Raw genomic sequence first — 213191 nt, 5'->3', positions numbered from 1 at the left:
ATGTCTGGCTGAAAACTACGTTATCCTCTTGTGTCTGTGTGGATTTTCCTCTAAGTATTCTAGTTTTTCTCTCCCATCCCTGGGTAGGTTAATTTCATTAGTAATTCCAAACTGGGTGCAGCATTAGTGTGGGACTGAGATGGACAGGAGATGGGTGCCAGTGGGTCTCTCCTCATACACATTTCAACTAAATGGAAACTATCCCATCAAAGCTAAAGGAGTCAACTCAGATTTCAAAACTGCAACTGGGAAGATAGCATATATCACAGTAACAGACTTTCTCTTAGCCTCACTAAATCCACTAAGCAATGCCAATGTCCCAAACTCCCTGCGTCCCTGACTTGAATTAAGTAGATTTAAGGTTGTTACATTACAAAAGCCCATCTCTGTTGGCCTCTGCTTTGGTCAGTAATGCTACAGACTTCTTGGTAGCTGCTGGATATGTACCCTCAACTACCCCATGTGTTATGCTTCACATTAAAGAGTTCTAAAATACCTCAAAAACGCCCACTATTAGGGACAGAACTATTAAACCCTTGCAGGTAACAAAAGGGCAAACACAGGTCATTTCTGTGACACAAAAAGCTCCAAGAAACACAAAAAACACAGAAGTAGTCATCTTCAAAAATTAGGCAATTCAGAGCAAACAAGTTCCAATTCACAAATTCCAAGAATGATAAAAAAAGCACAGTGATTAATACCTAGCAAGTCAATAATCAAAAAGATGTGATGAATCATCAGAGAACTCATCAACAAATATGCATTAATGAACAGAAAGGGACTGGGGTATTCCTCAGCCTTTGTAACGCTAAGGGCAATCTCTTGACAGTGATGGACAGGTGGCCCTGCCCTTTGGGGAACCACCCACAAAACACAAGGAACACAACAGAAAATACATATACATATAGAAAAAAAATATATATATATATTCCAAAAAAATCCAAACCTACATGGCCCTGTGTGAAAAAGTAATTGCCCCCTGAACCTAATAACTGGTTGGGCCACCCTTAGCAGCAATAACTGCAATCAAGCGTTTGCGATAACTTGCAATGAGTCTTTTACAGCGCTCTGGAGGAATTTTGGCCCACTCATCTTTGCAGAATTGTTGTAATTCAGCTTTATTTGAGGGTTTTCTAGCATGAACCGCCTTTTTAAGGTCATGCCATAGCATCTCAATTGGATTCAGGTCAGGACTTTGACTAGGCCACTCCAAAGTCTTCATTTTGTTTTTCTTCAGCCATTCAGAGGTGGATTTGCTGGTGTGTTTTGGGTCATTGTCCTGTTGCAGCACCCAAGATCACTTCAGCTTGAGTTGAGGAGCAGATGGCCGGACATTCTCCTTCAGGATTTTTGGTAGACAGTAGAATTCATGGTTCCATCTATCACAGCAAGCCTTCCAGGTCCTGAAGCAGCAAAACAACCCCAGACCATCACACTACCACCACCATATTTTACTGTTGGTATGATGTTCTTTTTCTGAAATGCTGTGTTCCTTTTAAGCCAGATGTAACGGGACATTTGCCTTCCAAAAAGTTCAACTTTGGTCTCATCAGTCCACAAGTATTTTCCCAAAAGTCTCGGCAATCATTGAGATGTTTCTTAGCAAAATTGAGACGAGCCCTAATGTTCTTTTTGCTTAACAGTGGTTTTGCGTCTTGGGAAATCTGCCATGCAGGCGTTTTGCCCAGTCTCTTTCTTATGGTGGAGTCGTGAACACTGACCTTAATTGAGGCAAATGAGGCCTGCAGTTCTTTAGACGTTGTCCTGGGGTCTTTTGTGACCTCTCGGATGAGTCGTCTCTGCGCTCTTGGGGTAATTTTGGTCGGCCGACCACCCCTGGGAAGGTTCACCACTGTTCCATGTTTTTGCCATTTGTGGATAATGGCTCTCACTGTGGTTCGCTGGAGTCCCAAAGCTTTAGAAATGGCTTTATAACCTTTACCAGACTGATAGATCTCAATGACTTCTGTTCTCATTTGTTCCTGAATTTCTTTGGATCTTGGCATGATGTCTAGCTTTTGAGGTGCTTTTGGTCTACTTCTCTGTGTCAGGCAGCTCCTATTTAAGTGATTTCTTGATTGAAACAGGTGTGGCAGTAATCAGGCCTGGGGGTGGCTACGGAAATTGAACTCAGGTGTGATACACTACAGTTAGGTTATTTTTTAACAAGGGGGCAATTACGTTTTCACACAGGGCCATGTAGGTTTGGATTTTTTCTCCCTAAATAATAAAACCATCATTTAAAAACTGCATTTTGTGTTTACTTGTGTTATATTTGACTAATGGTTAAATGTGTTTGATGATCAGAAACATTTTGTGTGACTAACATGCAAAAGAATAAGAAATCAGGAAGGGGCAAATAGTTTTTCACACAACTGTATATATATATATATATATATATATATATATATATATAGACATATAACCATAGAACAAATATATAGAAATATAACAAATAGAGAAAAATATATAAAATAATACACAAAAAATATATAGGCATATAGAAAATATCTCTCTATATATAAAATCTTAAGCCTAAAAGTGCAACGATTTTGTGCAACAATTTTATGTGACGTTTTTATGTCACGTTTTAAATCAGCCTTATTTTAAAACCTACATATATATGTTTGGTATCATTATTTTCAGAATTCATTGAACTTCAATGTGATATTGTTAGATTTTCAGATTTTTATTCCGTTTTTAAATTATAAACAAAAATATCAAGAAAGTCGTTGTTTTTAATATCAAGAAAGACATGGTTTTTATTTTTGATCGAGTAAACTTTCTTTCACTAGAACAAACTATTAAATAAATGATCTATTCATAACACCAATATTTGTATTTAGGTGATTTAGTTAGCTGAAGGTCGAGTTACGATGACACATTGCATACTACTTTAGTTTTCACTTGATTTTTCCAGTTATTTAAATGAGTAATTTTTTTTTTTAAGTTTTTGTTTATCTATAAGAATGTCAGTTAAACCGATTGGATCATTTATTTAGTCACTTATAAATACTCATCAAGTTTAACGGCTATACTTTGATTAGTAAGAGAGTAAATATTTTATTCTCCTTTCGTGATTTTTACTTAATTTTTCTTTTACATATTTATATAATTTCATGATTTTGACTCCAATAAATAATAATTTTTCTTTTTGTACATTCACAGATTTTACTAATATTCTAGCCGCAACTGGGGGTTGGGCACCGAAGGCACCAGGGGGCTTGGCCACCCAGTAGATATTATATAAATGATTACCAATACTGATGAAAAATACATAATTATACAAATAATAAACATGAGCAACAATATTAACATAAAAAAGAGTCAAAAATGAACAAAAAAAGACATAAAAAGAAATCTGAACCTCAGCTAAAATATATCACACAGAAAGCACTGTAATTAAATAATGAATTGTCTACAACTGCTCAAACTTCTTGAAGGGGTTTAGAAAAGCATAAGTGACAAGCCAACAATCAGACTGTGCTTTGGAAAACTGATCTTACACAATCAAGTACAATTTTTCAATAATGAGTCTTCAGATACATATGCCATCATGTGCATTGCATATGCACATTTCCATCAGGAAAATGTTTTTATCCCTGTATTTCTGCTTCTGAAAAACTCCAGCTCTCATTACATTTAAAGTCTTGTGATCATTTGGCAGCAGGTTGGTTTTATAATGAGTTCTTACAGGAATAGATGACTCTCTGATCACGGTCAACAACAGTCCGAGGAGCTAAGAAAGTAACTTTTTTTTTTGTTTGGGTTTTATAGATTTTATTAAAATTATATAACTTCTTCTTCTTCTGTTGGCTGCTCTCATTAGGGGTTGCCACAGCGGATCATCTTCTTCCATATCTTTCTGTCCTCTGCAACTTGTTCTGTTACACCCATCAACTGCATGTCCTCTCTCACCACATCCATAAACCTTCACTTAGGCCTTCCTCTTTTTATCTTGCCTGGCAGCTCTATCCTTAACATCCTTCTTCTAATATTCCCAGCATCTCTCCTCTGCACATGTCCAAACCAATGCAATCTCGCCTCTTTGACTTTGTCTCCCAACCATCCAACTTGAGCTGACCCTCTAATGTCCTCATTTCTAATCCTATCCTTCCTCATCACACCCAATGCAAATCTTAGCATCTTTAACTCTGCTACCTCCAGCTCTGTCTTCTGCTTTCTGGTCAGTGCCACCGTCTCCAACCCATATAACATAGCTGGTCTCACTACCATCCTATAGACCTTCCCTTTCACTCTTGCTGATATCCGTCTGTCACAGATTACTCCTGACACTCTTCTCCACTCATTCCACCCTGCCTGCACTCTCTTTTCACCTCTCTCCCACAATCTCCATTACTCTGTACTGTTGATCCCAAGTATTTAAACTCATCCATCTTTGCCAACTCTACTCCTTGCATCCTCACCATTCAACTGACCTCCCTCTCATTCACACACATGTATTCTGTCTTGTTCTTACTGACCTTCATTCCTCTCCTCTCTAGAGCATATCTCACTTCTCCAGGGTCTCCTCAACCTGCTCACTACTATCGCTACAGATCACAGTGTCATCAGCAAACATCATAGTCCAAGGGGACTCCTGTCTAATTTCGCATATCAACCTGTCCATCACCATTGCAAATAAGAAAGGGTTCAGAGCCGATACTTGATGTAATCCCACCTGCACCTTGAATGCATGCATCACTCCTACTGCAGACCCTCGCACATATCCTATACAACTCTTACGTACTTCTCTGCCACTCCCGACTTCCTCATGCAATATTACAGCTCCTCTCGAAGGCACCCTGTCATTTGCTTTCTCCAGGTCCACAAAGATGCAATGCAACTCCTTCTGGCCTTCTCTATACTTCTCCATCAACATCCTCAGAGCAAACATTGCATCTGTGGTGCTCTTTCTTGGCATGAAACCATACTGCTGCTCACTAATCATCACCTCACTTCTTAACCTAGCTTCCACTACTCTTTCCCATAACTTCATGCTGAGGCTCATCAATTTTATCCCCCTGTAGTTACTACAGTCCTGCATATCCCCCTTATTCTTAAATATCAACATCAGTACACTTCTTCTCCACTCCTCAGGCATCCTCTCACTTTCCAAGATTCAATTAAACAATATGTTTAAAAACTCCACTGCCATCTCTCCTAAACACCTCTATGCTTCCATAGGTATATTATCTGGACCAACGGCCATCCTCTTCATCCTCTTCATAGCTGTTGCACTTCCTGATTCACTATCTCCACATCATCCAACCTCTTCTCTCTCTCATTCTCTTCATTCATCAGCCTCTCAAAGTACTCTTTCCATCTGCTCAACACACTCTCCTCACTTGTGAGTACGTTTCCATCTTTATCCTTTATCACCCTAACCTGCTGCACATCTTTCCCAGCTCAGTCCCTCTGTCTAGCCAATCGGTACAGGTCCTTTTCTCCTTCCTTAATGTCCATCCTTTCATACAACTCATCATATGCTTTTTCTTTAGCCTTTGCCACCTCTCTCTTCACCATGAGCCTTATCTCCTTGTACTCTTGTCTACTTTCTGCACCTCTCTGACTATCCCACTTCTTCTTTGCCATCCTCTTCCTCTGTATACTCTCCTGTACTTCCCCATTCCACCATCAGGTTTCCTTTTCCTCCTTCCTCTGTCCAGATGTCACGCCAAGCACCCTTCTTGCTGTCACCCTTACTACATCTGCTGTAGTTTCCCAACTGTCTGGTAACTCTTCACTGCCACCCAGTGCCTGTCTCACCTTCCCCCTAAACTCAACCTTGCAATCTTCCTTTTTCAAATTTCACCATTTGATCCTTGGCTCTGCCCTCACTCTCTTCCTCTTCTTGATCTCCAACGTCATCCTACAGACCACCATCCTATGCTGCTTAACTACACTTTCCCCTGCCACTACTTTGCAGTCTTCAATCTCCTTCAGATCAACTCTTCTGCATAGGATGTAATCTATCTGTGTGCATCTTCCTCCACTCTTGTACGTAATCGATGTTCCTCCCTCTTCTTAAAATATATATTCACCACAGCCATGTCCATCCTTTTGGCAAAATCCACTATCCTCTGACGTCCTTCATTCCTCTTCTTGACACCATACCTACCCATCACCTCCTCGTCTCCTCTGTTCCCTTCACCAACATGTCCATTGAAATCTGGTTCAATCACCACTTTCTGTCCCTTGGGTACACTGTTCATCACTTCATCCAACTCACTCCAAATATCTTCTTTCTCCTCCATCACAGAACCAAATTGCGAGGCATAAGCACTAACAACATTCATCATCACACCTCCAATTTCCAGCTTCATAATCATTACTTTGTCTGACACTCTTTTCACCTCCAAAATACTCTTGACATGCTGTTCCTTCAGAATAACTCCTACACCATTTCTCCTCCCATCCACACCATGATAGAACAATTTGAATCCACCTCCGATCCACCTGGCCTTACTCCTCTTCCATTTAGTCTCTTGCATGCACATTATATCAACATTCCTCCTCTCCATCATATCTGCTCTCTCGCCTTACCAGTCATACTACCAACATTCAAAGTTACTACCCTCAGTTCTACTCTCTTTACTTTCCTCCTTTGCTCCTGCCTCCAGACATGTCTCCCCGCTCTTCTTCAGCCCAATTTCTGCCAGCACCCTGTTGGCTAACGGTACTGGTGGCGGTCGTTGTTAACCCGGGGCTCAATCGATCAGGCATGGAAATTTGCATTGTTGTCTGCATATTGATTTGGCAAAATTTTACATCGGATGCCATTCCTGACATAACCCTCCCCATTTATCCGGGCTTGGGAGCGGCACAAAGAAACAAACTGGTTTGTGTATCCCCTGTGCCTGGCATATTAAAATCAAATAACATTCCATATAAATAAGTCAAGTTTTACAAGATTTGGTTCGAAACAAATCAACCCCCATCCATGAGAAAGAAAGTTATGCCAGCAGAGTAAAACTTTAAGCTAGTAAAAATAATAGATAAATTAATACATGAATAAAAAGAAAATGCAGTAAAAAAGAGGGTAGAGAATCCATTTCCTCAATTTAAATGCTTATTTTAAAGTGTCATTGATTAGATCCTGCCAAGTTTTGAAAAAGTTTTGTGCAGGTCCTCTAAGAGAGAATTAGATTTTTTCCAATCTTCTTATATAATTTGTTACCGTGACTATCTTTTTGTTGGTCCAGGATTTTAAATCACCTTTAGCTCTTAAACCATTTGACCTATTGACTTGAAATTTGGTACACAAATACTACGTGACGTCTACTATCCACTTTCGGGGTGATGATTGACCTCCAAGGTTATTCCTTTTTATATTTTTATTTTATTTTATTGTAGAATCAACTCTCGGCAGTGGCCAGCAGGGTGGCCGTGCGGCACATGCGTACAGGTATAGTTCTCATCCCTACCACCTTCACCATCACTTCCTCTGCCTCTTCATATCTTAAATCATTCTTGAGGCAGATTCAAGACTTAAGTGAAAAATTTAAGAAAATGTACTAAGTAATTGCAACACAAAGACTGATTTAATCAGTTTTAATAAGAAAAGATGCCGACGAAAGAAGAAGCGGACCGCTAGGGTGGAGAAAAGAAGAGCTGCTCAGGAAGCAACAAGCATATCAACATTTGAGCAAATGAATGCTAAACAGAGACAGAGAAAGAGTATGAAAACTAGGAATGCTCAAGTCAAGTGTATTCGCTGCACGTTACCATGCAGTGAGTGTGCCGTTACTGGTTTTAGATAATATATAACATCAATTACCTACTGACATAAAATAGGAGAGTTGTGATTCTTCCAGTTGAGCAAGATAAGTCTACATGCCAATAGTGAAGTAAAGGCAATTAGTTTGTTTGTCCTTCTCCACTTTAAGCCCATCTGTGAGCCCACCAGACACACCTGTCAGTGGATTAGGAGGGATTGTGATACCAAGGCTGTCTGAAAGGCATTTAAAGATATTAGTCCAAAATGATGTTAATTTGGTGCACGCCCAGAACATGTGACCCAGTAAGGCTGGAACTTGATTGAAACTGTGGACGAAGTTTTCAGACCAGACAGCAGGTGAAACAATAAAGCACTTTATTATTTATTAGTTAGGTGCACAGTGAGAAGAGTTTCAGAAAAGCAGACAATCAAATATACATGACAGCGTCAGGGCTCTTCTGAACCCCGTCTGTTGGGTGGGGTCCAGTTTTATACCCCTAGAATGCGTAATTTAATATCATTATAAAATGTAACAGTCAACACTTTATTATACACAATCCTTGAGCCCCTTCAACACCCCTTGTGCAACTTGATTTCTTGGCCCCTTTTGTTATGGCGTTCAGATGTAAGCTAAGAGAAAACGTGATAAGGCAGACTGATGTGTGGAATGCTCAGACCTTGAGTCCTTTGCACAAATATTTTTCTGTTGGCTAAAACAAAGCATGCTGTTACTTGGTTTAGTAAAGCTTACTTCTCAGACATGAATTAGTACAAGGGAACGAAGAGAACATTCGTCTTCCACACAACGTTCGCAGGTTGGATCTTGCCCTGGAAACATTTTGGACAATTTTGAATGAGACAGATGTGCTCGATATATAGTTATGAGTTGAATAATTGTATAATTTGCTCATATGGAGCTCAAGTGGATTCTCGGCATTGCTACCTTCCACTCCTTTTCTGAGATGTTGAGGGAGAGATCCTTTTCCCACTGTACTCTTGGATCTTTGAAAGGGAGTAACTGTAAAATGGTTTTATATGTTAGAGAAATGCTGAGTCCTCAAGACTGATCAATTTTTTCCAGCATAGAGGTAGGTGGGAGGTAAGGAAAATTGGGCAGGTTCTGTTTAACAAAGTTTCTAATTTAAAGGTAGTGAAAGAAATGTGTTGCTGGAAAGTTAAATTGGGAGTGTAATTGTTCAAAGGATGCAAAGACATTGTCTATGTACAGATCTCTAAGTGATTTAATCCAAAATGTTTTCCAGACATTAAAAACTGTATATGCTTGAGAGGGTGGAAAAAGGTGGTTCTTGTGCAGAGGTCCCACAGATAAAAGCTTCTCTATCTTAAAATACTTCCTACATTGGTTCTATATTCGGAGTGAATGAAGCACAATTGGGTTGTTAGTATATTGGCGATAACTTGTATTTACTGGGGTACAAAACAAGGAGTATGAAGAACTGCTGCAGGATTTTATTTCTATTGCAGACTAAGCCTGTGTATTTTCATCTATTTGTGTCCATGTCCAGGTTTTTATAGCTTGCATGTTTAACTTTCATGAAAGCCTGAGCACAGAATTCAAACAAAACCCATTAGGAATAAAAAGGAATGTTAAATAAGATGTCACCTTACCAAACAAAAAAAAAAAAAAAAACAAACAAAAAAAAAACCAACAAGCTGCCAATAAAATAAAGAATTCTCATCAGGGAGGACACAAATTTAATGATGTGAATTTGGAGCTGTTTTTGATTTGATCAAATTGGACTTAAGGAACCCAATCTTTTTAGTTATACATGGAATGAAAAACCACTTGCACAGTAACCTAACAAATGCACCTCAAAAATCAATACAGGTTTGAAAGGCGTAAAGTTTGAGTGGTTTATACATTTACACACAAGGGGATAAGAATATCACTTAATGTTTCTGGGAAGGTGAGAAAATCCGCACTGCAGGAGCAGATGATGCTGCCTTTTCATTTAACACTGGGAAAAACTGCATGCTTTGCTTTGGTACATTAAAAGTGGTGAGAGTGAGCAACAAATAAGCAGTAAATAAGTAAGGAAAAATTTACTATGTAGGTTGAGTAAAACCTGAGACCGACCATCTTAATGATCTTTAGGTCATGGGCTAGAATGTTCTGTACTTGTCCATTTTAATTGCTGGGCACAGTTTTCAATGTTTGTATGCTCATTGTAAGCTCCCAGACATCATTGAGCTGATAACATCATGGATGGTAAGCATGACAATGACCACACAATACCACAAGGATGACCGTCCCAGCTACGTTCTGTGAATCTTAACAACAATTGATAAGCACTTGAGAATTTGGTGGTAATCCTTATGAAAGGCAAAGGTTCTCAAACTGGGATACAAATATTAACTTTCCTACTGGTCGAAGATGGAGGTCCTCAGTATTCGTCCCGACTGGAAGCAGCGGGTATTGATTTTCTCTGCCACTTGCCCATTAAAGAGGCAACTTTGTGTTCTTTACTGAACTTAAGTACAATTTAAAAAAAGGTAAAAGAAAAAGCTTTCTCAACAAACCTTCACAGATACTGAATAATTTTCTTAGAAATAATATACACAATGGTTTCACTCAAGTTAAAGCTGTCAGAGACATAACTGAAAGGTTATGTGCTTCTAGCAGGTGCTCACTGAAGGAGTTGAGGGTTACTTTTGTGAAAAAACACACATATCATTCCATATAGTAATTGTCCAGCACTTTAGCATTTAAATAGGTTCATTTTTATGATCAAATGTTTATTCATGAAGAAAATAGCAGCCATGAAGTCAAAAATGAACAATCAAGACATCCAACTTAAACCACCATGTAAAAGAGTCCGCTAAAGGATCATAGGTCATCAATGCCCAAGCAGACCAGGGAGACAGGACACTAGAAGCCCAAACGCAGAGAATAGATACTGCAAGAGGGACACATTGAAATTGAAGACTGAAAACATGATCTTGACCGCCAGCCAACCAGTTCCCAACTAAACACACAGCGGACTGCCATTTCTCAATATTGGGGACCAGGTGATCCCTTGATCCATGCTGCTGTTTGCGGGGGTCATTTTGTCCTCTAGGAGTAGACATGGCAATTAAAATTGCAGGAGAGTTCCTTAGTGAGAGCTGTCAGTGGTTGGGCTTTTTCTTTGGTTCTTGTGAAGGTGCACAGAAGATTCTGGGGGTGCTCAGCCTGTTCCCTTACTCATTTCATGTTCTGTTCTTCTTCTTTCAGCTGCTCCCATTAGGGGTTGCTACAACGGATCATCTTTTTCCATATCTACCTGTATCTACATCTTGCTCTGTCACACCCATCACCTGCATGTCCTCTCTCACCACATCCATAAACCTTCTCTCAAGCCTTCCTCTTTTTCTCTTCTCTAGCAGCTCTATCCTTAGCATCCTTCTCCCAGTATACTCAGCATCTCTCCTCTGCACATGTCCAAACCAACACAATCTCACCTCTCTGACTTTGTCTCCCAACCGTCCAACTTGAGCTGACCATCTAATGTACTCATTTCTAATCCTATCCATCCTTGTCACACCCAATGCAAATGTTAGTATCTTTAACTCTGTTACCTCCAGCTCTGTCTCCTGCTTTCTGGTCAGTGCCAATGTCTCCAACCCATATAACATAGCTGGTCTCACTACCATCCTGTAGACCTTCGCTTTCACTCTTGCTGATACCCGTCTGTCACAAATTACTCCGGACACTCTTCTCCACCCATTCCACCCTGCCTGCACTCTCTTCTTCACCTCTCTTCCACAATCCCCATTACTCTGTACTGTTGATCCCAAGTATTTAAACTCATCCACCTTCACCAACTCTACTCCTTGCATCCTCACCATTCCACTGACCACCCTCTCATTTACACACATGTATTCTGTCTTGTTCCTACTGACCTTCATTTCTCTCCTCTCTAGAGCATATCTACACCTCTCCAGGGTCTCCTCAACCTGCTTGCTACTCTCACTACAGATCACAATGTAATCAGCAAACATCATAGTCCATGGGGACTCCTGTCTAATCTTGTTTGTCAGCCTGTCCATCACCATTGCAAATAACAAAGGACTCCGAGCCGATCCCTGATGTAATCCCACCTCCACCTTGAAGTTATCCATCACTCCTACCGCAGACCTTACCACTGTTACACTTCCCTCGTACATATCCTGTACAACTCTTATGTACTTCTCTGCCACTCCCGACTTCCTCATACAATACCACAGCTCCTCTAGAGGCACCCTGTCATATGCTTTCTCCAGATCCACAAATACGCATTGCAAGTCTTTCTGGCCTTCTCTATACTTATACATCAACATCGTCAGAGCAAACATTGCATCTGCTGTGCTCTTTCTTGGCATGAAACCATACTGCTGCTCAATAATCAGCACTTCTGGTCTTTTATATTCCAAATAAAAAGGACATATTTAACATCTGCAAGGTGTACACTACAGGGGACTTACATCAGCAAAGTGAGTGGACCCCAAGATGGGAAAAGCTTTTATAGAGATTGGGTAGCTGCAAATTATTTAGATGTTCAGTACAACTCAATGGGCAGTCAAATCTAATCCTGCACTGTGGTGAAGAAATCATTATTTTGACTAAATTATTAACGGCTAGAAAAGAGTTCCAGCTTTCACAGAAAGAAGGGATAGGTCTGGAGGGGTTGTGTTTTTATTGTTGTGGTCTAAGGCATGTTAGTAATAACTGACCTAAGCTAGAAGGGAAACCAAAATGTTCACCTAGTGGGAAGCTGGTACATTTATGCATTTATTATGAAAAGATGTGTGGAGCTTCCATTACACTGTCAACCTGACCTAAAGGCAGAATTGCATCTAAGGCCAGGTCTAAAATAATGAATAACGTTAAAAATGGCTTCATTGGAACATCTAATAGTCACGTCAGTGGTAATGTCATCTTCATGGAGAGAAAAGATGGGGTCCTTGGGCCATTTACTGATTACAGATAATTAAATAAAAATTATAAAGACTCATTATCCTTTTCCTCTATCTCATCCATTCTGAATCAGGTCACTGGGTCAAAACTAAATCTGCAGACTGTTTATAGTCTTTTACAATTACAGGCAGTGTTGAGTGAAAAAGACTATGAGTCCCTTGTGATGTTTTATGATCTTGCAACTCTACCTGCTGTTTTTCAGCCTTTTGTTAATATTTTTTTTAAACGTTCTTGGGGTTAATATTTTTTTAAAACATTCTTGGAATCTGTACCTTTGTCTATATTGACAACACCTTGATTTTCTTTCCAAACATTTTGAAGCATGTTTCTGAAGTGCTCACGTGTCTTTGAAAAAACACTTAATTCATTAAACTGAAAAAAGTGAGTTTGATAAGTTATCTCACTAGTTTTTGAAAGAAAAAAAAGCAGGTCTAGCTTATGTGTAAATCAAACTAAGGCTTAAGTCAGTGAGACTCGCTGCAAGATAAATCCCCACTTTAAAACTGCCAATTAACATAATATGTACATTTTTGGAGGAGGAAAGACGATCCAATTACCCAGAGAAAAATCCTCGGAGACACTTTAAACTATCTCATAACCGATAAAAATATGTAACCTTCCCAACTAACAAATTTCAGGTAATAAGGTGTGGCAGATGTCTGGGGCAACAACCTAGCCAGGACGCCTTGGAGGACCGGAAGAGGGCGTGCACCCATCTCAGACCACGTGGGTGCAGTCACCCTGGTTGCCATGGGGACCAGAGTATAGAGCTTTGAAGCTCAACCCTGTAGGGGCCCGAGGTCACTGCCAGGGGGTGCCCCGGTGCCTGGAGAGCCCTGGACCTCAGCACTTCCACCACACGAGGAAGTGCTGAGGGGAAGAAGACTAGGGACACCTGGAGGGCTTCCAGGTGTGCAGCTGGCACTTCCGCCACACAGGGGAGTGTCGGGAAGCACCTGGAGCCCATCTGGGCTGGTATAAAGGGGCCGCCTCACTTCAGAGAATGACTGGAGTCGGGTGGAAGTGGATGGGAGTCTTGTGAAAGAGGAGTGGAGGCGGCCTGAAGAAAGGCACTGGAGAGAGAGGCCTGGACTTTTGGGGATTGGTGCAGAGGCACTGGGTTGTGCACTGTGAAACTGTAAATAGTGTAAATAAATATATGTGTGGGTTGGGTGACCAAACATTGTCCGACTGTCTGTGTCCGAGGCTCGTCTCACAAAGGCTTAGCCTGAAAGTCTTGTCAAGCTGAAGGAGTGCAGTGTAACCTGGCAAACACAATAGGCAAAACCAGGTGCAGTGAATTTCACAGATTGACAGCTTTTAAATTCCCATAGGAAAATAACCTTGATTTTGTGATAATGATGTCTGATGATGTCTATTTTCTGTGTGTTTTGAAGAACTGTTAAAAAGTCAGCATACTCTGCTAATGAAGATGAAAACAAGTAAGCCAGGTGTTTGTGTGCTCAAAGGGAGGGGAGAGCTGCTGCCTTTTATTAGACATTTTATTTTCAAATAGAGATCCGCAGAGTTGTTGCTTTTTTTTCCTACTCTGTTGTAAACAGTTCTGCTCAGTTGAAAGCTTGGACAATGGCAAGGAGTCTTTCATTCACTCTCTGCTTTGTAAAAACTAAAAACAGTTTCATGGAGATTTGTCTCTTAGCTGCTGGGCACTTACAAAAGAAACCCGTCTCCAACAAGAGATTGTTTTCTTTTGATTTTTCAATTAAGGATGCTGTATATATAAAGTTTGCAAATAACGTAAAGAAGAGATCTGGGAAAAGTCAAATAGGACTATATGAAGACTTTAACAAAGCCCAAAGGTGTGTAATTATTTGCATTGCTTATATTGGATTCTATTGGGTAGGATGCAAATTGTGATTTTTAAGTAAAAGCTTAAAGGTCTTGACTTTAGATTGTCATTTCTTGTCTAACTACAGTTCTTTAAAGATACAAGATGATGCACTTCAGAAATCCTCTTTTTAGTGGTAAACTGGATTGAAGTAAAGGTGTAAAAGACAGTCCCAGTCAGCGAGCAGCCTGCTATTAGAGGTCCCAGGATTGAAAATGTGGGGTTCATTTTGACATTTCTTTCTATCTCTCATTGGAAAAAAAGAAGACAAGAGGTTAGTTGGTACCTTTCGTGTTTGGTCAGCTGATAAAACAATAAAATAGGCTAACTGCTCCACAAAACAAGTTGAGAAAGAGGATCCAGACACACCAGTCAGTGTTCCTTTCTCATTCCACGAAGGCAAGAAAAGTGCATATATCAGGATACACCAGGGAGAGTAGCCAGAAGCCAGGACAAGACAGTTGCCCTTTCCGGTCACATTTCTTCTCAGGCAAATAAAAGCAAGAGTGTGTCGATATAAATAAAAGCAAGATAGTGCAGATATTATATAACAAAAAAAAGGACTCAACGACATGTCAGGAAAAATATGTAACTCCGTTTACCAGAACCCTTGATGAGATCTTTGCATGCTAACTAAACTAAAACTTGGGTGGGGGTTGGGTATGGCCAGTGCCTCAAGTATAAGAAAAGGTGATGAACAAACTATAATATAGATCTGACGTAGGCAGTAGTTACCTCAGATATTTCAGATGGGGAAGACAGAATTTTCAAGGTAAGGTAGTAATATTCACTATTCGTGGTGCCGGAAAGTTGCATCATCAAGTTGCATGTGGATTAGCAGCTGCAAGTATGAGTTTCACTGTACATATGACAATACTGACCTATGAACCCTACAAAATGACAGCTCACTACACTCCTTTGAAGAAGCCCGAGCTGTACTGGCCTGAGGCTCTGCTCCACACTGTGAAAGAAAGAAAGAAAGAAAGAAAGATGAACTCTGACAAACGAAGACTGGTTTAATAAAGAACACCTAAAGGTCACATTGTATACAACTGATTGTTTCTTGGATATTTGAACATTCTGCTTAAGTCGTCCATTTCCTTTACCGGCTTTCTGTCAGCGAAGCAGGAGCTCCAGTGCAAATGTTTCTTTGCAATAAATACCCCAACCAAAACACAATCACAATAAATATCCATAAAATAGGTTTTATTTGAAGATTTCTCACATCAATAGACTTTTTATATTACATTTTCTTAATGTTAAAAATGGAAAGCAATTTAAAATTGCAGCTGAAGAAATGAGGTACGCTTTGAATTTCATCCATAAAACAAAATAAACAGCAATGGAAAATTTCAGACAGTAAAAAAATAAAACAGAAAATCAAGAAATTCAATATACATTTAAGAGAATTATACTCAATAGTACATTCAATTCTTATGTAATCTTTTAAATAAACTCCTTGCCCAATACTAGCACAGGTTTCAATGACAATTTCCTGCAAATAAAATGCCCACAAGTCTATGCAATACTAACATTAGAACCACACAATCAATTCTTGGTGCAACTGAAACTCTTTGAAACAGAAAATTCCTAAATGTGTACAGTATGGCAGCGCTGACGCCGACTAAACCCGTCTCCTTAGAGCTTTACTCATTTAATTGAACATTTTCCTTTACACAGTGAAGGTGTGTTTAAAATCCAACACACACAGGCTGTTCAAATCAGTGTTTTGCAAGGTTTATTACAAGCCGCATGTTAATAACCTTGTGACCAAGTTATGAAATCACACCAGAGGAAATCACAGTGTCAAAAAAGCCCAGGACTTTTATTAAAAGTCTTTCATTTCTTAATTCTTTTTGTATCTTACATTAAGTCAAACAGAGACAATAAGCCATGTGAGAATGTGCTGTATGTAGCGCTAAAGAAACACATTTGTTGCTGCTAACATAACCTTTTCTTAAACTCCTTCTTAAATTTTTGTGCTATTTTACAATTATTATTATTATTGTTTTTACACACTGAGTTAGCAAGTAATGAAATATGGAAAGAGGCTGGATTTTAATCTTCCTGGATCTTTTCCAATTGTTTGGTTTAATTTAAAACAGTCTGCTGAAGGCCAATATGCAAAGAAAGCATGGACTTCAAAGTATGACGTCAGACATCCACGAGTTTCATTTTAGTATTATCTCCCACTTGCTCCTCAGTGTTTCTGCCTGAACTCCAACATGCAGCCAATGCGGATAGTGGAAATACATCAAGTAATAAAAAAAAATATATATTGAGAGAAAGAAGCAAGGTGACAACCAACAACTAAAATCCCAGCACCGTCACCATACGTAATTTGTTCTTGGACAAAATCCTGCATCTGTTGACAACCCAAATGTATAATCAAAAGGAGTAATTAGAAAATAAAAAGCTGAAGGCATAGGAGGGGTCCTGAAAAACAGCGGTTATGCCAGGATACCACGCCTTCATAATGTTGACAAAGCCACCATGCAGAATGCACCCATCCCTCACTTGAATATAATGTAAAACTGTACAAATGTGCATTTTACATTTTCACGTGGGCATTAATATAAATGACAAAGAAAACAACTATGAAGCATGTAATAACATGTAGCCAGGCTTTCATATTTCAATAAAAATAAGAGTGCTGTGGTCCACAAAGCTTTTTTGCAAATCAATGCATCGACAGACCTTCTGATACTCCCACTGGCCTCTAAATTGTTACTTTATCTCAGAGACAAACCTGAACTATGCTTCAGAACAAAGCAAATAAACATAATATGCTAAAAACCAAAGTGCGGACTCAGTATTGTGCAAGTCTCAACAGTCTCCCATAAAATTTGTATTTCGTAAGTCATTTGCATTTCATTAGCAGGCCATTGCAGTTGCACTCGACTACTGCATATCTCATTCTTGTGCAGGAAAAAAGCACATCTTATTTGTGGCAAACATACTTGCTTACAAGTGACCACAAATAGTTTCTACTAAACCTATTTAATGATATATATAGCTTTACTGGCAAGCACTTGCAACAAAACAGGAGGGACAAGAGGTTAGATTAGTTTGACAAGATCTACCTGTTGAACTGATGAGCAACCACAATGATCACATTATTTTAGAACTTAGGATACTATTAAAACCCAGGAGTAAAAACATATGATACAAAAATAACAAAAAAAAAAAAAAAATCAGTGTAACAGAGTATACAAAAATAGAACTGCATAATCAAAAATAGCCATGAAGACTGCCAAGCAAATGATGGTGCCCCCCCAAGGACAAATGTATAACTGCAGTAATAATTTCAGCCCTAAGGGTTATCAATATTTCTGTAATCTGGGATATGTCTTCATTTTATATCATACAAGATTCCAACTACCAGGCGACGACTTTCCAAGTTTAAAGAAAAGCAAAGTCCATAGCCATCTGCGTGTAATTTGCACGGCCCGGTTGCCAATATGAGTCATTATTGAGAAGAGACGCCAGGGCACAAAACACTTTTACCCATTTCAGTGTACATTACAAAACTGCACATCAGCACATACTAATTATTCTGTTTGACTGACCACAAATGAACGTCAAAAGCATACAAATCATATAACATTACTGACAAAAAAAAAAAAGAATATGTTATAAGCCCTAAACTACTGTAAGAAACTGGAAGTTATGAGTGTAGATTGCATAAAACAATTCACGTTATCAAAATGTTCACTTGACTTTCATTATCTAGTATTCTGAGCCACCTGACAGTTTTTATGTACTGTTGGTACAACTCATTTCAGAGAAGACACTTAAAGACACTCATCAATTCTTCTTATGATGCCACAATAACTTTTTATCTTTTTTGAATGATGAAAATAAAACATTAACAAAACTACAAAAGAAAAGGGAGAGTATAAAAAGGAAGGTGGACATTTAAGACAGCTCAAAGACCAGGCATTACAATCGGTGAAGAGTCCGTGCAGCTGAAAAGAAAAACGCAGGTAGGCAGAGACAGAAAAGCATCAGCAAGTGCTAAGAACATGTAGATGTGGATTCAGAAACGTCAGATGAACCTAATGCAGGCTCACGTGATGGTGCATTCATATTTAAAAGAATTTGCTACACGTACATCTTCCAGCTAAAAAACTCTGATGGAAATTAGTGATGGTATTAAAAAAAACAGCATAGTGGTGATCGACAATATATGTTGTGAATAAGCTTACAAGGAAACAAATATTGAAAGTCTGATGAATGATCTTTCCTGTGCAAGTACATGAAAGAGAAAAGAAGGAATTACAAAAGGCTGTGGGAAAGATTAAGAAATTAAACTGGATGGAGAAACAGCTTGTACTGTATGGGGGAAAAAATAGTGTTACAATTACAAAGCAGACGGTGACAATCTAGTACAGTCAGAACAAGGACTCCAAACATTTAAAAACTGAGGAATGGAGGAGTGGTTGGCATGAAAACCTGCAATGCCTTAACATTACATTTAGACAAGCTAAGCTTTAAACAGGCCTATTTATTTTTCCCAAGGCCTTTAGTGTTACAGAGTAAGAACTGTAATGCACCTAGGACAAAATTGACAATATTTTATGTCAGAAATTCTTGTGAAACACATCAAACAGAAAATCTGTTTGGATATCAGTTTTACTTAAAATAAATTAGAATGAAAGAAAAGAGAAAAACAGAAGTCCTGTAAGAACCTGTTATGTATTTTATGAGTTCGCATTTTATACACATGCAGATAGGTTTTACAGCCACATATAATGGTTGATTCTCACAAGATTTTCAGGTTGCAGAACGATAACATGTCCTCACCATTACAATTGACTTTCTGAAAGACCATGACAATATAGGCCTCACTATTGCTTGAGTTGCAGCGCCTTGATATTTTTACACCTTTTCAAAAAATAAAAGAACATGGATACAAAATAGAAAATGTTTTATGCATTTGGGTTGATACTAGTAAGAAAACACACTCAAAATGGGGTCTACTGAAATGTATCTAGAATGAAACAAAGAGTAGAAAATATAATTTAAATTAAAATAGAAATCTGGTCAACAATTACTGTATTCCTATAACTTACTGCCCACAAGATTCCATGAAGAAGAATATGATGTTAAAACAAATGGACTTCTTTAGGCTGTTCAGTGCACCATGCACCTAATGCTAAATTGGATAACGAAGACTGCCTAGCACAGGCCAAGAAAACAAGCTTTTTAGTCTCTTATTCTCAATATTGATTTTTGTGTATATGCAAGCAAATGAAACTTGTAACAGATCAATTTTTATGAACTTCAGAATTGAACATTTGTGTTAGAGCAGTGCTTGCTCTAACATAAGACCTCATTTTATTAAGAAATACACACATTTTTACAGGTGCTAATCTTTAAATGTGCACATAGAAAAGATCTCTAAGAAGTAAAGAAAGGCAGATAAAACACAAATACACACAGCTCAACCAAGTTAACCAGACAATAGTGCTTAGCATACAATTGTCTTTTAACCTGGCTAAAAGTTTGATAGAGATACACTGTATGTATGTAATTTATATATCAGGTTTGAAAGCATCCATTCCATAAATATCAATGAATCTCACCTGTATATGGGTTACTCTTTATACACTGGAATAAAGACATGTATGCTCGAAATTTTAAACAGAAATTATTAGTTTGTTATGTAGATACAAAATAATGCTGAAACCCCATAGCAGGGAGAGAGCTTAAAAAGCAAGTTCTCAAAGCACTTGTTGAACCCTAATCTTATTGAAGCGCACTGTACAAACAAAAACTAAATAAATAAATGAAAAGCAGTAAGATAAGGTGGCATCTATTATGTGAGACCTTATTCCATGACCCCTTACTGAAATGTTTTTCCTAAGGCATGCACTGGGATCAAAACATTTCAAATGTTTTCTCAATTATAGGCTTACTGAAAAGCTTAAATACTTACATTCCAATATTAACTTCATTAAGGCTTCTAAAACTCTGTGACTAAAAGGCTCCATAGAAGTTCAGTGAAGCACATTTTAATATAAAGGTGCAGCATTAAAACATTGAGGATATTTTTGATTTCAGAAGCACAAGTAAACCACCTAATGCAGTAGATACTTGTAACCACTGGAATATCTTTGGTATGTCATTAGCATCACTCAAGATAAGCACAGTTGCATCAGGTTTGCATGTGGTCCATGATAATTACTCATAATACTAGAGAAAATATTTATTTAAATAATAGAAAAATATGATAAATAGCAAATTTCATATATGCATAACACAAAGATAAATACACACTTTCCCTTTTATAGGACTGTTGTTCTTTTCCCTGTCTTTTACAATCCAAACATTCAGAGATCTCATCTTTGCATTGTCACGATATATGACAACATTCTTTAATGTATGCATGTAGTTGGACTGAAGTATGGTACTTATCTTAATATGCTTAAAATTATTAATTAATTAGGATACAGGAATGTTTACAGCATGGTCCGGGACTGTATAAACAGAAAACAAAAAAAGGAAAATCCAAAAGGTGTGCTGTAAAGGACAAAAAGTCAACAGAGAAGAAACAGATATAATCTCTGCCAGTAAAACAAAGACGGTGACTAAATTAAAGTCATCTAGATAAGCCAAGGTTTCACAGACAGTATGTGCAGTACATTCTCAAAACTGTTTCTACAAACAGCATTGTGTTTGATTGCCTGGAGGTAAATTTTTCATACAATCAGTGTTGGCTCTAAGTGGTACTTCCCATGACAAAAACCTCAAACTGAAGCAGTACCCAAACAAAGTGTGACAAGAAGCCATGTTTGGAAATATCATTGTGAATTCTGGTTAGATATGTTACCCCTTCTTTGATCAAGATGATCTTGAAAGGAAAATACATAATTTGTTAGTCACATATGAGTTGGTAACTGGGTTTCAACATGCCCAGAGCAATGAAAGATACATACAATCAAGGGGCTAATCATTTCCACGAGTGTGTACCAAGCACTTGGTTGGTCCCTTGTGCTGTTCCACCACCCATGGGCTGGCTGTAACCCATTACATTGCCAGTGCCATAAAAGTTTATTCCAGCCATTTGCTGAGTCACCTAAAAATAATAACAACAATTAATTAAAAATAATTTCAACTGAATTAGATAGGGTGCTCAGCCCTAAGCAACCAATAGTTAAACATACTTAATAATACTAAGGAAAACAAATCTTCACTCACCTGTGTGATATTCCACTGGAGCTGCTGAGCCTGATGAACACCATAAATGGGCTGTGGAACAGCAGTTAGTCCTCCCATCATTCCTGATGGAGATGTCATAATGCCATTAGGGATACTCATGACTGCAGTCTGCATACTACCCATATAACCAGGGGGTGGCATGGGAATTTGATTGACAATCGCAGGAGTGGCTGTGTGAGGCATCATACCAACTGGTGGTGCCATCATTCCCCCAATCATGGCTCCTGTGGGGGCTAAAGTTGGATAGTGACTGTAGCCAGCTGGGTAACCAATCTGAGAAGGAGCCATATACACACTGCCTGAGTGAGAGACAGTCAAAAAAAAAAAAAAGAAGAAAAATCATTTATTGCTTAAATGCAAAAGTCTTTTCCCAGAGGAACTAGCAAAATGCAACCAGAAATTCTTACCATGCACAAAAAACATGAACAAATACCATAAGTTGTGAGTTCTTAAATTTGTTGTTTTTTTGTCTTAGATATACAAAAGAATTTTGATCAACTTTCGTTGCGTCAGTGCAATTTTAGTGTCTTCTGCAATTTCTGGGTTGAGCTTAATGACATGGTGGCACAGTTGATAGTATTTCAACCTCATAAATCCAGAAGCCCTGTGTTCAATCATCATCTGTGAAGAGTTTGCACAGTCAATATGTCTGCCATGTCTATGTGAGTTGTCTTCTAGGTACTCCAGTTTTCTTCAGACATCCCCAAAAATATACAAGTTAAGTTAAACGGCAATTGTAAACTAACCTTTGTGTGTCAGTGTGTGCATAAATGGGCCATGTGATGAACTGGCACCCTGCCCAGGGCTGTTTCTGCCTTATGCCCAGTGCTGCCAGTATAAGCTCTGGCAATAGCAATAATAAACTGGATTAGGCAGGTTTGAGAATTACATTTGTTGAACAATATAAAATATTTCATGTATAATAAATACTTTACTTCTTCTGATTTAACATATTCTCAGTGTGATTTTAATTAATAAACCTAAATAGAATATCTAAAGAATAACTAGAACAATGCAATTTTTTGAAATCTGATATGCCAAAATTCTCAGGTTTGGTTGATTGAATGCTCTAAATGGGCCTCAAGTTGAGTGGGTGTGCCTGGTAATTAAGTGGTTTCTCATCCAGGGTTGGCTCTAGCCCTGTGCCCAATGCTGCAAGTATCAAAACACTGAAACACACTGAAAAACATTGATTTACTAAGTTTATGTTTATATTTAAACATTTTTATGTCAACATCTAGAATTTTATGTACCCATTTTATATTTTTTAATTAGCAAACACCTTTATCCAAGGCAATTTAATTCCAATAAAACCAAAATATACAGTACTAGCATCTGCGCCCAACTACGTTGCGCGTGTTAAAGTTGTCTGAGAAGGGCTCCCTGTTTAAACGTGGCTGCCAGTCGTGAACTGGGCCCTTCGTCGCACAGCATTATGATTTTTTATAAGGGAAACAAAAATTACAAAAGAAAATCCTTGGACATTGATTCGATAGGAACTGCCTACTTGGAATCACTGTCCAAATAGTAATTATGTGGTGGTGTGGGAGCAATTCTGCTTCTGTCCGTTCACAGTCCGCTATCGTTTCCTCTCATGATGTCTTCTCAACCTTTCTCCAATCTTGCAGGTTGCTTTGTGGCAATCCAAAGAGTAAGGCAATATACACGGAGCAATGGCTATAAAAGGGGGACACATAGGTATCCAGGCTCTTTAAAGCATAAATAGGGATCACTTCACTGACATGTGAGCAAGCCACAGTACAACTGTGAGACGCATAACACTTGCCGGCTACAATGTAACAATAATAATTTCCGGAACGTGCCGTTACGTTGTCATTCATTTTACCCACTGTCTTTCTTTCATTCATATATGTTAGGTAGGCATGTACCTTTTATCTTCGGCAATCTCATTCTCTAACCAGGCCTCAGAAGCTAACCCGCGTAACACTGTCCACCACCCCTTTCGATATTACGGCACATTGTTATCCGTGAGTAACAACGTACTAAACTGGAAGGTGGTCTACTCATGCGTGGAATTCGCGGACAAACAAAGATCAAGATCTAAATGAAGATCTCTTTAGTTAATTTAACACTAGAATTACCAGAGCCTACGAAAAAAACTCGTAGATCTGTCCCACCTTAAATCGCTTCTTAAAACCGTTCTCACCTCTCCGCCAGCCTCCTTTGTCCTGTAAATGTGCCGATAAAAACAAACTGCAAGCAGCCGGCTATTCCATCCCCCCACCAACTCAGAACGTGCACGGACTTCTCCAAGCTCATGCCTCAATTATCTGGGAGTGAAGTGGAGTTTTAGAGTGGAAATAATAGATTGTTATTTGGAACACACGCATTTAATGTTCCGTTTCTACAGTAATCTGTGTAAACACAATGTTAAAACAGAAATTTTTATATATTTTAGTAATAAATGTTACAAAATGTAGACATAAACTATAAAATGTGTGAAGCCTGACAGTCAAAGAGAAAATAAACACTTTCATAAAAGGTTCAAGTCTTTTACAACAGCTTCCGTGGCGTACTGGTAAGATTTCGTGACTTGGAGCGCAGCAGACTTGCTGTACTTCAAGAGATCCGAGTTCAATTCCCCGCTGGAGAGAAAATTTGTTTATTTTTAACCTTCGCCGTTCTGCCTGCCTGAACTCCCTGTCTATCTATCTAGTAATAACAGTAATTTTATTATTATATAGGAGCTTCCCTGTCTGCCTATCATATAGTGCCTTTCCTTCCTACCTATCTATATATCTATCCCCTTAGCTGTTTTTTATATATCTATTATACAGTGCCTTCCCTGTTTATTTATATATCTAGCGCCTTCTCTGCCTGTCTGTATGTCTGATTGCATATAGCGCTGAACTTACTGCTCTGTACTATTCTGTTCTCTGCATGTCCTGGAGTACAAAAGAAACACCACCATACAGATCGGGGAAAAAACACGCGGTCACCGATTACAAACCGCAAGATGAATGAAAGAGACAATATATGTAAAAACATCATCGCACTAATGCAATATTATTTGAAAATGAACAGCGTCAGATCGGGTTTGAATATGGACCTGATCTGATGCTTTTCGTTTTCAAATAATATTGCATGTACTGTACGTTGAAACTGCTGCACTGAATAAGCGGACTTCTTCTGTAACAGTGTCAGCGTGTATTCAAACCCGATCTGACGCTGTTCGTTTTCAAATAATATTGCATGTACTGAACTATTTTAGAATAAAAACATACATTTGATTTCAGTCAGTCTGTAAGAGCCAGTGTAAATGCATGATAATTGTAAAGGTTAGCTTTTTTTTTTTTTAATTTTTTTTATTTTGTATTAATTTTATTACAATCCATACAAAGCAATCAAGTTTTTACAATATGAAGAATTGAGTTAAGAACAGATCGATCCCCACCCCGAGAGAGAGAGCAAGCCAAACGGCGTAAAAGTTAAGGCTTGTAAACATACCTAAATTAATAAATTCTCTGTGCTTTATAAACTGATTAAATCCTGCCATGTTTTGAAAAAAGTCTGTACGGATCCTCTGAGTATTTGATTTTTTCCAATTTCAAATAATATAACACATCAGTTTCCCACTAACTTAAAAGAGGAGAGTTTGGGTTCTTCCAGCTTTTTTTTTTTTAATTCAGTTCCATTCTCTCAGTCGCGTTCACGATCCCCCCCACCCCCCTCCCCATCTGATACTGCTGTTTTCACATAAAGACGCTCTATAACTCAAATGTGATTTATTTGGAGACTCGCTATAGCTCAAATGTGATTTATTTGGAGACGCGCTATACTCGAATGTTATTTATATAGGGAAGAAAGTACAATGTCAGGTGCTCATTCAGTGTAATAGGAACCATAGCACTGAGAGCTGTGTACACTGCAACAAGTACACATGTCGTGAATGTAGGAAGGGTGTGTGGGAATTGTTAATATTTGAATGTGATGATTTTATATAGCATGGATCGGAAATCAGCAGTTCTTAGCATTGCACCACACAAGCTGTCGTATCAACCGCCTACTGTAACTTGCTTTATTTTTTCTTCACTTATAGTCTAGAATAAAAGTGCACTTGTTTTGTTATACTTGTACATCTACATATGTTCCTGTGTTTGAGCGACACAGGCATGCTCAAAAAAATAGACGTGTAATGCCACGAAAAGTGCACGCAGGCACTTCAGTTCGCAAGCATTGGTACAAGAATGCAGTCAGAAGTACGCTGCAGAGCTATAGCGCATCTTTATGTGAAAACAGCATTCTCAGATTGGGGTTAGGGAAGGATCCTGAACACAACTAAGAGAATGAAAAGTAAATAAAAAAAAAAAACAACCTTTACAAGTATCATAAATTACACCGGCTGTTACACACTGAAATCAAATGTAGGTTTTTATTCTAAAATAGTAAGAATAAGAGCAGTTTACTTCTCAAAACTGAATCATGTGGGATCGAACTCATGACCTTTTGATTACTAGTCAGCGGCTGATACCATTACGCTACCGTAGCAGCTGTAGTATGTATGTGTCAATGTGGCATGCTAAGGCGGCTTTTTTCTGCAGTTATAATTTTGAATAAAAGCATACTTGTTCTGTTATATTTGTACCTTTTGTGAAAGTGTTTGATATTTGGACTTCAGGCTTCATACATTATATAGTTTATGCTTCCATTTTGTCATTTACTACTACAATATGAAAAATGTTTCTGTTTTAAAAACGTGTTTACACGGATTACTGTAGAAACGGAACACACGTGCAATGCGTGTATTCCAAATAATGATCTATTTTTTCCACTCTAAAACTCCACTTCACTCCCAGATAATCAATAAAGGCATGAGCTGGGAGACGTTTGTGCACGTTCTAAGTCATTGGGGGGCTGGAATAGCCGGCTACTTGCAGCTTTTCTTTTATCAGCATGTTTAGATTAACAAAAGACACTGGCGGAGAGGTGAGAAAGGTTTTAAGAAGCGATTTAAGGTGGGACGGACCTACGAGTTTTTTCGTAGGCTCTGGTAATTCTAGTGTTAAAGCACAACAATTTGTTTAGTTTGAATGTCTATGTTTTGAGGTGTGACTGGAGTACTACAGTCTTCAGTAGTATAAGCCTGGAGGAGATTCTTAATGCAATGCCTATGTTTTAGTTGTCTCTCTACTGCCATCTAGTGCTTCTTCTTCTAATTAATTCGCGGACAAACAAAGATCAAGATCCAAATGAAGATTATATATAGAGATTTTAAAATGAGTTCAGGAAGAACAAAAGGACATATGTGTGAACTTGTTCAGGGTAAATTTCGCACAAACATTAGGAAGCTTTTCTTTACACAGAGAACCATAGACACTTGGAATAACCTACCAAGTAGTGTGGTAGACAGAAGAACTTCAGGGACTTATAAAACTATACTTTGTTTTTTCAGAAGAATTAAATGGATTGTATTGGTGAACTTTGTTGGGCTGAATGGCCTGTTTTCGTCTAGACAGTTCTAATATTCTAAAACCTAGATAGGCCACAAATCTATGACAGTGCACTCTCATAGATATGCAAATCTTCACACACACTGGACCAATTCAGAGGTTAACGTTAACCTAAGGAGCACCTTTTTGAAATGGAAAAATTTACTTTACTTTACTCTCCTTGAGCGGAGTAACTTTTTTTTAACCAATCCCAATAATGTTCACAGTCATTTTTTCTACATAACCATCTATAACTATCCATCCACCTACATGTTTTCTGACTGGGTCACTGGGGCAGCAGTATCAACAAGATGTCCAGGCATCACCTTTTCATGCCACCTTCAACTCCTCTGGGGGATTTTGAAGGCTTTCCCAGGCCAGCCAAGAGATGCAAGGTCTCTGCTGTGTGAGCAGATGTCCGGTGACAGGTGGTCCAGCAAAACAAAAGGTGTCCCTAACTCTCCTATCATTGATGTGAGCATTTTTTCTGCCAGCACTTGTTGCAGCATTATGTGTGGCAGATCTAAAATAATCTTTCATATGGACCAGTCTTTTGTGCTGATCTGGCTTGAGTATGGTCACTTGGCAGCCTGTATGCTGAAAAATTCTAAATCTTGACTTCAGCTAACAGTAATTTAATCCATAGTGTACAGCAAAATTTGCACATGACACGAATTCTTGCAGCATGCCATTGGCCCTCTCCTATCCTCCTACTGACATTTAAGGTATTAAGGAACATATGGAAAACAAGCTATGTCTGTTTTTTTTCCCCAAAATAAGACCTAACTTTTATTTAACAGCCTTTTTAAAGGGATCTTGTTGGTTAATAGTAACCCTAAAAAAAGATTTCATGTGTTTGCAGATTGTTATGGCTCATTATTACCACCTATATTCCTGCTTAGAAAGAGTCTAAAACAAAAAGACACCTTATTGTGAAAGTAACCAAGTGATAACTACAGTTTTCTCATTCTAGAAAGTGCTGCGTTTTATTCCCCCCTCCCATTAGTAAGTAAGGGAAATGGCTGACCTTGAGCAGGAATTGCTGGAATGTGTGTTGCCTGAGAGCCATAAAGTGACAAAATTGAGTCCTTTGAAAGCTGTTTCTTGCTTGAATCTTCAGATTTTATTCCAGGATCAGCAAACAGGTTCAAGTTTTCTGCTACAGAACTGGTAGTACTGCTTGTTGGCAAGGTGCTTCCAATTGGCTGTAAACACAAGACAAATTGAACAATACTTTATTTGTATGACTGCTAAAATGGATTAAATAATGATGCTTTATGTAAATAATATTATATAAGCTGCAACTATTTTCTTACTTGACTGGTGTCTGTATTCTGCACTGTCATTGTTGTAAAGAAGTCCAAGTTATTGTCAAGTTCACTGCTAATACTCCCACTTGTTACCTTCTTTTCTGAAGCTGGAGCATCTACAATTTTAATCAAAAAAGTTTTTTTATTAAAGTAAACATGAGATCACTAAATGTATAGTGTTCTTTGTCCCATCTCTTATTTTACTAAAAAAAAGCTTTAAAGGTAAGTTACCAAGACCCAAAAGATCAATCACAGGCTGAGAAGATTTTGGTGGGCTGGTTTTGAATTGCTGGGACTCATCTCTTTTCTGCAAAGGAAAATATATATTAGGAACATATGTACAAATGTGATTGGTCAAATATATAATTCACTAAGGCAAGACACCCATGGAAAGCACGCCGGAAGGGGTGTGGATTCACTAAGCCGCCGACAAGTAAGACGCCCATGGCGCACGCAGGAAGGAGCCATGCCCACCAACTCTAAAACCATTGGATACGACGACAACTCGCAGACCCACGCCCACCAACTCGGACGCGACGACACAGGAAAAACGGCATCATTTATGTTCGTCTGTCGTAGAGTCCACATGCACCTCTGAGCCATGTTGACTGTTCATAGAGACATGTTTCTCGCTATATGCAGTGTGTAAAACAGTTTGCGAGGGGTATCCCATGGGATCCTTAAAACAATCCTTTAAAACTTAGGTTAAAACACAATGAAGGAAGCAGTCTTTAAAAAACCAATAAGCCCTGTGCCTCTGTTTCATTACCGTCTCACCTGCTTCACCAATGCAGGCCCTGCAACAAACGCTCTCTCAGCAGATGACCTTCTCTGTGCCTGACCGGTTCACACAGAGGCACCACATGACCAGGCGGTGTGTATGCTTCAAGAACGAGGGTGGACGCGGCAGGACTATCTAAGAAGAGGCATGTTTGTCACGGATGTAAATCGCTGTATGCGCCGTGTAAAACAGTTTCCGAGGGGTTTCCCATGGTCTTAGACTTGGTGGCCGGGTCTCTGTCAGTTGCTCCTGCGACCAGGCACATGACCAGGCAGTGTGTATGCTTCGAGGGTGGACGCGATAGGACCATCTAAGAAAAATCATGTCGCGGATGTGAATCGCTGTATGCAGCGTGTATAGCAGTTTGCGAGGGGTTTCCCCATGGTCTTACAGTTGGTGGGCGGGTCTCTGGTAGTTGCTCTTGCGAGTGGGCACATGACCAGGCAGTGTGTGTGCTTTGAGAGCGTGGGTGGACGCGACAGCACCATCTAAGAAGATTCAGATTTGTCGTGGATGTGAATCGCTGTATGCAGCGTGTAAAACGCTGTATTGCATGTTGCCCTCTCCAGAGTTACATCTTTTCATTTACCTACAGTCGTATACACAATGAAGTAAGTAGTCTTTAAAAACTGAGTTTTCGGTTACGACGCACGACTGCGTGCACCATAGCAAACTGTTTTACACGCTACATACAGCAATTCACATCCGTGACAAACATGCGTCTTCTTAGATGATCCTGCACTTTGTACACACCCCCCTCTCACCTCGTTGCTACCGTGGTCGGGTGTCTTGGTGGATTCTATATAGAAAGGCAGCCAAAACCGCACAGAGCAATAAAAAGTCTACGTTAGTCACAGGTGCATCTGGACAGTGCAAAGACGACAACGACTCGAGTGACGAGTTGGAGGTGGGCACATGAGCAGGCAGTGCATACTGGACTAGAAATCAGCAGACTAGCATGACAGAAGGAGCAGAGTGGACGTCCTTTTCCTCTCCTCCCGTTCCACCCTTCGTGCCTGAGCGCCGCACGGACGATTGTGTGTTGGTTCATTCCGTGCATTGTTACAATGTTGTTTTTCTTGCTGATTTATTACATTACCGATTTTTCAAATGTTCATTTTCTCCCTGTGCTTAAAAATCATTAAAAAACCGGCCTGATTATGTGGCGTATGGTACGCTGCAGGTTGGCTAGTATCCTATATCTCCCTAAACATGAAAACAATATGAAAAAAATAAAGCAATCATTAATTGCTCTTTAGCCCGGCGGTGGGCTGGTGCACTGCCCGGGGTTTGTTCCTGCCCTGCGCTGGCTGGGATTGGCTCCAGCTGACCCCCGTGACCCTGTGTTAGGGTATAGCGGGTTGGATAATGGATGAATAGATTGCTCTTTATAACCAAGACTTTGAACATGTACCCCACACTGTGAAGTGATTGCACTTGTACATTTCTTTAAATTAACAGAAAAAGAAAGAAGAAAATTTTGAAGAAGATAAAACTGTTTGTATTCAGTGTCACTATAAATGTAAAAAAGTAGGACTGAATGTCAACCCACCAGCTTAACCTTTTCAAAAATCACCGGCTCCTGTTTTTTCTCTTTGCTGGGTTCATTCTCCTTCTTCCATAAGCAACCTCTTTCTTTCTGTAGAAAAACAAGACTTAAATAAATTTTTCAGTTGGCATTTATTAAGAAGTAATAATAATGTAAGAAAAACAATTCAAGAGGAAACAATTTGTTACACACAACTAATATTTAATATTAGAAAGAAGGTAAAATTCTCATACTGTCCAGCACATCGGTTTGGTGGTTGATAATTAAAACAAATCAAAGCTAATGCATCATTAAAAGTCTATTGCTATATTAAGCTATACATTCACCCACCACTTTCAAAGCCCAATGTCAGAAGTGTACAAAGAAAATCAATACAGACATGAGCAGAACATATAGACACCAGAGAGACAGGTCCAGTCACTTGGATATTTGAGGTAGCAGGGATAACCACCATGACATTTATTACAAAATATCATTTTGACATATTAATTTGAACCTTTGTTTCATAAAAGTAACCTTTATAAAGTTAGAAACTATATAATATCAAAAAAACTATCCTTTATAAAGTTAGAAACTATATAATATCAAAAAACTATATGTAGACAATGTTCAAAATAAACATAACAGAAACAAGCTTGTTTCTCTGTACTAATCAAAATTGATTACTTGTAAGCTTTACCGACAGGCTCTTTAAAATCATCAATGCCATTATGTTAATCCATAGCATGGCAGCAAGGATCCCCAGTAGAACTTTTTCACTTAAGTTTACAGTCAATTTATTATGCTAAAGAGATCATTTTAAGTTATAGATGGCTCAACCCCACCACATTTCGTTATATAATTGCAAAACACTTTGCTCAAGAAACCCTAAAGTGAACTACCTGCCAATAATAAATGTGTCCAATCTATCTCAAAATTTAATATCACGGCTGAGAAATCATTATTTCAGTATATCATACTATACTTAGCTACATGTGAGTTAGCATTCATATTGGATTTTGGCTTAGATATATTTACTTGGTATACATATATATTTCCATTTACTTAAGATACTTTAACAACTTCTTTTGCATTCGATTTTAGTTTAGTGTATTTTAATATAATTTACATTTAAGTTTTAGTTTGAACTAGCAAAATACCCGCGCTTCGCAGCGGAGAAGTCGTGTGTTAAAGAAGTTATGAAAAAGAAAAGGAAACAATTTAAAAATAACGTAACATTATTGTGAAAGTAATTGTTTTGTCACTGTTATGAGTGTTACTGTCACCAATCATTATTTCTTTCAATCAGGTTCGTATTTGGAGGACGTTATATATATATATATATATATATATATATATATATATATATATATATATGTGTATACATACATACACATACATACATATAAACCTGACCATTTTACTTACACAATCTTTAAAATGACTGATTCAAAAAAACTAACTGAAAACTTACTCTGAATGCATTGATATCAATACTTCTATCAAAGTATTTTTTCTTCTCATACTTATCTCTGATGAAACTTTCAATAGCTCTGTGTGCATAAAGTTAAGGTCAAATCACTCATAACAATAATTACACAAAAGTCCAAAAAAAGGCATTGAGGGCCTGGAAAGGATACTGATCTGTTTGTGGTCTCCTGAAGCCGTCTGGCAGGTTCCCCTCATACAATCGGTTTGCTTTAGCATTTCCCATTTCCTGAATACACTAAAAACAAAGAAAAAAAAACACGCTGAAAATGAACTTATTTGAAAGATCACCACCAATAACTTCTGGTACAGAAAAAATATCAGTGTTGGAATTTTGTGAAGAACCAGTTAATGCAAACCTATTAAGATTCACTTCCTCTTTAAAGTTCCCTTTAAATAAGGGAGCAAAAAAAAAAAACAAACAAAAAACCTTTTTTCAAACATTTCTGGTCTGCCATTATTCTGCTTTTCATAGATAAACACTTACTTTTATGAACAATGCTTTAAATTAAACCTGTTAAGGAAAAAAATACCACTAGAAATTTGTTTTAATTGTGAACAATGGAATTAAATCATCAGATGTCTAGAAGGAAAACTCAAGACATTTAAACAGCTAATAATACTGGGTTTACTTTTGTCAAGTACTAGACTTGACTAGATGTCCTACCAACTTGAAGGAGAGAAAGCTGCACGTCACCCAGGCTAGATTTTCTACTAAAATATTTTAAAAAGGCTAATAAAAGAAAAACAATGCAGGTAATTAGTATGATATAGGATGCAGGCAGTTATTTACAGCAGATGTAAAGCAGCCATTATTGCATACAGACTTTCTGCAAGCTTAAGCCTAACTCTTAGTAATGAAAAAATAATAGTAAGGAAACGTTGAGTTCTTCTTAATACACATCTTAAAAATAAAAAAAAAATATTTTTTATTATGCACTACATATATATATATATAAATATATATATATACATATACATATATATATATATATACATATATATATATATATATATATATATATATATATATATATATATATATATATATATATATATATATATATATATATATATATATATATATATATATATATATATATATATATATATATATATATAATGGGTAGAATGACAATAGCTTTGTTTTGAATTTGTTTTTGAAAGAATGCTCATTTATTTATACAATTGTTTTTTATTATTATTATTATTTTTAATTACTTTTAAATCCGCACACCTGTATTTGCTCTTCTGTCCACTGATCCAAATTGACAGACTTAACTCTTGAAATATGGACTCCAAGATTTCTGTGGATACCCGCACACCGAATACAGAGAAAAACTCCAATATTCCATGATGCCCACCTTGGACCTAATGATAAAAGAAGAGGAAAGACTTGCTTTTATTTACACTCACTTCAACACCTTATGAAAGTATGAGAGAGAAAAAAAAAAGTCACGTTTACAATTATATGTAGAAATGTATAGGCAAAACAACTTGCACAAGTTGTATCTGCTTATTTCAGAGGTTTTTGTTCTGTTAAAAACAGTGGGAATCTCAGAATTTAAACTTTAAAATCTCCACAGCAATGGCACCATAATCATATTTCAAAACAAGTACACAAGACCAACACCCATAATACCAAAAGATGACAACAATTAAAGTGCTGAAACTTCAAAGCCATAAAAAACACACTTTACAATTATCACATCTTAAGATAACATTAAGTTTATATGTTTTAAATGGAACAGCACCCACATTGAAATCTCATGTTAAGATTAAGCTCAATGTAGTTGTTATACTCTATTCACTCAGATGTGTTTTCAAATAAATTTTCTGCTTTTAAAAATAAATGACATTTTCATATCAGTCGGCTAGTTTAGTGGCATTGTTCTCTATGCAACGGTCAATGCATTCCTGAATGTTGATTAGTTGTGCATACTGCATTTCTGTTTGTTAGTCATTTGAACAGAAATATAAGTATTGTCCCTCCTTTATTCAGTTTCTCTTATTGGTATATGGATGTCACACTTGGTGCCACTATTGTACCTCCAGACTGTTCTCCTGTAGATGGAAAAGGCATCTCAGATAATGTATCATTGGAACCATCCGATGGAAAGATTCTCTTGGACTGAATGACCAGCAGAAACTCCACTATTGAAAACCCAGACGTGGGCAGGCAGCCAGCTAGCTGAGGTCTCCAGGACTGTGACTTTAATCATAAATTCCTTAAATTTATACAACGCTTTTCTCACTATTCCACACGCTCTCTACATAGAGGTCCCGGGAAGCAAACACACAATCTCCTTACTGCAAAGCAGTAATGCTGCCATAGTTCATCTATTAATAAATGGACAGATATTGCAGGTTTCCATTTATGTTTTATCAATTCTACCTTATTCTTTGTGCATTTTAAAAAATCTCTATTTATGTCTGCCAGTTCTATATTTAGTAACTAGTATAATCTATATTTGTATTTTAACTAAGAATTGTACATAACACTCTGTGCCTGCAATAAAGAGTGCTAATCACAAAATAGTATATACTATTTACTATATAATAGTATACTGTATATCCACAAGCACTGATTTGCAGGTCTTGGGTCCTGGGTTCAAATTCAAGCCCAGACACTGTCTACGTAGATAATACACATTTTGCCAATGTCCAATTTGGTACTCTTATTTCCCCTAACATCCCAAAGATGAGCTGCCTAATCACAGAATTTATAGTGAAATGTTATGAGTTGACAGAGCCTATGCATAAGCATGGTCTGTGATTGTTTGGCATTCTCGTGAGGAATGGTTCATGCCTTGGGTCCAAAGCTGCTAATGCACTTTAGTTCTCAACAATATCAAATGGAAAAATGAATTGTCACATGACAAACGAATGGTACTATTATACTTCCGAGTGTGTAAAATCAAGCATCATTCCAAAATGATTTACCATTTCTATTTTGCATTGGGTGCAAAGTGTTATGGACATTCCCATCTTGTGCTGTACAACAAGGAGCCCAGAGTCTATATTATATTAACTCTTAATTTATGCACTTTGAGCATCGGACAGATGTCCTATGAATAAAAATGTTTTTTTTTTAACCTTCCATAAAATGGTATTCTGATGGAGGACATTATTCTTGCAGTTTATATAATGGTAGGAAAAAAACAACACAACAAAGCTTCTGTTAGAGTTAACAGAAGTCAGAGAGTATATGAATGGTCCAAGAAAAAAAGTGTCAAGTCATTTACTCTGGCTTCAACAGATAAAAAAAGCACCTCCATCTCACAAGTAAGGCCCACCAACCCAACACAGTCATAAGCAAGCAGATAATACCAGGGCCGTGGAGTCGGTAGATAAATGCTCCGACGTTTCTAAATCTTCCGACTCCAACTCCTGTGTATGTATATACTATGCTGTATATGTCAGCCAGCCGGAAGTTTAGTGCATTGTGTCACTCACTGGCCAGCTGATCAGCAGAACGAGCCTCTGCTGGAGACAGGTAGGGAGATCTGTGTTCTCGGCTCCTTCGGCCCCCTTCACTAGCGCATAGCGAAGTGGAGCCGACGGAGCTGAGAACACACCAGATGATTTTCAGGCGCTTGACGCGTGATGACTCGTTGAACGGCCGAAAAATCGGCAGTGCATCTGTAAATGTATGGGGGGGCTTTAGGCTAGGTTCACAGTTCCCTGTAACAGTGGAACAAGACACAATGGAAAGCGGTGCCGCACCTTACCTGTGCATTACATCCCATATAGTGACGCATACAGTCAATGAAAAGCATGCTTCATGGTTACTTGACATGTTCGTTTTATGGTAACATTATGCACTACAAGCATTGGGCTTTATTCTTACAGCAGAGAAGTAGTTCATTATGACTGTTTGTGAATTGGGACATTTCATCTTACTTTTTTAATTCCCATTTAAATTTAGTAGGAGTCGGAGTTGGTTAACTTTTTGCCGACTCCGGGTACCCAAAATTGCCTCCGACTCCGACTTCACAGCCCTGTAAAATACTGAATGTTATCACAACACAGAAAAATCAGTGCTGCCATGTCAGTTCTGAAAGCCCAGCAACCTGTGTGTTCATATTAATATTTTCTCACTTATAAGAATTTTAGAATTTGCGGTTTCTGAAATGTGTAGAACAAACAAAAGGAGATTAGTATCACTGTCTGAATTACTCAGTGGCAATTTTCGGAGTAATTCCATCCAACACTGGCATAATTTCAACTTTGTGACTGACTCTTAAACATTCTTGTCAAGAATCTGCTGTTGCAAGGATGAATTCATGCGGCACTCAACTTTAACAAGGTTTCCAGGACCTGTGCTACCTATACAGCCCTATAACATGATGGACCCTCCACCAAATTTTACAGTAGGCAGCAAATGCTTCTCCTGGAATGCTGTGTGTATTTTTTTGCCACACATAGTGCCTCTGGTTGTGACCAAATAATTCTACCCTAGTCTGATATGTCCACAGTATTTTTTGCTTAAAATGTTTCTGGCTTATCCAGATACGCTTTTGCATAACTCGTGCGACTCTGCTTGTAGGGAGTACTCAGAAAAGGCTTTGTGCACATCACCCTTCCACGAACTGTTCCCGGTACACAGTACGCTGGACTGCGTAGTAATGTACAATGACAAATCAGCAGCCAGATGTTCCTGTAGCTTTCTGGAGGTGGTTTGTGGTTTGTCTGTAACCATTCTAACCAGCCTTCAGCTGTGGCTTTCAGATATTTTTCTTGACCTACCACATCATTCCTTCACAAGGACTGTTCCTGTGCCCTTCCATTTCCTAACTACATTTCTGACTGTAGAGACAGACAGTCCAAACCTTTATGATAATTTCTTATACCGTTCTCCTAATTCATAACAATGAATTATCTTAGTTTTTAGGTCAGTAGAGAGTTCTTTAGAGGTTCCAACTCTCTAAGAGAGAACCAGGGACAAGAACAAGTAGCAAAACTTTTTCATGATTGGTTGCATTTGTATTTGCATCTCACATTTTTTATATTTTATTTTATTTCATACAACTCAATAATGCTACAGTGAGAAATTTGGTCTGATAAACATCCCCTTGTCTACATTTCTCTAGTAAAAAAATGGCATATTGTTGTGGTCTTCTCTTATGTAGACAGAGTAAATTATCATGCAACCTCGGGGGGGTCTGGCTACCCAAACTGTATGTGTGTGTGTATATATATATATATATATATATATATATATATAAATAAATAAAGCAGACGGGCATAGTTATAATCATGCATGTAAGAAGGTTTAATGAGGTCATGCCCAAAACCAGAAGTGGTTGCCTGTTTACGACAGACTTTTTCTATCCGCCATATTGGTTTATCTACAGCATGTTTTTTTGTTCATTGTTTCAGTTATGTTTTTACGTAAAATAATTATAAAATACTAGAATTCAACAGTCTCCTATCACCAGTCATCTGACCACGACTCCTGCACTCGGCTTTCCGTTAGCTAAACCCTGCGAATTAGCACATTTCCAGATGTCCCTATCACCCTCTATTACATGGTCATTCAAGCCGGAGAGCAAAACAGACCAAGCGAGAGCAAAACGGACAAGGCAGTGTGTACGGAGGAGCTTAACCTCGTGTTCTCCTCTGCATCGTTGCTCGGTTTGACATGAGCAGACATCCCCGTGCCAAGCCAAACCATTTCTTCTGACCCGAGCTCAGACAATGTAGACGACCCGTCCGTGGGCACCGTGACAGCCTTTCAGCCAAAGGGCTCAGTTGGCGTGCACAGTAAGCTCGCAGTACCCAGCCAAGGCTGCCAAAAGACAAAAATTTCAGCACCCCTTTCGGACTATGATGTGGGATACTGTCCTTCCAGAGGTAACGCGCCCTCTATCACATGTTCTAAACATAGCGAATGTAGCAAACCAAGAAGTGCCATTAGCGCTCCTTCTCATGAAAGTAACCGATCAGTAAAATCGTATCACAGCAGCAATAAATCCAGTGTACATACAGCTTTAAGTCAAGTCTCCATTTCCCTTTGAGACTCACAATCAGCAATAGTAAGTGAGGAAAGGAAACGTGCTTAGCTGGAGGAGATTAAGCGCCAGATACAGGAGGACGAGCGAGCTAACGAGTTATGCAGCCAGCTTGATAACCAAGCTCGCGACACGCTTTGCCAAAGAGAGAGCTTAATGCAAAGGCTTTCTAGACAGCTACGTCTTAGACAAGCAGAAATGGACTTGCAGGAGGCTTGTTTGATATCAGCTTTTCTTAAACAGAACGAGGATGAAGAACGTTTATCAGTCTACTGACATATATCTAGGAGTAAATGTGGACTCTCAAGTGGAAGTATGTTATTCACCAGAATCTGACCATTGCAATGCAAGTGAAATAATTACCAATGCACAAGTGGCACCTCCCAATATTCCTTCAAAGGATGCTGGTGTAAAACTGCAGGGTGATTGCACATCAGATTCCTGCTGCCACTACAGCAAAGATTATTCATAGAATGCCATACACTGAACCTAAGGACAGTAAGCATTTAACATGTAATTGAGGGTTATAGGGACATCTGGAAATGCGCTAATTCACAGGGTTTAGCTAACAGAGAGCCAAGTGCAGGAGTCACGGTCAGATGACTGGCGATAGGAGACTGTTGAATTCCACTATTTTATATATTTAACGTAAAAACGTAACTGATAGAATGTACAAACAAACATGCTGTAGATAAACCAATATGGCGGAAAGAAAACATCTGTCGTGAACAGGCAACCACTTCCGGTTGAGGGCGTGACCTCATTAAACTTTCTTACAATGCATGCTAGATATGAAAAGAAGCAGCAAATGCCAGAGTACAAAACTACAGCAGTTATGTGACAGCATTATTACATCAACAGAACCATCAGCAAAAATTTTAAAGAAAAACATCTATTTACTGCACTATATAAACCTGGGAATGGATCCAGGTTGTGTGTAAAGTTTAAACAATCATTATCTAGACCAGAAGCCTTCTGTTTATGTAAATAATATAAACTCACATTTTTTTTTCCTGAACATTTTACTTCAAAGCAGGGAACCAGACATGATTCTGTTACCAATGTTATTTGCTAATGCTATCAGTATTTATAAACAAGTAGATACTTGCATCATATAGGATAGACTATAACAGGAAATATTTCTTTCTGAAGATGATGACTAAGTTTATTAGGTATATTGAAATTTTACATAATTTCTGAATTTAAAATTCAACAAAAACAGAGATTTCCTTGTCAAAAATGTTCTTACACTTCACCTTGCATTGTGTACATTTTCCTGAATTGTCTCATAAAAGTAAAAAAAAAAAAGAAATCACTATTACCAAAATATTTTTACATAATTGGAAAGTGTTAAGGTAGATATTAATTGATGGCCAGCTATTCATTTCATATTATCTAAGAAAACTAATTAGGTTGAAATAAACATGCTCCCAAAGTTTTTATACGTTTTAGAGTATTCTTTCATGTATTGATAAATTCTCTAAAAAAAATTTTTAAAAAATCATAACTAGAAAGACCCCATGGTTAAAAATATCTCTATACTGTACTATAAAGGTCTGAAGCAGGAAAGCTGAAGGAACATTTGGAGGAAAGCTGAAAACATTAAGTTACAATGGCTTGGTTACTTATATATATTTATTTCTGAAACTTCTGAGTGACACTACAAAATTAGTTGTATGACTTTACAGCTCCCTAGATGGGTTGTGAATTGTGTTTAAACTTAATGTATGACACACTTGGTTATTCTGTATGATACTTATTGATAAATATTTTTGAAAAAGTAACAAAAGGGGAACAGATCACCCCTCCCTGTCTTAAAATTTTAATAGGGTAATTATTAAATGTTTAAGATTATTTATCCATCCATCCTGTTCTGCTTATCCGAGATCAGGTCACGGGGGCAGCAGCTTGAGCAGAGATGCCCAGACTTCCCTCTCCTCGGCCAATTCTTCAATCTCTTCCAGGGGAATCCCGAGGCGTTCCCAGGCCAGCCTGGAGACATAGTCCCTCCAGCATGTCCTGGGTCTTCCCTGGGGCCTCCTCCCAGTTGGACGTGCCCAGAACACCTCACCAGGGAGGCATCCAGATCAGATGCCCGACCAACCTTATCTGTCTCCTCTCAATGCGGAGGAGCAGCGGCTCTACCCTGAGCCCCTCCCGGATGACTGAGCATTACACCCTATCTTTGAGGGAAAGCCCAGCCCAGACACCCTGCGGAGGAAACTCATTTCAGCCGCTTGTATTCGCGATCTCATTCTTTCGGTCACTACCTATAGCTCATGATCATAGGTGAGGGTAGAAACGTAGATCGAGTGGTAAATTGAGAGCTTTGCCTTACGGCTCAGCTCTTTTTTCACCACGACAGACCGATGTAGAGCCCACATCACTGAGGACGCCGCTCCGATCTGCCTGTCGATCTCACACACTCCATTATTCCCTCACTCGTGAACAAGACCCCCGAGATACTTGAACTCCTCCACTTGAGGCAGGATCTCACCACCAACCCTGAGAGGGCACTCCTCCCTTTTTTGGCTGATGACCATGGTCTCGGATTTGGAGGTGCCGATTCCCATCCCAGCCGCTTCACACTCAGCTGCGAACCGATCCAGAGAGAGCTGAAGATCACGGCCTGATGAATCAAATAGGACAACATCATCTGCAAAAAGCAGTGGCCCAATCCTGAGTCCATCAAACCGGACCCCCTCAATGCCCTGGCTGCGCCTAGAAATTCTGTCCATAAAAGTTAGGAACAGAATCAGTGACAAAGGGCAGCCCTGGCGGAGTCCAACAGTCACTGGAAACAGGTTCGACTTACTGCCGGCAAGGAGGACCAAGCTCTGACACCGGCTGTACAGGGACCAAACAGCACTTATCAGGGGGTTCGGTAACCCATACTCCCGGAGCACCCCCCACAGGATTCCCTGAGGGACACGGTCGAACGCCTTTTCCAAATCAACAAAACACATGTAGACTGGTTGGGCAAACTTCCATGCACCCTCCAGGACCCTGTTAAGGGTGTAGAGCTGGTCCACTGTTCCACGACCAGGACGAAAACCACACGGTTCCTAACTGAATCTAAGGTTCGACTATCCAACGGACCCTCCTCTCCAGGATCCCGGAATAGACTTTTCCAGGGAGGCTGAGGAGTGTGACGCCTCTGTAGTTGGAACACACCCTCCGGTCCCCCTTCTTAAAGAGGGGGACCACCACCCCGGTCTGCCAATCCAGATGCACCGTCCCAGATGTCCATGCGATGTTGCAGAGGCGTTTCAACCAAGACAGTCCTAAAACATCCAGAGCCTTGAGGAATTCCGGGTGTATCTTATCCACCCCCGGGCCCCTGCCACCAAGTAGTTTTTTGACCACCTCGGTGACCTCAGTCCCAGCGATGGGGGAGCCCACCCCCGAGTCCCCAGGCTCTGCTTCCTTATTGGAAGGCAAGTTAATGGGATTGAGAAGCTCTTCAAAGTACTCCCCCTACCGACCCACAACGTCCCGAGTCGAAGCCAGCAGCACTCCATCCCCACCATATACAGTGTTGACACTGCACGGCTTCCCCCTGCTGAGACGCCGGATGGTAGACCAGAATCTCCTTAAAGCAATCCAAAAGTCATTCTCCATGGCCTCCCCAAACTCCTCCCACTCCCGAGTTTTGGCCTCAGCAACCACGAAGCCGCATTCCGCTTGGCCTGCCGGTACCTATTAGCTGCCTCCAAAGTCCCACAGGACAAAAGGGTCCTGTATGATTCCTTCAGCTTGACGGCATCCCTCACTGCCGGTGTCCACCAACCACTTCAACAATAGAGGCATGGAACATGGCCCATTCAGACTCAATGTCCCCCACCTCCCTCGGGACGTGGTCGAAGTTCTGCCGGAGGTGGAAGTTGAAGCTACTTCTGACAGGGGACTCTGCCAGACGTTCCCAGCAGACCCTCACAATACGTTTGGGCCTACCAGGCCTGACTGGCATCCTCCCCCACCATCAAAGCCAACTCACCACCAGGTGGTGATCAGTTGATAGCTCTGCCCCTCTCTTCACCCGAGTGTCCAACACATGCGGCCGCAAGTCCGACGACACGACCACAAAGTTGATCATCGAACTGAGGCCTAGGGTGTCCTGGTGCCAAATGCACATATGAACACCCCTATGCTTGAACATGGTGTTTGTTATGGACAATCCATGACGAGCACAGAAATCAAATAACAAAACACCACTCGGGTTCAGATCAGGGGGGCCATTCCTCCCAATCACGCCCTTCCAGGTCTCACTGTCATTGCCCACGTGAGCACTGAAGTCTCCCAGCAGAACAAGGGAGTCCCCAGAAGGTATGCCCTCTAGCACCCCCTTCAGGGACTCCAAAAAGGGTGCGCACTCCAGACTGCTGTTCGGAACATACGCACAAACAACAGTTAGGACCCGTCCCGCCACCCAAAGGTGGAGGGAGGTTACCCTCTCGTCAACCGGGGTAAACCCCCAATGAAAAGGTTCCAAGTCGGGAGGCAATAAGTATGCCCACACCCACTTGGCGCCTCTCAATGGGGGCAACTCCAGAGTGGTACAGAGTCCAATACCTCTTAAGGAGATTGGTTTCAGAGTCCAAGCTGTGCGTCAAGGTGAGCCAAACTATATCTAGCCGGAAACTCTCGACCTCGCGCACTAGCTCAATGCTCCTTCCCCTTCACAGAGGTGACATTCCACGTCCCAAGAGCCAGCTTCTGTACTCTAGGATCGGACCACCAAGGTCACCACCTTCAGCCACCACCCAACTCGCACAGCACCCGACCTCCTTGGCCCCTCCCATAGGTGGTGAGCCCATGGGAAGGGGGACCCACGTTGCCGCTTTGGGCTGTGCCCGGCCGAGCCCCATGGGTGCAGGCCCGGCCACCAGGCGCTCGCCATCAAGCCCCACCTCCAAGTCTGGCTCCGGGGGGGCCCCAGTGACCCACGTCTGGGCAAGGAAAAACGCTGTGCAAAATTTTTCTTCATACGAGGTTTACTTATTATTATTATTATATAATAATGGCTTATTTCAACAGTGCATCTGTCCATTTAAAGCACAAAACTGAATTGTGAATTTATCTTGAATTTATCTTGACAGTGTTAATTCTCTCTGCTAAAGTGAAATGAAGGGTAGACCATCTATGCAAGTCTTGCTTAAGTTTTTACATGCAGAAAGAAAATTTTTGTTGAAAAAGACCTTTATGGTTATTTGTAATGTGTAACCTTAGGTATTTAAACTGATCTGTGATGATAAAAGGGAAGGTGTCAAATCTAATATTGTGTGCTTGGGAGTTCACTGGAAAGAGCACACTTTTATTTAAATTAATTTTGAGTCCAGATATCTTTTGAAATTATGCTAGTACTGTTAGGACTGCAGGTACAGTATTTTATGGTACTATATGTATATTTCAGATCCACATCATCTATAAATAGTGATATGTTCTCTTCATGTCCTTCTTTGATAATCTCCTTTATCTCAGAAGCATTTTGGAAGTGAGCTGCCAATGGCTCAATGGAGATTGCAAGTAGCAGTGGTCACAGGGGACATCTTTGTCTAGTACGAAGTTCTAGTTTAAAGTAATCTGAAACAATGTTGTTGATACAAACTGAAGCTTCTGGACTGGTACACATTAGTTTGATCCATGCACATATGAGTTGAAAAAGTAGTTATATGTTTTATATTACAATACATTTACTTATATGGATGACACCTTTGTTCATGGCAACTTGCAAAATTCAAGATAACTGGTTCCATTTCTCCAGTTAGGGCACAGACAGGTGAAGTGACCTGCTGTTGATCACCGTGTTAATAACAAGATTTGAATCCACAACCTCAGGGTTGGATGTCCAAAGCATTAATCACTACACCACACTGCCACAACAGTAACAGCAGATTTGAAATACTGATATACCCATCAAGAAATTACCCAACTATCATTTAAGACAACTAGTATTGGCATTTATAAATAACAATACACAATGAAATGCTTGAATTTTAATATATGATGGATATCAAGAAATGATACATTCTTCAGCGGATCTCAGTATAGGCTTTATAAAGGACTAGCCAACCCGCGGCGTACCATACGCCGCATAATCAGGCCGGTTTTTTAATGATTTTGAAGCACAGGAAGAAAATTAACATTTGAAAAATCGGTAATGTAATAAATCAGCAAGAAAAGCAACACTGTAAGGGCCGATTTATACTTCACGCTCAGAACGCATACATGCCCCTATCATGACTGCCACGCGTTCCCAGCGTTCATTTCACGCGTCCTCTGAGCAGGTCCTCAGAAATTAGCGCGATGCGTGCGCGAGTTGCAGTACTAGCAAAAAGTCGGGGGGGGGCGCAGTGTGCTAAAAGTCGGAACGTGACGTCAGTCTCTGTTTACTATCTACATGTGACAGCAAGCCTCTATGGAGATCCTTCGGAGATCGATGTGCATGCTTTGCTGTTTGATGAATGATTCAAAAAGGTGAAGCAAAATGCCGACATACAGATGCATTTGTGGTGCTTTTATATTCAAGCGTCACATATTCCCGATCATAATGACACGATACATTTTAAAAGTCTCACATACCATCTTTTGTGCCGTCTATTTTTAATTTTTTTTACTTTACCTGCTGTCAGGTCCAAGAAGCTCATAGCGATTAAAAACTGGGATGACATTTACGATGGTCTGCTTTAATAATAAAGTAAACTACGAGGTTAAAGTGGACATTTCGAGATTAAAGCCGAAATTTCCACTTTAATCACAAAATACATGTTTTCACCGTGTCTTATTTTTTTCTCAGTGGCTCAAATACAGCGCTATACATTATGTTGCCTATGTGAAGTTGCAAAAAAAAAAAAAATAGACAAAAGGTATGTGAGACTTTTAAAATGTATCGTGTCATTACGATCGGGAATATGCGACGCTTGAATATAAAAGCACCACAAATGCATCTGTATGTCGGCATTTTGCTTCACCACATCGAAGCATTCATCCCGTAGGATCTGCATAGAAGCTTTCTGTCACATGTAGATAGTTCCTGAACGTAACAACACGATAAACTTTAAAAGTCTCACATACCATCTGTTGTGCCGTCTTTATTTTTGCAACTTAACAGCAGCAACATAATGTATAGCATTATATTTGACCCACTGAGAAAAAAAATAAAGGACACGGTGAAAATGTGTATTTTGTGATTAAAGTGGAAATTTCTGCTTTAATCTCGAAATGTCCACTTTAACCTCGTAGTTTACTTTATCATTAAAGCAGACCGTTGTAAACATCATCCCAGTTTTTAATCGCTACGAGCCTCTTGGACCTGACAGCAGCGGAAAGCAGCAATAGATCCCCACACAGAACAAATTAAATGTATGATATTCCAACTCTCTGCACATTTATAATCTTTAGATTTATACTTGATATCACTTTCATGATGAAATGCATTAAAGTGTGTATGTTACATTTTACATATAATTTCGTTTAAATAATGAATACTGTTAATTACACACATGGGGAAATAATTACACACATGGGGGTGTCACGGTGGTGGAGCGATAGCACTGCTGTCTCCCAGGGAGTTACGTTGCTGGTATTTCCTGCTTATATTCCACACTGTGCTCCGGTTTCCTTCCAAAGATATACAGATTTGGGGATTTGGTGCAGCTAAAATGACACTAGTGTATGTGTGTGCTTGTATTCACCTTGCGATGAGCCGAGGCCTCGTCAAGGGACTGTTTCTCACTCGTGCCCAATGCTTCCTCGAATGGACACATCCCTGGATTGATGGATTTAATCAATAAACATCCTTTTCAGAGATATTGCGGTATTTAATAGGTGTTCTAGGCAATTCACAACACAGAGAAGCCAAACATGTTCTCACCGTGATAATATCTCGCACTGCCACCTGGTGGATTCCTCCAGATTTGCGTAAAGTACGTGCGTAAGTATGAACACTACAACGCTTGCGTAGCAGGAGCGTCCGCTGCAGCATGCATCGCGTCGCGTGAAGTATAACTCCGGCCTAACAATGCACGGAACGAACCAACACACAATCGTCCGTGACTGAATTTTGCGTTCAGTATGCACTGCCTGCTCATGTGCCCACTTCCAACTCGGTATTTGAGTCGTTGTCATGTTTGCACAGTCCAGATGCACCTGTGGCTCACGTAGACTTTTCATTGCTCCATGCGGTTGTGGCTGCTTTTCTATATATAATCCACCAATACACCCGACCACAGTAGTAGCGAGGTGGGGCTTCGTTGTTCCCTTCGCATGGTTTTTCATGGTGGATGTGGTCGGGTGTCGAAACCGAAAAGAATAATGAAAAGTCAACGTGGCTCAGACGTGCATGTGGACTCCTAGCACAGATGAAAGGGACTAACTGGGTGGTCGGTGAGTTTTTGCGTCCGGGCACATGGGCAGGCAGTGTGAATGCCTAGAGAGCGTGGGTAGACGCGGGCCGGTGAAAAAGGAGTGTTGGTGGGCAGGGAAACGTCTTTCGTGTTCCTGCAGAAGCATCTAAGAAGACGCATGTTTGTCGCGGATGCGAATTGCTGTATGTAGCGTGTAAAACAGTTTGCCATGGTGCACGCGGTCGTGCATTGTAACCGAAAACTTCGGTTTTAAAGACTGCTTACTTCATTGTGTTTTAACCTCAGTTGTAAAGGATCGTTTTAAGGATCCCATGGGATACCCTTCGCAATCCGTTTTACATGCTGCATATGGCGATTCACCTCCGCGAGAAACATGCCTCTATGAACAGTCAAAGTGGCTGAATGAAAATTCAAAGTGGTGAATATAAATGATGCCGGTTTTTCTCTGGCTCCTTCCTGCGTGCGCCATAGGCGTCTTACTTGTCGGCGGCTTAGTGAATCCACGCCCCTTCCGGCTTGCTTTCCATGGTTGTCTTGCCTTAGTGAATTATATATAATATCAACATTGACTACCTAATTTATCTTACCATGTGTACATTACAAAAGGTATTATCTGACATATTCTCGAGTAATTGAAAAATACTGCTTACTAAAAAAAAAAAAAAATCAAACATTATTATATTTGTACCTCTAAATTAGTGAATTCCAAGATAATTTAGGATATTTAAACACATTCTTTGAAGTGTTTTGTAACAATACGCTTTTAAAACTGGATTGTCTGAGAATCACATTGTTAGGTTTGTAACATTCGATATTGTAAGATTTAATTTGCATCATTAACTGGTTAAAAACAAACTAAAAAGAGTAACTGATGAATGAAATTGTTTAAATTGTGTAAAAGTGAATTAATTTCTGCAATACACAAAAGCTACTCTTCACCTTGACAAACACTGATAAAGGAAAAAAAAAAACATAGTGAACATCAGCTAAAATTATCAAAACAGAGCTTGCAAAACTCACAGAACATGAAGACTCATAATCACTGCCAAAGGTAATGTACAAAGCACCAACTCTGAACTACACAAAAACTTAATGCTTAATTTCTGTTAACTTTATATATCGCCTAATGTAAATGCCTTTTCATATTTATAGCAAATTATGTGGGCATACTTAAATGGCAATGACAAAACTACAGGGCATTATAAAATCAAGTAGTTAAATGAGGGGAAAAAATCAATGCAGTAGAGTATTGAAGTATTTTTCACAAAGATACAGCATTCATTCACTCAGAAATAGGGCTGCAACAATTAGTCAACGTAATCAATGACTTCGACTACAAAAAATCGTCGACACAGATTTTTTATTGTTGACTCGTCATAAACAGAACCTTCAATAGAGGCTCCAGTCACAAAGAACCACATTGGTTTTTGTAACTGCAATCACTACTTGAATGTCTGGGGGCAGTATTGTTTGTTATTGTTTATCAAGACTACACACAGTCCTACCAACGAAGAACAACGTCTGAGGAGAAAAAGAATGTACAGGAAGATAAACGTTTGCAATGGCGAGTCAGATAGAGGAGGGGGAAGGAGATGGAAAAAAATTGAGACAGAAACTTTCTAAAGTGTGGGAGCACTTCTCCGAAAAAGAAAAAAAAAACAACTGAATGCAGATTATGCAAAGTGGAGATTTCTTTTCACAGCAGCACCACCTCGATGCATGAGCATCTGAAACGCAAGCATCCTGGAGCTCTGATGCCACCGTCTCTTAAGAATTTATGCTGGCATTATTAGTCAGTTAGGGTCAGATCAGGAGGAGAGGGAGAGCGTGAACGAGACTGAGAAAGTGAAAGTAAAAAAAGCTAACTTTTACAAAATTTACACCCGATCTGCTCATTTTCAAATAATATTGCATTAGTCCGATGATGTTTTCTGATTGGTACTATTCAGGTCATACAATGATTTCTTCAAAATGTCACATATATTTGTCTTTCTTTTTTCTCACCCCCCGGTGCTGCGTGCCAACAACAAAAGGCGTGAGCTTATTCAGTGCCAGCAGGAACACCCAGGTGGCCAGTTGCTTGGGCTAGAACAAGCTTGACCTGGTGGCGTTCAAAGCACATATACTGAGAATACTCTTAACTGAGAAAAGAAGAGCGTTCGTGGCTCACCCTGCAGAGGAACATTCTTTCCTCTGTATGTCCTGGAGTCTTGTGCAGACGGTCGGGGTTTTTGGGGAACGGGGGGGTTTATGGAACATGGTCACTGATTACAACCGCAAGAAGGTACACAAATGAATATGAATAATGTTTCATCCATGCCACAATGTTTTCTGAAATGTACTATAAGGTCATAAAATAAATAATTCCAAATATCATATACACTCACCTAAAGGATTATTAGGAACACCTGTTCAATTTCTCATTAATGCAATTATCTAATCAACCAATCACATGGCAGTTGCTTCAATGCATTTAGGGGTGTGGTCCTGGTCAAGACAATCTCCTGAACTCCAAACTGAATGTCAGAATGGGAAAGAAAGGTGATTTAAGCAATTTTGAGCTTGGCATGGTTGTTGGTGCCAGACGGGCCAGTCTGAGTAATTCACAAACTGCTCAGTTACTGGGATTTTCACGCACAACCATTTCTAGGGTTTACAAAGAATGGTGTGAAAAGGGAAAAACATTCAGTATGCGGTGGTCCTGTGGGCGAAAATGCCTTGTTGATGCTAGAGGTCAGAGGAGAATGGGCCGACTGATTCAAGCTAATAGAAGAGCAACTTTAACTGAAATAACCACTCGTTACAACCGAGTAATGCAGCAAAGCATTTGTGAAGCCACAACACGCACAACCTTGAGGCAGATGGGCTACAACAGTAGAAGACCCCACCGGGTACCACTCATCTCCACTACAAATAGGAAAAAGAGGCTACAATTTGCACAACCTCACCAAAATTAGACAGTTGAAGACTGGAAAAATGTGGCCTGGTCTGATGAGTCTCGATTTCTGTTGAGACATTCAAATGTTAGAGTCAGAATTTGGCGTAAACAAAATGAGAACATGGATCCATCATGCCTTGTTACCACTGTGCAGGCTGGTGGTGGTGGTGTAATGGTGTGGGGGATGTTTTCTTGGCACACTTTAGGCCCCTTAGTGCCAATTGGGCATCGTTTAAATGCCATGGGCTACCTGAGCATTGTTTCTGACCATGTCCATCCCTTCATGACCACCATGTACCCATCCTCTGATGGCTACTTCCAGCAGGATAATGCACCATGTCACAAAGCTCGAATCATTTCAGATTGGTTTCTTGAACATGACAATGAGTTCACTGTACTAAAATGGCCCCCACAGTCACCAAATCCCAACCCAATAGAGCATCTTTGGGATGTGGTGGAACGGGAGCTTCGTGCCCTGGATGGGCATCCCACAAATCTCCATCAACTGCAAGATGCTAATCCTATCAATACGGGCCAACATTTCTAAAGAATGCTTTCAGCACCTTGTTGAATCAATGCCACGTAGAATTAAGGCAGTTCTAAAGGTGAAAGGGGGTCAAACACCGTATTAGTATAGTGTTCCTAATAATCCTTTAGGTGAGTGTATACCTATGTCTCAGTTTTTTTTTGTCAGTGGGGCTTTGACATCACGGGCCATAAGGCACATACTAATTCAGCATAAGCAGGAACACTCAATTAAATTAAATAAAAAAAAAAAAAAAATCAAGTGATCATGAGATACGAATAAGGCAGATTCGCCAACGTTTGGGTGTCAGTTTTTATCCATCCAGATCTGAGAATTTCCAGTTCGACTGTCTCAAAACACCACTCACATCTACAGTTATTCCCAGTTTCAGATAAAAAGTAACAGCTTCAGATCCCGGGGGGGGGGGTTGGCCTTAGTATGTATCGTGATCGTGACAGAGAATAAAAGTGAAAAAAATAAACGGCAACTTTTACAAGTACTATACATTTACAGTGGCTGTTACAGACGCAAATCAAATGTATGTGTTTATTGTATAATATTAACAATAACAGCAACTCACTACTCAAAACGGTAAATATACGAAGCAGTCAGGATCGAACCTGGGGACTCTTGATTATATGTCAGAAATTCCTACCGCTGTACAACAGAAGCTATTGTATCGTCCTTGAACCTTTTGTGAAAGTGTTTATTTGATCTTTGCACATTATATAGTTTACATTTTGTCATTTATTACTAAAATATGAAAAACTTTTCAGTTTTAACAATGTCTTTTTTGGTTAAGTTAAATACACTTTTTTGTTTAAAGACTACGTGCACTTTAGTTTGTATTGTTTAATGTATTTCTTTTTTATTATGATGGTCATACTAATATAAAAATATCTGATTATTTTCAAATTCACATGTTTCACTGCTTGTTATTTTAATTTGATTATTATCAACTAGCAAAATACCCGCGCTTCGCAGCGGAGAAGTAGTGTGTTAAAGAAGCAATGAAAAAGAAAAGGAAACATTTTGAAAATAACGTAACATGATTGTCAATGTAATTGTTTTGTCACTGTTGTGAGTGATGAGTGTTGTTGTCATATATATATATATATATATATATATATATTTACACACACATAAACATATATATATACATATCTATACATATACACATATATATACATATATATATCTACATATATACACATACATATACACACACAAATACATATATATATATACATACATACATACATACACACACACACACACACACACACACACATATATATATATATATATAAACATATATATACATATACATACATATCTACATATATACACACACAGCTATTTCAGTATCAGTGCAATACGCTGCTTGTTAAAACGGATAACTCCGCTCTTACGTTGCAAGTCTGCGTGGATATTATGAACTATCGTATTTGTTCAAGTTCTATTTAAATTTTAAATAGAAGGAATTTTTATTTAGTCGACAGAAATATCTTTGGTAGGAATGGTAAAACAGACAGGAATATTATTAGTGAATAAATCAACTCAAACCTTAAACAACTTATAATATTTTGCTCTCCATAAAATTTATCCTGTCTAAATTATACAAGTTAGAAATAAAGTAAGCGTTAAAAGAACAAACATTCACATTTCTTTACTCTTATGTAATTTTATATAAAAATAAACTTAGATTTTAAATATCCCAAAAGATTTTGCTCTCCATAAAAATATATCCTGTCAAAATGATACAAATTCAAATATGAACATGCTGCATAACAAAACCTAGAAATATAAATGAAATGTGTTCTTTTCAGCAATAACAAATCAAATCATTCAGTTTCTTTGCTCATATGTCATTTTAGAGCTGGGCGCTGGCATCTTTTTTGGCCACAGGTTCGTTTCTGTTTGGTGTGAGGTTCTGTGTTGTGGAGATTCTCAGGATGGATTGCAGGTGCTCATCAGTGAGGCGACTCCTGTGTGCTGTTTTGTTAGTCTTTATCACTGAGAAGAGCTTCTCACACAGATATGTGCTACCAAACATGCACAAGGTTCGAGCCGCATGTAGACGGACTTTTTTTGTTCAAGTCACCAAAGCGCCGTGCAAACTCAGTGCGCTCAGTTTATCAGCAAAGTGCGTGTTGGGAACACCGTAGTGACGACTTGGTTTAACATTACTTGGCAACAGGAAAGTGAGGCAAGGTGCACTGGTGCATTTGTGTCTCCCATAAAAGCAGCTTCACTTGAAATCACTTTGTGATTGTGCACGGGTTAAACGTCCGCTGAAGTGTCAGATTCTTATTTAATTATGCTGCTTTCTGTATCTTCTGCATTGCATTCAGGTTAACCTGATGTTTTGTCTCATAGTGCCGTCTTAGATTAAATTCTGTAATTACAGCCACATTAGCTCCACAAATGAGACACCACGGGTTTAGTAAACATATACTCAGCCTCCCATCGGTTTTAAAGGCTCTATTTTCAGAATCAACTTTTCTCTTCAGCATCGTGTGAGCTAACCGCAATAACTTGATTAACTTTCGGTAAGTGTTAACAAGGCAGCTGAGCGCTGCATTATGGGATCTGTAGTTTATTGTGTTACCAGCGCTTCATATACCCAGGCCATTAATAACAATAATACAGTATATAAAAAGACGGGGTTAATTACCCCCGGGGTTTTTGGCCCCCAAAATTTCGGGCAAATAAAAAAAATTTTTTTCAAAACCGGGAATTAATGAGGGGGGTTTTTTACAAAATAATCATTTTTTTGCTCTTATTTTTACGCCTAATTCCTGAGTTCTTTAAAAAATCTTGTGGGAATTTAATTTTAGTTGTAAGGGGGTTTTTTTTTGTCTTTTTATTTTAACAAAAAAAATTTTTTTTCAAATTAACTTTAAAATTTTAAAAAAACCCAATTAAAACTTTTTTTAAAAAAAAATTTTAATAATACTATTATAAATTTTAAAAAACTATAAATTTTAATTTTTCAACAAAATAAAAATTCAAATCATTTAATATATAAAATTTAAAATTAACACTTTTTAAAAATTTAAACCTCTATTAATTTTTAAAATTATTTTTTACCATTTTTTTTAACACCTAATTTATTATTTTTAAAATTAATTAATTTTAAAAAATAATTTTTAAAAAACCCCTTATAAATATACACCCATTTTTAAATTTATTTCCAATAAATTTTTTTTAAATTTTTAATACCCAATACTTATTAAATTTCCCCTTTAAAAAAATTTATTTTCAAATCATTTTTTTAAATTACCCCTCATATAAAATTTTAATACAAATAAAATTATATAAATATTTTTTAAAATATAATTCCCCCCAAAATTTTTAAAAATTTATTCCCCAACAAAATTTAATAATAAAATTAAAAAAAATATATTTTTAAATTTAATCCAATCAATTTTTTAAAAAAAATTTATCCACCTCAAAAATTTTTTATTTTATCCCCAATAATAATTTTAAATTCCCAAAAACTATTATTTATTTTTTTTTAAAAAAATTTAATATTATATAATTTTTAAATACATATTAATATAATATAATAATAATAAACTCTATATTTTATATAAACCAAAATATATAATATTTAAAATAATATATATATAAACAAATATATATATATATATACACAAAATATATATATTATAAAAAATTTTACACACATACTAATATATATTATATATAAAACATACATATTATATTTATATATATATAACACACACATAATATATATATATATATATATATATATATACACATTATATATATATATAAAAAATATATTTTTAAATTATCACACATCATATATATATATATAAAACATAATATTTTATACATATTTAATATATTCAACTAAATAATAATATAAACATAATTTATTTAAAAAAACCCTACTATTTTAAAAATTAATTTTAAAAACATATTAAATATTTTCCACATATTATATAATAATATTTACCCCATACAAAAAAAATTTTTATAAACAAAATAATATTTATTTTTAATAATAATAAAATAATAATATTATAATTTTATCCCAACATTATTATTATTATTATAACACAATAATATATATTAATAATAAAAAACATAATATATATTTTAAAAAATTTTTTAAATCCACATAATATATATATATATATATATACACACATCATATATATATATATATATTTTTAAAACACATACATATATATATATTATATTATTTCCCCAATAATAATATAATAAAAATTTTAATCCAAAACCCTTTTTTTTTATAAAATAATATATTATTAAAAATATTTATATTAAAATAATAATAATTTTTTTTAAAAAAAAATAATTTTTTTTAAAAAATATTTTTTTAAAAAAAATTATTTTTTTTAACACACTAATTTTTTTAAATTTTAATAATTTTTTTTAATATATTTTTTTTTTAATTATTTTTTTTTCCACTACTATATAAAATAATATATATATATTTTTATATATATATATAAAAAATAAAATAAATATATAATAATAATAATAATAATAATAATATAAAAATTAAATAAATATAAAATTTAATAATATAATAATAATATTATAAAAATTTAATAATATATTATATAATATTTTATATCCAAAATTATATATATTTAAAACCATAATATATATTATATTAAATAAAAAATAATATATATATATATAAATTTTTCCCAAATAAAATATAAAAATTTATATATAACACAAAATTATATAATAAAATAATATTAAAATAATAAAATAATATATAAAAAAAAAAAAAAAAAAAAAAAAAAAAAAAATTTTTTTTTTTTTTTTTTTTTTTTAAATAAAAAAAAAAAAAAAAAAAAAAAAAAAAAAAAAAAAAAAAAATAAAATTATATATATATATATATATAAAAAAATTATATATATATATATATTTAAAATAAAATTTAAAATTTTTATAAAATAATTTTTTAAAATATATATAAAAACATAATAATATATATATATATAAAAAAATATATATATATATAAAAATAATTTTTTTCAACATTTTTTTTTTTTTTTTTTTTTTTTAATAATTTTCCACAAAATTTTTTTTTTAATATATTTTTTTTTTAATATATTTTTTTTTTTAAATAATTATTTTTATTTTTTCAAAAATTTTTATATTAATTATAATATCCACATCAATAATTTTTTTTTTAAATCCCTCACACTATTTTTTTTTTTTATAATATCACATACATATTATTTTTTTTTTTTCACATCTAATTTTTTTATATACACAATTTTTATATAATTTATTTTTTTTCAAATAATTTTTTTATATTAATCCCTCTATATAATTTTATTCACAATACTAATAATAATTTTAAAATTACAAAAATTTTAAAATTATTATTTTAATTTCCAAAAATTATTATTTTATTTAATATAACACTTTAATATTTTTAAAATTAATAATAATTTTAATATTACATACTATTAATAATATTTTAATAATATTAAAAAATTATTTTTTTTAAATTTTTAATAATTTACACACATCAATATAATTTTTAAAACACACTAATATATTTTATAATATTTTTTTTTATTTAAAACACAAAAAATAATTTATAAAATTTATATATAATATATATTATATATTATATTAAATCATAAATATATTTTTTATTAAAAATTATAATAATATATATTATTATATTAAATTTTAATATACACATTTTTTTTTTTTTTTTTTTTTCCACTCAATCATTTTTTTTTTTTTTCACATCAAAATTTTTTTTTTTTTTTTAATATATTAATTTTTTTTAAATTTTTTTTTTTTATATAACCACATCATTTTTATTTTTTTTTATTTTTTTTTTTAATTTTTTCCAAACATTTTTTATTTTTCACACATCATTTATTTAATTTTTTTTAAAAAAAAAATATATATATATATTATAAAAAAAAAAAAAAAAAATAATTAAAAATTTTAAACACCCATCAAAATATTTTAATATTATCCACTAATTTTATTTTTAAAAATTTTTTTATTTTTTTTTTTTTTTTTATAAAAAATTTTTTTTTATTTTTTTTTTTTCCCCCATATATATTAAATTTAATTTTTTTTTTTTAACCATCATAATTTTTTTTTTTTTTTTAAAAATTTCACACTAAATTTTTTTTTTTCACTTTTTTTTTTATTATATTTTTTTTAATAATTTTTTTTTTTTTTTCAATATATTTTTTTTTTTTTTTCCACAATAAATATTGTATAATAATAAAAAAAAATTTAATATATATATTAATAAATAAAAAAATATTATATTTTAAAAAATTACAAATCATTAAAATTTTTTTAAAAAAAAAAAAAAAAAATTATAATATATATATTTATATATATAAACAAAATATATATTATATATAAAATATATATATATATAACACACATAATATATATATATATTAAATACAAAAAATTATATATTATATATATATATAACACAAAAATAATATAATATATATATAATATAAAATACAATATTATAAAAATTATATATAAAATTTTTATTTTTCCATTTTTTTTTTTTAAAAATATTTTTTTTTTATAAATAAAATAATTTTTTTTAAAAATTTTTTTAAAATAATAATAATAATTTTTTTCAATAAAATTTTTTTTTTTTTTTTTTTTTTTAAAATTTTTTTTCACATACATATATATATATATATATATATATACACACATATATATATACACATACATATATATATATATATATATATATACACACATACATATATATATATATATATATACACACATACATATATATATATATATATATATACATACATATATACATATATATATATATATATATACTATATATATATGCACATATATATATATATATATATACATATATATATATATATGCATATACATATATATATATATATATATATACATATATATATATATATATGCATATATATATACACATATACACATATATATATATATATATATATATATGCACATATATATATATATATATATATATATATATATATATATATATATATATATATATATATATATATATATATATATATATATATATATATATATATATATATATATATATATATATATATATATATATATATACCAGCGCATATCAGGCCAGATAGTGTGTTAAAAAGCTATGAAAAGAAAAGGGAACATTTTAAAAATAACGTTAACATGACTGTCAATATACAGTATTTGTTTTGTGAGTGTTACTGAGTGTTGCTGTCATCAAGGATTTGATTATCATTATTTCTTTCAATCAGGGTCGTATTTGTCGATGTGTTGTGTTCAAGTTACATTCCGTGTTTGTCAATCGTTGTAAAGATGACAGGTTTCATTCATCGATTCGCTTACTGCATCAATAAACAGCTCGTCTTCTTCTTTATCTGAGACCTGACACACTGCATGCACGTTTTTTTTTTACACTGTCTTCCTTTAGTGGGACATTGACTTTTTCCAACGTGTGCTTTGTTTTGGATTTATGAGTATGCTTGTATGTATCAAACGCTTCATATTTTTTGCTGCCTTTTCAATTGTGTAATTCGGTTTTTGTTCAGCGCTCTTTGGAACTGTTGCTTTTTATCTGTGCACTGCGTCAGTTCACGTGAGCCGCTCGGTGTACATGCATCGGTTTCCCAGCTGTGCTGGTGCCATCTCGTGCTATGTCCATGGCTGTATTTAATGTTACCTTAGTCCTGGCACTTAAAACTTTCTCTCGCAGTTTCGCTGAGTTTGTACCAAACACCACCCTGACCATCTCATCTTCCTCTCCATAAACACAGTCCTTAACCCGTGAATATTTAGTGGGAGTTTGCTATTGGATTGCCGCTGACGGACCTTATATGGGCAGGCACTAAATTACAAACGCCAGCGGCAGCCTGTCTATGAACTTAATTTAAAGTGTAGGTTTACATCGTGCTTTGTTTCCGAAGTACCAGAAGTCATGAATATGGTTGTATATGTCACTTCGCTCGCTTCTTATTGTTTCGCTGCCTTCTCAATTATATAATGCATGTTTTCTTCAGCGCTTTTTTTAGGTCTTCCTGGTTTTCTATGTACTGCGTGATTACGTGGGAGGCGTGATGATGTCACACTAAACTCCGCCCCCACGTTGAAGCTCATCTCCATTACAGTAAATGGAGAAAAACTGCTTCCAGTTATGACCATTACACGTAGAATTTCGATATAAAACCTGCCCAACTTTTGTAAGGAAGCTGTAAGGAATGAACCTGCCAAATTTCAGCCTTCCACCCACACGGGAAGTTGGAGAATTAGTGATGAGTCAGTGAGTGAGTGAGTGAGTGAGGGCTTTGCCTTTTATTAGTATAGATTTTAATCACGTTAATGCAGAGATATCAGGGTGACATTCACAGGTGAACAGATGAGGTAAGACATGCACTGGAGCCCAGAACAAGATGTGCAACCACAGGTCGCAGGCATCAAAATAGTCAGGCATGAAATAATCGTTACTAATTGAAAAATAAATTGAACGATTAGTCGACTACCAAAATAATCATTAGTTGCAACCCTACTCAGCAATTGGATTTCCTTTTTTCACCTGAGATAACCTATTGTTGATGCCAATACTGACACATAACCAAACCTTCCTTATCATTTATCAAGCAGGCAAGCAATGATACCCTTAGATACCGCTCAAACATTGATTATTTATAAAAAGCTTTACAATAAAATGAGGACACAGCTGGTAGATGATTCCAAGTAAACTACAGAAAACTTTTTTTTCCCCCCCATATATATATATATATATACATACATATACACACACACACACACACACACACACATACATAAACTGTAAATACGGTGAAAGTAGTAACTGGCAGCGTCATGTAAATTTATAGAAATAGCTACACTGCAGAGATTTCCTAAGTATACCTTAGGGACCTTTATATTCAAGCAGGTGAATAAGAATTGATTAGCTGTACTCTTGAGCGAGGCTGAATGGGCATATTCATAATTCAAGTTTTATGTCTTTATTTTTTTCAATAATGCTGCTTTGCATTAAAATAAGATAACAGGAAACATATGTAATAAAGCCCAACATTCATTAAAGCTAGATAGATATAGATAGATATTTTTTTACCTTTCCTGATACTGAGGGATTTCTCAACTGTTTTAACACTGGGTTTTCCAGTGCTGTTCTTTGACAGCTAAATCCAGTAGCCTTTCTGGACTGGTACCACTCAATCAATTATCCAGCTGTCCATTTCACTTATTCCAGTTAGACAGTTGCTGAGGGAAGGGACAATGTCTATCCTAGCAGTATTGGGTGTAAAACTGGCACTTAGAAAAACATTTATTGTAGATAAACTACTAAACATACAGATCCTCCATTGTCATGTTATTGCTAACAACAAGCTTCATAAGATAAAAAACCAATGGAAGACTCAAAATCTTAACAAGTCAATGTGCAATGTGGCATTATCAGTAATAAGTGACATCCAATTATGAAATTTGTGGAAACAAAAAACATGCAATCACCAGGACCCTCTAGTACAGAGGTGGGCAGGATCGGTCCTGGAGGGCCACCGTGGCTTGTTAGTCTACAATGTTAGGTTCTTATATCATAATTTTTTTTCCTTTCCAAGGATATCAACCAAATGATTTGGAACCTAAAACAGATAATTGTCAGTCTGTTACATTTTTATCTTAAGTATTTTATTAAAGCAAATACTGCATGATGAATCCTCACAGATGTAAATGGAAACAAGTTAGATGGAGAACTACTGGCTCCTTTGTCATTTTCATTTTGCTAATAAGGAACAATTAAAAACAATGTATGCAGCTGTTTAAGACTGAAAAAAAGGAATTAAGGGAGGGGAACCTTAATAAGCGATACCACAAAATGTCACTTGAGCAATATGAGCTTCACCAGCAATAACGGATTTCTCATTAAGAAAGTGGATTGGAGCAAAGGCCTGCAGTCTCTGCGGCCCTCCAGGACCGACGCTGCCCACCCTATGCCCGAAAGCACAGGTGTCGAACTCCAGGCCTGGAGAGCCACAGCGGCTACAGGTTTTCATTCTAACCTTATTCCTAATCAGTGACCTGTTTTCACTGCTAATTCACATTTTAATAGCCCTGTTTTTAAGGATTCAGTCCTCTGAATTGACTCGTTTCCTCATTAAAATGCAGCCAAACAGAAATTAACATGAAACGAGCCAACAGATGACCAACTAAACTGGGGCTTCAAACTCCAACCAGTTTCTTAATGAGAAGCCAATTCTTGCTGTTAAACTTGTTATTTAATTCCACGGCTTGTTGTTGCTCTCATTCTGCCACAGTTGACATTTCCAAAACTGTTGATTTTCTGTTTTTCATAAGAACATTAAAAAGTGTTTTGGCGAGTTGAGAGGACAACCTTACTGAGACCTCCACCTTTCTTTATTTTCAGATATTGTGTGATGTGGTGGCTTGTTTTGTGTCTCATTATTGTTTGGCTGCTAATTAAGGAAAAAGAAACTAAAGGGCCCGAGTCAAGTCAATTAAAAGAAGTAATTAGCAGCAAAAACTGGTCACTAATTAAGATGGTTAAAATGAAAACCTGCAGCCACTGTGAAACACCAGTCCTGGAGGGCAACACCCCTGCCCCAGAGTATGAGAAGCCTATGTGAATTCAAAGTTTACCAAATTAAATCTATTATGTCAGTTAAACCTGGTAATACAGCTGCAACAGGTATCCACGATTACTAGCGAAATAAAATACTCCTATTATAATGAAGTTACCAGATTTGTTCTGTTAAACCAACAAAATGACAAATCTCCAGTTTACTCAAGATTTCGTCAGGTCTTATTGCGACTTTTACTAGTGACAGTACAGCATGCATTTCATAATTCTGGTTTATCGTTACCAACCTTGGAACCCACTAAAAACAAATGTTCAATAAAATCAAGCACTGCTGTTAATATACTAAAAATAAAAAAGCCGGTAATTCGGACAGGAAACCTAAGTTGTTTTAGCTCATGAAGTGCGTTAAACAAGGCTTGCCAGGCTACTTTGACTGTAGTTCGTGTTGACAAAACAGCAGTTCCATTCAACGCTATCGACACCTTCTTATTATGGCACAACTCCACTTGGTCCATTTCCGTAATATTCTCACACAGATTCTAGTACACCCTCTCTCTTTCGGTCAGCCCCCTTTCGCCTTTGGGTGTTATTATCAAATCCCCATTCCCTCATCTTGCCTACACTGCAGGTGTGAACATACAACCTTTGGTACGGGCTTCTGCATGAACACACGTACGCATAAACTGTGCTTCCGAGACATCCGAGTGATGCAAGTTAAACACCTTTTAATTTTGGGTCCTCTTTCGCGGTCTCCTTTGATGGAAAAACGCGACCCCTGAGTCTCACCACAAAGTCCCAGTGCTTGCTTTTGCCAGCCGGCTCTTACCTTTCGCCTGACAATCAGCGCAGTATTTGTTCTCCTCCTCCAGCAGCAGGGCGGTCAGCTCCGCCTGGTATCTGTCAACATCTTTTACGGATTTACCCGTCATGTTTCGTGCCAAACAAAGTTGTCCCTCTTTTCGAAGTGTTCGAATAAGCTATTCACTTCCGCAACCCACTGGGTATCTTGTCAGGAAAAATGGCTTCCTTCCTCTTTTTATTGCAAATAGGAAGTGTTTTACTCTTACAAGAAGCGTTCCAATAATCCCCTCTGCGTTGTCTAAACGACACCAATAACGATATGCCTTTGGTCCCTGTTCTTTCACTCGGAAACCGGGATGCCCAGTTACTGCCCCGCACAGTTCCGCCAACCCCACACTAGTGGCAGACAGTGTCCTACAAGTCACGTCACGACAACGACTTTTTGTCGCCACATCCGGTTTCCGCTTCAGTGGCAAAGCTCCAGTTATCGCAGAGTCGTGCAGCATCTCTTATTGTCTGTTGAAGTGGTGTGCCTATGAATACATAATAGGACTCGGAAAGTGACGTAGTGACAGGCAGTCAATCAAAGTGATGGTCCTTAACGATTTTTACGCTTTGCAGACGAATAAAGTGAACATTGCCTTGTGTTTAGGTCTCACCGTATAAATGAACTCTGTGTTATGGAGAAGATTTCACGGAAAAAAAACTGTTTCTTCACGTTTTCATTAAGTAAAAGGTCAAAATACGTTACAATAAAATTTTTCACCCGATGAAAAATAGATCAGAATACACTGTCTAAACCATGTTTTTACATCATCCTGCCTTGCATCCAGGGCTGCTGCGAACCCCTGTACAATTAGATGAAAGTTTTAATCAATATAATAGATAGAGATAAAGGTTAGAAGCATGCGCTGTTAGCACATTGCCGCACCCACCACATGACGAACCAACTCAGGATCCCAGATAGGGACATGAATATAATAGGTTATGTTATTAATATGTAAAACTCAAAACAGATATCGTTATGCACTTATATAGTTTTATATGTAATGGCATAACTAACAATCAAGTTACATGAATCTACTGTAGCCTCACAGTTTTTAGCATCTAACAGTTTTTAAAAGTTCACTTACACTATCAGTTAAGCAAAGGATTTATTATTGTAGACTCAAACAGTGCATGGCAGTTTAATTTTAACAAAATGGCATATAGTAGGTGCTAGCTGTGCCACCTGACTACAAGACCCAAGTAATTAAGCTTTCAAATGGCATGTCATAAATTGTGCATTTGAAAAAGTGGTGGGATAAAAAAATGATGCAATATAGTCCAACACTTGCAAAGTTGGGCTCCACAATACAGTTTCTGTATCTATTTATCTAGAATAATAATGTATGTAATATCATTAATCTGTACAGAAGTTCATCACAAGCAGCAACTGACAAGCCCCCTTCACAATGTTCACAACCTGCCATGGCACTGGTTGCACTCATTCTGCGTACTGTGATGTGTTTGGTATATTATACATTTACAACAACAACATTTATTTGCATTGCATATATTCATACATTCAATGTAGCTCTAGCTCATGTGCTTTATAAGACATGAAAAAAAGCAATTAAGATTAGGCAATAATATTAAAGAATAAGTAACAAAAAACAAAAGGTAAGGTCAGATGGCCAGGAGGACTGAAGAAAAAAACTCCAGTTAGGCTGCAGAAAAAAAAGACATCTGTAGGAGTTCCAAGGCCAAACGCCTGCCCATCCATGACTGTGCAGTCTTCCTAAGAAAGATGTTTTTAAAGCAACCCTCTTTGTTTTCAAGCTTAACATGATAGGATTTGATAAAGTTGGTCTCGTGGACAGCTGGGGCACCCGCCTTCATTCCATCGTCACAGATGTCTGCATGGTGCCTTGATCAGGCGGTGGTGGCATAAATTGCCACCACAGAAGAGCCGGAAAAGACAACAGAGAATAGTAGATATTATTAAGATTTCAGATTGCTGAAAAATATTTTAATTCTATGCCCATATGGTAGCTACAAAAAAGCCAAATTAAAATAATGGGTTTTTAGTAATTTTTAAAAATGTTCCACAGTATTAGCCTGGCAAATTTCTATTGGTAAAGTATTCCAGATTGTAGGTGCATAACGGCAAAAGGATGCATCATTAGCCTGGCGAAGTGGAAGAGTGGCATCACCACTTTGTTAAGTTTTGGCTTTAGAAATTTAGAAATCTAAGGTTACAACTTGGAGTGTAGGGGGACAGGCATTCCAAAATAAAGGACTATATAGGATTTTCAAATGCATTCAGCAAGGAATTTAAGAATGCTGTACTAGCACAGTCATTCTATTAAAAGGCTGAGGTTTACTCTAGTTTAAATGTAGATTGTCACTCATATTAAGGTAACATTTATTTAAACGTCACTGAAGCCACTGAATGTTGTAGCTCTTATCAAAGCTAATCACACTAAAATCATAAGCCACAAATTACAGCTTGCTCCAATGAAAGTGCAATAGAAGTAGGCAATCAGATGGGTGAGATTCAGCCACGCTTCATATACACACACTGTGACCAAAGTTCATTCGAGTCTGGAATGTTGTAAGACTGGTATTGAACACAGCCGCTTAGCAAACAAACAGGGCTGTGGATGAAAGCAAATAAAATGGAAAGTCATTTATTAGGTCGGAATTGTGTTGTTTTAAGTGGATGTAGTATAAAAGAGTAATGCTTCTACTTCAGTTACTTACAGGTTGTTCTCAATGGTTAATTCGTAACTTTTTCACTGTCTTTGTTAAGTTTGCATATTCTCACCTTGTATACATGGGTTTTCTAAAGATGTTTAAGTTTTGGTCTACTTTCCAGAAATGTGCATGTTAGGTCAGTACCAAGGGCTGAACTGATAGCTTGCTATTTACTGGCAATACTGGCACTTGATCAATGGTTGAAATACAACCTGTGATTCACTTTTTGGTGGCGAGCAACTCACTTACCCTGTCCGTGCCTAAACTGTAAAAATGAAGTAAATGTTTTTGTATGTTTTAAATCAGAGATCTTGGTAAATGATGTAGGCTGGTGATATTCATGAGGGAAACCAATAAAAAACAATGTATTCATCTATTTATTTATATATTTTCTAAACAGGTATTGTCTAATTTAGAGTCATGGAGAGCTAAAGCCTAATGTCATTGTAATAGGTACAATGTAGTCGTAAATCCTGGAGAGGAGTTAGAAAATCAAAGTGCACACATAACCATACAGTATATACAGTCACTCTCATTCAGACATATCAGTACAGAATCAGCAAACAAACTAACATCATATATTTGGACTGGAATCCTCAGATGATAACTACAGTATTCGAATTTGGGAAGAAACTCCATACAGAAGACATCTAGTTGGAAATCAAAATTGAGTCCCACAGTCCCTGTCCTGAAAGGTGCAAGTGTAGTGTGGCATCTTTCTACACTCAGAATTATGGAAAGGAAACCAAAAATATAATTTTAAAGATAAAACACACAAGGGTAAGATGAATAAAGTGTGAAAACAAAACTGAAAGGTAATAAAAAGTAAAGGATCTGCTTGACTAACACTTTAGGTTGTTCTAAACAGGTCTTGAACTCTTGTCTGTCTGGTATTGTGACTTGTACACTTTTCCGCCCACCAAGTACCACCAGCAACGTGCTATTGTCATGTCTCATCTGTCTTTCTCTCCAAACGCTGCACTTCCTACTGCCAGCAAATCTCATCCTCAGTCTGACTGCTGGATTTAGACAATTTGACAGTAGGTGTGACCCTACTTGTGCTATAGGGATACAAGGCAAGAATGTCTTCTAGTGGTCCCTGGTGTCCCTGCACATTTTAGTCTTCTGCAGGCCCTAAATATTTGTTGAAAAGGGACGAAAGAGAGAAAACTAAATTACTTGTATGAAGTCTTAACTGAAAAAAAATGTTTAAGAGCTCGATCCAAAATGGAAAGTAATGAGTATTTGTATTTGTCCATCAACCCATTCACCCATTATTCTATCTATCCATCCACATATTCTTTTCTACTGTATTTAAGTACTGAAATTTATTTGATTAATACTTATGGTTACGCCTAAAGTAGTTAGCTCTGATTGTGAAGATATTATTTAATATAGTATATGCTCAAGTTTTTTCAGTAAAGTTGCTTTATATTTCAAGGCACACAACAAAATATGTGGCAGATTGGTTAGGTATGGGTGGATGTGCGGGGTGCCTATGGAAATGTAATAGGTTTTCTCTGATGCCTTCTAGTACATGTTTTCTTGGGGTCTAATCACCAACATACCACTGGTCAAATCTCTATACTATTATCGATCTATAGTTTGATAGCTTTCACTGTAGCTGATCATGATACCTGCTGCATATATGCTTTCTGTTTCTGCTTCCTATTGGACAACTATGTCTAGATGACAAATCACATTTAAATTCCATAACACAAATCATGAAGAAAAGAAAATGCACCTCCTCAATATAAGATAAACAATACACCTTCTCAATATATGCGAGACATGGATTAACACGTTCACTGTTTGACACTTTTCTAAAACTGTAGTACCTAAAAACCACCTAAGGTTACTATAGATCCCACAATCTCTGCTGGTGATATCTTTTGACATTTTCTTGAAGTCAGACTTTATTGGAAACACATTTTGACTTTGCAGTCAAAGGCCTTCAGAATGTCAATGAACTCTTGTCCATTTACTGTTTACATTGGTGTTAGTTCAGATTGAGCACCCATCTTCACCAATCATTTGTTTACTTTTTAATATTGCCCAGTTGGAAGGACTTTATGAAGGCTTAAGGATATGCTAAATAATCCATTGTTAGGGAAAAAAAATATACATTCAAAGTGAATTAACCCAGATATTCTTCAAAATATTACAGTTTCACTAGAATACCACTATATTAAGCAGGTACAATATGAGGGAATAGATGGATGTATGTCTTGAATTTAACTCTTTTAATAACTTACAAAGCAATCATAGATTTTAGACCTTCCTATGCTTCTTCTCACCTTAATATTTAAAGGGTAAACCTTGCGGTTAAAAAGTGGCAATATCAAAAAAGAAGAAAAAGAATAACACTGCATATTATTTGAGTAATATATAAAAAGATCATGAAAAAACTTTGACCAATGCATATACTACCTACCAAAAGTCTGGACTCACCAATAAATGTTTATGTTTTTGATAGCAATTGATACCGTTTTTATAAAGATACTGTACATTAAATTGATTTTAAAATATAACCAATACATTACTAGTGTTTCTAATGGGGATTTCAGCTTGAAAGGATACGACTGTTTTTTAATTTATTATTCAGTGTCTTAATGGTAAACTCTCCCCGCTTACCCTTACTCTAAGGCTATTCCATGGGACAGACTGCAAAGAAAATTAAGATTTCATACAAGGGTGTCTATTGCTGTCTTAAGAGAAAAGGGCAAACAGGACAGAAAAAGAAGAGGAACGCCCAGATGCACAACTCCTTAAAAAACAAACACCTTACAGGTTCTCAGGACTTCTTCATTTAAGTACCCACCAAATGCCAGTATTATCTACAACAGTGAAAAATATGACACTGGGATGCTGGCCTAGGAGTTTCAAAGAAAAAAACGTGAAACAGGCAAATAAAAAGAAACAATTTAAAGAGCAAAAGAACAGAGTCATGTGATGGAAAATGACTGGAAAAGTGTATTAAGGTCAGCATCCCTGAATCATCTTTTCTCTGTTGCAGATGACACTGGTATTTGGAATAATGTATTTAAGAAAGAAACATCTACGGAATATAAGGCATTTGAAGCAGAGCATTCAGGCAAAAATCAAAGTTATAGTTTATACATAGATAGATAGATAGATAGATAGATAGATAGATAGATAGATAGATAGATAGATAGATAGATAGATAGATAGATAGATAGATAGATAGATAGATAGATAGATAGATAGATATGGTGTCATTATTGATACATGCACAGCATACTGTGAAATTCAACATACAGTATAACATGTTACCACTCCCTGAAGCCATGATTAGTGAGCCAAACATCTCAGAACATATTAGTCATTAATAGAAATATTATTAGGGCAGTATAGTGGCACAGTCGCAGCGCTACTGCCTCACAGTTAGGAGACCTGGGTTCACTTCTCGGGTCCTCCCTGTGTGGAGTTTGCAAGTTCTCCCCGTGTCTATGTGGGTTTCCTCCGTGTGCTCCGGTTTCCTCTCACAGTCCAAAAGACATGCAGGTTGGGTGCATTGGTGATCCTAAATTGTCCCTAGTGTGTGCTTGGTGTGTGTGTCTACCCTGCGATGGACTGGCTCCCTGCCCGGGTTTGTTCCTGCCTTGTGCCCTGTGTTGGCTGGGATTGGCTCCAGCAGACCCCCGTGACCCTGTGTTAGGATATAGCGGGTTGGATAATGGCTGACTGACTGACAGAAATATTATTGCAATGTTATTTAGGGTCACAAGAGCATGTTTAAATAGGAGTATTCCCTTAGATTAAAATAAGCAACAATTCAAAATTAGTTTTTGCATGGTTTATTTACACTTTGGCCATCATACTAGTCTTCTATTATTCCTCAGAATGAAGCAAACTTAGAGGAATTTTAGTAAATGTCATCAATACAATGCAAAAACACCCTTTATCTCTATATACCTTTCAGCACTTGTTTTAAGTGAAAAATGTGAAAGCCACATATGGACACATATGATACTCTCATTCTCTTTGAATCTATCAAATACCATGTACTGCTGAATGTTTTATGGTTGTTGTAGAAAATAATCCAGTCTGTAAAAACAGCTCACAATAAATACAAGCTCAAGGGCCATCCATGTAGAGTCTTACTGTATGAATGAAGGGGCACCTCCTAATAAATTATAAATTTTTCAAAATGAAAAGTAGAAATAAACTTAGTACTGTTGCAGTCAAAGATAGAAAGGACCCAAGCAACTAGCACAGTGGTGAAGGACTGAAGTGAAATGCACCTGAAAAAATCAGCAAAAGCTAATAAACATCGCCCAAATAAAAATGAAATATTTTTTAAAGTAAGGAGGCATTCTAATTGTGGATGATTTTTGGAACTGTGTAGGAAAAATTTAAGGATGTGAAACATTGCAGATCACAGGCTCTATGCCTATGCCAGTGAAGAGTTGGAGGATAGCCACATCATATGCCAACATCTTTGGGAACAAATAAGGAACAATCTTAGATAGGAAAGCAACTCCGAATTTAGCCATCCCCATCACCAAATTATGGTACAGAGCAAGAATTAAAGCATAAAGATATACTCATACTTTATCAAACACACTGTATTTACTGACATTTAGTTTCCTGCAAATGCTACGGCCAGTTCCCATAGGCACATCTTCACCCAACCTTTCTCCACACATTTTTTGTGTGTGAACACCCACATAGCCATAACAAGATACATGATGTAAATTTAATTTTAGGCCTCTGACAGTCCACATGGAGAAAAATAGTAATTCTGTGTGATTAGGTATGACTTTATTTTCCTATTTTAGCACCTATGGATATCATACATTTCTGCAGTATATTTTCTTTAAAATTAACAAATTAACTTCCGATCTGCTGAATGTTATCTAGACATTAAAACCCAATCCTTAAATTTGTTGACAAATGTTTATGTTTTAAATAGCTCATGTTTTCCTTTTGTAGAAAAATAAAAAAAAGTGTTAACTCTAAACAGACCTTTATTTGTGCAAACCAGCACTACTGCTTGCCCCTACCCATATCCTGATGCTGTGTGTATGGAGTTTACATGATTTCCAAATACCTTTTTATTGGTTATCTGGTTTCCTTTCACACCTCAAAGACAAGTTAGTTTATTTTGAGAATCCTAATTGATCCCATGTGGGCATGTAAATGACTGTGTCCTGTGATGGACTTGCATACCGTCCAGTGCTGGTATCTGCATTGGGCCCAGTGCTGTTAGAATAGCCTCCAGCCCCATGATCCTTTATTGTGAAAAGCAAGTTCAGAAATTAAATAGGTGGATGGATGCAAAGGATGAAGTGGAAGATGGACTATACCTCCATCATCTATTCTTACTTTCAAAATTGGGTTTAAGAAAAGATGTTCTTAGAGCCAATAATAGTCATAATTAATAGACTAAATAAAATTTACTGGGAAGCAAGAAATAATAAGACTTAAAAAGGTCTATTTACTGTATGTCTCAATTTTTTCCCTAAGCACTTTCAAAAATAACTACTTCAAATTAGATTTCTCAAAATCTCATGAATAAGAAATTCACCAGTAGTAATGTTGACTTCTTGGCTTCATTTTCAGATCTCCATTACTGAGATTTGTCGAGATATATACCTATGTGTTTACTGCAAATCAGTGGCAGCCCCCCTCCCCAATTTAAAAAAATTAAGTAATGTGAAATAATCAATAATAAATGTGTTTATTTGCACAGCATGCCTGGTGTTGGTGCATGTCAACATACATTAGAAACTAGTTCTGACTTTTATTTGTTTAATTTCTGTGTAAACTTATAATAAAAAAATATATGCGTGAATACCTATATTTCCAGAGTGAAGGACACCAGCCAAATGAGAGTATATGCATGTCCTTTATATTATTTTGGTAAGCAGGTGACCTGAGGCTCCCCTTTAATTGGTTGCTTTCAGATTTTTTTGGGGGGCACAGCTCTGTGTGCCCCAAACACGCCCACTATTTATTGCCAGCAAATTAGTATTGGTTTAGGGTTTCTTTTAATCTAATGTGATTGGACAATCGTCAGCATGCTATTTCATGTTCATGGCCATCGTTCATGGTTCACACCCTTCATCAACGTCACTACTGATAACCAAGCATGACTTTAGGCAGATGGCAAGTTTAAGTTTTCCTTCAGAAATGAAGGAAATTTTGGTTATATCTTTAATGAAATACCCCTTCATAAATAGTTCACTTGAAGAAAAAGAAAGAAGATGAGCTTACACACTGACTTTCTCCCGCTCTTGTTATGACAAATGGAGTTGGTGAGCTAGATGTGTTGTACGTAATGCCTCATTTGGCTTTCCCTGTTTGCTGTTTCAAAGTGTCGGTACTGAAGCGTTATGGACAATGACGGGGGAACAAGATCTAAAACGTCTTTATGAAAAATTCAAGCAGCATGAAGTAGCCGCAATAATCTAGGGCAGGGGTTCTCAAACGTGGTCCTGGGGACCCCCTGTGGCTGCAGGTTTTTGTTCCCACCAGCCTCTGTTTTTAATTGGACTCCTGGGCTAATTAAGTGAGCTGTCATTTCACAGATTCCCTGTTTTGCGAACAATATAGAAATTAGAAAACTAAGTCAAAAAATATTAAAATGTACTAAGCAGTTATATGGGAATAATGTATTTTTTTAACAACATTTTCATCTTGATTTTCATTCTACTTTTCTAAGTGTTCTAATTGTTTAATTAATCCATTATTTACTAATTTGTGGGACTGATGCTAAAGTAATTGCAGCCTTTCATGCTTCTTCAGTGCTGTTTGCCTGGGTGACTGCTCTCCTCATTTTTAATTGTCATTATTAAGATACAATGAAGGGAGCAAACTGCACAGAGAGAGGATAAAATATAATTAAATCAGCAAAAGAGAGTTAAGCATTTAAATCCACAGAAAAATTTTTAAGTTTCTTATAAATGTAAAAATCATGCTGCTGTGCTTTTCTGAATGTAGAATAAGAGAATAGAAAAAAAAAACAGCTAATTAAATGAGATCAGTGTTATCAGTTGTTATCACTGATTATGAATCTGGTTGGAACAAAAACCTGAAGCCAAAATAGGCCCCCAGATATAAGTTTGAGAACCCCTGATCTAGAGCAGTGTATTTCAGCTAGTGTGCTATGCCTTCAAAATAATAGTGTAGCTCACTTGTGTCTGAACCTGAGACGGAAAAGCTCCTCAATTGGTCGAGACCTTTCTGAAGAGAATAGGACTGCTTAGAGAAGTTGGCATAAGAGCAGTTCCGTGACTGGCATATTAGAGCACTTTGGATGTGTGTCTCCTTGGCTGCTGAGTTGCCCCTGAGGCAGAGAGGGCAGATAAACTGGCAAAGCAGCGTAGAGATGCCACCAAAGTGCTAAGTGGCGTGTCTTCAAATGCTGATCTCGGTGCTCCTTTTTTTAAAAACTATCTTCTCCTGTAGTCCTGCCCTTTCTATATACAGTTTATGTTTGTGGTTAGCAAGATAGTGGTGTGAATTGGGATGACAGTGTCACTACAGTAAAAAAGGTTAGGGCCACACTCATCTAGACAATAGCATTGTGGTATAGCTGGTCCATGGCTTAGAAGAAAAGGCCAGTTTTTAAATAAATAATCGCTGCACGCGTGGCTTATACAGGGGGCATGGCAGTGTGGCCGGAGCTGTGAACAGGTGATAAAAAAAAGAAAAAGAAAAGAACTAAGGCTAGAGAAAGAATAAGAAAAAAAACCTGGAAGCTGAGAGCCGATGCCAGGGTGAGTGATCGAGAGCAGAAAGAGCAAGCTCGCAGTTAGGAGAAGGCAACTGCGCAGTGAGCCCTATTGGGGTGTTTGGCTGACACCTGGGGGCAGATTGATTGAATCACTCCTGCTGAGCGCTTGTGAGGAGCAGGAGTGACCGAAAGGTGGTTGGCCCGCAGCATAAGGCCGCGGGAGTCAGCGGCTTGGGAGGTGGAAGCCTCAGCATAAGCGTTGTGGTCACTGGGGAACCCAAGTCTCAGTCTGGATCAGCCAGGGATCGGGAAACTACCAGACCAACAGAGGAGGAAGGTCAGCTGCAGGTAGGGCAACTGGACCGAATGGGAGAAGCAGGATAGCCACCAGCAGAAGAAGGCACCAGCTCTTGCTTTTAAAGGACTGTTTACAGCTATTGTTTTAATCTTGCTTTTAAAGGAACTATTTATTGGATTTTAACCTCCACTGTTTCACCTTGGTTTTAATGGATTATTTATTTAATGACGTTTTGGAGCACTGCACTTTATTTGAACACTTTGATTTTGGTTTTGTCTGTTTTTAAAATAAAAGCACTGTTTGCACTTTCCACCTACATCCATCCATTATCCAACCCGCTATATCCTAACTACAGGGTCACAGGGGTCTGCTGGAGCCTATCCCAGCCAACACAGGACGCAAGGTAGGAAACAAACCCTGAGCAGGGCGCCAACCCACCGCAGACTTTCCACCTTCTCCTTACTTTTGTGTGGTGTCCTCATTGTCCAGCTCATCCGGTTACATTACCGAGAGTGTCGAGTTCAAGAGGCTCCCTAAAGGGAGACAAATAGAGCATTTTTAATGGCCCTGGTACTGATTCATACAACTGTGTGAATATGACATAGTAAATACAGTTTGGATGGAATTCAAAGACACATTTTCAGATATTTAAGCCAGTTAACAGTAACAAATGATTCATGAACAGCATTATAACTATGCCCCCCATTGCTTCAGCTCTCCTATGTTAACACCAGTTAGCCACATGAATTAAATAACAGACAGACCCTTGATACGTAAAGGCAGCCTCCTAACATTTTATTGAATTCCTGGGTCTTCTTGAATGGTTCATGTTAGTTGAATTTGAACCCTAAGCCAACTAGCACACTGTCCACTGTTAGCCCTTGCCTCTTGCCTAGTGCAGCTAGGGTAGACTCAAGCTCTCTGTGACTATGAATTGGATTTAGTGGGTTTGAGAATGTAATAATATGAAATATTGTCAAAAATGCAATCACGCATGGAGTGAAAATGTATAGCCTTTCATCCAGCATGAAACGGAAGTTGGAGTAAAGCTGTTGTCTTTTGCTGAGTAACCAAGAGGGTTAAATGGCAGGGAAGACGAGATTTTTGTTAATGTTAAGATAGTGGTATATATTTGTTAATTATTTTAACTTTATTCAGTCAATCAACTGCTTTGAAAAATGTTCAAAATTGTAAATACAGTAGATAAAGAAATTATTTTCTCCATTTAGGCTGCTCATGAATAAACAGTATGAATAAATAATATGGAATGCTGCATGTCTACTTTCCTGGTTTGTCTTAACAGTAAGCAAATGCACCAAATGTCTACCAAATTATGCAAACATGTTTTGTGCATCAAGATGTGTCAAGAAGAGCAGCTATGATTTCTTTCAAGCTTCTTCAAACAATAACCTGGCCTTAATTTTTTTTCTGTTCTTGCTATGATCTTGGCAGATAGGACCTCCAATCTAAAATTGAAAACAACTCAGATTTGCTTCTTAGCTTTTGTAAGTCATTGGGGCAGAAGATTGACAAGTTGATTAGGACAGGATTTCCCCCTATTTTTTAAGTCAATCACCCTTAAAATATGGAATACCATTTGGTCAGGACAACCCAATAATACATTATAAAACAATGCTCCAAAACAGAACATGATCTGTAGTCCCGTAGCTTGATTTTTGGATAATATTAATCAAAGCAAATGCTTAACTATAAAAGATAAAGCACCCTCCTAAAATGGGGGGACCATGTATAAAAAGTGTTGTAATTTCTACATGGTGTGACCAAAATGTATGCAAATATCCTTCAAGTCTGCAATGTGCACTTTGATCACTTCTGAATTATTTGGTTTGTAATTTTAAACTGTGGAGCAGCAGGGTAAATCAAGGGAAAATGTGTTTTTGTCCCAAACATTACAGAAGGCACTTTATGTGGTCAAATGACTAAAGATATCACTAGGCTGGAGCACTCCTGCAGTTTTCCTGCCATACCACCTCCAGGATTTAAAATGTTTTGAGGTACGACCATTTTTAGCCTTAAACTGATGAGTATATGCCTCTAATTAAGCAAAAGTAATGTGATATTATTTTAAACCCCATCACCTCCCCAAAGGTGCTTGTGGGAGTCTTTAAAAAAGGAATACAGATAGTTTATTGTGTGGGTGTGTGTGTTTTAATTTTTCCATCCATCCATCCATCCATCCATTATCCAACCCGGTATATCTTAACTACAGGGTCACGGGAGTTGCTGGAGCCAATCCCAGCCAACACAGGGCGCAAAGCAGGAAACAAACCCTGGGCAGGGCACCAGCCCACCGCAGAAAACCCACGCAGACACGGGGAGAACATGCAAAGTCCCCACAGGGAAGTAATTTTTATTTTTAAAGCTGTGATTTTTTAAATTATATTTATCTCAAACAATTAAAAAAAAAGCACTTTATTTTCCTCCCGGGCAACGCTGGGTATTTCAGCTAGTTAATCTATATATATTCCTTTTTAATTAATTGCTTTTTAAAGTATGAACAGTAGTATGGCTTGATATAGAATAAAGATTACAATATGGAATTAAAAATTTCCATACTGTGCAAAAATTGTACATTTGCCTCTGAGTTCAGATTCAGAAAAATAACTCATAAGATATGTATGACTTCACGTCAAAAAAGCAGAAAATAATTTACAAACGTTTCCAAGTCATTGTGAAGACTGAGGCTGCTTCATGGCACACAGAGTCTTTGTCAGGTTCCAGTTCTAATAACTTTAAGGGCAGTTCATCTACTTTGTTCTGCCTATTACTGCATTTATCTTGTAGTCTCCTTAGCGTTATGTTTACTCCTAGAAAAACAAGCTGGAAATGTTGTGGCGTTTTTTTTAAAGAAAAATGTTTATTATGTGTAACAGAAACAAGCTTATTTTTTAAAGTAACATTACTTATAAAGTTTTACCTTACTGCTCTCAAGATTGTGTTGCTGAGTTCAGCACTGTACGTTTATCTCATCAACATAAATGTAGCAATTTCTGAAATATTGAGAGATTATTTCAGAGAAGAGGAAGGAATAATGTGATTGCTGAAACATTTGCCTCTGGAAGTGTATTTTATGGAAGCTTCTACTCACGGCTGCCGAAAGCGTGTGTGAGGTAAATAGGTGTGCTGGCTGACAGAGAGCAATGGACATGCACAGAGTTGACTCCAATGGGTGCCAATAGAGTCTAACTGTAGTCCTCCAGTGCTCCACCCATTTATCCATCCATCCATCCATCCATCCATTATCCAACCCGCTACATCCAAATACAGGGTTACAGGGGTCTGCTGGATTCAATCCCAGCCAACAAACCCTAGGCAGGGTGCCAGCCCACCGCAGGGCCCACCAAATTATATCATGGTTAGGTTTAGGGTTGAAGGAATAATGCCAAGTAGTGTTAAGCAAGTTAACCCCACCTACATGGAGCTCCAGGGTGGAAGCTCTGGGCTGCTGAAATACCAGATTCCATTATTAAGGCTTCAGTTAACAAAGGTTTCTTAGAAGCCAAGAACCTGATGTCTCTAACTGAAATAAGGGTTTAAATGGCATTTTAGAAATCAGATTTCTGTGAATATCCAGTTTATTGAAGTGCATGTAAATGCACTTATTGAATTGTATGCTTGCTAGAAGCACTGAGGTTAAGGTAGAAACTAACCCAGACTGAGGATATAAATAAAGTGCATCTCAGGTAGAGCTTTGACCCACATTAGTTTATCCATTGGGAGATTAGGGCAGATGATCCTTTGATAAATTTCTTCATGGTTCTTTAAACTATTTTCCAAGTGATGGTACATAATAAACGCTTAATGGCTTTCCCTTTTACTTCCTAAAAAATCCTACATGTTTATTCTGCTTAACCATTCACAATCTGTTACTGATGACTGAGTTTTCTTTCTTCAAAAACTTGTTGTTTTTTAATCCATTGAAAGCACAATGTTACCTGAGGGAATTTGTAGAAGAAAGGCACTTTGGACATCTTAGAAAAAGTGGAAGTCGACATCACCTTCTCAAAACTGGCTTTGGTGAAGAGTTTTCTGTATCATGTTTTTAGACTAGAACAGTGTAAGGAGAAACTCTGGCCTTGTCTGTTTGTGGATGATTCTCTGGCCTATATAGGCTTTGCATGTTCTTTCCCTGTTTATGCAACTCTGAATTTGGATATAAGAAATCAGAATTTGGTGTCTGGGCTTTCTATGTTCTGCTCATGCCATTGATCTTTTAAAATACATTATTAAATTCAAGGTTTTCATTTTTTTAAGCATCTGGGAGTAATTTCAATGCTCCCTAAAAAGCTACCTGGAATGCTCCCGGGTGCGGCTTAAAAAGGAGCCAGCTGCCTCGTCGAGATGAGCCAGTGTTGGGAGAAAGAGAAATGAAGCTTGACAGTCGAGGAGGCGAAAGGAAGAAAAGAGAGAGAAAAGAAGTGCTGTGTGTTACTCCCAGGTGTGGCAGAAGCCCAAGGTAGGGCTTTGCAGCTCCCCCGGCTCCCCCTGGCGGCATCCATGGAACATAACAGGGCTATGTTGACAAAATAGTAATTCCCATACAGCCATGTGGGAATCCGAGGCACCGTTGCAAACCAGGGGGGCTGTCAAGTAGCAGTTGTGTGGAAATAATGCTCTTCAAAAGCCATCTCTCCTGTAATTCCTTTAAGGAGACATCCCAGCCAGGTAAAGACGCCGGCTGTCCCTCACAATGTGTAATTAATAGCTTAATTCTTCCAACCATCTATTTTCCATACCTGCTTAAAAAAATCTTAGGGTAGCAGTGATACTTAAAGTATTTTTGTGCTGTAATTTTCCTTTTACTTGTTTTGGCCCAATGGCCTCCTGAATTGCAAATAAAATATTTAAAAGTTAAATGTTGACCAGTCCTGTATAGCCAGTAATCATATAGTAATTGCATACTGCAAGAATTGTAACATATTTTCTAGATTATTGGATTATAGGAATAATAACTTTAAAATAGCTTTGCAAAAATGGCAATGGATTTTTCTCTGCTTCAGTTTCAGGAACCATAATTCAGTTCTTGGTCTGGTCGCTATTTGTGTAGAGTAAATGGGTACTCTGGCTTATTGAAAACATCTGAAAGTCATGAAGGTCTTGTTAATTGTCATGTCATTTTCTAACCCACTTAATCCAGACCAGGGTTGCAGGGAGTGCTGGAGCCAATTCTAGCTAGCTTTGGGCATAAGATAGAAACCAACCCTGGACAGAGCACCAGTCAATTGGAGGGCGAATACACATCCGTGCCAATTTTAGCTTCACTAATTCACCTAAGCTGCTTGTCTTTGGACAGTGGGAGGAAACTGGAGCATTTGGCAGAAACCCATGCAGACATTGGGAGAACATGCAAACTCCACGCAGTCAGGACCCAGGACATGAACTTTGGCCTCCTTAGGGCCTGTTTATACTTCACACTCAGAACGCATATGTGCATGCATCATGGCTGCCACGAGTTCCCAGCATTCATTTTACACATTCTCTGAGCACAGCCTCAGAAATTAATGTGAACCATGCTCGAGTTGCGGTACCAGCAAAAAATCAGGTGGCACAGTGTGTTAGAGTTGGAACATGAAGTCAGAGTCTTTGTTTACTATCAAAAGGTGACAGAAAGTCGCTTTGCAGATACTACAGGGTCATTGTGGATGCCTTGATGTTTGAATGGTTCGATGAGGTGAAGTAAATCATCAAACTTAAATGCTGACATACAAATGTGTTTGTGGTGCTTTTCTTCATCTTTTTCTCGAATAGGCAATACAAGGGCTACATATTCCCCATAGTAATAACATGACATGGGTCTCCAATCCCATCTTCTGTGCTGTTGTGATAAAAGTGGAAATTTCAACTTATTTTATTTTTAGTTTGTCATTAAAGCAGAACGTTGTAAACATCATCTGAAAACTGACCTACTTGTTAATTGCTACATGCTTCTGGGTCTTCCTCATGTGCTGACAACACTGGCAGGCAGTAACTGCCTCACAGAACACATTACATTTACGATATTACAGGTCTCTTCACATTTAGAAAACTTAGATTTATACTTGATATCACTTTCATGATGAAATGTGTTAAAGCATGTATGTTACATTTTACAAATAAATCGTTAACTTCATTTAAATAATACTGTAATTACACACGTGGGGTGCGGCATGGTGGAGGAAAGGAAAGGCCTGCCTGATTTAAACCTGAGCAGTGTAGTTTGTTCATAACAAACACCATGTTCAAATGTGAGGCAGCTCGTAAGTGTACTTGGCACCACAACAACTTAGGCCAAATATCTATGATTGATTTTTATAATTGTATTATGAGCTTTGTGGTGTACGTTCTGGACACTCGGGTGGAGAGAGGGGCAGAGCTGTCAACTGATTACCACCTGGTGGTGAGTTGGGACAGATGGTGGTAGAGGCACCTAGACTGACCTGGAAATCTCAAATGAATAGTAAGTAGTGAGGGTGAACTGAGAACATTGGGGGAGGACCCTGCCCAGGAGACTTTCAACTCCCACCACCAAAAAAGACCTAATTCCTTCACAATTAATTATATGCCCTAAATACTTTATTTGATTCTGAGAAAATGAACACTTTCCCAAATAGGCTTTAAGCCCACGTTTAAGCCTGTCTATTTAGCATAGTTTTGAGCTTTTTTCAGTGATCCTCCTAGTAATCTCTCATCTTGCAAATAAATTTTGAGCTCTGGTCTTGGGTTAGGAATGTACATCGAACAATGATGTCAATAAAGGTGTCAACAGTCCATGTTGTACTAACAGGTGCAACTGTCTGTCCACTGGTTCTCTGACTGCACAGGAATTGCATTTTCACACAGATACAGTTTAGCTAACATAATGTACCTTTTTACATACCAATCAAAAACAAAAATCTGGGATATAGCAATCCCTTTTAATTTTAAATGGTAAAACCACTTTTGCTCTGTCAAAGCACACCCTACCCCATTTTACCACAAGCAATGTTAAAGAAACCTACTATCCATCATTTTATTCCTTTACAGTGTGGCCTACAGAGGGCGCTCCAGCACCCCAAACCTGACACAGACACAAGTTCAGCAACACACAGCCTTTTTATTTGGCAGTGGGAAACTCTTTCCAAATTGTTTCCCACTCAAGCACAGTATGTACCCCTAATAAACAGTGTTTTGCCTTTGCCCTCTGTCATTGTTTGTCTGTCTGTCTCTGTTTACCTCCACTCCTCCTTCAGCAAACTTTACCACCTTCCACCCGACTCTGGCTTCTAGAACTGCAACAACTGGGAGTATTTCTGGTGCCCTGTTAAAGTGATCCAGAAGCAGTCCCGGGTGAGGAAGGAGCCCAACAAAGTAGGGCTCTCCATTGACTGCAGCACTCCCTGGTGGCACAAACAGGACCCAACAGGACTGAACAGCAAGACTCAATTTCCAATGAAGGCCTGTGGGAATCTGTGGTGTTGCAGCAACCCAGGGGTGTGCTGCCATCTGAGGAGATAATGTCCTATGCACACCATCTGCCACAAGAGGCAACTTAACCACCACACTTAAATTCTCTGATGTGTAGGTTCTTCAGACAATATCCATGTGACACCAAGCAAACTCATAAACTTGCAATGGCATAATTTTACCAGAATTTATGGACATGTTAACAACTGTATTGATTAGCTTTTTAATTTTCACACTATTAACTTAAAGTAGAATGTCATTTGGCTTTATTAACTCACTTTCCAACATTAAAAGTTCATACACCACAGACAAATTAACTTCATATTCATTATTGAAGCAGTAATTGAAATTCTTGTTACTCTGAACAGGTGTACTAGTGTCCACAATGTAGGCTGAATACATTGAAATTTAATTCTCCACTGTGATGCAAGAGCCCATTAAATGTTTGTGTGTTTTGCAGACACAAAGTGTCTAGTTAACAGATTTTAGCCACAGATGAATCAAAAAAGGGTATTTATTGGTATTGACTTTTTACACCCTCAGATGCCACCTTTGGAAATTCCAGAATTCCGACACTTTGCAGTTGCCTCACCTTTGATCTGTCAATTTCCAAACTCTGCACAAAGTTTAAAGATCGATAATGCTCATTTATAGCTCTATGTGATTCTGCAGATGTTGGTCATACATCCCTTCCTTCCATTCTTCCTTCCTTAACATGGTATGCATTAGACTTATGGTTGATCCCAAGACAGGCAAAATACTTTTCCTCCAGTTTCTTCCTAATAACCAAGCTGCCAGTGGCAATGGGCTTAATAAGCTGAAACTGTTTAATGCTTGAATGGGAAAACTTATAACCATGACTGTCATGCTCCTAGGTTAACATTTTTTCATATGCAGCCTTTAACAAACAAGCTTGCAGATCTGTGCTATCCAATTCACATAGATACTGTAGATACTAAATAAGTTAGTCTCTCAACTGAGACAGTTCCGCAAGCCCCTTTAGAACCACCATATATTTTGACACTGACTTCTTCTGTGAAAAACATAGCATTCAGCCACCACCATGCACTTTGGCTTGCAATGTCTCCTTTAGTGCTGCAGTTAATTGTTTTAAATGAATTTCTTTTGTGGTTCTTGGGTATGTGACATCCTTTAGATGCAGTGTTTGCCACTAAGCAACTTTCTAGCCTTTCTTGAAAATGTGAAAAAATGTTCACTGCCTCATTAAATTCAAGAGTTGCAGTGATACCATCAGGCATTTTAATTTTTCTTCTCATTTTCCATGAGTAGTTATTATACTTCACAAATAAATGGTGCCATAAATCCTCTCCTCTATGGTGGTAAAGTGTATTATGTTCCTGGTTGAAGCAGATAAAATTCAAAGAGTGAAGTGGACTACTTGGAAAATTTGTTGGGACGTGAAAGAAATATACAAAGAAATGACTTTATTTGTTAAAATTCAGTATGCAGTGCAGATGCCACAAGTGCTGGACGAGCATCCCATTCAGAAGAGGGGATGGTTCCTTACCTGGTTGGGAGGCTCCTGACAGGCAGATAGGCATCCCTGCCGGAAAGGAGAAAGGGATCAGACCCAGAGGCTCGCTCAAAAGGAAAGACATCACTGGGGGCTTTTTACTCCCCCAACACGCTAGATGGCAGCAGCCCTGGATATTGGTGCCCAGCGGGAAGCCAGCAGGGTATGCCGGGAAATGTAGTCTGACAGAGCAGCACTGCTGGGGTCACTGGGTGCTGTAAGAGGGCACTGCAGGGAGACAAACTCCCTACTGCAATGGACTTTCATATAGCCCTGGCACCGGAAGTACTCCTGGGTCCTTAATAAAAGGGACCGCATTCCCTTACTCAGGCGAGTCGGAGCTGGGAGGAAGAAAGGCAACACTCAATAGGAGGAGGGCAGTGCGGTGGTAAGAGTATTGTGGAGATTATTGTGTATTGTGAAAAGAGAAACTTGTGCTTTAATATTACTTTGTGGTATTATGGAAGGAAAAAGGTTGAATAAACCATTCTTTATTTGAACCCAGGACTGTGTGTGTTCGTGCTGGAGGTTTGGGCCATTGACACCCTGGTTCCCATCACAGCAGGAAAAATAGCTTGTTTCTTTACAGTAAAAAGGGAACACTTATGAACAATTCTGCAGCTGACCCTGAACTTACTATCCTACCAGTGGGATGTACGGCTCAATGTCACCTGCAAAAAAGGCAGAAACTTGTAGTACTGTAAAACACAGATTAGAGGCACTTTTTATCTTTCATATGCACTATAAGTTTTGTTGTTTTGTCACCATTAACATTATTTGATTTATAGATGCCATTTTATATTTCTACTTTTCATGTGCACTGCCAATTTGTTTGTCTGGTGGCAATGATGCCATGTGGTCAGTAGGTACATTAAACACCTGCCATTGACTCCTGTGTACTGACTGCATAGAGTTACTGCATACAAATTTTTAACCGGAATCATGATTTGGATCAAAGTCAGGAAGCTAGCAGAGGACATTACCAGAAAGTCAAATGTATCCTTGATAAAACTTTAGGTATCAGAAAAATCTATTACTCTTTTAGTCTTGTGTAACAAGGTCTTAACAAAAATCTTATTTTTGTTTTTCTAACATTTATCAAACATCAGTAGATGGGGTATTCAACTCTGTACAGTGTGACATATTGACCTGATGGTCATTAATATGAAGGATCCACAGGTCTCATACTAAATATGTAACATTAAGAGAAACGTGTCTCAGTTAAGCCACCTCAGACCACTCCAAAGCGAAGTTTTGTTAGTAGGTCACAGGGCAGAGATGAATAAACACTTTACTGATGCCTGGTAAGTGTTATGAAGATCCAAAGAAGTGTCGTGTTACATAGTAGTAAATGAGTAATAGTTGCATTTTTCCAGTACCCAAACTGAAGTGTTACCAAAACTTTTAAACAAAACCATGAAAGAGAAAAAGGTACATTGAAAACAGAGTGAGAGTCAGAAGCAAGACGATTTTCATAAAAACAAAGAAGAAATGAAAATTGAAAGTGTCATAGTCAAGAATAAAATGAGATAGTAACTAGACAATCTAGAAAGATGAGAACAAACTAAAGCAAAATATTTTTTAGTTTGAATCCACAAATGCGAACGACTAGAAAGTGCATGGCACTGACCTTCATAATATTGCATTAATGATGTCATGTGTCATATACTCCCAGTCATCTATTCTAACAACAGCTTAGCAATCAGACTAAACAAAACATAGAAAATGGTGGCAATCATATCACAAACAAATGATTATTTTTAGCATCTTTAAAAACATGTTTAAGTATAAAAATATGACAGCTGAATTTCATGACCTCCCAAACCCTTAAAACAAAACAAAAAAAAGCTAAGGAATGACTGCAAAAAAATACAAATTTAAGTCGCATCATGATACCATGACCTGCGATGGGCTGGCGACCTGCCCGGGGTTTGTTTCCTGCCTTGTGCCCTGTGTTGGCTGGGATTGGCTCCAGCAGACCCCCGTGACCCTGTCGTTAGGATATAGCAGGTTGGATGTGTGGAAGACGAATGTTCTCTTAGTTCCCTTGTACTAATTCATGTCTGAGAAGTAAGCTTTACTAAACCATGTAAAAACATGCTTTGTTTTAGCAAACAGAAAAATGTTTGTGCAAAGGACTCAAGGTCTAAGCATTCCACACATGAGTCTGCCTTATCACGTTTTCCCTTAGCTTACATCTGAACGCCATAACAAAAGGGGCCAAGAAATCAAGTTTTACAAGGGACATTAAAGGGGCTCAAGGTTTGTGTATAATAAATGTGTTGACTGTTACATTTTATAATGATATTAAATTACGCATTCTAGGGGTATAAAACTGGACCCCACCCAACAGACGAGGTTCAGAAGAGCCCTGACGCTGTCATGTATATTTGATTGTCTGCTTTTCTGAAACTCTTCTCACCGTGACACTGAAAATAAAGCTGCTTTATAACCGCACCTGCTGTCGGGTCTGAGATTTCGTCCACAGATGATGGATGGATGGATGGATGATACCATGACACTGTGGCGACCTTCTTCTAAGAGAAGGTTGCACACATTAAAAAGCATCTAAACTTTGTTGTAAAGAAAATGATTTAACCAAAAAAATGTAAGTTTGGAGTACTCATTTGGTTTAGAATTTCTGGTTATTATTCTGATTTGGTCAATGAGTTTGATTTTAACAAATTTGTCAGAAAAAGCATTGTCCTTTACTGTTCTACACTAGTTACATCTGACTTCCCTTCTGTCATGGTTCTAAATTCTTAGTTATTAAATTCAAGCCATCTTGACTTCTGTGGAAAACTCTTAGCGGTCACAAAAGAAGCAATTTAAGAGGTTATAGAATGGTAGGTTACATAATGCAGTTTTGTTGTAAACTTTACATGCAAGTGGAAGTTATATTATATTCAAATTGAATTGGAAAATGTTTAACCAAAAAGTAAGTCCAATTAGAGTTCAGGTAGCAGGATAAATAAGGTTTCATCCATCAATTTAAATTAATCATAGCAAGAAAATGGGGCACATGTGGCAGTTTGTTGAGGTAAAAAGTCATATAAATGTTAAGAACCAGATAAAACATACAGTAAATAGAATAGGTTGTCACGTAGTTTAGTTAAATGTATCACATTAGGGACTTCCAAATTGCAATTTTTTTATATTTCAGTAACATGTGGTCAAGTTTACTTTGTCACGTCTATGTGTAATTCTTACTTCAATGTCTCCTTAGAAAAATTACAAAGTATAATTACATACTGTACATAGGTATACAATTATATGCATGTGAATTTGCAAATATTTTTATTGTCTGTGACCATCTCCTTGGTTTTGCTGAATTTTTTTGTTGTGACACCACTGAGTCACCTTGTAGATCTTTTCTCTTTATGCCATCTCATCATTGTTAGTGATCAGGCAGTGGGTGTTATCAGCAAATGTAATGATGGAATTGGAACCGTGTCTCATCACACAGTTAGAGAAGAACTAGGAGTACCCAATGGGACTTGGCACACTTCACAGGGTAGTGTGCCCTGTGTTGAGTGTCAGCGTGGAGTATGTGATGCTGCCATCCCGCACATGCAGAGGTCTGTTGGTTTGAAGCCCAAAATCCAGTTGTAGAGGGTGAAATTGAATCCTGAAGTGAAGAGTGAAGGTTGTCAGCTGCCAGCTTCCATGGTACAGCAATGTTAAATGCTGAGCTGTAGTCTATAAACAGAACTTTCGCATAGCAGTTTGATTTACAAAGGATGACATATCCTTTGCACTTCATAGCTTTCCATCACACCTGGGTTATACAGTTTTAATGATATGCAAACAATGGAGATGATAATGACCATCTTGAATACCTTTTTTAATGTGTCACAACACAAATTTCTCAAAACACTTCATCAAGATTGTGTCACTAGTCTGTAGTTACTCAGACTGTCCACTTTTGTTTTCTTAGCCATAAGAATCATTCTCAGCGAAATATTAAGATGTCGCTGAAGACTGCAACCAGTTATTTACTACAGGTTTCTAAAATGCACACTGACTGATGTCCGTCTTGTGGACATCCTCATTTCACTTATAGAAATAGAGAAGACTGAAATATGTGATGCTGTGAGACATTCAAATGGTAGGCTGTTTTGTTTTCATAATCGACACAAGCATAGAAAGCATTAAATTGACCTAGAAGGGGAAATTGGAATCAGAAAAATGTATTAATCCTGAGGGACAAGTAACACTAAGAGCAAGTATAAAAAATGAGCATGTGATATAAAAATATGAATAGAATATAAATATCAAAATAAAGTACAATAAAGCATTATTCACTAAGCTGTACAGGTACATGGTAATGAAGTACAATAAATACTATGCATGTGAGTATCTTACAAAATCCCTAATATGCTAGACAGCAATAGCATACTGAGATTGAATTATTTCACGTAATATTCCATGTTAAGTGAAAATATTGCACATATTAAGAACAAAAATGTATTCACTTGAGAAAAGCAAGCAAGTTATTGCACATCTAAGTAGTTGTAAATTACTTGGGATATCCATTAGAGAGAAAGAAAACAGCTTATAGTGTGGATAATTGACTGGAAGAAGAGCAATAGAGTCTGACGGCTGTGGGGATGAAGTATTTCCTGTGACGTTTAGTGGAGCACTTTAGGCTAGTCAGTCTACTACTGAAAACGCCCCTCTGTCCAACCATAACACAATGAAGTGGGCGATTAGCACTTTCAAAAATAGACTGAAGTCTAGACAACATTCTCTGATCTGCTACAGTTCCCACATTGTCCAGTTTCTCTCCTACCACAAAGCCAGCCTTCTGAATTAGTTTGTTTAGCCTCTTAATGTCTGCCACTTTCATGCTGTCCCCCAGCACACCACAGCAAAAAGAAAAAAAAAAATCACTAGCAACCACACAATCATAAAGCATCCTCAGCATAGTGTTGCAGACCCTAAAAGATCTGAGTCTTCGTAGGAAGTACAGCCTACTTTGACTGTTCTTGTATATGGTCAGTGGGTTCTTGGACCAGTATAGCTTACTGTTCATGTACACTCCCAGACACCTGTATTCCTGAATGATGAAGATGATATTGGATTGGGGTTTACTCCCCTAGACCCTGGCAAAATGTGTGTGAATAATTACAGCTGCATTTCTTCTTTCTAAATCACTGTTTTGAAATACATTCAGTAATTTCCTGATGTCTGCATTGACCTACTGTTTCTTATTTGGATATATACCAATTGTTTTCGAAGGTTCACAGACTTCTACACATTTTTGTTGAAACTCTTCCCAATGTCTACATACATGTTTGGACGTGATGAGGAGTTTGTAGTTTACACAATTAAAGCAGTCAATTTTGATTTTTCTCAATCTGTGGGTTGTGAGTTGCTGTTGTTTATAAGGGTAGTGTTGTCATGGTGGGTTGCTGCTCTGACATTTGTGCTTGATCCACCCTTTGGTGAGCTGCAAAGAGACCTACATAGGGAAAAGTGAGTCACAAAGCCAGAAAGATGAAGATACATTGCTATAATTTATCTTATGGAGATTAAGTCCAGCTCTTCACCATTTGCTTGTCAGCTCCTCATGTTTCAGTCTCTGCTTGGAAGCTGGCAGCAGCAATACTACATACAAGGTGGAAGTGTAATAGTGGATGGTAGGCATCTTCTATTGGGGTGTGGCGGTGATCCAGAGTATTAGTACCTCTCATGGAACAGATGACATGCTTTTGGTATATAGAGTAAATATTCCTTAAATTTGCTTTGTTGAAGTCCTAAGCAAAACAAATAATCCGTCAGGTCAATAGGAAAACTTGAATTTAGGTTAGGTAAATGGCCAATTGTCCTCCAAACATTTGCTAGTATTTCTTCTTTCCTCTTACCATACTGTAATTAACACTGCAAGACATCATATTCAGGGTTCCTTTACTTGTGCTTGTTGTCAGTCTTGGTGTCTTTGAGGTATCAGGGCTGCATACTTACACTTGAAGAGCATCTGGATATATTTGTAATGTTGTCTCTGATGATCATAGGCATTGTAGGGTATCTCTGTAATGAAATTCCCACTTTTTTCATTCTCGTGGTACACAAGGCTACTTCCTTTTTACAGTATAATAAAACTTCTGGTATTGGGGAGTTTGAGAATACTTGCAAACAAAATCTTCTTGGAATATGTAAACCTACAAGCCCCATTATTGTACTGCTGCAGAGAGGTGAGCAGTGGGAGAGATGGATCTGAAGACAAAGATGCAGTCAAAGAAAGATTGAAGGTTTTGAAACTAGGATATCTATTCTAATGTGTATTTAAGCCAAGTCACTAAACCAAAGTCAAAGTCAGAACACAGGGCATGATTTACCTAAATCGGAGGGGTGTTTGCATTTGTTCACTTAAAAAAAAAAAGTAAAGACTTTGGGTACCTGTAATTATGGACATAGAGTCTGGCAATATGCCAGGTAAAGAAGTGTCATGCTAGTGATGTCATGTGAAGTGACTTACTGGGATTGTGGCCTAGCAATCAGAACCTGCAGTCTAGCAGCCACTACTCACACAGAGAAAAACAAAATGGCATTGTGCAAATGTCAAAACATAAGGCTAAAATAAAGCAATAGTTCTAAACATAAATTACAGTAATCCCTTGTGATTAGGGACGCATGTCCCTCGTGAGAATAATTAATGATGATAAATATTTTATTATTACTATTATTGTTGCTTTTTACACAAGAATTAAGCAATTTGTCACTAAGTGGGATAAAGACTGTTTATATTTCTTGAAAAGCACTTGCTTCATTAGTGGATTGCTGTGTTTATCAGATGTGACAAAACATTCTTAAACAAATGCTTTTGTGTATTTATGTATATTTAAAAAAATAGTCTTCTCCTTCCACAAAAAGCATGATTTTTATATGTCCCTACCTTAAGAGCTCTCCAGTTGCTTTTTGTATTTAAGCATTTATGGATTTTACTGAAATTTTCTTTCTTTTTTGCTTGCTTTCTGCCTGCTATAATGATTTCTCTGAAAGCAAAATCTTTTATTTGCAGCACTAAGAAATATGTAGAAAACCTTTAATTTGTTCATGTCTAAATAACTTTGAAAGGCTACTGCCGAAGTCAGCTTATTGCTCCTGAAATGTGAGTTGCTTACTTTAGGCACACAAGCAGCTAATTAGAGCCAAGCTAACAGATTTAAAAGTCTCTGCCTTTAAGCAAAAGGAATTTCATGCACATACGCTATTTTCCTTTAAAATGTGTGAATTGCTTCAGTTTAATGCTTTAGATGCTTTTCAGAAAACTCCCAAAGAAGAGTGAACGTTTTCAGCAGAGCTTCTTTATTTTTGGCCAAAGTAAATCTTTTGTAACCCATGTACTTAAATTCTATAGGCAATTACTTCAAAGTGTTGGAATGTCTCAGTGTGTGTGGCAGGAGCTCACTGGGTTTAGGTTGCTGGATTTAGCTGCATAATCAGAACATGCAGGGTGGATCTCTTAGCTGGACTATTAAACACCTTTAATCTTTATTTATATTATAAATTCCTCTCAGTACAGTTTATTGATTCTTTGTCTCAAAAACAATATAATTTTGGCTGAAATCTAAGGGTGTTAACTTATTTAGAAAACAAGTGACAATCCAGTCTGGTTGTTATGCCAGTCCATTGTCGGGCATGTTAATATTTGTAATGGAATCATTAATTGAAATAATCCACATTACTTTGGAATTGGGGTTCAAAACCGAACAGACATGAGGAGAATATAAATATATAACATAGAATGTATCTGTACTAGGAATAAAGATGTTCTTCTGTTCAAGAGTTGGAATATCAACCACTCTAACATGACACTGCCCTTGCCTTTTAGTATTTTAAAATATGTTAGTTTTACTGTAACATTGCTACCGAGGTAACTAACCTCTCAATGTGGTCGACACTCTCTCCACAAACACTTGTCTCTGATGACTTTTCTATGAAATCAGTAGATGGATTGGGAGAGTGTGGGGGCTTATGAGGTCACTGCAAAGGGGTTTGTGACGCTCCCGATATCTTTGCAAAAGGACAAAGGTCTAACTCTTTAAAGTCCTGGTGCTTCCTGTTTTTTTATATGGTTGCGAAACCTGGATGCTCTCCAGTGACCTGAGATGAAGACTGGACTCCTCAGGCCAAGGGGATGCCCATGTAACACCCGGTTGTGGCAGATAGAGGGTCATTTCCGGAGGGTGCGACTGGACCGTGTGTCTGCCTGGAGGGTTGTCAACCAGTATCCCGAGCTGTTTTGTTTTGTGGTTGGGTGTGGCAATGTGCAGACAAATGACATTAATATTATACAAGAATATATAGAAAATACTGTGCTTCACATACATTACATTAAAAAATATAATCTAACAAGCAGCCAAACTAGTATCTAATTGAAACTGACAGCAAGCACAAATGTTACCCTTTCACAAATTGACTTCTGTTCACTCATTGCAAAGTGAATTCTTTAAATGCTTTAAATACACCAATTTTATATTGTAAGATATAACATTAATGAAACAAATGTAAAATATATAATCATTGAGAATCCAACATATCAAAAGTTCTGATTAAAAATGAAATTTTAAACAGTTTAGCTTCACATCTTCTGTTTATGTTGCATTTATGATCAAAAACGAGGTGTTACTCTTGTATTTGCTGACAAGTGGATAGCCCATCTTTAAAGAATACATTGCTCAATTTGCACTTGATATAGATAAATATAATTTAAACACATACATAATTTTTCTAGAAGCTCAAGACTGTCAAAAATGTACGAGTTCCTGTTTAATCTCTGCCTCCAACTCACTGTGTTGCATTGAATGAGTCATTTAAGCAGCCTATGGTATTTAATATATAAAAGTTGAAAGGAGCACTGATCTTGTAATTTGCAAAATTTTAAAATTCCTGTATTGTATCCCACCTAGGAGAGTTTCCACCAGTCTTGCCAGCCTCACTTGTTCACATATCTTCAGAATCTCAATCTATGTCCAATTACATAAAATAATTACCACGCTCCATTTAACAAAGATAATCCTGTCAGTGTGAGACTGTAGTTAATGTCATTTGTCCATATGCCCCTCAAGTGGGCTGTGAGGAAGAGGAGAAGGACGTTTTCTGGGCACCTATGGATTAAGAGCTTAGAGCAGTACAAGAGAAAGAAAAGGTGATTGTTGGTGGTGAACTAAGTGGGCATAGTTAAGAGTACAGAGATAATAGAGAAGGTACATGGAGGGTGGGGAGTAGGGGAGAGGATAGTAGATTTTGCCATGATTTGGTAATCATTTAGCACATTTTTTGAAAAAGTAAATAAGCTTGTTACTTATAGTAGTAGTGGAAGGAAAAGCCAAAAAGACTTTCTAATGTGTAGAAGAGTTCATTTGAAAGAGAGAGAGAATTGTAAGGTCATAAATTGGGAAAGTGTGACAGCACAGTATAAAGTGGTGGTGATGGACTGGGAGATCAGAATCAGCAGAAAAATAAAACTAGAGCAAGTGACATCAAGGATAAAGTGATGTAGATTATCAATCAATCAATCAACATTTATTTATATAGCACATTTTCATACAAAAAAATGTAGCTCAAAGTGCTTTACAAAATGAATAGAAAAATAGAAGACACAATAAAAAATAAACATAAGTCAACATTAATTAACATAGAATAAGAGTAAGGTCCGATGGCCAGGGTGGACAAAAAAAAACAAAATCAGAAAATACAGTATGTAGCATCTACACTTAACGTGCTACTTTTGTGTCTCCCATGCTGTCTCCAAGTCATTTTACTCTCTCTAGTATCTCGGTCAATTGATTTCTATGTTCCTATTTTGTGTCTTCCACTTCAAGTTCAATTTCAGTTTGACCACTCTGTAGTTCTTTTCAACTATGGCCCCTTTATCTCCTCGATGGTGAAAGACTGAACTATAAATCTTTAGCATCACCCGGCCATATTTGTACACTTTTGTCTCTGTTGTTTATTCTGCATCCAGTTTCTGTAGTTTAAAAAGTCTCAGGGTATTGCTTTGCTTCCTATCGTCTCTGGGCAGACTACTCCTAATCAATCAATCAATCAATCAATCAATCAACATTTATTTATAGAGCACATTTTCATACATAAAAATATAGCTCAAAGTGCTTTACAAAATGAATAGAAAAATAGAAGACACAATAAAAAATAAACATAAGTCAGCATTAATTAACATAGAATAAGTAAGGTCCGATGGCCAGGGTGGACAGAAAAAAAAAAAAACTCCAAAGGCTGGAGAAAAAAATAAAATCTGTAGGGGTTCCAGACCAAGAGACCGCCCAGTCCCCTCTGGGCAATCTACCTAACATAAGTCAAACAGTCCTCTTTGTATTTAGGGTTTTCATGGAAGGACCTGATGATGATGGTAGACTTCTGGCTTTCAGTCCATCAATGTTGGTGCATCATGATGGTTAAAGGTGGAAGGGCTTAGGAACAGATTTAGGGAGAATGTTTTAAATAAAGTGCAGTCATTTGAAAGTGTGGAGGTGTGGTGGGAGAACAATAGCAAAGTTGTATTAAGAATAGATGAAGAGGTGTTAGATAGAACAACAAGAAAGAGCCCAACTAGGAAAAAGAGACTTGGTAGTGGAACAGAGATAATCAGGATGTGATAAATGCTAAGAAGGAGGCAAAGAAGACACGGTACCAATTGGGGAAGAAAGAAGACAGAAATGTATAGTCAGACAAACAAGGAGACAAGGAGAGCAGTGGCAAGAGCCATGGCACAAGTGTTTGAGGAGGCATGTGAACAACTGGAGACAAAAGAGGGCGAGAGGATTAACATTAGATAAACTAAGATAAATGTGTCATCTGTTAGGGTACAGGCATGAAGCATTAAATATACTACCCATGCATAAGAATTAAAAAAACAGAACTCCCCACCTTACTGTATAGTGTATGATTCCCCTGTGATATCCAGCTGTAATAATTAATGTTTTGAATCACAACAAAAGAGTTCCATAGAAAATGTAATATACTGTTTAACTTACTGAGTCATTGTTTTTTCATATATCATATTAAATTCAAAAATTTGTAAAATTTCCCTTTGCAGAAATTCCTCCTTTAGGGTGTGGTTTCACAATTTCTGGAACCAAAATGTCAGGTCATCCACTCTGTGCTTACTCTACTTAAAATATCTTGCCACCAGATGTTTCCCTGATTAAACTCTGACATTGCTCTTGTGCTTAAGAATTCTAACACATGCAGTCCTAGATCTTTTTACTGTATACAGTAGAGAACATGGGCACAACAACGTATAAACCACACTTTTCGTATTACAGTCAGATCTATGTTTCTTTAAATTCAGAGAGAGTACCAACTTTACTTTGCAATAGTACAACAGATGCAATGTGCACAAGGACATTTCTACAACTTTAACTGCAATATTCTTTCTGATTCATGTCTGTTATCCCTCCAAATATCAATCTTTACTACATAATTTCTAATAAACACAAACAAAGGAGTATAAGTAGTAGAAAGACTTCTAACAAGCTTAATATATGTTGGCACATTATGCCACATTTTTAGAGTGAGTAGAAAATATCAAAAAGTGTACATCTTTAAACTGGCCCAGCAGTGTGCCCCTCTGCCCAGTTTTGACTCCATGCTTTTCAATGAGGCTGCCAGGATAGGCTCCAGGCCCTGTTGACCATAAAGTGAAACTAATTTTAAATTCAGCTGTTTTATATGTCTCTACTCACGCAACTGAAATTTTGTATTGTGGAACTTGTACATTATCTATAAATTTGTAACTTAATAAAATAACTATTCTGATTGTTTTTATAATAAACACAGCATGAAGTACAATAGATTTTAAATGATACGTTAAGAAGTGACTTCTGATAGTCTGATAATATTCCTAACTGGGTTTGAGGTTTTATCTAAAATGGTGTAAATAAATGGATGGATTTTTAGTTCTTCATCACTACAGTCATGAGCAAAGTGCTACCTTGACCAACTGGCTTGCTCAGAGTGCCTGAATGCATGAATATTCATCAGCTATCCTACCTTATCCCAGCCTCCAGTGGGTCTCAGTGCTCCAGAGGTCTGTCTGTGAGTCGGATTTGGGGCTGTGTGTGTGTGTTTGTGTGTGTGCATGTGCTGCCATAGGGGCTGGCTGCTCTATCTCTAACTTTTTCTCAGGAATTTCTTGTAGCTGACTGGTGAGACATTGTGGAGTTGTTGGGTCCCTGGCTAGCCAGACCACCTTTACAATGGCTAGCTGCTTTGGTGTCTTCAAGCTAGCTTTCCTTTTGCAACTGCTGTGTTTATCGCTGGCACAAGTGGTAAGTTGGTCTTCACAAACTTTAATTTTCTTTTTCTGAAAATTGTAATCCTATGAGGCTCTCAGTCGAGTGGCTGGTTCTTAGCAGTGTAAACGGTGATAATCAGAGAGCTATTTTTTTGTTAGAAATATTACACAAATGAAAGGTCAGAAAACATATTATGATAATATAAAAGGCACAAAGCCACAGCTTCCATTTTATGCTCTTTTAAATATTTATTTCATGGTTATTTTCTGATTGGATATAATAAGCACCTTAAGAATATTTTAACACCTCACACTGCACTTCAAGCACTGCTAAAGCTAATTAAACATTAATTGAAACTTAAATGTGCTAGAGTGCAAAATGCTAATATAAAAAAATATTGTATTAATCTTTATTAATGTGAGCATATCTGCTTACCACTGCACCAATTTATTATAGAGAGAGTGAGGGAGAGAAGAATGTTATCTTTGAGCCACATGGGCTCAGGTTAACCGGAGCTGATTAGAATGAGAGGCATGCCGGTCAGACGGTGAAGACAAGGCTTCCCATTCACTATTTACTGTTAGATTTCCTCTCTGCTCTGTTGAGCTGCTTGAAGTCGCGGGCAGGCATTCCTTTGGTATGTTTATTAAAACTTTATTCCTCAATGCTGCGGCAAAGAAAACAAAATGTTCCTGGCACCGAAGGAATGTAAAGGCCAATGCACAATTCTCGGACTTAGGATCTTAATGATAGACTACTGATACTATTAAACTGCATTAATATTTAAATGGCTTAGGCAATCTTTGGAAATTCACACAGCCTATGAATGGTTACACGGAGCTCAATTATTTGATTCTTTTAGGTTTTGTTTATTCCATATTGATGCCAATTGTTATCAGCATTTAGGTATGTATTCTGTTATCTGACTGGTTGGAATGCAAGAAATCTACAAATGATTAAAACCCATGTTATTTGTCACTTTGGCTGGCAGTTGGTATTACTGCATGAAATGCCTTGTCTATAAAATACAAGTGGTTTGAATAAAACTTTAGGAACATTTCTCAAAGCATGCTTGTCTGCTGATGTGGTGTCACCACCTGGACTGGAGGCCAATGTCCTTAGCCTTGCTGTGATTTTTTTCTGGGTCTCTTTTCTATGTAACACTAAGCTAGAATAGATATTGCAACTATAATAAATATAAACATTTCTCAGCCCTATCTATGTACCCACTTTCTATTGGATAACACCTGACTGATAAAAAAAAAGCTTTAATTAACTCTAAGAAATACAAAATTAAACACTTAACACGTATGCAGCTAGCTGTGTTTATGATGATGTATTTACATGGAATATTCTAAATACATCCTTCTGCTGTGTAGGTTAGTTTAAAACACTAAATATGTACTGTTTGTTTAATAGGTTGCACCGAAAAACATTTTATGAAGACACAGTTTAATTAAGATTTGTGGCCTTTCATGAAATCTGATACTTTTGAAATCTGTTTCTAAAATGAGTGCATTTGTCAATAAAATTATAGCAGGGCTTATGCCATGCTTCATAAATGAATCACTTTAATACCTTGAACAATTTTGCTTCTGCATTGCATTTGGAATATTTGCACTTATTTATGGACTATTTCTGTTTTTTTCTAGCTCGGTCCACCAGGTGAACCAGGCGCAAAGGGTCCCCCAGGCCCATCAGGGACCCCGGGATCTGATGGCATAGATGTAAGTAGCACTATCCCTCTGTTTGTTTAAGAATCTGGGAATGTCCATGTGGCTGTGCACAAAGAGCAGCATTGTCCTGGTAGACTCTCCGGAGAGCTGCATTTCCACCCTGAAGCCAGCAGGGGAGCTGTTCTAAAGAACCTGAACAAAAAAGCTCCTGTTTGCTATGGAGACATGCCTTTAACCAGCTCTGCCCTGGCCAGTCATGCCTCTTGTGCTTTAAACCAACTTTATAAATTCTACACTTAAAACAAATTCAGTGCTTAAAAAGAGGAACAAGATTTGCTTTTTTAGTGATTTAGTGAGTTTTCCAAACTCTGTCCTGGGGGCACACTGTGGCTGCAGGTCTTTGTTCCAACCAGATTTCTAATGAATGACAACACCTGATAACACTAATCTCATTTAATTAGCTGGTATTTTTTTTCTTTTATTCTACATTCAGAAAAGCACAGCAGCATGATTTTTACATTTATAAGACATTTAGAAATATTTCAGCTTTTGGTATAGATTTAAATGCTTAACTCTCTTTGTTGATCTCATTATGTTTTGCCCTTTCTCTGTGCAGTTTTCCCCCTTCATTGTATCTTATTAATGATGATTAAAATGAGCAGAGCAGACACCCAGGTAAACAACACTGAATAATCAAAGGCTGTAACTACTTTAGCATCAGACCCACTAATTAGTAAATGATGGATCAATTAAACAATTAGAACACCTGGAAAAGTAGAATGAAAATCAAGATGAAAATATTGTTAAAAAGAAAACAAAAAAATACATTATTCCCATATAACTGCTTTACTATACACTGAATAAAGTAACTGACACAAATTTAGAAAATATATCTAAAAGCACTATCAAATTAATGTTTGCAATATTAAGATTATGTTATGGCTGTTTAAAAAGTTTTCCGTTTATAACAAAAGACACATGAATTTATTTCACGCAATGGAATGTCAATTCAGACCAGAATTAAAGAGCTCTTTAGGCAATACTTAGAACTAAAAAATGCACAAATATTTAAGAGGTGAGGGACAAGCCCGGCTCCACCTTCACAGACATTTTGATCATCCCTTTTACTCTGAAGAATTCTTATCACAATCTTCTGAAAAACTGTCTTACTGTGGTTTTCATTTCTATCTCTGTCATATACTTGTATCTATTATATAGTGCTATTGCATTTTTTTTTTAATAAAATGATTGGACCTGATGAGTGGTTTCCAAACGTCTCTGTTTTACCATAAAGGTCAAGGTGTAGTCAACTGTTGTGCAAACAGATATGGACACACCTGTTGTCTCTACATTTGTTTCAAAGTAGACTACTGGGACCTGTAAGGTCCCAACTGATAATGAATTGCAATTAGTGAATAACTATTTTGGGCTCAATGGTTTTTTTTTTAATTTCTGCTGTATTCAGGGATACACACCCTCATATTCAATCTATATTCAGGAGCTGTAAATGTACAAAGTAAAGAAAAGAACCTTTATTTGCCAAGGCATCAGATAATTTATCTACATTGCAGTAGTCCAGTGTTTAGGCATTAGTTTTGAACTTCAACATAATTGGTTTCAGCATAAGTGCTAAAATTGATGAATTAAAAGTGTGCTCCTACTTTTATATAATTAGAGAGGTGCATTAAGCCAGTTTGGAGATTAACTGCAGTTAATTGTGCAATACACAATAAATGTAATCAATTGCATTGCTTTTTCTATTATCACTCCTGTCACTTTGCAGCTTTTCAGATATTTCAGTTTTAAGATCACACTGAAGTAATCATAAGCAGCTTTGTTTTAAATTCTGCATAGTCCTTGTTAAATTCTTAAACATTCTTTTACAATTCTGCGGGAAATCCTCTTTGGGAATGTCTCCGAGATATCAAGATATTTCTAAGACTGAAGGGCATTTAGTGAAATGTTCCTACTGTTATTGTTACCTGTGTGGGCTGACAGTATGCTTAGAGGAAAGTACTGATTTTTGATTGATATACTTTGTTAATCTCTAGGAGGTAATAAGTTACATTAGATGACATACAGTATGTATATATAAATACATTTAAATAATATAAATACATTTCATGAAAAGTAAACGTGCTTTCTACTGTACAGACTGCTTATATGACTGCATTTAGGCTTACATTCATCTTTTGCCTTCTAGACCTATGTGGGCCTCTGTCTCTATTCTGTGGTTTTACTTATTATACAGTCCCATTGGGAGTCAAAGAAACAATCACCTGCAGCATCTGTGACTCACAAAAGTTGTGGATTAACCACAAACGCCCAAGCACTTTATATTTTTGGTACCAGGCACAATTGCTATACAGCTTTTAAGCCCTACTCTATTTAAAAGATGTGTGTAATACAGAGATCAAACCTGTAAGTTGCTGATTCTAGAGTAACTGGGCCAGACTGCAATCTTGATTATTTTTTTTTAAACTGTGAGGTGTTGAACCACTTTAGACAAATATCCCAAATCCTGCATGATAACAACCTGAAACTAAATCCACTTACAACCCTTTCATTGTTAACTAAAATCTCGAAACAATAACCTGATTAATCACATGATGGCACAGATGCTATTTTTGGAACACGTCTTCATCTGTTCAATAGTCCTGAGCTATTGGTTCATTTAACTCAGTTTGAGGATTTATGGAAAAATAAGTCCAACACATACCACAAAAATATGATGCTGTACATGATTAATGGCCATGTTTCTTTATTTGATTATTTTTTTATTTGTTAAAAAAAATTGCAGATCTACTCATTTGTATCTCTTAATGTGTTGATCAGTACAGTAGTTTGTTTTCATGATCATTTACAATCTACTGAATGATTCTATTTTTTTATTAAGTTGAATAGCACTTTTTCTAACATAAAGCGCTCCTTGTAGTGTAAAGTATCAAAGATATATTGATTAAATGCAGCATGGTGGCTCGCTAGCTGGAGCTGCTGCCCAAAAGTTCTAGGAGTCTAGATTTGGACTGCAGGCATTGATACCATCTGTTTGGAGTTTGCCATGTTTTCCCTGTGTCTGTATATTTTTTGTCCTGATACACTGTTTTTTGCCCCACATGTCAAAGGCCCTTCAATAGACTGTTTCATCCAACCTTAAGCCGCTGCCTTAGGGTCTGGCCCCCACATCCCTCAATTAAAATGTGTAAGATAATGGATAGATGAAGCAATGATTGATATTTTTAGCAGAAGTGGTATGATGGCAGTCATAGTATATCTGCCTAATAGGCAAAGAGTTTACACTTTTAATTTTTATCAATTTCCTACCACATCTAAATGAAATTCATATTTGGGTTAGCATGAGACTGCAAATTGGTCCATTACGACTGGGTGTTTTGGTGTGTGAGTAAATATGGACTGTGATAGAATTTTTTAAGGTCAGGTTTATGTCCTGCACATGGTGATGATGGCATCACATGATCCTCTATAGGAAAAAGTAGACTCCAATAGTAAGATGGATGCATTAATAAACATAGCTGGCCAAATGTAATATAGGGTTTTTGGAGACTTTGCTCTTTGTATTTTATTTTATATCAAAATTAAGGTATTAAAATAGATCAAGATTTGAGTTATTGGATACTTGATATCATTTTATAATTAGCCATTTATCCAGGATCAAGACAGTTGCCTCCACTTCACCCAATTTTGATTTAATGAGGATCACAAGATGTGTCATAAAGTTCCTTAGTGCTTTACAAAGCCCAGCTACTGTTCTGAACAAAACCAACCAGCCTCACGAAATTTACTACTGCTTCAGCTGAGTACTGTCATCATTGGAAAAGTTTCTGTTAATTTATTTACAAGTATTATGTTACTATTGTAACAAGGTGCACAGCTGGATATTTAGTCTGTTGCTTCAAGCAGTTGGAGGCACGCTCTTTGACTTTTGATACGCTCACCCATACTTTAGGTCCAAAATATTATCTATATATATAATTGACTAAGTCGCCTGACCATAGGATACACACGGCAGAGGCCTGGCCGGCAACTCTAAACCTCCTCCCGCGTCATGGAATACGCACGACAGAGCCCCGCCCACCAACTCTAACCCTCCTCCCGCGTCCACCCTCGCTCTCGAGGCATGTGCACTGCCTGCTCATGTGCCCACCCCCAACACCTCACCAAACACATGTTTACACGCTGCATACAGCGATTCCCATCCGTGACAAACATGCTTCTTCTTAGATGGTCCTGCAGGAACAGGGGAAACCTTTGTCTACAAAACCCTGATTCATACCATCAGAGCTAGTAAGCTAGGACCATTGTCCTGCTTCCACCTCAAAACCGGTCCTGCCCACACGCAGCCGACACGGCATTTCTCGATTTCTATTTGTCCCCTTCCAAACCCCTCCCCATGCTGCCAGCGGCTCCTCTTCAAAACCGGTCCCGCGCACACGCAGCCGACTCAACATTTCTCACCAAGCTTCTCAAGTACACTTACAAAATAAAGCAAACTCTACATGCAGTGAATATTTACTTCTCCAGCTAGATTCCATGCTCACAACCATCAAACCCTTCGCTAAATCATACAAACACATGCATGAAATCGCTCACTCCAATCCAACGGCATCTGTACGAACGCTTTTCGAGGAACAGCAGGATTTACGACGATACAATGCCCCGACATGTCGCACCAATGTTGCAGCGATTTTTGTCTGAGAAGATGGCGAACTGCCTGTCCCATAGGCAACTCCTGTAAACAGATTTTCATGCTCAATATGAATTGCGATCCTATGGTTTACCCACTTTTATTCCCTTATGGAGACATTGGCTGGCACAAAGATTTACATGTTCCCGATAAAAGAACCGCCAAGCGAAGAAGGCTTACTCAATGCCAATTTTAGGCATACAGATTAGCAATGAGGAATACATTTAGTATTTTGCACTCCAGCGGTGAACTATTCCAATATATAGATGCGTATGTTAAAACAGAGGGCGCGTGTCTCAACTATCTCAGATTAGATCAACAAGATTTGCATGTGGAACAATACAAAGGACTGTCAGACGCACTGCAAGCAAATGCTGAAAATAACAACGTACATGTAGACAAAATTATCATATTACCATCCACATTTCCAGGAAGTCCAAGATACATGCAACCAAACTATCAGGATGCCATGACCATAGTACATAAATTCGGACAGCCTCATTTATTTATCACTTTCATATGTAATCCTGCTTGGCCGGAAATTCTACATGCACTGTCGGGTACCCAAAGACTGGAGCACAGAACTGATATTGTAGTACGAGTCTTTTGGATTAAGCTGCAGGAATTACTTAGAGACATTCTACAACAACATCTTTTTGAGGTTGCTATTGATTATATTTACGTAATCGAATTTCAGAAGCGCGGCCTTCCTCATACCCACATGCTGTTTACTCTTCACAATAATTCTAACAACCAGTCTTCAGCCACGGTCAGTTGTACGTGGCTTTTTCTAGGGTTAGATCTTTTGACTCATTATCTGTCGTCACCACCAAAACACCTATTCACAACTGTGTTTTTCAAGAAGTATTTATTTCTTCTTGATTTCTGAATTCCTTTCTGACCGTTTTCCGTTCCTGTTCTTACACTGCCGTATGCTATGGCGGGCTTCGGCTAGTTGATTATGTTACTATTAAGAGCTTCACAGGCTTAGTTAAAATGTTATTAATAATATGTGATCATGTCTGTACAAATGAGTGTTCCTGGGTGTGAATGCTTCCTCCAGTAGTTTGGCACTTCATCCAAATTCGGTGGTTGTATTACTCCTGATGGTAGCATAAAAGCTTTGGCTCTCTGCAACATTAAATTAGACTAATTTAGTAAAGATGGGAATGGGTGGATTGAACTTACCTACAGTAAATTACTTTTGAAAATATGTTTGTTTTGCTTTGGGCTTTTTATTGGAGAGTGCAAATTAATTCATGTTTAAAGTGTCCTCCCACTAAGATAGTGGATGAATGATGAAACCCTGAAGTTTTTGTTTATGCATTTAATTAATTTAGGGATTTTTTAGATTTTAACTATATAAAAGCAAGTTAAATGTAAATTCTACCCCACCATTTTTATTCTCTGGTTATTCAATTCTACTGTAACATGGAAATACAAAAGACTTGTGATTGTTAATAAGGAACAAATAAATAATGCTTTTTATGTTTTGGCTACTTGTATCACAAATCCACCAAACCAATGGAGGAACAGATGTATAAGAACTACATCACCATGAGGACTAAATTAAAAAGTGAATTTGAAGGGAGCCATTTTTAGGGCTTTCCAGGCCATGATTGTTGGTTGTGCTCTGGAAATGACATCACTCTGGTTAGTTATGGCTTGTAATAAAAACTTCCTTCTGGAATTCAATCTTTGCTTCTGAATGGTGAAGTGTTACTTAATTACCCTCTGTCTGTCTGTCTATCTACATCTCCCTCAATCCACCTCCAAAAGTCTTACTTCTGCTACCTGAGTCCATCCCATTGCAGGATCTGAGTCTGTTGATTCAAAGCAATCTGTAGATAAATAGATCATTTTCAGTACTAGAGAAAAACACTCAACTGCTTATAACATGGTGGCAGAATGGTCGTCATTAATGCTGTTTATTTCCAAGAGACAGTTGAAATACTGGTCTGGCCATCGTCTGTTAAATGAATATTCCCCTTGTATCTTTTTTTTTCTTCTACTGCTATGGAGAAATATGGAGAAAACCTGCAAATGCCACACAGACATTCATTAAGCTAGGATATAAACTCTGGAATCTAAAATTTGCAGGCTTTTGTTACCACCAGTGATTCTGCAAATAATATTGTTTGTAACGGAATTATTTTAGGAATAGTTGGCTGGTGAATATACTGTGTGTACATTTCATTTTTGTTTTATCATGCTTTTATGGGCACTGCCATTTTTTTCCTGCAGGCATGAGACACTGCCAGACAAGACATATAGGGTTCACAATGTTAGCTCAGTAGTACTTTAAAAGAGGGTGACATGTATCCAAACTTTAACTCAAACAAATAAAAGGCATTAGTGTCAGATTTAGCTAGACAATATAAAATCAATTAGGGAGAAGAAATACTGGCTTGACTAGTGGCTCATTTGGAGGTTTTAATTTTGGTTTAGTACTCATAAAGACAAACCAAGGTAACAATGGCTGTGTACACTGGAAAAATGTCTGTCGCTTGCTACATTTGCTCACAGGGAAATTGTTTGTCCTAATGAACATGTTAGACTGCTTGTAATTCTAGTTTTTGTAATTAAAATTTTATAAGATGTGCTTTCTAAATGGACAATGGCACGGCAAGTAAATTAGAATAAAAAAAGATAATGAATCTTAAACTCTATGCAGTATATCATTGTGAATGTGTTTAGCAAAGCATAATTATTATGAATTGTTGCTTCTGCTGGTAGGATTTAGTGGCTCAGGAGTGAAGCTGTGGACGGTTTATTGTTCTGTTCATTTGGTTTGGATAACAGATGACAATGTAATGATAAGGAACCCTGGAAGTAGGTTACAACTAATGTACTCATGTGTACCCTAATGGCATCCTAGTACCTTTTGTCTATTCCATGACTATTTAACCAAATGTGCTTGCTAAAGGATGTGTATTGACTTGAACAAAGTGCATTATATATTGTATTTGGTAAACTCTGTTGGTAAAGGAAATTAATTTAAGATGACCACCTATTACATAAAGAGAAGGCCTTAATAAATGCTGAGGTTTTTACAAACTTATCCATAACACTGATCATTCAGACGTTAGAAAATTTTATATTTGATTATCACATATATTCATTATAAAACCTATTCATAATCCTCTACATAAGTGTGACATTGTACTGAAGAATGTAACAAAAGAAAAGTACAAAGCTAAGCTCCAAATCCAAAACAATTATCATTCTAACAAGAAAAAAATTGAATTTCTTTCTTTTACTGAATCTTTCATTATGCAGTCTAAATAAAATATTTTCTTTCCCTTATATAGACACAAAATGGCTGTTATGACATTTTGCAGTGTGGCATACAGATACAGGACAGTGACAGTGGGATGTTTGACTGGGCCAGTACATATTTTAACTGCAATGCAGATTGACCTTTCAGCTGAGTAAAAACCATAACAGAAGAACTCTGTGATCCTTCTCGCTTTTTAGGTTTTAAGCAGCATGTCAGAAAAGTTACCAGAAAAATGTCTGGCTTATGACAGCCAAGCCATCATAGCAGTGTTTCTTCTTGACCTTTAAATGTTGGCTGTTCCTATTGCTGTGAGACAAATTTAATAAGAATTTTGGAATACCTGTGTATTATCAGTAGTAACTTTTTCTGTTCTTGGGTCTTTAATATTTTTGAGACCAACTTTACACTTCAGACTAGACAGCAGATGTGGTTATAAAGCAGCTTTATTTTGCAGAGTCACAGTGAGAAGAGTTTCAGAAAAGCAGACAATCAATATACATGACAGCGTCAGGGTTGTTCTGAACCCTGTCTGTTGGGTGGGGAAAAGTTTTTATACCCCTAGAATGCGTGATTTAATATCATTATGAAATACAACAGTCAACATTTTTATTATACACAATCCTTGAGCCCCTTCAACACCCCTTGTGCAAGTTGATTTCTTGGCCCCTTTGTTATGGCGTTCAGATGTAATCTAAGGGAAAACATGATAAGGCAGACTCATGTGTGGAATGCTTAGACCTTGAGTCCTTTGGACAAATATTTTTCTGTTTTGCTCAGCAAAGCATGCTTTTACATAATGTATATTTTCGTAAAGCTTACTTCTCAGACATGAATTAGTACAAGGGAACAAAGAGAACATTCATCTTCCACAGTCTCTAGGATGCATGGCATGGTTTCAAGGGACCATCTCCAAGGAAGCCTCATGAAGAATTCCTTGTGAAATTCAGAGCAGCACCATTTCAAAAATGGACAAGTGTTGCTTTAGTGCTTTGGGTTCTGATTTTCTGGTAACAACTCAAAGATTTCCTTGCCTCGATTTGATTCTTAGTGTTTTGGCTCAGGTTAAATTTTCACACTATGTTAATGACTCCAGGAAATTTTTACCCGACTATGATAATGGTTAAGCCCTCTATTTTTTAAAAACCTATATATTTTATGTTTCTGTCTCATACTACACACATTTCCTGGTGTGTTGTTATTAACATCTACCAGTTTCTCTTTCTCATTTTGTTAGTAGGCTATTTGAACACGGGGGCTGGGAGAGAGCATCTGTGCTGCGGTTCTCTTTGTGAGTTCTTATGCTTGGAATAACAGATAAGTGTTGGATTGCTCCACCAACTGATAGGGAGTAAAATTTGTTTTAGAAAGGGTAGTTATACTTTTTTATGATATATTATTGAAATAAAAATCTTGCTCAGTAAAAGGAGAACTTCAGGTTCAGATGTTTAGTGTGTCTGCTTGGCTAAAAACCCAGTCATGCTCTGGTACCTTTGGGTGTGAAACAATTGAAGGTTTCTGAGATTTGGGTTGCTGCACTGCCAGTATTTTGTATTATTATGAGTTATAAGTCAAATTTGTGAATTTTAAATGTCCTATTTTAGTGATATAAAATAATCTAATTGTGATGTAATGAAAGCATGGACCATGTTCCCTGCTGTTATTACTTTATATCTGTACCATTAACCAATCGGGTTAAATTGCAATTGTTTGCACATATGCATGCATATACGCATGCTATACATACATAGTAAATACATAGTAATCACTAGGGGTTTCTTAAAAAGGGTCTTGCAACAGATAATGTTCACAGATAGCAAAATACTCTATGCAACAAAAGGGTTGAATATATAACTCAAGGAGATGACAATAGTGGGAATAACAAAACATACAAAAGTAACCATGCCTTTCTGGGCCTATCCGCCTAAATTTGTCAGAGTCTGTGGCTGGTCCATTTAATCATCAGCATACTACTTACAAGGTCAACTCAGCCAGTGCCCAATTATATTTTTAAACTTCACGATACTGTCATTCCTAGACAAAGAGCCAGAATCCCTTTCAGATAATGTAAAGAGTAGAAATTAAAAGGATTAAAAGGCTGTGCTTGGCTGTCAGCAGATTTATGGTGCAGATTGTGACAGGTAAAAATATAAAGCAGCAAATTAAAGACAACCAGAATTTCAAAAGTAAGAAAGGAAGCACCAAATAAGCTAATGTATACGTAACATTAGACAAAAAAAAAAAAAAAAAAAACAATGTATAAGATATAAAAACATAGTTCTAAGCAAAAGACTCCATGGCTCAGACACAGTATTAGACCACTACTCGAAGTTAATTCTCAATTCTTAGTTCCCTTACCCCATAACATGATGTTACTGCAATGTGATGCCAACAAATAGAGCCAGTTTGTGATGGATGAGCCCCGAGCTGACACAAGGTACAGAACTACAGAACAGACATGACTGCATCCTCCTGGGACCAGTTCTGACTCCTCATACTAGCTAGCACACCGCAGAATTTTTATCTAATCTTTTATTTCATAATGTCAAGAAAAAATGCCTCCTTGGATAGGGTGATTTGTTCCACTAAGAGCACCAGGTTTGGCAAGGACTCAGATAGGAAAGGACTGCGGAACTTTTAAGTGAATGACTGAGAAAAGTGAAATGAGGGAAGAACAGTTGCCAATGACTTTGATATATTTTACTGTTAAATAATAGGCATGAACAACCTAATAGCCATCACAGACAGTGAGGTAAGGTAAATACTATTAAAGATAAAGTTAGGTAGGACCATACAACCTGATCAGGCTTAGAGGATTTTTTTAACTAGGCCAACATGCTTGACCAATTGTGTGATAGTTGAATAATTATGTAGGCCAGAAAACGGAAGATAAATGTATTGTAACATGCAATAATATACAGTACAATTATCCATGTATCACCCAAAACCTCCTTATGCAATGGTCACATCCGCAACCTAACAAAGCAGTCATTGTTAAAGCTTAGTTCTGAATAAATAAATTGATGTTAGCCAACAGGAATGAAGCAGAAACGTGTGTGGAAAGGTGGTGCTATAGAAATCCACTTTGTTTTCGACTATTTTAGTTCATGAAACACCTTGTTAGACTACAGAATGTTGTTTTTCTTCCATCATCTTTACTTGTCACTTTCCAGCTTCTGCAAGGGATAACTGCCATTTGTTAGAATGAAAACTTTCAAAGAGGTCACATTACTGATAGTTAATTCATTGTGAACAGGTAAGACACTGATCTTTGTTGGTATTGATAGTGAACTGCTCTCTTCCCTCTGCTAACTGAACTTAAGAGCTGCTTTGAAAAAGTAATCCATGTTTGGTGTAATAGGAGTGAGTGGTCAGCATTAATTTGATAATCCTCATAATAATCTTTATGAAACCAGATGTCTAACCCACAATTTGTAGTCTTGTCAATCAATTTTCTTTATAATTTGTCTTTAACATATGCTGTCTACTTCTTTGTATGTGTTTATGCTGAGAAGGAGGAGTCTCAAAGCACTTCCAAAAAATGTTCACTAGAGGGCGAAATTCCTATGACTAGTAATAAGTATTTAGTAATATATTTTAATAGGATGTAGGGGGCTATAGTACTCCAGACATGCAATACACAAATTTGAATGCTGCTTCCAATAATTACTGTCATACAGTAAACTATTAGTAAGTAGGGAAGTTCACAATAAAATAATGATAGAAGATACAGCACAATACTGGGAGAGCAATTATTTTGTATAGAAGAGGCATGAGATACTGTACACACGTTGCATGTGGGAATCTGTTGTGTTTTCTATATCTGGTTGTGTCCCCTACATCCCGTTCTCCACTTGAGATTTTTGAACTCTGTTATAACCTTATGGGAGCACAGATTTATTTGCAGTCGGATGTTGCTTGAATGGACGTTACATGGTGCATAGCTGTAAATGTTTTCTATCTTGCACAAGTCCCTATTGTTGGACCTGGAAGCTTGCATCTTGATTTTTGGTAAAGCTGATTTTGGATACTAAGCCTCCGTAGAGCAGCTGAGGCCTACTCCTCAAGGCAAAACCTAAACAGTTCACATTTTTATAAGCTGGACAGATCACAAAAGACCAACACTGTATTAGGTTTCAAATATTTTCTGTACCTAGTTAATCCAGTCACAGAGAACCAAAACGTATTCTAGACAAATAGGCAGAAAGCAGCTCTACATGGACAACGGTCTGTCATATGGCACTTGTGCCACAAATAAGGAAGTGAGAAAAAGTCACCTGCCAGTCTATAATATGAAATAATCAGTTGTATTTCTTTAACTTTCATAAGTATTAAGTTAAACACATGCAAACAATTTCAGGACAGTGTATGTGTATATACACATATGTATATATGTGTATGTATTGTCACAAACTCCACACAGAGTCATATCAAGGTTTGGGGCAGCCACCCATATAATTGGTATCGTGGCTGCAAAGTTGAAAATTGAATACAGCACTGATGTGCACAAAACCGAGTCAAAATAGAAATGAGGGAACAGGGAAAAGGTGGAGGCTTTTAAAGGGGAAGACAGGAAGTGAGTTTAAAGGGGTCAGGCTCATGAAGGTTTTCAGCCCGGACGTGACATCACGGGGGCCAGAGCCAGCAAGGTCTTCTTCCATAGTCTTGGTCCTGGAAGTGACTTCAACAGGGCCAGGTGGAATCTCCCTTGAATGGTCTGCAGGAAAGGGAGAAAAAGAGTCAGTGCACTCTGCCACATCCCAGAATGACTCGGAACTGCCCTCAAGCCCTTTAGCTGCCTCCCATGAGCATGTGTGTGACAGTATATATATACTGTGTATATATATATATATATATATATGTATGTACGAATATTCTAAAATGTAATGTTATTCAGAATGTGCTTTTTATAAAAGAAAAAATGTTAAAGACTTGCCTTATGTGTTTTGTTTTTTGGAATAGTGTTAGTCATTTCATGCCCCATCATTTTGACCTTCTAGCTTTAATCTTTATCTTTGTTTGAAACTGTAACATGCTTGTAAGTTGCATGTGGTTGCCAGAATTGTTGAGAACTTTCCATAAAGTCCTCAAAGACTATTACTTAACAAAACAGCAAAGACTTTATTTTCTTGTAGAAGCATATCAGGAGAAACATCAGGCGTACAGTAGTAGAAGTCATTATACAACAATCAAAACTGCCAACTAACATTCACTGGGCAACGCCGAATTGTTTTGCTTAAGTTGAAAGTCTCTCACCTAGTCTTCCCTTTGTTTACAAAGACTGAATGCACATGAAACCACAAGGCTATCTTATATAACGTAGCTGCCATAAGAATGAGTAGTGAAGCATATGTACCATGTAACCGAAACATCCCCAGATGCCATCTCCTATAAAAAAAATAAAAAAAAAGGCACCCATTTATGACGCCACAAGCCATTATTTGCATGGGAGGGTTTCACAGCCAGACCAACCCGTTCAACTGGTATCCAGAATCCATGGTGTGGCCCTACACTAAAAGCACTTTAAAAAAAATGCACGCACTAATAAAATCCCACAAAAGAATCAAACCCAGGCCTGCCTTCTAAAACATGGCATTAAAATGAATATGAACTTTTAAATAGACATGATAAAACAATAAATATATAGTCAATTAAAGGTCCATAAAAATCCCTCCAGCTTGGTCATGTAGGTTCCTTCTTAAAGTGGGCACTGAATCTTCTTTCTGCTCTCTTTCTTGTCTTTGTTCCTCACTGCCTGTAGTGCATCCCACTGTTACTACCATTTTTAATGCCCAGGTTGCCCGCAGCTAGTATTACGTCCTTGCACCCTACACATTGTTAGTCGTAGACTGAGGTGGACTTGGGCAAATGAGGACACACAATAACAATTGTAGTACCAAGATAGTGCAATACTTTTTATTCCAAACAATAAAAGCAGTGTCCAAATACATAAAGTGCAATGCAAGTTCTCTTCACAATAAATAAACAAGTAATCCATGATATAAACAAGTGCTCTAATGTGGGAGTTAAAAGAATGTTAAAATCAAGAATAAAACCATGCAGTCATCTCATTGCCTTTTCTTTCCTTTCCTGTTAGCCCAGAACGTCTTTCTCTCTCCACCTTTTCAGCTCACCCAAAGGTACTTCGCTGATGGCTGTGGTCACTCTCCCAGCTCTTGTCCCGAGCACCATCCTTTGATGTCTGCCTAGATGTTTGGAGCTGGACTTCTGTCTTAACTACACTATCCTGGGCGTTCTGGGATTCCTTGCTATTGACACTGCTCCTCTCAGCTGTTTAGCTGGGTTGGCAAACCACCCAGTGAAGTACTGTTCTTCTCACTTCCACTTGGCTGCCTTCCTCCTTCACACCTGTTCACACTCCCAATTTTGGCCACCTAAGCTCTAGGTTTATTTCTCATTTTTGCCTCTAACATATTTTGCCTCCTTTTATAATTTAATGGGAGCTAGAGCCTTGCACTCCAGAGTGCTAATAAGGAAACAAGCACAACTGTGTGTCCCTACATGTGAATGAGGGCTCCTCATGGTTACCTCAGCAACATCCCAGGGCTGCTCATGCACCTACACCCAAACAAAACCTGAGCCGCAATGTTTTTCTTCAGCACCAGGGCTATGGACCTCTTACAGTATATGCTGTACCACACTTTTGCACTGAGTAAAGTACACACTGTAAATAGATATTAGTGTTGAATTCCCACTCCATGGCTAACAAAGTTTACATAAGTTAATTTCTTTTTCATTCCTCTCTTAATCTCTTAATGATTATATTTGGAATCCAATGGTAGAGTTGGAAGCTATAGTAGGTAGTGCTGTGCCTCCCTCATTTTCTTGACATTTAAAATTAATTAAATTACCGTTATGTCCAATTGCAGAAATTTAAAAGGATTTGTTAATATGTATTTTAATGCCTTGTTTAGCATATCCCATTAGGTTGCTGAGCAATTCATTAAACTGTTGTGTAATTATGATTTTGAGGTATTTAAACTGGGTGTCGCAGTGGTAGCTCTTCTGCCTCGCAGTTGGGAGACCTAGGTTTGCTTCCCAGGTCCTCCCTGCGTGAAGTTTGCATGTTCTCCCCGTGTCTGCGTGGGTTTCCTCCGGGCGCTCCGGTTTCCTCCCACGGTCCAAAGACATGCAGGTTAGGTGGATTGGCGATTCTAAATTGGCCCTGGTGTGTGGATGTGTTTGTGTGTGTCCTGCGGTGAGTTGGCACCCTGCCCGGGATTGGTTCCTGCCTTGTGCCCTGTGTTGGCTGGGATTGGCTCCAGCAGACCCCTGTAACCCTGTGTTCGGATTCAGCAGGTTGGAAAATGGATGGATGGATGGATGGGGTATTTAAACTGCTATAACACAGTTAAAGAAAACTGATCAAATTAAAGCTGATGTGCCAGTCTTATCCTAGGCAATAATACAATTTTATTAAAATTTTGTCTTGAACAGTAATATGTAGGACTCCTTGAATAGTATATATAAAAGTGAGGAGAAGGGATCAGTGATATGCAGCACCCTGTCACCTCCATAAAGAGATACTTTTTGGTCAACTCCTTCTCTTGCAATATCCCCAGTAGCTAATGCAAGTAGATAAGGAGGGATTTTAATGCCATGGCAAAAAGTAAAAATCCTGTCCAGTTCTAAATAGAAATAACCTGAATAGATGGTTACACTTATCTATGCTGGAATATAAACGTTTAGTCCATGCACATCTGTTGAGCTACAAATTTAAAATTCTGTAATGCAGTGAATGACTCATTTCAACTCAAAACTATTTTCTATAGCCAAAAATAGCAAGACCTCATGAAGCCCCATTGCTGTAGAGTTGTGCATGGTGATTGTTACGCAACACCATCCATCAAAGGTTCAAGCTCCTGGACAATGCATTCTTTAAGGATCATTAACTCTCTTATCAGATGCTCAAGGTCAATATATTCATACAAAGAAATATGGTATTTGAAAAGGTGTGCATAGATTGACTGTTTGTAGTGTTGGGCTCACAATCCCAAATACAAATAACTGGAAAAGGCCCATGGCAAAACAATATATCTCAATAAGCTCCCCAATGGTCATCAATGTCTATTTCAGGGAAGGAGAGGACACACAAGATTGTTCAACGCATTCATATGTGAGCTTCAGGCTTTATGTGTTATGAAAGATAGGGGTCACCACCAAGACCCAAACACTGAACACAACCAACACAAATACAGTTACAGGTTAAAAGCAGAGTTTTTTTATTATAAAAATACCTCATACGGTTTCTCCACAGGTTTCACAAGCACATTTATAATCAAATTCTTCCTTGCTTCCTTCTCTTTCCCCATCCATCCATCTTCTTCCAGTCAGTGTTGCCTTCCTTCTTCCCAACTCTGACTCATCTGGAGGAGGTTGAATGGCTTTCTTTTATATCAGACCTGAGAGTACTTCCAGTGCCAGGGCATAGCCCAATGGAAGCACTAACGGGTTAAGTGGAAGATCCCCAAAAAATAGGAATAACGAATCAAAGTTGCACCCATGGGACCAAGGTTATTATAGTTTTGCCTTTTTTATATTAGTTTTATTTCTATATTATTATTGTTCTGACTTGGAAATTCAGTTTAGTTTTAGTTTTTCTTCATTGTGTATTTTTTGTATTAATTTAGCTTTTTTCACAAAGACATTTCTATTTTATTTTTGTATAAATTTCAATTTTAGTAATTATGGTATGGTTAAAGAGCTACTATGGAGTTTATTCTTGTGTCACAATCAGACAAAACTGTACACTTAACGGGTTTGGATATGAGTTTAATGTTAGTGGAAGCTTACTGCAGTAGATGGTTTACTATCTGGTTTTGTTTTTGTCTGATAAAAACAAGCATAATCAAGACCAGATACTGAATATGAACAATCTTATATAATTTTATAATTTTTAAAATATTTTTATGTCATTTGTGCTGAACAAATGTGCACTGACTGTTGGCATGTTTCATTTTTTCCTTTTTTTGCCCAGAATGGGCCAATTTGTGATGAAATTTAGGTGAATTTTAAAGTTTGAGGGTTAGTTTACTCTAAAGTCTACAGCTCACAACATATCCTGCTCCAAGACAATGTGTCACAATTAATGACTTATATTGTATTCAAAAATCTCCCATACTGGACTTTATTTTCACTCAGCTATACTGATCTCTGATTTCATCTCAGACACACAATTTATAGACAGCGTTTTGCCACCTGCAGGGCTGAAAAGATATAAAAACCCAGAAAATAGAATTTACTGTGTTCTGGCAGGTGTGATCATGAAAATGTTTGGGGTTTAGGAGGAGCAGGGCACTTAGGCTTGAATCAGTGTGCAGACCTCACCAGTTGTATTGAAGGAAACAAAGAAAAACAAGCATGTAGTGTCAAGGTTAGGGTCAGTGAGACTTGAATAGCCCATCATAGGAACAGTAAACCATTGATGAGCAGAGTAAGAGCAGGTAATTGGAGTATGGACAGCAGCAAAATGACAGAAACAGCATCTGAGATTCAGAGCACTATATGTATTCTCTGAACTTGCTTATCCAGAACAGGATCACAGGAAACCTGAAGCCTATCCTAGCAGCTTTGGATGCAAGTCAGGAAAAATCCCTGCTATGCAATATGTATGACATGGCTGATGTTAAGAACAAAAATATGATATTTCAACCATCTATTTTGAGAGAGAGAGAGGGAGAGAGAGATTGAAAAGAGGGGGACAAATATTTTAAAACATAATTCTGCCACCGGATTGTTTTCACAATATCGGGTATTTTGATAACGATACATTAATAAATACACAATAAATACAAAAACAAATTAGTATGTTTAGTTTTTCAACAGTTGGCAGGCTCTCTTCACTACTCTACCTGCAGTTCTGTAGAGATATTGCCAACTCTGGAATTTTACAAGGTTTGTATCACTTCATTGTTAAGTGACCTTTTTAAGGCAAAAATAATTGGTCTGCAACAATATTCTGATCCTGTATGTTGACCGTCAGTCCTTTGATGGGCGCCATTTTATTTTCAAAGAGGATTTTTCCTGTGCAAACTGGCAGTTGAGTTACTGTCAACAAAACGTAGACACATGAGAAATAAACTGAAACGTCACTCACTCGTGATTTTTCTGTCCGTACTGTAAAGGTTTTGTTGACCAGCACATTCCAACTACAGGCATTTTAAATTACATCTTAATATACAACAAGATATACATATACATAACAGACGTCAGACTCATTCAGCCTAGAATTAGACTTAGTATGTACTGCTGTATTAATTGTTGTGTACATACTTATCTCGCACTCAGTCAGAATTACAGCTTACATGCCATCATTTATGAACAGACTGCAATTCTGTAAGGGATTATCTGCATCTAGCACTTCTGTATTGAGGCCCAGAGATCCAGTGAATGGCAAGTTTGCATTCGAAGCAAAATCATCACCTTGGTATGCTTCACTAACACTTGGACCAGAATTTATCATACTGTCACTATCAGCTCCTGAAGAACTGTCACTATTATCACACAGTAAATTGCTTCTTAGTCACACACTTTATGTATCCGTATTCAGCTTGCTCTGTCATGGCAAATGTTGTGTCGACATCCGCCCTCCGTCCCCAGCTGCTGTTCACTGGATCATTAGAGGAGGACAGCTGGTGGTGGATGACTTTCTGCTTTAGAGTTAAAAGTTACTAGGGTTAAAGACTAAGGGAGGAATATTTTTTTAAAAACCAAATCTGAAATTCTTATTGATATATTTTGATTAATTTCTGGACCCCCTGCAGCCCAGGTTAGCCTTTGTGTAAGTCCAGTTGTTACAAAAACTAAAAAATATTTTTAGTAAATCATTTTTTTTTATTTCAGTCTTTTTAACTACTTTAATAGTTTTGTTTAGTTTTAGTATTTTTCGTTTTGGTTTTGTTAATTATTTTATTTCAGTTTACAAAAAGTTTGTTTTAATGATAGTTTCAGTTTTGATTTTAGTTTTTGTTAACTTAGCTTGGGACCCAACAAGCCTGATTTATGACACTACAAATCCCATCATGCCCTGCAAGTGTTCATATGGTTACCGAGGTCCTGGGATGCTGCCATCTAGCAGATTGAGAATAAACATTTTCTGAAATAGGAGCATTCCCACATTGCTCCTATGTTTCGTCCTCCCATTCAGGTAAGGGTCCCATACCCATTCTGGATGGAATGCTAGTCTATCACTGTCCTTCCTTTCTGGCTTCCCTTCCCAGCAAGGGTCCCCATTTGTTCCCGGTGGGATGCTGGATAATCCTACCTGGCACTTGCAACTGTTTTTCAACTATGATATTGCCTTAGTGTAGTGTTCAGTTTGCACAGTGCACCAGTCAAAAATGAAAACACTTTGGAAAAGCTACATGGTATAGTACTTGTTTACTATGTCACTAATGGGTGTGAGTAGTATAAGTATTACTGGGTAGATATTACAGACTTCTGTTTTTAGATTGAAAGTCCAAACCTCCTTTAACTTCATGTATTGTTTGGCTTCAGGTAAGCTGCTAAATGCATTTCTTATGCTATTATTCCAATTGTAAGATATACAGTATATGTATACAGTACTACACAAAATCTTAAGCATATAAAAGATTCTATAAATCAAAAACAGTTTTCAAAAACAATGAAATGAAGACTTTCTCCTTACTATAACAAGTATTTCTGTAAACAATACACAACTAAATCAAATCAATATTTGGTGTAACCTCTCTGCCTTTAAAACTGCATCAGTTCTCTTAGGTACCCTGGTAGGTCATTCCAAGAATCTTGGAGATGCTGCACCAGTTTTTCTAGAGACTTTTTCCTGCCTCATTTGCTTTTATCTCTCTAGATTATTTCCAAATAATCTCAATGATGTAGGGATCAAAGCTCTAGGGAGGCCATACCAGCTTTTTCAGAATTTCTAGTTCTTTTTGCTTAGATAGTACTTTAAGACTCTGGCCATGTGTTTATTGGTCATTATCCACATATGCAGAATGTACTTGTTAATAATCATTTTGTGTGATGGACAACTAAACAAGCTTCATTTGGAGAAATACAGCTGCAAGCATTCAATATCCCCCACCGTGCTTGACTGTTAGCTGTGGACACCCATCATGTAGGACTGTCCAGCTCTTCTATGAGGAAACTGCCTCCATTTTGCACCAAGAGTTTCAAATTATGACTTGTTCATCCAGAGCCCATGCTGACATTTGTCAGCACCCACAATCCTTTATACATAAGGTGAGTCTTAGCTTTGCTTCCAGTTTGGAGGAATGGCTTCTGGGCAGCAACTCCTTTATTAAGACAACTTCTAACAAGATTTCTCTGAATTGCAGAGGAGCATACATGATATCTGACATGGTGTCTATGAGTTCAGAGGTGTTAGTAGTGCTGGAGTTCTTCTGATTTTGAAGGGGTGGTATGATGTACCTCATTTCTGCTGTGCTCATTTTCTATGGCCAACCACTGTATTTCTGATCCTCACCCTTAACCATTTCATTGTGTTCATCTTGAAATTCCTTGTTCTTGGGAGAGACTTTGCTGGTGCAGGATGCCCAACTAATATTTTGTTGCTCTGTTCACTGTTGCCTTGATATAAGAATTGATGAAGGTTAAACTGTCACATCTGCCACGCCCTCACCTTTAAGTCTTGTTGTCCTTCATCCAGTTTAAGTCAAACTGATTAACTGGAACAGAAATGAGGATAGAAGGGTCCAATCAGCTCATTGTGCCATTGATCACTACTATCTCTTCATTGTCTTTATTTAATTATGCACTAGCACTACCTACAAAGTCAATATTTTGCCCAAATACAACCTTTTCTCTGTAACATTTAATGCCTTGGAAAATTATGTTTGGAAATTTGAAATATGTTATTTTTGTACTGACATTCTAATGCAGAAGACAAAAAGTAAAAAATCTACGACAAACTTTATATTAAAAAATCCCAGGTTGCCCAAGGCTCAATATTCTACATATGTAAAGATGGCATCATATTTGTATGCAGTGTTTAAAGTCACTGACCACTGCTGCAGTGTATTATTTATTGATTACAGCTTATTCTCCTGTGCCTACAAAATGCCACGTGCTGATTGACCCAGAATTTGCTTTTGTACTGTTTTCAACAAACTAGTTAATGCATTTCCTGGGTGGCAGCCTTCATTAACTTTACTTTAGAAATTACTCTGACTGGTAAAACAGGAGAATAAAAACACTGTTGCATAGTTCACTGATAAAAAGCCATCGCAAGCTGAAAAGCAGAAGCTGCTCATCTTGTTATATTCAAAAAGCAACATGAGTATAGAGCAGCAGTACATAGATAGCTGTGATATGTTGTCTTTATAGGGAAGGTATTACAATGCATACTTTATTAAATATTATAGGAAATACTCTTAATTCTCTCCTGTGTTATTTTTTTTCCCATCAGGGTGAAAAAGGCCCACCAGGACCACCTGGCCCAGCTGTATGTATTGGTATAATTTACTGTTTATTTAGAAATTTGAATTTTTTTATGAGTTAAATAACAAATTCATGTTTATATCAAAATTCCAGGGTGCAAAAGGCGAGCCAGGCCAACCAGGTCCAGATGGCCCTCCTGGAGAACCAGGGATAGATGTAAGTGTGTTACAACATTTAAAACATTAGACATTTAAAAGCCGAGTTATAACTTTACACTGTGGTGTAATTTTTGTGTGCCTATAGTACATCCTTTTAAAATATATATCTTTTGTTTTGATAGTGTCAGGATAGGCTCTAGTCCATATGGCCCTAAACTACTCCAAGTATGTTTAGAAAATAGATGATGGATTGTAAATTTTGGAACTGATATAAACTTAATAAATAATGTTGCTTTCTAACACCAAACTGTGCATTTTCATCAATACATACAGAATGAATAGTGTCTATAAAAAGTGAAAATTTGACATTTATTGTTGCACAACATTAAATCAAAGTGGGTTTTATTTGGCTTAACTTTGACATTAATCAACAGAAACATCCTCCTTAATCTAAAACTAACAACAGATCTCTACAAAGTAATTTAAATTAATTAATCAAACACAAAATAATTTATTTTTTATGCATTCATCCCTTTTAGTATGGCAGACCTTATTCATCAGTGATATAGCCAATTGGGTTTAGAAGTCAAAAAATTAGTTCAATTGAGATCACCTGTCTGTAGTCAGGGGGTTTCAGCTGATTGTAATATAAATGAACCTTATCTGGAAGATCCAACATGTTTTGAGTCAGTATCATGGCCTAATCTAGACAAAGAAGTCAAAATGACACTCCAAGCAACTCCATGAAAAGGTGAATGAAAAGCACAAGTCGGGAGATGGATACACGAAAATGCCCAAGTCATTCCAGTTAAATCAACCATTAAGAGAAATGATCATGCAAGAAGAAGACTAGTGAGGGAATCCATCAAAAGTGAAGAGTTTCAAGTTGTCTGAGACCCCCAGACACAACTACATCAACAACAGTCCCAAGTTTGTTTGTTTTAAATTAAGTAAAATACCTGTGAAACAATCCAGCACAAACAATTCTCTCTCACTTCTCTTTCCTCCAGTCCTCCCAGACGAGGTATGTCCTCTTCCTCTCTTGATTCTGACTTGCCTGAGGAAGGCAGAGTGGCAGTTTTATGCCAGAACACTGCAACTTCTGTTTCAGACAGAACCGCCACAAAAAAAAGGGAGTCCTTTCCTGTTAGAGCCCTCTGGAGGCACCCATAGAATAGGGCTTCCCTCCATAACTATAATTCCCAACTGAAGGAGTGAATAGCACCCATCTTGCTCAGGAGGCTCATCTATCCATTCCTTATTATTGCCTACCAACTGATTATGGGGGCACCATGCAACCCCTCCACGATAGACTTCTGGCTTGGACTGGGCTCCAAGCCTCTCTGTTGGGATGCTGCTCCATCCTTTTAGCTGGTTCATTATACTGGCCACCCAGCTGGTAAAGGAGATATAGTGCATCACAGCCGGGACACCAAACCATCCTTGACAAATGGCTGAGATTGAAGAAGTGTGCACGTAACTGTTGCCAGAGTGCTTTACCAGTAACATCTTTATGGAAGAGTGGCAACAAGAGGGCCTCTTGTTAAAAAATAGACATGACACCTCAGAAAACACATGAGAGACTCTGAAGTCAGCTAGAAGAAGTTTCTGTGATCAGACCAAAACTGGGCCTTTTGACCATTAGACTAAACATCATGTTTGCCAAACACTCTTCATTATCAAAAACACACAATCTCCACCATATTGCATGGTTCTGGCAGAGATGCTGCTCTGCAGCCTTCCATGGAAGGCTTCCAAAGGAGGAGGGGAAAATGAATACAACAAAATATTGGGAAATCCTGGACAAAGGAATAGTTTGAAAACAACACTTTTAATGTCCTGGAGAGGCTGAGTCAGAGACCATATCTCAGTCTAGTTGGGAATTTGTGGCAGGACTAGGAAAAAGTCTGTTCACTCATAATCACCATGCAATCTGACAGAGCTTGAGCAGTTCTCCAAAGAAGAAAGGGAAAAATGGCAGTGTCCACAGGGGTAAAGCTGACAGAGAGACCTGTGCACATGGACTCAAGGCTGAAATGGCTGCCTTTGGTACATGTACTAAATAGTGACCTGAAGGGTTAAAATGTTATGGGATTGATTATTTTGTGTTCTATATTTCAAATTAATTTACATCACTTTACAGGGATCTGTTTCTACTTTGTCATTTGAGTCATTTCTGTTGTCATAAACAACCAAATGAAATCCACTGAGACTCAATGTTATATAGAAAACTATGAAAACTTCCAGGGAGGTGTTCACTATTTATTGGCACTGTAAGTACTGGACACAGTTAATTACTATTTTAAAATTTAAAAAATTGCCTGTTTATGACAAAATAACAACGACACAAAAAGGAAAGTCGGCACATGTTGTTCTGCACACTTTTGGCAAGAAAGATTCCACAGCTATGGGGAGAATCATTAAATTACAGTTTATTCTGAAGAAAAGCTTTTGAAAGTAATAGACTTCACAATGCAAGTTAACTTTTCCTTTCCTTGACTCTTTCATGTATACATTAAAATGATGTCTTTTAACCAGTCTTAGATATGTGTGAAGCAAAAACCAACAAATCTGTCATCATTACTGTTGAGGAGCTTGTCTTTCTGTACAATAGATAATTGAAAGTAAACAAATGCTTGTTGGCTCACAAACAACTTCAAAAATAGACCTTCAGACCTCCAAGAGTCGAGATACTACTACCTGTTCTGTCTATTTATTTATTTAGGTTTGCCTTGGAGGTAGAGTGACCAGAGATTTTTATTCCCCTTTCAGGAATATGGTTCAAAGATTTAAATATCAAAAGGTCGCTTCCAGGCTACAGTGGGCAATCCAATCCAGATGTAGCTTCTTGGAAGCTATGCAGCTAAAAGTTAAAAAAGAAAAGAAATATAAACAATTAAACCACATAAACATTGTAGTTCAGACAAAGTGCCACCAGCTGAGTAAATAAATCCTACTCATTCCAGGGTCTTAAGCTAGTTTTAAATATACTTGTTACATTTATTCTCAGGTCTTTTTCGCCAAAGCTCATACTGCAATAAATGAAATCTAAGCCAAGTGAAAAGTATTTAAATCATGTCGATAAATCTAGTTTTCCTTATTGTAAGAATTATTGATTTATCCAAAAATCTGTATTCATGATTATTTAGCCAAGTTTAAGAAATCTTGTTGAGTAAATTTTGTTACCCCTTTGACAGATTTTGTTTGCTAAATGCAAGCAAAGCAACTCCCATCTAAAGTTTTTTTTTTTTTTTGTCTAATTTTTGCATATGCATTTTTATTGCAATGCAGTATGGGTATTTTAAAAGCAAGAGCTCAGAAGAAGACAATAGCTGTACATTGACTCGATCAAACACGAGTGTCAGAAATGTATTTACTTACCCACCTAAGGCATATGGTGTATACTGTTTTGTTTTTTGCTCTTTTTGCTTTGTGCCCTCCACCACTATAACCTGTTGTCTATGGGGGGGAGCGAAAGCTTTAGATTTGTTAAAAATATCAGTCTCCAGTTTTTGACAGATGTCAACGTTTTAGGGTCCCCTAATACTGAAAACATTAATATCTCAATGATGGGTGTGTGTGTCTGTCTTTGTGTCACTGTTTCTTGAGGACCGTCTAGAGCTAAAATGGGTGGATGGAAAAATAACAAACTCGAAACTTCAGCCTGTTATGAGACAACAATATGCTGATTAGTTTTTGAGCCAAATCATGCAAGAGAAATCGGTACTCTAGAGGAACTCTCAAATCCCATAATTCTGCAATTAATTACGAATTCTTCTGGTCAATTGCTATCATAATGACCTATTTCATGATCTGAAAGATCAGCATCAGAGCAATAAATAATTACTGAAATATTATAGAATAGTTTGGGTGACTTGCATCCTAGGGTACAAAGCCTACTGACACATCCAAATTCTTTACACTCTTGTTTTGTATAAAATACAAATTAATTCTATGTTTGTGTATGGAACACAATTTTTTCCTATTGCATCGAGCGCTGTCAGCATAGCAACCTGTGCTCCAGTATACCTGTGACCTCATTGTGCAAAAAAATGAAAGTTAAACAAAACAAAACAAATAACTAAAGCAAGTGTATGAAAATTATGCAGGTTCAAGTACAGGCTGTTTGCCGGCATGACAACACCAGTTAAAACCAGCTAATGACTGTCACATCGCCAATGAATTAATGCCAGAACAGCATGGGTTCCACTTACAGAGCAGGAAGTATTCATGCCAAGAAATTGCACAGCTGGTTCCAGAAACCTTCAAAAAAAGAACATCTTGAAAATAGAAATGGCCTCTTAACCTTAAATACACTTCACTTCATTCAGTTTTGCCTAAAGAGTATATGCTTTTTGGCCCTATTTATCCTCCTTGAACCCAGTGCGGCCAGGATAATCACTGGCACCCACCCTATACCCATGTGCAGGCTTAAGTGGGTTTAAAAATGACACAACATGGCACATAGTGCATGGTCTAACTTAGATACACCTCTGTCATTAAGTTAAATTTGAGAAATGTGTAAAGTGTAAATACTTAGGTATAAACAGTACTTTTATAATATAAAAGATATAAAAAATTATAAATAGAGCAACACAGCTATTTTTTTTTTTGTTAAACAAATCAAATGTTTGATGATAAATCAAAGGAAAAAAAAATGTATCAGATAAATTGTAATACTGCATATCTCAAAAGGTGAATAGCTACAGTGTCGGCATATGGAAGAATGGAGAGTAGACAGATAGAGCTTTATTTGTTCTCAGGGGTAAGTTTGGAGTACTAAGTGCATTTTACATTAGTTGAAATGACTATATATTTAAGGTTAAATGAAGCATCATAATGGAACATAAAGGTAAATAATGACATTAAATGTTTGGGAAGGATATTTTGCCCTGCTGTTTGTTTACTAAACATTGTTTTTCAATCCTGAACCTGTGGGACTTCTAAGGCCGCAGATTTTCATTCCAACCAGCTTTATAATAAGTCACTCATTTCTGATTCTAACAGAGCTAATTTGTCTGCTCTTAGTCTAGTCAGAAAGACTCCAGGGTATATTGTTTTTTCTTTTTTTTATAAGAAAGTTGTAATGATAAATGTTGTAGATGATATTCTGTAAAATTTTGCTTTATATATTTTGTCATGTATTTTTTGTTTTTAATCTACAATATTCTCATCATTTATTATTTTTGTGATTCACATTTTGTTATGGAGTTTATTCCCTAAATAGTAAGATTAAAAAGAGAGAAAAGACTGCAACTACTTCAGTATCATCGACTGCAAGAATAAATAGGCACAAAGCTTCAAAGTAACACAGTAAAACCTTAAAAGCAAAATCAGTAAAGTGTACTTACGTGTAATGAATCCTCACAGATAAACTGAAATAAAACCAAATACAACAAACTAAAGTTACATGACAACAAGTGATTTGCATTCTGCCTCTCATCTGCAGAGGCTTACCATATGTTTAATCTTCAGATTGGTCAATGCCGGATCAATGTTTTCTCTGCATACTCCAGTTTTCCCCAGCCTATCTGACAGACATATGTGTTTAACTGTCACCTTTGAATTATATGTGCGTGTGTGTATTTGTGAGTTCTTTGGTCAGCAGGTGTTCTTTGTGTCAGATGTTGCTAGGATTTGATAATTAGGCATTAGCAAATTTGGAAAAAGAATGAATGAATAACCAATAACACGATTCTTATTAAAACTGAAAAAGACTTTCTAGACAATCAACTGGGAAGTAACAGCAGGTTTAACGAATGATAAACTGGAATTAACTTGAATGAAAACCTAACACCTTAGAGATCCCCTGCTGCTAAGTTTACTGAGCTCAAGTGTTCTTTATGTTATCAAAGGTTTATATGAGCAGCTTTCATCTTTGTTATTTGATATTCAATTTTAAAAAGTTTTCTGATGTGGAGAGTTCTCGGCTCTACCATGATTTCTATTTTCAGTTTATTTAGTTTATTTTTGTGTGTCTTGTGCTTAGAAGATTTTGAGCTTATCCTTTTGTTTCTCAGTTCTTCTACTACACTTTCCTCTCTTCTAACTCTTCTCTGATTCTTTTCCTAAGGGTGTGATCGGTGTCAAGGGAGACAGGGGCCGACCCGGAAATCCAGGACCAAAGGTATCGTAATTGCCCCCAGGATCAGTTTTAATCTGCAAGTGAGCTGTCAGAGTGGGAGACAAGAAAAGAATATTTGACTGAGGAATGAATGAGATTAAACACTTTTTTTATCAGTTGGTATTGCTTAATGACCTTGTGAATGGGAGCTTATACCTCATCCTAGGATGGCATATTCATTTAAAATTATATTTTGTGGAAATGTATTAGTAAAAGTATTATATATTAATCAATTTACAAGTGAAAGATTGTTGAATGCCTGTAACTTGTGTGAAAAAAGAGGCAGAATCCTATCTGAATGACTTTTGAACTTTATTGGGAAAGAAAACAGTAACTTTGGAAGCAACTAAATGCGAAACTGCATTGACATATAAAACTGTTTTGAAACGCAGTAACATCGCTGAGGATGGAGCATTATATAATTTATTTTCTTTTGTTTTCAATTTTTTGGTTAGATTTTGGATTTACACATAAAATAAATCTTTCATGCAGCATTGCTCTGGTCCTAGCTGCTTTGCTGTATAGCTGTGCAGTATGACTTCTTCATTTTAATAATGTCCAGGTAACAATGATAATGTCTTGAAGGTTTCCTTTTAAGCACAATCTTAACATGCTGACATTGAATTTTTGCTTAGCTGTATTTTTTTCAACTGAGACTTCTTTTGTCAAGATTTTAAAACCTTTTTCACAATATTCTTGCTTTTATGTAAAAATTTGAAAAACAAAATTTACTCTTAATAAATACTTCATTATTAATATATGCTTTACATTCTTTTGGCGTTAACTATAAAGAATGTGATTTGTTTTAGGTGACATTGCAACTGTATGAAATGTTTCCTGAACAGTCCTTGCTGTCTGAAATGTTCAATTGTCTTCCCATTTTCCCAGAGAACACACTGGGTTTACAATTAAAGCTTCGGTCTTGTTACTGGCTGTTAAATCTCATTTAGTTGAGATCCTAATTTATTCTGACTTTAAAAGAAAATACATTGTTTAGGAGGTTGGAACCCTGTAGTGGAGTTGTGCTCCATTTTTCCATTATGTCCTTCCTTTAACTCTTTCTTGACAGCATTGGCTCCAGCCTCTTAATGCTAAATGAGAGGAACTTTTGAATATTGCTGGGTAATTTTGTTCATGATAAAGAAAATCATAAGAACTATGACAGCAGCTTTGTTTTAGTTTACTTTCCTTCTAGAATTATGTATGTTGGCTGAAACTCATTAAAATGATCACAGATTTCAACAAGCCTCTCTCATATTAAAAATATATCGTTTTTAGTACTTTATTACCTGTGCCAATTATACAGCTTCTAGTTTAACGGATTTTCCTATACAAGAAAATTACTGTATGTGACTGCATTGATCCTAAAAATAATTATCTATAATCTGAGTAAGATCAAGAATGATCTTGTAGGCCCATTCCTATTCATCATTCAGGATTACATAATCTTCTAATGTTTCGGTAGAATGTAAAATTTCTGTGTACAATCTGCACATTAATATTTCTACATGGTATTCATGTAATTTATTATCCTGATTCAGTCTCATTTAATTTGTTATCCTAATTCACTCACATACCTGTTTTATAAATATTATTTGACATCTCCAATAGCAATATAGTGTAGTAGCTAGTGATGCTGCTTTAACTTTGCATTGATTCTAGTATGAAAATATGCACACACCAAAAAAAGAAAAATGTATATGGCAAAAAATATATATCAGATTTATAAAACATGCCGTACAAACATTTCTACATAATTTACCGTTTATAAATCACAGTCACCTTGTAAATGTGCATATTCTAATGCACCTTGTATGCCATCTTGAAACATCCACATATTTAGCATGCTAATCAGCCTCATACATATGTAATCAGGATGCGTCAAAACTTCATTGGCTGGTAGAGCAGCTCCCTTCTGACCCATCAAGACCCCGATGCCAGTATTCAAGAATATCTGGTTGTGCTTGATAAATGAGGGTGCAAGATGGTGCAATATATTATGGTGCCTCTGCTGTGTTCTGGGGGACCGGGAAAGGAATAAAGCACCAACACCTTAGCAAGTACCCACTATCACCTGGCACATGTAATGACATCATTGCTGTTGCAGTAAATAGTACAGGCCAGGTGAGGACTCATCCAATTACCTTTCAGTTCACCACATACAGTACCATGAAGTTTGCCAAAGCTATTTATCTCAAAATAAATGAATCATGGGTTGACCAAGGAGACTGAGCCCAAAATATTTGTCAGACACATCTTGGCATCACCATTGACTTGTGCATTTTTGGGAATGTCACTGCTCATGGGGAGCAAGAGCAACTTCATTCTCGCTAGACTTTTATTGCAGTACCAGTAATGGTACACTGCGCGGGACTTTGCAGTGAATACACTTGATGTGAGCATTTCTAGTTTTCATCCTCTTTCTCTGTATGTTTAGCATTCATTTTCTCTGAGGTTGATGCGCATGCTGCTTCCTGAGCAGCTCTTCTTTTCTCCACCCTAGCAGCCCACTTCTTCTCTTCTTTCGTCGGCATCTTTTCGCGTTAAAACTGATTAAGTCAGTGTTTGTGTTGCAATTACTTAGTACGTTTTCCTTAATTTTTCACTTCAGCTGGCACTTGAGGCAGATTGAAGACATAAGAATAATTTAAGATTGAAGAGGTAGGGAAAGTGACGGCAAAGGTGGTAGGAATGAGAATGGCGCCTGTATGCATGCGCCACACAGCCGCCCTGCTACAATAAAATAAAATAAAAATAAAAAGAGGAATAACCTTCGAGGTCAATCATCACCCCGAAAGCGGATAGTAGACGTCACATAGTATATGTGTACAAAATTACAGGTCAATAGGTCAAACGGTTTGCGAGCTACAGGTGATTTAAATTCCTGGACAGACAAATGGACAGTCACAGTAGCTGATTATATAAGAAGATGAATGCAGTAAATTACTCTAATTATGTTAGGAGAACCAAACACTACTGCATATTGCCTTTTTATTTTGGTAAAAATATGCTACGCATTATTTATTTCCACCCATACCATACAAAAACTGGATGCAGCATTTTGCCAGTCGGTTAATGGCTTTTAGCATTTTGAGCATGATGGAATGAAGATTGGTAGAGAAATTCCTGGAGAAGTGACAATAGGCAGGGTGATATAAACTGACAAAAAAACTAAATAAAAGTTCTTTAGTGCAAATACGCAGCATTGGCCCTGTTAAAAGGGAACTAAAATACAGTCTGTACATCATCTTAATCACTTTTTATGTGTAATATGTTTGTCACATCAATGCATATTATAATAATGGTTCAGTAATATTGATTATATTATACATGCAAATTGTCATAGAGCTGGTTTAGCAGCACTTCCCTGCTTGATCAAGGGTCTCATCATTTTCCATGGTCTCCAAAATGTTATTTACACATAGGTCAGAATTGCCAGAAATGTACACATGTTCTCCCATCAAGTGTTCATTCTGGCATTTGCATGGCAAGTTGGATACGCACATCTTGAACCTCTTTTTATTCATACACAAGCTTTATAAACGAGGCCCCTGGTCATTGTATGAGGTCTACATGTTATCCTGTTGTCCTTTTGGAATATCTCTCAAGACACCTGACTCTAAACTGCCTGTTCAGAATGAGTATGAGTGTATGACTGTGCCAAGCGATAGACTGGTGTCCTGTCCGGGGTGGATTCTTGCCTTGCACTGAACCTGGCTCCCCTGAACTATTTAATGGAATTTAGTAGTTCTGAAAATTGATGGAAGGGTGGATGAATAGATATAAATTATATTTTTGTCTCCTAGGGACAACCTGGTCCTGTGGGAAAGCCTGGTCTTGCTGTAAGTATTTCACTTTTCTGTATTAATGAATTAATATATTCTGAACTTTTGACCATTAATTAAATTGCCACACAGATATTTGCACTAGATTTCCATACGTAAATTATGAGCACTAGCTTTTCATGCTAGTCAAGTAAGGTAAAAAAATTGTAACAATTAAAAAAGTGGTATACTTTAAGAGATTTAAAGCAATCAAATATAAAAGAGGATGTAAAAGAAATAAAAAGTTAAATGCCTTTGTATGTATGCTTTGTTTTCCTAGGGACCCAGTTTACCAGGACTTCCAGTAAGTATTGCATTTCTACATATCTCTTTTATCTTAATTTTATGGAACATGAATGTGAGCATGATCTGTTCTTTCTAGAGTATAACGAGAAGGTTAAGTAACATACAGAGATTATTACATTTTTTTGAATAGTCAGTCAATCAATCAGTCTATCAATGTAGATAGATATAGATAGCACTTTATTTATCCCATGTGGAAATATGCTGTTGTATAGAAGCTCAGAAAATAAAATATTTTTATAACAAACAACAATGGAAAACTTCTGACATGTTTAAGCATGAAAAAGAGAAGTTACAGTCACAGTGAGGCATGATGTAGGCATATTGCTGTTGCTATAAAGAAGCCCTAGTAGCATTTCCTGACACACTTTTGCTGAATAAATCATTGGCTGAAATTACTCAGTGTGCCAGAGAGAGGATGTGCAGCATTGTTCATAATGACACTCAGTTTTCTTTACATTCTCTCCTCTGTTACTACCTCCAGGGGGTCCAGAGTGTGTCCAATAACTGAGACTGCCTTTTTGATTACCTTGTTGATTTGGTGGGCATCTCTTGAAGTGATGTTAGCAGCCCAGCACACCACAGAGTAGAAAATTGCACTGGCCATCACAGAGTCAAAGAATATGTAGAAGCTGTCATTGCCCACATTAGATTTTGGCCTCCTACAGCACTATAACCAGAATAATGAGACTGCAAAGAGGTGTAAAGGATTTATCATAATGTTTGCATTCTTCAAGAATTACTTTACAGGACTTAATGTAGTTTGAAGTCAAGCAAAATGACACCTTTTATTGGCTGACTAAAAAGATTACAATATGCAAGCTTTCGAGGCAACTCAGGCCCCTTCTTTAGGCAAAATGTAATACAGAAACTGGAGTTCCCTGTGTTTATGTAGACACCAGGACCGATACAACATTGGAAAACCTTTAAGTGAGACATCTTAAATGTAAAAAACTAATAGACCTATTCAGGCTAAGATTCATTAAGCAAGAGAGGAGATTGAGAAAAAAATAAATGAATACAGTACAGTGTATCAATGTAATAAGCTGAAAATAAAATTATTGTGACAATAAAAAAATAATTATCACCTTTAGAATCATAATACATCATGGTGCAGTTGTTGTGCTGCTACCTCACAATAAGTAAACTGGGGTCTGTGTCCTGGGTGCTCCTTGTGTGGAGGTTACATACTGTGTGCACACTGGTTTCCTCCCATGGAAAAGGTTAACTGAATTGTCAGTGTTATATTTGCAGTATGTGTGTGTGTGTGTGTGTGTTCAATCTGCAATAGGCTGGTACTCTGTCTGGTGGGTCATTCCTGCTTTGCATCTGATGCTTGCTGGTATAAGCCCCATCTTCACTGTGACCCTGCTTTGGACAGGCAGGTTTAGAAAATGGATACAGTGGTGTGAAAAACTATTTGCCCCCTTCCTGATTTCTTATTCTTTTAAATGTTTGTCACACAAAATGTTTCTGATCATCAAACACATTTAACCATTAGTCAAATATAACACAAGTAAACACAAAATGCAGTTTTTAAATGATGGTTTTTATTATTTAGGAGAAAAAATCCAAACCTACATGGCCCTGTGTGAAAAGTAATTGCCCCTGAACCTAATAACTGGTTGGGCCACCCTTAGCAGCAATAACTGCAATCAAGCGTTTGTGATAACTTGCAGTGAGTCTTTTACGGCGCTCTGGAGGAATTTTGGCCCACTCATCTTTGCAGAATTGTTGTAATTCAGCTTTATTTGAGGGTTTTCTAGCATGAACCACCTTTTTAAGGTCATGCCATAGCATCTTAATTGGATTCAGGTCAGGACTTTGACTAGGCCACTCCAAAGTCTTCATTTTGTTTTTCTTCAGCCATTCAGAGGTGGATTTGCTGGTGTGTTTTGGGTTATTGTCCTGTTGCAGCACCCAAAATCGCTTCAGCTGGAGTTGACGAACAGATGGCTGGACATTCTCCTTCAGGATTTTTTGGTAGACAGTAGAATTCATGGTTCCATCTATCACAGCAAGCCTTCCAGGTCCTGAAGCAGCAAAACAACCCCAGACCATCACACTACCACCACCATATTTTACTGTTGGTATGATGTTCTTTTCTGAAATGCTGTGTTCCTTTTACGCCAGATGTAACGGGACATTTGCCTTCCAAAAAGTTCAACTTTTGTCTCATCAGTCCACAAGGTATTTTCCCAAAAGTCTTGGCAATCATTGAGATGTTTCTTAGCAAAATTGAGACGAGCCCTAATGTTCTTTTTGCTTAACAGTGGTTTGTGTCTTGGAAATCTGCCATGCAGGCCGTTTTTGCCCAATCTCTTTCTTATGGTGGAGTCATGAACACTGACCTTAATTGAGGCAAGTGAGGCCTGCAGTTCTTTAGACGTTGTCCTGGGGTCTTTTGTGACCTCTCGGATGAGTCGTCTCTGCACTCTTGGGGTAATTTTGGTCGGCGGGCCACTCCTGGGAAGGTTCACTACTGTTCCATGTTTTTGCCATTTGTGGATAATGGCTCTCACTGTGGTTCGCTGGAGTCCCAAAGCTTTAGAAATGGCTTTATAACCTTTACCAGACTGACAGATCTCAATTACTTCTGTTCTCATTTGTTCCTGAATTTCTTTGGATCTTGGCATGATGTCTAGCTTTTGAGGTGCTTTTGGTCTACTTCTCTGTGTCAGGCAGCTCCTGTTTAAGTGATTTCTTGATTGAAACAGGTGTGGCAGTAATCAGGCCTGGGGGTGGCTACGGAAATTAAACTCAGGTGTGATACACCACAGTTAGGTTATTTTTTAACAAGGGGGCAATTACTTTTCACACAGGGCCCATGTAGGTTTGGATATTTTTCCCTAAATAATAAAACCATCATTTAAAAACTGCATTTTGTGTTTACTTGTGTTATATTTGACTAATGGTTAAATGTGTTTGATGATCAGAAACATTTTGTGTGACAAACATGCAAAAGAATAAGAAATCAGGAAGGGGGCAAATAGTTTTTCACACCACTGTATGTGCAAGCATAATTATAACTACATTTTCATGATCATTTCTGTTATTTAATTATTAGACTTAAAGAAATATAAAATATCTTTACACTTACAAAGTGAAGATCTCATAGTCTTTCTGGCTTAAATGCTGAAAGAAAACAACCAACACTGAAAAACCAGCGATGTACATTTGTTGAGAAATTTCCTTAGTAGCTGATTTCATTCAGCACATTAGCAGTGTTTTTTAAACTAAATGTACTGTATCCATATATACTGTATTGTGGCGGACTCCCGGAGTATGGGAGGACCGGGGGAGAGTGTATTTTTACGAATGTTTCTCCCTTGGCTTGCAGAGGGGCCACAGGTTATGAGCAGAGAAGCTCAACCCTGTTGTGCCCGTGGCCCCCGCCAGGGGGCGTATGGACATTTGCAGGGCCCTATTTGGCCACACTTGCACCACATCGTTTTGTTCCTAACACATTACCCCGTCCATATCAGTATATATATCCAACTGGATTTTTTTTCCCATTGAGATCTGATGTGTTTTTAAACTGTTTTATATAATATAATATAATATAATATAATATAATATAATATAATATAATATAATATAATATAATATAATATATAAAATGCCCTTACTCTGGCAAGTCAATCAGTCATCACAGTTCTAAAAAATTACTGTTAGAACAGACTTGTATTCTTGTCCCAGACAAATATTACGACATTAAAGCCAAGTATAAATGCACTTAAATAGCAACCGCATTTAATTGAAGGTGTAAACGCAGATGCTTCTTCTGTCTATAACCCACACCCACATAAACAGAAGGTTATTTTAAATTTGGAAACAGAAGGTGAGCATCAGATCATTTTAATTCCATGTGTAAATGTAATCTGGCTAAATTATATCCAGATACAAGACACTTGTTAATACAGGAGTATATGAGGACTCTGCGCCTTGAAACAAGTATATATTGAGCAGTAAGACTAATTAGACAAAACATATTATTCACATAATTTTCATTAAATTAAGCACCTTAAGATTCAGTCAAGACTTCTTTTCTGTTCTGAAATATTCTTGCATTAATATACTGTGTTTTTATTCTGATTGTTCATAAACAAATGAAAGTACTTTCCTGTAAATGTTGCTGTCTTGAATGTCTGCTTTTTCTAATGGTGTGCAACATTCAACATCACACTTAATTTTCTGCTCTGCAGAGTATCTAATAAGTGACACGTGAAAATGATTCATTTTCTAGGTATCATGTTGTTTACATTTTGTTTTAGTAATTATACATAAATTATATTTCCTGTTTACTCTGATCTTTTTTAGAATCAAAAGACCCACTCTTGTGAAGATTTCAGAGCACTGAATATGAACTAGCTTGTGACCAAATGACAGGGATTTTAAGCTACAGCGTTTAAGAGAGAAATAAATAATTTAAATTCCATTTTTTCCATAAAAAACTATTAACGATTAATTCTTTAGCTCCTTTAGCAATGATTTAATTTGTCAAAGTCAAATATAACCAAGAAAATGTGCATACTAATATTTGCATTTTTATTATTGATTTTAGCTGTTTTTGTTTCAGAACACTGGGTTCAAAAAATGTGTTTCAATATATTGCACTTTCTTTTTCATGTCTAAGGGTCCTCCTGGTCCAATAGGATTACCTGGCAAAATTGGTGTTCAAGGGATCAAGGTAAGAAAAGTTGAATCTATATATATAAAAGTCAATGTATGTATGTGTGTGTGTGTGTATGTATTTATGTTCCAGCATCACTTTTCATGAAACTTCGTACACATGTTTCTCATTGGTCAACTAAAAATACTGTAGGGTGAAATCAACCCTAGCCCACCCCCTTCTGTGTAGGGTGGGGGGTGATCTTGCGGACTTGTATGCATGTTATCATCCAGTTGACACTCGGAACGACCACCAGAAGGCAAACTAGAGGTGACTGCCACCATTCTTTATCTTTGAAATTAAATAGAGTTGGCCTGTTCCAGGTGTCAACTAGATGATAATATACATACAAGACCACAAGACAAGCACATTAGTGAGTCTTCATTGTTTTTTAATTTATTTTTATTTTTAAAGTTCTGTTGTTTTTAATTATATTTTTCTCAAACAATTAAAAAAAAACAAAGTAACACTTCACCTGTTACAGGTTTACTGTTCAGTTCATTTATACCCCCAAGAAATTAATTTCTTTCAGAGGCACTGTTAATTGGATGATATGTAGGTCAGATACTACAGAAAGCAATTCTGATATAAAAAAAATAAAGGAATTAGAAAGTTTATAGGTGCTGCACTTTGTTAGCCAATAGGCATAGATTGAGGATAATCTACAGGACTCTCTGCTCAGGACACAATGTAAACAATATGCTTGGCATCTCCCTCCATCAGAGTACTTAATACTTTATCTCTTGCTAACTTTCTGAGGGCTTGTTATCAATCTGTTTGGAATTCCTGAGATCCTTAGAGCTTCTTGAATACTAGAAAGCAAATCTAAAATAATGAAATGATAACCAAAACATAACAGTTAACATTTTCTCTTATTTGCTTTCTACCCTCGACATCCATATGACCAGTGCTTAACTAATCCTGCAGCTCTGATGTTGTGGACTCTCATTAATAAACATCAGAGTGCTCTGAAACATTCATTGAGTATAGAGTATCATGAGCTGTTTTGTGGTTTTATAGACATCCAGGAGCAACAGTTTTCTTTTTTTAAAATGTTTATTCTGTTAAATTTCAGAAAATCTGAGAGATAATTGATTAATTGGCTACCAAAAGGTAAATTTCACTCTCACAAGTTTCAATATCAGACATAATGACTTCAACTGATAATATAACTTGTAATCTGTGTAGAATATTTAGTTTCCTCCCAAAAACAGGCTGTGAGCATTTAAAAGTATGAAATGAAAATTCTCATCATAAAGGCTGTTTTCTGTTATACCTTTATTCTCTTTCACTTTGTGTAACACTTAGTTCTTCTGTGGTCATCAACTAGTTAAAATGGTCTATGTGTCCTCCCTACTATAGTGCACACAAAGATGTCAGTGAGTACGGCAAGGACATCATTAACTCTGAACCCAATCAAACAGCAGGTGAACACAGCTTTTACACTCGACATTAGCTGTTTAATTTATGGTTTAGGTCCAGTCAACTTTCTTCATAGCTTCTTTTGCACTGCATTAAGGGCACAGAAGAACCCACTTTGGGTCCAGCATGCAGCGGTACTGTGGTCTAATAAAAAAAATGCAAAGCAGTGTTTAATAACTTATTTGAGTGATCTTGCATTACTGCATACCTTGCCTTCGCCTAATAACATGTTAAAAATATGCCCTATCCAGGTTTTGATGTTTTTTTATTTCTTGCCTTCCTCTTTATTTTTCAAAATGTCAGTATTATAAAGATTTATAATGAGTTTCAGGGCTCATCACTATGTGTTTAATCTTAGAAAAGAACAGGACTCTGTTATTTTATATGCTTTAACACTAGAATCCCTGAAGCCTACAAAAAAAGTTGTAATGCCTGGCCACCTTAAATTCCTTTGAGACTCTTCATCACAATCTTTTGTTTTGCAAAGGTGTCAATCAGCACAGGCAGCAAGCAGCCTGCTATCCCAGCACCCATCGATGCAACTGTTCTCCCAGCTCAAGTCTGTTTATTTCGGAGTGAGGTGCCTTGAGTTGTATTGGGTAAATAATATATTGTTATTTAGAATACATCAATTTCATGTTTGTTCCTTGTTTACAACAATCTGTGTAAATGCAGGATGACAGAAAATGCAAGGCAAGAAATGTTGACCATATAGCTAAAACAGAAGCTTTTTTCATGTAATGACAACATGCTGATGGGAAATGTGTAATGTGTGAAGCCTGTAGTCCAAATATCAAATAAACACTTTCACAAAATGTATAACAAAAACAAGTGAGACTTTATTCACAAATATATCCATCCATCCATTTTCCAACCCGCTGAATCCCAACACAGGGTTGCGGGGGTCTGCTGGAGCCAATCCCAGCCAACACAGGGTACAAGGCAGGAACCAGTCCCAGGCAGGGTGCCAACCCACCGCAGGACATTCACGAATATAACCGAAGAAAAAGAAATTATTCAATTTACATGTTTCTGTCAATATGTAAAAACCAAAACCCAAATATCGGTTGCATGGCTGGTGTTGAGGTAAGAACAGCTGCTTCTAAATCAAGAAGTAGCAGGTTCAATCTCATGTCTACCCAGCAATTTCTGTTTAGGATAGTGAACTGCTTTTATTATTACTATTATATCATAATAACATATATTTGCTTTGAGTCTGTAACACCTGGTGTAAATCTTTGCTACTTGTAAAAGTTACTGTTTTTTTGTTTTTTATTCAGTTTTCTTATCTTAAGTCACGTTCATGTGGTACAACAAACTTGCTTCTCCCTCTCTGAGTTGATTGCGTTTATTTCCATTCTTTTCACAAGAGCAGTGATTACCACAGTTGGTGCTGTGATTGATGCCTACTCAGAACTATTTGTTGTACCGGCAATCAAAGATATAGTGACCGCCATCAGACTATCATGTGGCATTTGTGCTTTGACAACAAAGACACCTGTGCAGAACGTGTGAAAAATGACATTGCATGTGCAATGCTACTCCTTATTTCGGAAAAGATCCCAGTCATCCCATGGGAGAAAGACTTTCCGAGACTGTGGTCATAAAGCCATTTCTGAACAAAAGCAGAACCGTAACAACAGCCAACTTCTTTCCATCACTTTTGCTGGCTAATAGACTGCTGCACTGCAACACAACTCAGCTTGGCACCATAAAGTGGGACTGGGACTTCCACCTGCAGCTCAAGTCAATTCAGTACACATGCAATCCTCCACGCTAGTATTTAGTTCTGGCAGTGCCATGCTGATGGCGTATGCGCTCATAAAGAAGTCTGTCTGTATTCCCAGTACCATGCAGCATAACACAGAAATTGGATAAGATCAAAAAAAAAAAACAATGTTCATTGACATAACATTTTCAGTGACATTTTCATGCATGGATGTGTGTGTGCATGTGTGAGACAGGCAGAGACAGATTTGTTGTCATTCAAGTGGTTACTAGAATATAAAATGAACACTTTTGCAAAGGTATAAAGAAACAAGTGTGCTTTTATTCAAGAATAAAACTGAAATTCAACAACAAGATACCAAGAAGACATGATTCACCAGCATTTGTGTGCCTCCTTATATCCCTTCAGTGATATTTTTTACAAGTAGCAAAAATGTACACCAGGTGTTACATAGCAAACATACGTTTTAATTATATAACAGTAATAATAACAGCAGCTCACTACTCAAAAGGGAAAATGCAGGGAAGCAATATCTTGATTTAGAAGCAGCCATTCTGACCTCTGCACCAGCCATGTAGGTGATATTTTTGTTTCAGTTTTTACATATTGACAGCAACATGTAAATTGAATAATTTCTTTTTCTTCAGTTATATTCGTGGATAAAGGCACACTTGTTATACCTTTTGTGAAAGTGTTCATTGGATATTTGGACTTCAGACTTCAGGCATACATTATACACTTCACATCAGCATTGTGTCATTATATGAAAAATGTTTCTGTTTTAGTTATGTGTTCAACATTTCTTGCATTTCCTGTCATCCTACATTTACATAGATCGTTGTAGACACAGAACACACATGAAATGCATGTATTCCAGATAACGATATATTATTTACGATATACAATTCCAGGCACCTCACTCCCAGATGAACAGACTTGAGCTGGGAGAACTTCATTTGTGTCAGTGGGGGATGAGATAGCAGGCTGCCTGCTGTATGCATTCTTATGTTCTGTTGGTATGCGCATGCTGTGTTCTTTTTTGTCAATTGCAAATATTATCCTTAATAATACACTTAGGTGCTGTACATCTGCTTGATTGTTTAACAAATACTAGAACACAGTAAAAGGATATTCTTTTTAAGATCAATCAACTATATATTGTTTAGAAGGAGCAATCGTAGCCAACACATCTTTGTCTACTGATCAGAAATAAAAGATATTTTCAGTACATCATAAAGCTGAAAAGGAAACTCAGAAAGCCAAATGTGGTCCAACCAAACCAAAATGAATCAGGAATTTCAAGAAAATATAAAACCAGCTTCTGATTAAGAACTTGATTAGAACAAAATCCAACAGACACAGTTGACAGTCCCTGTGTCTGCTATGGAAAGAGTGATGGAACTTGTCTTAACAAATCTTTGGTTTTTATTATTAGGCTTTACTGAATATTTACTTAGATGGTATGGTGGTTCAACTGATAGGAGCTTCAAAGTCCTGGTTTTAAATCCCAGTGATGTTCTTGTTGTGTATGCATAGGTTTTCTTTGGGTACTTTGGTTTCCACGTATATCTGCAATACATGCTGGCTACAATAACTGGTAACACTAAACTGAGTGATTGAATCTTCATGAAGACTTACCTTTTGCTCAATGATTCTGAGGTAGGACCCAGATCAACATGACCCGGTTTTGGTCTAAACATGGTCAGAAATGTAATGAATAAATGAATGAGTAAATGTAAAAAACATACTTGTCATAACAACATTTTACAGTCTTTATGCATTTTCCAGGAGTGAAATTTACAGTTCCATAATTCAACATCTAAGTTTAATGGCTTCTCCTGCCTATATTCGCCAATGCATAGATTTGCTTTGCCTCAGTTAACTCTTGGACATATTAAGTTGAGGGCAAGTTATATACTCATAAGATGAATTAATGTAATCCTCAGAGAAAAGTCAAGAAAGATGCTCAAAATGATTACATCTTGCCTGAAGAAGGGGCCTGAGTTGCCTCGAAAGCTTGCATATTGTAATCTTTTTAGTTAGCCAATAAAAGTTGTCATTTTGCTTGACTTTTCACTACATTCATAATGGCTAACACGGTACAACACCCTAGTACTACAGACATGTAATCCTCAGAGATGTTTTTGTTAATTTGCTTTGAATAACACAGTGCAATTCCCAATTTCATTCCCATATTGACAATCTGTCCTTGATATGCTAATTTTTTTTTCTTTTTCTGTTTCAGGGAATGATGGGACCCGCTGGACCACCAGGAATTCCAGGCCCACCAGGAAAACCTGTATGTCCATGACTTTTGCTTTTATTAACAGAATAATCCTTTCATCTTGTATAATAACAGCGGGTTTACTTTTTTCTTCTTTTCTTTTCATTACTATGTAGGGCCCACCTGGCAAATTCCATGGAGAGGAGGGCAGTGCTGATTTTCAGGTATGAAGATATGAGAGAAGTATTTTTTTCAAGGTTTTAATGTTTAGTCACCCGCAGCTGCTGTATGCTGAAATCACAAGCACTTCTAAGATAGTTGGGTTGTTATTTGGGAAAAAAAATGCAAAGTAACTTCAGAGAGCTTTAGCATTCTGACTCAGAAGAGGTAGGATTATATATTTATTCACACATACACATTTCACTTCATTATGCCTGGTGTAGTATACTGGAGTGAAAAATAAAACTCTGGCCCCTACTAATTTTCAGAGTCACAGTCCTATATAATTTTGTAAAACATTTCTTTCTCTTTAATATTCCAGCTCACAAAGTTAACTGTCCCATCATGGAGACATTGATTTTGAATTTTTGATTTAATTTTATAGTCTTAACTGGAAGTGAGACAGCTTTAATCTTAATTTCCTATTTCCCCAAGCGTTATTGCCATGCAGCCTATTGTTACATTGGTAGTTTATATAATTATAAAGATTAAAAGGATAGATTAGATATAGATATATCCTGCTCTCTTTCTCTCCTGCCTTAACCCCCCACCCTCCCATTTTGCCTCCCCATGTCAGGCTGGAACCCAATTCACGCAGTCCCACTCCTCTGACATACCCAGAGACAGAGCACATCCCAAAACAAAACAAGCCCTCACGCAGCGGTGTTTTAGGATTAAAAAATAGAGATATCTATTGCCAATATAGTCTAAATACTATATGCCTAAAATATAATCATTAACAAACTATGAACTTAAAATGTATATAATCTTCAGCAATCTTAATGTATTAAGATAATAAACCCGGGTAATGGTGTTAGAAAGTGGTCCAGAATAAGCATATTAAGTCTTAATGCAATAATAACAATAACAATAAACCAAGGGTATAATGTTAAACAGTCTCCTTTAGGGTTGTGAAAAATAAATAAATAAGATAAAAAAAAAAAAATTAAGCAAAACGTATATAATTAAAACATAAACAGATAGTGTCTGAGTAATAAAGAGGGTATATAATTATAAAAACACGTATCTTAACAAATAGATCAGACAGTAGGTTATTTATCCTTGCCATGTCATGACTCACTATTGTGTTTCAGAATAGTGTCGGGATCAGGTTTCTTAATTCCTTTTCTGCTTCTTCCTTGCTGGCGAAGACACAGAATTGACCGTGCAATTCCACTTTCAGTTTGGCAGGATACAAGAGGCTGTATTTGATATTGGCTTGCTGCAACCGCTGTTTAATGTGGTAAAAGGCTGCACGTTTAGTACCTGTTGCTGGAGAGAAATCAGGGAAGAAACGAATGTGGTTATTTTCATATATATTCTCTTGCTTGTGTCTGAGGAGTGCCATCACCTCTAGCTTAAATAGTAATCTCTCAAAGCGAATAATAAAACATCTAGGTCTAACGGTATTTGATCCGCTTACGCGATAAGCCGCTGCTATCTCAGAATCTGCTTTAAAGTCCTCTCGAACTATTTTAGAAAATAGTTCAGCTGTGAATTTCACTAGTTTTGGACTTTCTCGATTCTCAGGTAGACCTTCGATTCTAATATTCCTTCTGCTTCCATCTTCCAAAGCAGCAAGTCTGTCTCCGAGTTTTTTGCATTCGGAGTCGCAGTTGTTGCTTTTTTTTTAGCACTGGCAGCTAGATTTTCGGCTGTTTCAATCCGAGTCGTTAATGTCTCCTTGACATCCTCCAGTTGATCAGCAAGTGTGCTCAGTTTAGACAAGGTTTCCTGAATGTGCTCATCAATTTTATCCAGCATATCTTTAAAGATTGCCTCAAAGCGAATACATATGCGTTTCTCCAAGTCTTTATTATCCTGCTGCCGCGTCTGTCGCTGCTTCTCATTTAGCTTCTCATTTGCATTTTCCCTTGCCTTCTCATTTTGTAAAACAAAATCACATATGTGAACCCCATCTCTGGGCACCAACAGTGCCAAATGGAGCCACCTGTCCAGAGCTTTCTGTTCCTTAGAGCTAAGATTGGGATTTCGCTTTTTCTATTTTGAGTTGTAAATACAGATATGACGCCCATCATTTCAAACCATACTATCAAAGGTTTGCTGTTGGGGATCTTGCTTTTCTAGACTGAGTTTCCTTTCTGATGCCATCATGGTCTTGGCTTTGATTAGCACAGATTTATATTAATGTTATTTGGACAGTTGAAATATATTTGCACTTTTACCTGGTTGCCAATTTTTATTCAAGACAACATATAGAATTTCAACTCTTGGAATTAGTCCCTGTTGGTCACATGCTGAGTCAGTTATGGTGACTGAACCTTCATCCTAGTGGAAACTGAAGAGCAAAATCATTTGCGCAAATTTAAATTTGCTGTGTTTCTCAAGTGTTTTCACCTTGCACAAAAATTTACAAAATAAATGTAATTTGCTTCCTGCAAAATTCATGACATTGAATCAAGAGGGATGTCATTTATTTCCTCTCTGGAAGTGTTTTCCTCCACTCATTCTGCATGTTTGTTATTGCCATTTGTTATTTAAACAAAGATCTTAATTAAAAAAAAAACTGGACTCATTACTTTTCTCATGGAGACATTTTGCTGAGCCACCAGATGTGTGTTGTGTTTTATACTGGTAACAGAGTCCCCACTTTGCTAAATGCTAATATCACATTTAATTTTGATTCTGTGTTTGGATTTTCATCGTGACAATGCAATGTAAAACTGCCCATGACTGAATTTTGTTTCTTTCTCTCTATTAAATAAAACGACTTTTTTGAATACTTGGCTCTGTGATTTGTAAATTGTCTTTGCAAAAGCTATTCTAACGGGAAATGAATGGCATATCAAGATCTCCTTTGTGTCTAATGTTATCCCCTGAAGATTTAGTACATTACCTTTCTCTGATACATCCTTATTTCTATAGTAATTCGTGCGGAGGAAGACCGGACAGTGTTAACGGTCGTAGATATTCTTCGGGATATTGTAAGTTGATGTTTTCATCTTCCGCACAATCACCACCATCTGTTTCAGCATAGTCTATTGATACGCATCTAACCAACTTGCCGTGCAACTGATCGACATTTTTGGTGTTAATTCATTTAAATTCATTGTTTCTCGGTGCTAGGATTGCCCGTGTACTCATTTTTACTGATGATAACCATTCATGATAAAATTCTTCAATAAGATTTGGAGATAATAAGTCTTCTTTAACTGGGAACTTAAAGTGTGGAAAACATTAAAATTTATAAGAGCTGAGAGAGCAAGAACTGTGTCTGTCAAATGCATTCACATGAATGAGAGATGAGAGTACCGTGTGCATGGTTGAATATGGTTGAGAGGAAGGCATGACTTGAAAACATTTCATGGCCAAAGTCTCGACTCATGGAACTTCAAAAAATCTTCCAAAAAGTCCCATTTTGTTGCAGGATTTTTTTATATATTAGAGATATGGGTATGCAGGTGATTACCTTCATTACGCAACGGTGGAAAGAAACACAGGTAAGCACAGGAGTATGAATGAGTCTTTATGGAGCATTATTCCTTGTTTCCTCCATCATAAATTTTTTTTTTAAACCCCAAGACACTTTTTGTAAAATTCACATTTCGGAATTGCAAAATCTCCTTATTTGTAAATATTACTGTCAGTGTTGTGAAACTCTATGTCATTCAAAATTTCCCTGTGTCAGTCATCACCTCTCATGTATTACATTTCAGTGTTTAGTTACTTGGCCACACTAAATCCATTTGCCTTCATTGATGTATAGTTTGGGTTAGTGAAAGGGAATATCTTGATAAAATATTATTGTGCTTTTTTTATGAAAAACAACTCCAGACTAACTTTTTCTGTTTAGAGAGATAGAACTTAATTTGTTTTGGTCTTTCAGAAATATATCTTGGTAATCAGACCTTCTAAATGCTTCCTTTTCTATTTTTGTCTAGATGAAATTGATCAATGATCAGTTTTATTTAAGTTTAAATGGTTTATTTTCTTTTACAGTGCCCATCAAATTGTCCAGCTGGACCAAAGGGACCCCAAGGCCTGCAAGGACTGAAGGTATTTCTTTGTTTTAATGTTCATTTAATTCCAGCTTGGCCAGGAAAACAAAAGTTGTAATCAATGTAGAAATAGAAGCACATATTCATTCAGTCTGATTTGCACTTACTGTCACTTCACTATGAAGACTGAGATTACTTTTCATACTGCCATACTGTATTTTGTTGTGACCTAGCTCAGTAGTGGACTGGCCCCCATCTATACAGTCAATTCCTGCCTTGTAACGTCTGCTGCTGGGGCAGACATTAACATCCCATTACCCTGAGCTGGATTTGATAATCAATGGTTAGATGTCGTGCAATGAAATGATTTAAAGCATTTTCACTTAAAGAATATGAACACTACAGCATCCAGGCAGGCGTCATAAATGCTAATAATGCCAAAATCTTACAAGTCAACCTTAATCATTCACCACTTCCAAATATATACGTTTTGCCTAAACAATGATATAATTTTTTAAAGCTATAAAGTCGTCAAAGGAGTTAAATGTTATCTATGTTTAATGAGAGCCTTAGCCACCTAAATATACTAAAATTAATACTTGAAGGAGTGTGCACTTGCTCCTTTGTCATTACTCCATGAACAGATTTTTCTGTGTTTCTAAGCCCCATTTGAATGGACTTTAAAGTATCTTGTGATCCTACTAGAAGGCATCAAAGGATTATTATCAGCACTTCACTAGGTACACATGAAAGTGTCAAAAGGTTTTATTTTACAATTTTATAAGTAAATATATAGAGTTCACATTTTAAAAAATATGAAACAAAACCTGTGGCTTTGTGTTTTTCATGTTTTTATTTAAGAATGCTGCATTTTGTAAATTGGTTAAGGTTTTAACTGAGTTGGTACTGTTCATTAAGGCATAGTGTTGAATTATGCATCATGCCACTAGGTTGTGATTAAAATAATTTAAATGTCTTTTATAATTTTAGTAATGTTTATTTGCTTTCAGAGCAGGAAATAGTTGTTTCAGTTATTGAACTGCTGATAATGGAACCCTTAAATCTACTAATAGATTTTGTGTCTTCCTTCTGGCCCATTCATGTGGGAATTTTTCATTCAGTCATTGTCAGCGAAAATAAAATGGCAGGCACTTCGGAACACAGGTAGAACAGAGGTGGCACATACAGTAATTCATAGTATACCTTGGCATTAATCAGTGTCAGAACTGTTGGAATTTCTGAAAATATTTCATTTACTTGTCTCCGCTCTCTCTATGACTCTAGGCTGAGAGTTTCTTCCAGTCAAGTTCAAGAATCATTTTAGATGTCAGAGGTGGCCTTTCTTTGGTTACAGTGACTCCAGGCTAGAATCCTCCTACTTGACTCTTGTATTGTTGCACTTTTGAAAACTATGGATGCCTTAAAGGGTCAGGTCTCTCATATAATATCTGCAATCCTGTCTTACAGAGGCAATATGGTGTCTACTTTGTATCTAGGATTCATGTCCTATTCTATCTAATGTTTACAAAGTAATGACGCTCTGCTTACCCTAACTTGGAACACTGTATTTGCTCCTTTTGGCTAAGAGTTGTTTTAACTACTTGCCAGGCCCATAGCTGCTGTTCTTAAATAAAGTACTTCTTAGGCACTTACTGCAAGTATTCCCTCAATGCCCCCAGTGTTGCCCCTTAGAATTGCAGTCCTGCTTGCAGTGTTGTTTTTTCTCTATATTGTAGAGCCTAATACACTACTACAAAGGTTTCATTTATAATTGCATATAAATGCACAGTAATTGGGCATGTTTGCAGTGACAACTATGAAGTGTGCATGCTCACCATGAATATGAACCCTCCTTGGTGATTATGCCCACCTTTCAGCAACACAATGCCATGAGAAACTAAAATATAAAAATATTATGCACAACATTTTCCAAATTAAGTGACACAGCCTCATATACTCATATCTTCTCACTTTTTCTCACATTGCCCAGAATATTCTATGTCCATCTATAAGTATGTTTTCTATGCTGACTTCTGTCTCTGTTAAATTAAAAGCACTTTGTCTCTAAACAGCTGGGTAGCGATTGCTGTGATATAGACTACACAAAATGACATCCCAGTGAATGACAAAGAGAGATGCCATTACATGAGTTTGTTGCCATTTGAGGACAAATCAAACTAAGCAAGGGGATGGTGTTAAAGTGAACAGGTGCTTTTATTAAAAAAAAAAACAAACCAATCAAAACAGTGTCCAAAGTACTGTTCAAAAACAGTACATCAATAATCTATAAAAATAGGGTGAATAAAAGTGGAGCTTAAAATAATCCAAATAAATAAATCCTTTAAAACAAGGTTAAAATCAATACTGTAAGCTGGAGGTACTTTCTCCTCTCCTAAACTGGCGTCTCCACTGCTTTTCCTATACGGGCCGTGCAACAAGGGAGTTGCCCTATCTGCAGGTGCAGCTGACTTTCCTTCTGGTCTGGTAGCCTCCCATCTCTTGGCTCCGTACAGCTGCCGGACCGAGACTCGGGTTCCCCGACAGCCAGGGCACTCACACTGGGGCTCAACCTTCCCAAGCCTCCCTGACTCCTGCTGCCTTCCACGAGCTTACACAGCGAGTCGTCTACACTTCTGGTCACTCCAGCGCCTCTAATTTGCTCAGCTGGAGTGACCACTTCTTCCTGCCCCTGAGTGCGCCCACGTGTCAGTCAAAGACTCTGCCAGGGCTCTCTTCCCAGCTGCTTTCCATAATTCCAGTGAGCCTGCTCACTGGCTCGCTTGCTCCTGCACTGGCTTTTACGGCTTCCTGCCTTCTCATCTCCTTAACCTCCACCCTTCTCTCTGTTCTTCTACCCTCCGCACTTGTGCTCCTCCTATTTATAATAGGGACGTGGCACAGGTTTGGTGATTAGCAGCTCCCAGCATCAATTATGGACCGGCGTGATAACACACCTGTGCACTTCAGTGCAGAAACTCCCATGCCCGTATTGCATCCGGGAATCACTCCAGCCACACCACCACACCCCTTCCTTAAGCCGCGAGTGCAGCGATTATTTATTTAAAATGGCAAACAGCTGTGGGCCTCACTTTACCACAACTCTGTATATGAGACAGTACTACTACTAGTGTTGATTGGCGAAGATGCTGACCTTGTTCATTGAATATTTTCCTGGAAATTCACACTATGGCTAGCTTAGGCAAACATTTTTCTCCCAGAGCCCCACGATGCTTTGTGAGGCCAGTGTGACATCACAGAGCTGTAGCAGTCATGCACAGAACTTTCATAGATGTGTACTGTAAGATCATTGTGAAACTGCTTTGGGCATGCGAGATGTCACCACCCTATCAGTACTTCAGCCTTCCACCCTGCATGCATAAAAAAAAACACAAAAAAAACTTGCATTATTTTTCATTTGAGGGGAACACTAGCTGAACACAATGGTAATATTATGAGTACTACCACTGGACATATATCACCGATCAATGTTAGGTGGCTCTGCAGTATAGCATTGCTGATTTGCGTGCATAATTAGCCATGTGCCCAGCTACAATCTCAAAACAAGCCTTAAAGGAGCCTCCCTTCTCTCCAAGAAAGAAATATATTATAACTAGGGGGCTTCGCCCCCTGCTCGCTTTGCTCGCCAACCCCTGTGTTTGGTTTTCCAGATACACACTTGGAATATTTTTTCTTCGAATTGTTGCTATTTCATTAGTTTCACTTTCATTTCAGAACTTCTGTAAAAACAATATTTGGAATCTTTCGTGTCCCAATATGCTGAATCTTTTAAATGAGGTCTATGAGACTTGTGTTTAATGACTTTTGTACCATAATGTAGGAAAGGTTTCTCTGTTTGGAATTTCAGCACAGACAAAACGATCCACATCATCAGCAGTTAATAATTGTTTTTGCAAAGTAACCAATAAATGCATATGAGTTAAACCCCGTTTTTGAAATTCTCTGACTTAAACTCATTTCTTTTTGTCTGCGTCAATGCACTCTGTGCTATCATTTTTTTGATACCGTAATAAAGTATCACAAAAGTTCTACTTTAACAATCGCCGACTGTGTACCCCAAACACAACCTTCTAGCACCCTCTCCAACCCCTCCTCCCACGGGTCTTGCCTCCCCCTTACTGCATCAATCAGCACCCAGCTATCAGTCTGCTGTGTTGTACTCTGCCCTCCCGTTGCTATTTCATTAGTTTCACTTTTATTTCAGACCTTCTGTAAAAACAATATCTGGAATCTTTCGTGTCCCAATATGCTGAATCTTTTAAATGAGGTCTGTGAGACTTGTGTTTAATGACTTTGTACCATAATTTAGGATACGTTTCTCTGTTTGGAATTTCAGCACAGACACAATGACCCATATCATCAGCAGTTAATATTTTTTTTTGCAAAGTAACCAATAAATGCATGTGAGTTAAACCCTGTTTTTGAAATTCTCTTGACTTAAACTAATTTCTTTTTGTCTGCGTCAATGCGATCTGTGCTATCTTTTTTTTTTTTGATACTGTAGCGACTCACGTAATAAAGTGTCACAAGAGTTCTACTTTAACAATCGCCTGCATAACCCCAAACACAACTTTCTAGCACCCTCTCCAACTTTTTCTCCCACGGGTCTCGCCTCCCCTTTACCGCATCAATCAGCACCCAGCTATCAGTCTGCCGTGGTGTACTCTGCCCTCCCTCGAACGGACCTAACAGTCACGTAAAGCAAAAAAGGCTTCATCTTGGCCGGGACGCTAAAATACTTTCCACTGTAACTGCTTTCATATTCTGTACCTGTCTCTGCATACGTATCTCTTTTCTCCACAGAGCTCTCTCTTATTTTCTGAGAGCACAGGCTCTGTGTGTATCACGTGACTTTACATGACTGACTGTTTTGTTGGGCTGTCCGAGCTCTTAACTGATAAGAAGGGCGTGTCTTGCAAGACTCTTATGTTCCAAGTCCCCACGAGACTGCCCTGGGACAATCTCTTGGCACCAAGTCTCATGTTTATGGTCCCCGCAAGACGCTCCATGGCCCGTCTTTGTTGTCTCGCGGGTCTTTAAAATGTCTTTTGAGAACTTCCGAGAAGATCACATCTCGTCGCCTGGCTTTTACATTCCAGGATTTTTTTATATATATAGATATATATATATATATATATATATATATATATATATATTATATTTTTATTTTATTTTTTTGCTTATTGCTTGTTTGTACCCATTTGTTGTACTTTGTGGTTATCATTCCATTTGCATCTTTTCTTGTTTGTGGTACAGTACTGTCTCACAGCTGAGATCACATTTTTGGCTGCAATAATGTCAGATGCTTACCAGGCCCTCAGGGACACTTAAACCACCATCATATGCACCATTATAAGCCACTCAAAACTAGTTTATTTCCTCCTTCTCTTTTGAATTCAACACATTATGTTGTGTTCGGTGATGCGAACTCTGCAGGGTCTGCACATCACTAACAACTATAACAATGGGAAAAATTTGTGTGCACTTAAGCATAATGGAAGCAACAACATTTTTCCAATAAATGCAGGTTGTATGGTGTAGTGGTTAAGGGTTTGATCTTCAAATCCCACCACTGACACAATTCAGTGATCCTGAGCAGGTCATTTTACCTGGCTGTGCTCCAACTGGGAGTAAAAATAAAGAAAAGTAACAAATTATATCTCAGATATTATAAGCTGACATGGGTAAAGGCGTCAGTCAAATAATGAACTGGAAATATTGTATGTGGCTAAAACATTGAGGAACTCCATTTATTATTTTTTTATTATCAGTTACCCAAGTGAACTTATAGAAACAAAACATGTTTCACTTAATGGCATACAATTTTGCAGCTGCCAAATCTGTTAAATTACATGCCTACTATCCTAAAGACTGTACAGTGTCTGCAGAGCAGCTTTGGTACTTTTTAGAAGGTTCTTGTAAAATGTGAACAGGTAAAAATGTTATTTATTGTATAAGAAACAGTCCTTGAAGCCAGTTAATAAATTGAGGGGGTGTCACATGCTCAAACAGGCAAGCAGATGGCCATGATGATACAGTAAATCATTTTTTCAAAAACGTACTAAACATTTTCTACTTCTAGAGCAGAAATATACACCTGGCAGAAATAATGCTGTAAGCTTATTATTTGCCAGCATGAAATTCTTGGATGACCTTTAAACATGTTCTGGGAATTGATACAAATATGTTGCTGGCATAAAAACAGATTCTTTTAATATCAAAATTAAAAAGCAAGAGGAAATTTGAAAGACCTCCAAATCATGGAGTAAGAGATAAACCGTAAGGTGCCGGCAAGAAAAGTAACAAAGGCCTTAATGAGTATGTGAGTCAAAAATAAATTTGGAAATGCCAAAAGGCATTTAGAGACTAGTTGAACATGCAAATTTAATATTAATAGGGTCTCTCTGTATTTTAATCATAAGAGTAGTAGGAGAGGAGGTAAAGAGCATTATAAACAGCAAAGGGAAAATAAAGAAGAGAAAAAAGTAGCAACTACTCATTATTCACATTCTCCTTGTTTTGGAAATCCTCTAAAATTAGAAACTGATTAAAATAAAATAGAACATTAAAAAAAATTTGACAACAACAGACGATTCAGCCCACAAAGCTTGACAATCCTATCCAGCTAATGTCTCTAAAATAACATCAAGTCAAGTTTTGAATGTCCCTTACTTATTCCATGTGTCTATGGCTCTGTTTGAAGGAAAACATCCTAAGGTTTATGTGAAATTTACCCTTAACAAGTTTCCAGCTGTTGTGCCCGTGATCTTGCTGAACTCCTTTTAAAGTACCAGCCTGGATTGATGGCACTAATTCTTTTCATAATTTTATGTCCCCTTCTAATCATCATTTTCTTAAACTGTAAACGTTCAACTCCTTTCATCTGTCCTCATAACTTGTACATTGCAATCCTGGAAAAATATAATAATTAAACAAATCACCAGAATCACCCAAAAAGATGAAAGAAGTTAATAATTGGTGGTTGTACATGTTAAAGGGTTATATACATGGTATTTGCCCTTAATATGTAACAACTTTGTAATTATAAGCATTTAGCTAACATGAACCACTGGCAAATTAATGGAAGAAATTAAGGGACACAAGGTAGAGAAGCACAAATGTCGCCTTCATTTTTTAAAGATTTCTCATCTTCTTATATGTTTCCTGGCAAGGAACAGTGTGCAAATCAGGTGTTTGTCTTTAAAATGTTGGTAACTCCTGTTGTCCTTCTCCAACCAACAGGGACACAAAGGCCGGCCGGGAACTTTTGGTGATTCAGGTGATATAGGAAACACTGTAAGTAGTTACCTTGCTCTTTCTTTTACTGATGTTTTACATTCAAAGTGTCAAAAACATGGCACACTTATTCATTTTCAAAATTGTTTGTGTCTTTATAATAGCATGTGATATACAAGATTCAAAATATATTTCATTATAGCAAAGGCAGAGTGACAGGACAGGCAAGGCAGGCAAATGCATGGGGCTACCAACTGTACATAGTAAATGTAACCACAAATCTGCTGGAACTGCCCTTGATGCATATGTGGGCCCCAGTCTCCTTTGTGAGAGTGTTTGTGATGAATATTACTTTTTTAGTAAGCAGAGAAGATTTTCATAAATCATAAAGAGGATTTAAATGCCCAGAAGGAAAAACTGGATCGGCTTGGTTTGTTTAGGGTATTCAGCCATTTCTGATTAGGCTTCAGTCTCTCCAAGCCCCACTATATTGAATGTGCGGCCAAAATCAGCTGTGGGTACCAGGGAGGTAGTGGTCTAAGAATTCAAAAGGTAGTCCCTCTGCAGTCCTAACTTTTTCTATCACTGTTGCCACTGTGGAGAGAAGTTTTCATCTTTAAAGCTAATTAAATCTTACTTGAGATCTTTAGAGGTCTTCAGCCCGAGCGTGAATTTCAGTGGAATGCACTGCTTAAAGGTCTTTAGACATGGATGACATAGCGGCTAGATTTTATAAATTTGTATTATGTGCACTTTCAAATTCATTCATCATACTGTATATTATAATGTGCAATGCATATTTATTGTTATTACCACCTTACATTTATTTGAATTTTACTTCATTTTTCACTTATTTAAATTATTAAAATTCACTTTATTCTATTGCTGTTATTGATCTTTCTCTATGCAAATGTATTAATTGTGGTGTTATATTTATATAAGCTATTTTTCACTAAAGTAAAGGATTAGTGTTTATTAAATCATCTCTGTTGATCTTGTGTTAAAATAATGGTAATAAATTTAACCATGTCAAGACTCAGGGTAGGGTGAGTTGGAGGGCCCCATGGACTAGAATCGCCTCTGTATGATTTCAAATTTTCAGTATTTTCAAAAACACTAACGTGCCCCTGGGCTACTTTCATGTTTTTAAAGCCATATTTCAAGTAGCTTCTTTCACTGATGTTTTAATTACGTATGCCAGTTGACTTGTTAGCTTCCTAGGACTTTATCCTTTTTTTCAGGTAAGTGACATTAATGAGAATATGATGTGTCAGCCTCTTCTGTAAAAATGGCCAATTACTGAGAGATTAGATCATGGCAGACTCAAAGTCGGGGAAGCTGCTGGGATTAAATGAAAACTGTGCTCGTCTGTTTCTGGTTTAGGATATGATGAACATGTAAAATCATTTAAAAATGCATACAATTAAAACAATTAATGTATTACATGATGATTTAGTAGGCTAATAACAAATTAAAATTACATGAGCTATTAATATAATGAAAAGCATCACAAAGGAGAAAGCAAAGCACGCCTAAATGAGTCACTTTACTACTGTAAACCCAAATCTACTGTTTTTACTGGACATTAGTAAGTATTACTTAAATTAGCATTTACTACAGTGATGACAGTCACGTATTCTGTAAATAACCACTTCCTTTTTTATTTGCTATCCCTTAGGGTTCCAAGGGAGATGTAGGAATTTCTGGAGAACAAGGAATCCCAGGCCCTCCAGTAATGTATTTATTTATTTTATGATTGTTTTTCTGTTTCCCTGCAGCTCAGGGGGATTTTTTTATTTAAACATTTTTGTTGCTGTTAAATGCTATTGGGATGTTGGCATCAGTCACTTACATGTGGAGATATTTACAGTATATATAATATATACCTGATGTATTTGCACACAATTTAAAACTGACCTACAGATTAAATTAATTCATTTCCTGAAAGTTTACCCTTCCTTGTGTAGGTGTTGTGGGACAAAGCGATAGATCTAGTCCAGATGCTTCCACTTTTTACTCTTTATCACCTGCCCACTTTAAGACTTCATACAAAGATTAATACAGAGGACCCCCAAATGTCTCGTACAAATCTTTTGTCATTTAGGGTCTTTTGTGAATGAACACTACACCTGATTAAAAGTTAGCTGCATTTTACATAATTCAGCAACTCAACAAACATCTGTATGTCAGCATTCACCTGACCACCACCCCTGCGGGCATTAATGGTACGGATTTTCTGTCGGTTTACACTCGGCCACTTAGAGAACAAGTGTATGCCAGGCCTTTAATGCAGCCATGGCAGTGTGATAATTTACATATAAAAACTGCTAAAAGGACTGGCTGATTAAAAGATAGTGTTACAAAAGGAGCATTTTTTTTATTTTGTTTGATTTATGTGAAAATCTTAGAAATCCAAGAGTAGATATGAATTGTGCTTGTTAATGCTGCACATACAGGACAGTTTTCCTAGCAGCCATGTGGTGAGTGCAGGCATTGAGAGCTACAATATTTTATTTTCAGATTTATGTCAAAGCGGCATATCACAATATACATGATCTCATTGCTTAATGCATTACAAATAAGCTATATTCTGTAATCTTTAATGTGCTTTATACACTGTATTATGTTTTCGTGTGAATTCCAGAAATATCTCATGTGCTATTTCTGCTGTGTACATCAGTTGTGCTTACCAGTCACGCTCATTGTTTAGCCAACGTCTGATTTCAGTTCGTTTGGTTTGGAGGTTCAATGTGTTTGATAGTAAAACCTATTACAGTTGTGTCCTTAATCTTGGTTTTAATCTGATTAAGTGTATTTACTTCTTTGTAAAGAGAGATGACACATTTTTATTCAGTGCTAAATAAATTGCAAGAGTACTGAAGCATCAAGTAAATTGCAGGAGTTATGGTGGTGTTGTCATAACACAAGACAATGGGGCAGAGAAAAAGAAAAAGAAATACAGTCATCTCATTTCGAGGGATTCCCAAAAATGTGTAAAATTCAGATGTGCACCAGAAGAAAAATGCAACTGAAGATATCTTAGGACATCCAAGGTGGTCTTCGTACGAGGAGGAGGTAAAGAGAGAGAGAGAAAAAAAAACATGAATTCCTCCTGAAAATGGCAGAAAAAGGCAAACAGTTCAGTGTGGCCTCTGAATAGGCAAGCCCACCTGCTTTTTTTCAACCTCAGACCTAACTTCTACTAAAAGGACTGGAAAAAGGATCAGGAGATGGATCCTAACACCCCAAAACCAAAACGCTAAGTAAAACTCATCGTCGTAAATAAATCAGTAAGAATTCTTGATCTGTAAATCTATCAGAAACACCAGCTCAAAAAAATCTACTCTCAACAATCTCAAATGCTAGAAGATCCATCATGCTGTTTCACATAATGTGTTACAGGACCATTCACTCTAGCAACCAAGAGCTGCATCCTGATCATGAGACCACCAAAATGATGGTGCCTATAAACAAAGCAAAATGGCATTGTGGTAATGTGAAAATATAATAATAACAAAATATACTAAATTCCAGGAGTACCAGAAGAGTACATCAGATATTCAGAGTTGATCCCCAACATATAAATCTCCCCTAAACAACAAAGGAGAAGCCCAGAAAAAATGTATTACCCATAAATTAAAATGTTAATGTTTATTTCATTCATGATGATACAAAGACTGGGGCTCAAAAGCAGAAAGAGAATCATTTTATAGTTGCTCCCATTTACAGAATAAATACCATCTATAAATAAATAACCTTATGAAGAAAATGAAGGAATTATGTTGGAAATCTGTGTTTGTACTGAGAATTACCAGTAAATAAGCAAAAGTCTTATAGAGAAAGAAAGACGAAGACAAAGTGTAATTCTGTACTTGACTCGTTTTGATGTGATGCATTTAGTACAAGATGGCTCTACGAACATTTCTCTGGCATCAGCTAGCTGGTTCAGTGTGGCACTGACAGGGCATATAATGAATTAGATTTTTTCATCTCAACTTCTTATTTAACTTCATGGGGTTATTTAACTTCATGGGGAGTGTTTATAATTGTAACTACCTAATTCTTGAAGTGATTCATTTTCTAAATACAGTACACTGATTTTCCAGGTGATGATTAGGGTATGCTGCGGATATTTACTGCATATAATACAAATTATCTGAACAACGTTATCCACCAGACTCATCATTTATATAGGCATTAGAAATTAAAAATACTGTCAACATGTATATGTAGCCCAATTCCTATCAAATAATTGAATCAAATAAAATCCTTGTTTGATATGTATCACAAACTTCATAAAGAAGATCTGGTGTCATTCTCATCCATTTGTGTAACTATATTTTATAATATAAAGTTACTGTTGCCATTATTAGCAACATCTTGCAGTAATATAACAAGTTAGTTTAATTATTTTAATTAACCACTTATGATTTCACAGGGTCCTCAAGGATTGAGAGGATACCCCGGAATGGTGGGACCAAAAGGAGAAGCTGTAAGTAGACACAATAGATGAAGAATATATCTAAATACAAAAAAATAAAAAAGAAAAACAGTGAGAGAATTCAAAATATCAAATGTGCCAAACCATAGAGGGACCACTGAGCTTACAAAGAAAGGATTTTCTATGAGCAGATCTATGGCTCTTCAACTTTAAAAATACAGGACCAAAATACTCCCCTACTCACCAAGGTGTCCTTTACTCTGTCTCTTAATTCTGGCTACACCGTCAAGTCTGTGCCCCAACTCACTCCCCAACTCTACTGAGGAAACATTTTGTACCATCTATGGGTTTCTTCTGACGCATATTCAGTCAAAAAATGCCCTCTGAAAATTCTGGAGCCATTTTCCTGAATTTCTCCCAAATAGACCCTGTTATTTCTGTCATCTAAGATTTGCTTACTATTAACACTGTTTATTTGCTTTCACAATATTAAAATTTGGATGGCACATCTTTTTCTTAAGTGGCATGTCTGAAATTCTCCTTCTGGGCTCCAAAGCTAAACGATAACATCTGTGATGAAGAGACCCCTATTCCTTGACGCTCTCAAGTCAAGAGCCTTAAGTGTTATTTTTGATAGCACTCTGTCTTTTCAATCACACTTTGATGCTGCCATCCCTCGTTGTCCTACTCTGCAGCTGAGACACTAATTCATGCTTTCATCACATCAAGGCTAGATTATTGGAATGCTTTATTGTGTTGTTTCCCAGCTAAACTTGAAAACACCCTGCAGTTAGTTCAGAAATCAAAATAAGGAGCATAGTCACATTACTCCTACTCTACATAACCTTCACTGACACCATGTTAAATACTGTATTCAATTGAAGTTTCTTGTCTAACTTAAAAAGCACTCCATGATTTGGCTCCCACTTATCGACGACATATCACGCTGCTCTTCTTCTTCTGGCCTGCTTGTTGTCCCATCAATCTGCCTGTGTTTCATGGGAAGCTGGACTTTTAGTTACAATACTCCTCAGTTCTTGGGCTCCCACCCTCATAATATTTGGTGTCTTGATCCTGAAGTATATTTATATACTTTATATTATTTCTTTCACAGTGCCATAAATTATATATTTCTTAATTCTTCTGATTATTTATTGCATTTTTCAATAGGTTTGTATCTCCCCAATGGACTTTCATGTTCTCTTGCCTCATTCTCACTTCCCTGGTTATCCTCCCTACCTAAGTTTTCCTTGATCTTAAATCAAAACAACCATAAATGTTAGAAAAGCCAAACACAGGTCACTTTAATCATAGCAACCTAGAGCAAGACCAAGTGTGGGTAATCTTATGTTCACCATAGCCTGGTTTGCTGATGTTTTAATGTAGTTTGCCTGCTTAAGCTTTAATAATTTGGCTGTAATTCATACTTTGGGAAAAGGTGGAAAAAACAAATATAACTAGCCAGAATAACCACTATGCCATTTTATCCATTGCTTGTGGTTGTCCTTCTAGTCTTAAATCCCAGAACAAGGAGTTGTTTTTTTTTCCAGGAGAACATAAAATCCTTTATGAGATATTTATTTCCTTTCCATCCTGTTCACCCCTGTGATATCTATGCATTCAGACACATCCACAAAACAATCAGACTTGTGTACTGTATGTAATAAATTTAGCTGCAAATGAAAATACCTTATTCTTGAGAATGATTAATGTGTTAGTTTACAAGTAGCACCGTTTTGAATTAAACACCATGGTTCTATGAAACTGTTTCTTTCTGGGGATCTGACCAAGGGAGGAGTTTCTACTGTTATTTCAGTCTATTGTCAGCATGGAGTTCTATATTATTCTCAACATTACCTTTATGGCACCTCACAAGGTATTGTTATTGCAATATGTTAAAGTCATCTAGAACTCCAGTTTTGCCATGACTTGTTTTTAATGTTCTGCTGCTTTGCACAGAAAATAATACTGAATATTCAAAACAAAGATATTTAGAGGTAAAGTATTTTTTTTTTTTCTTTTTCTTTCCAGGGTCCCCGTGGATATAAGGGTATGCCAGGACCTGTTGGCATTCCTGGACTCCCAGTAAGTACTCTTTGCACTATGTCACTTTTCCTCACCCTCATAGGTTTTTTCCAGTTGTTTAATGTCAAGGATTTCATTATCATTACATTTTTTTAAAATATTTAACACGCACTTACAAATCATTAGTGCACTGTTGGATGGTTGGCAGCCTCGGAGTCACACTCAGTTTGACACAATCATTCAGTTTTTGAGACTGAATTTACAGCCTCGAGGTTCACTACTCAGAGCTCAGCGTAGATGCTCAGTGGAAATTGGCCAAGTAGTAATGTACTTAACTAGGCATCCTGGAGGCCATTCAATGCCATCTTATATAAAGTTGTATAGCATCACAATATTCTGAGTTTCAAATTGTACTGCTTTGTACTGGATGCTGTTAAAATGATTTTGATTGTCATTCAGACTTGTCTCTGAGTATAACGCAGATCAGTTTACATCATTCTAACTTCCCCGATCTAGATCATTCATTTTTCATCAGTGCAGTGATTGAATTATTTCTCTAAAACACATTTTTAGAACATTTAAAAATTTTCAATAAATTAACTATTTGTTCATGTAATATCTACATGTTAGAATACCAAGGCAAGTTTATTGGAAGTACATTGAAATTCTTGCATTTCTTCTGAGAACAGCTGACAATAATACAGTACCCACAAAAGACACACACACACAGAAATTAAGAGTCTGTGTATTGAACCATTTGTTTAGAGCTATCTGGAGATCATTAACCTATTGTCGGAGTTTTCTGAAATTCTTTAGGGCTGCACTGCACAGCTAGCACTTTGGGAGAGACCATTTTTGATAATATTTAGCAGGCTGAAGTTGAGATTCCTGTGCTGGTGCGTTTCTTGGTTGCTTCATTTAGGTAGCTTCATAGAAAGAAATTTATTTGATTTACCAGATGTGTCAGTGTATTCAAGTGCTGAGGAAAACAACCATTCTTCTACACACACAGTGACACTCACTATGTTGCATTCCTTCTAATACATGACTATCATAAGACATTTAAAGAAATTGCTACTAAATTCCCTTCTACAACAATTTTGAGACTTTTCAGTGGACTCATAGTTGGGCCCAAGGCTAAATCAAACGATATGATGTGTTGTTCATTTGAGGTATCACTTTTCTTTTCAACCTTGTGCTGCTCTTCTTCCACTACCACAATAACTTAAGAAGGCAATCTAGACTACTGACTGGAGCGATCATTAGCCCTAAACAGCCAACCAGTTTTTGGAGAGTGTCTGTGCCTTTTCAAGCACATTTATTACTTCTTTAAAGTATTACTAGATATCCAAGCAGCATTCTGGTTGGAGAAACAAATTTTTTTGACATTCTCTTAGTATAAGACTGTTATTTTAATTACTTTCCTTTTACACTTCATCACAAAGTATAGATTCATTTCAGATTATAAGAACTAGATTCACAACTGTCTGTTATTATTACACTAAATACTATAGCATGCAAACTTACATAGATGACCAATATAACGTATTTCTTCTCCAGAAATAGTCAAACAAACATGGACAAGTTGTTTTTGAATTATGGTAACACATGCTTTAAGTGTAATAGTTCAAAAAAGGATAAACTGTTATGAATAAACCATATGATGAATGTAGAAAAGTCTTTAAATGAATTTGCAAAATTATTACTTGCATTGGCTAAAATAAATGACTTGCAAGCTGCAACCTATTTAAACTGTGCTACCATGACAGAAAATCCAAAAGAAACTGAAACAGCAAAAAGATGGCATTTTTAATAAAATAATGATAAACAGAAGAAAGCATATTATTGGGAATGAAAGATATAAAACAATAACCCTACAATGAACACAACCTAATTGCCTCTTAAGGCTTACCTACACAAACCTGTCCAAATCTACAAGGTATGGTGTTTGCTATAATTGCCTACAAATTGTACGTCTAAGTGCATCTCCTTCATGCTTGCACATTTATTTTCGTTCTTCACCCTGGCCCAGGCCTTCTTGTTTAAGGGTAGTTGATTCGATCTCAGACCATAGTTCTCTGCATACATTCAACTCCTGCCACTTTAAGTTGTACTAACTTGGAAGTCCTCTTATTTGCCAAAAATACTCCCCAACCTTGTGATTTAAAGTAGGCATCCTCTGTGAGGATTTGAATCCCAGTGGAGAAATTACTTCTTGTATTAAAAAAATGTTCACTTACAAAAACTTATAATGAATGTAAAATATGTGACTTGCATGCTGCATGTACATGATTCTCCATTACTTTAAGTTTATAAGAAAGTGTGATTTCTTGCAGGAAAAGCATCCCATGACAGTTAAATAATTGCCACCCTTTCACAATATAATTACAGTATCTCATTATAATGAATTATGAAAAATTAATGCAAATTTGATGGGATTATCCCTAGGGTTAAAAAAAAATCTCATAATTTATAACTGAATTACACAGTCAGCTTTGGAAGTGAGGTGTACATCTAGTTGAAGCAGCAACCTTGATGTCTGTGATGTAAGTGAGGATAAGGCGTATCTCAGCACTAATAGCTGACATCATTATTGAATGAAAACACAGAAGAAGTGGAGAACTGTTGCACATCACTGGAAATTCACATAAAAGAAAATCTGTCCTAAAGCATGCTGCTCTTAAGCCATATGAAGTGGAATGTAACGCTAACTGGAAAGAGCCATTCTTCTTGGACATATGAGAAATAGCTTTTTCATTTTATATACATAAAAATATTAACAAATTCGAAACACAAACGGACATATTGTGTCTAGTCTAAATAAATAAACAAGGCCCTGTAGTTCTACTGCTTTAATCTTCCCAAAGGTGGAAAGTAAATAAACATAAGATAAGAATGCATGTCCAGTTGACAACAGAGGGTAGGAAAAGAAATTAACTTTAGAGCCTAGAGTTGATATACTGTACCTCTTGCAAGCAGTGTCTTTAGGAATGAGTTAAGTTAACGTTTCACAGACTTGGGACAACTGGACACCCATTCCCTCCTTAGGCTTTCAGCAATGACATTATAGTGCACTGTAGTGTATTAAGCTGTCGAATGTTAGGAAGGTCTGACTGTTCTCTCACCTTAATTTATTTAGAGATTCTTGGATCATTCACAACTGTCACTAAAGCTGTTTCAGTGCTGTGCCCTTGTTTAAAACCAGCCTGGAACTTCTCATTAATCTTCTTTCCTGAGAGAAAGTCCTTGATATGTTTGAAAACCACTTTTTCTGCATCCTTTGATACTTTTGGCTCCCCATTTGTTAAGCCATAGGCCTATAGGAGTAACTTAGCAATGGCAACAAGCATCACAATAAAAAAACTGAGAAGAAATAGAAAACAGCAAAGAGTTTAGTAACACACGGTCATAATGACTGAAACAGTTATATTTTAGACAAATCACCTGTGGACATTTATTTTACTAATGGCTGTAAGTGACTCTACTCCACTAAAGTAGTCAGGCTTGATTTAAATGCAGAGACCTACTGGGAAGCCTTAATGTTAACAGCTTTGCTATATTAACTTTATTTTTCATTGGATGGCTTAATTTTTGGGGAATTTAATAATGTTACTCACTCTCACACATTTTGATATTGATTTCACGCAGCTGTTGACAAAACATTACAAATGCAGGTGAAAGCATAATCTTGGATATGGTAGTAGGCACAATTACAACCCCTGAAATATATTTTTGGCATTTCAAGGACTCAGACTCCTTCCAGTGAACACCATAAAACAAATGTCCTTGTTCCTAACTTACCATCCATCTAATGAACTCATTCTTTTCATTTAAGAGATGGAGTGTGTTATAGCAGCACCTGTTGCTGGGAATGTGCCAATGCTTAATAGTCACCTACATTCCCAATCACAAATACCTCGATAATTCAGTTGCTCATTAGCCCATCATGTAGCATCAAAGAAAGCTGGAAAAAGTTTGGTCATAAGGAGATTGTGTAAACTGCACACAGACAGTGGCACTTCCAAGAAATGAACTGGGAGCTGTAAAGCAATAGCAACCGTTACCTCTTCATCATTTAAAGCATCTCCTTACTGCTTTATGTAATTCTATAAACTGTTTCATTTACCTCTGCAGTAAAGCCTATATTGCTCTTGTCTGGCATCAGCAAGAATGTCCTTCCCACAGCATGAAACCAGAGCAAGCATCATGTGTGCAAGTGTTTTGTTGGGCCAGCATGGTCTAATCCTATATCTATGAGACCCACAGCACCATGATCCTCATTTGTTTTCATGGCTGTATTGAGACTAAGCTCATTTCCTTATGGCCCTTATACCTTAAAATATAAAGAAAATGTCTTTAAGCACAGGTGTATATAGTATATTACTTAAATGCTAATGATTGTCTCTGTTTAATTTTATGTTTACCTCCTGTGTAGGGTGAAGAAGGACCCAAGGGCCCACCGGGAGAGGCTGGTGAAAAAGGAGATCATGTAAGTTATTTCATAACAAACAATTAATATATAATATGTCATTGCCATTCCCCCAACCCTATATTGTAATAAAGGGGTTTTGGAAAATGAACAAATGAGCTCATGTAAGTACCATGCTAATAAAAGCACCATTTGCAAGCTCAAGAGCTAGTATCATAGGATTAAAATAACCTTGATTGAGAAATAAATCAGCTGATTTGTACAGGACAGGTTTTATGGTACGTACTGTCAGAAAATAGATTACATGAAGGGTGGAGGAAACTGATTGAATATTGCCAAAGAAAATTAAATCTAGCAACATTAAAATGAACAATCTATCAAACTGTCAAAAATATAGTATCTAGAAAGAAATTGGCAAATGAGGTTAGTATTAAGACAAAAGTAAAGTAACATCATTTTCAATAAGTGAAGGAACATGGAATTATGGCTCTGTTGTAGAAGATGGCATGGCAGATCATAAAACTGAAAAATATGCTTGTGATGGCTGTTCAGCCTATGACTTATTTAGTTACTAACCCCTGCCTATTTTTGTCCACATCTTAGAGATCATCTTCTTTTTTTGTATCATACTGTATTAAACTACACAACAATTTATTATCATTGTCAACATATTCAGATAAGCCTTAATGTTCAGGCAACTACCAGAGGCTTAAATGAAAGTGAAGCTCTAGATTCAAACATCAGTTTATTTCAACTGCATTGTTAGCATAGTGTTGAATCTGAGAGAGGCTAGTTACAGTTTATTATATGTGTCACTTTACCAAGAACATCAGAATCAATGAGCAACTTAATAATTTCATGTATAGCTGCAATTGCCTGGATGCCTATACTGTTATTAAAACATGCATGACCTTTGTTGTATTGAATCAATAATTAGAACATCTAAAAAGTTCATGTTGTCTTTTACTTTGTATAATTGAACAGCTGTGTTTATTAAACCTCTTTAAGGTGAGTTATTGCTTCCTATCTTGAGGTAAAAAGTTACTCCAGACTATATAAAAAGCTTTTCTTTTTGTTTTCTTTGATTTTTGTGCAATGTAAAGCATTCCATGACAATTTCTTCACAGCATTTACTCTAGTGGCATGATCTTTATTTGCTCCCAAAGAAGCGGTTTTAATCCTAACATCTCTTTGTCTTTTAGGGTTCCCGTGGAATTAGAGGACTACAAGGACCCGTTGGCCTAAAAGGAGAAAATGTAAGTCATTTCCTGGAGGGCTTTACTTCTTCTCTCTTTGTATATTTTAATTAATGGCTGTAATATATAATAAGACACAATTGTTTAATGTCAAGCTAAAACTGTTTTGAATAAATTTGGGGAAAAAGTGTATTTATCATATAGATAAACAATATTAAGAAACATCACAAGTAGAATCCATTGAATAAATTGGAATGCCAACCATCTGTAGTATTTTAATAGGCCTTCTGTTGATGTCCATTTTGTAGGGCCTTCCGGGAATTGATGGAAAAGATGGTGCGCCTGGAATACCTGGTATGAAGGTGAGTAGTACAGAGTACTCTTACTGAACCTCATCCATTCCATTTTCATCTCAGTTCTTTTCATCCTTTCATCATGTTTCATCCTCTTCCATGAAGTCTATCTCCAAACAACATACTGTACCTCTGCTCAAACAGCTTTTCCCTTTGACGTCAATGATTCCCTAGTGACACAATTCCTGCTTCACCTTTGATAACACAACTAAGGGTGCACCTAAGGAGCAAAACTTCTTTATATACTCCAGAACAGTTCCATAGCTGATATCTAAATATACTATTGCTACCATTGAAAACTTTGTCCAGTATTACATTTTTATTTCCAGCAATTCCCCAGAATAGCCTGAGACTAATATTTTTGTGTACACTCTTCTAAACAAATCTAGTATAAAATTAAAAAAATTAATATATTCTTTTTTAATTCCAAATTCAATTTAGTCCTTAATTCTACAGGCTTTGATCCCATTTCAGTCCATACGTCTCTTGCTATGTAGACCTGTAATTTCCACAGCAAACACTAAGAGCATTGGCCTGTGTTATTTCTACAACAAAATGGCAGCTTCTTCATATACCATACATCCATAATCCAGAGCTTAATTTAACTTCAGCAAAATACTCCTGGAGGCATACCATTCAAATTTTGTCAAAAAAGCATAAAATTAATAACTTTCATACGTTTATCCTACAAATCCTTCCAACCTACCCCAACCCCAGTATTTAAATGCTGAAACTCTAAACAAGTGATAGATCATAAGAAAATAGATCATTGACTGTATTATTTTTTCATGTATAGAAATATATATTGAGACATAGAAACAGATAAATTAAACCCCCCCATTTAAAGACCAATCCTGTAATACCAATAACACCCTTTGAATTATTACTAAAATGTCCCCAACCCCCGGGAAAAGGGAAAAATCCAACCTACGAACGTTGCAATCAAGCTCCAGCTTCACTAGGCCACATGTTTTGGGTGTGTACCAAATTAACATCGTTTCTGATGGCCCAACAAAGTGGCTTTAGTTAATGCGTGTTTTAAATTTCTTAACGCCCACCTCAGTTGTTTAATTGCCTCAGAACACTCTTTAGTCCACCATGAAACACATTTGTTTAGATTCTCCCCATTTTCATATGCATAGTTTCACTGGCTTTTCTGTAAATTATTGATTATATTTTCCTCTATGAAACCTTTCATGATACCTGTCATGTATTCTCATGACATACATTAGTTCCCATTGTACAAAGTATGGAGGAATAATCACTTCCAACACAGGCTTACATTAAATCCCATTTAATTCCCATTTTAAAACCCATTTAATTCCCATTTTAAATCCCATTTAATTCCCATTTTAATCCCATTCACCAACCCTACTAAAACACCTTTCCTGACAACACCCACCTTTGTTATATTTCCATCATTTAGGCCTACTAAATCATAGTTTTCAGGCAGTTCTTCTACAACGTCTTCCTTAATATGCCTAACCACACTTACCTTGAAGCTACGTTGTGTATTAAAATCACCATATATATTGACTTTACCTGTGAAATCCCACATTGTTTTCACCAGTCTCTCCACTGACATTTCCCAACAAGGATTCTAAACATTCATACCCTTAATTCCCCCCACTTGAGTCAAATCTACAAATATTACATACTAGCCATGTGCGCCCAACTACGTTGCGCGTGTTAAAGTTGTCTGTGAAGGGCTCCCTGTTTAAACGCGCCTGCCAGTCGTGAACTGGGCCCTTCTTCGCACAGCATTATGATTTTTTATAAGGGAAACAAAATTACAAAAGAAAACCCTTGGATATTGATTCAATAGGAACGGCCTACTCGGAATCACTGTCCGAATAGTAATTATGTGGTGGTGTGGGAGCATTTCTGCTTCTGTCCGTTCACAGTCTGTCTCATTTTCACGACGCTATTGTTTCCTCTCACGATGTCTTCTCAACCTTTCTCCAATCTTGCAGGTTGCTCTGTGGCAATCCAAAGAGTAAGGCAATATACACAGAGAAATGGTTATAAAAGGGGGACACATAGGTATCCAGGCTCTTTAAAGCATCAATAGGGATCACTTCACTGACATGTGAGCAAGCCACGATACAACTGTGAGATGTGCAGCACTCGCCGGCTACAACGTAACAATAATAATTTCTGGAACGTACTGTTATGTTGTCATTCATTTTACCCACTGTCTTTCTTTCATTCATATGTTATGTAGGCACGTACCTTTTATCTTTGGCAATCTCATTCTCTAACCAGGCCTCAGGAGCTAACCAGCGTAACACTGTCCACCACCCCTTTCGTTATTCCGGCACATTGTTGACATTCATGAGTAACAACAACGTACTAAACTGGAAGGTTTAGGTTTAGATCAAGATCTAAATGAAGATCTCTTTAGTTAATTTAAAGCACAACAATTTGCTTAGTTTGAATGTCTGTGTTTTGAGGTGTGACTGGATTCTTAATGCATTGCCTATGTTTTAGCTGTCTCTCTACTGCCATCTAGTGCTTCTTCTTCTAATTCATTCACGGACAAACAAAGATCAAGATCCAAATGAAGATTATATAGAGAGATTTTGTTTGTTCAGGGAAAGCAAGAGCATAATATGCCATGTCTTCTCTTATCACGATCATACCTCCTCCACCCTCACTTGATCTTCTGTTGTAACTTAATATCTCATAATATAGAGTCTTAAAAGATAACTGCTTTTGTAACAATATTTGTTTTACTCAACTAACATCAGGAGAATTACTGAATTATAAAACACATTTTTTTAAAAATTCCTGTTCATGTACCAACAACTTAGCTTCTGGCACTCCACTGAAGAACTGAAAATGGTTTATAGAATTTTAAGTTGTATTTCTTTTTGAATCTTCACTTGCCTTTATGTGTCCATTTAATTTTGCAATACCTCCCTAATCTTCTTGGTGTAGAAGTTCCTGTATTTGCTTAGCATTATCAAATGGCAAACCCATTTCCATTCTATTTTAAAACTCTCTGACTTTCTTGCCACACGGGCAGTCTCTTTCCCCACTGTGCACTTTATGGCCAAAGAAATCCTGCCTTTTATCAGTCGGTATATCACTTGATTTTTCACAAACATCATTTTCCTTTATTCCAATTTTAAACTTACAGGCATTTCATGAAATTCCTTCAATGGGAAATGTGTTTTCACTTTCTGGATGCTTAAGGCTGTTGACAGACAACCCAAGCAGGGTGCACTGAGTGTGCCAAATCAATTGCAATACCTGATCTCATGACATATTCAGGGTTTCCTCTACTATTTTCCTTTTATAATATGCAGCAGGTCCCCTGTATTCTGGAATTTAAAATATACAAAGGCGGTGGTTCATATTTTCTAAATTAAAGCAATAATGATAACATCATTCCAATCACTCCTTTAATGGTAAGGTTTCATCTGAAAAAATTAACAATACTGAGAAGCTATCATATTGGCTGATGCAACGTTACCTCCTTTTAAATCATCCCTACTATGTTCCTCAGAAACACCCATAGGTACGCCTGAAATAACACCTCTAACTTTTCATAACTTCCCTGGTCATTGAATAACTATCCTTATTCCCATAAAGGAGCTTCGTTTGTAATACTTACTGTTAAGGATTTGCACATTTTATTAGGGCTCCTATTTCCCAATTTCTTTATGAACTGCCTTTATCACTTTGACTGGGTGAAGATGTTCTTCCTGCATTCCTTACCAAAATGAAAGTAAATTGTCATACGTATATTAGACTCACTATTAGACAAGACCTGAGTGCTTTTAGCTAGAGAACCATCTAATTCTGAACCTGATCTCCCTTAGCTCTTTTTTCTTTCAGTGTTTAAATTCCACTTCTTTCCTTTACCAGGGTTTATAGGGTAACGTTAAAAGGAATGTGCTTTATGCAGTCAGATTCAATTTTAAAGTAATGAGTAACATAATACTAATGTTATTGAAGTAAAAATACCTGTGTTACTTAAAAAAAAAACATATGCATTACTATGTTATTATCACTCAAAAAAAAATGACTATGTTATTTCACATTGGTATTGCATTTATTCCGTAACATAGTCCTTCGGCAGTCTACTGACAGCGAGTGAAGAAGATGTTAAGCATGTACATAGCATGCAATCAAGTGAACTGAACAAAAGTTCAAAGAATACATTTAATTCTGCATGTGCTGAGAGTTAAATTTAATCTTCCCAGTTTAGGGTGATTATTGTAGCACCACTGGATGTAAGGTAAGAAATAAACATGGTGGACCGGTTCGCCAATCGTATACAAGGCCCAATCCTACAGCCAAACAGAAAAGAGTGTGCTGTGAGCAATGCAGTAACAAATCTATGAGTAGAATGGCAAGTTAGTTTTTATTCAGCTGCTTTCTATAGATATGCTGAAACAGTGTGATCTGATGATTCAGCGGCCAGTCTTCATACTGCAAATGTTTGGGGGCTGGCACTGGGGATTGATGTTATTTAGTTCATAGCACATGAATGACTAAAAGTATTTATAAAACACAGGAAACCTTTTATAAAACACAACACAATCTCAAAATTGTCTCTTTCTGGTCAAATTCATGAAGCTTAATGTATGGCCTTAGGATTTAATAACAAATTCTGGCCAGTTGAAACGTGCAGTTTTTCATACCAAAGAAAATGTAACGCAAAGGTTATGCAATGTTCTTATTGCATTACCATTAAAAAGTCTGAATAGTTATATAACATATCTAGTTATTTTTTTTGGTAAGTAACTAAGTTAATTTTAAAAGTAATGTTCACCAGCACTGCCCATCACTGATGTCCCCATCCAAACTACCTGCCATGTTTACTTTTTAGACCAAACCTCAGCTGTTTCAAGCCTAATCTGTTCTCAACAACAGCAGGTTTTAAAGCACTTGAATTGGAAACATTTAGTACAGAAAATTGTAAGTCCCATCCCCAGAGGACAAACCTATTAATCACTCTTACTATTAATTATAACGGCTAGAGGAAACCCAGTACACATATACATGTATATATACTGTACATTTGCAACAGCATTGACTAGATAGATAGATAGATACTTTATTAATCCCAAGGGGAAATTCACAGTCTAATGACACATGAAGACACTGTTCTGCCACAGATGACATCCTGACGGGCCTCAAGGGCAAAAGACAAACAACTGATCAGGAGATGAAGCTGTAGTGAAGAAGTAAAAGGCAAAGGGTCAAAAGCAAAGAAGACTAAGACCAAAGAATCTAATCCTAAACATTAGACAAACTTGAAATCAAAAATCGTAAGAAAAACACCAAACCCTAAATTAGACTAGAGATTGTGTCACAAATATCAAAGCTGAAGTCAAAAATCAAAACAAAAATTTGCATTAGCAAATACGTTTATCCACAATCCAGGATGCCCACTAAGACAAACTGCTGACGTCCCTTATCAAGTATGACTGCATCCTAGCAATTGGGAACAAAATGGCAATTTCCATAGCAAAAAAAAGGTATTGTGCAATATAAAAATGAAGTTATAAGCCTCCAAATAAAATTAAACTATCTAACTATAAAAGTTAAATCCCAAACCAGATTGGTTTTGAAAGCACATAAAAAATTATAAGAGCCGAAGGAAAAATGTATTGATCCATATAAAAAAAGGTGAACTTCATAACAGATACAACATTATGTACAGATGTTTATTAATCTGCTGACCGGTTATCCAATATTAGTTTTCTTTTATTTTTTTTTTTGAAGTTTTATTCATATATTGCAATTATTCCATACAAATCAATCAATTTTTACAAAAAGTAAAATTGAGTTAAGAACAAGTCGACCCCCACCCCTGAGAGAGATAGGAAGGCAAACGGTGTAAAATTTAAGGCTTTTAAACATACTTAAATTAATAAGTTTGATAAGCCAATAGAGATGAATGCAGAAGACAAAGAAAAACAGAAATAATTGCTTCCTCTGTGCTTTAAGAGCTTATTTTAAAATATTATTGATTAGATCCTGCCATGTTTTGAAAAAAATCTGTACGGATCCTCTAACTGAGTATTTGATTTTTTCCAATTTCAAATAATATAACACATCGGTTTCCCACTGACTTAAAAGAGGAGAGTTTGGGTTCTTCCAGTTTAGCAGAATAAGTCTCAATATTCAGTGGACCAGCTCTTCACCCTTAGCAGAGTCCTGGAGGGTGCATGGGAGTTTGCCCGACCGGTCTACATGTGTTTTGTGGACTTGGAAAAGGCATTCGACCGTGTCCCTCGGGGAATCCTGTGGGGGGTGCTCCGGGAGTATGGGGTACCGGGCCCCCTGATAAGAGCTGTTCGGTCTCTGTACAACCGGTGTCAGAGCTTGGTCCGCATTGCCGGCAGTAAGTCGAGCCCGTTTCCAGTGAGAGTTGGACTCCGCCAGGGCTGCCCTTTGTCACCGATTCTGTTCATAACTTTTATGGACAGAATTTCTAGGCGCAGCCAGGGTGTTGAAGGGGTCCGGTTTGGTGGACTCAGGATTGGGTCACTGCTTTTTGCAGATGATGTTGTCCTGTTTGCTTCATTAGGCCGTGATCTTCAGCTCTCTGGATCGGTTCGCAGCTGAGTGTGAAGCGGCTGGGATGAGAATCAGCACCTCCAAATCCGAGAGCATGGTCCTCAGCCGGAAAAGGGTGGAGTGCCCTCTCAGGGTTGGAGGAGAGATCCTGCCCCAAGTGGAGGAGTTCAAGTATCTCGGGGTCTTGTTCACGAGTGAGGGAAGAATGGAGCGTGAGATCGACAGGCGGATCGGTGCGGCATCCGCAGTGATGCGGGCTCTGCATCGGTCTGTCGTGGTGAAAAAGGAGCTGAGCCGTAAGGCAAAGCTCTCAATTTACCAGTCGATCTACGCTCCTACCCTCACCTATGGTCATGAGCTATGGGTAGTGACCGAAAGAACGAGATCGCGAATACAAGCGGCTGAAATGAGTTTCCTCCGCAGGGTGTCTGGGCTTTCCCTTAAAGATAGGGTGAGAAGCTCAGTCATCCGGGAGGGGCTCAGAGTAGAGCCGCTGCTCCTCCGCATCGACAGGAGTCAGATGAGGTGGCTCGGGCATCTGATCAGGATGCCTCCTGGACGCCTCCCTGGTGAGGTGTTCCGGGCACGTCCAACCGGGAGGAGGCCCGGGAAGACCCAGGACACGCTGGAGGGACTATGTCTCCCGGCTGGCCTGGGAACGCCTTGGGATTCTCCCGGAAGAGCTGGAAGAAGTGGCCGGGGAGAGGGAAGTCTGGGCCTCTCTGCTTAAGCTGCTACCCCCACGACCCGACCTCGGATAAGCGGAAGAGGATGGATGGATGGATGGAGTCTCAATATTAGTTTTCTATTGACAGTTTGTAAACTAGAACTTTACCTTCAGTATATTGGCACAGTGCAACTCTCAATCTTACTGCATGTTAATATCAATATTTCATTGAATATTATCATCCCATTTTTTTTAGCATAAAGTTCAATGTGAATCATACACTTATGTTGGTTTCTTTATTTGTAAAGCAGTGTACTTTATGCTACCTTCATTAACTTTAACTTTTTGTGTCACTTTGGACGAGGGCTTTACTTGCACATAGAACGTCTTTCAGTAATGTCATTTTTGGTATCTTCTTGACTATAGATGTATTCCGTTTGCATTTTGGATTGATCTTATCTAAAACTAATTCATTTGTCCTTCCTGTAGTCTATGACCAGTATAGATACTATCCAGTGATGTGGTCCAATTTGTATTTTTTTTTTTTAATTTTTGCTCCACTTTAGATATGGTCCAACGTTTACATTGCCACTTTTAAAGTGTGTGCTTAAAATTGCACAAATTAAATCAATCTTTTAATTTTGCTGTTCATGTTTGTTATGGCTGTCTTCCATAAGTGCAGTCTCTGTTGCTTACTTGTAAGGTTGTTAAGCCCAAGAAGGAAGTTGTTTGCTACTTTGTTTCGCATTATTAGCAATCTTCGCTTCGTAATGAAGAGAGTTGACTTTCTAAGAATTCTCTTTATAATGAGCTTCAGGGGTACGTTTACTCTCTTAGTTTATCTTCACCATTATCGTCTTCCTCATTTTCTAGTATTACTGTGGTGTTTAATGGCATATTTAAAAAGGTGGTGAATTTTTCCACTTAGCTGGATTCTGATGTTTGGTGGGCGGCACAGTGGGGCAGTGGGTAGCGCTGCTGCCTTGCAGTTAGGAGACCCGGGTTTGCTTCGCGGGTCCTCCCTGCGTGGAGTTTGCATGTTCTCCCCGTGTCTGCGTGGGTCTCCTCCAGGTACTCCGGTTTCCTCCCACAGTCCAAAGACATGCAAGTTAGGTGTATTGGTGATCCTAAATTGTCCCTAGTGTGTGTGTGCCATGTGTTGGGCTTCTGCCCTGCCTGGGGTTTGTTCCTGCCCTTCGCCATGTGCTGGCAGGGATTGGCTCTATCGGAACCTAATGGCCCTGTTTTAGGATATAGCAGATTGGACAATGACTGACTGACTGAGGTTTGGTTGCCCTAATCTGATTGTTCTTGTGTTATCATCAGTATATATGTTGAATAGACTGGGTGACAGATTGGATTAGATTAAATAAACTTTATGGTGTCCTGGGTTTGCTCAGTGATTGAGCAGGCTTTACTGATAAGTTATTTCAGGCAGCATGCTTCTTTTGAGCTCAGGCTTCTTCCCCAATAGACTGCAGCCTAGATCACCACACTGGCTACTATGGACTGATGAAACAGTTTGCTGCGTATATCAAAAGACCTGAGTCTCCTTAGGAAGTACAGTCTGCTCTGGTCTTTTTTGTACAGCACCATTGTGTTGTCAGACCAGTCCAGCTTATTGTATATGTGAACCCCCAGGTACTTGTAGCTCTGCACCACATCCATATCCACCCCCTGGATGGTAACTGGTTTCTGAGACTCCTAGGGACATCGAAAGTTCACCACCAGTTCTTTTTTCTTGCACCACGAGACAAATTCCTCCATAGCCTTTCTTTACTCTGACTCGTTTCTTTTATTAATGCAGTCTATGAAGGAGGAATCATCTGAAAATGTATGTTGCTGACAAATGCTAGTATTGTGCTGGAAGTCTGTTGTGTAGAAGGTGAAGAGGAAGGGAGACCGGACAGTTCTCTAAGGTTCTCTAGTATTATACACTGCTTGTTGGTCAGGTTTTCCATGATCCAGGAGATTGTGGGGGCGTCAAGATGCAAAGCCTTGAGCTTTTTCCCCAGTCGATGAGGCAGATAGAATGTTGACTATGATGTTTTGTCCTTTTACGTTTTGGCTGTTGTCTATCTAGTAGGTGGATCATATGAAGTGGTACATTTTCACTTCACTGTGTGCTCCACCACATGTCAACAATAATGCAATGGTTATATTTTTTAACATTTTTAAATCTATCAAATATCGGCACATTTAACATTTTTTCCACTTTCCTTCCTGAATCCATCTCCTATGTCTGGCATTGTCTATTACCATCTTATATGTATGATCTTTCACATTGAAGGTCTGTTATCATATTAATATAAATAAAAGCTATGTGTAAGAAATGGAGTATATCACTTGGTGTTATTGTAGTCCTTTTCACATAGAACAATGAGTTTTGATCTTAAAGTGGAGATAAACCCAATTTTATATGAATATTAATATTCTGTAAGATTGTGTGTGTAACCAAACTGATCACTTGTGAAAATAATTAAAATATCTTTTATTTATAGGGTGCACCTGGACAACCGGGAATACCAGGACCCCCAGGTCATCAGGGGGCAGCTGTAAGTGCTCTTTGGTTGTTTTGCTGAGACTATATGTGGTGCAATGATTCAGTCCTTTTAAGGTAATATATCTTTATTATAGCTGATAGCTTGATCAGAGCTTAGCAACAGAAAGCTGCTTTCTGAATATATGTGAAGTGTTACGTGGGATTCTTTGTGATATCTTCATGTTCTGGCATAAACAATATTGGTGAAGAATGAACCACAATACAATAATAACACCACAAACACTGTTGTAGTAAAGAGGACTGAGTTTCAGGGTATGAGCTGTAAATGTCATATTTACTACTTTGTTTGTGTTTTTAGGGCTTGCCGGGTAGTCCAGGAATTAAGGGTGGTCCTGGTGACAAGGTAAGTTATTGATCAAGTTTTTTTCACTTGAGTGAGTGATTTGCTCATGTGGCTGTAATGCAGGTAGAGGTGTTTAACATAAAGTTGCTATTATTCATTGCATGCACTCCTTTATTTTCATTAAACTTTTATGTTTCTTTTTCTTGAATTGTATTCTGTAAGTTCACAAAGGACTAGTGACGGCTCCAGGATGTACACTACATGTACTAGGGTAGGCCTTCTGATACTGCCATTCCCTTTAGATCTTTTCCCAACTCTTCTCTTTTCAGTCTTGTAACTAGACAAGGACAAGAGTTTAATGCATATACATTCCCTGGCCACTTTATTAGGTACTCCAGTTCAACTGCTTTGTAACGCAAATCTCTAATCAGCCAATCACATGGCAGCAACTCAATGCATTTAGGTATGTAGACATTGTCTAGACGACCTGCTGAAGTTCAAACCGGTCATCAGAAGGGGGAAGAAAGGTGATTTAAATGACTTTGAACATTGCATGGTTATTGGAGCCAGACGGGCTGATGTGAGTATTTCAGAAACTGCTGTTCTACTGGGATTTTCATACACAACCATCTGTAGGGTTTATAGAAAATAGTCCAAAAAAGTGAAAATATCCAGTGAGCGGCAGTTGTTTGGGTGAAAATGACTTGTTAATGCCAAAGGTCAATGGAGAATGGCCAGACTGGTTCAAGCTGATAGAAAGGAAACAGTAACTCAAATAACCACTTGTTGCAACCAATCAACAACATTTATTTATATAGCAAGTTTTCATACAAATTATGTAGCTCAGTGCTTTACAAGATGAAGAAAGAAAAAAGAAAAAATACAAAAATAAGATTAGGAAATACTAAGTAACAAAGAATAAAGCAAGGTCTGATGGCCAAAAAAAATCTGCAGGGTTTCCAAGGCCACAAGACCACCCAGCCCCCACTGGGCATTCTACCTAACATGAATAATCTAAATCAGTCCTCATGGTTTCCAGGCTTCATGTGGAAGAATTAGATGATGATGGCCATGTGGACCTCTGGCCTTCAATCCATTAATGTAGGGATTGCACGGTGCTTTGATCAGGTGGTGGCGAGAGCATCTCTGAATGTACAACATGTCAAACCTTGAAGCAGATGGGCTACAGCAGCAGGAGACCACACCAAGTGCCACTCCTGTCAGCTAAGAACAAGCACCTGAGGCTACAATTTGCAAAATTGGACAATAGAAAATTGGAAAAGGATGGTAGCATCAGAATTTGGTGTCAACAGCATGAAAGCATGGAACATTCCTGCCTTGTATTGATGGTTCAGGCTGGTGCTGGTGGTGTAATGCTGTGGGGGATATTTTCTTGGCAAACTTTGGGCCCCTTGTTAACAACTGAGTATCATTTAAATGCCACAGCCTACCTGAGTATTGTTGCTGACCATGTCCATCCCTTTATGATCACAGTGTACCCATCTTCTGATGGCTGCTTCCAGGAAAACGAACCATGTCACTAAGCTTAAATAATCTCAAACTGGTTTCAATGATTTCACTGTACTGAAATCGTCTCCACAGTCACTAGATCTTAATCCAATAGAGCACCTTTGAGATATGGTGGAACGGGAGATTCGCATCATGGATGTTCAGCCGACAAATCTGTAGCAACTGTGTGATGCTGTTATGTCAATATGGACCAAACTCTCTTAGAAATATTTCAAGCAGCTTGTTGAATCTTTGCCACAAAGAATTACAGCAGTTCTGAAGCCAAAAGGGGGGTTCCTACCCAGTAATAGCAAAGTGTACCTAATGAACTGGCCGGTGAGTGTATATGTTTTTCGAAATGCTAACTGATTAGCTTCCTTGATACTTTTTGCTCTTCAAAAACTATTTTTGATCAGTGAATCATACCAAGTTTAGTACAGCAAATGTGCCTTTTAATACCATTGTGAAAGTCTGTGATGTCACCTTTACCAATCATGCTGCAAGAATGTTGTGAGTGCTTGTGAACTGTTGAATCAGTGAACCTTCATCTACTATTGGATTCCAAAAATGTATTTATTACATACATGAACAATATGACCAAATGCAAATTAAACAATAATACTTATATTTTTAGGGTGAGCCTGGACCACGTGGAATTCAAGGGTTATCAGGAGCATCTGGACCTCAGGTAGGTACAAACAGGAAAGCTGATTTCATTCAGTTCTTCCTCAAAGGCCACATAGAAAGGAGAAGAATAAAAGTAGATACTTCCTACTGTGCCTACAGTTGAACTGAATGTTATTAAAAACTTAAAGAAAAATTACCAATGGGAATATATTCAGAAATAAGATTAAAAAATAGGACTGTCATCCTAAAGACACTTTATGGATGAAAAATCAAAATTCTTAAAACTTATTTAACATATGTTAGAATACAACTCAGGTGTTCAGTTACAATATCTGACACTATTTGTAGAATATGTTTATATCACTTTTCAATTCTTTTGAGACATCTTAGAGTAAATTCCAGAAATGTCAATATATCTTTGGATCACTTCATGTGAAAATGCCCTTTTTTGATCAATCAAGGCTCCTAGCAACGTAGCTCTAAGAATCCTTGGATCCAGTGAGGTCCACCATGGTGCCAAGTTCATGCTCCTTGAATGGGAAGTTACTTTTAATATATGCTATTCTGTTACATAGAAGCATTTGAACTATTCATCATCCAGACTTCTCGCAATTATAAGTTTTAGAAGGAACCAAGCAGTGCATGGAGATCTCTCCTCAGCCTTTGAAAATCCAAAAGAGGCTTTGTGCTACATTGTATTCAGATACATACCAGATCTCCAAGGTGAGCAGTTTCTGACATGTTAGAAGAGTGCAGGTAAGGGAAGATGGAAACTCACATTACATTTTTAGGATAACAGCTGGCTTGAAGAGCTAAGTCAGTAAGGCCAGGGTTCAAAGCAGGGCTGCATACAACGGCAAATGATTATGGAAGGTGAAAAATAGAATGAGGTGTTTTGAAACAAAGGAAGATTTAATGTGTCAAACTTGACAAAATACAGAAATATTTGTAGAAGCCCAACATAAAATGGTTAGTCATTCGGTTTGATTTAAATATTACAACTGCCAGAACCTCTGGAACAAAATACTGCTCTACAGAGTAGAAGCCACAAAGCTAAGTGAACATCTGCCAAGAACAGTGTATACAGGATTTGGGACAGAGGAAGGATCTACGTCTCATGCATTCTATTTGTCTGACAAGGTTACTCATGGTAACAGCAAAGGCAGTTATTCTGGAGTTGTGGTTTCAGTTACTTTATGAGTTAACTAATAGGAGCACCCAGCACAGCCCTGGGTGGAATTAAATGCAGGAGCAGTCATTAAATAAATCCCACATTTGGAAGACCTTTGGCCCTAAAACAAAATTTCAGCGATTACACCGGTTGTGAGAAGTAACTGCATATCTGTGTTGAGTCCCAGAAATGCACCTTAGAGGCAGGTGAAGTCACTAAGTTCCCTGGGAGGAAAATGTTTAAAAACGAATCATAGCCTATGGTCTTCCCCTGTACAAATAGGGAATATGTCAAAACTTTGAGGGAGATATGTTCAACCATGTGCATTTTGAATACTAGACAAACACTTTCAACTTTATATAGTACTAGGGGGCTTTACCCACTGCTCACTTCACTTGCCAACCCCGGGCCTGCGCTATGCGCCAGCCACTTCGCGTCTCTGTCACTCGCGTATGTGAATTTCACTTTCACCAAACAGCAAATATTTTAATTCTCACGGATACGCCTCTTCATTGGGAAGAAACACTACTTTTCTTAGATGGCAACACGAATTGGATCACAGGTATCAAACTCCAGGGCTGGAGGGCCGCTGTGGGGGCAGGTTTTCTTTCTAACCCTTTTCCTAATCAGTGTCCAGTTTTCACTGCTAATTAACTTCTTTTCCGTCTATTTTAATAGCCCTGTTTTTAAGGATTAAGTCTTCTGAATTGATTCTTTTCTTCATTAAATGACAGCCAAACAGAAATGAGACATGAAACGAGCCAACAGATGACCAGCTAAATTGGGGCTTCAAACTCCAACCAGTTCCTAAATGAGAAGCTGATTCTTGCTGTTAATTAAACCCATTATTCAATTCCATGGCTTGTTGCTGCTCTCTTTTTGCCACAGCAGACATTTCCAAAACTGTTGATATTCTGTTTTTTTCTAAGAACTTCTAAAATGTTTTGGTGTCCTGAGGGATCAACCTTACTGAGAACGTCATCTTTATTTTCATATTTTGTTTGATGGGTACAGGTGAGCTGGTCATGTCCTACTTGTTTTATGTCTCATTACTGTCTGGTTGCTCATTAAAGAAAAAACAACTAAGGGGCCTGAGTCAAGCTAATTAAAGCTAAGGCTAAAGAAGTTAATTAGCGTCAAATACTGGTCACTAATTAAGAAGATGGTTATAATGAAAACCTGCAGCCACTGCGGCCCTTCAGGACTGGAGTTCGACACCCCTGAATTAGATGATCTACAAGTCTCTGACTTAAAGTTTAAATCCGAACAATAGATTCGATCTCTTTTAGCTGTTCTGTTATTTCACCGAGTAACAATTTCCATTCTTTTGCACTAATGCGATCTTTACTATCATTTTTTGAGAATTTCAGATTTTATTACTTTCATTATCTCTAACCTGCTCTGCATGTGTATCGCAGCAACTTTTTAAAACCTCTTTATGACGTTCTACTTTGTCATCTGCTCTTTGTCTTTTATTTCCAGCCCTGGGCATGGTTAAATCTATTGGCACAAAGTCTCATCTCGCGGGACATGACAGCATCTTTCTGAAAAAGTCACATCTCATCCCAGGCTAAAAAGTCTTGTCTTGTCCCGGGATTTTTTTATGATAATAGAGAGATATTATATAACTGATTGATACTGATGACCATAATGGCTGATATAATTGAGAAGAAATATGATAACCTCTCTTCATTCCAAATTTGTACTTTAAAGGCTGCATTTTGAACTTCATTCTGCTCATACTTTCTGTAGATGGCTGAAAATAAAATTACAGTAATGCTGATTATAGATGATGAAAGATATCAGAGTTCATGATTTAGCTAAAAAAGGCTATAATGGACCCAAGTGATGTTACACAGCAGACTAACATTTCATTTTCTAAACTCACTTTGAAAAATACCTTCAAAATCAATTTGACATCTCAAAATGGTCATTTGGCTAGCTACACTGATCATGACCTCGGTCTCACCCATGGCAAGTCTCTACTGAATTTAAAATGGACACTTTCTGTCCTTTGATCCAGTAAATGAGCAAAGTGTGTTCAGTAATGGATGACTGGACCTGTGTGTGAAAACTCTAGGTGCACATATGGATGAACAGACTCTAGATTCTCATTTCACTCCACTTTATCTCAAGTTACCTTGGTCAATGATTATCTTTGAATGTAAAATAAATATGAAAAGACCACTTACATTTGCCTAAAAACGAGTCAATCTAGCAGTTATCCTACATCGCAAAGTTGCATGGAAGAGGTCCAGAATATATTTAGCAGTGATCCATGTTCTTCACTTCTGAATGACCCTCTGTTTTAGAATAACTTTATGAGTGAACTTTCTAAGTGAAGTGTGGTGGAGGGCACATGTAGCAAAAATAATTGAGCGGCAGGGCACCTTTGGAATTTTGCATGCGCTAATATGTTATGGTGCTGAAAAGGGCTATGCTCCACCAGAAACTCAATGTTCCCCCACCCACCAGCACGCATGAAACTCCAAGGAACCACCCTCTGCTATTCAATTCTTTGTAGGTGCACTTGAAACACCAAGAGGGACCATCCCACTCTTCGATATTGTGATCTGGCAAGTCAAGCTAAAATGTGGACAATACAGAGTGAATGATTGGTCTGGTTCCATAAGTTCTTGATTTATTGGGTACATTATACAAGATGTGCCTTTGCTATATATAAATATTCCTGTACATTTATTTAAAATGAGCTTAACCCTGTTTTGAAATAGAAGCCATCTTTATTGTAGTGAAGACTTGGCCCAGTATTTCTCATCATACTAAAGATTTCTCCCCTTTCATTCACATTCACACCCAGAGCACACTCTTGCAATGCTCTATATAATGTAGTCTGTTCAAATGCCCTATGGACTTGATACTCCAAATCATGACCAATCACTGCTTATTTGTGTAGGAAATGCGTTGTCTCAGAAAATAAAACCATTGATGTTGTGTAGATAATGTGTGCACCTCTAAATTCTCAATACATATGTTTTCATCTACAAGGTAATGCCAAAAATTGTCTGCAGTCTTCAGTATATTTATAATTTGTCTGCTTTTATTTTTATAGAGTTTATTAGAGTATCATTTTCAACATTGTCTTGTAGTCTAGTGGTCACTCTTTTTTTCCACAACAGCACAGGCATTTTTAATATCATCAACAATATTGGACACAGACAGATGACCTCATTCTTGATTTTCTCAGTTAATTAGTAGATATTTGGTTGTTTCATACTGTGCTGTACTATGGCTGTTTTCCTTCAGTCTGCAAGAATGGGTTAACAGCACGCTGCTTTAATTTGGTGCATGTGAAAGTGGTAGCCATGTTAAAAAAGGTTTAAATCTCCATTAGTCAGCCAGTCTAGTCTGGGTCAGTAGTAGCAGCACCATAGATAAAGAAAGCTCACACATACAGGCAGAACTCCTCTTGTATCCAACAATATCAAAAAGTAAAGAGAAATTATTGTGGATACTTTTGACTTATCCTCATACGTATATCAGCCCTTGGCCTCTTGTAGTGAAACAGAACTGCAGTGGGAATTATGCAACAGCATACACTATGGTCAACTGTATTCAGTTTGTAAACTCCATTGTTTTTCCTTTTTTGCAGGGTGAACCAGGTATACCTGGTGAGGCTGGCATGGAAGGAGTCCCTGGTGCAAAAGTAAGAATGTAGATTTTTTGTTACAATTTTTCTTTTCACCCATCTATCCATTCATCAGCTTTCTGTTGCTTCTTGGGGTCTGGTTCTAGATTGTGGGGGCAGCAGTCCTAGTAAAGATGCCCATAGAGCCCTTTCCCCTTTTCCAAATCTTCCTGTGGGATACTAAGGCGTTCCCAGGTCAGCCGAGAGATATAATCTCAAAAGTGTGTCCTGAGTCTGCCCCGAGGCCTCCTCCCAGTTGGACCTCCACATAGAGGTGTCCAGGAGGCATCCTAATCAGATGCCTGAACCACCTCATATAGCTCCTTTTGATGCGACTCCCCTTTCAGCTTCTCTTGAATGTCTGTGCTTCTCCCCCTATCTCTAAGGCTGAGCTTGTGTTATTACAGTTGTGCTTGAAAGTTTGTGAACCCTTTAGAATTTTCTATATTTCTGCATAAATATGACCTAAACCATCATCAGATTTTCACTCAAGTCCAAAAAGTAGATAAAAAGACACCAGTTAAACAAATGAGACAAAAAAATATTATACTTGGTCATTTATTTATTGAGGAAAATGATTGAATATTACATATTTGTGAGTGGCAAAAGTATGTGAACCTTTGCTTTCAGTATCTGGTGTGACCCCCCTTTGCAGCAATAACTGCAACTAAACGTTTCTGATAACTTTTGATTGTTCCTGCACACCAGCTTGGAGAGATTTTAGCCCATTCCTCCGTACAGAACAGCTTCAACTCTGGGATGTTGGTGGGTTTCCTCACACTAACTGCTCACTTCAGGTCCTTCCACAACATTTCGATTGGATTAAAGTCAGGACTTTGACTTGGCCATTCCAAAACAACTTTATTCTTCTTTAACCATTCTTTGGTAGAACGACTTGTGTGCTTAAGGTCGTTGTCTTGCTGCATGACCCACCTTCTCTTGGGATTCAGTTCATGGACAGATGTCCTGACATTTTCCTTTAGAATTCTCTGATATAAATCAGAATTCATTGTTCCATCAACGAAGGCAAGCCGTCCTGGCTCAGATGCAGCAAAACAGGCCCAAACCATGATACTACCACCACCATGTTTCACAGATGGGATAAGGTTCTTATGCTGGAATGCAGGGTTTTCCTTTCTCCAAACATAACGCTTTTCATTTAAACCAAAAAATTTCTATTTTGGTCTCATCCGTCCACAAAACATTCTTCCAATAGCCTTCTGGTTTGTCCATGTGATCTTTAGCAAACTGCAGATGAGCCGTAATGTTTTTTTTTGGAGAGCAGTGGCTTTCTCCTCATAACCCTACCATGCACACCATTGTTGTTCAGTGTTCTCCTGATGGTGAACTCATGAACATGAACATTAGCCAATGTGAGAGAGGCCTTCAGTTGCTTAGAAGTTACCCTGGGGTCCTTTGTGACCTCATCGACTATTACACACCTTTCTCATGAGTGATCTTTGTTGGTCGACCACTCCTGGGTAGGATAACAATGGTCTTGAATTTCCTCCATTTGTACACAATCTGCGTGACTGTGGATTGGTGGAGTCCAAACTCTTTAGAGATGATTTTGTAACCTTTTCCAGCCTGATGAGCATAAATAACTCTTTTTCTGAGGTCCTCAGAAATCTCCTTTGTTTTTGCCATGATACACTTCCACAAACATGTGTTGTGAAGAGCAGACTTTGATAGATCCCTGTTCTTTAAATAACACAGGGTGCCCACTCACACCTGATTGTCATCCCATTGATTAAAAACACCTGACTTGAATTTCACCTTCAAACTAACTGCTAATCCTAGAGATTCATATACTTTTGCCACTCACAAATATGTAATATTCGATCATTTTCCTTGATAAATAAATGACCAAGTATAATATTTTTGTCTCATTTGTTTAACTGGTTTCTATTTATCTACTTTTAGGACTTGAGTGAAAATCTGATGATGTTTTAGGTCATATGTATGCAGAAATATATAAAATTATAAAGGGTTCACAAATTTTCAAGCACAACTGTATATCTTCTCCATTTTTTCAAGTTTTTCTTCCACATTTCAGTGATGTACATTTTGAAATTAAAGATTACTTTAATTACAGTGGACTCATTGTGAGTGAATGTGTTAGGAATCCTATGAGGATTAGTGTCTGCCCTGTGCCCAGTGCTGCTTGGGTAGTTCTTCACTCCCAACAGCCATGAAACAGAATAAGAAGTTCCAGAAAATGGATGTATGAATGGAGTAAATCAGTACACCGACTGAACTAGTCTATCTTGTCTCCTTTGTCTGAATATTACACTATAAAATAATACATTTCTGAAAATGTGACATCAGTGAGGAATACATTACCATTTAGAAAGAAAACATAACAAAGCAGTTTTTGGCCTGTACAAGAGCTAATAGGTTTGCTTTCATGGACTTGCATGTTGGTGATGAGAATGCCAAGCTATCTGGAATCTAAATGTTTGTTTTCTTGTTAATGTTGATATTGTTTTTCTTTTCCTCTGTAGGGTGACAGGGGGCAAAGGGGTCCTGTCGGTCCTCCAGGTCTAGCTGGTAAAGTAGTAAGTATTTATTTTTCTAATAGCAGCGAGCAATGTTCTCTGCCAAAGAAAAAAACATAAGTAGTTTTGTTTGAGAGAAAGTCTTAAAATTGTGGAGAGATTCAGGGTGTGGGAATAGGCCTTATGCAAAAGTTGCACAATATTTTATAGTTAAAACATTCTAAAGAAGACCAACCTGACATAAAGTGTGGCATTTCAGCTGTTGCAGAAGAGCTCACGTCAATTTGGGACAGTCAGGAAAACATCACAGTGCACACAGAAACTGCATATTTACCTTGTAACATCAGAACCCCAGTGTGTGACTTTGTGTCCTGTGAAGTTAGATGAAGTAATTTGAGACATTTGCAAACCGCTGCTTCCAACAAAGCTTCCAAAAAGGCTCCTTAAATGAAATTGGGATTAAAGGCTCTTCCAAACTAGTCAAGTAATTTAGAGGGTCAGGTTACCATAGTTTCTACTCTCTCATCATTGATTGGCAGAAGCAGTGAAAGATAATGGAAAAATCAGTTTACTGTGTACAGTATATTGCAAAAAACAGATCATTTCTATCTGGAGGAGGGCTAGTTGGGAACATTCTTACTAGACTTTCGTTCTGGATTTATGCAGGTTGCACAGGTTTATACCACCAGGTATTTATGGGTCTAAAAGTGTCATTAGTGAACACCAACCACATAGAGGAAATAGCATAGAATCACCTAAATTGTTACATTGACACTTGGATAGCATACAGACAGAGGAAGACTGGGTCCGAAGAAATTTAATGTAAGTAAATAGGAAGTATTATATGTCCAAAATAGAAATGTTGCATTTTGAAAACAGAACAGAAGGTTTGAAACTTGAAAATGACACCTTATGAGAAGGATCTAGAAGTCATAATGGACTCACCACTGTCTACATCAAGATGGTGTACAAAAGTGATTAAGAGGATTAATAATAGTAATGCTCAGACAGAGAGTATGCAGGTTGTATACATTTTAATTTTATTGTGGCTTCCATTGTTTTAAGTATAAAGCTAATCCAAACCCAAACACCCTGTACAGGTTCTTCTGAAGCATTAGGGAATGAGTAAGCAAAAGCTGCTTCACCATGGTTTTCCATGACTAGGGTCTGTCTTGAGACGTTTTTAGGCACATGGGGCGAGCAGACTTTTCTATTCATTGGTTGTGGTGGAACTCACCTTCCCCTTCCAGTGACCAATACGTGACAGGCACAGGACAGGAGCTTTACCCTCATTACCAAGTACTGCTGTCCCTCAACTACAAAATACATTTTCAAGCATACATTTCATATCATTTTTCCTCCATCTCAAAAGTTTCTCACTGCAACATTCCAGTGGGCATGCATGTCAAATGAGTTCCAGCAAAACAGCAATAGATTTCTGTTTTTCGGTCCATCACAATGATGGTAGGTCACACTTTTTCCTGATCTAGTGGGTTCCCATCTTTGAAGCTTTTCTTGTTAAGGGCGATTTTGTTTTTGACAGGGGCTGACTGAGGGAAATCTTTCATTGTAAAATTTAAAATGCTTCTGACATCGGAACTTTTAAAACAATTGTAGAAGTTTGGTATCCCAAGCGTTCTACCTTTTTTCACTTGGTATGAATGGACAATCAAACTGATATTCCCAGAGCTTTCAGGCCGCAGTGGTAACTGCTGTGCCACTGTGCTGTCCACGGGGTTTACAGTAGGATACAAATGTTTAGGACCCTACATTTAAACTAACCTTCTGAAATGATTAAGTGCAAAAGTAATAAGAATATGTTAAAGTAAATGAAAAGTTTGATTCTCTGGCTATAATAAAGTGTGTAATCTTAAAGGCTGTTTGTGGATTATATAGTAGACTACCAGATTACCCTGTGGCTTCGCTCACTAAGTGGAAGGGAAAAATTTGTGTCTTTCATGAGGCAACGGCATTAATGCCGTCTGAACAACACATCCCATGTGATTCAAATTTAACCCTCTGTGCTTGGCAGTACTCACACATGATGTCCATTTCTCCTATTGTAACTTTTGGATGTAATAATCTTTTTCAATGATATAATTGAATCCCTCCATATACAGACCCTGACACCTGTGTGACGGGGTAGCCTGTGAATACTGCATCCGTCAAATTTGATTCTGTTCAGCACATTGTTCGGGTATTTGTGAGGCCGTCAATTGTGATTGTCGTATACATTGATCAGCGAGCCTGCAAGCCTTCTCTCTCGATCTGCTTCTGTCACACTTTCTCTGTGTAACCCGACTGTAGTGGTCATACGTAATTTCCGTATCAAACACGAGTGCATTATAATATGTTCTGTGGTCATACATAATTTCTGTTTCAAATTCGAAAAGAATTTTATATATATAAATTCTAGAATGTATACTGACTATAATCAATCTTTAATCGGTATCTCTCATTTGATTAAGATTCATGAACAAAAGATTGATTGTATTTTTTTTTTAATTTTTCACTTCCTGTCAACTGCCTGTAGGGAGAAATTACCTTTACTCATTGAAATCCTAGCCTGCTCGTGCCGGGTGGACTGTGCTTTCCTTATCACTGGCTTATAAACCTCAGGAATCTAATAACATAAATATTCTATCTGTTTCAATGCAAATAAATATAAATACAAAGTGCATTCTTATTAATGTTTTATTTTCCCTAAAATTTTCTAGGGTGTAAAAGGTGAACGTGGTCCTATGGGAATACCAGGACCTCAAGGACTGCCTGGGGTGAAAGGTGATAAAGTAAGTATTTAAAAATGTGCATCATTTTCTACTACTATTAAGATAAAAATGTACACCTAATTCGTTCTGATCCAGTTCAAGTTTAGCATCGTGGATACAGAATACAGTCAATAACCTGCAGACTTTTTTTAGGGATAAAATTGATCCTGTCTGTACTCTTCCCAAACCTTTTTTCCTCATTTTACTGCTGTGGAAAAAGTTTGATTAATATTTTACATTGAATTCAGCCCGAATTGACAGTAAAAATTATTTAGCTGAGTGATCTCCAGATTCCAGTACAGAGGAGCTTTTTGCAGGGTTTGTCCACTAGATGGCAGAATTAGCTCATGTAGTGTGGTGTTTTGAAGCTCTGACTGAACCTTCACTCGCAGGACCTGCACCTTGTTGAAGGGTGGGCAGCATTTAGGCCTCCTCACTGATCGCATAACTAGCAACTCTCTTGCCAGGCATTCGTTACTCCCTAAAACCTTCTAAAAATGAAAACTGCATGTACAAATATTTGGTGCATATCTTTCAAAAATTAAGCCTTGGTTTCTATCTTTTTTTCTCTTTTTTTCACAGGGTTTTCAAGGAAAAGTAGGACCAAAAGGGGATTTTGTAAGTATAATGTAAACACATATTGTCTGGTTTCTTTATGTGATTTCTAGCGCACTTTAAGGCTATTTTGTCATTTTTTTTTTCTCTTGTTCTTCTTCTGCATTATTGTACATTTTGAACTGTATATCATAAGTCTTTGCAATGCGATATACTGTATCTCATTACTACTGCCATGTCTACTCATTTTATTTTAGAGAATTATTGTGTGCTTTATGAGAAGAAAGCATAAACAACATTACATTACTATGTAAATTGTTGTCATTTAAATTAAAAGGAGGATCAATGCCCATTTCCCTGAGGGACTCACTGAGGTAGTTAAGAATCTCCACAGTGGTAAGGCCCTCAGGGAGGATGAGATTTGCCCAGAAATGCTGAAGGTGCTGGACATTGTTGGACTGTCATGGCCGACATGCCTGTGTAACTTTGCGTGGTCATTGGGAACTGTGCCTCTGCAGTGGCAGACCGGGGTGGGGGTCCCCATTTTTAAAAAGCCTCCCTGGAAAAGTTTACACCAAGGTACTACAAAGTCATGGAACCTCAAATCAAGGAGGAGCAATGTGGATTCCGTCTAGGCCATTGAGCAATGGACCAGCTCTTTACCCTCATGGGGATTCTCGAGGGGGCATGGGAATATGCTGAGTCAGTCCATGTGTTATGTGGACTTAGAGAAGGTGTATGACTGTGTTCCTTGAGGGATGCTTAGGGGGGTATGGGGTTCCAAGGCCCTAATAAAGACTATTCGGATCCTGTATAATCACAGTCAAAGCTGTGACCACATACTCAGAAAAATACCAGCACCATTTCCAGTCAGTGTGGGACTCCTCCAGGGCTGTGCTTTGTCTCCTATCCTGTTTGTGATTTTCATGGACAGGCTATCAAGGCACAGCCAGGGAGTGAAGGGGTACCAGTTCAGTAGCCCTAGAATTGCGTCACTGCTTTTTGAAGATGATATGGTCCTGTTGGCTTCATTGGGCTGTGAAGTCTGGCATGCATTGGGAAGATTTGTGACCGAGTGTGAAGCAGCAGATATGAGGATCAGCACCTCCAACTCTGAGGTTGTGGTCCTCAGTGCAAAAACAGTAGACTGTCCTCTCCAAGTGGGAGGTGAATTACTGTCTCAAGTGGAGGAGAAGTACCTCGGGGTCTTCTTCACAAGTGAGGGGAATAGGAATGGTGAGCTTGACGGACAGATTGGGGCGGCAAGCACAGTTATTCAGTTGTTACACCAATCTGCATTGGTGAAGTAGGAGCTGAGTCAGAAGGTGAAGCTCTTAATTTATCGATCGATATACGGTTCTACCCTCACCTGTGTTCCTGAGCTTTGGATAATGACTGAAGGAATGAGCTTGTGGGTACAAGTGACCATAAGTGAGCTTTCTTCGCAAGGTGGCTGGGCTCTCCCTTAGAGACAGGGTGAGAAGCCCAGACATTTGGGAGAGGCTCAGAGTAAAGCTGCTTCTTCTTCAAGATGGGCAATTAATGTGGTTTGGGCATTTGATATGGAAATTGCTGGGGCACCGCCCTTTGGAGTTTTTATGGGCACAACTCTCTGGGAGGAAACACAGGACTTGCTGGGAAGATTATACTTCCCATATGGCCCGGGAACACATTGAGATCCAACAATATGAGTTGGCAAGTGTGGCTGGGGAAATTATAATAATAATGATAAGTTATTTATAGAGTGCCATTCAAAAACCCAAAGTCGCTTTACACAAAGAGTAAAAAAAAAATACACAGAAGACAAAAGTTGGTAGAAGAGAAAAGTTTTCAGTTGAGATTTAAAGATGAAGAAAGAGAAGCAATGTCGGAGAGACTGAGGAAGAGAGTTCCAGAGTTGAGGGACCATAACACTGAAGGACCTGCCCCTTAGGGTGGCAAGTCTGGTGCGTGGGACAGTAAGGAGATTACTGAGCAAGGACCTGAGAGAGTGACAAGGAGTGTAAGGAGCTAGTAACTGAGTGAGGTAGAGGGGGGCAAGGTTATGTTAGGCTTTGAAGGTAAGAGGCAGAATCTTAAATTTAATCCTTGATGGAACCAGTAACCAGTGAAGCTGGGAGAGAACAGGGGAGATGTGAGCAAAATGCTTTGTGTGGGTGAGGACTCTGGCTGCGGAGTTCTGAATGTACTGTAGCTTCTGTATAGATTATGCAGGAAGGCCGATGAAGAAGGGATTACAGTAATCGATACAAGACAATGAACCAGAGTTTGAGCATCATTAAAGGACAGAAAAGGATGTTTGGGCCTCATTGCTAAGACTGTTGCCCCCGCAATCCAGCTTCGGATAAGAGTTGGAAAATGATTGAATGAATGAAAATGAATTTTTACGCCTCTGGGCATTAAAACTGATTATTTCTGATTGAATTCTGACATAAACATGTACATTAGCAATATTTTGTAACTAGTAGAGCGATGACTAATTTTGATTTTTTTACTTTCCCAGTTTAAATTTAAAAGGGACTTATACTCCATTCATCCCTTCAAGTTGTGGTCCCAGTGAGTGAATGTGAGGAATGGTTGTGCCCTGTGTTGGAGTGATGACCTCTTCAGGGTTGGTGTCTGCTGTGCTGCCAACCACCTGGATATGAATGAGCAGGTTATGAATTGATGGATTGATAGATGGATGGATGGATGGATTTTCATCTAGTGTAAGATTGTAAAGATTAAAACAAAAGCCTGGCACTACTGGCAGGAGCCCAACTTGAATTAGTTCATCTCAGGACTCACTCCTACTCACTCAAACACCAGTTTAGAGTTACCAACCAGCCTGAGATGCACATTCTTTAAATCTGGGGAAAACACTGGAGTGCCCGATGAAAGCCAGGGGAGGACACTCAAACTTTATATAGATCTTGACCCATTCAGAAACTAAACCCAGGTTCTGGGAGCTGTAAGGTAACCACAATAACTACTGTGCCCTTTTTCTTTTGCCACAATACACAGAAGAAAAATGAAGCTATACTAGAGCAATGAGGAAGTGCCACTAACCACTTCAGCACCCTGCTGCTCACAAATAAAAAAATAAAATATTGAAGACAAGAGAAGAATCAGCCATGTAGATTTAAATGTTGTGTAAAGTGAGTGACTCACAATCACCTAGTGCTCATTAATGCCTGTTGGCTTTGAATTGCCTAAACTGAAATGACAGCAGGTCAAATTTAGAATCAAACAGCTTTGAGCTGACATGGAGAAACAGCAGTAACATGGATAGAGGACACAGACTACACACACTGTATGACTTGAACTGCACTCCGCATGTCCAGTAGCAGCGCTAGTTACCATGTGGCCAGGTGTGTGACGCTGAAACATGGGTTTCTCTATCCGTCATATCTGTTCATTGTGCACTAGGACTCTGCATAACTCTCAACCCAGCGCATCATGCTACTAACTTCTTTTCCATGAAAGGAAAGGAAGGAGCACATGTAGGCTTCCTTGGTGGCTTTTTCAAATTTAGAGCAATCCTCATTGGTGTTGGCCAAAAATCAAGATGTGATGTAATGATTTGTGAGTGATGCATTCCTAATACTGACCTATAATTTTTTTCCCAACTACTGTGGCAATATATAGGGGAGCAAATGACGCTGGACTTTTCATACCTTTTTACTGGCATGTGCTGTATGACCTTAAATGGGAAAAGTTTCAACTGGAAATGCAAATGCATGATTAAAAAAAAACAAAGACAACAACAGGAGGTCCTCATTTTAATCTGGATGGGGACATTCAAGCCCCAGTGCTAAACCACACACACACCCAACGGTACAGAACACACTGCAGGGCCAATGGGTCCAGCCCCTCAACCGGAAACAGGCTTCTAGCACCCAGCACAAACACACTTTTATGTACTACAAGAATCATATCTTTTCAGATCAGTAATGGCATTAAAATATAATTAAAATTAGATATAATTGCTTAAAGACAAAGCTTATGGTTAGTATAAACATTTTAATAAGTTAAATTAGTGAGGGAGACTTATTTATTTTGCACAACATGTGGTAGGCCCATGCCCCAATACAGAAACACCACTGAGCACCACACAGAGAAATGTACCGTACTGTAAGTTATTGACAAGAATTTTACAAAGAACCAGAGAGAAATAAAGCACTTCACCAGGTATTTAAAGGTTGATCAAGTAACCATGCTGTCCAGCAGAATAAACACAAGCAGAAAAGAGAATGAATGGTAAGATTAGTATGTCTGGACGTTTCTGAAAACTGCACAAAGCAGCTTCTTCCTTTTAACTTAGAAACTGCAGGTTGCAGTATATAATATAACAGCACCAGTGCATGTACAAATGGAGAAAAATGACCAGCTGAAAAGAATGTAAAAATAATTTTCTATTGCATGTTTTACTGGCTGCACTATTGAAAATAAAGCCAATGCTTCAAAAGTTTAAAAGCAGGCACTTGTGATGTACAGGGTCAATCAAAGATTTTGACACATTTCTAAGCTTTCTTGATAGTCTGATTGTGCTGAATACATCATGTTTATTTAGTCAGTGACCTGAGACGAAGACTGAACTCCTTCTGTTCTGTGTCTCTTTGGAGAATCTTTGGATTACCACTGTGTTTGACTTTGTGTTGAACAAGCGGTTGCTCATGAAGACCCAAATGAGGCACATTACCTGCATTATGAGGGAGCATCACTTATGGCACTACAGCCATGTGGCGCCATTCCCCCGAGAGTGATCCGGCCTGCAGGATGCTCATTGTTAAGGACCAGGCCAAGGGGACGCCCACGTAACACCTGGCTGCAGCAGATAGATGGTCATTTTCCGAATGGTGGGACTGGACTGCGTGTTTGCTAGGGGGTTTGTTAACTGGGATCATGAGCTGTTTCGTTATGTGGTGGGTGCAGTAATGCACTGTACCAGTGCATGCTCCCTGACCTGGCCTGACCTGACTGACACCTATATCTGGAAATAACATCCAATTCTGCTTTCCAGTCTTCATTTTTTTCCTTTTCACGTGCAAGATTTTTGGAGGTGTGCTTAACAACCTAACAATTGTTGTAAGACTTCTCACCTAAAGTTGGAATATGCTAACAATAAAAAAAGGCATAATTACTTAATGATGGTGATAATGACAGTCAAATGACAACTTCAAATTCACACAATGGTGCAAGGGTGGAGTGTAAGGTAGTGTCAGCAGTAAATGTCCATGCAGGCATGAGGCAGTGGAGTGCTGGTCAAAATGAAGGCTAATACATGGAATTTTAAAGAATTACAGTTACTTGACTTGTCTGGATAAGGACTTTTTCTGGATCTGGATTATACCCTTATAAGATATAATTGCCATGTACATTAAAATAAATTACATTTTTACCAAAATGCATAATACAAATATTTTGGATTTTACTTTCAATACTGTGCTGCATCATTACAAATGTAAAATTGTTCGACTATTCTAGCAAATGGGCTGCACAGTGGCACAGTAGGTACTGCTGCTGCCTCACATTTAGGATACCCAGGCTCGCTTCCTGGGTCCTCCCTGTGTGGAGTTTGCATGTTCTCCCCGTGTCTGCATGGGTTTTCCTCCGGGTCCTCCGGTTTCCTCCCACAGTCCAAAAGCATGCAGGTTAGGTGCATTGGCGATCCTAAATTGTCCTATGTGTATGCCCTGCGGTGGGCTGGTGCCCTGCCTGGGGTTTGTTTCCTGCCTTGTGCCCTGTGTTAGCTGGGATTGGCTCCAGCAGACCCCTGTGACCCTGTAGTTAGAATATTGCGGGTTGGATAATGGATGGATATTCTAGCAAATCCAGTTTTTGTGTATAGCGTCTGTTTGTAGCATTATCAACATTTTATTTGTATACTTTGTAAAAGAATACACAAAAAAGTTCATAAACGTTTGGGGCACTGAAGTGACACCCCTATATTATAATGAAGTTTTAGAAAACAAAAAGGACAAGACAAGTATTTTCCAGACAGTCAAAGCCCAATGGTTCCAAGATGGTGGTTTATAAAGGAAACTCTGAGGAAGAGGAGGGTTCGGTAGACCGGAAACTGGAGATAGCATTATTGGAGGCTCATCCGTCAATCATTCTTTCTGAAGAGGAAGGGTAAGAGAGGCATTAGAAGATAATGTCAACCCCTGATAGTAATTACTATTAAATGAGCGCTAATGTTGCCTCCCAGTCGCCAGTGTAGGACAACTCTTACTTACTGTAGCTTATAGTTTTTTTGCCTCTATGGTAATCATTTTTGGCCAGCTTTATATTTGAAAACTTGTTTTGAAAAAGTCTGTTTTGGTTCACGTCTCATTTTTATTGTTTGTGCAACACTTTGAGTAGTGTAACATGACCAATTCTGTCACACTTCCAATGTTTACAGAAGTGACCCTTTAAAAACAGTGGCAGTCACGATAATCACTACCCCTGGGTGGGTCAACATACAATCCTTGGAAGAATCTTACTGATGGTTAGTTTCCTTTCAAGTGAATCATCAGGTTTTTGAACTTCCTTTTGATCTTCAGTTTTCAATTTTTGCCCAGTCTTTTAGTTTTTGTTTGTTTCACTTTTTCACAATAGTGCATATTTCCATTCCCTGGTCATTTCACTCTCCCTTTTGCTCACAATAATTCTCAGAGACCTTGTGTCTCACATCACTGTTATATCCTTATGAATCATATGTTGTGGGCATTTGGTGAGTTCTTTGCAGGCTAGACAAAAACAGTTTTCAGGATAGCTAGGCAGTATCTTTGTTTTTCTCTTCAATTTAAATCAGTGGTCTTTACTCTAACTACTCTCAGGGTCATGAGAAAATTTCACTAAATATGCATGAGCTCATTGTGACTCTTAAAGACACATTTAAAAATTACAAAATAAAAATCACAAAAGTGCTGAGCACCTCTGGTGCCTTTGACATACTAAGAACAAAAATGATTTGTTCATTTATTTCTAGCTTCTGTTTTTGGTTTTGATGCCTTATTCATTTTTATTAACATGTCATCTACGAAGAACACTGCTCCAGGTAAATGGGCCACATTCTCCAGTTTCCTGTCTTTGTTCTCGGGGTCCACCCATTTCATTTTCATATATTTTATCCATAAAGGCAACATGTAGACATTTCCTTGTTTAACACCTTTACCATTAGGAAATGATTGCTAACTAGTGCACTGTCTTACAATCTCTTGTGTTAGGCCTTCAGTGAAGCTGATAGCTCCAGAGTGTTTCAGACTTATGTTCTTGCTATCATATCAAAGACAACTTTAAGGCCAAGAAATGCTAGATACAGCTTCCACTTCTAAAGACTGCTTGCTATTGCTTCAGGGTATGTTAAGTGTCCTTCCTGAAATGTTTTTTTCCAACAACATGACATACAGTTTGTAAACCACTAATGATAGCCATATGGCTCTGTGGTTTCCACGTTCCATCGTATCCCTTCTTTTAAATATATTGGTGTTATGATACTCACGTTCCACTCATCTGTCATTGAAAGCTGCACCAAAATCTTCTTAATTAGGACAGTAATTACATCAACTGTTTTCCTTCCTTCATACTTGACAAGTTTTGGAGTAATATCGTCATATCCAGCAAAGCATTCAATCATACATTTAATGGCCTTTTCTGTCTGTTTTTTATTTATGTCCACCTCTACCCTCTCCATTCCTCTCATCTCCACTTTTCCCTCTTTTTCTCTTCTCCCACTAACTCTTAATTCTCATACTCAAATTTCTCCATGTAAAATTCACCTTGTTCTTACAACACTTTATTTTCTTACTTTTGCACCCTATTGTATTTAACTTTACTACTCCTTGTTTACTTTCTAAAGTCCTCAGTTTCTTAAATAAACTGTAGTAGTAGGGTGTTGTACCGTGTTAGCCATTATGAATGTAGAGAAAAGCCAAGCAAAATGACAATTTTTATTGGCTAACTAAAAACATTACAATATGCAAGCTTTCGAGGCAACTCAGGCTCCTTCTACATCTTACCTAAAGAAGGGGCCCGAGTTGCCTCGAAAGCTTGCATATTGTAATCTTTTTAGTTAGCCAATAAAAGGTATCATTTTGCTTGGCTTTTCTCTACATTAAATAAACTCCAAAACATCCTCTAATTTGTACCACATTTCTCCTTTATATCTCTGCTGAATCATTAATCCTACAGTCTTCTTTACTACATTCTCTTTCATCTTAGATTTTTGTGTAACAAAATACAATACAATACAATACACAGAACAGAACATAGGTAATCCTCAATAGAATATAATAGTACAATAGAAATATTACAAGTACAGAGCAGAATTCAATAGTAGATGATATCACATAACACGATTTGGATTTGTTCAAAGTCCTGGAGACCTCGGCTGTCAAGCTGCCTCCATCTATTGGCAATTCCACAGCTGACTCAGCACTGGGCCAGCCAATCTGCTGAAAGGACCCCTCTACCCCACGATTCCTGCGATCCTCCATCAGAGATGACTTTACCTTAGGCAGGCAAAACAACTTGGCAGGTGGGCCGTGGCACCGAGTGTCACATTTGAGTACTGAGAAGAGAAACAGAATCGGTGAGGGTTAGTATTCAAATATAATTATCATGTTACTTATGTTTTAGTGCTAATGGCTAACAACAGAGATGCAGTCTGTACAGTTAATCAGCAGCTCTAGTCAGGATATGCTAAACTGAAGTAGTGAGTCTTCAGCTGGGATTTAAAAGCTGAGAACGAGGGGGCATCTCTTTTAGTAGCAGGCAGACCATTCCACAGTTTAGGGGCCCTGTAACTAAAAGCTCGACCTCCCACTGTTATTTTATTAATCCTTGGAATCGGAAGCAGACCGGCATCTTGAGATCTTAATTTGCACTCTGATTTGTAAGTCATGATAAATTCAGATTAATAAGCCGGACCCTGGCCATTTAATGCTTTATATGTTAAAAGGAGGACTTTGAAATCTGCCCTAAACTCAACTGAGAGCCAGTATAAGGATTTAAGAACTGGAGTCATGTGTTTGTATTTTCTTGTCCTTGTAATAATTTTTGCAGCAGCATTTTAGATTATTTAAAAAATGCCTCAATTTCCCAACATTTTTAAAATTGGTATTGCACATGTACTTTGTGAGCATGCCCATGTTGATCAAACACAGGAAGCTCTGCAGTCTACTTGTGACTTTACGCTGTAGGAAGATAAGTAAATAAATATAGGTAAACAACGGTCAATGTGGCTTTTATATAAGTAACATATAAATGTTTTTCATATAAAGACCATCACAAAACATAATCACGATACCTTGGTGAGCTCTGTAGGCCCTTTCATTGAAGGACATTTGTGTGGCAGATTCACAGGCAAGATGAAGCCCAACCTCTTGCTGCCTCAACACGGTGCCATCTTTCACCTTTACACAGCTGCGTTGTTCTTATATGTGAGTAGACGTTTCTTGCAGGGAGAGTTTTCTTCTCTTTCTCTGATGTAGACCCCTCATCCTCATCTTCGTTCACCTCTGTTATAACACGTCTTTATTTGAAAACAGCAGGTGAATTGTGCAGCATACAAGTAAGAACAAAAATCTAACATTCTCTACTATAGTGTAAAAATCTGTTCTGTCAAAACACTGCACAGGAAAAAAAATTGTAGCATTTGTAAACAAGTTCTTGCATATACTGCACAAAGATACAAAAAAACCTATAACATTTTTAAACAAAATGCTAACTTAAAGTTCTCTTCAATATTGCACAAATATAACAGAAAAAATAAAATAATTGCAAAATTCAAATGAGGAAACGAAGTTGTGTGACAGAGGCACTGGTCTGTTCACAGCATGTGGCTTCAGGGCAGCACGGTTACCTGTTACAACATTTCCTCCGGTGCTGAAAGTCCTCTCAGAAGGGCGTACTTGAGGCAGCGATGCACAGATACAATTTGGGGAAATGTACTTCTTGTGTTTTCCACCACTAAGGTGTTCACCTCGGGTATCATCAAGCAGCTCTTGATCTCTTTTTCAGTTGCAGTGTTCAGAGGCTCACTGTCTTTGAATTCCTCTGTGGTTTTTTTTAATAGGTACTAAAAGGTGTTTTTTTGTTTTCCCTTGTGTCATCACAGTGGGGTTCGAGGAGGTGGGGATCTGTATGACCATTTAAAATACTGAAATAAAAACAAGTGCTTTGAAATCAAGGACCACCACCTGCCCAACCCCCCGCCATAAGAACGTAGCCAATAGGCATGTGCTTCTTATGGAAATAAAAATGATCTGTGGTTTGTTCGAACAGATACAACTGACTATTTCTGACATAGTCTGCAGATTGACGTCTTTTAAGCAACCTCTGTCTTTTCAAAACCAAACCACCTCTTGCAATTAAATCACTCAGTTTTAGGCAGCTTTGCTATCTTAACTTGCTGACCGTGCACACTCTTCGTGCATACGCAGTAGTCTATTATGTTAGGTTACATGAGACATTGTGGACTCTCAGGTGTGTTTTTGATTTTTTTTCTTTTTTGCATACTCAATAATTCCAGCTCACACATCGTTAAAACAATAGTTAAGATATTATCATAGACGGTACATACACACACACCTAGTCCAAAGGTCCAGACAGTCTGGGGAAATGATCAGCAGTTACCTTTTCAGATCCAGATTCATACTCAGTTTCATAATTAAATAACAGGAGCCTTGCTGACCATCTGGCCACATGCATTCCTGCTCTGTCCAAACCTTTGGAATACAACAGGGGTGGTGAGTACGCTGGGATGAGTATGTAATGTACATTTATGGCACCACAAATAGATTCTCAGTTTCTCTATAGCTCTGCCTTCTCCACAATAGAATGTTGGCAAATGTCAATTTTTTCCAGAACCATCATTATGCATCTTTGTGACTACAGCCCCCCAAACTGCCACCACAAACTCACAGCTTTCATCCCCAAGACACAATTGTAACACTACTGCCTCTCTGGAAGGAGATCATGGGTTCGCATCCCAGGTCTTCCCTGTGTGGTAGCGCTTTGAGTAGTTAGAAGAGTGCTATATAAATGTAATGACTTATTTATTATTAATGGTAACATTTCAAGTATTGTTGTCCGCATACTGATTTGACAAAATTTTACACCAGATGCCCATCCTGACGTAACCCTCCCCATTTGTCCAGGCTTAGGACTGGCATGAAGAAATACACTGGCTTGTGCATCCCCTATGGCTGATCAACAGTACAGAGTAATGGGGATTGTGGAAGAGAGGTGAAAAAGAGAGTGCAGGCAGGGTGGAATGAGTGGAGAAGAGTGTCAGGAGTGATTTGTGACAGATGGGTATCAGCAAGAGTGAAAGGGAAGGTCTACAGGACAGTAGTGAGACCAGCTACTGTATGTTCTATGGGTTGGAGATGGTGGCACTGACCAGAAAGCAGGAGACAGAGCTGGAGGTGGCAGAGTTAAAGATGCTAAGATTTGCACTGGGTGTGACGAGGATGGATAGGATTAAAAATGAGTACATTAGAGGGTCAGCTCAGGTTGGATGGTTGAGAGACAAAGTCAGAGAAGCGAGATTGTGTTGGTTTGGACATGTGCAGAGGAGAGATGCTGGGTATATTGGGAGAAGGATGCTGAGGATAGAGCTGCCAGGAAAAAGGAAAAGAAGAAGGCCTAAGAGAAGGTTTATGGATGTGGTGAGAGAGGACATGCACATGACGGGTGTAACAAAACAAGATGCAGAGGACAGAAAGATATGGAAGAAGATGATCCGCTGTGGCAACACCTAATGGGAGCAGCTGAAAGAAGAATAAGTAACATTTAAAGTGTTCTTTAACTCTCAGCTTCAAGATTATGAATCAGAGGTACACACATTATGCCATCTGACATTTTATATGCAGTACTGTGCAGATTGTTCTCAGAGGTATTAATCCATACTGTAAATGGTAAATGGATAAGCAGGAATCACGTGAAAAGGGGCATTATGACAGTCTATTCAAATATTTAATAACACATAGTCTTTTGTTTCTTTCTTCCCACAGCCTAACACAAACACAGAAACCTGCTTGGTAATTACATTCAGTCCAAGAATTTGCTAGAGAAGAAATGCTGAGGTGCTTAGTTTATTTTGAACAGAACATTCTATTTTTCCTAAATTTTTACATTTTTTTCAGTTGAAGATACATTTTCCATAAGTCTAGTCTGTCTAATGAAAAAAGGAGAAAAATAATACTTTTGAAGGAATCCATTCATTCAGGGTCTTTGAGGGCCAAACACATGGCACCAGTTCTTCATAAAGTCTTGCATTTCAACTTCAAGTAGGAATAAAAGCCACACAGCAGTTATGTTGCATTTGTAACATACGCAGCGTAATGAAGGGAGTGCAGACTTTTTACATTAGAGAAAGGGAAACACAAGTGAGTCATTGGGAGTGAAGTTGGCTAACATATGAAATGATGCAACCTGAATATTATTAGAGGTCTCCAGGACTTCAGTTAATACAAAAATATGCCATTTAATACGTCATAGGCACAATATTGCAATATTTAATATAGATGTACAATAAACGAAAATACAGTTTTATTGGAAAAACTTTACTTTTTTTTCCCCTCAGCTTTATGCATTTGGCTGACAGCATTTCTAAGTCTCTGGCTAAGTCAGGTCCTGGAAAAGTTTATCATTTACCATTTTCAGTGTTTCACTTTGAAAGAACTAATTCAGTGTTGTAACTTAAACCCTGGCTCACAGACACTAACGTGCAACATGCACATACAGTCCCCAAAGAGGACCCAGACACGTTAATGCTCCTAGAATGCTATGATGTAGCTATTTATCACCTAAGAAATTTGAGGTATATTGCATTTTACTACAAATAGAAAGTCACAGCAAAAAAAATGCACAGAGTCCTGCAGCAAGCGGTGTAGTCTACAGCTGAAACTCTAAGACTGAAAGTATAGCTGCTACACCTGAGCATCTGGGAAAAAGAATATTTTTAGAGTATTGACATTCATACAAAAAAGTAAGTTATGAATAATCACTGCCAGGAAAGACAGCATCAAACATTTTATCTAAATGATAAAACTTAGATAAACTTTATCTAAAAACAAATGAATTTGTTTTATCTAATTAAACACCAAAAAAAAAAATTGAATGTGAGAGTATATGTTAGTCAGATTACTTTTTTACAGCAGCTTTTAGGCTCTGTAATGCAAACTGCACCTTGAGGTTCTAAACTACACTATTCAGTAACGATGACATTTTTGGACTTAAACTCAGAATTGGTAACAAAAGCTGGTGGACTTCTGCTTACTGAGGCACACTGGCGTGTTAAAAGCTTACCTTGTCCCAACACCTCTCACGGCAGATGGCACCACTGTGAAGCAAGTATACAAAGTGTACAGCTGCCAGACTTTTGCTTACGTAAACACTATCACTGCTTGCCACTCTACTGTGGTTTTCACTTATCAATGTGTAGTGCCATCATCCATCAGTCAGTACATTTTATGAGCCTGCTTTTTGCAGCACAGGGTCACGAGCCTATCCAGGTTGTTATGGGCATCAACTGAACCGCATTTCTTGTTTTGTATTTTGTTAAAAAAAAAAATTACATGCACTAAATGTGTATACCAGTACCCCATTGTAATCATGTTCTGGAAAACACTCAACCTTATTGATTTTAATTCATTGCATTACGGATGAATAAACTATACAGTCAATGTTACACCCCATACATTAATGTCTCATATCAAATTAATCTAAAAAACTCTCCCATAACAAAGTAGGGCTAGTGGAATTAACGTTTCTCAACTAGGAAATCATTTTTGGCTTTTGTTGAAACAGGTATTAAGTTTAATGTGTTGTAAGGGCCTGCACTGCTGTCTGGAGGGTTACCTGTTCAAATCCTGTTACTGCCATAAGGGGTCCTGCTCTCTTGGGCCCTTAACCTTAGCTGACCCTGTCCTCTGAACCCCAAATGTCGTACAAAAAGACAATCTCCCTTGCAAATTAATTATAAAGTAATACAAAGTAAAGTGTGTTCGGCCATTTCAGTAATGTGACTCTTATAATACTGTAGCTTGTCAACGTGATGTACGTTTTTCAGGTTTACAACCCTACAGGTCGTTTAAAATCCTGGACAGACAAATGGACAGCCGCGGTAGCGGATTGTATATAAAGTGCTATGGTCTGTCTGTTTGTCACATGATTACCTGCAAAGCACTGGGGCTAGAACCTTGATCTTGGTCTTAAATGAAAGCTTCTGACATAGTATATGCTGGTGAAGCAAAGAAAGAAAGCTGGTTAAGTTTGCAGATGATACCAAGATAGTTGGATTAGCAGATAATTTGGAATCCGTTATATCATTACAGAAGGACTTGGATAGCATACAGGCTTGGGCAGATTTGTGGCAGATGAAATTTAATGTCAGTAAATGTAAAGTATTACACATAGGAAGTAAAAATATTAGGTTTAAATACACAATGGGCGGTCGGAAAATCGAGAGTACACCTTATGAGAAGGATTTAGGAGTCATAGTGGACTGTAAGCTATCAACTTCCCAACAGTGTTCAGAAGCCATTAAGAAGGCTAACAGAATGTTAGGTTGTATAGCACGTTCTGTGGAGTACAAGTCCAAGGAGGTTATGCTCAACCTTTATAATGCACTGGTGAGGCCTCATCTTGAGTACTGTGTGCAGTTTTGGTCTCCAGGCTACAAAAAGGACATAGCAGCACTAGAAAAGGTCCAGAGAAGAGCGACTAGGCTGATTCCAGGTCTACAGGGGTTGAATTATGAGGAAATATTAAAAGAGCTGGGCCTTTACAGTTTAAGCAAAAGAAGATTAAGAGGTGACATGACTGAAGTGTTTAAAATTATGAAGGGAATTAGTACAGTGGATCGAGACTTGTATTTTAAAATGAGTTCATCAAGAACACGGGACACAGTTGGAAACTTGTTAAGGGTAAATTTCGCACAAACATTAGGAAGTTTTTCTTTACACAAAGAACGATAGACACTTGGAATAAGCTACCAAGTAGTGTGGTAGACAGTAAGACGTTAGGGACTTTCAAAACTCGACTTGATGTGTTCTTGGAGGAAACAAGTGGATAGGACTGGCGAGCTTTGTTGGGCTGAATGGCCTGTTCTCATCTAGATTGTTCTAATATTCTAATGTTCTAATGTCAGCAACCTCTGCGGAATTATCAGGATTTGAGTCTTTCTTGTGTTGACCTGCATAGGGCAACTTATCAAAAAGGTGACACTGCAAAACAACAAAGATGGCAGCCATATCTGCTTAGTGTGAAGCAGGTTGTAGAAGCCAATTATGTGACAGGAAAACATGGATTTTGGTCCTAATCGAAAGCTTATGATGTGATATGTGCTGGTGAAGCATAGACTGTGGCTACTGGAAACCTTTGCAAAATTACCTGAGTTTGAGTCTTTCTTGTGGCAAACTGCACAGGCAAACTGAACGAGAAGGTGCCATGGCAGAAAGTGTGTGCTGAATGTGAAGCAAATTGCAGAAGCAGATTGTGTGATAGGAAGAAGTTGATCTTGGTCTGAATCAAAAGATTATGATGTGATATGTGCTAGATAAGCAAAAATTGTGTATATCAGCAACCACTGCAAAGTTATAGGTGTCTGAGTCTTTCTTACAGCAAGTTAACATGACGGAAAGAATAAAAAAGGATAATGATATCTGCTGAGCGTGAAGCAATTTGCAGAAGCAGATTACGTGATAGGAAGACGAAGAATGACAATGGCTTTTGCTGTCTGTCAAGCATGTTGTGGCGCAGCAACCTGATAGTACTCGCTAACTACTGGGGCTGGAACTCTGATTTTAGTAGTAGAAGATAGAAACAGCACTAATGAGTTTTGTTTAATCATGCCTTTCAAGGTACACAAGGACACATAAAAATAAAACCATAAGAATACATCACTGCAGACAGTAGTAACACTATAGCTATATACTCATGAAATCATCCACTGTACGGCAGTGTGCCTTCCCCTTTGTAAATCTCTGATGCATCACATTCTTTAACATTGTGTGGCTTTAATGTGCTTATGCTGATATTCTAAAGTTTATAAAGGGTTATGTTTACCCTTTTCTAAGATGACTTCCCATACAGTACTAAAACACCACTTGCCGTTATTGTAAATAGATAGATAGATAGATAGATAGATAGATAGATAGATAGATAGATAGATAGATAGATAGATAGATAGATAGATAGATAGATAGATAGATACTTTATTAATCCCAAGGGAAAATTCACATACTACAGCAGCAGCATATTGATAAAAACAATATTAAATTAAAGAGTGATAAAAATGGAGGTATAACAGACAATAATTTTGTATAATGTTAACGTTTACCCCCCTGGGTGGAATTAAAGAGTTGCATAGTGTGGGGGAGGAACAATCTCCTCAGTCTGTCAGTGGAGCAGGACAGTGACAGCAGTCTGTTGCTTCAGCTGCCCCTCTGTCTGGAGATGATCCTGTTCAGTGGATGCACTGGATTCTCCATGATTGACAGGAGCCTACTTAGCGCCTGTCACTCTGCCACAGATGTCAAACTGTCCAGTTCCATGCCTACAACAGAGCCTTCCTTCCTCACCAGTTTGGCGTGAGGCATCCTTCTTCTTTATGCTGCCTCCCCAGCACACCACCGTGTAGAAGAGGACACTCCCCACAACCGTCTGATAGAACATCTGCAGCATCTTATTGCAGATGTTGAAGGATGCCAGCCTTCTAAGGAAGTATAGTCGGCTCTGTCTTCTCTTGCACAGAGCATCAGTATTGGCAGTCCAGTCCAAATTATCATCTAGCTGCACTTCCATGTATTTATAGGGCTGTACCCTCTGCATACAGTCACAAGAACTGTAAGAAGTGTACTGATTTAATATCACTTGATACTAATACTAAAATGGAGTCGTATAACTAAGCAGTTAAAAATAGAACAAGTTGTTCTCTTAGAGACATTTTCACATTCGTTTATTCATTTCCAATAACTAGTGGGTAAAGACTAACATAACATGGGGCATCCTGGTGCTTCAAAGCCCAATCAAAGCGGCTCTGTCTTTTTGTTTCTTACGTGGCTGCAAATTAATTACACTGCAAACATTCTGGAAATTGAAAAGCACATTCAGATCCTGCGCTCTGCACACACAATATATTTAGGGTGCTAGTCCTTTCAAACGGTGAAACGCCAGAGGCTCTCAGACATGATTATGGGGTGGGGAGTGTTTGAATAAGGTCTGCTCATTGCCTTACTATTTGACAGAAGTGACAAAGACTTGTGACATCTGTGAAACACTGAAACGAATGAAACCCACCTTGGACCTCCCATACAGTTTGTGACACCTCACGCTCCGTCCCATCCTTCCTTAAGTTCCTCAACACACGCACACATACACATTCAGAGCTATGCCATAACAGCTTGCCTAGTCAAATGAAGAATCTAAGGGTGCCAAGCATATTCTGTAGCTTTGGGTGGGATGCAGGAATTGAATCTGGACAGGAGGCTGGTTCACCACACACCCCAATTACGCACACATCAATACCTTTATATGGATGAATAGAAGTGCAATATTGGACACTATATTAAAACATGATATAAGCAGTTATGAAAACGGTTCAGAAAAGCAAAATCAGGGATCGCCAACGTAAAGGACATTGAAAGTGGGAAGTTACCCCTAATCTGCGGTGGGCTGGTGCCCTGCCAGGGGTTTGTTCCCTGCCTTGCGCCCTGAGTGGGCTGGGATTGGCTCCAGCAGACCCCCGTGACCCTGTAGTTAGGATATAGCGGGTTGGATAATGGATGGAAGTTATCCCTAATCTGACTTATAAAAGGAACTGGAATGATGTATTCTATGCTCGTGTCTTGTTTTTTTATTTTCCCATGATTGTTCAGGATATTTTATTATAGCATGCCTCTTTGTGCAGATCACTTATTTTAATAGTCAGCATTGTGTCCTGAGACCACTGGGTCGCCTTTCCTATACTGTTTAGGGCTTTTGTTTCTAATACTCCTTTGAACTGTGCCCCCTTTATCCGTACGCGATAGTCCATATGATTTGCTAACAAGACTGTACGCCACGATTCATGTTTTGTTTGCTTCTTGTAGCCACCATCACAGCGATTCTCAAATCTATTTCAAAGGGGCCCTTCTGTGCTGCTGGGGGTCTTTCCGACTACTGAACGTGTGCTCATTTTCTGCCTATTTATGCAGTGATTGTCTGTATTGTACATGTTACATTAGTGCACAATTTTATTTTTATTCTGCAAATCTTCTTTACAGGGAGATCCTGGAGTTGAAGGTCTTGCTGGAGAAAAAGGGGAAAAGGTAGGAAATCACATGCTAAGTAATCTCGATTTCCTTTGTGAAACTGTGTTTTTATGAGCGAGCAGTTAGATGGTATCAGATGGGATAGTGTATATATTGTAAAAGACAATTAAAAAGACCATTATGTGGTTATATGTTGGCAGCAGGATTTGGTTTCCAGTGATAAATGATTTAGTTTTATGCAGTTCTAAGGACTGATGAAAAAGACTTCTTAAGTCATCTTTATTCAAGTGTTTATTTAACAATGTCAAAAGTACCTTACTGATTAAACATAATAAAAAAACCAGAAGCATATTGCTTGGCTGAAACATTTCAAAGAATGGGCTTCTCATTAATGAAGTTTTTATGTTAAAATCAAAGATGCAATTAAGAACTGAATCCGGATATTTCTACATGCATGTTATTTCCTTTACCAGCCTTTCAAGTGAGTGGCCTTGTGTGTGTGTGTGTTTGTGTGTGTAATTAGCCTTTGATAAGAGTTTACCAAGATTAATGTTGTTGTCATAGCTTTTAGATTAGAGATGCCTACTCACACATTTGGTTCATTTTCTCTTTCATTTCACAGCTTCACTTCCTTGTTAGCTCTCATAATTGCTTCAGTATGGCTTCTTTTAAAGGTGATGATTAACAACAAGCAGACACACCAGTTTAAATGAAAACACAGCCACTCATTCACTGTCCTTGGCACTTGCTTGTGTGCTTGTTATCGAGCAGCTCTTTTAGTAATACATATTTTTCAATTAATTACTCCAGCAAATGAATTTCTGTGTAATGTGTAAAAATCATCTTTTAAGATTCATTTTAAAAGTAGAGATGCATTTGCATATTCACCATCAAATATACATGTCCAAATAAAAATGCAAAATACTAATAAGCACAAACAACAAAACAGCCTGGTTTAGTGTTTCCAGTTAGAGTCACCTAAGCAGCAAAGCTGTGGCGTTACGATCCAACTGGGAGAATAACAAATTGCAATTTTCCATAGTCCCCTTAGTGTTACGTTTACCCCTAGAAGCATGAGCCAGAAAGTTATTAAGGAAAAATGTTATTATTAAAATAATATTGTGACAGATAGGAGGTGCTGTCAACCCGTGAACCCTCAGACAACACGTTCAGACACCAGGTAAAATAATGAAATGAATTTAATTTCATATATATTGTGCACAATACTTCCAATAACAATACACTAATCAATAATACAATCTTCCATTCCCAGTCGCATCGTCACCCTTTCTCCCAACTCAGCTCAGTTTGCTGGGGTTTCCCAGAGTCCTTTACGCGTGATTTCATAGCACTTCCGGGTCAGATGAAATCTTCTTCTTTTCTTCAGCCCAGAAGTACTTCTGTCCCTCTCTCTTCCACCCCCGTGACTAGGGAGTACTTCCAGGCTGAAGAAAAGAAAAAGATTTCATCTGACCCGGAAGGACTATAAAGGACTCTGGGAAACCCCAGCAAGCTGAGGTGAGTTGGGAGGAAGGGTGACGAAGCGACTGAGAGTGGAAGATTGTATTATTGATTAGTGAATTGTTATTGGAAGTATTGTGGAGGTGCTTTGTACACAATATATATGAAATTAAATTCATTTCATTATTTTACCTGGCTGTATGATAAATATAAATCACTGTGCCTCCCTGCATCGTCTCCTTGTGGCCCCCAGGGCTGTGAAGTAAAACTCCAATGTCCATGATGCCCTGCTGGAATTCGAGGCCCCTCCGTGTTGCAGGGAGGACTCCATCTAGTGGTGCGGAGGTATTAGCCAGGATCAACTGCCAGCCATATATCCCAAATATCAAAAACAAATATCTAAACATCAGCAGAAATACGGTGTGAAGAGTACTGTATGCCTAGTGCCCAGTGCTGCATTGATGCAGATAAAGTAGTCATCCTTTGTGTGAGAAGTTTTAAAGTGGACACCAACGCACAACCTAATGGAACCTAATTGTGCCAAGAACAGGCCATTGAGCCCAACAGGTCTGTCATTAAAAAAACAGTAAAGAACAACTGAAGAACATTTGTGTTAGGTAGAATGGTCAGTTGAAGTTTCTGTGGTCTTTTGGCCTGGAACCCCTGCAGATTATATATTATGACAGATACTGGGTGCTGTCGTCCCCTTGAACCCTCAGACCAGATGCCAGACACCAGATAAAAGTCCAAATAATGGTTTTATTACAATAATAATGTGCACAAAGCACCTTCCCCTCCACTATACTCAAATAAATCAATACACAATAATCACAATCCTCCACACCTCCTAACAGCTCAGTCACCCTTCCTCCCAACTCGGCCCACTGCTGGGATCTCCCACAGTTCTTTTATACTTCTTGACCCGGAAGTTTTTCTGTCCCTCATATAGTCCATATTGACTATATTAACACTTCCGGGTCGGGTAAAACTCCTTTTCTTCAACCCGGAAGTACGTCATTTCTTCTGTCCCCATGACTGGCACGTACTTCCGGGCTGTATGGAAAATATAAGTCCTTGAGCCTCCCTGCAGCGTCCTCTGGCAGCCCCCATGGTATCTAGCAGTGCTGTGAGTTAAAACTCCAAAGTCCATGATGCCCTGCTGGAATTCGGGGCATCTCCACATTGCAGGGAGGGCTCCATCTGGCTGCTTTGGGGTATTGGCCGGGAATAGTTGCCGGCCATAGTCCACAATATATATATATATATATATATATATATATATATATATATATATATATATATATATTTTTTTTTTTCTCCAGCTTAACTGGAGCAAAAAAGTGTCCAAAACCTCAAACTGCTGAGAAGTGCTTGGCAGTAAAAGACTAGCAGGTCCAGTTATCTTCCCTCAAGATTAGCTCTGTGGTCGATGGAGACGAAGCTGCAGTCAAGTCCAAAGGTGCGATTGTAGCACCTCCTCGAATAGAAGCTCTTCAACAGCCTGAGTTTGAACCTCTTTAGTGCTGTAACTTGAGTGAAGGCCAGAATCAAATTTTAGGAATTAAAATTATGATCAAAAAAAAAAAACTTAAATTGTTAAATATACAAACTACTGTAAATGTATAAACCAGCAAACAGCTATGTACATAACTGAGAAAGGAGTCTGATATGGTTTGGGCATCTAGTTAACAAGCATACGTGGCAGGCTAAGGCTGACGGCCCTGGGCTGTATAACACATTATTTGGCTAACACAAACCCCATTTCTTTATTATAGGGACTGTCTGGTGAACCAGGACCAAAAGGGCAGGTAAGGCTATTTTAAATGTTAAACAGTCATGCCATTCATTTTGATTATGAAAGCACTGGAAAGTTCTTTTGAGTGTAAGGACTTGCTACAAAATCTGCCTTAGAAATATCTAAACAAGTTTCATTAGCGTGTGTTCCAAAAAACATATCATAAAGCAAGTCAAGCTATTTTTGCTGCATTTTTTCTCTGGTTGAAATTATAATGTTTTGCTCCCCATCAGCAAGGTGTGCGGGGTGATCCTGGGTACAATGGACCAACAGGAGATCCTGGCAAGCCTGGAGAACGGGGACCCCCTGGCCTTCCAGGGCCTAGAGGACTTTATGGAGAAAGGGGTGTGCCTGGAATGCCCGGGAGACAAGGTGCATCAGTAAGTGTCCCTTTACTGGATGAATTCACTCTTGTCAGTTTATAAGATGCTTGGTTTTTCGGTATATGGTAAAGTGCAGGCCTGTTTTGTTTTCTTTTTGTTGTTTGTAGGGCAGAGATGCAAGTGATCAACACATCATCGAAGTTGTTCTTAAAATGCTTCAGGGTAAGTGTGAAGGGGCAAAGTTTTAAAAATAAAAATGTGAACTTATTTTAATGTTTCAATATTAAAGAGTGGGCGGCACTGTGACGCAGTGGGTAGTGCTGCTGTCCACTCTTTAAGTTAGGAGACCCGGGTTCGCTTCCCGTGTCCTCCCTGTGTGGAGTTTGCATGTTCTCCCTGTGTCTGTGTGGGTTTCCTCCAGGTACTCTGGTTTCTCCCACAGTTTAAAGACATGCAGGTTAGGCGCATTGGTGATTCTAAATTGTGCTTGGGGTGTGTGTGTGTGCATGCCCTGCGGTGGGCTGGCTCCCTGCCCGGGTTTGTTCCTGCCTTGTGCCCTCTGTTGGCTGGGATTGGCTCCAGCAGACCCCCATGACCCTGTAGTTAGGATATAGTGGGTTGGATAAAACTGAGTTGGAGCAAAGCAGAGCAAGTAATAAGCTGAGAAGCTGCAAGCTGTCAGGCCTGTATTGCAAGCTTTATGCTTTCTTTTTCTCTTGCTACCTTAAATCTGATAAGAAGTAGCCTGGTGGAGTTTATGATGTCAATTGTAACTTATATTATCCAATTATGCTCAACTCATATATGTCGGCACACAACGCCACAGTGAACTTGGTCAATAGGACACTGAAGTTCTGTTATGTAAACTACAGACTTTACGTGTACTTGAATTAACACTTTGGATTACATCAAATTAGACAAACTCACGAAATTCAATTTCTGTTGGAAAATGTTACCTTTAGAGCAAACCTTGGTAAAGTCCTCATTGAGCCCAGCATAAACTACAGAAGAACATGACACTTTGGAATAGCTCCATGATTCAGACAGACTCTACCCTCACTGACCATGTGAAGGCTGACAGACTAATCCTCCAAGTGCACATCTTGTTACAGAACAACTGGCTGCCGTCGCAGTGAGTGCTAAACGGGCTGCACTGGGAGGAGCAGGTGTGATGGGACCTCCAGGACCACCAGGCCCCCCAGGGTCTCCAGGAGAGCAAGGGTCTCATGGCCTTCCAGGACCCAGAGGAATACCAGGCATGATAGGGTCTGTTGGACAAATTGGAAACACTGGATTCAAAGGTAAGAGGGGGCTTGACATAAGCCTCCTCAGATGTTTCTCTTTTTCAGCGGACTCATCAATTTATTCCATTCTGTTTCTGTGCATCCTGCTGTATAGCTTGATACCTTAGCTGCCCTGGATTCTTATGACTTCTTTTTACAGATTGTCCAAGGACCCTTTGGTTTCCATCATTGTTGCATTTCTTGTATTTGCAGTATTTGTTCTTGCATTGTTCATGTTTTAAGTTTGACCCTGTATTGTAATTTTAGTAATCATGTAATCATATGCTGTTAATGGCGCTACATAAAATGCAGGTTTACTTAAAATGAAGAGGTGTACGTTAAGGTATAATATAGTACCAACAGCAGAGATGCTCTCAGTAATTGCTTTGATGTTACTTTATTATTGAATGCATACATTTAACGAATCTTCTGAACTCCTGTTGTATCTCATTATTGACTAAAACAGACAGACTCCACTGCACTTTGTGCTGTCTTAGCAGACCGAGTGAGGAGGCCTTCATGTCCAGCACAGTGTGCTGAGGATTTATTAAAAATGTCATAAAAACTAACTTAAACCCCAGCATGGCCACACGTTCATACTTTCATTAGGAAATAATTCATTTTCTTTAATTCCAAACATGATAGAGTGAAAAAGCAAATACCTGTGTGTTAAGTTTAATTTTCTAATTTTATATACCTAAATATATGCCATGCATTAATCTGTCTAATGGAAAGTTTGCTGTGTCGAAATAAGCTGAGCCTTTTTATGTAAAGGCAAATTGACACTTAGTGAGTTCTGGTCCATTCTCATTTTAGCTATTTCAGTTTTTAGCCCATTACTGAGACTATGATCCAGAATGACATATATTATTTTTTATTTTATTGGAAAAAGTTTCTCCACATTTAACAAAATTGTAATTGTGCTTTGTTCTTACTCTGTCACAGGTAAGAGAGGACCAAAGGGTGAAAGAGGTGATCCAGGACGTGCACACCAGGGCCAACCAGGACCTCCTGGCATACCAGGTGAGCACTCCATCTGCCTCTTTTTTTGGGCTTGTCGTAGTTTTTGTTCTGTTTCTGAACTTCTCTCAAATGTTGCTACAATTTGCAAAGCAAAAAAGAACTTAGTATAGAAGACTAAATATCAAATATTTTACTTTATCAGAGATTGACCTTACCTAAAAAATAAGATGTCCTCACAGTGAAAATAACCATTGCTTTAAAATTCACTTGTGATCAGGTCTACAGTATAATAGATAGATAGATAGATAGATAGATAGATAGATAGATAGATAGATAGATAGATAGATAGATAGATAGATAGATAGATAGATAGATAGATAGATAGATAGATAGATAGATAGTGTGGGGTACAGCCCGGACACAGACAGGAAGACATGATGTTTCACCACACACACATTTATTTACACTATATATACAGCTGATAAAGTGCACAAACCCAGTGCCACAGCACCAATCACCCCTTTAGTCCAGACCTCAATACAATGCCTTTAGTCCTCTCTGGTCCGCCTCCAGTCCTCTCCTCCAAGCTCTTGTCCTCTTCCACCTGACTCCAGCCATCGAATGTAGGGAGGCTGCCCCTTTTATGCAAGCCCGGATGGGCTCCAGGTGCTTTCAGACACTCCTGCGCGGACACTCCCTTGTGTGGCGGAAGTGCCGGCTGTGCACCTGGAAGCACTCCGGGTGTCCCCAGTCTTCTTCCCCCCAGCACTTCCGGGTGTGCCGGAAGTGCTGAGGTCCAGGACTCCAAAGGAATAGGTGCGCCCCCTGGCGGTGACCACAGGCCCCTACAGGGTGGAGCTTCAAAGCTCTGTACCTGTGGCTCCCAAAGGTACCAGGGCGGTTGCCCCCACATGGTCTGGGGAAGGCGCAAGCCCTCCTCCAGTCCTCCTGGGCGTCCCAGCCAGGTCGCCTCCCCAGCCGTCTCTGACAATAGATAGATAGATAGATACTCTTTTCCCAAATGGAAAATGACATTTTTATAGAAGTTCAATACATAAATAAATATAACAAACACCAACAATGACCCTCCAACACACTCAATAAACCTTGGAATCAGTCATTCACAGCCACTTCAGATTTCATTCTTCACTTCCTCATTCTCCTGGTGGAAGCAGTTTGTTTCCTAATAAAAGCCTTCTAAGTGCTAGTAAGATGCACCAGACAGTTGTCAGATCTGCTCAAAGGTGCCACAGGTTCACACTTAAAGGCGTCTTTAGCGTTGGAATAGAGCAGGTGCAGCTTGTTTCTTTCATGGCACATACTGTTGAAAGTCTGTCGCTGTCACTACACATTATAACTTCAGGGTTAGAATGATTCATCATTAGAGTATAGGTAGCAGAGTGAATTCTTTCTGTTGCTGATGATGGTTCACAAAAAAGGCACCCCAACCAAAATGGTCCAAATAAATTTAAATGCTTAATTATGTAAACCTGGAATACAACAGCATGAGAGTTACTAATCCAAAGCCCTTAGCTGGCTAATTCCTCTTATTCTATTACTACTACAGAGAATCCAATCCACTTCTCCGCACGAGTTTAGGCAGTTAATTGAAAAGTAAGATGGAATTGGTCACTGCTGTCATCTGGAAGTCTCAAGCTGTTAGCATCTGGGTAGTGTCATTGTTTTCATATATACAATTATCTACAAAAGTGCACTTCATTCCACTATAGTCTAATTTTGAATATGAGCTAATAAAATTAACATATTTCTGTGTTTAACTCTCTAGAAACATTTAAAAACTGGGGCAAACTTGCTAAAAGTTGCCAAGGTCTTAATAAACTCAGAAGTACTAGATGTTAAATAATACTAAAAAAAATACACGTCCTTGTGCTGTGACAAGGATGTCATATGTCAGATCTGCTTTTTATTTATTTTAGGCATGTAATGTACATTTTATAAGTTTTCCAGATAAAGTTGAGTAGAACAGCTAGCGTTCTAGAACTCTGTTATGGCCATTGCGGTTTTCTATGCGATGGCGTCCTGGGCTGGTAACGTCACTTCAAGAGAGGCCCACTCAATCAACAATGAACAACGCTGCCCACCCCCTCTCTGACACACTGAGGACTTTCAGCCAGCAAATCCTTCATCAGAAGTGTGTTGGGAAACGCTAATGGGGCTCCTTTATACGTACAGCGATATGCCTGCCTGCATATTGCCTCGGTGTCTGCTCTCATTGTTCTTAGCCAGTTTTAATCATTTTTTGTGTTTTTTAAAGGGAGTTGTTGCTGTTTGTTATAAAAGTTCTATATTTCTTCTGTAAAAGTTATATTTCCTCTTGGGACAAACAAAGTGCTATCTATCTGGTATTTAAATAATGTAAGCCTTAGACCCTCAGCATGACCCCTTGCCATACTGTCGATATGAATAAGGTGCTTTCTGTCCAATCATTTGGCCGTCCTGTCCGCCACAAGCCACTGGGATTTATACACGTATCATTTGCTGGTATGACAGCTGCATTCTCAAGTCCACCATGAAGCCTGTCTGGGTAGATTTTGCTCCTTCTCCCACATGCATTTGGGTTTTCAACACTTTTTCTTGGTTTCCTTATACAGTCTAATAATATGCAGGTTAGGTTAGCTGGAGACTATTAATCTCCTCTGCCTGCATAGCATTGTTGAATGCAATAGTGTCCTCTGTGATAGTCTGCCATTCCATGTACAACTGATCTTTGCCTTGTTTGCTTTGCTTCCTAACAACGCGTGTTGGACTCGGTGGATTCAGAAAAAGGAGAGAAAGATTTCTAAATTTGGTTTTCACTTGCTTGCCAGCATCTGTGAGTGGCTGAGATAACCAGAAAGGTCCTCTTATGAAATAAAGCCGTCCACTTGGGCAATCCACTGCTTTTCCACTTATTGCCACTGAAATTTCACTTGCAGTTTTTTTGCTGAATGGCATTGTTGATTCAGAGCTCTACATTTTGAAAAAGAAACTTCTGAAAAACCTTCACTGGCAATCAGTAAAAACAAGTTCAATTAAATCAGACAAAAAGTGCAGCCTTCGGAAAACTATAAAATAGTAAGAATCATAAATCCTTATAATTGCGTTATCACTTTTTTTTAGCTCAATACAAATTACTGTTCATATCCATGGAGGCACTGTATTAAATTTAAAAATGTCTGGTTTCTCTTTCTGGTATTAATTTAGTAACATTTTTGTACAAATCAATATATGAATGAATGAAAACGTAACTTTTAAATTGGAAACAGAAGTAGATAAGAACCGTTGTTTTTTCTGCACGTGAGGACATTTAATTTGTTGTGAACAAATGTAAGTCCAGCATGAGATAAGGGTGGAAGATTTCAAACTTCACTGTCAGCCTTGTCCTGATTCTGACTCATTAATTAGATATTAAGGATAATGAAATGATTGACAGAGATGGGAATGATAGCTAACGTGAAATGGAGGCTCCACCAAAGCTTTTGTATTGTAGGGCAAAAATGGAAGCAAAGCACAAGTGGATATAAAACATGAGCATCTGAATACAAGGTGCCCTACGGTAACAGTTAAGCTCTTTAATAGACACATATATTTCATATATCCTGATACATTTTTGAATACTTTCATTCTGCAGGTCCACCTGGCATTGATGGGTACGGAAGAGATGGCAAACATGGGGAGACTGGTGCACAGGGTATCCCCGGAGAGCCTGGGCGCCCAGGGGCAGTGGGACCTCCTGGTCTTCCGGGATTCTGTGAGGCAGCTGCTTGTCTTGCAGCCTCAGCTTATGCGCCTGCACGTCTGAGTGAAGCCGGTGCGATCAAAGGACCATCCAAGTAATTGTTCAGAAAACAAAAAAAGGGTCACCACCAAAAGCAGTGAGGCAGGAAGCTGTGGAGATGTGGCCAATCTAGTCCGTGGTGCAGACCTTCTCCAGCACCTGCTCACAAAAGATGGAATAAACCTGGAATGGAATGGACTACACAATTCTTAAAATTAAAAAGACTGTTGCGTTAATAATCAAGTACTGGTGCTTTTTAAATCATGGCCACTGTATTTTTATTTTCTTTTCTACGTAACAAATTGATTATTTTTAAAGTCATAACCAGTCATAAAGTCTTTCCTACCACCAACCCTCCTTACAAAGCACATGTATGAAAGAGTCATAAAATAAACCTTTGGAAAATGTTACGGAAATCTTGTAAGATTTGTTAATAATTACCTCCAGTTGTTTGCTTGTACAAAACGCTGCCTTTCTGTTCAGCTCTTTGTCTTTTCCTTCTCCTCATTTGTGACTTGCCGTTGTTGTATTCCTTTAACCTTTCTTTACTTGAAAAGAACAAACACAAGCAAAACCAAAGCCTGCTTTCAAATCGCACTCTGTGATCCATTGTTGTAAATCTTTTTGTAAATTTGTGATTTAAAATATATTGGAAAATGGGTTGTTAGCACAATTAAATAAAGGTACAATGTTACTGAACTTAATCAGCGTTCATTAAATTTCAACAATGATGCGGTCTGTCTGCCTGTCCAAAGTGAGCCTGCATTGAAAAGCCTCATCGGTGAAATGGATTTGCGAGAAAAATCCAAATGCAGCGGCTGATTGCCAGAACCCATGATCCTGATTAACTTCATTAATGGACATTATTTATTACTTTGAAAGCTTCTCATCACTTTTTGACTGTAAAGACAGGAAAATTTGTTGACATTCACTGTTGGTTGTACAATTTCACAGGCCGAGTTAATAAAAGGACACTTTTGTAAAAGCTAATGTTCCTCTGTATCTAATGGAGATTGTGTATGAAAAGCATTAATCCATGACATAGACACATGCTGCTTTCTTCTTTTTCTATCTCTAATAAAATCTGTACACACAATACCACCATGAAGTGAGTTCATTAATGTAAATGTAAATTATTTCATTACATCCTACAGGTAAGGTAAAGCACATTCAAATAATGGAATGCCGAAGGCACAAGAACCATAGCTTTGAACGTTCATTCGGTTAATATGTTCAGTCTTCTGTACATATTGCTTGCTGGGTTGTCACTTGATTGGTGGGTGAGCTAAAGTTTGTTATCGGCTCACCTTGCATTTCAAAGCTCCTATTGATTTAGCACGTGTTAATAAGCATTAGAACATTTACAAACATTTTCACGAGAGCAGGCCCAAAATAGCTCGCCATCCCTCTCCACCTCATTCCTCTAAAATAATGTTGGATTGTGTTGGAATGTTTCTAGGGTCCTACTGTCTACCGCACATGTGTCTGTGGTTCTCTGTATGAAGACCAGCTTCCTAATGTTTGTGTGAAATTTACCTTTAACAAATGTTCTTGATCAAC

The 213191-nt window shown here is 37.7% G+C and overlaps 2 protein-coding genes across 2 annotated transcripts; one reads left to right on the top strand and one right to left on the bottom strand.

The window, feature by feature from the left end:
* Positions 1-15715: 15715 nt before the first annotated feature.
* On the bottom strand, positions 15716-61735 carry smap2 (small ArfGAP2). The gene is made up of 10 exons (XM_039739326.1): positions 61633-61735; positions 33545-33678; positions 32460-32545; positions 32294-32372; positions 30844-30930; positions 28742-28817; positions 28517-28626; positions 28228-28405; positions 21730-22049; positions 15716-21607 (listed from the first exon to the last, which is right to left on the bottom strand). Exons 1-10 carry the CDS (start codon positions 61733-61735, stop codon positions 21482-21484), a joined length of 1299 nt encoding a protein of 432 aa, XP_039595260.1. The 3' UTR covers positions 15716-21481.
* A 31653-nt stretch (positions 61736-93388) lies between these two features.
* col9a2 (procollagen, type IX, alpha 2) lies at positions 93389-212729 on the top strand. The gene is made up of 32 exons (XM_039740290.1): positions 93389-93619; positions 95239-95313; positions 116674-116709; positions 116799-116861; positions 122877-122930; positions 126734-126769; positions 127032-127055; positions 131691-131744; positions 137123-137176; positions 137278-137325; positions 141281-141337; positions 148540-148593; positions 150212-150265; positions 152972-153025; positions 155006-155059; positions 159435-159488; positions 160631-160684; positions 160933-160986; positions 170683-170736; positions 171043-171087; positions 173171-173224; positions 177945-177998; positions 180485-180538; positions 183196-183267; positions 183829-183864; positions 202041-202085; positions 205265-205297; positions 205518-205664; positions 205775-205829; positions 206720-206908; positions 207836-207913; positions 211485-212729. The coding sequence occupies exons 1-32, from the start codon at positions 93548-93550 to the stop codon at positions 211688-211690; spliced, it is 2073 nt and encodes a 690-aa protein (XP_039596224.1). The 5' UTR covers positions 93389-93547; the 3' UTR covers positions 211691-212729.
* Positions 212730-213191: the final 462 nt, after the last annotated feature.

The sequence above is a fragment of the Polypterus senegalus genome, chromosome 17 (genome assembly GCF_016835505.1).
Source record: "Polypterus senegalus isolate Bchr_013 chromosome 17, ASM1683550v1, whole genome shotgun sequence".
In the NCBI taxonomy this organism is placed as follows: Eukaryota; Metazoa; Chordata; class Cladistia; order Polypteriformes; family Polypteridae; genus Polypterus; species Polypterus senegalus.
Note: the sequence above shows the minus strand (reverse complement) of the source record. Positions and strands in the feature narration are given on the sequence as shown.

Bases quoted from the DNA above. Each gene is read 5' to 3' on its own strand.
- smap2 (XM_039739326.1), bottom strand. From the start codon at position 61,735: ATGACGGGTAAATCCGTAAAAGATGTTGACAGATACCAGGCGGAGCTG. The intron at 32,546-33,544 runs GTGTGCGGATTT...CTTTGTTTTTAG, and splicing joins GGACAGAAGAGCAAATACAG to TGTATTCAGGAAATGGGAAA. The intron at 28,406-28,516 runs GTAAGAAAATAG...TTGTGTTTACAG, and splicing joins AGAATACAGACACCAGTCAA to CCAATTGGAAGCACCTTGCC.
- col9a2 (XM_039740290.1), top strand. From the start codon at position 93,548: ATGGCTAGCTGCTTTGGTGTCTTCAAGCTAGCTTTCCTTTTGCAACTG. The intron at 150,266-152,971 runs GTAATGTATTTA...ATGATTTCACAG, and splicing joins AAGGAATCCCAGGCCCTCCA to GGTCCTCAAGGATTGAGAGG. The intron at 202,086-205,264 runs GTAGGAAATCAC...TCTTTATTATAG, and splicing joins CTGGAGAAAAAGGGGAAAAG to GGACTGTCTGGTGAACCAGG.